Source organism: Aquila chrysaetos, chromosome 5, assembly GCF_900496995.4.
Source record: "Aquila chrysaetos chrysaetos chromosome 5, bAquChr1.4, whole genome shotgun sequence".
Lineage (NCBI taxonomy): Eukaryota > Metazoa > Chordata > Aves > Accipitriformes > Accipitridae > Aquila > Aquila chrysaetos.
The window spans coordinates 20760232-21048589 of NC_044008.1; the positions used below are offsets into that span (position 1 = coordinate 20760232).

The 288358-nt window shown below is 39.8% G+C and overlaps 4 protein-coding genes across 23 annotated transcripts; 2 read left to right on the forward strand and 2 right to left on the reverse strand.

Annotated features, from left to right (window-relative positions):
- Positions 1–10231: 10231 nt before the first annotated feature.
- Positions 10232–88078, reverse strand: BRD1 (bromodomain containing 1). 12 transcript variants are annotated; one of them, XM_030013349.2, is made up of 16 exons: positions 85492–86297; positions 80686–80818; positions 79537–79643; positions 77843–77946; positions 69956–71336; positions 55538–55694; positions 48990–49121; positions 45449–45577; positions 44322–44634; positions 43264–43524; positions 39542–40030; positions 24407–24542; positions 22962–23089; positions 17420–17529; positions 14890–15044; positions 10252–12143 (listed from the first exon to the last, which is right to left on the reverse strand). In XM_030013349.2, the coding sequence occupies exons 4-16, from the start codon at positions 77862–77864 to the stop codon at positions 11960–11962; spliced, it is 3597 nt and encodes a 1198-aa protein (XP_029869209.1). In that variant the 5' UTR covers positions 77865–77946; positions 79537–79643; positions 80686–80818; positions 85492–86297; the 3' UTR covers positions 10252–11959. The 12 variants fall into 12 exon arrangements, with proteins under 12 accessions (XP_029869212.1, XP_029869209.1, XP_029869206.1 ...); XM_030013346.2 differs by having other exon boundaries at positions 79537–79665; XM_041123256.1 differs by adding exons at positions 84315–84399; positions 84814–84928 and having other exon boundaries at positions 77843–80818.
- A 527-nt stretch (positions 88079–88605) lies between these two features.
- Positions 88606–115586, forward strand: ZBED4 (zinc finger BED-type containing 4). Of its 8 annotated transcripts, none has more exons than XM_030016414.2 (4): positions 88606–88782; positions 89802–89946; positions 95602–95679; positions 110301–115586. In XM_030016414.2, the coding sequence occupies exon 4, from the start codon at positions 110709–110711 to the stop codon at positions 114225–114227; it is 3519 nt and encodes a 1172-aa protein (XP_029872274.1). In that variant the 5' UTR covers positions 88606–88782; positions 89802–89946; positions 95602–95679; positions 110301–110708; the 3' UTR covers positions 114228–115586. The 8 variants fall into 8 exon arrangements, with proteins under 8 accessions (XP_029872274.1, XP_040979218.1, XP_040979222.1 ...); XM_041123284.1 differs by having other exon boundaries at positions 89802–89868; XM_041123288.1 differs by lacking the exon at positions 110301–115586 and adding an exon at positions 96163–96289 and having other exon boundaries at positions 89802–89868.
- A 4877-nt stretch (positions 115587–120463) lies between these two features.
- Positions 120464–137580, reverse strand: ALG12 (ALG12 alpha-1,6-mannosyltransferase). Of its 2 annotated transcripts, XM_041123289.1 has the most exons (11): positions 137322–137580; positions 134921–136484; positions 133020–133209; positions 132733–132865; positions 132023–132196; positions 130445–130639; positions 129062–129165; positions 128358–128581; positions 127458–127627; positions 127184–127259; positions 120464–123107 (listed from the first exon to the last, which is right to left on the reverse strand). In XM_041123289.1, the coding sequence occupies exons 3-11, from the start codon at positions 133182–133184 to the stop codon at positions 122876–122878; spliced, it is 1473 nt and encodes a 490-aa protein (XP_040979223.1). In that variant the 5' UTR covers positions 133185–133209; positions 134921–136484; positions 137322–137580; the 3' UTR covers positions 120464–122875. The 2 variants fall into 2 exon arrangements, with proteins under 2 accessions (XP_040979223.1, XP_029872278.1); XM_030016418.2 differs by lacking the exon at positions 134921–136484.
- A 199-nt stretch (positions 137581–137779) lies between these two features.
- Positions 137780–151686, forward strand: CRELD2 (cysteine rich with EGF like domains 2). Its single transcript, XM_030016420.2, has 10 exons — positions 137780–138042; positions 139178–139260; positions 140190–140300; positions 143346–143437; positions 144464–144640; positions 145870–145968; positions 147612–147689; positions 148497–148592; positions 149406–149546; positions 151118–151686. Exons 1-10 carry the CDS (start codon positions 137890–137892, stop codon positions 151174–151176), a joined length of 1089 nt encoding a protein of 362 aa, XP_029872280.1. The 5' UTR covers positions 137780–137889; the 3' UTR covers positions 151177–151686.
- Positions 151687–288358: the final 136672 nt, after the last annotated feature.

Genomic DNA, 288358 nt, shown 5'->3' on the forward strand with positions numbered 1-288358 from the left:
TTGCACAGTCCTATATGTGGCCAACATGTGGCCATATGATCCCAATTAGGAGGCTTTTATCCTAAGGTTTTTTTTCTTCTCAGCCTTTCAGATGCAGAGTTTCCCTCAATCCTTTAAACTAAATAGTTTTCCACCAGCAGGAGGTTTCTATTTTTAACCAAAACTAGCTTGATGTGAGCAGCAGCAGCACTAAGCACTGTATTGCTTTTGTCTTGCTCTAGAACTGGTTTCCCTCCTGTTTGCATTCAAATTAATCAATAAGTGGTCATTGAAACTTATAGCCATACAGCCTCTGGCTTCATTTTATAACAGATCCCATGAAGATCAGAAAAGATAGTGGTAATTTGATTACATGCACTTGAGTGGACTAACATCTACTGCAAAGATTTCACCTGTTCTCTTGCTGCAAACACAAAAGCTAAGCAGGCTCATCTTCAGCTTTGTAACTGTTTTTTGACTTTCCAAGGCTGTTTGCTCTTTAGCTGGTAATTGTACACACATGGCTAACATTAAAGAGACAGGTGAATACAAGAGCTAATATGAACTTCAGACTGTCCCCAAAACTAATTTTTAGAAAGACAGGTAATAAAACAGACTCGTGTAGTTCATTAACTACACCTAACCCTAGGACTGATTGAATACATCACTGTCAACTCCAGTAACCTTGGACATAGAAGATAGTGTCACACTACCTAAGATTAATGAAAATTCTGAATGTTAAATATGAAACAAGACCAGAATTTTCAAAGCCAAAACTTTTTATTGCTGAGGTGTTAAAATGCTAATGGTTTATTTTTACGCAAGTAGCTTATATGAAACATGGGAGATTTGATAGACACTTTGAGCAATTGCAGTAATAAGACAGCAGCATGAGCAGGGTCTCTGGCATACAAGGCTCTGGAGGAGGTGTCATGCGACTATCCGCTGCTGCTATTGTCTTTGACCTTATTTTTATTATTATTCTGTCTCTAAACTGAGAACTCTGCCCTCATTTTCTATACCGCTTCCTTTTCCTTGCCTAGAAATTAGGAATTTTTAAATTACAACTGTTTTACTGTTGTTTGTCAAATTCAGTTTTATTTGCCTTTTTTTGTATTTTTTGGTTGACAGTCATAGTCTCTGATAAATCAAATAGTCTCTGATAAATCAAATAATTCAGTAACACTTCTAACTGCTAACAGTTCTCTCTTACTGCTTATTTAGATGAGAAATGTTTTTCACTCCATTCCAGAAGATCTTCTGAAAAACAGAAAAAAATACAGTATTGGTTTACACATTTTTATTTACCTAAAATATCATTATCTTTAATAGAGCTTTTATATCTCTTAATGATATGCCTTGTATAAACACCACCACAACCACCCTTGCAAGAATGCAAAATATTATGAAGTGAATAATAAACAGAATGTGAGAGTAAATAAACAAAAAGGAAAGCAAAAAACCCAGAACGTTTGCTTTTCTCATCTTGGGAACCATTAATTCCGATGACTTATTTTGGCTTTATTTTAACATATGAATTGGAAAGAGAAGGGGGAAATCATTCATAGTAGAATTAGACTTACGAAAAGTAGCTAGAAAGCCAAAACCAAGCCATATTTACCTGTCCTGGGGCAGCTTAACGATTAGGAAGTAGCAACACAGTGTTGAAGAGACCTTCTGGGCCATCAAGGGTGATCACCTGGTATTGTAAACAATTGAGTTACACAGTGTCTGTCGCAAAATCCTCACCTCGATGGGCGAAAAAACGACAGCGCTGTCTGCCTGCCTCTATGGGCACACCAGCCGGGGCAGCCGGTCTATCGGTCGGGATCCTCCCGTCCTCCTCTTATCCTGCCGTTCGTTCTCCAAACGTAGTGCAGAATTTGGGGGTCCCTGTTCGGGCGCCAATTGCGGGAGCATAATCATGGACTCAACGACAGATCAATATGATCATAGTTGAAGACCCTTTACTAGAGCATCAGACATCATTTTATACATTGGTTACATCCGTACATGCGTTTAGCTATATTACTATTGGTTACACACATTATTCACGCACTGTCCATGCGCCTAGTTACACTTAATGATTGGTTATATCAACACTGTACATGCGCATAAACATAAGACATAATTAGTTATACTAACTAAAACATGCGAAACTTGTCTCAGTCTAATTGGTCAAGACAAACTGCCGAATTGAGGTTCTTTGTGCCAAGTTCCCTTTATCGTGGAATGCGCACCTGTGTTCTTCTAATTGATATCTTTCTTATTTTTGTCTTCTTGTTTATTCTGTTCAAGGCCTTCTAAAGGCGTCTGGAATGCTCTTGTGACCATTAGCTAAATATGTTCCCACAAGGACATCTACCCTCTTCTGTGTAACATCTTGTGATACTTTTCTGTTTTCATGCCTCTTAATGTGTATTGGTTTGCTGTTGTAAGACTCATTTTCAGTGGAAGAGAAACAGCTGAGGAAGAAAAGAGTTTGATGTTAGCATTAAAAATCAGAATTATTGCAAAAGAAAAACTTGTGCTAGATAAAGCTGGTCCTTTTTTTTTCTTCTTGTTAAGTGATCTTTGGTTTAGAACATAAAATTATATTATCTGTCTTAATTATTTTCATTATAAAATGGTACATACCAATGTGCTAAAGAGAAAACCTTAAGCAGCAGCACTTTAGGAACACCATCATAATCTTTAATTATTTTTTAAATGAGTCCCAAGAAAAGACCAGAAGATATGATTGGTTTCCTCACAACTTCTTACCCTCCCCAAGGTGCCTCCTAATTTAAACTAATTTAAAGTGTTACAAAACCTCTGTGAACTCTGCACACTGAAAAATTAGGCAATCTTCAGGAAGAAGACTAGTGGTATCCTGGGCTGCATTAGACCAGCAAGTATTGCCAGCAGGTTGAGGGAGGTGATCCTTCCCCTCTGTTCAGCTCTGGTGAGGCCACACCTGGAGTGCTGGGTCCCGTTTTGGGCTCCCCACTACAAGAGAGACAGATGGACATACTGGAGAGAGCCCAACAAAGGGCCATAACGACGATGAAGGGACTGGAGCATCTCTCCTATAAGGAAGGTCTGAGAGAGCTGGGACCATTCAACCTGGAGAAAAGGCGGCTCGGGGGGATCTCATCAATGTCTATAGATACCTGAAGGGAGGGTGCAAAGAAGGCAGAGCCAGGCTCTTTTCAGTGGTGCCCAGTGACAGGAGCAGGGGCAATGGGCACAAACTGAAACATGGGAGGTTCCCTCTGAACATCAGGAAACGCTTTTTTATGGTGAGGGGGACCGAGCAGTGGCACAGGTTGCCCAAGGAGGTTGCAGTCTCCATCCTTGGAGATATTCAAAAGCTGCCTGGACAGGTCCTGGGCAACAGGCTGTAGGTGGCCCTGCCTGAGCAGGGGGGTTGGACTCGATGATCTCCAGAGGTCCCTGCCAACCTCAGCCACTCTGACGTTCTGTGACATCACAAGCACCTACCATGTTTTTAGCAGTTCAACACAATCCTCCAGTTATTATAGCTAAAACCCTCAGAGTCAACAACCCCAGCTCCAAGAAACAGGATTAATCTTGTGCACAGCAGTATGTAATATCCAGGAAATCTTTCACTGTCAGATCTACCCTGTTCAAAGGCCAAAAGCGAAACATTTTCAGTGATTTACTTAGTATTAGGTGCCTCAAATTTACCCTTCCTTACTTTACACTGCTCACTTCCCGCAGCCAGGGAAGCAAACTGAATAGCAGTCATGGACATGATTTGTAAATCTAATGGTCAGCAGAAGAATGTAAAAAAGCCTTTGTAACCATTAAAGTATATATGGTGGTATACAAAATGAAAAGAGGTAAAGGCTCAACAGTGCTGTCTGTCAACAAACTAAAGCTATGAAATACATTATGCTTAGAAGATTTTGAGAAGCTTATTCTCACCCAGATTAATTTGCCAGCTGAGTAAGATCTGAGAATGTTTAAGAAGAATGAAGAAGTCTGGGATGGATTCACTTAAGATATGCCTTTACACATTCTCTTGGATGAAAATATTACTCTTTTCCCCAAAACAACCACCAAAGAATTTGGGTGAAACCTGTTGTGTACATCAAGCCATGCACAGGGCTGCTCAATCCTACTTAGTACCAAAGACTATCAACATTTCATTACCTATTAAAGACCGGCTCAGACTCTAATTTATTTACATACACCTCAGCATTTTTACAGCAGTTGAAGTATTAAAAACAAATAACTAATAATAAACTACATTCAAGATAAACACAGGAATTTTAAGAGATCTTATAAAGTTAAGCCAGTTTAAAGATCTTCGATTGAAAAGGGTGTAATGGAAATTGAGAAAAAAATATACCAATTCGTGAGTTCCTAGAACACAACACAACATGTATACACGCATTGGTCCTTCCAGTCACACACTGCAAAAAGCCTTTTTTCTACACTGCTGAAATCCCCTTTTACAGTAACATGTTCATTAAAAGTTAGGACTATCTTTTAATGTAATCAACACGGCAACCAAGCCCCATATTTTTCTCAGCTGGAAACACCTGCTGACGAGTACTGTATTAGACATTTTCAGAAGAAATAAACATCTGTGGAAAGAAGCAGACAATTATGCAGCAAATTAGATTAGCTTGGTTCAAATTATTTGATGAAATTGATCTGAAAAATTGATTTTCATGCTTCATCAGCATCTTACCGGCATCTTGTATACATTCTCCCCATACTCCTCTGCACTTCTGCCAGATGATGATTAACTTCAATTTCACTTTTCTTCTAAAATATATAAATTAAGGACTACTTAGTTGCACCATCGTAAATATGGAACTTATAGAAAAGGCATAAAATTTAGATTGCTAGTTAAGTTAATGTATAACCTGACTGTAGTTTTACTTGCTTTCTGTTTATCTTGTAAGAGTCATTTTCCTTGCACACAGACTATTTCCACTGAAACGTAAAAAAAAAAAAAAAAAAAAAAAAAGATACTTTTAATACAGGTCTTTACTTTCTAAAGGAACTGCTGCCCAAATGCATCATCTTGTCCTGGTTTGGACAAATAACATCTCTTTAATTCCAAGTTCCCCCTGTGCTGAGGGCGGGGGGGGGGTGGAACGTACTGGTATTCAAGCACCACATTTTATGGCTAGTTCAGTGAAGTCTACATGTCAGTCTGTGAAGAAACTAATTCTGGGATGTCTGTATCATAGATGGAAAGTCACACCAAGTAGGAAGCAAAGTATGAGCCAAAGAACTACTAAAGCAAAATAAAAGTTCATTCAAAACATAGATTTAGATAAAAAAAATTCTAGACTACCATTTAAGAGTTTTGCAGTGCTATTTAGCATGGAAGTATTAAACAGTATTCATTAATATGCAGATGCAAAGTCAGACTATTGAAAATGTTCTCCCAGTTTCACATCAAACCATTGACAATTACTTTGTGAACTGCTGCAGTTTTTCAAAAACCTGTTTGTTCTAGGTGATATTTTTCTTGTTCGCCTAAGAAAACACGATGAAGAACTTCAAAAGCATTGATGAGGTCAAAAGTAATTCCAACTCTTACTTCCCGTTTTATCCACCATTAGGACTGTTATCCTATCCTACACAAGTAAAAAATATTTTGAAATAAACTAAAAATTGTTCTCCATAACTTTTAACTGCTTATAAATCCACATAATTTGTATCTTTTTAAGTAGGAAAGTAGGACAATACTTGCCCTCTCTCTGCCCATCTCTCGACTACTACCTTTCCACCTAAAATCCAGCCACCATTACTTCTCTCACCACGTCCTTGCAGTGGCTTCATCTTTAGCAAGACTGGTAGACAATTCTCCGAATCCCTCTTTTTAAATGAATACACTACTTTAGCACTTCTCCAGTTCTTTAGAAAGCCCCAACTTCCTTCATGAGTTCATGATGAAAATTGGTAATGTTTTTCCTACAGTTCCCCTTTGACTTATTGACACAAACTGCTAATGTTCTTCCTGTAGTTCTCCATCTGCTTGAGCATGAGCATCAAGCTTCTACAGCCCTAAAGAATAGTTAGATAAGGAAGATATTATCAACTTCTTTTTATCAGGGACTAGGAGTATGAAAAAATGAACTACCACCATCTCAAAACAACTCTCTTTGTGAAGAGTGAAGCAAAGAAGTCCATCAAAACAACTCCAATCCTTCATCATCTTTGCATCATCTATTAGCAACTCTGTTTTCCCATTAAAATGACAAGCACAGATTTTCCTTTATCCTTTTATCTTCCATGTATTTAGATAACCTTTTTCTTTTGTTTTATGCTATAAGAATGTGAGAATTCCCATCCTCATAGAGCCAAGTATGGAGGAGTGAAGGATGCAATAATTGAACATAGATGAGGAAGATGTGTGAGCTCTCCTAACACATCATCTTAGGCTAAAACAAATCCATTACCTGGGGCTGTTGCCAGGGAAGTCAAACAGAGAATACAGTCAGATCTCCCTAGGGTTCAGAAAGTGGAGCCCTTCACAGCCAAGAATGGCTTCAGACAGCTTAGGAAACACCAAAAACCTGCTAAAATGCAGATTAATGGGGTAGATGGGAAAAGTACTACCAATACTTAGGCTCATTGTATAAAGAGGAGCAATCAAAGACTGGACATGGAAACTATTCACATTACCCCAGACCTCTTCGTACACCGAGACATTAGCCCAGGAAGCTGAGACTTCCCTGGTTTGCTGGCAGCGCTGACTTGTTGCAGCGAAGACACCAAAACAGTTGAACAAAAAACGAGCTGAGCTTGGAGGAACTGTGAAAACAACCAACAGCGGCAGCAAAGCAGCAGTTTGACCAGAGGACTGTCTTCTAAGATATGTGATATCACTGGGAATAATTTTAAAATTTTAAAGAATAATGAAATTTAAATTAAAAAAAATATTCCTTATTCTGTCCCCTCTCTCCATGTAGTATTTGCAGAAGATAGAACAGGGTGACTGCAGTCACTGCAGTCTTAGACTTTTAACACTATAGAAACAAAGAGAAAAGGATCTTGAATAACCTTACAGTTAAAAGTACAGCTGCTGAGATCTTACATTTTCCTCCCTGACCGGCAGAGATTTGATAGCAGCTTCTGTGCACTGGCAATAAAAGAAAGCTGAATCACTAGGCATATAAAAATAAATTTACAGCTCCCTCCTCTCATCAAATACCAGTTTCCAAAAAAGTTTAAAAAAACCTTACTTATCAATTTCATGTTATTCCAAAAGAATATTTTAAAACTTTCATTAGCTTGAATTTACTCTTTTTCTACCTTATAAGAGAAGTTTTAGAGGAAATAAATCTTTCAAGGAAGAACTTATAAAATAGGTAAGTCATAACTGAATGATGCTATACAAAAATGTAAACAAGCTAACCAAAAGGTGTTAAGGAGAATGTAGACGGTAAATGCTTCCTCCATTTCCATTTCACTTCTACATTTATGTTACAGACTTAACAAGGCGGAGGGGGGAGGAAGAAGTGTTTTCCTTTCATAGATAACGACCTTTACCCACACGATCACACACGAGAACTAAGTTTATTTAATTGCCTTGTGAATATCCTCAAGACAACCTTCTTTGCCAGCCTGCAGGACCGAGCAATTGTCTCATCTCACACCTTCACCTCCAAACTTCAGTATTTTTGTTGATAATTGCTGTGTGTTTGACTTGCACTGCATTACTTGCAGCAAGCAGCCAAGTCATTTTCTGTTTTTAACACTATAGAATGCACCCATAGCAGTACACCTCTGAAAAGAAAATCAACAGCTAAATAAAATAGTGTAAAAACTAGCTTGTCACTAGGAATTAGACATAAAGTAAGAGAGCCAGAAAATCCTGAGTTGCTGTTCTATGTACTAGCTCTATGTTTAAAAATAAGCATTCCCAGAAGGGTCCACTTGCAGCAAGAACATCAGACAAAGCTACTTTTGATGGGCTACAAATACAAGAAGCAGAAAAGACTGCTCACCAGCAAAAAGTTTTAACAGCAGCATTTTGAAAAGAAAATATTAATTTGGTGAATGTTGATGGTCTGTGTGTATTGCTCCCTCTAGTGTAAAAAAGACAAAATCACAATGAACAAACATTAAAAAAAAATCACTGAGTTTGGTAATAAACACAAACTGTTTTTTTTTAAAAAGTAATTCTCTACCCACATTTTTTCCCTAAATGTTTATAACATGATTTCTCACATTTTAATGCAAGAGAAGACAAATTTCAACTTAGTTTCAGCTTCTGATCCAGGTCTCTTGCACTTTTATTAATAGGAAATTATCATACCAGAATAGAGTAGTGAATATGCAAGCCTACACCCTGTTATTTACTGCTCTAATGCTCCCCCAGAAATCGGTAAGATACAAGGTGGTCTTCCTTTTTTTTTTTTTTTCCCCTCCGCTTGAATACTAACTTCCACTCTATGAGTATGTTACGGTTATTAATGGTGTCATAGAAGAACTTGGTCTAAAATGTAGTGAAGCACATTCTGATATGCACGTATTCATCTGACAACTGTACATGGTTAGGCCCTAGAATTTGGAAATAAAGCAGTTTTGGAGCTCAGACTTCCTTTCCTAAACAGGTATGAAATCCCTTAAAAACACACAAGCCACACTGAAGACTTGTCAGTCTGAGAAAATATTTTAACCCAATCTGAAGAGCCACTGGATGATACTCGACTTTAGCATGAGAGAGTACAGCAACAGCCGTAGCCACGGCTGCAACCTCCTCTCAGGCAGTATCTGGGAGGAATTCCTGGGACAGTTTCCGTAGCACATACAAAAGAAAAACAACATAGCCTTTCATGCCAGTTTCATCAAAAAATATGCAATGCGGTTTGTCAGGATGCTTAACAGGCTGCTTCTACTCAGTAGTTTTCCAGCTCAGAATTCTTTTAAGTGCCTACAGACACCTGTAAGAGCAAGGCAGCAGATTTACCTTCTCCCAGAACTGATAGAGCTGTCTCTGAAGATTAAAGTCAGAAAATGAAACTTGGAAGTCTGAGCAAAATTCAACTAAAGCTTTCATTGAAAACATGATTGAACTATTTGTTACAGAGTAATGAAATTAATGCTCTGCTTTTGGTTTCAAAAAAGGAGCTCTTTTTTCCCCGTCCTATGTTGCCACCATCAGAAGCAGTCAAGAACTTGGGAAGCCACCTAAAGAAGCATTTTGCAACTGTGTGTATACTTTTTTTTTACTGGCACTTCATACTTCACAGATACCAAAATTCTTATCATACAAATACCAAATTACCATCTGCAGTTACAGTAGGAGTTGGAAATTTCACCTTTCCAAGGTCTGACAGATCCAAAAAAACATCTTCTGTGCTTGCCAGAATGAGGCTGTGAATCATAATTCAGTTTCACACAGACCAAACTTGAGTATATTTGGCAGAACAAGTCTGGAATAAAATCTGATGCAGGCCATTTTTCTGAAGACTCTTAAGAGGCAGTCCTAACAGACGACAAGTGGTTCTACTGTCTCAATATTGTACAAATTAAGCTCCATTCCCTTCAAAGATGACCATGGTTTTACAAGGGCATGTAGTGATAGGACAAGGGGTAATAGCTTTAAACTGAAATAGGGTAGATTTAGATTAGATGTAAGGAAGAAATTCTTTACCGTGAGGGTGGCGAGACACTGGAACGGGTTGCCCAGAGAAGCTGTGGATGCCCCATCCCTGGAAGTGTCCAAGGCCAGGTTGGATGGGGCTTTGAGCAACCTGGTCTAGTGGAAGGTGTCCCTGCCCATGGCAGGGGGGTTGGAACCAAATGATCTTTAAAGGTCCCTTCCAACCCAAACCATTCTATGACTCCATGGTTATATGGCAGATCCTTGAAGTCATTACACAGAAATTGTATTTAAGGCAAACAACCAAATTTTATTTTTCTACCTGATGTGGCTGTTGTTTCTATCACAGGAGCACACCTCAATGATGGTCCTTGCAGGATACCTGCCATCACTACTCCCCCTAAAGCTGTGTTTACTGCACAGACTGAGAAAACTATTTGCTTGATCATTTGTGAAATTTAGTAATTACAAAGATGAGTTGGATAGAGTCCATTACAGGCAACTGGTCTCAGCTAGTTTAGCTAGCTAGAATACCTACCATGCAGAGGGCTCAGTAAGGGTGATACTGCATGCCACAGCAAGAAAACAATCAGATTCTTGAACTAGCACCTCTGTTAACAGCTCAGTCGTGGAGTAAGAAAATGGGCACTACGGCAAAATCTCAGGGGCTAAATTCAGGACAAAATTAACAGTTGAGAAAGAAATTTTATTTCAAGCTTCTAAGGGGGTATTACAAACAATAGAGAATAAAAACATTAAAAACTATTTAAAAAGTAATTGTCCCTTTAAAATAAAGATTCAAGCAGGTTTAACAATGAAGTATGCTATTCAATGAAGTTTTAAAAAAAGATTTAAAAAGTATTGGTTTTGCTGTATTTGCTAATCCTTTATAAAAAAGCTGGGCATAAATACTTCGTGCATTCATATGCATTATTTGGTGTTTCATATTATATAACTTGGTACAGTATTTAAGATACCACTGCAAAAGAGTTCAAACACAGTGCATTTATAAATAATGGAGTCATTATAAATCACATTGCAAACATACCTTGCCATTTTCATTGTTACAAATTCGGTATCTCAGTGAAGGTAGGAATAAAGTAGCTACAACAATCAATATCTTGACTTTATTTTTTTTCTTTTTAATATAAAAATGCAGTTCTGGAAACCCACCCTCCTTCTTCCCCCTGCCCAAACATAATGCTTTACTTCTTAAAAATAAAAATAAAGTACTAATTCTATATACATCACATGTACCATACAAAAATGTATCCAAAGTTTCTATTGCTACCAAAGTGTTCTAAATTAAAAGTTACATAAATCCCCTCATTGGAAACAAAAGATTACAAGTTACAAAAAAATCAAATTACACACAAACCATCAAGTTATTTTATACAATTTCCAATACATTTTTCTCCCAAAGCAAGTTGTCTTCTCATGTGCCTGTATAAAAATGCATATCAATATATTTGTCAATTTTATTTTTCATTATAAAGCAAATTAATACATTTTCTACAATAAATAAAACACAGGGAGGCACACATATCAACAAAATTAAATCAATGGGAGATAAATGGGATATGGTTTTGAAAGAAAGAATGTGCTTGCAGGCTTTAAGCCAGGTTTGTTTAAAACAAAAACCATCTGAAGTTATTTTGGGCAACAATGGAGTGTTTTTGGTGATTTGCAAGTGATGTACATAGTATAATTTTTTTTGTTGATGTCTTTCTCACAAAGTACCCTCCAAAATAATGCAACTTCCTTTCTTAAAATACATATTTGTAATTGTAAATTTACATCAATCTTAAATATGTGGTACTTTGTGCAAAGAGCAATCATTTACACAAACATTCAGAAGTCTTTTTCAGAAGCTACAGACCAAGGAAGAAATGATACAAGCAGCACCATATTGTATATGATTTAGGCAAACATATATTTGATGCCATTTTGATATTAGGCTCTAAAATCCACTAAACACCGTAAGCTGGAAGATGGTGCTTAGGTAACTTAACCTCAGAAAGAAAGAAAAAAAGAAGTAAAAAGCATGGAAACAAAAAACAACTCCCTCCCCAGCAAAATTATAAAAGGAATTAAAGAGCTACTTCTAAAATCAGAATAAGTTAAGTGTTGAATATACATTTATGTACAATTATGAACACTATGAACAAGACATTTTAACAGGTTTAGTGGAAAATCCTCCAAACTACAACACGATAAAATCATTAATCAGTATGGCAATGGTGATTTAGAAGAATTGCTCAACTATTTCAAGTTTGCAGAACTCAGCCACTGAATCAACAATTAAGGGGTTTGTATCTTCAATACATTCTTTTAGACAAAAAGGTTCATTAGTAGAGTTCAAGTCTGTGTGGTATTTTTCATGCCTTGATAGAATCTCTGTTAGTCAATATCACTGAAGTCACTGACTGGTTCTCCATGGACTCTACTCAGGTGATTCATAGCACGATCAAAAGCAATTCTTACTGCTTTTCGTATGCTTGAGTTACGTCCTTCCATCATTTTTAACTTGTCTATGGTCTCATCTATCCCAAGGGGAACCATTTTGGATTTGGGAAGCCACTGCCTGTAAGAAAGGGTAAAATAAGTATGTTAAATACAGAATAAAATCAAGAAGTCTGTCCAGAAATACCAGGGCTGCTGTATTGTGTTTCTCAGATCAGATCAGCTTTACCAACTTAAATAAAGTGATAAAATTCCTTTCAAGATAGTACTTACTTTCCTTAAATATTTTAAGAACATAAAATATTAAGAAAGCCTCTTCCACAAAACAAAAAATACATTCCAATTCAATCACACTTATTTAATGATTGATATTAAGTATCAACTGAAAAAAAAATCAGCATGAAATACTGATGCAGTTTAGTTTAAGAATAGGCAGCAGCAACTAACAATGAATGTGGCTCAAGATTCACTTGACAGTTTTGTTTCTCTTCATTCTTTCATTTCCATTATTACAAGGAATTTGCAGATGATAAATTTTTGCTTTACATTTAAGACATCTCAGTTTGTTTTTTATGGGGAAAGCTAAACTGTCAGGTATGCTTAGTATGCTTTTACCCAGTATGAAATCCCACTAACTCAGTATTCAGAGTACTTTTCTGTTTTAAGCTCCATGAATATCATTAATTCCTGGGCATACAGCAGTGATAATGAAAAAAGCTCTACACCCCATTCTTCTAGTTAAAGGAAAAGCATTCTAAATATTTAATTAAATTTACTTAATTTCCATAAATGTTTATCTTAATACTGTTTTCTTAAATTACAGGTATTATGGAAAACAAAAATTAGGTAAACTAATGAATTATCTATTAAAGTATATTACTGTAGTCTGCAATCCCAACCCTGCAAAAGCCAAGCTTCTGTTTAAAAACTTCAGTTTGGGAGTCCATTTGGAACCAAACCAACTGCAAATCAGACAGTAAAGTCTGATATAAAACATTTTATTCAAGATTTTTTTAACTGAATAAAATTCTCTCTTTAAATATTATTTTTTATTAAAGCACTCTAAACTACAATCCTATTGTACTGAGCACACACGCTGGAACAAAAAAAATGTAGAGTCAGTACAAGGACACAGACAGAACAGTAAAGAATAGTAACATCAGCACGATAAGCAGCAGTCTAACCATTATCAGTTTTAACACAGATAAGAGGGAAGTTTTAAGAAGGTATTTTTAACAGAAAGCTTGCCAAGTCCTCCAGATGCAAGCAGCAAAGGAGAAGAAACAAGTATGACTATTTGAAAAAGTAATCCATAGGTGATAGAAGCTGGCATCATGGACTGAGGATGACACATACCCTGCAAGTGAATGAAAATCATAGACATGGGTTCAGGAGTAAAAGAGACAAAAGTGAGTTAGAGTGATGAGTGCCAAAATGGCCAAAATAATCAGGATAAAAACAATTTACAAAAAAGTTGGGGGAGTGGTGGTGGAGAGGAGGAGGGACAAGGGGTTAGAAAAGCATTTAGCCTTTCGCCTTTCCCGTCCATCTGTGCATAGTATCCATTAAAGACAGCTTTGCATATTATTTACAAGATTTAGGACCACCTGCATATGGTGACTAATCAGAAAGGTTTAAGCTGCAGAGGACTCCCAAGATCAAGAAGCAAATCACAGCAATTATTAAGGAAATGGCTAGGGGGAGCATGCATTAGACTTGTGATAGCAATAAGAGAAAAATGAGAAACAGAACACTGAATATGTTTAAATTTGGATGTTCTCCATGAACAAAGGCAGAAGAATGCAGGATCTCATGGAATCCTGTGCAACTGAAGAAAGATGATCATGAAGAAGTACCAATTAATTAAGAAAAGAACTGAAGAACAGAGAGAGCAAGCCAAAGAATCAGTATTATGCCAAAGGATCTATGAGGACAGAAAAGCAAACCTCAGTTCTAAATTTCAGGCAAGAAGTTATTTAGGTGATAGTATACTGGGACAGAGAGAGTCAGGAGAATGGCAGCATTTCTAGACATCACATATAATCAGCTAAAGTGGAAAATGGTATCTGAAAATGTAAGCAAATTCAAGAGTAAAATTAAGATTTAAAAAGATTTAAAGCTAGCTTGACCTGTGTGGAAAGCCGGAAAGTAGAGGTATTAAGAAAAACACAGGAAAGAAATATATGATTTGATGAAAGGAAGAAAGAGGTAGATGAAAAGCTTCCATATCTGGCAAAAAAACCGCAAAACCCCAACCAAACAAAAATACACTAAAAAAACCCTAAAAATAAAATAAAATTTAAAAAAAAAAAAAAAAAAAAAAGCTACTGAAAGGGGGAAATAATGTTTTATTGTGTGAATTATCCCTTCAGGCTCCACATGGCATACTACTGATACTGAAAGTAATGGAAAAAGTGAAGGTTTCGTGAAAAAATTTAGAAAGGGCTAAGAACTTCAGATGAGAGTATTGTTAAAGCATTTAAACCAGAGAGGTTAAAAAGTTAAAGAAAATACACTTGAGCAGACTTGGGTAAAAAAAACCCTAAAGACTATTACCTTTAAAAAGCCTGTTTAGCCAAAGCAGCAATTTTATCATGTCAATAAATGAAACCAGCTTGTAAATCAAACCAAAAGACTATTTATCGACTTATATTATGTTCTTTCAAACTGACCATAAAAAGGTATCTTTCAGTAATTATATGCCTTAGTCCAAGAATAGACTCATCTATGCAATTTTAAGATTACAGTTGATACTTCATAGGAAAGATATCCATGGAAAGATAATGTTTCAATTTTCTTCTAGATTAAAGGTACAGGCTTTTAAAATTTTAAGTCTCTGCATCAAACAATACATTTCAATAACATACCAACTTCTTTTATTGTCAAAAAATAGTACTAAGAATAGTTTCTCATCTGATTTGGTCTGCATTTGTTCTCCAATTTTCAGTACATCCAGAGGTGGCACTGGTATAGTAACACCATTGTGATGGCCAGCAACACGAGGCATCTTAGGGTCAATAATCTACGAAAGAAAAGAAAGGACAGTTCCTAATTTTTAAAACTACATCATTTATTTTAAGGAGGTATTACAAATAAACTTAATAGGAAAAGAATCATAAACTAAACAGCTACTGCATATAAATTGGCTTTGTGTCACACACACAACTTCTTGAGATAAGCTGAATACGTATAGTGGAGGCACAGCAGTAGATTTAACTGAAAAAACTATCTCTAGAGCATTTTTCAGCTATATCAGTTCTTCTTAAAAGTCACATCTGAATTTCACTTAGTACAACTTTGCAGACTGAAAAGCAAGTTTCAGAAAGAGAAAGCTGAACCAGGATTTCTAAAAGCCTAAGTGACCTCGAATTTTGGGTTTGAATTTCAGAATACCTTAAAGAAACAACCTATGTTAAGGTATAAATATTTGTTTCTGCAAAATACAAGCCCTGCACTCAAAATCTGGAGCAAAAAGCCCTCTAACAAGCAAAAAAACCCAAACCAAAAAAAAAAGAAATCAGAAGTCACTTTCAAGTATCTTACATATCCAATTTAATGACATATCCAATTTAATTTCAGCAGAACATGCAGTTACAGTCACAAATTTTTCTGAATGAAAGTTGGGGGAAGGGGGGCGATGCTGCTAACATTAAACTAATCAGGCTGATGGAAAAAACACTCTTTTGTAGGCAGAACACAGCATTATCAAGTGCTCAGCTTTAACCAAAGAAGGGTTATGTTACTCCATGCCTCTTCCACCCACCTCCTACCCTACAAACTCCTGTTTTTTTTCTAGCATCCACGCTGGCATCAATCTTAATCCAGAGTAAACTGATTATAGGAACTAAATCAACAGAAAGCTAACACTGTGGGGAGTTTGTAGAAATCAGAACAACTCTCTTCTCTTGACTGAGGTTTAATTCCTCAGTCAACTCATCACACATTCAGAGAAACATCACTGCTGACAAAGGAGTGGGCAGAAAAGGAGCCATTTGGTCAAAACCAGATTAAATCTAACACTAATGTGCTAATACAATTCAAGACAATCAAATCATCAAATTTTCAGCATCTGACCTAAGAGTGTTCAAATCACCCACTGAGGGCACTTAAACTCAAGTGCTCTGAATCTCACTTCCACCGGCCTTAACATGATTCTGTATGATTACATTTCCTGATGTCCCCAGCACACATATACTAAAAGTCAAGATTGTCCAGTCTATTATATAAATCAACCCATCGTGTATGAACTGTTTAACCCCAAATGCACTTTATCAACAACATTTTCTCTGCAAGCTTTGATGTAAGTAGAACTGTGTGTGCTTCTCCTAAAATAACACGGGCACAACAGCTTTAAGTTTCCAGTACATCATTCACAACTGGATACAATCATTCAATTTATTCCAACTCTACCAAGTTTTTTGTTTCTTTAATGAACTGCAGGATCAGAATATTTTTATACTAATTTTGCAGCAGAAAATATCTTATAGTTCCAACACTAACAAGATGTCTGTCAAAGGCTAATTCAGTTCATCCTTTAAACAATAATATATATTGCAGAAATAAAGTACTAAGACAGGTGTGCTGGTTTAGGCTGGGATAGAGTTAATTTTCTTCATAGTAGCTGGTATGGGGCTATCTTTTGGATTTGTGCTGAAAACAGTGTTGATAATACAGAGATGTTTTCATGACTGCTGAGCAGTGCTTACACAGAGCCAAGGGCTTTTCTGCTCCTCACCTCACCCCACCAGCGAGGAGGCTGGGGGGGCACAAGGAGTTGGGAGGGGACACAGCCGGGACAGCTGACCCCAACCGACCCAAGGGATATTCCAGACCATAGGACGTCATGCTCAGCATGTAAAGCTGGGGGAAGAAGAAGGAAGGGGGGGACATTCAGAGTGATGGCGTTTGTCTTCCCAAGTCACCGTCACACGTGATGGAGCCCTGCTTTCCTGGAAATGGCTGAACTGCTGCATGCCCATGGAAGTGGTGAATGAATTCCTTGGTTTGCTTTGCTTGTGCGCATGGCTTTTTGCTTTACCTGTTAAACTGCCTTTATCTCAACCCATAAGTTTTCTCACTTTTAGTCTTCTGATTCTCTTCCCCATCCTGCTGTGGGTGGGAGTGAGCAAGTGGCTGGGTGGTGCTTAGTTGCCAGCTGGGGTTAAACCACGACAACAGGTACTGCACATCTCAAAAGGTGGGACGGTTGGTAGAGATTATGGACACAACATCTGATATTGCAATAATTTTACAAACTGGATGCATGGTATAGAGGGCAGAATAATTCACCTTTATTCAACCTGAATGGGAATTTACCAATGACCTTATGTTCACGCACCAGTATTTTCAGACCAGGAACAGTATCACTAGAGTACTGATGGGAACCTGTGTACTTACCAGAGCTGGGTAAGAGGGATATCCACTGCATTTGGCCCATACTACTTTTAGAGGCTCAAGAACAGATGTTGCAGCATCAGTTGAAATCCACATACTGCTATGCCCAACTTCTAAGAACAAATAATAATTAAATATAAAATTAAAATGTTAAAGAATGAAACATCAGATAAATCTTCTGAAGTTCTTTGTTTCCCCAGGAATAGCTCCTGATCATTAGAATCCAAATACCAATACCACCTTTCATGCACATACCAATAAAAAGCAGATAATGTTCGTAACAGCTCTTTAAATGATACTAGTACTTTAATCCAAACCTACAGATAAAGAACAAGTTTTTAGATACTTCTAGAAACAGCATATCTTAGAACAGCTTAATTATCATAAATCCAAGTGTTTGCCAAATTCTAATAAGCCGTTCCCTTTGAAAAAGCTCAAAAGAAAAACTAAAATTATGGTACTCCAAATAACCAGTTTCTTTTGAAACTAGTGTTGCAACTTGCAGAGTGCTGGATATCCATAGTAGGATTAGCAGCTGAAAACTTACAATGCTTGTCTGGTATACCTTTCTGTTCTTATGCGTAAGTTCTAAATAAATATAAATTAAAATGCAGATTATTTATTTTTTATCAGCCCTCTTGGTCTCTCTGCCCAGCCCTTTCCTGCAACAAAGTTCAGAAAGACCAACAGGATTCAAGGAAGCAGCTACAATAGTGGTTTTTTTCCTTCTCAAGAGGCAGCATAACAGAAAACCGAGTTTATGTTATTGCGCCCTTCTACGAGAATCCTGTTTTCTTCCATTGCTCACCACTGGATTGAAGCATGAGACAGGTTTAAGTCTTTCAGTCACCCAGAACTGCAGCTGCCCCCTAGACACATAGGGATATGGCCAAGACACTGGGCAGAAGACTATCGCCTCAAGATGGAACTGGGGGTGGAAAAAGTAGGAAGAAGGTAATGAAAGTTCACAAGCTGTAAAGATGAGGCGGCACTTCTTGTATGGGGAAACATGGTACTAAAATACAGTTCAGAGGTTGCAGTCACACTTTTTTTTAACAGTAAGGCAATACTTGATAGAAGTAGCTCTCTATTTGCCAAAACATGATTTACTCCCCAATTCTTCCCAATCTGCTCCCATTTAAAATGGGCAATGCTTACTTATTATGAAATGTGGCATGCAGATATACCTTCTATCTCAATATCACAAAACAGTACTTGAAAAGTAGTGGTTTCAGACCTTGTAAGAGTAGAAATAGCAAGGAAAAACTGTTTAAGGTGATCACACACACACAAAAAAAAAGTGAATCATTCTCCACAATACATTCTAAGTCAATTTTCAGCCAAAGGCTAATTCATTCAATTGTAGTTTATTTTTAATCTGTAATGGTATCAACATTTCAAGAAAATACTTTGTTGGGAAGTGTGACCTTAGAGATTCACAACTATGTAACATCAGTTATCAAAACGCAGTAGTTCATAATAACTTGCCACCACAGCATAACAAAGATGTTAGATGTTTTTGAAGCTAAAAGTTTTTACAGGTTCTATTATAGGTGTGGGTATCATAGGAGAAAGAGAAACAAATGCAATTTTTCCAGTGTCTTTAAGACCTTGAACAAGTCTCCTAAAGAAAACAGGTATCTTTGTCATCAATCTCTGCAGGCTTTACAGAGGAGATATTTAATTAGTGGATTCCATTACAGAAACCCATGAAATTAATTTGTCTTATTTACACTATTTTTTACTGAACTACATGACCTTGGAAAAACAGTTACTAAATCTATTTACTACTTTGTTTATTTGTTCCTTTCTGTATATTTTGAGAGGGCATTCTTCAGATTTATAAACATATAATACACACAAATACAATACATACAGCATTCTTGTACTTCTAACAGTATAGCTGAATACATGCAACACTGGATATTATGGAAAGACATGTTAAATCCAGATGAACCATCTTGGTAATATCTCAGAATAAAACAATCAGAGCAATAGCTAACACCACAGAAAAAGCAACTTAGACAATTTCTTTTATTTCTCTGCTCTATTAATAACAGTATGTTAAGTATTCACGTGCCAGTTAGTGTCATGAAGATTTAGATTAATGTATCCTTCATACACAGACTACTTTGAAAAATATATCTAGAACTGTATCTGGTACATAAAAACAGTACAAGTCCTCTTCTTCAGGGCAGCTGACAAGAAAGAAAAGAAACCTACATTATTCTCAGCTGCAGAGTTGATATGACACAAAGAAAATGATATTTTAATGCTGAGTGGAAGGTCATACACAGTCTGACGGGATGCATGCAGCCAGATCCCCTCAGAGACTTCTCAGGTGTATACACAGTAGAAAAGAGTCCCAGAATTTTTCCTAATCAGAATTTATTCCATGTGGTGATAGGGGGTTACTATACTAGCTCATATAGGTTACTAGTTTTCCTTTACAACATAAACACCACTTTATTTCCTCAAGCTATGAGAGACAATGAATTTAAGTTAGCAGTCAGGACAACGTACTGCTAAATATTTTAAATAACAGTATGCCCACTAGCTGAAAACCAACAGTACCGAAACACCACAAACCAGACTTAAGATCCTATACAGTTTAGGGTAAAGATAAGGATGTCTCATTATACTTTTCCTCCCCTTACAGACTTCTTACAATATTTTTAAATCAACCAGTGTTTTTTTCAGTATCAGTCTCATAGAGTCAATATGTTTAATTTTTTGTGGGAAGTTGAGCAAAACACCCATTACATGCCATCATCACAAGCCTCAAAACTTTAAGGCACTTCTGTCTTCAAAAACAGAGCTAAGAACTTCAAACGCAGTATCTGCATAGCTTTCAGCAAGGAATGCGAGCTCGTCAAAGGACAATTTTATTTTAAACCAGAAACTTCAGCCACAAACAGGAAAGTCTACTGAAAGATGACCAGATTAATAGTACACAGTGTTACCTTATTTTGTTTGTTTGTTTGTTTACATAGAGGAAACTTTGATTTTAACACCTAAATCTGCAGACAAATCCACTGACATTAAGCACATTTAAGCTCCGAAACTACTGCCACCCAAGAGGTGGCTGTGGTATCTGCAGCTCATTCGTTAGCACAGATGATAAATCAATACTTTCCTTTTACTGTGTAACTCTTGGCTGGACAAAGTGTTCTCTCTGCTGTCAATGTTACCTGTTGAAATTTAGACCAGGCAGAGGGAAAAGCTATTTGAGTCAAATGAAGCAAAATGTTCCCCTACAACCTGCGCCCTGCCCACTCTTGCTCACCAGTCTGATGGGACTGAAAGGAAAGACAGCATCTAGACACTGCTGGAAAAAATACCATCACTAAGATTTACTGAGGGGGAAAAAAAAAAAAAAAAAATCTGACAAGAGGATGGATCAACTGGCTGGACAAAGATGGGGACAAAGAATTGAAAACTGGGACAAAAAGCATGAGAGAACCTGGGAGCAGGAGAGCTAGAGAAGAATCTTGGATCAGGGATCAAGGAATAGCCAGACAAAAAGACTGGGGCAAGGTTCAGGAGGGACAGGCAAAGAAAACATTGCCACTTTGGCGCACCAACTTCCTGACCCTATAAAGGAATCCAAGACCTACAAACATCAGCACATCTCTGTATACAGCAGCTATTAATGAAAACCACTCGTAGCACATGCCTATTCATCTTCCAGTGCTCTTGTACACCAAAGACAACAAGGTACTATATACAAATAATTCTATTTGAAAACCGAGAAAACCCTATTAAGCCTACAAGTCCAAGCCTCAAAAGTTAGACAGAATTCTGTCTTTGAAACTTTAATCCATCTTCTGTATTAATATCTCAATATAATCTTTGTATTTCAATATAGAACATATTTTTCCATAATAGTCTTAACTTGCCAGTACGCTGAGTGGACCTGGTTCTAAAGCATACCTCACTCAGCCTCACAAGTCAAAAATGCTGAATGTGGCAGCAGTATTACAGAAAACAGCATGCCCCAACTTGCACACTTGGTTTTGTGATTTCAATAGCACTCTTGTAACATTGTTTGAGTTTGGACTAACGTCTTTCAGTGTGCATGTATTACAATGATTACATCCATTAATCAATGCAAAACTGCATCCCATCCTAATTGCAGTGTTACAACATACCATACCACAGGTTCTGAGACAGCATCTTGTAAATAGAAACAAGATATTCCTTTGACCTAAAGGCAGCATAACTGTAAGCGCTGTGTTTGTTTCTAAAGCATATATACTCTGTCAAACAGAACTGTTTAGAGACATTTTGCCAAGAATGAACAACCCTTTAAGTTACTTCGTAAAATCTGGGGTTTAACTAATAAAAGTTAATCATGGTAAAATTCCAGTTATGCACAGAACATAAGCAGGAGTCTTCACTTCCCTCTTACTTATTTCCTCCTCTTGATCTGCTGAGGTAACAGGGTGCAGAAGGCAGCCAAAAGAGCTCAAACTAGACAGAATATATAGTAATACAAAAAATAATGCTGGTAAATGTAATTTGCTCCTTCTTTTAGGTAGCTGTATAATCTATCTGAGAACAGAGACAGAACTGAAAGAGAACAAGGAGAGTTCTGAAAAAGCAGGTACAGGAATTCTAAGTGGGAAGTGTTAAATATAAGACTACCCATGGCAGAGTAAGAAAAGCAAATGGGAAAGGTTAAGTCCTGTATGAGAGGTTACCATACAGATAATAAAGATACTAAACCTTAGAGTAATGAAGCAGTAGCTGAAAACAGATTAGCTGCAAGAAAGAAACAAAACTGATCATATGGGGAGGAAAGAACAGACCAAGGCAACCAGAGTCAGATAAAAGCACTAGGAAGATATGAAAGTATCCTGGACAAGGAACACCCAGGATGAGGGGGAGAGGAGTTCTAAGGTCAGAAATTAAAGACAGGCCTGCTAGACACTGCAAGGTTGATGCCTAACTTTAGCATGGGAGCGCTGCATTACACAAACACAGTTCTACTTAGGGAAGAGATGACCTACTTAAACCTTGTAATGCAATTAAAACATAGAAACAGGTGGAAAACGTATCAACAGAACATAGTTATTTCCCTAAAATTTGGTAACGTACTATCCTCTACATTCCTAGAAATATCTACTTCTTTCCAATTTCAAATTTTCCTGCATCAAAGCAGACCATGTCTTATCCATCTGTCAACATGTTTATGCAGACCAGTATATGAGAAATAAACCCTAAACGAAAAAGCCCAACAAAGAAAAATATCGACAGAACCACAAATACTACTTCAGGTGAAGTTTTGCTTGTATTACTAGAGTAGCTTGATCACTTTAAATACTACTTATTAATCAAAAAACCCAAATCAGCTACTATTCTTTTCTCTTCAAAGTCTTTAGAGTCAAAAGCAGAAACAAGATGTTTCTGCAATGTTATCAACACCATTTTCAGAATGCTTAATCTATTTCAGCAGCAAAAATAAGAATGCTAGAATCTGTCAAATAAATGGAAAAAATTATAGTTATACAATAGTATTAAGAATACAATTATTTATAGTTACCAGCTGCAATTCTTGCTGCTTTGGCATAGTTTCCATTTTCAATGCATGATATCAGTTCACTTCGGTCTTCAAGTGTGTGTCTTCGTATAAGTGCAGGTTTACCTTTACCACACTTTGGTAGGCTGAAACTAAAAAAGTATTAATATTAAAACCGTTACTTGATAATGAACATTGTTCACTATAAATCAAGACTTTGAAAAAGAATTTAAAATTCATCAGTACACAGTAAAATCAGAGCAGCAATCTCTAACAAATTTTATGTAACAAACACAAACAACAACATAAAAACCAAACCCCCAGATTATTTTCATGCACAGAATTGCCTGGTTATCAGCAAAAGACAAACAGTATGCAACTGCACCTCAACTGCTGTACAGGTTAGACATGCACAAATGAGAGAAGCTGCTTTGTCTCCAGTGTTACAGTGGATACTGGCCAAATGAAAACATGTTCCCTCTGCTCCAACAGTTCCACTACATAGGAAACACAATTATTTTATCTTTCATTTTTCGCTACAAATTCAAGTCTTTCAATTGCGGAATGTCTATACACAAAATCAGAATTTTTTTCACTGCACACTTTAGTTTTCTTTAAAAAGATCATAGAACCTGAACGGCAATTATTCTAGATCAAATCCTCAATACATCACATTCACAAGAGATGCAATATTAAATTCTCTTTGTTTCTGAAAGCTTGTTTGACATGAGTGCATTAACACCATTCCCTTAAACAGTTTAATACCAATCTTGAACACATGAATAAAGCCTTTTTTTCTCTAACAGATTTAACCTATACTCCTGTATTCCCCATTCTCACGGCCCAGGACTGGAGACAGCTACCTTTTATCCTGAGATTAGTGTGCTTTTGGAAGATGTGCACCACTGGTGCTGGAGAAATATTTACCAATGGTGGCAGAGGTGACCATTCCGACAGTCATGTCTTTAACAACAGACTTCACAAAGAGAAGGTCAATAGTTGGTATACGGGTACTATCATCACTGCAGTAACTAGCCAGTAATCCAGATCACAGACTGATAATCTACAGTTCCACAGCTACTGAATTTACCTTCCCTGTGTACAAGACTCTGCTTTGGAAATTGCTTTTCTCCTCCCCTTGCCAAAGCAAACACACCCATTTTTAGTGTTCAGGATTAGGAAGATAATTAAAACAAGATATTATATGCACAAACATGTCTATGTATCTATACAGAGCAAGAGAAGCACAGTAAAGTATAAAGTGTAACTGCCCGGATCTGCAACAACCTGAATTAAACAAAAGAATACTAGCAATCCTGAAAGATGTCTCAGATTTGACACACAACTGAGAAAATTGAAATGTACTCTTTTTTTCTAAAATTTATGCAATCCACTGATGTGGGTCACAAGCAGTATAGAAAAACTGATATATTCAGTCTCAAATTTGTATTTCAGATTTACAGGTTTACCTTGAGCTACACAAAAGACTGTTACTAGATGAAATACTAGATTCTGATGCACAGCGGCGACGAGGTTCAACTTTTCTTCCCGGAGTATCATCTAATGCTCTCTCTTTACTTCCATCTCCAAAACCATTTGACAGACCTACGGCATAACACAAAAACAAACTGCATCAAACTGGAAACCACACCATTTTCATTAACAACTTTTTGTATTCACACACTGTATCATTACTGTTCTGTAATTCAAGTATTTTGATGTGACGAAAAAGAAAACATGAACATTAACAAAATTTCATTTCAAAACACAGTATTATAAATAGGAGGTTCCTGTAACCCCGATTTTAAAGACAGGATGGAAATTTAGGTAACATAAAAAAAGGTGAAGATTATAATACGGGAAATGCCAAATGGAGTATCAAATCAGTCTTTGTATGTAATGTTTCCAACTATTAAGACAGTCAGGCTGCAGAAGCTGGGTAGAAAAAACAAGAAAAAACCAAATAGCGTTACAAACCCGGCAGATTTACCAAGTCAACACAAGACTCATTTGAATACAACGTTACAACCATAAGTCAAGAAATACTGAAAAACCTTTTCAAACACTGGGAGTGTGATAAGGATTCCCTCCTGATGCTATCTAGCTCTTCCTGAAAGTCTTTCCATTTTAGTAAATCCAGACTGAAATTATCATGTCTGTTTTCTGTGATGAACAATCAATAATATGCACATTACTATTTTTGACTATCCTTCCCCTGGCACAAGTTTATATATGTCCAAGGATATTATATTTTAATTTCATAATTGTAACAAAAAAACGTAAAAAAGGCTTTTATATTACGAGCTACTGACTTGATGGGCTGCCACCAACCCTGCTGTGGGTTTGCTAATTCACAGTGTAGTTCTTATTAAGCCACTTCTATATTTGATTAATAAACAAATGAAGAGGTTTAAGATAGCGTTCTGAAGACTTTCCCAAGGGTGGGGTAGGGGTGGAAGTCAGGACTAAAAAAGGAAGAATCCAACACAGACTCGAGAGTATCAACACAAATAAACTGACTAAAGACAACAGTACTAGCCTGCAAACAGCTACTGCAAGCTGTAGCCTGCAAAGAGAACAAAATTTTAACACTAATTCAATTCTGAGCACATTTATTTCCTTACAATAAATTAAAGCTTTTACTTAAGTCGTATGACCAGCATGCTTCTCAGAGTGCAAGAAAGAACTACCCATCCCAGCCATCCTATGATCAGAGTCTTAAAGGTCATCATGATCTTTGTTCATTCAGACATAGTCAAATAAGCTTATGTAACTTCATGTGTCTCTCCATAGAGCATTATAAGACAATTATGGCAAAACTCCCTTTATTAAGTTCTAATTCTTTCAGTCTGTTTGCTATGAAGACCTCTGCAAAGAAGGCTGACAACTAAGGAACTTGAGCTTAGCAAGTTGCTTTGTACGATCCAATCACGTTTCAAGGCATTTCCATACAGTGATTTAAGGGATTTCTCCCTCCACGCCCAGGAGACCTTCTGTTTGGTTTATCAACACAATTTTAGATTTTTAACAGAAAAAGGAGAATTTTTTCAATGGTCTGAAAGATTTATAGATAAGCATTCTCTTTCATGGTCATTTAGTTGACACTGTAGAACGTTCATTTACTAGGGTCTGTTTTATAACTCCTGTATTTGCCTTTGGTTTCCTATACAAGAAAAAAAAATTATAAAGGTAGCATTGTCTTCAGTGTTCAAGCACCAAACTACATGCTATTGATTAATCTTGTTCTCATTCTCAGCAAGTCAGTACAAATAGCTGGAGATTAAGAAGAAGTTCAGTTATAGACTATGCTGAAAGACCTGTCAAAACAGAGTATGCTTTATGAGAAAGCTTAAATTCCCCTACAAACTACCACAGTACACTTCACATAGCATCTGAAATGAAAAGCTGAAAAAACATTCTGCAAAGATAAAAAGCATATCTCTTACATCTCTGCAAATAACTATTTTTTATTCTTAGATATCCCGTCAGACCTATTTTTCAAGTGAGGTGTAGAAACTGTTTAGTTTTCATCCTGCCACAAGCCAGAGAGACATTAGTCAAGTTATCATTCAGGCACCTAGCTAATATAAATCAGCTATCAGCACAAACAAATTAGATCACAGATTAAATTTTAAGTTTAAAGACAGATCAAGTAATTATGGCTACCAGAACCAGCGCACAGTTCAGGTTCCCAATGGACTGAGAAAGTGGAAGGAAATATCTGTTTATTCTTGTAAGAGTATGTGTAAAATGTTTAACCATATGTACGCCAAATATGTCGTGGCTACATATCTCTATGTACACTGGTTCTGTATGTATGTGTATATCCAGGACAAAAAAAATTAGGGAGTAGCTTCACAATTTGATAGCTTCAATCAGTTTACGATTGTGCTGCCACTGAAATAGACACTTTGGTGCTCTCAAGTCCCTTGCAATGGTTTCTTCTCATAGTCACCATGTCAGTACCAAGAAATATGTGGTCATAGTAATGAACTAGTTTTCATTGATGCACTGTGCAAAGCAACCACATGATTGCCTGATTGCTGAACAAGCGATGCAACAGAAACATGCAACTACAGCAATGGAGACAGCTCTCTGTAGTGGCAGTCCAGCCTTATATTAGTTTAAGCATAACCTACGTTAAGAGTTTAACGACTCATTTAATTCACTAACAGAGGTGTTTAAGATTACAGTAAGCAAAGTCTTTTCTATCTGTAGAATAGTCACCAACACTGGAAAAACTCCCAACTTTTCTGACAAATAAGCAATATTAAAGTGCAAAAGAATTTAGAGCTTCTCAGACACATTGCCCTTTTGCTTGTGGAAGTATGAAGAACAAAGAATATGCAGACTATCGGCAGGAGTAATTTCCATGAATATCAATCCCTGAATGACATCAGCTTACACAATCCATGAGACTCAAGTTTATACAGTCCACTTCTCAGAAATTATAAGGAATAGGCATTATTTTAAGAAAGGAAGACCTCAATGCTTATTTTAAACAAAACACACTCCTATGTAGTCACAGATGCAGCAGTTCCCAAGTGACCTTGTAACTTGCCAGAAAAATCCAGGCAATAAAAGTGCTTTATGGTTATCACTGATGTGCAAAAACTAAACAGATATACTACATTTATATGCTATAACTGGGAAATTTTTTTTAGATCATTACAAAACTCTTTCTCCCATGAATCAAGAAACACCCCATCTTCTGTAGCTACTAGAGTAAGTGAGATTAAAGATGATCTCATTCACTTTAAGGAATTTGCATTTTATTGGCTTAAAAGATACTACTAAGAAGGTCAAATAAAGAAAATCCATGGGAGATGTAACTCAACCTGCATTTGCGGACTAGTAGCCTGGGTAAACCTGCAACAAACCTCTATGAGCCATGTACATTTTCCAAAAGCTCATTGTTTTGTTAGGTCAAATCAGCTTTTTCTACAGTCATGGAGAGAAACTTTATTGTCATGTACTGAACTTCATACACAGAGCCCCTCACCAACACCCTTGATTGAGAACAACCTCTCTCTCTCTCTCTCTCTCTCTCTCTCTCTCAAATCGCAAACATCAAACTAAAACCACTAAAATCCACTAAAATTAGTGGATTTTTCCCTCTTTTCTTACATTTCTTCAAAAAAGCAGTCTGCTCTCAGAGGCAGAACTCAACTTCTTTCATCTCAAAAAAAAAAAAAAAAAAGGAATTCATAGCATATAACACACATAACCATTTTAAAAATAAAGAAACACTAACAAACAACTGTAAACTAAGAAGAAAATAAAAAAGCAAGCCAAAGATGATCAGCTTGATACTTTTTCACAGGCTTCTCACTACCCTGAAAATTGTATTCATCAGGGAAATTTTCAACTTTTTCTCAACAGTAGCAGCTTGTTCATAAACTGTAATTAAAACTTTCACTGACTACCTACATCAAGCAAGTTAGAATCTTGTTGCCCATACCAAGTGGAAGCAGGAAAAGGTAACTCCCAAAAGACAGCAGAAGTTTGGAAAAAACGACACAGGAACAAAACTCAGGATAGTCCAAGGAGCTGCATGCTCCATGAATGTATAAAAATGCTGCCACAGAAAACAGAATTTTGCATTTCAGACTGCAATCGCATCTTGCAGTTCTGCTGAAACAAAAATAGAGAAGCAGAACTTGTACAGCATATCCAAATGTAAGATGAAGTGCTGTATTAAAACCACATCTGAAGAGCCGAGAAATAATGAAAACCATTAAATAATGAAAACCACTAAAAAAGTGAGAGCATTCAAAAAACAATGCACACAGCGCACCAGCACTTATGTAACACTATTTAGGTTCATTTTACCGAGCAAGGACTAATCAAGTCCTGACTTGTGCACTTACCCAGCACCAGTGACATTAGTCTTCACTTAAATATATATATTAAAGAAAAACGTGTATTTTATCAAAACTACATAAATGCACAAAAATAGGCAAAACATTTTTTTGTAAACTTTACTTCTCCACGGAGGATGAGACTGGTTTTTGGGGAAGGGAAGAGGATGGAGATGGAACATTTTTAATTAATCTGCTCTCACAGAGCAGGTTCTGGGAATAAGAACGTTGGGACTGCTAAAAATCTGCGACCAGTTTGTGTCACATATACTACAACATGTACAACTTATAACTTACGGAAATGGGGCAATATATTGAATGAAGAGCATAGTTTCATATATGTCAAAGACTTCCTCCAACAGTGTTCATTTTTTTGTTTTGTTTTAAGGATGGCTGGTGTCTCCAACATGATCCAAAATAATTACTTCAAATGTAATTGTCTTTCTGCGTTCCAAAATGATCATTTAATTGAGTTCCATTCCATGTTGAGGATAACAGAAAATAATTAGGATCCAAAGAGATAAATACCCAGCATGATATTAGTTAATATGAGAACCTGGAAGACAGTGAAAAAGCCATTAAGTCTCTCTGAAAGGAAACAGAGCTTTCAAATAAATAAGCCATCCTTACAGCAGCGTCCAGAGACAGAATGATACAAGTGTTCCACGTATTCTAACACTAATACTCAGCTAAGTTTCAAAAGAGGTCAAACTAGATTAAAAGTTTCACTTTGATTCAGTCCTCTTTCTTGAAAAAGAAAATATATGCAAATCATTGAAAGCATAGAATACAACCTCCACGTGCATGATATGCATCAAGAACATGGTTCTGAAATGTATCTAAAAATCCCTCCATTAAGAGTAAGAAGGGGGATGACCCTAATTTAAGAGAATTTATATATACAGGTATGCACAGACAGGATAAAGGAATACTTTAAGGTAATAAATAATCAGAAGTTATTGTATTCTTAAATATGCAAACCTTGAAAATGGGCGTATTGCAGCAACAGGAAGGCATCCACAAAGTTTTTAAAAAGTGAACCTTAGAGTAACCCTATAAATGTCTACTTCCAACAGTAAATTCTGGAGTGCAGTAAGACTATTAGACACAATCCTTCTTTTCAGAATACACAGATGAATATCTGAGCACATCAAAGTTTACAGTTCTTAAAACAGTCTTCAGTATGCAGACAAAATGGGACCCAGTTACTCACAAGGATGATAAAGTTTGGTGTGAAGAATCCCCATGGAAATAAAGCTTTTAAAACTTGCTTAAAATTTGGTCAAGGCCAAAGACAGCAAAGAAAGCTCAGTGTGAGCCCATGATGTGGCACCTACACACTAAAGAGCAGCAGCTTTCAAGATCCTAAACAGAAAAATTTCATCTTTGTCGGTTTAAGTAACATGTAATGAATAGTTTGGTGGCTCACCGAATAGTCAAAGTCTGATATGTTTCAAAAGAATGCTTAAGAATTCATCCTGTAACTACCGATTTTCTTTGAAATCTGGGAATAAGAAGTGTCTCTGGCTAATCAGATGAGAGTCTGCTAAAACAGCTGAATCTGAATTGCACAACAGAAAGGAAAACTAATCAACATTGAGTAACTACAGCTTCCACAAGATAACAGTTGTCTGTTGCTCTGTCCACTACAACAATAGGATCACTGTACTGTAGGATGATTGTTCAAGGCATTTTAAAATATACAAATGGGAGGCAACACTAGTGGAAGTTTGAAAACATTCCTGAAAAATCTGAAAGGAAAAAAAGAACATACAAGCAGAAACATTTCTCAAAAAGACATTTTACAACTTCTTCTAGAGAATATCAGCCGTTCCAGCGGTATAGTTTTCTATATTTCTGACTGATGACAGTAGTAGTATAGTACAAAATGCCATTAAAAAGTGCAAGCACAAAACTTGAAGAATTTAAAACTAACTTTACAAATTGAATTCTTTAGTCAGCTCTAGTTTATATGATTTATGACATGTAAAACACACACAGATGATTGTAAAGTACAAGATTTAAGTGCCTGAATCACACATAGATCAATGGTATGCCATTCAGGATACAAGAAACATAATGACTATGAAAAGTCAGTAATATTTAGGACCATTTACTTCTGATTATCTTGGCAAAGACTACTTATGAGGATTTAAGATCAGAATCTTTTTTACAACCATTTTTTTCTGAATTATGCAGTAATGCAAAAGGTAAAGATCCTTTAGAAAAAATATTTTCTTACACATCTTCCATTTGAAGACCTCTATTTTTCTCACCTGATATAAATTAGAAGAAAACTTAAGAGTTATTAAAAACTGAAAATCAATAAAGATTCTTTTCATTCTCAACTTTTATCATGAAAAAGCATGATAATTATCTATCAATACATTGCATCAAAAACCTAGTGCCTAGCAGTCTTTAAGAGCAGCCCAGCAGGACCTACAAAGGCAGGCTATTTCATTTCCTGAATGGAACTAACTACTTTTTTCTTAAATTATCTAAATCATTTTACACAGAGCTTTTACCAACACATTTTTTCTTCTTTGAAAGTAAATGTCTCCCTGTAATTGTGAGAACACAATTGCTGTGCATGGTATCCAAAGAAAAGGAAACAGACAGGTGAACTTTAGAGGTCTCTTATATAAGCATATCCAGCAATCCTACTGTATTAAAAAGGAAACAAATCAGTTGCTATTTATTTGCCTTTTACAGCTATTTAGAAACATCAGTTCTTAATCTGTGCCTCACTCTAGGACAGGGAACAGAAACTGAAACTGAAGTTGCCATCTGAAAGAAAGATGAAGGCAGAAATGTTTACAAGAGATCTGCCACTCCTGAGATGACATACAGGACAACACAGTAAACCACACGTCCTCGAATTAGCCAGTTACTTAATGAAGTTACACAGCTGCATTTTTGGACCTAATTTTCCAGGCTTTTTGTACCTCAAGAGGTATTTCACACAGGGAGATGAAAACTTCAAGTGATTCAGTATAAAAGATCCAGTGCTTACTAAAGGCATGGAACAGCCTCCTTCTAAGATAGCTTACACTGTACTTGAGGAAGTGTGTGATCTGAATCCTTTCAGAGACCGTAACATCACACAAAAAATTTTATTCTAGCCAAGCAAAAATTAACAGTGCTGCAATCCTAAGATTGTCTTCCTGGCTTCAACGAAAGGAGCAGCAAAGACAAAACAAGATGTTTCACTGCTCATACAGTCAACCTGACAGTGCTTGAAGCGTCGTCAAGTGAAGATAACCAAGGGCTATTAAACACCAACCCAGCTTTGCTACGTTTAGGCAGCACTGAACAAAAAGAGTTAAAATAAGGCTGACTTGCATATGCACATCTTTGTATCTAATCAGATGAATCTATAGTATGTTTCCTGCCCCGCCCCCCCCGACCAAAAATACTTTATCCTCAACAAAAAAATATTTTTATACAACTCGGGAATACTTAGCCATTCCTATCAGCCGAAGGTTAGTCCTCAACATCTGCTTTCGTCTCCATTTTTTTTCCAATGATGTTATTAGAAAGTAAGTTCTGAGTGACAGCTGTATTATTACAGTTTTGGAGGGAAGGGAAAAGGGAAAAGTAAAGGAAGAGAAAAAAAGGAAGGAGGAGAGAAAGGAAAATGAAAGAGGTGGGGGGGAGCATTACCATGTTAGGATAGCATGGCCTGACAAAGTCCAAGTGACAGCAGGACCAATGAACACTGTTTTGGTACCAACAAAATAAAAGCAACTTTGTTTCAAGTATTTTACCTATTCTTGAGTAATACATGTTTCTTTGTATGGGATACCTTCTTAATGTGTACACTTCCTCTACACACACCAAAAAACTATGTCTGGGTACTACAATGGGAAACACAGAAGAGAGCTATCAATTAAAAATGTCCCAAAATATTGGACTGCATATATGATACAGTAAAAGAGTACATACTACCATAATTACTCCGGTCTGAAGGACTTCCCTCTATACACCTAACTACAAAATCTATTCTCATCTAGGGGGGAAAAAAGGGGAAAGGAAAAAAAGAAAACAAACAAATGCACACACAAACCTTTTCTGAGCGACATTTATCTTGCAGTCAGTCATACTGTGGGAACTGCCTCCCTCTCTCTCCACTCATAGCAGAATAAGCCCCAAGTCACCTGTAGTTTTGACTGCCAGGTTCAGTGCCCCAAGTTAGTGTTGGAGTCATTGGATTAATTTTTATGATCATCAATCTCTTAAATCAGACCTGTAGGCAAGTATGTGGGGGTTGGACTAGATGACCTTTAAAGGTCCCTTCCAACCAAAACTAATTATGATTTTATGATGTTCCAAACAGGTCAAATATAATGGTGATTTGATCAACTCTGGTACTTTATGTACCTGATACAAGGGACTTTATGATATCAAAGCCTGTGAATTTTAAGGTAGGTCATCTATACTCAGCCCCAACACCATGGCAAGTGTGTTCTTAATTTGCAAGCATAGTGTGGATCTCCAAATTCACTTTTTTTTTTTTTAATACCTTCAATAAATCCCACAGTTCTCTGTTTATCATCTGCACCACACAGAAAAATTAGTGTTAAATGCCACAGATGAAGTGCATAGGGGACTATGACATCTTAGTTTTTAGAAAGCCAAACCTGGGCCAAGAAATGAGCTAAGCATTCCAAAAAAATTTAATGCCAGAATACAGTAAAAGGCTCCACAATTTCTACAGCATAAAGAAAAACAGAAGGGCATCTAGAAATATTTTTTTATTATTACAGAAGATTCAGTTATATTGATCTTGGAAAACACAGCAACAGTAAGTTGGGTGCTAATAATTAATATCTTAAAAATAACCCAAAATATAGTACTTTCAAAAAATTAACAGGTTTAAGACCCAAGAAAAGTTTCTAAAATATTAATGCATATTGTAACTTATGCATGCACACACTTCACAAGCCTTGAAAAAGGACAAACCCCCCATTTATCTAGTTGTTCATCAAGCCCTGGTCTTCTTGACTACGTTGCTCAAAATTCCCTCTATTATAATAATATAAATCAAGAAATAAGCAAAGGATTTTTAATGGTGAGGAAGTTAATACTATGGTTCTTTAGATGAAATAAACCCAAAAGGAACATTTATATGTCATTGCAACTGCTGACTGGTATAAAATAGTTCCCTTCCCCCTTTTTCTGCCTTATGCACTTATTTTATTCCACATGTATTACAAAAATTCTCCCCTATTTATAATAATTTTTCCAGAAATTAAATTGGTAAAAATTTTAGTAGGGATGCCAGAATTCCTGTCTAAAGCTTGAGCGGGCCAAATGCAGATAAAGAAATGCAGCATTAAGTTTTTTTCAAACTTCTCTCCTTAATTTGCTTGATTTTCTTAGCAAATGGTCAAGGTTTCTCAGTGGCCTATCATCCCATTAAAAAAAACCAACCACCGAACAAACAAACTTGTTAAAACCAAGAAAAAATGCACTAGCATCCCCCCCCAAATTTTGGTAGTGTTCCAGTCAAACTTCGCTTTCTCAGCCTCTGTGGTACTTCTGGGCTGCTGTGCAGCCTGGTTTTATGCTTGACAACTCAGCAGTCGAGGTCCTGTAGTCCCTGTGTCTCTACCCTGACAAATTTAACAAGCCAGGGGATAATTCCTTTTAGGCCTTCACAATCTCCAATGCTTTGTTTGTTCGCATATACACCTTAAAATGTTTTATGTTTTGAAATTTCCTGAAGGCAGGCAGCTGAAGTTTTTGGACATCGCTAAGCACTTAAATAACTAAATTTCACATCAGATTCCACAGAAAACAATCACTATGCATCTAAAGGAAAAAGAAAACAAAAAGAATAGCTTTAATTCAAAGTATAAGGACTCTGGATCTGTCAGTAGATTTAGTTAAATTACTGCATTTTACTCATGAATATATGTATATGCTATCATTCCTGTCTATGTTAACCAGGTGAGTAATTATGCCAATTTGTTTTTTCTCTGAGCAACCTCTAGTTTAGATTGTTATTTACCTACAGGACATAAGTTATGTTCTTAGACATGTATGTTTTACTTCCATTCCTTCCATTTAGAGAATGGTAATTGAATGCTGCACATACGCAGCCTGACTTTTAATCAAATTGGCCTTTGCTCCAGAGAGCCAAAGATTTACTACAAATCAAGTACTGAAGAATTAAAAAAATAACTTGTGTTCCATTTTACCCCAGATATAATCTCTATCCATAGCACACCAAATAAAATTAAGTAAAAGTGGTCATTGCTATAGTACTAAATTATATCAAATGCAAGTGGAATTCACATACAGGTTACTTGCAGACAGTTCTTAAGTGCCGTCAAACATTTTGTAGCAATTGGACACAAAGTCAGCCCAACGTTTACTAATAGAGTTAATAAGGCATAATTGTTGTATATTGACAACTGCATGCAAAGTATATAATAAGAAATGATAAATTCCCCTGCCCCCCCAAAACCCCTATGATTTTTACTGTGTTAAATATTCTAATGCAGTGATCCTTGTCACAAATATTTGTTTACATCTGTTTCAGTGCTTTGAGAAAATCTGTGTAGCTGGAAGCAAGAAAAATACTAAGTAAATTATATGTTTCACTGAAATTTTCTGTTACTGCTATCTAGCCAAGAAATAATAGAAAACCAACATACCGCACTATAATAATCGCTATTTGCAATCCTAATTCAATGGTAAGTTAAAGTGATTGCTTTAGGATAGTATGTTCTGAATACTTGGTTTCTAATTAAAATAAGAGTGTACCAACACAGTAACTGTGAATTACTATCATGAATTTATGAAAGCTTAAAAGGTGACTGATAAAACCAAGAACAACATGAAAATTTAATCTGAACCTAATCTAGCATTTTACAATGCTTAAAAGGTATCTTAAAACAGTCATTTGTTCCAGGAGTTTGTCTTACCTATACACAACTGATAGAGGCAATTTTTTAAATGGTTGGTAAAATCTACCTTTTATCCATTACTGAGCATTATTTTTCTCAGATGTAATAATTGCACCAACTAACTTCCTGATGAAGAGTTTTCATCTTTGTAACAAAAGAGTAAGGTAAGTATACAATGGATATTTTGAAAAGGTCACTGAACTTGTTGCACTTAAGATTTGACATGCCTGAACTTCAACAATCATACATCAATCTCTGATGTGATCAAAATTTCTTAAGTAAAACCAACCTATCTTCTTTTTGAAATTGCTAGATACCATGTGAAGCAAAACCAAGATACATCAAGTACATATAGAAAATTTTTAAGCACATCTCTCTACTACATAGCTGTCAGTTTCCACATAGCAGCTACGGAGAAAGAAGTGCTATATATATGTAAGTGATAATGCCCTAGTAGTACACTATCAAATTAAAATTTAAGGTTACATGACACTTGCTTCATATTTTTTAAACAAAGATACACCTATAAAGGGAGGTCAGCCTATTAAAGTGAACTGCTTTCAGTACTCTTTGAAGGTTAAGTCATGTTGTGCAATAGTCCCCCATTTCTGAAAAAAGCTAGTATTTCAGTAATTATTTTGTATATAAAAAACAAAAACATATCGGACACCATACTTACAGAATAGTGTGCCAATGGATCCTGTATGTGTCTTTCTTGAAACTAACTGGTAAGCATACAAACCTCGAATGTAATTCAAGAGAGCATAACAAAAGGCAGTCTGTGAGACTAATGAAACATCAACGTGGGTGTGGTTTTACTTAAGTACGCAAGCGTTAGAGTCTTCCTTTGAACTTCTTCATACAAGAACACATATGAGTGACATGAAAAGGGAAACACCAAGGAGTGGGTAAGGTGAGGGACAAAACAAGGCATCCTTAAGTAACGGCAAAACCCCCGCATTGGTTATGAATAGGTAAGGAAGAAGAAAGACGTGACGGCGCAGCTCTTGACCACTTAAAAATTTCAATGCTTTGTATATTAAGCAAAGTCCTTTTAAATGACTTTTTTCCTATATCCACTGTAATTGAGGATATTTAACATTTCTACCAAAGAAAATTGTGCAATAATAATTAATTTTCAACTACAGTGACTGCTCTTGAAGCTGCTACATCACAAGAACACATGTAAGAAGCCTGAAGCACACTTTTTCTATCATGGTATGGATTTGGAGGGAAAAGTTAATGTCTGCTGAATTCTTCTGAATAAAAGCATTTTTTATCAGCAGCATGAAATTAAAATTTTGTGAAAAATAACCAAATAGAAAAAAAATATATGTATTACTGTATACATCATCTCATTTGTTTTTATCAGAACACAGACATCTGCATGAATTGACACCAGCTTGCATATGCAAAAGTAAAACAATTCAACTGGTTTTAAATCTTGGAAAGCATCTGAGGTTTGTGCTGGTTTCCTGCTGAATTGTGGCTCAAAATAGCTGCCAACTGCAAATTGCTTAAATTAGCGGAGACACAAGTTTGGAAATAACATGAGGAATAAAATCTCCAACGTGAAAGCAAAATGTTTGGTTGCAAATGGAAAAAGAATCACAGGAATAAAATTTGATAAGCTGACACATCTGTATGAACCATATATGCTTAAAAACCCACATACTATTAAAGAATAACTCAAACAACTTCAGGTGAATTTAATTTGGCTAAAACATTTCGATTCACATACATAGTCTCTTCTTGAGCAAACAAATAAAAAGTTTAAATATAAATGCCCCCTAAGTATTAGTTCTACATACATTTAATTCTGTGCATATCTTCATTAGCTTCAGGAAGAGGCTTCAGAACTTTATTTAAAAATTAGAAAAATAAAATGTTTTAACCTTTTGGATTTTATTCCTGTTACTAGCCTAGCTATTACATTAAAAAAAAAAAACCCTAGAAATTCAGAAATGGGAAAAGTACTAGAATTAGAAGAAACTATCCATAATTGTTTGCATTGGGGTTTTTTTGTTTGTTTTGAAGATAATCAAAAGCATATTTACCCCACATACACCTAACTCCACAGAGAAAAGGAACAAAATGATAGATTTTAAATATACTCAGAAAACTGGGATGGGGTTTTTTTGGTTGGTTTTTTTTTTTTTTTTTTTTGTGTGTGTCAAGAATTAAGTCAAGTTTTCCTATGTAATAAAAACATTTTTTTTCCCCAAAGAAACAATTCACAATGTTTAAGATAAAAATTTCAATGAATTAGTACTAATTCCTGGTGTGATCTAGCACAAAATGATTCACTGTGTGTGTGATAAAATGCAATCTGTATAAAGGTACACAATGAAATTATCTAGATTAAAGACCCATAAATTGCAGTATTTGGAAACCAAAGCTTTTTATATCATTAATGAAGATTAACTCATTTCTATCATCACACTAGCTTCACATGATTCCTACTTCAGAACTAAAGTACCAGATCAAATCTACGTGCTCTTTCCAAGCTGTTATGAAAAGAAATGGAAACCGGGGCTTTCCAAAGAGGCGAAACAAGTAAAGAGACAAAAAGACACCCCCCTCCCCGAATCTTACTTATCACTTTCTCATGCTATGATTCCAGCATTAGAATAATTTTCCTCCTCACTTGATCATTTAAAAAAAAAAAAACAAACAACCCCAAAACCACAACAAAACCCCAAAACACAACCAAAACCAACAGCAAAACCAAACAAAAACGCCCAACCAACCAACAAAAAAACCCCCAAACCCAAAACAAAACAACCAACCAACCCTCCTTCCCCCGCCAAGCCACAAAAACCCCCACAAAACACACAAATGGCTTTTGGAGCACATCGTCACAATAGATGTTCAAATTAAATTCCTGTATCTTTCATTCAAAGACACAAAAAACCACATGCTGTTTTCATACCTCTGTAAGGGTTATCAACATGACAAAGAAAAAGAGTATTTCTTTCAAAGGTAATATAAAAGTCATAGCAATGGACATGGATAATGTTACGGAAATATACTTAAGTAATTTCCTTATCCTGCTGCTCTTTCTCAAAGAGGGTTTTATTCAAACTTCTCCAGTAAATAGCATTACGGTTTGCTAAGAAAAGGTGTAATTAATGTCTGCAACTGTACTGCACCAACATATCAAGATAATGGGGTTTTTTTTAACGTTTTTTAGAGAAGTCTCATTAGGATTGCAATCTTACATTTGTTTATTAAAATGCATAGACTAAATAAAAGAAACACAGGAAATATGATTATACTTTGGGACTTTAACACTTCCATAAATACATGGGTATACAAAGCACTTCATACATAGTCATCAGTTTCATAACATCAAAATATGCTTGGAGTAACACTACAGCAAAATGAGGTCATACATGGAACATATATTTTCCATGCTCCTCCTTATAAGAGTTCTGGTTTTGGCAACATAGATAAAGTTTCCATATAATTTAACAGGGAATTTCCAAAAAAGTAGCTGATTCACCTTTCCTATTGGTTGCAACAAAAGAAATACAAAACAGCTTAAAAAAAAAAATTAAAAAAAATCACCCACCCATACACGTAAACTTGAAGATTCCATTGCTAAAGTGAAAACTGTGAAAAAGTAAAACTTGGTTCACTAAGTCTAAGTGTGTAGGGCCAACACAAAAATGAATCGGTAATTTTCTGAACTTTAACTATTCAACTATGAGGAAAAACTGTTCCAAGTGCTAAAATCTGAAGATTAACAATTACATGTATGTCAAAAAATTAACAGGTATGTTAACTTTTGAGATGCATCCATTCAAATAAGTTTTGTAACATTTACCTGTATCCAAGCGCTTTACAGGGGACTCATCATCAACCTCAGAATCTCCACATGCACTCCTTGATCTTTTCCTTGGGTGCAGAAGTGTCTCCAACCTTGGAAGGACTACAGACAAAAAGGTTTTGGTCCCTAGCTGTGGAGAAGTTGGCTGGGTTTCAGTGTTCTTTGCAGACTTTTGGGGGCTTATACTTTTCGATTTGCAGAAGAGAATGGATGTACGTCTGTTTACATCAGTTGATGACTCAGCTACAGCAGAAACAGTCGACTCATTGAGATTACTGTCAAGTAAGTGTTCTGGAGTGTGTCCATTTATTTCTTTCTGAATGGAAGTGCTATATAATTCATTATCAAATTTTACTCTTTTGTAAAGCTTACTCTGCTCTGGATTGAGTTCTACTGGTTTGAGGGTTGGTGGTTCTGAATTAGTCTCCAAGTTTGAAGGAAGAGGTAATGCATCTGATGGTTCAAGTTTAGGGGGAGATTTATCTCCTGAAAAAATTATAAATAGAGTGTGATTTTTGAAAACCTGTAGTTATAAAGTCTATTATAAAACTCACTATAAATGTGCAGCCCACCAAATAAATTGTTGTTTGGAAACAAAGCATAACATTTTAAAAACAAACCTTGTCTAGCAACAATCTGTCCTAGTTAATAGTTCCTAATTTTATACTGGGAATGTAATAGGGATAGAAAAGTAGGCGTTTATCGTTGGTGTTAACAATTTACACCTGGATGAATACTTTTTACTTCTCATGCAGTTATGTTAGTTTCATTAACTAATAACTAAGAAATCTATTTTTTTAAATAGAAAGTTGGGGTGGTGGATGATTATCTGTTAAATGCAATTACACTGCCATTCAAGTAAAATTTTTGAAAATATACATTTTTATCTATGTCACCTTATCAATATTCACCTTACCCACCTAAGACAAATTTTATCAGATAAGCATTAAAAAAAGTATTTGTAACCTATCTACTAGAGTGAGCTAAAAAGTGTTATAAAATTTATAGAAAGGCAAGATTTGCAAAGCTATTTGACAGTTGTAGATAGAAGTTTAATCTCAAAAAAAAAAAAAAAAAAAAGGGGTGGGTGTGGGTGGAAATCCCTACCCCCACCCCCGAAGTCTTGCAGCTTCATTAGCCACTAGTTGGCAAATACACACTTGACAATGCAGACTTGATAGGAGAAATCAGAAAAACCACCCTCTACCATTTTTACTTCCTTCCTTCCTTTTTTTTTTTTTTTTTTTTTTTTTAACATGATCATGTTCCAGTCAATTCTAGTAATTCCATGCTAGGAAAAGACAACGAAGATATAACTGTGAGCGTATAAAACTAGTTTCAGTCTTTCATCCCAAGTGATGGGAAAGAAAAGAAACATTCTACTGCTGCAGCATTCTCAAATAAAAGTAGAAGCACTTCCTAACCCGTAATTATCAACTCAAAAAGATGTTAAAGCCTTCTTTCCAGCTTCCAAAAGAATCTTTTAAAATATAAACTAATAAGAAGAAAGAAGATGCTTATTCTAGAGTAACTGTATGAGACTGATGTAGTATTTATGCTATCACATGAAATTTTAAAATTTAGTTAGTTTCTCTACGTTACCTGAAAAAAGGGTGTAAAAACCCAAGGGTTTAAGCCCTGTATCTGTAGTGGATTAAATATTATCTCTACACTGTTTTGGTTCAGCAATGCTTACTTGACAATTAATGACTTCTAAGTGCAGAAAAATCTCTGCCCCATTGTTTAAGGTTTAATCAAACAATAGCATAGTTCATATTAAAAATATATTGTTAAAATAAAGTGTGATGATGCCCACATCCTTTGAAGGCATACAAGTATTAGAATTGGTAAACAGTATTTCAGGAAGACATTTAGAATGAAATTTACAGTCAGATAAGCACATTTGAAGTACCACCAATTAAAAAAGCCTGTAGTTTAGAATGTCCAAAGTGACTGTTCTTTGTGAACAAATCCTGATTTTCTTACAATTAATTAGAAAATATTCACAAAAAGATTTAAGCACAGAAAAACACCTGAGAACTATTTAGACACTAAAACCTAATTTCATGGGGTTATTCTGGTACCATATTTTTCACATGATCATAAACTGAAAACAGAATTGCCAGGGGGTAATTCACAGCTCTTCTAAAGTCAGCTCCTGTAGGTAATCCTGGGCACAGGATTCTACTACTTCCCTCATCCTTCTCTGGCAATTTGTTTTCTTTACTCCTCTAAGTACCTTCCACTTCAGAATCGAAGTTTGAACTAATGACTATTACTCTTCACTAGATCAGAATTCTAACAAAGCCAATCAACTCTGTATCATGCTCTTCATTATGCTTTTTTTAAAAAGCATACTGTAAGAAAACAACTACTGCTCACTTTTTGACTGTTTTTTGCACAACAGCTGCAGTGAAAGGCTGTGTCATAAAAATGTTAAGCTACAAGTAAAAAAAGTGTATTCATTATCTGCCAGAAACTACATTCCTAAAGAACTATATTCAGCAGCATCATCACTTGGAGATTTATTAAAAAAAAAAAAAAAAAAAAAATCATTAAACATTTTAAGAATACTTAATGGCCTCAGAACAAGATAAGCTTGCTGATTCACGTACACTTTTGCTACTACTGTCGTTCAAATCTTTAGCAAGTTATATGTTTGAAAAGCATTCTCAGTCACAACTAAGAATTAAACACCAAGTTGCTCTTTGAATGGCAGTTAAGGAAAGTCATTTTATTGACTTCACCTTTCAAAAATTTTGATAGCATCAAGCTGCACCAGACACAGCCTGTTTTATTTATTACTACGCTTCCACTTTCCCTTGAGCTCTTTCCTCCTCCCATTCAATGCACTTACACAAAATGAAACACGTCTCTAACTCTCCTACAGAAAAATAGGTTAGCTTTTTAGAGAAGAGCTGATCATGAAACAAACTCAATAGAACCTTTTTTTTTTTGAGAGACTAGATTTTCTTTGCCTCATTTAAAAATGAGCAATAAAGACATCAGTAACTGATTTAAAAGCTAAAAATGCAAATACAATATTCAACTGAAATATAAAGTTAGGTCTTTCTAGTATATTGCTCTCATTGAAATCAATGGGAATTAGACAAGAGTAGATGCAGTTCTAAGACCAATGTTTTGAGGAGGAAGAGAAGCGCAAGGAGAAGGGATGGTTAGATACAGCTGACTTAATTCTACAACGTTAAGTTTGTTAAGTCTTATCAATAGTTAGCTTTATTTAAAAAAATAAATAAATAAAACCCCAAGCCAAACCTACCCTCCACCCTCGCCAGTCTGGAGCAGAGAACAAAAAAGCTACAGAAGGCAGTACAACAGCCAGAATTTTCAGCACCACTGACCTAGGCTTACATGATCCTTAGTACATATTTTGGCATTTAAGTGGATTTCTGAAAGTACAAAGATATTCTCCACTCAGGCATTTCCAATTCCTTTTTGTATGAGACTGTTTTTACTTTCATTTCTTAACACCTAAATTTTTAAAAAGCCTTGCTACTGTGGAAAATAATGGAGGGAGGTTTTGTTTAAAAAAGATAATTCTCCTATTCTTAAAATATTTGTTGTGATTAAGTGGCTATTTGTCCATTTAAAAACTAAATATAATATTCATTTATTACACTCTTTAATTCACATGATTAAAGCACCTGACTGAAGAGGTTCAGAACAGTACTGATTTAAACATGGTTTAAAAATCTTACCTTCTTCTTCTCCGTCTTGTTCTAATGCTGCACTTTCTTCTTCAAAACTTCCAATACCTGATTCTATTTGAGGAGCTTGGTTGTGTTGCTGACTTAGCTTGTTGCGAATAATGCTGATTTCTTTCTTTAACAGCTTTGCTCTTTTGCTCCTTGACCCACTGGATTTCATCGCACAGGTGAGATCAAGTTTTTCTAGCAACTCTCTCAGCTGTTCTTCCAAGGACATATGCGCTCTGTTTGCAGGATTCAGTAACCTATCCACTGAAGTCAAAATACACATAATTGAAAATGTGCGTTTGCCAGAATATTTCCCAGAATAATAATACCCACAGGAGAAAAAAAAAAAATAAAATTCACTTGCCAAAATTAAAAAATGTCATCAAAAAGCTACTTAGATTACAGTCTTAGTAGCTTCACCAGTGAAGAAATGTTGAAACAAATTCCTACTGTATAATTACTATTCTTCTTGATAAGCATTTTGCTCAAGAAAACTAAGTAGCAGAGCAAGAATTAAAAGGTCAGCAGGAAGACATAATTAATCCTTCCCACCCTAATAGATGATATCCTTCTTGTCAAAGGGCAAGATTATGGTTATAAAAGAAATATGTTAATTATTCTCCTTTACTGCCAAAACCTCAGAAAACTGATGTGTATGTCAAAAGAAGTCATTTTACTTCCTAGTATTACAAACGTGCTTGATTTTTTAATTCATTAGGTTATTTAAGAATATGCTTAAGTTTATATGCACTGGTAGTCATTTTCCATGACTTACAAGCATATATAATCATGTGAAAGGAAGCGCTCAATTTAAAAACCTTTTTTATGTATCTTGTGAAATTAGGCTCTGGCACTGACCAAATCAGAATCTGGATAACACTGTTTTCTAATGACAGATCTAGTAGAATACAAACATTTAAATCTTTCAAGCAGTGTTTTTCACGGGGGCAGGAAATGTAGTCAGAAAACTGAACAGCAACAATCTCAAACATCTGTATGGAATCTACACACTGTGTGTAATGAAAAATGCAACTTTTAAAAATAATCCAAAAACATCTTACCATCTTCCCAAGAGAAAGGCTGGGGTGACTCAAGTTTAGGCCGTTCAGGTAAGTGCATTCCAGTTTCATTATTATAACCGATTCCTTCAGCATCTCGCCTAGCTTGCCTGAGAACTACACCTCCTTGATCTCTTAACCGCACTGCAGCTCTATAGAATATTGTATCTTTTGCATTGTATTTCATACAGTTATCTATGATAAGATTGAAGTCTTCTTCAAACTCACTGAGGTTTTTATAGCCTTGAGCATCTAACCGTTTTCGCATGGTAGAGAAATCCATAGGGTGTTTAATATGATCCAAATAGTCTGGAACCTTTGAATAAATATTTAAAACATGAAATGGGTAAAATTATCTTATTACAGACAAAGTAACATTAGCTATTAACTGATCCACATTTTTTAACATATTTTGTAACACCTCAAATCAGGAACTTCAAAATGTAGCTTAGAATTGCACATCTTCATATCGCAAACATTTGCACTCCAACAGAAGTTTACATATTACAAGATTCTGCATCTTAGGTAACAAGTTGGAGCTCTACTAACAGATGGTGAAACTCCGTGATTTTAGAATTCTGTGGTTTTATGTACATACCATACATGTGTTTATGCATAAGCATAAACACATGTATTTATACCTATGTACACATATGTATGATATATACACGTGTACATAGTATATGCACACATACATATACAATTTATATAGACGTGTCTACATGTTATTTATACATGTGTATATGTTGTATATGTATGTATGTATGCACACACACACACACACTCTATCTAGTTTCCCAGTGAATGAAAAGGAATTTCACCTGCAAGTAAGAACACAGTATCCACATTTCAATATTTAAGACACCCTTTGGGTTTGCTTTATCAAATAATCTTATCGCAAAAGATCAATATGTACCCATGTTATTCTGTACAAGTATTTCCCAGAAATTATTTTGGTATATGAGCATAAATAGACTTTCACAGGAGTAAGTCATAACTCATAACATAAATTATCAGAATAGAGATTAAAAGGTAACACTGCTCCCAACTCTGCATGCAACGATTTGTTTCTTGCACTTAAACGTCACCAAGTCAAACCTAAACATAAGGAAATACAGCTTAAAACATACCTCTTTAAGGTTCACTGGCTGAGCAAATATACGAGCAGAATCCTTTTCCTGCAGCTGATCCAGAACTGATCGCAGAAGTACAGTGAATGGAGTAAGCTGAAGTTCCATAGCAACCTGCTCAATCTTGACCTAAAGAAGAGATAGTTATTCAATTGAGCATTTTTCATTAAGAAACTGTTTTAAAGTTGTTTTGCAGCAATAGTACTTTAGATATGAAACACAATATATTTAAGTAAACAAGTTCAATGCTACCTTCAGTATCATCAGTTGGCATTTGTCTGACATACACTTTAAGCTGATGACTCATTCTAATCCCTTCATTGTAGACTCAACTTCAACTCCAGCTCCTCAGAACTCACATTTCTATTTTATCTATAACTTTGTTACATTTTTTAACTGTCTTTTCTTTTAAAAGGCATTACATAAGAACAGCTTCATATTTTGCCAACAATGCAAATATAAGAACAAGAATTTAAAGGTAACAAGTTTAAAATTAAGTTTCAGTTGTAGTGCCATGTTCAAAGTGTAAAAAGAGAATTTGATGAACATTTACAGGCTATGTAAGACCAAAACAAAGAGTAATTTTAAAGACAATGTTCTACATAAATTCCAAGAAAATAATTCTAAAAACCAGAATCAACAACACCTTCAAATACTTGATCATCCATCAGAATTTTCATTATTTTTTACAACATTACAACTCCTCTATAGTTTTATTTTCAGGCCATGTAAAGTTCTCATCATTGAAACAATCTTGCTATGGTAAAAATAAATTCTTAATGACACATTAATGGGGCGTGTGTATATACACACAATATAAACATGTAAACAAATTATACACACACACATAAAATACATGTGTATATATAGTAACACATAATACATGTACATAGCAAGTGATATGTGAACGTACAGGAATGATGCATGGAATTCCAGAAAGCACTCAAGAATTACAAACTGTATTAGCTTGCAATGAATGTTCATAGCTTGCAAAAAGTAAAAATGGAATGGTGTTTTTATAAATTAGGACAATTACAACATTCATATGGGCAAACATTTTGCTTTCACAGTTTTCATATAAAATGTTATCTTTCTGCATTATCACTTCCTCAAATCTCTTCTCCCAGCAATGTTAACTCTAAAATGTTGTACAACTTACATGCAGGGTTTTTTTTTCTTTTCTTTTTTTTAGTGACATTAAAGTGCTACTCAGTATAGGCACATGTATTGGGAAAACCTGAAGAGATCAAATTTTCTTCAGTTCTTCAGAAACCAATTGTCTTTGCAAGTCTAACGGAATGGCTTGTTAAATAGTTTCTACACACCAATGCATGCAGCATGGCCAACAAACAGGGGCTGGAGGCCACCATACCGCTGGAAAGCTATGACCTAGCTGCCATTACTGAAACTTGGTGGGACGAATCCCATGACTGGAGTGTGGCTATCTATCGATGGCTACAGGCTGGTCAGAAGGGACAGGTGAGGAAGGAGGGACAGGAGGGTTTCTCTGTGCATCAAGAAATAGATAGACTGTGAAGGTGTCTCTGAAGAATAGCCACGAGCAAGTTGAAAGCTTACGGGTAAGAATTAGAGACCGAGGCAATAAAGGGAACCTTGTGGTTGATGTTTACTACAGGCTGGCTGATCAAGGGGAGCCTATTGATGAAGCCTACTTGCTTCAGCCACAGAAGGCATTGCACTCGCAGGCTCTCATCCTGCTAGGGGACTTCAGCCACCCTGGCACCTGCTCGAAAAGTAGCATAGCAAGCATGGAGACTCCTGGAGTGCACTGAGGATAACTTCTTAGGCCAGGTAATAGCCCCACCAGAGGGGATGCGATACTGGACTGTTTGGTCACCAATACAAGTGAGCTAATTGAAGACATCAGGATTGGAGGCAGCCTGGGCTGCAGTGATCATGCAGTGGTGGAATTCACAGCCCTGAGGGATGCAGGTCAGGCAAAGAGTAAAGTCAAGACCCTGAATCTTAGGAAAGTAAAATTCCAGCTGTTCAAGGAGTTAGTGAACAGGACCCCCTGGGAAACTGCCCTCAGGGACAAGGGAGCAGAACAGAGCTGGCAGATCTTTAAGGACACTTTCCATAGAGCGCAAGAGCTCTCAATCCCCAGGTGTAAGAAATCAGGAAAGCAAGGCAAGAGATGAGTCAAGACCTGCTGGTCAAACTAAAGGGCAAGAAAAAAATGCACAGGCAGTGGAAGCAGGGACAGGTATCCTGGGAAGACTATAGGGACATTGCCTGGTTGTATAGGGATGGGGCAAGGAAGGCCAAGGTGCAGATGGAGCTGAACTTGGCAAAGGATGCAAAGAATAATAATAAGGGCTTTTACAGGTATGGCAGCCAGAAAAGCAATGTCAGAGAAAGCATACCACCCCCATGAACCCAACTGGCAAACTGGTAACAACAGATGAGAAGGCTGAGGTGCTCAACTAATTTTTTGCCTCAGTCTTCACTGGCAACCTCTCTTCCCACACCTCTCAAGTGGATGGACCTCAAGGCAGGGACTGGGGGGAGCAAAGTCCCTCTCACTGTAAGAGAAGATCAGGTTCCAGACCACTTGACAAACCTGAACATACATAAATCTATGGGACCTGACAAGATGCATCCCTGAGTCCTGAGGGAATTGGCTGATGTAGTTGCCAAGCCACTCTCCATGATACTTGAAAAGTCATGGCAGTCACGTGAAGTCCCTGATGACTGTAAAAAAGGAAACACTGCCAATGAAAACAAGGCCAACGGTATCCTGGGCTGCATCAAAAGAAGTGTGACCAGCAGGTTGAGGGAGGTGATTCTGCCCCTCTATTCTGCTCTTGTGAGACGCCGCCTGGAGTACTGTGTTCAGCTCTGGGGCCCTCAGCACAGGAAAGACATGGACCTGTTGGAGCAGGCCCAGAGGAGGGCCATCAAGATGATTGCAGGGATGGAACACCTCTCCTATGAAGAGAGGCTGAGACATTTGGGGTTGTTCAGCCTGTAGAAGAGAAGGCTCCAGAGAGACCTTACTGCAGCCTTCCAGTACCTAAAGGGGGCTTACAAGAAAGACGGGGACACACTTTTCAGTAGGGCCTGTTGCGATAGGACAAGGGGTAATAGTTTTAAACTAAGAGAGGGTAGATTTAGACTAGATATAAGAAAGAAATTTTTTACGATGACGGTGGTGAAACACTGGCACAGGTTGCCCAGAGAGGTGGTAGATGCCCCATCCCTGGAAACATTCAAGGTCAGGTTGGACAGGGCTCAGAGCAACCTGATCTAGTTGAAGATGTCCCTGCTCATTGCAGGGGGGTTGGACTAGATGACCCTTAAGAGTCCCTTCTAACCCAAACCATTCTATGATTCTATGATAATTTTATATATTTTAAACAGTTTGCATGAGCACATGCATGTACGTATGTTTCTTGATCCTACATGAGGATTAAAAGATGAACACTGCAGTCTTTCTGTTGCAAAAACTGTGTGTGAGAACACTTAAACTATCTTTCCTTCAGAAAAGTTTCACCAAATTAAAAGGTACTCCATTTACCTGTTCTCTTTTTAATTTTTCACGTTTACGTATAAGTTCAATCAACAAACGTGCTCTTTCAAGATCATGGCGCAGCCTTTGCCAGTACTTCAATTTTTCTTTTAAGGCTTGCATTTCTTCATCATCTTCTCTCTAAGAAAAGAATCAAAAGGTTTTTATGAAATGAAAAATGCTAACCTCTTTCTATAAGCTAGCTTTATGCAATTACAGAATGTATTCACAGGAAAGGAGAAACTACTGTCTTATAGCTACAGCACTTGGTCATAAGCTTCATACTGCAACAAAAGAGGATATCTTCTAGAGTTTCTCAACCATCTAGCTGAAAACAAAATCTATAAACTGGGAAGCAATCCTATGATGAAGGCTATTTACATAAGAAAATGCAGTATAGCAAACAGCAACCCAGCAGTATAACAATTTGCAAAATAAGATTCAGTATTTTCACATCAAAATCCAAACGAGGTGAACATCATCAGCTTCTTCAGAAACTCAAGTGTCCACCTCCACCTCACCCAGCAGAATTAGGACACACTTGTTACAGAACAAAATCATTATGACTTCTGAGGACAGGAAATGAAAAGCAGTCTATTAAATAATATAGTAACTTCAAATGGTACTGCAAATGGGTAAATGCAGTAATACAACCTTTCAGTGAATGGATGAAAGAATTTAATTCACATATTTTTAGGAAGTAGTGTTTAAACAATTGCAGTATTTAGTTTGATTTGTACATACAGAAAACAGAGACTTTCTTGTTTGTTTTTACTATTTTTCATAAGAAAATGGATGATATTGGAATACTACCTATAGTATTCAAATGGTATTGGTAATTTGCCAGAAACAAGGCCATAAAAAAGTAAAAGTCCTGATATTAGTACCAAGTACACAAAAGAAACATCTGCTTTGGAAAATTATTACATCTAAAATGAATATTTTATAAAAGAATCTCAGAAAGCGATTCAAAGCTTTGTATGCTTGCCTGTAACTAGCATAACGCAATACATACTTGATAAGTAATTGTCGTGTTTTTTTTTTTTAACTAAAACAAACAATAAATTCCCTATGTTACAAAAAAAAGACGACAGAGGAATAAAGAAAACTGACGAAGCAGATGAACGATAATCAACATTACAAATTGTTACACACAAAGCAAAAAACCTCCTTAACAGAAAGATAATTTACAAATATCATAGGTCCTCTAAAGGAAGCTTGTGCAATTTTTCAGACAAAAGGTTCTAGAAATAGAATTGCAAAAACTGGCAGTTTACAAAAATATCTAAGAGATCTGCAAGCACTATGAATCTATGATCTGCATAGAATTATTGCTTTATAAACTTTGTAAAAGTAAAGGCAAGTAGCTGTGGAAGCTATGAAATTAGCTTTATTCAAACCTCTGGGTTCACTGAAGTTGAAAATCCTTAACTATCAACTATCTCTGTATTACAATATAGCAATCTGGAAACAACAGTTTGTTCCTCTTTTCAAAAAAAACCACGAAAAAAAGACTGAAAAATTGTAGCTAGAAACTTCTAGTTCTCTTTCCTAATGACTCTTACTACTAACAGTTATCATTTCTTTTAAGGAGTTAAGTCTTGACTTAGACAAATAATTGAACTGCTGAGGGTCAGAATAGACCAAAGTAAATTTTGACAGAACAAATAGTAATAAGCACATTTTCAATTCCTTAAAATTCTCAGAGACTCACTGAATTAGAAAGTCTACACTGCCACTAATTGCTGTTCTCCTTCACCCATTCATCTCTAAATACAGATCCCATGTGTGGAAAAGCAACCTAACTGTTAACTAACACAGCTATACAATTTTTTCATAGTTTCACTGTTTTTCAGGACCAAAATTAAGTTGTGGCTATTGCTAAAAGTGGAAGGCTTGTCCTCCCTTTGCTTGTAGCCATTCAGAGTCTGCTCTTTTGCCCTATGTAACTGCATAGTTCATGAAACTGGGGAACTGATCCTGCTGAAAGCTAAGTCAACAAAACCATACTAGTTTTAAGGGTGGGTCAGGAAACTTAAATACAGCAAGAAAAAAAATGTTATTTGTTACACCAGGTCTTGGGGTAGTTCATTAGAGACTTAAGTATTTGGCTAAATCTGAAGGTGCAGTTGCACTTCAAAAACAACCCCAAATATTCTTCTAGTTGAATCAGTTGTTTGACCAATTTCATTTCATAAAATAGGCAGGTAGGTGTAAATCTGCAGATTTGATCCAAAGTATCAAGAGCACCTTGTTTGCTTTTTTTGTGCACACACACCCCCCCTTCTTGAACATCACTCTGGCTTGGTGATGAATAGCAAGCCTCCAATTTTTGGACACTTCTATGCAAAGTAATGTTGGCAGACATGGTTGTAATAGCCAAGATAAACCCGCTTTACCCTAACCTGTTTATTACCTGACATACAAGAGATACCTTAATTAGATGAAAAGATCCAGGCAAGCTGAAAAGAGCATGATGCACTGGTTTCCAGTATCTAACTAGTAAAAACTTAGATGAAGTTCAAAATTTTTAGTTTTCAAAAGCTTTCTGACAAGGAAAGTTTCTATTAACTTCCTGGTAAGGAGTTCTTCTTCCAAATCTTTCTTTCTATAAAGAAGCCAAAAACTTTCTTCTGGCTGACAACACAAGAAAAATTTAGAAATAAACTGTGATATTTTCTGATGGACTTAGTTCTTGCTGAACACCAAATACTATCTAGAAAAGCTAAAACTGACACATTTACTAATACTGAGGGAAAAGGGAAACACTTCTAAGTCTGCACACAGAACCTTCACCAACTGAGAACTGGTCTTCCGCTCCAACTCCCATCATGAGTATGTTAGCAGTGTCTGCATACCACCAGGAATAATTTTCGTGTACCAACAGATCACTCCTTACTCTGGATGTGAACACATGAGGACAGCCTCACTCCCTGCAGGCACCGTAACTTAATACGAGTCAAACAAAAATAGAATTACAGTGATGAAATTGGATCTTGATCAATACAATTATTTTTATTAAGACCCTCTGCTGGCACTTGTATGCCAATCAGTCAAAATCATTTAGTGGTTGCAACTTGTGTTCTTACTGAAATCTTCAGTGCAGATATGAACTTAGTCACCAACACCTTCTACTTTGTTTCTCTGAACAGCAGTTTTAAACCAACCCCACTACAGCAGCAACAAGCTACTACACTTAAATTTCATGCCTTATTTTTATTCAAGCATTCTTTAAGTACAGAAAAAAAACTAAAATAATGGGGATGTAAATTTATTAGAGTATTTCCAATACCTTTTCTGAATTTCTAGGTGGAGAGAGAAATGACAGTATAAACCATTCTTTCAGAGGGTTCCTTGGCTTACATACTACCTCACCATCTGCAGGAACAAGATCCTCTTCCCTGGTTTAGAACTGTTACCTGATACAACATCAGCTTCAAAAGCATATCATAACTGAGCTCTGAAACACGTTCATTAGGAAGTAATTTTAAATCATGCACGCTTCACCCCCTGCCAAATTTGTTCTAGTAAAGAAACATTAGAGAGGGGATCAAAACCACCTTCCACTAGGCATCTATCCTGAAACCATTGTCAGGGGTTTGGTCATTTCTTTTCCATTTAAATAATAATGATAATTTAAAAAATTCTCCTCTGAATCTGTATTACATCAGTGTTTATGTTCCTTTGATTGATTGAAAACCTATTTAGGTTTATTGACATTCTGACCTCTCACATAAAATAAGAAGTATTTTCCCATCTAGACCAAAATGAATAAAATAATCATCTATTTCTCAAAAATTTTGAGGCATTCTCACAACAGTTATGCCACAGTTGTTTATTAAAGTCTTCATTATGGTTTGGCTTATACTTGGAGTAACAAAGATGACTAATGCATCAAATGCATTGCAGTTATGACTACTTTAATAGGTATTATAAATATATATTGAAGATGCTATGCAGAAGACACAATGTCATAGACAGGACACTTGCTACTTGGTGAAAAGCACTACCTACGCATTTTTCATCAACAGAATCATTTAATACTCGGCTTTGCTTGAAACTTGCTTTTTCTTTTCAAAAGACAAAGTTAATTTCAGTTATAAGTTTTTAAGAATGAAGTCGCAGAAGTGCCCCAGTTTTTAATAAACCAATGTTTCCAATTAATTTAGAAAACATTTTAATTACTTTCTTACTTAAGACTAGTGCATAGTTCTGAAATTAGAAAAGGAAGAAATAGTGTTTGTACAGGAGTGCAAAGAGGCAAAGGGCTTTTAAACAGCTCCTAAGGCTTATTTTATTACAATCAAACATCAATTATAAGAATCGTTTTATTTTGGTAGTTACTATTTAAATATTTGGAAATGTTGCAGTCTCATCATGCCTTCTCAATAGGAAAAGTACTTTCCAACTACCAACTAGCAAGTGTAATTTTTTCAGACACTAACTATAATCTAGGTCTATAGTGCCACACGAGCCCCAGACTTTTGTGCTTGATTTTTACTATTTTTTAAAGAACTCAAACTCATTCAAAAAGTCTACTATCTGAATAAATTAATTTCAGCTATTATTAGGTAACTGCCAGGCATCACTCATCAGAATAGAAACTTCTCATACAGAATTAAAAGATTAATCTGAATTTAAAAGCAGAATACAAAATATTTTAGAGAAGTTACAACCCAAATAATAGTATTAAAATGGATTAATACAGAAGCAATGAAAGAAAGATAAACAAGTGGCCAATTTATAGTCAAAGTTAATTCCACCTAAAAGGAATCCACCCAAATTCCACCTAAAAGGAATTTGAACATCTCAGCTATGTGGAAAGGCTGAGAGAGCTGGGACTGTTTAGCCTAGAGAAGAAAAGGCTCAAGGTAGGGAGGGGTGAAGGGGAATCTCGTTGATGTATATAAATACCTGAAGGGAGGGTGCAAAGAAGGCAGAGCTAGATTCTTTTCAGTGGTGCCCAGTGACAGGACAAGAAGCAATGGGCACAAAGTGAAAAACAGGAGGGTCCCTCTGTACATCACAAAACACTTCTTTTTTTTTTTAATTTTTACTGTGGGGGTGACCAAGCACTGGCACAGGTTGCCCAGGGAGGCTGTGGAGTCCCCATCCTTGGAGATAGTCAAAAGCAGTCTGGACACGGTGCTGGGCAACCTGCTCTAAGTGGCCAGCCCTGCTTGAGCAGTGGGGTTGGACCTGATGACCTGCAAAGCTCCCTTCCAACCTCAACTGTTCTGGGAATTATTAATTACTTTCATGAAAAGCTAAGAAAAGAAACACACACAGAAAAATGACAGGTCAAATAATTAGGAAGCAGTGTTGACCATGGTATTTTTATGACTACATCAATTAATGACTTAAATCAGCAAATAGCAATGCAATTCAAACAAAAATAATAGTTAAGTTTTAAAGGGGAAAAAAAAAAAATCTCAATTTAATATAAATAAATGATTATACAATGCATTCTTAAGTTCTAGAGGCTATTTTACAGGAATAATTCCACTGGAAGTCAAACACCTGGAGAACGGAAAGAACACAGCCAACTACATTTCAGTTCAATTAAAAGAGTTAACTGGGATGCACTAAGAACTTCCACACCATGATGCTTCACAGTATTTCAAGGTCTACACACAGGGATCCATACACAGAATTCAGAAAAGAAGTTTTAATTATTTTTGAAGCCACCCAGTGACTTTAAACCAAAACAGCAAAAGACCTGCCAAAACCTCTAATGTCACTGAAGAGCTGTTCACATTACGAAGATGGGAAGCAGCGTTCGTATTACAAAAATGGGAAGCAGAAGAGTACTGCTTTCCGAATCTGATACACACGTGGAGTGATTGGTTTTCAGCAATTCTGACTGGTAAACATGTACAACTTTAACCAGCCTAGACGTATTTTAGCTAGGACGAGTTTTACTTGAACAAATTATCAGCATAAATTTATGCTTGCCTACAATCCCACTTAACTATGTCAAAAGTGAAACTGAAAGTTGAAGCAGGTCTTTGAACTTCATCAACAACTTGCTCTTTGTTCTATTATTACCAAACAAGGTGGGCAATAAGGATGTAACTAGAAAACTGTAAATTAGCATGTCTAAACTGTACTTTGTAAAAATCCCTGTTTTTCTCAGTTATAAGTGTCAAAAATGACATCTGCTTTGCACCTTCTCGTGAATTTAAAATAAAATTTATTTTTTATCTTACTAACTCAGAGTACATTGAGGAATGAGTTTCAAAAAACCCACGATACTACTTAACAAACAATGGTATTAGGATAGTTTTGGTAACAGTATTTTTGTGAAACATTTAAGCAAAACAAAAGAAACCCCCCCCCCCCCCCCAAGTTTCCCCCCCGCCACACATCGTACAAATTAAAAAGGTTTAGATAATGCCCAATTTCCAATATAGGTCATATCACATAAGAATAAGGTATTTACTTAGTCCTGAATAGGAGGAAGTTTTCAGTCCACGCTATGTTTCCTGGTTAATTTTTTACTCTATAAAATAGAGATTTTCTCATTTCTTCTTACAAGTAAAAAGTGTGTCACATACCTGTTGTGTGTTTCTTTGTGACTGTAAACTGGACTGCAGCCTTCTCAACAGAGGAACACCATTCCTAGACAGTCTTTTAAGCAACCAGTAACTGTGCACACGTTCAACAAACTGCTTCTTCCGCTGAATGGCCACCTGATTCATAATCTTATTTAATCTACAATATGGAAAAACTGATATTGTATTTTTCACAGCAAAGCATAAAACATATTTGTCTATGGAAGTTAAACATCATATATTTATGAATGTATAACATAACAACAGCAGTGATCACCGTATTACTAATTTCTTTCAATGACATCCCTTTCAGTACAATTATTTCTAAGCAGTAGATTACCATCAAATACCTCTGCTTGACACTAGTTTCTACCAAATATGTTAAGATACTTTATAAAGATAAAGGGTATCAATTTTTTCATGACCATTATCTCAAGAGCAATCCCAGATTAGGGCTGAGAATAAAGCTTTATGTGCATTTCAGAATAATTTTCCTATTGAAAATAACATCAGAAATAAAGCTGTAAATCCCTACAAAAGTTTTCACATCATTTGTTGCTGTCTTCACACAGAATTAGTGTTTATTTTAAAGACAATACTTCTTCAAACTTTTTACATAAAAACACACAACAAAGGACTTGTATTACTCATCTACTAATATTAAATTTTTGGTAAATAAAGTGAGCAAAAATGTAAAACAGAAGAACACTTATGATTTTACCACACATATGATGAAAATATGCACACAGAAAAGATGCAAGAGAGGATGACACAAACAGTTAAGCAAAATATCTTGATTAAAAAAACCCAGTATTTTCTCCAAAATTGTTTTTTAACAGATGCAAATACTGTTGGCATATACTGTTTACAAATACTCTAGGAGATTGCTATATGAACACCGCATGCAACAACCTTGACTCATTATTTAAATAATGACACATTAAAATGTCCAAGTCTCACACACAACACTAACCTCTCAAAACTTACATTCAAAAAAAGTTTATCTGAAACAGATCTTCAACCCTCTGTGCCTACAGTATCTTGAAATCACAGCAAAAAAATTCCAAAAAAAGTTAATCGTTGTAGAATGAAAAGGTTTTGTCTTTGTATGATATTGCAGGGATTTGTCACTGGTGGCAGCCCTTTCAAAATTAACACAAGATGCCCCAAGGCACCAATCACCTGTATTGTTAGGGGGATTGTTCATTCATTTGGGGGCAGAGGTGAGGTGGAGAGAGAAAAAGAATTTCCCTGAGCTGGGCATAAAACAGTTATAGAAAGGACAATATCAATGAACAGAAATCTGTTAATTCTTCACTCAGTATATTACTACCCATAGCAAAACTCTACAAAGGACAGTAGTAGGTTTATCAGAGATGCTCCAATAAAATAGGCAAAATAAAATTCAAGAAGTGTCTGATTTGTAGAGCACTACCACAAAGCATTTAAATAAAAAACATGAATGTATACACATATTAGTATTTTTCTGCTTTTTCCCTTTTAATATTAGGAATAAAGCAGTTTCTCAGGTAACTGATAGAAGAAAAGTAGTCAAATACCTAAACAAAATGTAAAGCTGTAAGTAAACCTTATGTAAAATTATTTTTAAGAATAGCTGGGAAACATGAATGATATTTTTCAGACAGACATACCAGTGAGTCTACCCTGAGTTCACCAAAGGTCATCTATCCTTGGTTGTTTTTTCTGGGCTGCGTAGAAGTTAAGCTACAATACATCCCCTTAGTGCTACGCTAACTGTAGCTACAGAGCTTTCAGTCATCACAGGGTAAAGGCAGAGCAAACAAAGGTTTTCTTCAAAATACAGTGCCAGTGCATTCTTCGGTTGTTCAGTGACATTGTTTTTCAATTAATAACTAAGTTCAGCATTGTTGAAAAATTTTAGCTTAACTTAAAGCTTAGAAAGTCTGCAGATGGCCTTAGGACTGTCTTGTAAGTCTTTCACTGAAGGGCAGAGGCAGGCTCCACAAAGACTTACTCAATACAGAACAGACCTTGATGTGACCATATTAAACTTCAAACACAAAAGAATTACAATTAATTATAGAATGCAATAAAAATCAAATAATTACTTTCACATCTCTCTCTTAGAAACAGCAAAACCTACTGAACCAAGTCAAAAAAAGCACAGCCAAATATAAACCTATTTGGAAAGATCAAAGAATCATAACTTAACATGAAGAAAGGTGCCCTGGCTTCATGCCCATCAGATGTGGCAAGACTAAGCAAACATCTTTAATTATAGCTTTAAGTACATTTGCCCATTCATATAACGAACCATTCTATTAACAGGTAATTATAATAGTAAAGTGCTAGAATAAGCTTAGGAAAGATGTTTGCAGAAGATATTCTCCAACTTTCAAAATACAAATAAACAGAAGGTAATTTGGAATGCAGAATTGTCCTGGTTTTGGCTGGGATAGAGTTAATTTTCTTTCTAGTAGCTGGAATAGTGTTGTATCTTGGATTTAGCATGAGAAGAATGTTGATAACGCACTGATGTTTTCAGTTGTTGCTACGTAGTGTTTCGGCTAAGTCAAGGATTTTTCAGCTTCTCATGCCCAGCCAGCAAGAAGGCTGGAGGGGCACAAGAAGTTGGGAGGGGACACAGCCAGGGCAGCTGAACCAAACTGGCCAACGGGGTATTCCATACCATGTGTCGTCATGCCCAGTATATAAACTGGGGGGAGTTGGCCTGGAGGGGATCACTGCTTGGGAACTAACTGGGCACTAGTATGCGAGTGGTGAGCAATTGCATTGCGCATCACTTGTTTTGTATATTCCGATTCTTTTATTATTATTGACGTTTTATTATTGTTGTTATTATCATTATTAGTTTCTTCCTTTTTGCTCTATTAAACTGTTCTTATCTCAACCCACAAGTTTTCTGCCCCCCCCCCCCAAACACTGATTCTCTCCCCCATCCCACTGGGTGGGGGGTATGTGAGTGAGCAGCTGCGTGGTGCTTGGTCGCCGGCTGGAGTTAAACCACGACAAGAAACTACCTAACAAGGGGTAGGAATCTACTCCTCTCTGCCTTCCCTCTAAATAAAACCAAACAAATACTGGCTGTTCATATTTCATTTAGACACCAGACTTCAGTAGCAGCAATATACCACCAAACACCTTTAATTTCTCAAAATACAGAGGTCAGAGGCTCTTCACATGGCAAATATCTACAGAGCCTCTACACTATGTTCTTATTCATATAACGAGGATGTTACATCTGCTGTTACATCCTAAGAACCCACTAACTATAGCACAATTCTTTGATCATATTTTGCTTAGTCAGATACTCCCAGGTAGACTTTTACTGTCTGAAAAACTTTGAATTTTGACAGACAATACAACCATTTGGGAAAAATACGACACAATTCATCCACTGCCGTAGATCCCTAGAAGTAGCACAGACTGGGTGCTCCCATCCTTGATAGCACTACCATATTGGAAACGAGGTTTTCACTCACAAAGATACATTCAGTTGCAGTGAAACTGAACGCAAGCATGAAATAAAGCACATAGGTATGCACCAGTTTTGAACAAGTTCCTTTCTGCTACCTGTGCTTGAACTAAATTTGTAAATGTTGAAACTAAATTTTCAAACCAGAATTTTGAATTTCTTTGAGGTCTCAAAGGGGTTTGCTGCACACTACACTTCCTTTTTTTCAACAGAGAGATGTATTTAAAAAAAAATAATTGAATAATAAAAAAAAGTAAATACTTGAGGCAGATAAGGGAGAGCTGTTTGAAGACTTAATAGTTTTGCAATCCAGGATCTGACTTGCACAAGACAGGATTAACTGCTACACTACACTGACAAATCCCCCATGCAGAGGCAAGGCTTACAGAACTTGGGTCACCTCCCGGAACTACACAAAACACCTCAAAGGCATTTTTTTGCTAAGGTATCTGTCCACCCTAGAACTTTTTCCAAGTGTTAGAACATCAGGAAAGAACAGCTTTCTGTACTGTTTTATTTTCTAATGGCAAGTCAAGCATAGTAAGTACTGGGACAAAAAAAAAAAATCAGATATTTAGAACGCACATTAAACACAAGTGTATCAACTAACCCTTAGCTTTCTCTTCAGAAAAAATAGACCAAACTTATTGCAATGAGCAATCTCATTACTTAATAGTTTTTTATATCTCTGTTAAGATAACCAATTAAGTGCAAGACTACTATTGAAGACAGCTCACAAAGAAGAGAATGTAGAAACATACATCTGGAAGATACTACCAGAGTTACGGTCTCCCCTATCACAACTGACTTTAGACACGTCAGGAGAAAAAAAAGCCACAACTATAGCGGCTACAGAAAGCAAGGAGGAAGATGAGAAATGTTCTTACTGTCCAGGTTTTGCATGGAACAGAGTATTTGTTAAGACAAAATTCCCAAGGAACATCCTGAAATGGACCATGTTAAGGGCTAAACACTTTTCTCTCAAAACATTTAAACAATTAACAGAATTGAACAAAACCCAGAGCGGAACAGTTCTTAAGACTGTAACTTGCTACAGCCTGAACCACTGTTCTGTTGTTTTTCCCTCATCAGTTATTTAAAATAAAGTACATCGAAAAAAGAATTTGAAAATTCTTAAAAAGGTAGCTGTGTTCCCATGAAATTCAGGAGCTGCTGTTATATAACTAGTCCCATAAAAAAAGCATTAGGTTTCAAACTGATGACCACTGCAGCCTTTTGATGTTTTGGCACCACTGGTCATACCCCCTTTTGTTCTTTCCTTTTTTTTTGGGCTACATTCCAAGACTACACAGACATCAAAACATTTTTCAAAACTGTTTCATTTGTGCCATGGGCAACTGAGAAAGCCAGTACTACTACCCTTCCCCAGCTCCACTTGTATCCGACTGTAAAACACTGTGACATGCACTACAAACATGATACAGAGGCATCGTACAATCCCCTGCTTGTCTTTAAAAGACAGGTCCCTTTTCAACTGCACCTTTCAAATAGCACCTGCAGTTCCCAGCCTGAAACCATACTTCAGGCTGAAGTGTAAATTACGGCATTAAAAATACACTGCATTTACAAAAGCAACAGAAGGATGAGGAGAGACAACTGGCTTGAAAGGATAAGAGAGACTCAAATAATTTAATTTAAAATGAAAGTTAATATACAACAGCTTTGGTGAGAAACTGTAATCAGCTGCTCTACACTAACCCTCTCCTCACATCGAGACATTTGATGGATAATCTATCCTGCAAAAGGTGATAATCTTTATGCACTGGTCAAAGCATTCAGAGAAAGCTGAGTGTTACCCAGTCCTGCGTTTCCTCATTTTTTAGATAAATGCATAAAATAATTTTCGTCAACGTAAGAGATGTGCTCTTGTCATATTAACAATCTCACAGCTTCCTTCTTCCTACTCATGACTGCCTTCCTCTCCCAGCTTCAGTTATGTGTCACTGTGGCAACTACGGCAACTGGTTTCAAGAAAAAGTGAAAACAATATTTTTGGTGACTAACTATGCGGCAGTTTAACATAAGAAAGCCAATGAGAGATAATCAGCCACTTTTCTATTAATCATCACTAGCCGCCCCACAGACCATACATGCTTTTTAACCCCACAGATATCATTTTAGTATTACAATATATTAAGACTTCTATAGCATCTCCCCATTCTCAAGTTTTCAAAGTACAAACTGGAGATAAAATTTCCTTAAGCAAGTATGTGATTTTGCCAGTATTACTATAGTAACTCAGGCAGAAGGAACTTAATATGAAAATCAGTAAGATTAAGTAATAAAAAATACCTACTGAAACCAATCAATTTTTAAACATGAACTAAACCTAGTATTTTAATTACTATACTTGTCCAGAGCCCCCAGGTTCATAGATTTGTTATTTGGATCTTCCTTTATCCAACATAGCTGTATTAAAGGTACATGCAAAAGACTAGCAAAACTAAATTATACTCTGTACAATTCTATTTAGTACCACTAAAATACCAGTTTCTCTTGACCTACAGTAATACCCATAAACAACCAAATGATGCTCTACTTTACTGGGTGAATAAAATACCCCTATTTTCCAACTCAAAGATTGCAGATATGTTTGTCAGAACAAAACATAAAAAATCTAAATTGAACAAGCTGTAACAAAGTAAACTGAGTTTCAAGAACATTTGAATTTTCAAGCCTTGCTCAGCAAAGTTCCACTGAGTATACCCAGACTCATAAAAAGCAGGAAAGACACAAAAATTACTCACAAACAATTATAGTAATTCCAATTACACTAACTGGAAGAGAATTAGCAGAAAAAACAGAATAAAAAAATATGCAAGTGTCTATTTTGGGAAGTGGAATTAATTCTGGGGCCTTGCCAACTAGTCCTCCTAGCTCCATACCCATAAACTTCAGCTTCTGAAGATGAGAAAGCCTGCTTGGACAGATCAAGGCCTACTCTTACCACAGAGAACCTTTGGCAGCAGCTACTTATCAAACAGTGTTTGTAAAACTCGCCTTTCAATATACCTTTTTTTTTTTTTAAACAGTGGAGAGAGACGGTTTTGTTGCTGTGTCTGTATGTTATGCCCTCCCTCAATAAAAAATTCAACTTACTATATATGATTTCTTAACTACCCCCCCAAATCAGCTTTAAAGACAACAAAGGTAGATGAATAACTACGTAGAAATTGGAGTCTATTTGCGTGTCTTTATTTGCTTTTGAAAAAGGATAAGGATAAGGTTTCCTCTGTAACTCGCCGAAGTCAGTACACACCAAATCCTGAAAAGACTGACAATGATTTCATTTAAACTTCTGTGCAACAAGTCTGCAGAATCCCCATGTGACAAAGACACACTTTCCTAATTATAACTACTTTCCAGATTTTGTACTGAAGATTTGACGAAAGACTTCCCTCACTAGTCTAACATAGTGTTTAATCACCTTCACAGTTATTCCTTTTCGTCTGTATGTTTTAAAATTCTAGCTATTGAATTTGCCTTTCTCTGCTAGGTTGAGAGTCCAACATAGACTCATAGTGTCATGTAGGTTGGAAAAGACCTTTAAGATCATCAAGTCCAACCACAAACCTAGCACTTTAACTACTGATACCTTTTCTGAAACCTGGAAGTCTCTCCAGGTTCCTATTCTTTATTCTATATTTACCGGTATTTAAATAGTCTTTGGACTCAACACGTAGAAAGCACTTTTTCTTGCTTCATATGACTCTGAAACCAGGCATCTATTTTTCTACTTGAGCAAACAGCTTGTAAGATTTTTCTTAAGACAGGAAAGTAGCATTGAAGTTCAGAGTTAAGAAATTGCTATGTTATTTCAGTCAATTCTCCATTAGTTACAACAGGTTACTTTGTTCCTATTCTAACAATAACGTCTGTGGTCTTCCAAAGCTTTGGATAAGGAAAAAAACAAGACAATCAAAAAAGCCCCCACCCTGTCACACTGGAAAAACCTCCTTAGTCTTCTCAGAAAAATCACGTGCATAGATTTACTTCTGCCACTTCCTATACATAATACAGAGTCAAGACTTTTCCTTAAAATCACTCAAAAAATATTTTTCTGTGCTTCTTTTTTTTGTAGTGGTTATAACCATACCACACATGATTTTGAAATCTAATCTCAAAAGGCTAAATTCACATCAGCAGGAGATAAAGTATTAATCAAAAATGGCCTTTTTATCTGTAATAAAAGAAATCTCAGTATTTATCTACTAATTTTTGTGCACTCTGTAACTTGACCACTGAATAAAACACTGCCAGGAGATGGTTCTTCAGACAATGCATTCTGAAAATCATGGTTTTGCATGGCACTTACAGGACACCACACCCTCTAACTGCCACCAAAAAAAAAAATCTAATGAAAGTTCACATAACTGGTGACACTCAGAAGTACTGAAGAATAAAAACACATTAATTTTTATCCTCATAACTGCAGTATCACATATACAATAATTGTGGACCAAAACCCATAGAGAATGCAGAAAATACTAATTATGCACCCTACAGAAACATCTAATGTATTAAATTCTGTTTTAAGCTTCTTTGTCCTGTACATGCAAAATAAACAGAGAAGAAAAAAAGAAAATTGTATGTACAACATATTCCTGTATCTATTTTGTAAAAAGGGCATATTTAAGTATGACACAACACTTCTATGCTCTGGATTTTTTGGGGGGAGAATCACCCCTCGGATATCAATCAACACGTGGCTTCTAATATCAGATATACAAGTATCTTCTCCATTATTTTTACTCAAAATCAAGACCCACTTTTATGACTTAATAAATAAGTCACACTGTCTCAAACACATTAATTAATTCTTATTTAATAAGCCAAACAGCGTCCAGACAAACTAGCTTGAAAATAAAGGTCTAAAGTTCCCCTATTTGATTATTTTTAAATGCTGTCATAGCATGCCACTGAGGCAAAGCTAGTGAACACAATAGTAGCTCTTTTCTTGATTTAGGCAAAATTATTTTTTTATTTAAGCAAAGATGTCTGGATGACATCAGCAGTAGTTTCCACATGTATCAGAAAGGTTGCAAAGTCGAACAATCTTACAAGAAACATCAGTGGATGACTGCTAGCATCCCCTTCCACTCTACCTATGTGATTCCATCATCTAATTATTAGGTACAGCCATAAGGCATACCTACATTATGCTCTCCTGTAATTAAAATAAGTATTTCCACATGATTTTGTGAAAGTATACATACATGTATACATACATATTCAAGTATAAACAGCTAACAGACATTAGTCTGGATTTATTCAGCTTTCAATTTTTTTACAACACTGGGTCTAATAGTTTTTTCCAATGGCTTTTTTATGCTGAATTTTAAGCAGCATTTCTTATTCTTTTCCCCCACTTAAAAACTTCCTGAAGGTATTAAAAAAAAAAAAAAAACCAAAACAGTACCCTAAAAAAAATTAAAACAAATCCCCCAAAGAAACCCACAAGCCACATGTATGATTAAGAAGCATCATCTGTGAATGCAGACTAACAGTGTCTCAAAGCCCTTGTAAATGTTCCTTTCCACTTACAGTGTATTTCATCACTTTCTGTTCATTTATTTTTCTGGTCCATACTTTATTTTAGAGACAATCAGGATTCCTGTGTTGAGATAACAAGACTACATTTAATTATTTGGTAAGAAAGTTCAGGATAGTTCAATTGGATAAATCATAAAACAAAAGGAAATACTGGGTTCTGCCTTGAGTCATGCAATGACAGAAATCCAGTTTTACCAGCAGAAGCAATATGCTTCTAACAAAAGCAAAGGTCAACACAGAAAAATTAGCTTATGTGCAGCACATAAATGCTGATTTCTAAAGACAACTGAAAGTATTTTTTTAAGAGTCTCAGCAATTTTTGCTCTCAGTTATCTGCCCACTAACTTACCTACTTTCATAAGGATCTTTTAATTCTCTTTCAATAACATGATGCAACACAACTGATGCATACAACATGGAAAACAAGTGTAACACCTTGCTCCTATGTATTATGAAAGTGGGGCTTTTTTGCTTATTTTTTTGCTCTCTGTACAAGTATTACATTTCAAATGCTTTCTTAATTTCAGACACTACAAACATACCATGTAGAAACCAAAACTAAATATGAAAGCAAATATTTATACACTTTAAAATATCTGCTTCCACTTAATAGAGCAATACTTGCATGAACTGTATTTTAATAAGCACATTACACCATATCTCAGTGTATGTTTTGAAACTACTGAAGATTAAATATTTTATATCACATTCAATTTCCCCACAAGTACATAGCCACAATATCCTAGTTTCACAACATTTTTAAAGAACATGAATATTGACACGGGCTTTGCTTTTCATCAAGTAAACACATTTTAAATGCCTCTTTTGACACACAAGATCAAGAGACTATACCAAAACGATGTTACTTGAACTGAAGAATCAAGCATTCAAAAATAAGAAAAAACAGAGAGTTTTCATAACTAACACTGCAACTCTTCCCCTTTGTGTATCCATCCTATTCATTGGATAAGGCAGCTGTTGTAAAGCACAAGGATGAGCAGCAACAAGGAAAAAAAAAAAATCCACAAGAAATGGAGCAGAACCAGTACAAGATAACTAACAGACAAGAAGCTAGATTTAGATAGTCAAGTCAGCCCTTCAAGTTAGGATTTCCTAACTTGGAAATTCTGGACCTGAAATCTAAATAAAATACTTCTAGTATTTTATTATGGGGAGGAGAAAAAAAAATCATTTATCTACTAGGCAAAATTCAACTATCACACATCATCAGTGGTGTACAAACACTGCAAGGACAAATTTGCCACTCTCTTCAGACAAACTGGCTGCTGGCAGCAGGAGGCCGCTTTTCGGACTACCATTTGCCAACAGGTGCAGGTACTGTCTGTCCCTCCAATACAGGCGTGCAGTTTGAGGGAGCGTCCTTCCCCACTCGTCCCCTCATTAACACAGCTGCTCTGACACTTCCCAGAAACATGTGACTTTTAGACCAAGTTCATTTCTGCCTTTTCAAAAAAAAAAAAAAAAAAAAAAAAAAAGCTGATGAATGCAAGCAGTACAATGTAAGCAACTATCTTCAACAGTTTTATATTTCAAGAAAAATTCAATGGAATTTCCTAGTAAAGAGGTAACACACTTCTGTAGCCAGAAGGCCTGATACAAATCATATATGCATAAGAGGTTCCCCAGTGGTCCCATGTATTATTCCAAGTGCTAAGCAGGTTACTAAGAAGTCAGCACTGGCAGCACTGAAAACGGAAGTCACCTTAAGGCTCTAACATGACCTACTGCACCTCTGGAAGTGGATACTTAGGTATAGACTTTCCAAAATACCTAGGCAACAGGCTAGATAGATAACCAGCTCAAAAAAAAAAAAAAAAAAAAAAAGAAAATAAATTAAAAAAAAGAAAAGGCAGGGGAAGCAAGCATTTATCTCCTATCATCAATGGTTAAAAACTTCTGATCCTAGACTCCTAAATCTGTAGTTCACGGATGATAGTCTGAGAGGCCATATAATTAGATTACAAATGACCAACAGAATGACACTATGTAATTTAACAGCAAAAAGCTTAAGAGTATGACAATTGTGTAAGAAATTCTGGTAACTGAGAAGTGTACAGCTCTCAAAATAGTTCAAAGCAGTAGTGTAGAAACCTGACCTACAGATAAGCCGATACAGAAATTCATGAGGTACAGAAAGTCATGTAGAAATTATGAAGTATGTTGTTCTACACCAGTCTTTTTAGCATATCCTGAACATTTAGATGTTTCTGAAAACAGAATTGTTACAAATGGTGTTATTAAAATGCCCAGTCTTTATTCGCATACACTCACTATCCAGGTAAGGAAACAGTGTACAATCCTTCCAGCTTAAACTAAACGTAAATGACAAGGGGGTTTTCCTCGAGCTTCAGCAGGTGTGCTCAGGGTTTCCATCCACCAGGTATTTTCCTCCTCACTATCATCTTCGTATTTCTATACTTCTCCAGCTACCAGCTCTAAAGAACCAGATACATGCCAAGGAGACATATAGTCTAGTTGTTAATCATTAAGACAGTAAACCAGACATCTCCATGTCTGCCTCAGTTTCCAGAGATGTTGAAAACATGTTCATTTCAAATTCTTTAGGAAAAAAGCACTAGTGTTTAAACACCAAGCATGTATGTTTCTTCTCTGATAATTTAAATAGCTTAATTGCTCTTCCTCGAGATCACTGGAAAGGCAAATCATGTTTCAGCTCCAAGGAAAAAAAAGTGCATTAAAAAACAGATTAGAGAAAAGGGATCATTTAAATGAACACTGCTGCGAAATGATCCACATCGTTCATTATTAATTCATGGGTATGTATTTGACTCTTACACACACAAAAGTTTTTCTAAAGGAAAAAAAAAGAATAGCAAAAGAAAATTAGACAACCAAGATTTGGGTCTGCAGCATCTCCACTTTTGCTTTCAATATGCTCATTTCTGTTTTGCTTTTAATTCAGGTATCAGTTTTCTAGGACTAAGCACATTCACACTACAAAGTACTTAAGCAAGAGTCTCTTTCAGCTAAAGCTTAACTTTAAAATAGTTTTAAACTGCGCCCATTTTTTACACTTCTGACATAGAATATAGGAACTATACTTGTGTCCAGTAACATGAAACCGAGCATAATCAGAAGAAAGCTGAATCTCTTTGCAGTCTTGAAAAGAAATTTATTTGTTATTAAAAAAAAAAAAAAAAGAAAAAAAGAAAAAATGTCTTTATATTTCTGTTCCTGGCATCTAATAACACTGTTAAAAAAAAAAAATCTGATGATAATATCCTTTTAGGGTCTGGCTTTTATGAAAGTTACCAATGGAAAGAATTGCCAGAGGTACAACTGAGAACTTGCATTCTAATCCTCAACTCTCACTTAAAGTTCTTTTTCACTTTGTCTTAAAAATACAAAACAAAACCACACTACACCACCAATCAGAATTGTCCTAATTAAGACAAAGCCTAATTCTTTTATACAAACTCCTCCCTCCCATGGACAACAGTACATGTTTAAATAACAGTATTAGTTGCTTACTGTCAACTTAAGCTTTTCTGCAGGGCATCACTAAACAGAAATACCATTTTACCAAGCAAATCATAACAGAGAACAGCGCAATTGATCTGATGTTTGTAAACACCACACAAGAGCTAAAGGCTGTTCATCAAAGTCAGTCAATAAGTAGCTACCTGCATTAACAAAACTTATTATGGGAAAGGACTGCAGTCTGAAAACAAGTCCATCACTTGAGACTTAGGAGTCGGCTTTCAAAAAAGCATGGTTTATTTGTATTATTTTAAGAGCCCTCACTGTTTGAGCATTCAGAGTCCTGTCACAGTACAGCTAATGAACCTGCACATGGAAGTATGCCTGTTTTGAGAAAATTCCTAAACTACTGTTCTTAAATCAGCAAGACTTTAATTCAAGGGATAAACGAACACATTGATGTTGTAAATGCTAGAAACAAAATCAATACTCCATAAAGACAAACTTGGGTTTAGTCCCAATAGTCCGATTTTGCATTTTTCAGCCCAGTACATTATGTCTCAAATCTTCAGCAAAGCCAAAACTATCTTTCTACCACAGAGCTTTCTGTCATTGCTCAATTCCCAGAAAAAAATTATTTCCACTGCTGAAATGCACAACTCAGATTAACTGAAAGAAATCTGAAGAGATGCTACCGTTCTTTTAAATCAAGATATAGCTAACTGAACTTCATGCTGAGTTTAACTGCTGAAATAAAGATATTGAAAAATCTTTGTTTTGCTCCAATTCTATTACTTATGAAAACATCACTTGAAACATCCCTGCTTTCTGATGTACCACTTCACTAGCCTCATCAGAACTAGAGCCATCTGCCAGCCCCCCCCCAATCACCACTTAAAATACAAAACCATGGCATGTTAAATGCAAAGAGCAATTTCAGTTCTGTTGTTCATGCTTTATATTTGCACTCACATAACAAAAGCTCCTGCAAGAACTGCAAAAGACAAATATAAAAAAATCACCTTAAGCAGAACTTCTTACAAAGTATAAATTCGTAAGAAAAAACAAGACTAAAACTCTTTGTCACATGCATTAATTCATTTTTGTTCAAACATAAACGCTTAGTATTACTAAATTTACAGGACACATATTTGATAGCATCATTGAACAGAAGGGCACTTTCATTTCAGGTTCCATGACTAAGAATACATTAACCACCTAACTTACCATCATTTACTTGCTAACTTTTCTAAAAATTCTGCAAGGTACCAAATTCATCCAAGCCTTGATAAACACTACTGCATTTGCAAAAGGAAAAAAGCAAATTTAGGAAAAACCTGCTGAAAAGTTACTCTGCCCCACAAGGAAAATACTTCTTGGAGGGTTTTTTTGTACTACTTACATAGATCTTACAGTGCAAGTTTATACTAAATTTAGGTGAGACAAACAAGATTCAAATCTTATAAATGCAAATGTCATTTTCATTTTGGGGCTCTTAAAATGAGGAGAATAACTTCGGATTCCCAAATTACAAATACAGTTAACCTTGAGCTTGGCTGGTTTTTTTAATATGAAGGTCAACTACACATGCTATTCTAAATTCAGTGGTTAATTCTCAAAAGTACAGCGAACAACAACAATGGAACACACAAAGCGATTTGGTCAAAAAAAAAAGTTTCTGAGGACAAGACAGACCATTTACTAATTTCTCTGGGGAAGTTACTGCATTTTTTTATGCAATTTCACAAAAGTACAATGTACATAATTTACATTAATTCTCTGAGTATGGCCTTCAAGGAAAGCATACAAGAAATGCACAAAAAATGAAAGTCGGCATCTAAAAGCACTGGTTTAAAATTAAACATGTAATTAAGTAAACGTTTCTCTCACTTGGATGGTTTGCTTACCTCTGGGGGGGGATATAAGGAGCAGATACCGTTGGCATAACTGTACAGGGTTCAACCACTGTTTTCTTGGCTTTTTTTGTCTTTTTTCTGACTTTTGATGTAGACCTAGCAGTTCTGACTGATCCTTCCTTTCTACAAACACCGTTTTTGATTTCTGCTTCTCCATAAATATTTAGAGGTCTCCGTGTGCAACCTGGTGGAGTATGTACATCGCAATAGGCAGTCTTTTTTACAGAGAATGTTGTCCCACTGCCAGTTAGTTCTTTCACAGGTTCCATTTTCATATACAGACCGGCCTTTTGAGCACACGTCACATGGAATGCAGTATAGCAGTTTGCTTTGTGGCACTGGATGCAGGCACCAACGCCTTTCTGTTTACAGAGGTAGCATGTTAACTTCCATCTGGCTGGGGGAATGTTCCTGACACCATCAATTGGCTCAATAAAAACTGTATTGGCAAATCCAACTTCTGGAATCCACAAAGCACACACAACGTGTCCCCAACGATCATCATCAGTCTTTTTAAAGGCACCTCCCTTGTTTGGGCACAGCACACAGTCTACGGGCCGAGAACGGGACTGCAGACAGTGTCTGCAGAGCCACTGGCCCTCAGGTATATATGGCACCCCATAGCATTCCTGATGTACTGCTAAATTACACATATCACAAAACAGGATTACATTGCTGTTCTGACATTCACCATCCATGCATATACAACACACTGCATCTTCATCAATTAAAGACTGATGATCACCCTGTTTTTGGTTCTCACAATAAGACTCTTTTTCAAACCTATCCATAAGGAATTCAAACATATTTTGTGAAACAACTGACACTCCATCACTCTTCCGCTTCTCATTTATTATTTCTAACCACGCATAATCTTCTTCATCCATGTCATACTCAACTTCGTTATCAAGTTCTTCTGCTGACTTCTCAATGAATTTGTAATACACTGGAGGTCTCCGAGGAGCCGAAGGGGGACTGTATTCAACAATCCGTACTTTTGGTTCTGGAAGAGGAGTTGTTGTAGCAGGTATACCATGTGAGCTTGGAAGAGCTTCATTTTTCTTTTTCACTTTGTTATTTTTATGCCGTTTGCTTCTTAGACAAACTGGTGGTCTTTCACTATTTTCTTTATTGCTGTTGCATTCACTCATTTCCTGGGCTGTAAGATCATCTTCCAATATAATCTCTAAAGGATCAAAGATACTGATCCTATGCAGGCGACCTTCAATTTCTATTTCAACCATTCTTTGAGCTTGAGCGTATGTCAAGGTTTCTCGTGTGGGGGAGTGCTTAATACTGCATGGGGAAGAAGAATGCCTTGCTGCCGATACTCGATGACATCTTCCTTTTCTCCTCATTTGGTAATGTTTACCTAAAATTAGAGGAACAGTTAATATTATCAATTCCAAACATTCATATTAAAATATTAGTTTTATTATAGCAAGAAAAAAACCTTTCAGTTCTATAGCCCCCAACCTATCTACTCAATTAGAAAAAAAAAAAAAAAGCCCGTCGCCCTTACTTAATAGGATTGCTCATGCTGTTTTGTACAAATTTAACCTAACGATAAACAGATCTAAATAACAGCTTCTCCACGTAAACATAGCTATACAAAATCCTTGATACAAAACTCCTACAGAAGAGCTATCTGTAATACCTCTGCATGAGAAAAAAAGGTTTCAGAAGTGTCACAGGAAAAAAAAAAAAAAAATTACACTTGTTACATTGTAAGAAAACCTTTAATACAATATTTCCTAATACCTTAAGGGCGTTTGCAGTTTGAAATTTTTTTCAACAGCTACAGATTACTTTCTCCAGATCTTCCCCCAGAAGAACTAACATAATTGTGAAAGAACAAGTTTTCCCCACATTTTTTTCCAGTGCAATTTGACATAGTCATGTTAACAACTCAATTATTACAGATATACTTAAAGCTAGAAAACCACGCATACTTCCAAATTTGGCAAGTATGCAGTCTGAGAGCCATTTGCTTTACTTTTCTCAATTCTCAGTAAACCTATTATTCTTTACAAAATTACAAGAACACAATTGAACTTGCAGTGCCCAATACAGCGCAGTATGGACTGCAACTAGGACATATTTCACACCTATAAGGCAGATTTGACTTAGAGTGAAAACATGCTCCCTGCATGTCAGCGTGCATGTACACACACCCTCCTCCCTCAACAGTTTCTTCAAGAGTTGTTCTCAAAGCAACTGGAGTGGATAAAAATCTCCCTGTCTTTAAAACCAATTCCAAGCTCTTTAACGTAATTTTGAAGTTTATCACTTATTGGAAAAAGATAATTCCACATACCATACGTAGCTTTTTCCCGCCACCATGAAGCACCATGACTAGGACAAGCATGCATTTTGATCACAAAATTTCTGATTAAAAGCTTCCACACTTAACGCCTTTTGACATTTTAATGTTGGTTTTGGTTTTTTTTTTTTCCTTATGAGGGTTGAAAACATTATAAAACCAATGGATAAAGTCAAGTTTAAAAGTTCTACCCCCCTGCTTCCTTCTTCCTAATAAATCACTAATAAACAGCAAAATTCAACCTCAGCTAAAGAAAAAACTCCTCTTTAATCACTGGCTTAAAATATTATTAGGGCCTCACTGTTTCAATTCTGAACTTCAGGTCAGTGTTGTGTCTTAGTTAAAATAATGCAATGAGTGTTAGCATGTATTGCCAAAATAGCAGAGAAATATAGAGATCAAAACACAATTATTGTTAAAAACTAGTCTATCTATTTCAGTAAGAAGATAGCAAGGACTGAAACAATTACATAAACTAGTCCACATAGGCTGCCTTTTGCTTAGCTTATGATGCTGATCTCTGAAGGTGCACCTTCAAAGTACTGAAGGAACTCCTTTTACAGGAAGACTAAATAATTTAAGCAGCTGGCTTTAAAACTAGTTCTTGAGAAGGTCTGATCTATCTGCTCTCACAAACTGACCCTTGTTTTCCCAATCTAAGCTGGTTTTATTATTCATGCGAGAATTGTGTTGCTCATAGATCTTACTTTTACACAAATAATCCTTAACTCTTATTACTTGTTTTTATAGCATAAGCACAAAACTAGACAACAGTCAGTGTTTAATCATGACAGACCTCTGATCTGCTCTATATAAACAACAGATGAATAAAAAAGGCTCCACCTCTTCAAACAAGTTTGGAAGAAATATTTAATAATTTAATTCTGTAAAACAACACTGGATTAAACCATGCTGATTTCTTAACCGCAGAAAAAGTTTAAACCACTGATACTGCTACAGAAGGTCCAATAACTAGAAACAAAGGCATACAGATAATTTAACTAAGTTAAAAGTGAGTTCCCAGTTTCACAACAGATTTTATAATTCAGAAGCCAAAGATAACACAATGGCCTTGATTTCTGTTTATTATTATGAACAAATAATGAGGGATTCTTCAGCTAAAACACACTGACGTGTCAATGTATAGCAACCTACTACAGATAAGAATGGTTTCATTTTATGGGGTGTTTTTTTTTTAATATCTCACCAATCACCAATCTGCATCTCACCAATCAAGTCACCAATCAAGAAAAACAGATCATTTACATTATGTTTACCTCATATAATTGCACTCTAATTCTGTCTAGATGTAAAAGTCTGTATTTTTTTTTTAAATGTCCCTTCCTACATCTTAGCTGGTTGTGTACTTGTTCATAGTGGTTCACGGGGATAGTGACTGTTTTGAACAAAATACTGGGGGAGGGATGAGAGGTAGCCTTCAGAAATCAAAGAAACATGCAACGTGTCCACACTTCACTATCTAACCTAACCCAGTACCACAGAAAAACATATTAATGCTAGGTTTCCAAGCTCTCCACCCCCCTCTATTCCCGACGTTCTTAAGCATGGCTGCAAGCAGGTAATAAGAACAGGAAGAAAATATCCAAAAGTACAAGTGTTCTTGCTTTAAGATTTAGGACTACTGTCATAAAAGTCAAATAAAGTCTAAGAACCAGAATGATAAAAACCGACTGAGATAACATCTTAAGCATCTTCCCTGTAATACTCAACTGTAAATAAAGCTACCTTAGGAAGCAAATTATAGTCAGAATTAAACACAGAATGGATACCCTACAAATACAACGCAATAAACACAGAATTGGAACTGGTAGTACTCTGGCCAAATTTCACAGAAACTTTGTGTGAACAACTTAAATGCTCCGGAAGCCAAAGCAGTGTTTTGTTTTGTTTCTCCAAAATTCTCCTGTTTGCAAATGCCCTATAAATATTCCAGATGAAGACCAGATTTCTGCATAGCAAATTCGTGACTGGCAACCGGTTTGCTTTTCCTAGTTAATTATCAGGTATCTTTCTCCCCTCCCTCCGTAGTAGCCTATAGGTCGACAGGAACGAAGACCACGGCTCTAAGTTGGAAAAAACAATAAACTAAGACAGTTTCCGTCCAATATTAACAAAGATACCACATTAACAGCAAAATGAAACTACTTAAACGTACTTCTGTTAGCACTTTCCTGGCTCTTGCAACAACTCAAAAGACCGCAGAAGATAAACCAGGAAAGTTACCCACAGCTTTCCTCTCTTGGAATTCTATCAGCTGTGTGGGAAGAACGTCACCAGCAGACACTTTCCCTCACCACAACAAAAGCACAGGAAAACAGCCGTTTGCATGGAACGCACGGTATGAGGCAAAAATTACTTTTTATCAAGGTGTAGGACAGCTAAAACCAACAGGAAAAGTAAGATAACGTGCGCTTTTTGATTACAAATTCCTTTTACAGTCTCTGCCCTAGTTACCTTCCTCCTCTTCAAATAAACTGCCTTTGGTCCCTGGATCCCCTGCTCAATGGAAAAGGGAATTCCACTCTCAATGGACACTTTCATGCAGACCATTAAAAAGAGAAAGACACAGGAATGCTCTTTACTCCCAGACAATGAGGGAGGATAACCAAACAGTGCTTACACGCAAACGGGGCGGACGCCTCCCGCAACTTCAGCTGTGGAGTGGGAGCAACGCCCTCGGGGGAGGCAAAGAACCGGGGTTCACGTAGCCCCGCCAACCGGCCCGGGGACGGCTGAGGGCGCGGGGGACCACCAGCGCCGCTCTCCCCCCCCGAGCGAGCCGGCGGCAGACCGCCGACGCCCGCCCCCGCCCGGGACCACGCAGCCATCCCGGCTCCCGCCGCCGCCGCTCCGGCCGCCCCCTCGCCGGCTCCGCCGCCCCGCGCGCGGGGCCTGCCCACGCCCACGGGCCCGCCCTCGCCGGTTCTGCGCGAACACTTCCTGCCCACGCCCAGGGAGCCTCCAGCGCGCACACACCCCTCCGCGCCGATGGTTCCTGCCCGGCCCCGGCATTCCCCCCTCCCGGCCCCCGGGACGATGGTTCCTGCCCAGAGGCCCATCATCTCCAACCCTTCCCCACAGTCACCTCCCTCCCCTCCGCGAAAATACTCGGCCCACAAATATGGCGGCTGACAAAACAGCTCGAGCGGCGCCCTCCCCCCGACCGCCGCGCTCGGCTCCCCCCCGCGCAGCGCTCCCCGCCCGCCCGCCTCGCCCCCGGCCGCCCCCTCCCTCCTCTCCCCGCTGCCGTGCCCAGCCCGCCCTGCCCTTCCCCCCCGCCGGCCCCCGTCTCGCCGCGGCGGGACCCGCCGGCTCCGGCATCCCTGCTCCTCATGCACCCCCCCCCCCCCCCCCCCCCCGCCCGCCGACCCCCGCGCCGCCCGCCCGGCTCCACTCACGCTGTGGGAGCCGCCGAAGCGCGGCTGACAGACCTCCCGCTCCGCCTCTGCGGCCGAACGCTGCGGCCGGTTTAATGGCGGAGGTCCCGCCGGTGCTGCCGCCCGGCCCCGCGTCCGGCAGCCGCGGGCGGGCGAGCGGGCGCTGAGAGGGCCGCGCTGCCCGCGGCGGCGACCCGGCGCTGGCTGCGGGGCTGCTGCTGCAGCCGGGCGCGGCGCATTCGTGAGGCGCGGCGCTGGTCGCCGTCCGGCTGCGGGCTCGGCGCTCAGCTCCCGGGGCTGAGAAGCTCCCCTCCCCCCTCGGCACACAACAATGCGGCTTCACCACAGCGCTGCGCCGACGGGGGGGAGGAGAGGGAGGGAGGGAGGAGGGAGGGAAGGGACGTGAGGGCGCCAGGCACCGCCCAGCCCCGCCGCCGCCGCCGCCGGGCGGGGCCTGCGCGCCGCCGCTCCCCCGCCCCCGGAGGGCGGAGGGCCGCGCGGGGCCGGCGGGCCTGGCACTAGCCGGCACGGGGCGCTCCGGCGGGGCGGGGCGGGGCGGGTCGCGCCTCGGGGGACAGGGCGGGAGCGCGCTGCGCCGGCCGCCGCCTTCCCGCCCAGGGCCCGCCGGGCCCGGGGCCCCAGCGAGAGCGTCGGAACGCCCCAGCGCAGGGCGGCCGAAAGGGGGAAGGGGTGGGGGGCAGGGGGGAGGAGGGGGAAGGGGGCCGGGCCGGGCCGCGGCTGGTTACAAAACCAAGGCTCGAAACTACGAGCGAGCGGTATTTATTATCTCTCTGGGGGACGTCCGAGCTCCAGCGTCGGAGGTAGAAAATCCGCTTGAAAGTTAGCTCTCGCCTGGGCTCCGGGTCAGGCTGCTGCTTGTAAATTAAGTGATAATAGCCTTACGTTTCCACAAAGCAAAAGCAAGTTATTTCTGGCTCTCCCTGCAAAGGACACCCTTTGTTAGGTATTATTTTTAGACAGCCATTACAGCCACATTCGAGATCTGGAGGATTTTACTGCAGTACATTCCTGCGAGGCAGCTGCACCCGCATGCTTAAAAAACAACTTTTAGCTAGCCCAGCCCGAGACAAGCACTTGCCTTTGCCGATCACACAGAACAAGTCCTGCACATAGTAAAAAGCAGTCAAGAGTAGCTATGATTCTCTTTGCCCATCTCTAACAACCATCCACCGAGTAAAGCTTTCTTCAGAACGACTCCCCGATTCATTTTTACATTTTCTCTACCACTTCTGCGTTCGCTTGCCTCAATCGGTAGTTGGCCCTACAACAAATTTATGACTAGGAAATCAGAAATAGCTTAACACCTGTCATTACTTGTAGAAAGTGAATTAAGGTCCGGAGAGCTGAAGTAACTTCCCTAAGGCAATGCTGAAGAATAGGCAAAGTACTTTCCCGCTCCTTTTTCACCATCAGGGACCATCCAGCAGACCCATCTCTTAACAAAACAGAAGCTACTGAAACAGCTAATGTTTGTGCGGTGTATTTGGTGTAGAAATAAATCGTTAGGATCAGATAGGCCCAGTAACTTCAATTTCCAATAAAAAAAAAAAAAAAAAAAGATTGTATGAACTGTAGAGGCCATCTGTTCATTTGTGTACTTGCCTGTGAGGAATTATTCTCTGGTTGTATAGCTTAAGTGATCCTACAATCAGTCTCAGAAGTCTTACAACATGCTGATGTAAGTTAACGTTGTTGCACTGGAATTCAGCTTGTGATAGATATGAAAGAGGGAGCAGCATACTAAATCATGCACATTAGTGCACAAAGTATAAAAATGACTAGAAATGATAAATGTTGTCAAGAAGCTAATAATATCATCTCATTTATGATAGAAAGCACGTTGTTTTATCTTTTAAGTGATAATCCACATGTGTATCTGCCCTGCAGCTGTACAAATGCTTTATAACTGGAGACAAGTTTTCCACAGAGAGCTTGATGGTGTCCATACTCTCACGTGTCTAATGCACAAGTAACTCTGGCACTTTTCCAGTTCCTTTTTTCTGCCAGGTGGACTATAGCATTCCACAGCTGGACATCCCTTCAATAATGCAGCATTCCTTACTGGTATTTGCATCATTTAACCATCTTTTTGTAGTTTAAACTCACACTTTATTCTCTCTAGTAAGCTCTACTCACGTGACTTTTTCTTGAGGTTCATCTTCCTGCTCTGCCTGTCCTATGCATAGGGCACATTTGGTAAAAACACTCCATCCATAAGGTGTAAGGTCTTAAACTTCACGCTGATAAAAACAGGAAGTGGCAGTTCCAAAACGGTTTCATTAAAAAGACAGCAAAAGCATCATTGATTCCCACAACCTATTGACCAAGGGCTCATAGCACAGCCTGAATCAATCACGACAGCGTGCTATGGTGCCAGAACCTGATCTCCTAACAGATTTGAAATGAAAAGCTTCTGATGCACATTAGCCTAATGCAGAAAGGCCTCCCTGCTGCTCAGATTCTCTACAGAATTTCAAAGAACTGCTGAGCTTCATTTCCTGGTTCCCATATTGAAGACAGTGTCTCCACCTCAAATTACTAACACGCAGGCAGGGTTCATCAGTGTTCTAGACCCTCTCAATTATTCTCAGTAAGAAGGTACAAGGAGTTTTCGCTATGGACTGTCCAGGCTCTGGCACAGAATGCATGTCATTCCTTGATACGGTACTTCAGAGCAATGGCACAAAAATCAAGGCAGGCTCAACACATAGTTCAGTATTAGGAGCCTTACACTTTCGAATAATTTCTCATTGACCTAACGATCAGGATCCTCAACCCCTCCATGTTAGATGTTAGCCCACATTATTTCAACATGCAACAGTATGTAGTATTGTCTGGGGCATTTGAGTAGTCCTCAGCATGCACTATAATCTCAAAGATCCGTTTCTCTTGCCTTTTCCATCTCACAATTGAGACTTGGTGCCTCAAAATAGTATTCTTTCTATTTTTGGACAAGGAGGAAACAATTCTACTAGGGTACTGTACAATTTCAAGCAAAAAATAACTGGCCCTCTGAACCAGTTTGATGGCAACAGGACCCTCACCACCTTTTTTTTGGCACTAGCTCAACGTGTGCATGGGGCTTCAGTCCCAGTCCATCAGAATCTTCACACCCCTACTTTGCAGCATCAAGTTTTTATTCAAGTTGCCACTGCGGACTCACCCTGCATGGAAGACTTCCACAGAAGGAGTATCTTCTGCCTACCAGCTTTCACCTGCACTAGTTATCAAATTCTCAAGGGAAACACTTCAAGTAAGGGTCATGAAAACAAACACAAGTGCTATTTATCTGCTTTGGTATCCTCCTCTTTCCTTGCAGAATCAAACTTCATGAGACACATTTCCACGTTGCTGAAGTCTATCACCTACATAGTATCACCTTTGTTTTACTAATAAAGATCAACTCGGGCTTGCTGCAGCACTTAAATATTGGCAGTGGTGCTGATCTTCCCTGGATGGAACTCTGTATCCCTTTCCTGGTCTGAACAGCTGGCTGGTGAAGGGACAAGCAAGAGGCAGAGCTGGCTCCACACATTCTTTAGAACGTGCGAGAATCTTTCCATTTCAGGATAGGTTTTGGACTGCCATAGCACGTGTGTGGGGGTCTTCTTCCTATCGTGATGACAAATCTGTCTAACCTTGCTAAGTCATGTGATGCCTCAAGCCAATCTATCACTATAAACTTTATGTCTGGCTTCCCCACTATATGGTTTATACCTTCAGACTCAACTATGCATGATTAATATTCCCCTCCAGAATACTGTCTTGTAAGATACAACATTACTGCGGTCCTCTCGTCCTGCAAGGGGATACTTTTTAGTCTCACTTACCTCATCAGTTGTGGTATATGGCACTGGTAAAGTACTTGCAGGCATGACTGCGCAAGGCTGGTTGTTCTCAAAAGAAAGGTTGTTCCCAAACCTCACAGAAGCATGCGCTGTGGAAAAGATGCTGCAACCCTATCAGAAGACATGTTACACCAGTGTGCTGACAAACAAAACCACAACTGTTATCTTCAGTCTGTGAAGTGGTGTAGTGTCCCTCCACCTCTTCTGGCTGATCTTTGCCAACTACTATATTTAAAGACAAATCCATATCACTGATCCATCTCCTAGTTATCATTGATACTTTGGCAGAAAGGCTGACTTCTTTTTCATATGAGACTGAGTGGGATATATGGTCCAGAGTCCTAGATGACAGTTCCAGAATGGGGATCAACCTTTTTGCTTCAAATGTGGAAGAAAAGTGTTGGCCCTTTTTACCCCTACATGTTTACTGAATATATTCCTTGTTCCCAGGTTAGGAAGAATTGTCTGCATTTTCCTTTTCATTCCTCTGATCCTGAAGTTTTAGCCATATTATGACAAAAGGGTGAGTAAAGATGAAATAATATTGGTGTTCCTCCATGTTCACCAACTGCTAAGGAATCAAAGTTTTTTGCTTCTTATGGCCTCACTAACTCTTACTTCCTGCACGTACCATCTTTCTCATCCTCAGAATTGAAGTGGTTCTCTATTTGTAAAATTGGCAAGAAGACCCTTTAGATATCCAGAACAGTTCATGTTGATCCAAACGAACGGTCTTCACCAAAACACAAGTTTTAAAACAGAGGCTGTGTCAATGCCTTTTATGGTACTGATAAAGACAGAGCCCTTTTATCATCAGAGCTCCATCAGAACTCAAGCTACATCAGTGTGCTTCCCAAAAAACACTTCTGTGAGTTGCATCTGCTAAGTAGTCCTATGGAATGTTATCTATAGATAATTCTTAAAGATCATTTGACAGAGTGGTCTTTAAGCTGTACAGCTGCTATACAAAGGCCCTTACCCATTTCCATTTAAGCATTTGTGGGAACTACTGCTTGGAGTCACCTACTACAGGAAGAGGTAAGTAGGCTGTCACTTGCAGACAGAAAGATATCTTAAGCACTTCGCTGAGATACACAATTGACAGGGAAGCCTACTTCCTGCCTTACTTACCCTTCCACCATCTAGCTTGAATCCTTTAACATCATGTACCTTTGGGATTTTGCAGTTATAAGACGCTCTCTAACATATATGCTTATAACTGTTGCACGATGGAAGGTGAAGCTTGAGCTTACTCCTACAGACACTGCAAAGATAAAAAAAAAAAAAAAAAAAAGAACTTCAGTATTAGGATATACATGAAAGCATATGTAAACTACACTTCAACAAAACAAAACAAAAAACATCCCCAAATTACAAAATGCTGCAGCAAAAACACAAAGGTTGCCCATCTACTCACCTGTAGGTCTTCTAAATAGCAAAACTACTATTTACTGGAGACTATTTTATCGAGTACAAACCTTTGGAGCAGAGTTACTTGCACTCTTATGTATAATGATACTGTTTACAAAAGAGCAGACAGAGCCATAAACAAGGGAATAGTATTCCCCTTCTCTCCCGTCATTGCCTCTTTGGCATTAATTATTCAATTCCTAGTGTTTACAGTTTGGCACCTTTATTATGTTCTGCATAGTAACTCCACCTGGAAAGGTCTTTATGGGAAGGTATTCCTGCCAAATGGTAACTGCCATCAAAATAACCCTTTATAAACAAGTCACCGATTTTCTGTTTAGCTCCCTGAACTGCCTCCCTGCATGACCAGATGAAAACGATTGCCAGCACAAGGGAGGCAGCAAGAAAGTAAATCCAGGGTTTTTGAGTGCCCCTTCAACATCCCTAGTCATCAGCCATCATCAGCTTAGCTGGCAAAAGAAGCTGCGTGTTTAGAATTGGAGTCTGTCAAATTACATAGCATAACTAACTGGCCTAAGTTATGGGCAAAGACAAAATGTCAGTGGTAATGGGTAGGAATCAAAAAGCAAAACAGTAATTGCTATGTGAAAAGTTCTAAAAAGAGCATACTTGCATAGCAAAGAATCCCAAAACATGGTGGCTAAACAATTTATGTTGGATTTTGACTTCTTTTTTTGCACCTATTTGAACTGAAAATTTTTGTCAAAGGCAGCCACAGTGAAGGGAAAACAAAGTGCTCTCCACACAAACATCTGATACACAATATATTTCTCAAATCAAACATCAGTTTCAGTACTTTTACTTCTAGTTTCTCCCTGTGGTTGTTCTCCTCATCAGGTTTGGATTTCAGAAGCCACTTTATTTAGCATGAACTCATGCTGGCTTAAGCAGTTACCTAACCCACATACACATAAACAATATTACTGCAAACACACTATTACATTCTCTGATAACCCTTTCCTACTCCCTGATCCTTTCCTCTACACTGGAAAGGATCCTCTACACAGCCTTCATCCAAGCAAAGAAAAGTTACTCACTGCCTTCATAAAGTTCAATAATATATAAAGGTTTTCTTATTTATTAAATCCCTTGAAGTGACTTCTCTATTCTCAATTGCTTGCTGTCAGTATCAAAACGTACAAGTCTAATACGTGATGAAGTATAGACACTGAGCGAAGTTGTTTTCCTAGTTAGGTCACTCACAAAGGTGTATCTCCAAGAAACGATCTCCAATGTTTACAATGAGTTAATACTTCAGCCTTAGTATAATTAAGTTAAAATTCAATCAGCAGAGAGACACAAATCCAGTCTTAATTACTTCACTACCTCTTCCTCATTCATTCTAGAGGACAGACCTGGTCTGCAGATGATTAAGACGGTATGCAATGGAGGAAGCTTTGCTGTTAGAATCCCTACTCATTTACTGCAAAAGAAATCCCCAAATAGATGGGCTTATTCAGAATTAAAACCTTGTCTCCTCATTTACATGGGGAAGAACTACAAAGCAAAGTGACATCAAAATCTGGGGAGGAAAAATAAAGTGAAAAAATAAGTCAGAAGCGAGACTTAATACATGACAACCACAAAAAGCACCAAACAAACAAAAGCTCATAGCCTCCTCTGTTCAGAGTAACCCAACTCATACATATCGTTGTCGTGGTTTAACCCCAGCCACCAACTAAGCACCACGCAGCGACTCACTCACTCCCCCCACCCCGCCCCCCAGTGGGATGGGGAGAAAATCGGGGGAAAAAAAAGTAAAAGTCATGGGTTGAGATAAGAATGGTTTAATAGAACAGAAAAGAGAAACTAATAATGATAACACTACTAAAATGACAACAGTAGTAATAAAAGGATTGGAATGTACAAATGATGCGCAGTGCAATTGCTCACCACCTGCTGATCGACACCCAGTTAGTCCCCGAGCAGCGATCCCCCGCCCCCACTCCCCCCAGTTTCTATACTAGTGTGGCGTCACACGGTATGGAATGGGTCAGCTGCCCTGGCTGTGTCCTGTGCCAACTTCTTGTGCCCCTCCAGCTTTCTCGCTGGCTGGGCTTGAGAAGCTGAAAAATCCTTGACTTTTGACTAAACACTACTTATCAACAACTGAAAACATCAGTGTGTTATCAACATTCTTCACATACTGAACTCAAAACATAGCACCGTACCAGCTACTAGGAAGACAATTAACTCTATCCCAGCTGAAACCAGGACAATCGTTTAACAAACAGTAATGAGCCCTACGCAAGTTTTCTTTGCTTTGTCTCAGATGCGTCTACCACCTCAGCCAGTGCCTGATACTGGCTAATGAAGAGATCTTCCAAACTCACGCATATATAAATCGGGTCTGATATACAATACGGCTTCATAAAGCAGAGACTCTCAACAGGCTCAAAAAAATGCTAGAATAGGAACTTCAAACTGAGCGCTCCTGAAAGACGTATTCCAGCACCATCCTCACTCCACGTAAAGGGTGAATATGAATAAATCCTGTGAACACGCTCCCACATGCCTGTGAGGGGCTGGAAGAGCCAAGGCCTCCAACGCGGCGGCGGGCGCGCTCTGCCCAAGGGCGCGCTCTGCCCGACAACGGGCCCGCCCACCGCAGGTGAGGAGCCGGTTGGCTACAGGGGGCGGAGGGCGGGCCGGAGGGGGCGCAGCTCCCTGCTCCGATAGGCTGAGCGGGGCAGCTCACCATATATGGCCAAAGGTCAAAGCACCCTCACGCCGCCAGGGAGGGAGAAGTCGCTCCCCAAACCACGCTCCCCAGGCCCGCCCGCCCCTTTCCCGAAGGTTCGGGAAGCACAAACCCCGCGCGACACCTGATTAGCCTAACGAGCTCGAGTGCCCCGCCGAGGCGGGGCCAGGAGGTGATAAACGGGCACCAACTGAAGCCCCGCGCGCACCCAAGCCCACCGGAACCGGACCAACGCTGGACCCGGGAGCGGCGACATCTGTCTCTCCTCTCTCTCTTGGTTTTTGTTTTGGTTTTTTCCTGTAATCCCTACACCTCATCCCTTCCGACGTAAACCCTTGACCAAGTCTGGGACGAGGAGCGGATCCAGCCGCCCCCGGGCTCCTCTCTGAGAAGGGGTCTAGAAAGCAAGAGGGTCTGCTCTGAACCTCCTGACCCAACGGGACGGATCTCCTTATGGTCTTCCCTGAACCGATCCCCAAATAAGCGAGGCCTGTGCTATAGGTTTGGCGACGCATGGTTAGCACGTGTTATACACGTATTCACTGACGTTGTTTCACGCCAATTCTTGTGGCGAGCGAATAAAAGTTGTGTTTAAGGATCCCTGGTGTCGTTTCACCTGAATCCTGACCTGGGAATCGGCAAACCTGAGTCATCCTGGGATGTGACAATGTTCAACTCCAAGTCAAAAATCACTGATGTAGACCTCTGATGTGCTAGAAATCCAGGACGATAACAAGATTAGACAGTTGTGTTTGTAACAAATGAGGTCATTAATATAAAAGCACAAAGGCATCGTGGTTTTGGCAGTGAACGCTGCTTACAGTTGCTCACAACTACTGTGTAATTGCTCATTCTTTATTTTCTGAGCACTTGACACCTTGGATCCGAAGAGCAGAGCCAAGTGCCCACTGAAGTTAATGGGGTATGTATGCTAAACATACAAGTACTCTCCTATGTTAAGTGTTCTTAGAAATCATACCCTGGTGATACTAAATTGGACATCCAAATTTAGTACTTCTGACCTCTATTTTAAGGTTTTGATCATTAAGGTGACACTGCCTAGATACGGTCCTGGAAGAAGCTGGAGTCTATAGGAGGAAAACAGATCATTTTATTAGATGTAATACCTCAGTGCATACAAAGGCAGCAATTCTTTGTGCTTGACTTAAGAACTATTATTTCTTGAAATAGTTTTTGTCTTCATGATTTCGTATGGAAAATGCATCACTGATGCAGAAGTTGCTAGGGGTGAAGCCAAAGGTTTGAGTGATTCAGTAAGGAAAATAAGCTTATCAGAGCAGGAGATAAATGCATTAACTGCCTAATTCTGCTAAAACAAGGTAACAGGAGCAAAAGGGCTAATACTCCCAATGCCGGTATTCTCAATATGCCATTATAACATTTAATGTTTCCAAAGGTATACAAATTCAGAAAGACAGAACTACATCAATTTATCACTACAGTACCAATGTTATCTTTACTACCAAGAAAGAAATGGATGGAAGGAAGCAAAAAATCAGATTAAGATGAACACCTCAGTGACTGGAGAGACTCTGGGACCACAGAACACAAAGGTCTGTCTGCACCAGCTGAACATCTACAATCATCTAATAACACATAACATAATATTGACGGAGAAATAGGTATATTTAAGGCGTATTTTAAGTTCTGTCACAGTAGGAAGGGATACAAGGATTTCATCTAGTTTCCAACTGTTTTTTAGGCTCTTGTTACAGCCTTTCTGGGAGCCTTCCAAGTTCAACGTGCACCCCAATATTGAGAACGACAGAGCGTTGGTTACTTACGGTTATTGCAGTGACGTTTCCTTCTTCTCTGAACCCGTAACCTCTATTGTCCAGAGAACCCAAAGAGTTTCTTTGGGAGCATAGTCTCTTAGCTTTCCAATATTCTACAAAACATAACGGGCAGCCAGGTACTTGCAGTTTGCTCCAGAGGCTGGAGTGAGAAATTACTTTTTTGTATTCATTTAACATCAGGTCACTTTTAATTCATGCCAGGTTCAGTTAAACGTGCAAATAAAGATGTTTATTCACAGTATCTGAAAAACAGATAAAAAGTTTATAAATGGGCGAAAATGAAAAAAAAAAAAAATTACTCTTATGAAGTTAAGTAAGGAAAGTTGTGGTTTCTTCCTGTCAAGATGCCTTGCACAGACTTTCCTAATATCCATCTTGCCAAATTACTATGTTCTTTCACATACTTAAACCTCAGACTGCATGCTTTATGGAGAATCTGTATCTTCAGACTATTGCTACACCAGTGCTGCTACATTCACCACAAGCTGGCGGTCTGGAGCCTTCTCTAGGAATTGCAGTTTCTTACTCTTTCCTTTGCCTGTCACCAGATCAGCATCGTGTCTTTGTTTTATTCTTCGTATTACTTGGTTGTTCGTGAAAAGACTTTCTGGCCGCAGCTTTGGTCAGATTTTTAAGACCTACTTTAAGTTTCTGGTGTATTTTTGTAAAACAGGAAGAAGTTCCAACTATTTCACTCAATCTGTGATACACATCAATAGATCATATACCGAATCAGTGATTGGTTCTCAAGCCATTTAGAAGGTAATTTAAAGAAAAAAAATCAACTTTCATTAATCTCAACTTTCACTAACCCTTAAGGAAATTTTCAGTAGAAGATGTATAAAAAATTGAAGAGGTACAGAGAGGTGCAGACAGAATGAGCAACATGCAGTGGGAAAGCACAAAGTGAATATCTAGTCTTTTTTAATTTACTGCAAAATTTTCAACTACCAATTGGGAAACTCTTTAAACTCATAGCTGTTTAAAAAAAAAAAAGCAGTTAATAGAGCCACCTAATCTAATATTTTCAGGCTTTCTGTGGTGTGGTAAGTGTAACTATGTAATTCCAAGTAAAATTCAACGTAACTGTAACAATTTTGTAGTCCTCCAAGAGATGCTTTATGCAATGATCCGTTTCATTTATTATTGTGTGTTAAATAATCACCATAATTTCTTGTCAACAGACTGGTGATAGAGGCTTCTTAACTAAGCTCTCATGCCTCTATTACTCAGTTTAGCTGGCAGATCTGGCCAAGACCAAACTTCATTTTTAAGTAGCTGTATTCATGTAAATGCACTTTGTAACAGTAGAAACTGGGCAAGTCAAAGTAACTTCACCTCAAATCACTTTGGCCTCAATGGTCTATAGTACCAGTTGAACTGTATCAGTAAAAACACACTGTAAGTTAAAAAGTTACTAATATGGAACAAAGGACTGCCAGCACGCAGTGTAATAGCTATTTTGATGGGATTTTGAGTAGCACATGAATGAAAAAAAAAGACAACTTCACGTGAGATTTCCAAAGGAAGCATTAACCATAACAGATCATTTACTTCATGTTGACTGGCACTGTCCATTTAGAAGACCACACCAGTGCTATAGAAGTACAAACATAAGAATACTATAGAAGAATGTTCAAGAGCTCCACTATTTCAAATCAAAAAGCTATCAACTGATTTCTTCATATACTGCCATATATCCACCAAAACATTTTTTACTATATCTGTTCAACTAAAAAAAAAAAAAAAGTCAATTAACCAATGAAAACAACTCAGATCAAAACCCAAGTACTTACTTAAACACTATTTCTCTCTCTAAACACTGTCTGAATCGAAAACTTAGCATTGCTTCCAAACCAGTGCTGTTAATGTTTTTCTCCTGCTTCTGCTCCCAAGTTAAGATGTAAGTTATTATGACCAGCGACACTGAAGTCAAAGGAGCAGAAATCTATGACTGCCACTGGAAATTGGACACGGTCAGATATCAAAGTCTCACCAAATCGTATCTTTACCCAGCTCTCTGCAGAAATGGCATTCATTAAAGAAACCTGCAACAAACCACCCTGCTTCACCCCCACCCCTACCCCAACAGCCAGGATGACTCACTCCACTTGACAACCTTGACTAATCTCTCTCAATCGGAGAGGACAACCACCGACCCAAAACTGGAGGAGCTTTCTCCAGAAAAATTCCAAGATCTCAAGCATATAGCAAGCCACTGCTTTGCTGAACCGATGCGACGCATATCCTTCACCCCAGAACAGCCTTCCCTGCGATGGCCACCCAGATCAGACTGAAGCGTCATGTGAAGTGCCCCTCCCGAGGCAGACAGCGGCTGCAAGTACAGCAAAACAGAGCCCAGAACCAAATCGAGCGTGCGGTACACCACAAACACGTATCGAGGTGGGTTTTTTTAAAACGAAAATATGCATAACGGAGATCAAATTCCTGAAAAGGCGAGGGCTGCGTTCAGCATTGCGGCGTGCCCGCGCTCCAGCGGAGCGGTGCCCACAAAGGCCTCTCCTCGGGGTTCCGGCCAGGGCAGGCTGCCGGCCCTTCCTGAAGCCGGGGCCCTGCCAGCAACCCGCTGCGAGCGGGCCGCCCGCCAGGCACCAGCTCCCCGCGCTGCGCCGCCCGCCGGCCCCCGCTGCGAGGACGGGAACGGCCGCTCCTGGCGCGGCCGGCCCGCGGGCAGCTCGGGGCGCCCGCCCGCGGCCTCCCGGGGACGGCGCTGCCGGCCGGGCAGAGGCCCCGGCGCTCCCTGGAGGCCCGCGGCGCCGCAGAAACCCCCAGGCCGGCGCCGCCGCCGCCCCCTTCAGTCGCCGCAGAAACGAAACGGGCGGAGGCGAGCGGCCGCGCCTTTGCGGAGAAGGCTCGTGTCTCACCCCGGCCCCGGGGCGGCGCGGCAGGACAACCGGCTCCCCGCCGCCGCCATCCGGATGCGGGCGCGAAGCCGCCCCCCCGGGCGTCAGAGCCCCGGGGGCAGCCATTTTGCGGGCCGCAGACCGGATGACATGTTGCGCGTCGTGCGTGCCGCCGCTCGGAACGGCGCCGCCGCTCGGAACGGCGCCGCCCCCCGCGCCCGGCGCCTGCGCACCGCGCCCCGTGGCGGCCGAGCCGGGGCAGCCTGCTCAGCGCCGCGGCGGCGGCGGCGGCCGGAGACAAAGCGCCCGGCTAATGAATGGGACGGTCCCGCCCGGCCCTTCCTTTTAACTCCTTCGGGCCCGGCCGGGCGGCGGCGGCGACCTCCGGCTTCCCCTGCGGCGGCCGCCCGGAGAGGTGAGTGGCACCGTTCCGGCACCGGGAGGGGGCCGGGCAGGGCAGGGCGGTCCGGCTCGCCCTCCCCCGGCCCCCGCCGCCGCCCCCCCACCCCACCGCCCCCGCCGCCGGGCTTTGCCTCAGCGGCGCCGGTGCCTGCGCGGCCGGGGCCCCGCGCCCCGGGCCCGGCGGCGCCCCGTCCCGCCTGGGAGCGCCCGCAGGACAGCGCCGCCAGGCCGGGGAGGGGGCGTGCGGCGGCGGGGCGGCGCAGGAAGCCGGGGACTAGGCCCGCGGTGCTGGCTCCATTGTCTGCGAGGCCCCGGGAGGGGGCCCGGCCGGCCCGGCGGGCGGGGGTCGCCGGTCCCCGGGGGGCTCGGCGCTGGCCCGGATCGCCCGGCAGGCTCCGTCCTCGCCCCGGCCGGGGAGGGGTGCCCGCCGCTGGCCGCGCCCCGAGCCCGCCCGGCATTGTGCGCGGCGCGGGCCGGGCCGGGCCGGCGGGACCCGCCGGGGCTCCGCGCCCGCTCCCACCTGGCGGGGCCGCGGCGCCGGGAGGCCGCGGGAGCCGGGCCCGCGGAGGGAGCGGTGGCCATGTGGCCGCTGCCATCCCGAGCTAAGATGGCCCGGGCAGCCCCGGGGGCGGAGAGCCCGCCGCCCCCCGCCGCGGGCGGCCGCGGCTCGGCGCAGGGCGCGCGGCGCGGGCTGGGGCTGCGCGGGGGCCGGCGGGCGGGCGGGCTCCGCCGGCACTGGCTCGCTAGCCGGGCGCCGGCGCCGAAAAGCCCGGGAGATCCTGGGAAGCGTTCCCCCCGCCGAGAACGCGGGACACGAGGGGGGCAGGCGCCCGCCAGCGGCTTCGGCCGCGGCGTAAACACTGCATCTCTTCCTGTGTGGGGCGAAGTTCCCAGCCCCGTCCCTCTTGGGCAGAGTCGCTCAAGCGGGCTGCGCGTGGAGAAGGGGCAGAATTGAACTTTCGCGTACTGCTGCTGTCGTCTTCTACTTGGGACGCGGTAATTTTGCTTAAACGTCTCTTCTGTAACTTCTAGATCTACACCGAGACAGCTGCTGGGGGTAGAGACTGGCTGCGTTACAATGCTTACTGGATTTCAGAGGGTGACTGATACGCTTGAAGTTGCCTGCTGCACATGCAGTCTACTAATAGCGTAAAAACATTTAGTAATGCGATGAAAGGTAAAAGGCCTCTTTTGCATTAACGGGGATTCTAATTGTCGTTGCTAAGTTTAGTAGCGTTTGGCTTTGCAGTGTAGAAAAAAGTCCTTTTTCCCTAATCCTTTTGCCCTGGTGCTTATGTGTTAGAAGCAGTTGTGTCTCGTTTCTGGGGGGTATCTTTGAGAGATTTCAATAATTCAGTGTGAGCTGTCGTGCTGTGCCTATTATGCCAAGCAGAGAAAGTCTTTCAAGCTACCATAACATAAGCATGCTTCTTGGGCTTTCCTTATGTGTTGTTGTCTGTATGGCCCACTCTGTATGTGCATGTGTTTTGCTTTTCAAGAGAGTGAGCGCAGTTCTTCTAAAGGTTATCTTCAGTAATGGAACGTTTCACTTAAAGCACAGATGTGCACCCTCGGGAGGATGTTCACAGAGTACATCCTGGGGGTAATGAAGTCTGGAAGACTTTATCAACTATCTCCGAGATACCATGCTGCTACTGGAAAGCCTATATTTGTACAAATACTGGGCAGGGGCATTCTAGTTATTATTTACTATGGAGATTGGTTTTGTGGAGAAAAAAAATCTCACATCTCTTCACTGTACATTAAAAGCAGCAGAAATTCTTTTGTGGAGTCTTAGAAATTTGAATGCTGTCTGCTGGTATAAGACCAATGGGCAAGGTGCTGGAAGTTTTTATACGGTTGGGTGTTTATCTTTTGATACTTACAGTGTTGCTAGTATCTTCCAACTTTAACAGATGTTGAGGAATTTATTCCATAGAAGTTCTCCAGAGCAGACAAATGTAAGAATTGATTGAGAATAAGTAAAATGAAAGTAAAATGAAATACCTAAATTAAGCATCTCAGAGAAAAGTTTTCTAAACATTTGTACTGTAGAATAACTGTAACTCTTTTACTGTTACTCTGTATAAAGCAAAATTGTGACAGGTACAGCATACTCGATGATAATGTGAAAGGCAAAGTATATAATAGCGGAAGGCTAGACGGGTGATGAGCTTAGAGTAATGCTTACTGCCTTTCTGTTACCTTGTCTGCTACAGCCTCTCTCTCTCTGTTTGGTGTTTCCACCTATTCTGGCTCTTTTTAAACCTAGACTGCAAACGTTCTGAGCAAGAATTGTGTTTACAGAACAGCTAGTGTCATGGGGTCATGGGTGGTTAGTGCAGAGGGGGTCTACTTCAGTACACATAATACATCACTAAGGCTTATAACAGGTCCTTTGGAAGTACAGGAGGGCAACTGAATTTCACACATTTAAAATTGTCTGTCCACGTAAATATCCTTCTATCAAAGACTCTTAAGAACTAGGTCTTACTGAAGGAAGTCCTGGCAAACTCTTAGGTCATAGGGAATAGTTGCTGGTTTATGTGGCCTTTGAGCCTGTTGTATCTTTTCTGTTTTTTTCCTCCCTTTTTTCTTGGAATTTGTTTTCTTCTAACTTTCCAGAGCCCTGAATATGGTAACTTCTTAAGAGATTTTTTTTTGTGGCTCTGAGAAAGTTTGACTGAAGGAATGCAGATGTTTTGGGCCATATCTCCCAACACCTTGCTGCATTTTACCACCATTCACAGTGAGGACTCTGTGAGAGGATTTTGCAAATGCTGTCTTTTGAGGCTCACTTTTAATTTATAGGAGTTCTCATTTTCAAAATGAGCATATTGTACTATGGGGTTGCCACTGTAATGTACAATTTAAAAAAAATCTGCTTTATGCAAATAGGTGTGATTATACATGTATATTAGCTTAGGTTTAGCTAGAAAAAAAGTATTATTGATAGTTTAGTTTGGGGATTTTGCACAGTGTAGACCATAGTGTTCAACTCATCATTATCATGACTGACTTTTTTTTTTTCCCTTAAGTAGGGACAGTCTAAGTATTTTCCTAGTATTGACATGAATTAGTGTAATTTACATAATGTTATATGTTCTAATACACACTTTCAAAAAAGGCTTCACAAAAAGGTGTTCTCTTGCATGTGGCAAATGTGCATTGTTTTCTGTACAATTTTGGCTGTTTATTTTGCATTTGCTACTGGCATCATCAATATATGTCAATTCACAACTATGGGATTGTTTAATTTCAACCAACTAGTGAAAAAATTGAGTAGTTTCTGTGGCCTAAAGATAACTTTCAAGTGATATCTAGAGTTTAAAGCGCGCACAAGAAGAACAACAACTAAAGCTTTTATTCTTTTTTTTCCCCAAAGTGGAGGAACTTCTATCCTAAATTATGTAGTGTGATACATAGTTTAGCCATGGTAGTATTGTTTTGGTTTTTTGATTTTTTTTTTTCTTTTCTTTTTTTTTTTTTTTGTGATGAGAGAGCATACTATGATGGTCTGTTAAAGCAACAACAGGGAAATAGCTTGATTTTTAAGGTCCTTATTTTCATTCAAGTGTCACATTTCAGAACAAATTGTGACTTTTTGATATTGAACAACATACTGCAAAGTGAAGTATCAGTCTTTCCTATAACCTGCGTAAGACTGGTCTTCAGTGGATGTTGACATACGAAATATTACGGTATTACCATAATCTTTATTTAAGCTTGCAGCCTGTGTGCTGTGTTTAGCTATTACTGCACACTTGCCTCCCTTCCAACTCTCAACTCTTTCCCTTCTCCCTTTGCTTTGTAGTGACATGTAGGGTTGAACGGTCCCTCTTTGAAGGTGTAGAGGGTTACTAGTTCACTGTTATAGCTGTCTGAAAGCTTGTTGGATTTTTTTTTTTAATCATGTCTTCTAGTTTACATTCTCTAGTGTCATACAGATATATTTTTCCCTTGGTGTGGTAGAGTAATTTTTGCACCAAGTGCTCAGATTTTCGGTACCTTTAACACAAAAGCCAGTTCTGGATTTCAGTAGTGAATAGCTTGAAAATTATGGCTGAAAATAGGCTTGGTTTAACAGTTGCGATGTATTTTAGCAATACTCTTTTGCAATTCTTCACAAAATGTATGGAAAAAGGTATTTAAAATTAATAATGTGTTTGTCTCATATGACAATGATTAATGAATTTGTACCAGTTTTGCCCCAAATAGGTTCATTTAATTAGCATTTCAATAACTATGCTGCTTACCTGTTGCTGTAATTCTGTATGCTACTTTCTGAATCAGTGTTTGCCTCTAAAGAAAATAAGCTCAGATCCAGCTAAAATGACTTTTTCTTTGTTATTCTTCTCACTAAAATAAACAATCAAGAAAACCCAAACATTAATTTGAATTGAATGAAATGTTTGGCCCGGCTTGAGACTATTTTATAGTCATCTTTAACAAATAAAAGAATGGGAAAATGGGAATGAAAGGGTTGTGGGGTTTTGGTATTGTTTTTTAAAGACATCGGGGAGGATAAAGATGCATTATTTGTACTCTATCTTGCCTGTAGTCTGGCTCTGGCACTTGCAAGGAATGTGGGAGAGCCAGGTTCGCTTCCCTGCTTTGCCTGAGGAGCTGAATCCACATCTCAGCAGAGTTCCCTAACTGCTTCTGCTGAGCACCCTGCCTTGGGTGGGTCTGTGTCTCCTTGGCTGACACCTTCCTCTTTGTATACATTATTTAAATGTTCACTGTAGTAGGGACAGCTGAAGTTTCTGATCTTAACAGTCAAATTAGCCAGCCGCACAGCTCTGGAGAAGTTTTCACTTGCTTAAGAGGGAGTAGGGAAGTATTTTTAAGTGAAAATGTCAGTAAAAGAAGTAATATAATTCATTCCATAACACACAGTAAGCCAACAATTGGGACTTTCCACCCTCTAAGAGGTGTTCTCCATCTCAAGAGGAAAAAAAAAAAGTGTGTGTGTATATATATATGTATGTGTATATATCAATCACCGTCTTACGATCTGAATAAGAGCAGTAAGCCCTGACTGGTGGGGAGAATGCTTTGCTGATTTAACCCGTTGATGCTTGATCCATATGAAGCTCAGAAAAGAGGACAGAGCACCATCCTGGCCACTAAGCGCTGCGGAGTCCAGTGGTTTTTTGCATTCAGATTTGGAGTCAGTTTACTTTCTGGATTTTCTAAGATGGCAGAAAGATTTCTTGGTTGGTTGGTTTTGTTTTGTTTTTTTTTTTTTAGTGTACTGGGGCAGCGAAACAGCTCGGGCCTCTGCACAATGACACTCATGTCTGTATAATGGTCAGTGGGACTGAAGTTGCAAAACTCCGAAAATGTGTCCTGTAATAGACTGTTTTGGTCTGTTTTGTTGCTAAGTCAAAATATCTGACTTAATATGCTCCACTTGCAATCATTCCTTTCTCATACGTGGGGGATGATAATCTTGTGTTGATCCTGTCCTATTGCATGTTGATTAATACACGTGCTAGGTGCAGTGTGTAAACAGTGTGTTTAGCTCCTGGAGAGAAGGTGTAACAAGCCGCCAGATGAATCCTGTAGTGCATTGAAAGGTGTCAGCAAGCTCCTTTGAAATCTTGCATGTGGTATAGACTTGGTTTCACTCATCATGAGATGTAGTCATCCCTAAGCATAAAAAAAATGGAGCAGCACCAAGACAAGTATAAAAATGTGACTTTCAAATCACTTTAGTACTCATTTGGGGGGAGCGGGGGGGGGCATTGTCACATCCCAGGATGACTCAGGTTTGCCGATTCCCAGGTCAGGATTCAGGTGAAACGACACCAGGGATCCTTAAACACAACTTTTATTCGCTCGCCACAAGAATTGGCGTGAAACAACGTCAGTGAATACGTGTATAACACGTGCTAACCATGCGTCGCCAAACCTATAGCACAGGCCTCGCTTATTTGGGGATCGGTTCAGGGAAGACCATAAGGAGATCCGTCCCGTTGGGTCAGGAGGTTCAGAGCAGACCCTCTTGCTTTCTAGACCCCTTCTCAGAGAGGAGCCCGGGGGCGGCTGGATCCGCTCCTCGTCCCAGACTTGGTCAAGGGTTTACGTCGGAAGGGATGAGGTGTAGGGATTACAGGAAAAAACCAAAACAAAAACCAAGAGAGAGAGGAGAGACAGATGTCGCCGCTCCCGGGTCCAGCGTTGGTCCGGTTCCGGTGGGCTTGGGTGCGCGCGGGGCTTCAGTTGGTGCCCGTTTATCACCTCCTGGCCCCGCCTCGGCGGGGCACTCGAGCTCGTTAGGCTAATCAGGTGTCGCGCGGGGTTTGTGCTTCCCGAACCTTCGGGAAAGGGGTGGGCGGGCCTGGGGAGCGTGGTTTGGGGAGCGACTTCTCCCTCCCTGGCGGCGTGAGGGTGCTTTGACCTTTGGCCATATATGGTGAGCTGCCCCGCTCAGCCTATCGGAGCAGGGAGCTGCGCCCCCTCCGGCCCGCCCTCCGCCCCCTGTAGCCAACCGGCTCCTCACCTGCGGTGGGCGGGCCCGTTGTCGGGCAGAGCGCGCCCTTGGGCAGAGCGCGCCCGCCGCCGCGTTGGAGGCCTTGGCTCTTCCAGCCCCTCACAGGCATATTTTGATTTTTCTGCTTTGGAGCGCTAGAGTTGAAAATGTCTAATTTTTCTTGAGGATTATGAGGGCTAGGGATTTTGAAAAAAAGCGAGAGCTAGTCACGTAAGTGCAACTCCTGGAGCTGTCGCCTAAAGAGAAACTTGAAACATCCCATGACTTGCCAGTGTGGCAGTTAACATGACTAAAAAAATTTATTAAAAGGAATTACTTTCTTCTTTTTCTTAGATACAATCATCATCATTAAGTTTGAGTAGCAAGTTTTTAACCTCAAATGAAGCCGCCTGCGTGCAGTGGAACAGATGTGTAAGTGTGTTTGTTTGGTTTTCTTGTTTTTCTCAATAAACTAGTGGGCAGCTTGTTTGTTTTGGGTCTTGTATCATTGCTGTTGTTATTAATTTAGAGTAAGCCAATGGATAAAGGTAATGAATAATTCTGTGCCTGTGCATTGACTTGTATGGAGCTTAGTAATTTAGCAGGAGGTTTGTGTGAGTGCCTGAGACTTGAAAATTAAGTTTGGAAGCCTGGATATCTTTACAGTGTTAGACTACTAGTAACTAGTTTATGATTTGTGGGGCACCTCTTACTCTGTGGTAACAGCTGGCATATATACATCCTTACCCTGCAGTCTGCCTCTTAAAAAGGGGGAAGTAACTTACCTGCTACATTCATCCTATCCTCAAATTGCACACATCTTAATTCAGATTTTGATGTCCTCACTGATGAAGTAAATTTTAATATTTTCTTCTAGGGTTTTTGTCTGAAACTTTTTTTTCTTTATATATTTAGTTGGGCTGTTGACTACAGATTTTTTGGAAGCCTGAGATTCCTGACTAAGATGCAATAGAAAAAAATTGTTCGTATGCAGATCAGCATTTATATGTAAATTAACAATAAATGTTATTCTTGTATAGTGTTCAGTGCTTTCTGTTTATTTTTTTTTCTTACCCCCTTGCCCCAAATAAAATAGCTCAACTTTTAAGCTGCCTGTGTTATTGGTTAACATGCGTCTTAGCAACAGATGGACAAAATGGTTAAGATAGGTAAAATGTTGAGCTAGGAAGTCTTGGCGGGGTCATAGAATCATAGTATAGTTTGGTTTGAAAGGGACCTTTAAAGGTCATCTAGTCCAACTCCGCTGCGATGGGGGACATCTTCAACTAGATCAGGTTGCTCAGAGCCCCATCCAGCCTGATCTTGAATGTTTCCAGGGATGGGGCATCTACCACCTCTCTGGCCAACCTGTTCCAGTGTTTCACCACCCTCGTTGTAAAAAATCACTTCCTTATATCTAGTCTGAATCTACCCTTTTTTAGTTTAAAACCATTACCCCTTGTCCTATCGCAAGAGGCACTGCTAAAAAGCCTGTCCCCATTTTTCTAATAAGCCCCCCTTTCTTACAAGTACTGAAAGGCTGCTATAAGGTCTCCCTGGAGCCTTCTCTTCTCCAGGCTGAACAACCCCAACTCTCTCAGCCTTTACTCATAAGACACTGGCCTCTGTAGGAAAAGAAAAATAAAAACATGATTCAGTTTCATTTATTGAAGGAAAGTTTTCCTAGGTGACACATAAAAAAGGTATGGGGGATTTTGTTACATACTAAATCTGCTTGTGGATCATTCCTCATCAGAGTCTAAGCAAAAATGGAACTGCTAGTGATTTCCAAGTCCGTAGCATAGCCAAAGAACAGGTAAGAGTAGTTGTTGCTTGCAGCAGCCTTTTGAGTCAGTTCTAGACCACTCTGAAGAAATCTGATAAAAGAGACAATGTTGCTTTTGCCAGAATATCTGGAAATTCACTTTCATGTATTTAATGCTAAATTCTTATATTTCAGGATCACTGTATGCTTTGCACCGTTTCATTACATGATGTCAAGCATTGTAGCATTTTATAGTTCTACCTAAAGTGCCTTTCTAAAGTGGCTCTCAAGGTTAAAAGCCTTCAATGAAAATACCCACTTTAGTACTACCTGTCTACTGAAAATGAGTCTCTAGTCTTAGTATCTTCAAGAACTATTGTGTGAATTATAATCCCAGATGAAATAACTGTTGACTGCAAGTTTAGTTGTTCTGATAGATAATAAAATCTGTAAGTAGTTAGTCTTAAAGACATTAAATGCCAATACGAGCTCCAACAGGAAACTGTATACATTTTATCACCTGTTTTTTGTCATATTCATGTGCTTCATTGAAATTCAAGTTGTAAACACACTGGAATAGAGCTTAGATAATTTTGGTCAGCCTAAAAAAAATGCATTTATAGAACATATTTTGAGTTCCATGCAACAACTTTCTTTAACTATTTTGTTAAGGTTTTATAGAACACAGTAATTTTTACGTGTTTATTTTGGGAAATACGAAATGTGAGGTATATCTTTTAAGTGATCTCGTACTACTTCCTGCTGGGGTTCTTTTCCTTCATGGCATGGTAGTTGAAGACTGACTTTGTTTTTCCTCTGTGTTTCAGCATATCAATATGCAACATGTGATGTATTCACCAGTACAGATTGCACCATGCAGCGTATTATGAACAAGTTATTGCATATTAGCTCCTGGAGTTGAGTAGTGCGGCCCAGAGAGCTAGCATTTTGCAAATGTGCCTTCTGTCTGTGATGCTTTCTTCATTTGTGATTAAGAAGGCACTCTTTTGGTAGAATGGGTACTTACATAGAGCTGGAGTCTCCTGAGAACCAAGATGGGAATATTCTGCTGTCCAGATGTTATCTTGTCTTAAAATTTTGAATTTTGGTAGATGAGAAATGTTATAGGTATACACCCTTTAGTATCCACTGTAAGAATTGAAGACTTCCAGTGCATATGCTATGCAGCAGCTTTTATGTGCAGTTTAGATCGTTGAAGAAAATTAGCTCCTGATTAAAGGGATCTAGTAGTGTCAGATGTGCCATGAGGAGGTGGGAGAGGAAAGAGCAGTGTGGAAACTGCTGCTGCCTATTTATAACTCCCACCCAACTACTGGCTCCCAGCTCTTGAGAGCTTTTCTTATTTAAGATTCGGGACCGCAAATCCGTGCTAAAATGTGGCATTGATAACGGCAATCATATAATATTTTCTATTTTTACTCTGTGGTTCCCCTTCTTTCTTCTGCATTAAAGGTGGGAACATGATATGCTAATAACTGTGGGAGCATGTCTACAGACGGGGAAAAAAACAACAAAAAGACAACAGGGTAGTACTTCTTACATGAGAGGTTTTCACTCATTGCGACTTGCTTTAGTAGCCGCTGAAATAGGAAGAGTGGGTCAGTTTTCAGGGAACCGAACAGTGTGCAGACCATGCTGTTGGCAGCATCTTTGCTTTTGACAGTGGGAAACGGGAGGAATTGAGGTTCCATTCTTCTTTTCCTTTCCTACTGATTTTGTCTTCTCTGTCTTACTGTGCCACTGTGGGGAGACCGTAATCCGTTTATGACAGGAAATACAGTATTGCTCATGAAGAACAGGGAGATTCCTGATCCTTCTCCTTTCTCTAAATGTTTTCATTTATTTCCCTTTTCTATACCTCACAAAATATTAGGTTTATTAAAATAATTATTATGTCTTCTGTGTAATAATAGAAATCAAGCAAATGGGAACAGCAAGGGCTATCCTTTACCTGCTCTGGTACTGAAATTGTCGTGGATCCTGCTCTGAATAAAACACCTGTGTAACTTTCTTCTGTAAAACTTATTTAAATTACAAGTTGCATTACATGAATTAAAGCTCATGAACTGCACTGGTTAGAATAAGTACTACAAAAAGCTTTATTCTTAATTAAAATTCTTGTTGTATTTTTTGTTAGCTCCTCCAGCAAAACCTTATTTGTTCAAATTAAAATTGTGTCTATGGCAGTAGGATGGTTGTCCTATAAACCATTTCTTTTGGGAGAAGAATACTGAGCTATTTGTTTGCCAGGGACAGGAGTGTCTCTTTGGATTTCCTGCTAATGCTCAATGTGGTGCGAGTGGAAACAATGTCGGCTTTCCTGGCTTGGTTGTCAGTGTCAGCTGGGTCTTTGCTGCAAAGTCTCACCTTGCCTTGAAGAAGGCAAAGAGAATATGTCCATAAAAGAGGTTAAGAGGGAGAAGACCCCTTGTCAGGGAGGCTAGGGACAGGCTGGTTGACAAGTGAATAGGGAGATCTGTGAGCTCATTTCTTTCTCCCTCTCCCCCATTTTATGAATAGGAATGTTTGTTTTGAGAGAGACAGAGTTGAGGTCATTGTAAACTGGGATATCAGGTAAAAATGTCATATGCTACTGATGAACGTACAGTTTACTTAGAAAATACTGAATGGCAAAAAAAAACTTGAAAGGGGCATAAGAAGTTCACTGTTATCATGGACATGATTGATTATGCCTGCATGTGATAAGGAAGCTTGGCTTTAAAGTTACCTGGTTGTTTTTGTAGCAGTTCTTGTGCTTGTTGGCAAGATGAAACTGAGTATTTCTGAACTCTATAAAAATTATCTTGTATGGTATTGTGAATATTAATTTTCTGTTATATTTAGTATATTTAATAAAGAGATGGTCTTTTCCTTGCTTCAAGTAAAATCTAGGCGGATTTCCTCATATTATTGCATGAGGAAGAAAAAAAGATACCTGGTACAGAGAAGAAACAGATTTCTTTGGAGAATCATTTGCAATTGAGTGTATTTTCTGACTTGAAATAAAGTTTTGTGACAAAAGAATGATTAAGCTTAGCTGTAAAAAATCCCTACGAAGTATTCAAACTACTGGTTATCCTTTTGAAAATATTTTTTGTCTTTTCAGGGACTACGAACTGCATTTTCTTTCTAACCTGCCTTTGTGTGTACAAGCATTCCAGGATACAAATGTATAATACAAGCATGGTGCTCTGTCATATTACACATACATGAATACGATAAGTGTAAATAATGGAAAACCTCTCCATAGCACAAGTGAAACTATCTGAGGACATGTAACTAACTGGCATCAATATGAACACAGAATTGGATTAATGGGTAGCTATGAAGGGTTTTTAAAACAGACCTCTTCAGACTTGATCTGGTTAGTGTCAGAATAGACACTAACATATGATAGTCTTAGCAGTTCAACAGATATTGTTCAGTTTTTTTATTTTAGAAAAATTATAGTTCAAACAGTTCAATATAATATTCCATTCTGTAAAGGACCCTGCTAACATTTTGTGAGGTTTTTCTTCACTTTATACATGTATGTTTTCAGCAAGAGTTCCAAGAAGACTTACTGTACACTCCTAACCACTTTTTCATTCATCATCCTGCCTATTTAGCTTTATAACCCTCAGCTTTCTCCTTTACAGGTGTCTCATTTTTAACTGTTTGAAATTATCCTTAAATTGCTTAAGGTTTCACTCTTACTGAGTTTAAAGATAGACATCTAAAAAAAAAAAAAAAAAAAAGTGTGTTTTCTACTATATTGCAAGCTAGGAAGGTGGACTATTCAGGAGAAGAATCTCCTGTCCTAATCTTTTCGCATTTATTTTGTCACCTGTGGACTGCACAGAGGAGGAAGAGAAGAGTGTAATGGGCTAAGCAGAGGAATTGATCACTTGGGGAAAAGTATCAGAGGAGCCTTGCTTTGAATTTTCTGATGCTTTTCTGAAACCAGGATGCTGTTGTCTAGCAACATGGAGTAAATGCTTCATCTTTTGTCTTTCATTCTTTTGGAACTTAGCGGTTGGTACTGTGTCTTTGGTTGTGTGTTGTTTCCCGTTCCATGATAATACTGATGCATCTCCCTGCTCTGTTCTTATTTTTATCATCTTCTCCATTTTACCCTCGTGTTGTGTTACTGTAACCTTCATTAGTCTCCCCTCCTCTCAGCCCCAAATTGTACCACATGAGATACTAAAAGCAGTTTTGTCCTGCACTAAAAATGCTCTAAGTTGAACAATACATGCTTCAGCTGTTTAAAAAAAATCTAAATATTTTTCTTAAGAAAACCACTTTATCTCTTGTAACATTAAGAATTGCCCCATTTTATTAGCATATGTCAAAATTTGCAAGTGATAAAAATATCAAAATGAGAGTATAATCTGTAGCTTTCACTTGGACCAACATTGAACTGATGTGTAAGATTTAGGAAAAACCTGCTTAAAGTTTTAATGAAATTATTGCTTAAAACACCAGCATTTCAACAAATGACAGGCAGATCTGACATTTGGTAGGTATGAACAATAGCAGAGAAACATATCTTGCACGTATTGCTTCAGTAGTATCATACCAGATAATGAGAAAGAACACTTCAGCACTTAAGAGACAGTTTGGATCCTAGACAAATGTTGACATAATTTACTTACCGTGACAGATCTGCTTTTTATAAGCGATCTCTTGGTAAAAGCTGGGACAGAAATGATTAGCATGTGTACAGCCTGCTTTTTTTTTCCTCCTTTCTTATAGTGTGCTGCTATGGGAAGTTAGCAAAGGACGTGTGAAGGAAGATTGCCCCATTTGAGATCTGATGGTATTTTTAGTGCACTAAGAAAAAAAAAAAAACTAGCAACTATTAAAGGCTTATCAGGTGGTTGTAGGTGTGAGTAGAGTTACTATTTGTGGTGATACATAGCATTATGTATGGTGGTACATACGACACTGATACTAATTTTTTTATGTCAAACTTGGGAGTGACATTGTTTTGGCTGAAGTGGTTTTTATTGTTGTTTTAGCTTTGCATTTTTATTTTAACATGAATGCTGTTTGAAATCATGTGGAATGGATATTTCTGTGCTATGGGCTTTATAGTGTTTAACAGTACTGCTTAAACCTAGGTGGTGGAGGATGATGCTTCAAATATATATATGCTTAATAAATTGTCAAATAAATGATGAAGACTGATTTGTCCAGAAATAAGCTTGAGTTTTGACTCTCTACCTTATATCAGACGCTTGCTTTATTCTTAAACTTGCTGAGCACTCAGCCTGTATCATTGAGGTCTGATGAAACATTTGGGTACTGAGCATATTTAGCAAATCCAGTTGGGCGCTAAACAGGGATGCCAGAACTAAATGTCAGCCAGATGTGAATAATAAGCATGCTAACACAAACATCCTTATTTATATCAGACTTCAAAAATAATGAATATGAAATGTATAATATTTAAAAAACATCTCAGTCTTTTTAAGAATTTTTATGGTTGAGGATATACTGGTGTAAGAACTGAATTAAGAACCAGATCCTGTTTTTTAAAAAAATTAATTTTTAAAATGAAATCATACTTCATTTCTGCTTTGTGTATATTTCAAAGTGCTGCTTTTTTTTTTTTTTTTTTTTTTTTTGTAAATGATGCTAATCTGGAAATCGTACTGTTTCTCTTAGGTTTGCCATTGTCATGAATTATGTTCACTCCTTTTATACATCAGTGGAAGAGGCAGTGTAGTTTTGTGCAGGGGGAGCTGGTGTGCTCACTTTCTTACATGCACCGTGATGCAGATGATTTAAGGTTTGCGATGGAGATATTTGTACAAAGCTGGGGCTTTTAGTTCTTGAACCTTTCCTGAGGTTTCAGGGAATATCTGAAAATGATCACTAAGCAGAGTGCCATAGAGTTTTTGATGTTTACAGCAGCAAGAGGAGAAAACAGACGTACAAAATAAACCAGCTTTTAAAAGAGTAAGAGACTAAGTTTGAGGAGTTGGTGTTTGTGCCATGTTAGGTGTTTTCTGTGTGCTGGTTAGATTTTAACTCAACACTGTCCCTTTAGCAATAGTCTAAGACTAAAACTGTTGCTTCTGAGTTGTGCTGTTGATTGTTATCTTGTTATTATTGTTAATTTAGTGGTGGTGGTGAAAATAGAAGACAGAGAGAAGAGTCCAGAGACCGCTAAACCAAAGAAATATTAACTTGGCACTAGCAGGTCTATTTTACTGCTTAATATAAAATAGTCCATGTTCACAGTAAAACTATTTGATGTTTCTGGAGATGGGAGGCAAGAAAGGGGGGAATATTTACATTTAGCTGGTAGTGTTTTTGACTTTTCAGTCTCTACTTTAGCTAAATTCCTGCATATTTAATTAGGTTTGCGTACCCAGTGTCTAATGATGATAGTTATGGCTATAATACTCAGCTCTCCACACCTTGGTTTTTCTCTGTCTGGAATGACTGATTTAGGCCCCAGCTTGCACCAAGCACTGAGTTTTTCAGCAACGTGAAGAGGCATGAATGATCTTTATACTTGGATAAATCGGAGGTCTCTGTGTCATGTCCTGACAAGTAGCATGAGCGCACTGGGGAGCTCACATACCTTTCTTGGAGGGCTCTCATTCTACCTGCCTTGTCTCCCAAGCCTCTGAGCATGTACCTTTGTCCCACTGCTTTCCAAAGCATGTTTTTGTTTCCTTCCTTATGCATTACTCTGGACATGTTATTTTCTCTTTGTAATTTTTCCCAGCTTCTCTTCAGGGATGAGGGAGTTGAGGGCATCAGCTGCCCTGGCAGGATGCTGCCCTGTTTCTTCCAGCAGCTGAAGCCCAGCAGTCGCAGTATCCTCGGGAGCTGCCTGGTTCCTGCCTCCCAGCCTGTTACAGCTCCTGTCCGTGGTGTCCTGCTTGGCTGGCCACACATCCGTGAAATGCTCCAGCCTTAGAGGGAATAATCCCCTTTCCCCCCCGTTTTTTTTTTTTCCTTCCCACCACCAGCCCTAGTTTGACAGCTGAATCAGTCTTTTCTTGTTTACACAAACATATAAAACTGTACATGAATGTTCCCTATGTGTAAACTAGGATTTTTCTAAATGTTTGTCTCACACCAAAATTGAACTTTAAAAATAATTATAAAAGCTTTTTTTCATTCTGCAAGTTTTTCAGGAGTACTTGGGGAGCCTTCGTGAGAGTGAGACCTTGATGGATAAGCCACGTAGTAAGATGACCCTGCAAAACTCATGGCAGAATAGATGGAATAAAAACAAAAGATGAAAGATAAAATATTACAGCCCTCCTAATTGGGAGGGAGTCACAGAGGAAGAAGTTCAGACTTCTGCAAGACCAGTAGCTTGTGACAGAACAAGAGCTAAACCTAGATATTATTTCTCAGCCAGTGTTCAAAAATGTTGTATTTTTGTTACTTCCATATATCACTTTTTTTTAAGATATAAGTAGGAAAAAAAGCATAGTAAATAGTTGAAATTTTAAATAAAAATACTTCCAGTTTCTAACACCAGGGGTTTTCTATCTAGTAAAAGAGAGCACTTATACAAGTAATAGCTTCTATTTTTTTTTTCTTTCCTTTTTCTGTATATGCCATTTGGGTTTTTTTTTTTATTGACTTAGATATGATTTGGGTTATGATGTTTCCCTTCCATTAACAAAGGCTTCTCAGATATTTTTTTTTGTTACATATTTTGTTAAGTACACAGATTCCTATAAACTTCAACTTTTAAGATTAATAAAAATGTTTAATGTTACTTGTCCTAACTGTTATATTCTGTTCCAGTATTCAGTTAGGGTAAAGACTATTCCTGTCCATGAGGAGCAATGTACAGTATTGGTGGTGCTGTTTCCACACTTTACTCTTTCGTGTCCAGATGGAGCATTTGGGGTTGTGGACATGAGAGGTTATTTTGCAAGTTGGAGGGAATACCTTTGTAAAACTACAACAATTATCGTTTAATGTAAGATCTGCCTTTTGGGTGACTGGAGAAGTAATGGAATAGTAAAGGTGGCTTTACCTTCCTTTTTTCTTCTCTCCCAACAGTCCTCTGCAAATCATACCTCCCATGAGGTCTAAACCAGCTTGTTTCTTTTATTAAGCCTAACTGCCTGTACTTCAATGCCAATTACACTGTTGCATCCACTAGTTTATGCTTATACTTCTGTGTGGATCCCTGTGAGCTTCAGTGAGACTTGAACGTAGGACCCACCTTGCTTCAGAGTGTGACTAACATACTGATTTTGCAGGCTCTTCTAATACCACATTTTAATTGCTCAGTATCTTGCAAACTTCTGCAGCTCTTAATGGGTGAGCTATCACTGATATTTTGTCATAGGAAATTCCTGTAGAAAAAATGTTACTGTTCAAAGCAGTAAGGTTCATCTGACCTATAAATTTATAAAACTGTTCTGCTTATGTGTTACAAGTTTTTGGATGTGTTTTGTTTTCAGGTTTTTTGGAGGTGTGTTTTTTTGTGGGGTTTCTTGTTTGTTTGTTTGTTTATTTGGTTTTTTTTAGCAAATATTCCTTAATTAGCATAGTACCTGCCATTGAAGTAGAAGCTAATAATAATTTCTTAAAATGTCTCCTCCTTATTGCTTGTATTCTTGCTTTTAGGGATATTTTTTTTACTTTATGTTCTTAATGATGCCTGTACATTTCCAAAAATAAACAAGATTAGCACTATTTATTCCAAAACTGACATTCGTTTGTGCAAATTGTTATTTAATGTGCTTTTATGTACCTTCTATGCTCAAAATCTGTCACTGCTTTTGATTTTTTTTTTCAAACTAGTACAATAGTTTTGCTTTCACTTTGTCTCCACATTTTGCATGTTTCTTGAAACAACTCCTCTTGCATTTTGCATGCGTGTGTGTTTGTATTTACACTATATGTACTTGTATAATAATAATTTGAAGTTTTGGTTTTAAATTACTTTCTCTAGACCATTATTTGCGCTAGGATTCTGCAACATAATCAAGTCCATGATTACTGTCTGACTACTCAATATAAAATTGTTTAAAGCTTGCAGGCCACTATCTGCCTTACAAACAAATAATCTGCTCATGGTTCAGTGTTCTTGCATACTTTTCATACTTCTCTGTCTGTTAATCCCAAGACACTAGTGTTTCTTTTTTTTTACCCTCTTCCTTCAGCAGTGATTTCTTCTGGCCATGGCAGTCCGCTCTGGCACTCTTTGGATCAGTGACATTCTCCTGACATTTCTTGTCAACCACCATACGCTTTCAGTAATCCCATTTTGAATGGAAAATCCTATAAAATGTTTGTGCAGGCTTCTTGCCACAGCAAACCACTGACTGTCTACAGCTGCTCAGGAGCTAACAGTCTAGAGTAGTGCATTTGAGTAGATAATTGTTCTCTAGTTCCATTTACTTTCTTTGAAGATTTTTGTTCCAAGGTGACTCTTAATTCTCTTTGTTTTGCTGCTTGTCTGTATCTAATTGAGGAGATTTCAAAGGCATAAATCATTTTAATTTTGAGCTGACTGCCTGTAGCCTTTTGTACCTTTAAAAACATTTTCCTTCTCCTTGAATAGCCTGTTTGTTTAGCAGTAGTCCTTAACTTAAAGTAGCTTGTGTCCAAGGGTAACTAAGCTATGTAAAGGTGGTCATAATGAAATTCATACTTCGTTCTAGGTTACTATAACATTTAAAAATAGGATAGAGTGTTTTGTTTGTTTTTAAAACAGATTGACTCTTCCACAGAGCTGGCATGGTAGGGGGAGATGAAAAACATATCTACCTTTCTAACCCTGAGCATTTTGGGGACTGTATTCTAAAGAAAATTGTATTGGACCCTCCAGGGTGTTTGAAGGGAGGGAGCTTGACTTAATTTTACAGTATGATGTAGTAACACTCAAAGCAATAGAGATCTTCCTTAGATGTTTGAAAGAAAATGGAAAAAAAATACATGCAAAATCCTCTAAGGGGCATCCAACTTTGGGGATTTCCGGGGAAGTGATCAAGCAGCCCTGACGAGTCTCCTCTAAGAATCTCAGCTATTCTGCATTCCTAGAAGGCAGCAACAATGCCCAGAAAAATATGTACTATGTAGCCAGAGACCTGTAACAGCCATAAAGTGGCCAAGATATAATTAATGTTTTCTTGTCTTAAACGCAGCCATAAGTACACTAATATAGTGTAGCTGGCCACAGTATATAAGTGCTTCGTAACACTGCTAATAGCATAACTCTCCTAACAGCGTGAAAGCATTTTATATCACAGCTAAGCATAAGTATAGAAATAATACGTAGCTGCAAAGGGAGACCTATGTTTAATTGCACAAACAGGGGACAGAAAAACATGTGAATCAACAATTCAAGTAGTAAAATCTGCAAGCAAAAACGAAGGATACAGAATAAGCAAGAAAGACTTGTGGTGGAACAAGAACAGTTTCTGATCCTAAACAAAAGAAGGTAAATAATGTCAGGAGCAGATGAGATTGCTTCCCACACCCTTTTTTGGTGGAAGAGATTATAAGCATTAAAAACACCCATCAACAGCAAGGAGAAATATGGAAGAAAGAAGTCTACTACTGCGGTTCCTGCTTCAGAGTCCAAATAGCACTCTCATCTTTTCACCTCAACTTCAGCAACTAAGACCATCAAGGACCGTAGCCATCAGTATTTAACTACATGGCATCAGCTCAGTGGTATTGTGTACTCAAAACTAATTTAGGATAAGATGGTTAGGGCCTAACTGTTTGAATATGTGGTGATAATGGCTGATAATGTTTAAGAATTTAACCATTGGTAATGTGTATTGTTAACGAATGTCAATCTAGTTAAGTTTGGTTATGAAGTTTGGAACTGGTCTCATTTATCAGGTTTCCAGATCTTCCCATCACAGCTACCTTATGCTTAGCTGTGTTAAGCAGTAACTGCTTATCAAGACAGGGACAAACGAAGCATCTCCATGGATTTTTCTGTTCAAAGCCTAGAATTGTTTTGGCATAGTTAAGAAATTACAGGAATTGCAGGCTACACGTGTGCACACCTTCATCAGAACTTGATGCCAATGGATGCATGTGTGTATTTTGTGCGAATCTAGCTAGGAATCTGTAATGTGCTTACTGTAACTTGGCACTTGCATGCATAATTTATGTTCTGTAAGCTCTGCATGGAGTCACTTGCTTGTGAGCCTTTCTATTGTGATCCTAAGTCACAACAGTTTATTATATATTCTTGCTTTTACTGTTTGAAGTACAGGCTTCAAATTCACAGATTAGATCAAAATAAAGATTAAAAAAAATCCTCTTAGATTAATTTCTATTAAAAATGTTGACTATCTTGTGCATCTGGGACAAGAGAGAGCATATGATTGTACGTCCTCAATATGTGTGTGATCACTGACTTGTGTTTTATTTAGTTTTATACTGACTGATGTAAATTTAGTCTCTGCTGCCAGAGTTGTTCTTAGATGTGATTTCACAACCTGTGGAAAGTACTGTGTAATGTGTTAAATTTCTTCTAGAAATTTAAGGTGTTTTTTTTTTTTCTTCAAGTCTCTCCCTTCATTAGAACTGACATTCTTCATGCTCAACCCTCATATCTTTTGGTGTCCAAAAACATTTTTTTTTTTTTTTCCTGAGAAGGAGAGAGAAAGGCAGAGCACAAATACTAAAACTTTCATAGAAAGAAAACCAGAGTTACTGCCTTCCTCTTTGCAAGTTCTGACTGCTCTATCTCCCTTTTCTTAAAATAGCTGCAATAAGCTCATTGCCCCTCCTTTTCCCTGCCCCTTCCCCTGCACTGGAAAAGAAAGTAAGTTTTCACCACGATAGGCTTTCCAGAAATCTGAAATCAACAGAAAATAAGTGTTATTGATGTCTCTTGTAAACAGGCCTCAGAGAAATATTAATTAAAATAGGTTACAAAGCTAATATGACATTGGTCTTTGTGCGGGGGCGGGGGGGAATGGCTGCGTGAGTACAACCTAGACTTTTTTTGTGTGTCTTGTAGCTATGGCTAATTTCACCTTTTGTCTGCTGAAATCCTTCTTGTGTTTGAGTAACACCTGAAAATTGTGTGAGAAGTTTCTAAAATAACTGCTTCAAATTTGTGTTTTGTCTTCAGCTGGGGAGAGAGTCCCATAAAATCCTGTTTGCACAAATCAGAGTGCATAGCATAGCATCACCTGTGTGGTCAAAAGAATGTTTGTTATCTTGAATGACAAGTACCAATAACTACAGTAATGACACAAGAGAATAAATGAGGAAGGGTTTGGCAAAATTTAGAATTCTGATAGAACTGTAGTAAAAAATAATTTAAAGAAAAAAGTGGCTGACAAATGCAGACAGCTTCTTCAGGTTTGTGTGGGGCCAGTGGCGGGTTCTGGTTTTTGAGCCTGTTGTTGCCCAGTGATTTTTCTGCAGCTATACATGAAAAACCTACTCTTTGTACTGGAATTGTTGGTGGAGGAAATCTTTACTCATGAGAGAAATAAGCTATCTCGGTGTAAATGGGCTTTCTAGTATAACCCTCGGGTATGTGAGGAACTTGAGCTGGCAGTGCTGCAATAGGCAGCAGCGTATGCAACCATATGTATCTTTGCTTCTGAGTGATGTTATGCTTTTGGGTGATCTCAGTGTATATATGGCATTTGCATAGCTCATTTCAGTTTTTCATCGTGGAACTCTAAAAGTAGCTTGTTTCTATAGTATGGTGTTGTATGGGAGTGTTAGGGCATGAATATAACCATGTGAGACTATGGTCAGAGAAAGAGAGATTAGTATGACAACACTGGACACCCTTACAGAGGTTTCTTGTAAAATGTTGTATTTTTAAATACTGCTGTCAGTAATGAAGGGCTCACAGGTACAGGAGTGTAACTTAACATTTGTTTTTAAGTACATATTTCTGTGCTAACTTGATTAAATGCTTGCTTGTCTTATATATCTGTAATTATAGACACATACATAGTAATGTTTGTATATATATGTGTGTATGTATGATTATGTAGTGGTTGAATTAGGATGTAGGGTAAGGCATATGTATGTCCAAGCAAATACAAAAGTGATGCCTGGACACTAGATTTTGTCAAAGCTGAACCAGAGCTGCATGTATAGACATGTATTTGCCCACAATAAATGTATTGAGTAAATGTTGGGTTTTTTTCTTTTTTTTAAATAGTACACTGAATTGTTTTTATCTCAAAGGAGAAAAAAAAAAATGAGAGAACCTTTAGTGTGTGTTTTCAGTTCACCTTTACTGTAGTTATTTAAAGTGTGTTAGTCAACTTTGTCTTCTGTTTTTTTTTATTTCTAGATGGTGCAAAAGAATCACAGTTGCCCAATCAAGATGAACAGAATGGGTTCCTTCAACAAGAAAATAGAACATTCATTTTTTAGAAATATGTCTACAACATGAAGCATTTAACAGTAGCTGTCTTTGAGAACATTCATCTATGACCTGAAATGTCCTGATCCTGGGGAAAAAATGAGATTCCGTTAATTAAGTCTATAATTTTTAAATGCATTTTTATGACTAATCATATTTGCTTAGGCACAACACAGATACAGAATTCATAAACCAGAGGTTATTTTAACACATACGCACATTTGTGTTTGTGCATTCAGTATACAAGATAAATCATTTTAATCAAATTTTAAATAATCTTTTAAATTATCTATATTTATTAATAAATGAAGACTTGGCAAGAAGAATTTGTCATCCATGGACAAGAGTAAAGCAGGTTACCCCAGAATGGATGGTAATTTTGTATTGGGTAAAATCAATAACTTAAAAGTAGAGCAAGAGGAAGACAGCATTAACTGCACTCTAGAAGGAATGGATATAAAGACAGAACAAGATGATTTCAAACATGTGGACAGCAGTGATGAACAGGAAGACAAAGAAAAGAACTTCATTACCAATAACGCTGGCAAATATTTATCTACAGAAAATGAAGATGATTATGGATCTCTTTTTCCTCAGTATAGTAGTACGCTGTATGATGTAGCAATGGAAGCTGTGACACAAAGCCTCCTTTCTAGCAGAAACATAAGCTCCAGAAAAAAGTCGCCTGCTTGGAACCATTTTTTTATATCTCCTAGAGATAGTACTAAAGCAATATGTATGTACTGTATGAAAGAATTTAGCAGGGGTAAAAATGAAAAGGACCTGAGTACAAGTTGTCTCATGAGACATGTGAGGAGAGCCCATCCCACTGTACTAATTCAAGAAAATGGAAGTATGCCAGGTATATCCTCCTTTTCTTCACCTACGTTGTTACTGCCACCTCAGTCTGCAGATGTTGGAGATCTGAGTTCTATGTTATCCCCCATAAAACTGGTCAAGAAAATGGCTTCGAAAATACCATCTCCAGATCGGATAATTGAGGAATCTGTTTCTATTGTTTCTTCTGAAGAAATATCAGATCTCTCAGTTTCTGAAAAGTGCAGCAAAGAAGAAGTCATGGTTGGGTCATCTCCACAGCTACCCAACAGCCAGTATGATGACACTGTAGAGAATGTAGCAGAAAAAAATGTTGTAATTCCAAAGAGCACATCAGGTTCCAGAAGGAGATCTGCTGTCTGGAAACACTTTTATTTGTCACCTCTAGATAATTCTAAAGCTGTTTGCATCCACTGCATGAATGAATTCAGTAGAGGAAAAAATGGGAAAGACCTGGGAACGAGTTGTTTAATAAGACACATGTGGAGAGCCCATCGATCCATTGTCCTGCAAGAGAATGGGGGTGGTACCAGCATACCACCTCTCTATACTGCACCTCCAACTCTGTTGCCTTCTTTACTACCCTCAGATAGCGATCTGAATTCTATGTCATCCTCTCCTGGAAAACTAATGAAAGAATCAACTTCTGTTTCTTCTTCTCCAGACAGAATCTCTGAGGACATCCATACTAATCTCTCTTCTGGAGATGCTCTAGTGGAAGACTCAATGCTGTCGTCTTCTGATGATATAGGTGAAGTCTCCTTTGTTTCATCTCCTGAGAAACAGTGTGAGGGATTAGGTCCACTAATATTTGAACCTGCTGCTGTATTTCAGCAAAATAAAAGAACTATGAAAAGGCTTAAATCAGAAGTTTGGCACCACTTTTCACTGTCACCTGCAGACAGTCTAAAAGCAGTATGTAGATACTGCAGTTGTATGATAAGTCGCGGTAAGAAAGGAGATGTGGGCACAAGCTGCTTGATGAGACATCTATACAGACGCCATCCCGATGTAATTGGAAACCAAAAGAGCTTTCTTGATGTGAGTTTGGCAAATTCTCCTTACGCCACTTTGGCTTCTGCAGAATGTTCATCCTCAAAGTTGACTGACTTGCCTACAATGGTTACACATGATAATCAAATTATATTTCCTGTTAATAGTAAGAAGACCTCAAAACTGTGGAATCATTTTTCAATTTGTTCTGCAGATTCAACAAAAGTAGTATGTATGCACTGTGGACGTACAATAAGTAGGGGGAAAAAGCCAACAAATCTAGGCACGAGTTGCCTTCTAAGACATTTGCAGCGGTTTCATAACAATGTGTTGAAAACTGATGTCTCGGAGACCGTATTACCCTCATCTACGGATAATCACATGCCACTGAGCACAGAATTACTAGGATCTTCAAATTTTGATGAAACCAATGACAAGTTTTGTGACTCTCACCCAGTTGCCAAAAAAATCACAAGTCTTGTAGCCGAAATGATTGCACTTGACCTTCAGCCATATTCTTTTGTAGACAACATTGGCTTTAACAGGCTGCTTGAATATTTGCAACCTCAGTATTCTTTACCTTCTCCATCTTACTTTTCTAGGACAGCAATTCCAGATATGTATGATAATGTAAAACAAATAATTATTTCACATCTTAAAGAGGCTGAAAGTGGAGTGATCCATTTTACGTCCGGAATATGGATGAGCAACCAAACACGAGAATATCTAACCCTGACAGCTCATTGGGTAACATTTGAGTCTTCATTTCGACCACAGTGTGAGGATTACCATTGTTCAGCACTATTAAATGTATCACAGATTGATTGCGACTACAATGGAATCAGTATTCAAAAGCAGTTAGAGTACTGGTGGGAAACATGGATTACTTCCATTGGCCTTCAGATTGGGATTACTGTTACTGATAATCAGAGTATAGAGAAAACTTTAAATGAAGGTGATCATTCAAGTGTACAATGTTTTAGTCATACTGTTAATATCATTGTAAATGAGGCTATCAAAAGCCAGAGAATGGTTCAGAATTTGCTTAGTATTGCAAGAAAGATCTGTGAACGCGTCCATCGGTCAGCAAAAGCAAAAGAGAAGTTAGCTGAGTTGCAAAAAGAGTATGAGTTGCCTCAGCATCAGCTAATACAAGATGTTCCATCAAAGTGGAATACATCATTTCATATGCTTGAACGTCTTATCGAACAGAAGAGAGCAATTGATGAAATGTCAATAGAGTGCAGCTTTCGGGAGCTAATAAGTTGTGATCAGTGGGAAGTCATGCAGTCAGTGTGTCATGCTCTCAAACCATTTGAAGCTGCGAGTAGGGAGATGAGTACACACATGTCTACTCTAAGCCAAGTGATTCCAATGATTCATATACTTAACAGGAAAATAGAAATGCTATTTGAGGAAACAATGGGCATAGATACTATGCTGAAATCTTTAAAAGAAGCTATGGTGAGTAGATTGTCCTCCACACTTCATGATCCAAGGTACATTTTTGCTACACTTCTGGATCCCCGGTATAAAACATCCTTATTTACAGAAGAGGAGGCTGAACAATATAAACAAGACTTAATCAGGGAGCTGGAAATAATGAGTTCTACCTCAGATGATGATAAACCTGTTTCCAATGGATGTGATATAGGTTCACCATCTACAAATTCATATGGGGAAGATAATCTTTGGTCACTCATGGGTGACATGAAGAAAACAAAAGATCTGAAAGAGAGAGCAAAGTTACCAGAGGAAATGGTGCTTTCTTACTTGGAGGAAGAAGTGCTTGAGCATAACTGTGATCCTCTCACTTACTGGAACTTTAAGAAGTCATCTTGGCCAGTACTGTCAAAGTTGGCTGTCAGGTTCTTGGGTTGTCCACCAAGCATTGTTCCTTCAGAGAGATTGTTCAATACATCCAATGAAAGCAACAACTTTAGTCAGTCAAGGTTAATGATTGAACACTTTGAAAAGCTTATCTTTTTGAAAGTGAATCTTCCTTTAATATACTTCCAGTATTGAAACTAATGAACAAACTGCTAGACTAAATCTATTGTTGCTCACTGGATAACTATAACTTGGATTTTTAAATTGCTCCAATAGGGGCCATGTATGACATCTAATCAGTGACTATAATTCCAAATTTTAGTTTCATTTTTTTCAGCTTTCAATATGTCTACATGTGCCTTATTCATAGTACTTCAGGCCAGATATTGTATATATGTTTTTTAAAAGTTCACACTAGAGATAGCCTGTCTTGTCAAATTATACAAAATTATGTAGGTTTTAATCCATAATTGTAAATGAACTTTAAAAAAGCTCAGTCATTTGTTTTAATAGAATGGCAAAAAAAAAAAAAAGATGTAAACAGTTCTATTCTGTAGTTTTTTATTCAATTATTATGTAAAAACCATAAACCAGGTACTGTATTTTAGTTGAACATTGCTTTAATTGCAACAAAACAGCTTTTGTAGTTGTCAGAAGAAAGCTGTACATGAAAGATGGGGTTCAAGCCATCTTTTTATCATGTGGTGTTTTTAACTGCAAGCCCTAAAGTACGTAAAGGATTAGGAAGAGTTACTGAGGAAGATGTGTTTACAGGAGACTATTGACTTAGTATCTGAAAATAAATCTTAAATTTGAGATGATACGGAATGTCAGTTATACAGCAGTCGGTAGTAAAACTTCCCATTCTGGGTTCTCCTGTTCAGGTTTTACATTTTAACTGAACTACAGAAATATTCTGGGTATTTATAAAAGCTCTTGGAAGTCTTATCAAAGTTTGTGAATTAATGCTTGTTATTTAATGCCGTGTACAAAAAAAGGCAAGAAACTTACCATGAAGACTCTAATGTCATTCTAAAGCTTTTTCTAATCTTTAGTGCATCGAAACTATAAGGTTCCCTATTGTAAAAATTGAGCCCTTACTCCTAATGTAATTTCAGTTGTGTAGAACAGCCTGTCTTAAAGCTCCTAGTACAGAAATAACTGATCTTCTGATTTTCAGTAATAGCCTTACGGATATGGTGCACTGCTTAGAATTTTATGTAGTAGGGTTGATTCTTAACTGTTGGTGTCCATCAGGCAAATGGGATCTAGAGCCCTGAAAACTTCAAATAAGATGGAAAAAAATAGCCAGCATTTTAATTTGAAAGGAATGTTCTCCATGGTTTAACTCTAGAAAGATTAATCTTCTCATTTCAGTTTTCATTGAATACTTTTTGGGAAACAAGTCATCATTTGCCTATGACCTTTTAGAAAAGTTGTAGCTTTGTTAAAATACTGTACCTATGCCTAATCTAATTTTGCATTTACTATGTTTTAGTGTATTTATAAATGGTGAACTCAGTTTCTGAAATTAAACATTTTATTTGCAATTTTCTAGTGGTAGTCGACACTGCCTTTTCTTTTCAGATGGATTTAAGACAACCATTGAATAAAAATTAATTGATACAGTTGTAATCATAAGTATACCACAGAACATGCTATGTGAAAAGATTGGTTTCCCACTTAGCTCTTTGGACTTAAGCCTGGATTCTGGTTCTTTTCATTTCACTCAAGCTATTCAACCTCAGGAAAATTTGTTGAATTGTTTCCTGGGTGCTTTGGTTTCCATGTGACATTTCTCTAAACGTTTTATGGTTTCAGGTATTTCAATTGTTATTCCATCAGTTATGTTTACACCTGTACTATTTAAGTAAATTATTATATAGCGTACTTGGGAGAAACTAATACTGCATTTTGTTAGCAGTATTTTAAAAGGTAACTTTTCATTCTATCAACAGTCAGCATTTCTTTGTTCTTCTAGGGTTAAATGAGAACAGTGTGTTTTTTCTGCAGTAATAAAACCATTTGTTCTAGTTTATGTATAGTTGGAACTAGGTGAGTTTGAAGCAGCTTATTGGGAAACATGTTTAAATGGTTACTGGTTAATTATTATCTCAATTTTTTTCCCCTACATTTTAACTGTGAATATAACCTTGACCTTTGTAAAGGAGATGTTTAATCTCTCCAAACCAGTAGAGATGGAGGTAGAGGATGAAGAAACTTGTTTGTTTGTTTTTTTTTTTTTCCTTTTTAAACAAGTGATAGAATTTTCACTCAAGGCTTGAATGTAAATACAGCCTTTGGCTTAAAGCATTGCAGAGCTGCATCATACCAGCAGGAGTGCTGGCAGTGAACAAGAACCTGAAAATCCCAGTTCTCTGGAAACGAGCATCTTGGCTCCTCTGAAGGCAGTCTTCACTGTAGCTCCTATGTAACTTTCATGTGGAAAGCTGAAGTGATGGCATTTTGTTGCCCCCAGTTTGCATCTTATTCATGGGGAAACTTAATTGTATAGTTGTGCTTTTTGTCAAAATTTTTCCTGAGAGCATGAGAACTAGTGACTTTTTAAAAGTAAAATTCTATCAGTTAAAGTTAGTCTACTTTATTTGTACCTGCAATTTCCTTTTTTTTTTTTGGAAGGGCTTAGTTCTTAAGACTGCAGTTTTTCAGTGTCAGCTTGGTTAAGAATTAATAATAGGCTTATGTTAGCATTTCTTTAAAGATAATATGCAGGCCCAAAAGGCCTTAAAATCGAAACAGTTCTTAAAAACTTAAATAAAAATAGGAGAGACTGAAAGCACAAAGTTGCTATTTTTCAGTTGTAAGCCTTGATCCTTCTATAGGAGTTACGGAGGCATCTTCATCTTCAGTTCAGGCTGCCGCCTTTGAGAAAAGAATGACTTCAAAAGAAGGGCTGAAAGCTTTCAATGAAGTATTGAGGTAAGTTACTGAGTGGGTGGGGTTTGTGTTGGGTTTACTTTATTATTTTTAACGTAAATTCTTAACGATTGCTAAAACTGTTGGTTTTTCTAACCCTTCTCCTATTTGTAATATATAGGAAACTCCCCTATTTTTACATTGCCCTCTCTCAGACTGTAATAAAGCACAAGCTGTTAACAGTGGGAGTTCTCATCGAGCTGAGTTTGTGCTGCACCAGTCCGTGCAGCAGCAGACAGTTCCCTAATGCATAATGGTATGGTGAACCTGCAACAGTGATACTGGCTTTATTTAAACAGCTAATTTCAGTACATGAGCAACTTCAGAAATAAACTGAGTAAGCAGACTTAACAGCTTTTGCTTCTAAGATTAGGCAGGTGTAACAATTACGCACTGCAGCAAGAAATACTTCGTAGTACTAAAGGTAGGGAGGGGAAGAAGTAATGCTCTGCAACAGCCTTTTCAAAGAACTTAAGTCTTGTGAAGGGTATATAATGGAAAGTATCTATTGAGATCTGTATTATGCTCCGGAAACCTGTGATAATGCTCCCCTGACATTGCCCCTTTCCATTTGGCCTCCTTCCCTACCCACCAAGTAAAAGTGAAGGAAACCTGTTTGATTGCAGGATTTGGCCAGTGGGTATTTACTAGGAATACTCATAGCTTCTCCTTGCTCCCCAAGAGTAGCTTCTGAATTTACAAGGAACTGAAATCTCAATCTAGAGCAGTTTAAATTCCAGCATAAGGATGTGATTGATTATATGTAGATGTAGAAAGTAGATGTTTACAGTTGTTGAGAGATCTGTCCTTTAAAGTAGCATTTTTTTCTGGCACTATATAGAGCTGACCATAACAAACTTGCATTTAGGTATCTCTAAACACAGGAAAAATAAACATATAATTAGCAAATAACACTTTCTAATTACAGATTATTTAGATTTTATAAACTAAGCATTTTAGTCTTCCACAAATACTCTAATCCGTTGCTTTATTCTTAGCGACAAGAAAGAGTGATTCTTCACCTTCTTGGTTTCCTTGCAAAACTGGCCCAAAAGTGCTTCATTTCATAAAATAAGTATGCCAGCCAGAAATCGTAGCTACAGTGATGTCCCCAGCTTGGGTATCAACTTGGGTTCCAAGGGCTAGATCAATGCTGTCTCTGCCTCTTCCCCCCCCCCCCTCCCCCCCCCCCCCCCCCCCCCCGTATGAACCAATTCCTTCTTCCAGTTTGTTGACTTAAATTGGCAGTTTTACAGGAAAAGATGGACTCCATTTCAGACAGCATTTTTACCTTACACTTGACATATCTGGACACAGACACAAATCAAGCCTTGGTACAGAACCAAGGGCAGTTGCAGCTGAAAGGAAGCAGAATTGGTGAAAGACTGCCTGTGACAGATGTAGAATTTCAGAAGAAACACTGGCTGTCTTTGCTCTTAGAAACAGATGTGAAATGAACAATCAAAAGTAGTTGTAGTTGCTCATGTTTATCTAAAGAGCTGATCTAAAATAAGTAGTTGCATACAAAATGGATCAATTACATTTAGGAATCATACATATTTAAATAAAAAATGAAGCAAACCTTCACAGAGTTTCTTTGTCATTTAACTTCAGGAATTTTTGCAAACACCCTTTTAATCTTCCGTGTCATATGTTAAGCGGATAGTGATGCATTTTTCATGTAAGACATAGCTGAGACTAATTATGTAACCAGCTAACCGAGAAGGCTGTGGCTAAACAGTCTTGCTTACATCGGTGATAAACTCAGCTTGTGGTTTTGTTCTTGCAAATAGAAAGTGAAGTCATTTGTACAAGACTCTTTGAGTACTAAGTTACAAGGAAGGCTCTTCGGGGGTGGGGAGGGGGAAAGGGGAGTATTTAAGAATGAACGCAGGTAATAAAGCGAGGAAAGCAGCACTAGACTTCTGTGTGATTTGTGCTACGTATGGAAAAGTGCTCTCGGATGCAAGGGAAACACGCACTCTTGCATTGCAATTGAGATACAGCAAACAAGTGCTTAAATCTGGTATCGCCTTTCAAGCTCCTTACCGTTATGGAAAGAACTAGAATTGTTCAGGAGGATAGGAATGGTCCTAGAACAGCTGTAACTGCAGTAGGAGGGGCAGCACAACCTCAGTCTTGTTCTCCTGAACGCGTACCCAGTCTCACCAAGGGGATGTGTGAAACGGCCAGGACGTGAGAAAAAGGGGGGTGACCAGTGTTTCAAATGTGTTATGAGTTAAATTGCATTGAGGTTGTGTTCTGAAGGCTGAAGTGAAATGGATGGCAAACGGAAGAACCTGAGACACATTCTGGCTTTTCTCAGTGTTAACAGATAAAGCGTATTTTATGTTGGATGCAATACAACCATCCTCCAGGTCTCCTCACCCCAAATTTGTTCGTGAGAGAGAAGACCCATAGCAAGTACTTAGGGCAGGTATAAGGTAAATACGGTCTGATCTTTTTTCCCAGCTCTGAACGCTCTATTACTTAGAGTCTACTTTGTGAACTGGAGGTTGTTCCTTGATCTTTGGTTCTTTTAGTTCTTGATGGGAGAGTGATCTGTTTAACCCTGTGTTGAAGCAGCTTTTACTTTCAGCATCCAAAAACGTCCTCTACCACCGAGTTCCACAACTTTTTTCATGCAGTTACTTTATTTAGTTTTGCAACACGGGGTGTCTTAAATCTTAGGCTGTAAGACAGTGATTATTCACCATCTCTGGGTGAAATGACATGGTGACATGTTTGTGTCCAAATCATTTGTTAGCCTTGCTCTTTACAGGAATAAATGCTGCTTGTAAGAAATTAAGTCAGTCAAACTTCAAAAGGCAATGCATGATCCTACGCAACGTTTGACCTTTGGGGAATTTAACAAGACATCCTAAAATAAATCTCATTCTACAGCAGCATTATACATGTTAAATGCATTTTATTTACAACTGCATTCTGTGTTTAAATGTCATAGATGTAACAATTTATGGATGGACTCTTCTATGTCTTTTGCTTTATTCAGGTTAATTCAGCCCTCAATTATTTGAATATGCTCACCCTATTTCTGTTTTTATTAAGAAAAGCTATACTCTAAGCTAGGGTTGTTTGTACTCAGTCAAGACAAAAGGAATTTTTCTTTTAAGAACTTGAATAGTCATGAGAAATTTATGACACTAAAGTCCCTTCAGACTTCCACCAAATAAGTTTTCAGAGTGTCTCCCTTACCTGCACCATTCATGCAGTAACTTGAGGCTTCCCCCTATGCCCCCACCCCCCAAATGCAGAAGAATTTGTAATGCCCCACTTTATAGAAGGGGCGAGACTTCCTTAGTGCCCTCTTACATCTAAGGGAAGTTAAACCCACACTTTGTTTCTTCCATGCAAATACACGGAATTTTAATCTATAATAAAGGAGAAAATAAGCTCTATGTTTCTTGTGGAGCTAAAGGCAGACAACACAGGCCTTGGAGACAAGAAGATTCATTTAAGAGGAAGGAGATGGCTTTAGTTTTATTCCAAGGACTGTTTGTTTATTGAAAGCAATCGTTGGGGGAAAAACTGCAGTAATCTTCATCCCAGTTTGACAGCTGCCCCTTCTTATTCCAGGTGTGGGCTACCATAATATTCACGGCCTATGTCAGAGGGGTTACCTGTGCCGTCACAGAAGTCATACAGCCACTGGTGCTATGGTGCTGCAGGCACTGCACGGGTCGCGATCTAGTCCTCTGTCTACAAACCCAAACAGGCTGCAGATCTTAAAACTCAGCACTTTTCAAGAACCACATATGCAGAGCAAGATGCAACAGGACCTAAATAAACTTCAGACACTGTTCAAAACTGCAATCCAGGATCTCTTTCCTGCCTCCTTCTATGTATTTTACCTTTCTCTACCCCAAGCAAATACACTGAACAGGCCAATTTGAGCTGATGGCTTCTATTTTCATCAGCGGTGAGGCCGTGAGCAGTAGTACACACTACTACCACAGCTGAACACCATCACTGGTGTAAGTCAGTCCAACAGGTAGCACCCAGACACCAGAACCAAAGTCTGTGGAAGGTTCCAGTCAGCCACGTGGCTGACATTCAGCAAGATTAAACTCTTCAAATGCCTCATGTCCACGTATTCACTGCCACTTCAGGCATTAGCTTGAGATGCCTATGCTGCAAGCATAATAGTCCTAGGTTTCCTCTGTAGTTAACAGAAGCAACTTTCTGCAGAGGGAGTCTGACAACCAGGGATTTGGAAAGCTGGAGTAACTATACACCTAACTTCACCATTGCAGACATTTGTCTATGCTTGGGCAGGATAAATTTTAGTTCAGGTTCTCAAACTGTGGGTTACAGTGTGGGGGGAATTACATAAAGTCAGTGATTAGGCGTAACATAAGGGCCTACATCCTCACTCAAAAGTTTTCCTTTGTATTGTTCCAAATTCTCAGGTATTTGCACATGTACTTCCTTCTGTCTCGTGAACTGTTTGATGTTCAAATTGGCTGTAGAGGAAGCTGAATTTTTGTCCAAAGACAAGTCAAGTAGATAATACTTGAGTGATTTCAATTTCAAGAGCAACCAGAGGCTGGACCAACAAGTTCTGCAGGTTGCCTTTGCCAGATCTGCTCAGCCTGAGGAAGCATGCGCGGCAGCAACAGCCACCCACGGGGGAGCAGGCTCCACCGCACCAGATCAGTTCCTCTGATACATCATCTGAAGGATAAAAAGAAAACGTGGTCCTAAAAACTGAAACATACATGGGTAAAGGTAGTTCCTGAATGAAGCACACTTTAAAAAAACCCCAAAACACTTTATTCAATAAGAATTTTTTACTTGAGTTTTCAGTCAGCAAGGAATAGTTTTCTGCCCATGACTGTTTCAGCAATACTGATTTTTTACACTAATGGAGCTCCTGTCACATTACAACTGGCCCTAACCAAAATGCTAACTTTTTTTCCTTAGTTTACCCCTTAACTTGTTTCATTCAGCAATCTAGGCAGACATCCTTAACAAAAACATCTAATAAAGGAGACTACAGAGCATGCTATCTTATTCTAGTTTATAGAATGCAACCCATGGCATATTAGATTATTCCTTTCCAAAGGAACTACTTACTTAATAAAGAAAGGAAAACAGCACCTATCTTCTTAAAAGTGTATTCAAGTGAATATTTTCATAGGTAAATTTTTGCACTGCAAATTAATATCATTACAGCAGAAGAGGGGAACATTATTTTTAAAATTCTTTTTCATGTGAAATCCAAGTTGCTGCTTATTCATGAAGTGTTGGAATAAAGATAACCATCCTTTAATGCTCAAATCTGTTATGAGACAGTGCTCGTCAAAAGGTCCAACTGCTTTTTAAGTGAATCTTTCACTTTAATTAGCTTGGTAGCCTACAGGGCACAATTAGGTATTGTGATGAAGCTACAATGACTATGGCTTTCCTATGTTGATAACATCATTAAGTTTCACAGAGGCAATCTGACAACTGAAGGGGTTACAATCCTGCTGATACATCAAGTAATACATCTTTGCACACATAGATTACATATCAAATTATTGCCGTAGCACAAACCTGTTCCATTATGTATCTTATATAGGACAATTAGGACATACTTGCGCTACATGATGAAACAGCTACCCAAACCAAGTAGACAGGTTTTACTTAATACCACTAAACTTGTAGGTAGCCTCTCTCAAACATATCTAACAATACAACTCAGTATGAGAGTATATACTGACTAGGAATGCATTGTAATATTTATGTAAGAAACAGGACGGAGCTAAATACCATTCAGTACAAAGATTTTCTGTGCCTTTCCACAGAAGTTGAATTGCAGTGCTGGAATGACAATTTGCTGCTGTCTTAGATTATTCAGTCATCAGCAAAATTACATCAAAAGACTTACTTAAAATTCACAGTCAAGATGATAGAGGAAGTTTTTCCAACAGTACTAATTTTGGTTTCAAATTTAAAGTAAAAGGAGGTAGTGCAGTAAGGTTCAACCCAATTTTACTGATGCCAGGTATATTTGCCAGTGGCCTGTGGGTTGTCTTGTAATGTGATATCTGAAGAGGGTTTGTTTCCATCAGTATGTGTGTGTACGAAAACATCAACTGGTCTCCTGGTTTAACATCTTCTCTTTTGTCATACCTGTAAAGAATAAAGAAGGCTTATTTACATTCCTCTCTTTACATATTAAACATCTCCATTATCACAAGGGCATGTAGCATCCAAGATGAAACACAAAAGGAACTGTAACATTCTCAGTTATATCTCTTGATTAAATAAACTAGTACTGGAGGAGGAAATAGTATTTTTGAAGAGTTTAGGTAGCCAGTCATTCCATGCAAGTCTTTCTGCTGCTACTGTGATATAAATCAGGACTCCTAGAAAATTTCTCACTAGTCCTCTATTTGAGTTCTGTGGAGAAAGGACACATCAAAGTCTAAGACTGTAGAAAACTGGACTCATTTTTAAGTTTTACTCTACAAGAATTGTGGTTTGGATAAGTTTGGGGTTCTTTTGGTTTTGGTTTTTTTTTAATTGAGAAAAAAAAAAGTTGAGAGGCACTTTAGCAGAAAACTTTCTCTTCTGGTAGTCATACATTAAAGTAGGAGCCTCAGAGAACAGCAGGGAGAATAATTCCTTGAACACTGTAGGAAAGAAAGAACAGCCTGGCAATTACAGTATTAACTTGGCACTTGTTATTTCTGGGTTCAGTTCCCTGATCTACTACATGTTTGGGCAAGTCACTTTGGGTCAGCTTTTATAAACCTGTTTAGGTACCTAAACATATATAAATTATATATTTAAAAAATTCTATAAGAAGTAACTAGTGAGTTCTAAAACTATTTAACATGTACACTTAGTTATTTCTTAAAAGGAGTTATATTCAATCTAGCCATAGAGGGAATTTACAGGCTGAGAAAACAAGTGACTTAAGCATTTGGCAGGGATGTGAAAGATCTAGGTTCAGTCACTCTCTGTGTGATCTAAGCCCAGAACTTAAGTTTGTTATCTCACAGAGCTGTATGAACCTCTATAATTTTCTAGAAATTGAGATAGTTCTCCCTCACTGTCTCATGAAGACATGGTTCTATTTCACAATAGTTATTTATTTATTCACTGAAGAGAGTCAGGTGGAATTTATAGCCCAAGGGTTAGGATGCTCATATTGGACATGGCAGCCTGATTGAGTCCGCGATCCAACAACTTCAAAGGGGAAGAATAAGGTAAGTCCACCCCAAAACACTCCGTAGACCACTGTTAAGTGTGCTTCCAAAAACAGGAGACCTGGATTCAAATCTTTGCTCTATATCCCAGAAAAACATTCTACACTAATGCTGGGCAACAGTCCAGAAGACAAAGGTTAAGATGGAGGTTACTCACCTTTAGTTTATGACAAGACAGTCTTCGGCATCTAATTATAAAAGCGTGTCCATGCACTGTAACCCAAGCGAAGTGCAGTGCCCGGTTCTTCACCCTTTCTGTCGCCCTTTTCTGTGAACTGTTTTCTACCAGCTTTTGGAGCTCCTATTCTTAGGCACCTGATTCCTCCCATGCATTTCACAAGCAACTTACTCAAGGCTGTGGCTTTTCTTACAGGCATGGACACTGGTAGGGAAGTGGTGTAATCCCAACTCTACACACTCTTAAATGCACCTAGATGCAGCCCGGATTTACTCCTTTTGCCACATGTCTTTGCAGGCCTGGCCTCTCATCTGCCTGAATCCGCAGTGAAAAACTGGAAACAATATCAATTTATATTTTTACAACACTCCCTGACATAGCAGTCATTAACGTTTAAGATATTTAAAGCAAGTACTCTACAGCAAACTGCAGGATTTGTGTGGATTGTTAACTAAAATTTTGGCAACCCAGAACAGACCCCAGGCTGACAGAATCCAGAGGTGTCAATAAATGCACCATATAATGCAGAATTAGACTTTGGACACTGAACAAGTGCTTTCTTCTAAAAAAAAATTGCACACTAACTTCATCTGCTATTTCCAAAAAGATCACAATACCACTTAGGATAGTACATGCATCCAAACTGGCAGAAGGAATGTCCTACTTCATAACAACTTTACCTACTACTAGTTCTGCATTTTCTTCATCAGCAAATAAAGGGCCTTTCATCTGGCTGCAAGCATCTCTGGATTTTATTATTTTTAAATACTTTAAGCTTACACAGCATATTTATTCCTGGTTCAAAGAGACTGCACTAATTGAAGACAAGACTGTAACACCTGTCCTGTGTAAGAACCTGCATCAAGCTTCTTTCAATCACCCTTTGAAGAAAAATAAGAGATCACTTGCATTTTTCTTGAGGCAAATAGATCTCATCTGAGCACGCCACCAAAAGCTGTTAACTTTAAGACACTTATTTATAGATTGTAGTTAGTTAGAAAGATGTATTGTTAGTTAGAAAGATGAATCATCAGCCTTCATAGCCACTCTATCCATAAATCTGTTTTCACCTGATGTACACATTCTATGAAGATGGTAAATGAGTTTTCTCATTTTCAGACCCATCTGAAAGGCTGTCACTTCCTTGGAAAAAGAGAAAATGGACAGCTGGTGCCACTAAACTTTGCACTATTGTGCTGTGTCGTGGTTTAACTCTATTAACTCTATCCCCGCCAAAACCAGGACATGCTGTCAAAGTGGTAGTCCCGTGTATGATGCTTAGTTGTGGATTTTGCCTGATTTTTCCAATGTGAAACTTTACGGTGAATCAGCCCTTCCTTGAGGCTTTTTTATGATGAGTCAAGATAAAAGTGAGAGAGGCAAACTGCTCTGTAGCTGCAACACTATGAAACAACCATCAGTGACAGGGATATTATTTGCTTACCTTCCAATCCCACTACACTACAGCCTTGCAAGCCCAAAATGATCCAAAACCCACCACCCTCAAAATGCTCATGGAAATTAAGAATTGTATTTAGAGAGTAGAGTTGTATTCAGAGTAGTGTGTGTACTTAAGTATATTCAAAAAACAAAGATTGGAACATTTTAGCTGTCATGCGTGTTCTATTACTTGCACTCTAATAGTTTAATGTCTCCTGATTGTTGATGGCTTAAGACTTTCTCTAGACTGAACATGCAAAAAACAATTTGAAATAAACATTGGACTGGTAACTGTGAAGGCAATTCAGCTTTAAACTGTCCATACCATCACAATATTATGAGAGAGTATGGAAATAAAATAAGACCTAGCAAGCTCGTTGGTTTTTATAATTCCCCCAGAAGCATACTTGTTTTTCCCCTTCTCCCTCTTTACTTCCCAAATGCTTTTATCTCTAAACATACCAATAATTAAATTATGTTTGTTCATCTGATCCTGAAGACTGTAACTGGGGAAAAAGAACTCCATGCTCAGAGTACTTCTTAAATCAAAATCTGCTTGTATTGCTTTCGTTTTGCACAAGTATGAAGTGAGGCTTTGTGTCACTTTCTGCTGAATCATTTTCATTAAGATCACATTTTAAATTAGAAACCTACACTTCAGCTGAAGAGCTAGGCCTAAGAATGAGAAAGGTGCCTTTTTTTTGGTCTGCATCCTGAAAAGCAAACAATGCCGTCCCACAAATGTCTCCTACTATTCATTTCAAAATTCTGATTCTTAAAACTGTTGTACATCACTAGTGGTCATGGTAACAAAGCATTCAACTGCTTTCTCTCAGAGCCAATGGACGTGACCGATAGTCCACAACAGCGGCATCAATGCAATCTATGTGAAGGACATTCCACATAAAAATAGACTTTGTATATTAATATGCAGATAAGCCTCACATCATTCAAATACAAACAAAATGAGAAGATACCCCCACAATTATATACACTGTTCTGCCAAGAGCATAAAAGTGTTCACCTACAGCTGTGTTTTACGAGATCTAGTGAGATGTCAAACGTAGCTGCATTAAAGATATTGGTGTTTTAGTAAGCTAACAATTTTTTTGCAGTTTCTGATGTCTTTTAAAGATTCTACGCTATTTAGGCAAACCAGAACCAACCAAAACAATTAAAAAATGTTGCAGTGCTCTACTTCTGGAATGGCAGCACTGCACACATCAAAATTCTCTGAAGATTTACATTGTTCTTGACCTGGCTTAATAAATATGCTATACCAGAAACAGTATCTGTGATGCTTGCCCCTGTGCATATACAAAAAAGGAAAAAGCAGGCTCCTGTCTTCAGATCAAAATACCTCATTCATAACATACCTCCAATCTGAATTGATTTCTAGAAACCGAGAAACTCCTGTTTGTGCTGCAGCCACATCAATATGAACAGAGACATCTACAGAAACAAAGAAAACAAAGTACAATTTCAAAATTCTTCTAAGAACACTCTGATTAATAAATTAACAAAATAGTAACAGAAAACACGCAGGTAAATAGTGTGAAGTAGTAATATCCAATACACGTAAAGATACACTAGCAGAAAAAAAAAAGCAATTGAAATTAGGCTAACATACCTCAAGCCAGCTTTACATACCTGCTGTTGAAGGTACCAACTCATGTAACTTCTGAATTGCCACTCCTCCAGGATAATTGAAATGTGAAACATATAAAGATGTTGCTGAATAAGCAGCATTAACTAGAAGATGTATTATAACAAAGAAAGATCCAAGTTTGTACAGCCAAGATTTTCGGTAGTTATTCAGACTGTTGAAGGGGGCGGGGGGGGAAAGAGTAAGAATAAACTGTTATTTTTCTTCCATACTGGTCATTGACTATTGTGACAGAGCTTTTACGAAAACTGCACTGCTAGATAATAAAGATTAATGCAAACTTTATTACAATCGTGTGTATGGAATGCATACAAATTAGAATATTCTCATTAATAAAGCTAATAAAAGCTCATCAATAAAGCCAAGTATTTCTGTGTTTAAAACCTTTAGCTATGAAAGTATTCTCTTTCAAAGAATTTCACAATTTAACTTCAATGTGTTTACTCAAAATACTGAAGTTTAACCATACAAACTCCACATTTCAGGACCCCCACCTGTGCATTAAACTACCTCCTAAGGTAAGTTGTGTTAACAACACAGTAGTACACCGGAATGTATCTTTTTCTCTGGTGGATAAAATAAACTGAATTGTAACGGCGTAACAGTAAAATCAGGGCTCTATTCTTGACACTGACCCAAACTGTCAAATGGTCCTGCCAAATCATTTAACTTTTCTTTGTCTCCATTTCCCTCATTAGTCAAATGGGTACAGTGATACAGACCTCCTTTCTAAAGCGTATGAAGATCTCAAATCCAAGAGATTTGAGAAGATCTGAAGATCCAGACTCCAAGATAAAAAGTGCATAAAAATAGTAATAATAGTTTTGCTTTTCTTTTGCATTTTCAGAGAAGAAAAAAAAAACAAAACAGAATTTTGAACTTACATTCGTGAGCACATTTTAGCAGCCACTATGTTGAAGACAGGGAAAGTATATATGATAAAACGCAGCTCTTTGTGTGGGAGAAATGAATACAAGAAAATAAAGCCCAGTGCTGGCAAAAGTAGTATCCGAGTTCTCTTTTCTGCTACACCTAAAGGTACAAATACAATGCTACATCCCAAAGCACGAGGCAGGGCTGAATAGAAATACCACAAGAAGGGGGAGGTCTTCAAGATGAAAAGGAGAGTTAAGGATGCTTTCACTGCTGACAAGTAAAGTAACTATTCTTTACAGTAGTACATGCGAATTTTGTAAATATGCAGTATACTTTATATATATCGCATTCTTCCAGGCATTTGGGTTTCTGCCTTACCCTTTGAGAAATAAAAGCAGTTGCGTAACTACATTCACATCACCCAACATCAAATGGTGCTAATGATGGGCAACCTGAAAAACCAAGGGGAAGAAACCTGGCTTTAACATTGGTAGAACACAAAGAAGCAAGAAGGAACAGTCAGCAGAGGAAAGTTAAAATTTACAGAAAGATCTAAGAAACAGACATTGTCTCATAAGCTTCAAATAATGAAATACTAGATGAAAGGTAGAATTTAACACTGTAAGCGAGTCTCAGGAATAGGTTACATCAAGTCTTCGCTTTGACTGATAGTGTTCAATAGGTCTTTTTCCCTGGACATTTCAAAGGATACTCCCCAGTTGGAACTTCTGTTCAAAATTGTGTTATACCAGAGCACTTTCCCCTCTGGCCACACAAGTTGCCTCCAAAATAGAGAATCCACAGCAACTGTTAGCCCTAAAAGAATTAAAAGAAATACAAATCTGCATGAATTAAAAACTAGGGAAAAGCAAACTAGCACATCCAAATTGCACATTTACTGATGAGATCAGCATAAACTGGAACATGCATTGTAAGCCTCACCCAAAGCCACAGAGAAGGTTGAATCTGTCTGTCTTGCAGTGGAAATGCAGGAGAGGGAGGCACTTCTTAATAGAAGCATGTTAGATAGGAATCTGATTGAGATTCGCCCCACTCCAACCCCAGGTGTGAAAAACAGTGGTTTAATTAGTTTGTTTCAAAAGAATATTAGAGCATTAAATTTAATGAATGGTAATAAACCCAGGTTAACTTCAAATGGTACTAAATGGATTTTTATTGTAAAGCTAGTAAGTTAAGATAAACAATCTCTAGAAGTTTGCTACTGTTTATTAGGTGTGAGGGAAGGAGGGTAAGGGATGAAAGGCAAAAAGACAGAAGAGTAGCAAATCCATCAGCCCCATCTCTTCCACTCAGCTCTCTGAAAACTGCTCTGGTATTTAAGAAGTTTGCCCAGAGACGGAATGGGAGTACCAGTGACTAATTCCCATTGGACCTCCAAACTCTTATGCTGTGAGGTGCCTCCAAATGCGCATGGCATGATCTTACTGTTTCTACTGCCCATGCTGTGGAAGGAACAGCACACTACTAGAGGTCATCATCAGGCATCTGACAACAGCATTTTTAATTAGGTAGGCTGGCAGAGAAGCTTAGAGTATTCACATGCATATGCACGAGCCTTCCATGGATCAGTAGAGACAAGGAGATTTTTCAACCTCTCTAGCATGGATAATCACTTAAGCTATTAAAATTAATGTAATAAAGAAACAGAGCTGAACTGTGACTCTCCCTACAACCTTCTTGCTCAGTTTCCCCATCTGTCACACTGTCGTATTTTATCCTGGGATTCAGCTTATCATCACGGCAATAGATACTACAGCTAATAATGCAGGTGTAGCTACAGCCAGGTACTAATTATACTAAAATCAGTTTGCATGTCTAAGCCTTTTTAAGACCAGGACATCATACTGTAAGCATCTAAAGGTGGGAGTCACAGTATCTTTCTACTGCTCCATGCACACCTATATCCTCACATGGAAATTTTCAAAGAAATAAATATCCTTGTCCTATTACTAGAAAATGGAATCAGACAAAAAAAAAAAAAAAAAAGGCCTCAGGGCCAGGTCACCAGAGAAGTCAGTCCAGATTTCTGTTGAATTTACTATGTGGCATTTGTTTTTTCCAAGCAAATACTTACCCAACCAAAAAATTCCAGCAGGAACAGCATGGGAAAGCACCTTGAATATGGAGATTCTTTTAGTTAATAACGTCACCAGGAGCATGAGGCCTAAGAAGATGCAGAGCTCTGATCTGAAGACTATAATTGCCAAAGCCGAGAACCAAATGAATGGCCTTTGCTTTTGCTGTATCCAAAATGTCAATGCCAGGAGCACTGCAAAAATAAAGCACACTGTCTCACACACTGAACTATTCGTTTTCTAAAGGGCAACACTTTTCTCAATACTAGTGTCTTGTTCCTCTAAGTTCCCACCAATGCCCTCTTGGTCTTCCTACCATTTCTAGCCCAGAAATTCTTCCTCTGTTAGCGAAATGTAATTTGGAATAATGCACAACTTTCTACTGTTGATGCTTAAGTAATTAGGAAAAGTATAACCACAGAAGAAACACATGGGAACTCTTCCTAGACAGTATATTTAATAGCCTTTGGGTAAAAAAACCCAAACAAAAACAAACCCCAAAACCTTAAGGGAGTACTAAAAACCTTTCAAACTAAGATTCATAATTATTATTGCTCAGTATCAGCTGCAGAATTATTCTCTTGGCTGAGTATATCCTGTGTTCATGATAACAGCACCCCATTTCAAATATGAAAAAGAGACTACAGACTACCGCTCAGGGAGAAGAACTATAAATCCATTTGCACGGCTAGCTGAAGACACACCGTAACTCTACAGATGAAGTTGCCTCTACTTTTTCCACAGTTTATGACTACATAGTAAAGTGGTCATGATCCTAAGGAAAATGTATGAAATATTAATAGTACAAAACCATGACGCAACTTGGATAATTTCTGCAGGTATTAAAAAATACAAGTTGTTTATTACTACACAGTGTTTATCTGACAATTCAACTGCTTTTTGTTTTGTTTTTCAGTTCTGATCTAGACAGCTTCTTACACCAACCTCATGATTTTATTAGTTGAACAACTTGCACTGAAGCATTAAGTGACTCAGCTACTATCTGTCACATGTGGTTAATCTTCCCTCTCATCATCTTTAGGGAAAAACTGTATGTGTAAAGTAATGTTTTGACTTTGATTTTTTCCCCCCCCTTAAGTGTACAAACTGCTACATTTGTAGATAAATCCAGAAGAGGAAGGTGGAGAGGTTGCGGTGGGAGTTTGTTCCACAGTCTAATGAGAAAGCTGTTTCCTGTGTAGACAAAGTTCACAGATTTTTTTTTTTTTTTTTGAACTGCAGGTGTACCTACTGCCTTTTCAATAGCTCTATGTTTTATGCATCAGGTATGTGTACCCAAACCTTTAGTTAATCAAAGCCATCTGACAAACTCCACATATACTCAGATTCAATAAAACTTGATTCAATGGTCATTGTAAGCATATACGGTTAAAAAAAAAGAAAGAAATCACAACTGCTTAAGTCTTCTAGTCTTGCTACCACACAATTTAATCAAGCACATATATTATTTGTCTATGTCTGACCTCACATTTTCTGTGCTTTTTGAAAGCACATATGTGCTGACATATTTGAAAAGAATTTTTATATTTTAAAATTATTGCTATGCAAATACTTACCAAAAGGGAGTGCAAACACATTAGGGAGGGTTCGTGTACAGTAAAACATCAAATGAAACTGAGTAACAGTGATGAGACAGAAGACTGTTGATGTAGTTGCTCCAAACTGCTTTCTAACTTCTTTCTGCAACTTCCATAACGTGTAAATCACACTGAGCCCCAAGCTTCCTCGGACTATTAGAAGAATAAAAATGGGAATTAAGAGTAATACCGGACGGATCACTAACGAACAACCATGTTACATAACCTAATGGGAAGAAGTTATGAAGAATAATACTGAAGATACCACAATATAACCCACTTCAAAGAAAAAAAAAAAAAAACAAACCCAAACCTCCCCATTAGTTTGTTTATTTTAATCCACCTTTAACTTGTCTGATACTTTTGCACAAAGGTCAATGCTCCTATGCCCAAGTTAGTATTTTCTGAAGCGTACATGGAAGCACACATGGGAGCGTGTTCTCCGAAGACACTTGCTTTTTCTAAACTGTCTGACATTTGTTAGTACCGACTTTCTCTGTGCTGTTAGTTACCCCAAAGAGGGGGTGGAACTGCCATGCTAGCTTTAAGTACCAACAGTCTGCAAAATCCCTCATTAAGGAAAAGAATATCACATTTTAACCACTGATCCAAACACTGAATGTTAAAACCATGTCACCCATTAGTCCAGTAGTAAAAATCTGTATTCTGATGATTTAAAGTTCTCATACCTATCAGCTGCGAGTAGAACTTGGACATTCTTAGCACAGAAAGTACATATATAGCTGGGCTGGAAAGAGCAGCAATAAAAATTGGTCCAAGGAACGTTCTTGGGACAACTCCAGGAAATTCATGATGGTCATACTGCAAAAAGGAAAATCTAAGTAAGGCAGGCAAATCAGAAACAAAGGAAAACTGGGATAAATCATATTCACATTGCATTTGCCCTACTCATATAGCATGGAATTGCAATCTTTAATAACAGTGTCCAAGAAAGAACACCTTCTTCTGAATTTACCTTATCCAAGTCCAGTTGGTGGTACACCACATCATGGATAGCTTGTAGGTTAAAGCTTTCCTCCACTTTTGTAAAAGGACAGACAGTTAAATGAACAAAGGCCACAACAATAATCAGCAGCAGCAATGGGAATGACCGCCCACTTGAGCTCCTCTTCTGAGCCATACTGGGTTTGAAATTCACTTATATTCTATTATTATTAAAAACAAAATTAAAAGAAAATACATTAGTAACACTGTATAAAGTGTACAAACAGAAAAAGAGAGATGGATAATGCAAGGAAAACTTACTACAGTACTGTAAAAGTTTAAACAAAGGCTAATAAATTAAATAATCCATCCAATTTTTTTTATACATTCAGTAAACTGAGTAGATAGCCAAAAAAGCATTCAGACAGCATTTCAGGATTTATGCCACCTTCTGTAAAGATTTTAGTTTTCACCTAGAAAAACTCAGACAACATAGACCCTACTTAACAGAGTATTTCCCTTTGCGTTCTATACTGCCACCACTGCCGAGAGTGCCACCTCAATTACGTCTGTGCTTTGTGGGAGAGACAGCTTTGTAATTTACTCTTGCTTTAATCGCACACTGGATTTACACATGATCTTTCGAACACACTCTCTCATTTGTCTAGGACTCTGAAACTAGTGGCAGAGGAACCACGGGGATGAGAAATTGCTCAGAACAGAGCACTTCGACCTTTTGAGTTTGCTGGTGGCTAGGTCCCGACTCGTCAAGTGAAGGACGAGTCCCCTTCGGCACCCACACCACGTGTCACCACGGCCTGAGATGGTCTGAACCCCATCCTTCCTACTGCTACCCAGAAATGAAGGCCATCTCTCCCTAGTGCTCAGTTTCACAACACTGCGCTGAGCCATTCTTGTGGTAGTGCTTCGGATGTATGTTACGATGATGATAAAATCACATGTCCAGGTGATGCCAGAGCAAATAAAGCATAGGTATTGTCATGGGTAAACAGCTCATCTTTTCTAGTTTCAGATTACGAACCAGTAAAAAACAGAACAAAGTTATTTTCCATAGCCATTTCCAGCAAAAACATGGTAATCTACTTCACATTCTTTTAATTTAAGCTTCCCAGTTTTTGTTAAGTCTACAATTTAATGAAAGACAAGAGATTTTGGTTATTGTTATTCTTGTTCTGTTCTCACAGAAACAAAGCTTTAAAAATAGCACCTGTAAGGTACAACTGGGGTTTTGGTTAGAGATATTTTCTCCCATGTTTTGGTCTAAATACGTCCATCAAACAGATGTAACACAGTTGGTAGATTTGCTAGGATCACGTAGCAACTGCCTCCTCGAGTTACCTTTTCCTGAACTGATGTTTGTCCTGCTCATTAGTAAAAATAAATAGAGTGAGCTAATGTTCCTTATTTTCACAGCTAACACCAATAAATCCCCAAATTTGTGTACTTCCTGTAAACTGCATACATCCCCATATTATTTATATGCATCGCTGGCTGCACCTCTTTTTCTCATAATTGTTGCTGTTACAGACTGTAACTGAAGCTCTAACTCTGGGCTCAAAGACAGAGAGTTCTGTGGCAGGTCCTTAGGATTTTTGGCTTGTTTTGCAATGTTAAGAGCCTAAATAAACACAACATACCAGGAAGTGCAAAGAAGTCTTTTTAATCTGTGCCTAGTACTACTTCTTTACAAGGATGGATAAAAAATGGGTTATGCTACGATGGAATCCTTCTTCCAAAGCAGCAGCAAAAGAGGTATGGGACTGCCATCAGGAGCACCTCAAGAAGTGTTTGGCAGGAATTAAGCCTCTGCACAGGATAATTCATCTTGCACAAGTTCTCGTCTGTAGAAAGCTCTCTTGCTGAATTCTTCCAATACACACAGAGGCATCTCACGTTTCTGGCCAAACTTACCTGAACGAAAAACGGACTCTGAAGGATCAATCCACCGCTGCACATAGCAACACAGGCATTTGAGTAGCTTGTGCCATGTGAAGTAGCATGTAATACACCAGCACGGTAGGTATTCCTCATTCCCAATTCACAGCTTCTTAACATTTCAGGTATTTTAGGACAATGAATCCTTGTAAAAGGACCCAAGTGCCAAGAAGCTCTATTTTTTCCTTCTTAACGATTATCAGTTGTATAATAAAAGGATGTTACCTTCACCTATAAATATTGCATTCATTATACCCTGACCACTCTACAATATAGCCTGCTCCTGACATCTTTAGCTGATCACATAAATAATCAGTTCCCAACTTCCTAAATCATCAGAATGACAGGGAAGCTACATATCCCATACACAGTTTATCACAAGGCTTTTTTTTTTTTTTTTATCTTGTTGACTCCAATCCTTTTGTATGCCTGAAGAAAGTAAGCTTGCCAGCAAACTCATACATTTTGAAGATAATTACATGCATTACACATACTGAGATTCCCTGAAGGGAAACACGCTAGCAGATAAAAAACCAAAGCACAAAGACAACACCTAGGTTTCTGAGATAGAGCCTAATAAATTTAGTGGTCTTGTCAAGACTCAAGATAACTTGCTCTGTCAAAAACTGATGCTGACAAACCTCAAAATTCAAGTGGAATTTATCAAGACAAGTAGACACTGCATGTGATGTTTAAAATAAATTTGCTATATAAAGGCAAAATACTGGCAATTACAACTTTTATTCTTAAGTGCCAAAACCACAGAAACAGATTTTCACTTAATAAAATTATTTTAATAATGAAGGTTTAAGGAATACCATAAGTGAATACAAATAGTTTTATCCATCATTAATGTTCTAACAACTTTAGAAGAATCTTTCTCGGACCTGTACCACAAAGCCACACTGACTGCCCCCCAAATGTCTACATCAAGACTGAATCATAGAAGAGCGGAGATTTCCAACACATTCATCCCTTCCTGGGATTAAACTGGGAGAAAATAAATTGTTTTCTTACATTAAAAAAAAAAAAAAAAAAGGCCAAAGTGCTTTCATAAAAAATGGTTTATTCTGTTCCTATCCTTTTTCCGTGGAAGTGTCATTAGTTCCAGCAACTAACTTTTTACTCTTCCCATGAAAAATCTACCATATTTAGCTCACTTATGTTTTTCAGACACTCTTCAGTACAAATAGGTTAGAGTCTGGCAGCCAAACTGTTGAATCTGTCTGCAGAGACTGCATTTCACTCCCTCACATGCTCCGTATGGAGCCACCTAAGCAGAACCACCAAGGGCCTCCCACTATAAGGTCCTCCCTCTTTGGCTTGATCCAGCTGTGAGGAAACCTATGTTGTATTATCTTCAATTTTCATGGCTTTTGCCCTGTGCTTTAACAGCTCTTCCAACTTTGCTCTCAAGCTAACTTCTGAATGAGGTCAGATTTAAAACCTGTAGTTGCTGGGATCGCTTTTTCTTCTTTTCTAAGAAGGAGCACGACAGTCGCTATTCTTATACACATTTCCTCATGAGTGTGGGGACTGGCTAAAAACAGAAAAAAAAAAAAAAACCGGACAAAAAAGAGAAGAGAGAGTTGAGGCAGGAAACGAAGCCTGGGACGGCACCAGCTGTGAAGGTACGACGAAGCTCTGTCGGCAACGCCGCTCTTCGGACCGGGCGGGGAAGAAGCGCACAGAATGCCCCCGAGCGAACCCCCCCGCCCCCGCAGCGTGTGCCCGGCGCTCTCTAGCGGCCGGCCCGCCTCAGGACGCCCGCCCGCCACCGGCTCCCCGCGGCCGGCGCGGCCTCCTCCGCTCCCCGCCCGCCGCGGAGCCGCGCCGAGCGCCGGCGACGGACGCGGGACGGCGAACCCGCCGAGCCGCGGCGCGGAGGAGGGACGGGTCCCGGCCGCCGTCAGCCGGCGCCTCGCGGCGGGCTCAGCGTCACCCGCCCCGTCAGGTCGCTGCCGGGCAGCCCTGGGGGGCGGCGGGACGAGGCCGCGACGGCGCCCGCCGCCTCTGCGGACACCGGCACCGTCCCCGCGGCCGCACGGGACCCCCGCGGCGGAGGCCCCCTCAGGAGCCGGCTGCCCTGCCCTGCCGCGCTCCCTCCCGCCCCGCCGCCGCTACCGCGCCCGGGCGGCGGAGGGCCGGGACGGGGGGAACCCGCCTGGCAGCGCCCCCGCCGCCCGGTCAGCAGCCGCCGCCCGGCGCCTCCGCGGGGGACGGGGCTCCCGGTCGCAGCCGGGCTGCGGCGAAGGAACGGGGCCGCTGGCGGCCTCCCCGCTCCCCCCTCACGCGGCCGTTACCTCCCGTCCCGTCCCGCCCCGCCCGCGGGCGCGGCGCCCTCCGCCCGGCCCGGCCCGGCCCGGCCCGCACTCACCGCCCGGGCGTCCACGTGGCCGCCCCGCAGAGGGCGCCGGCAGGAGAGGGCGGGAGGCGGGAGGGGGGGAAACAGCCCCGTGCCCACGTGACCAGCTCTCCGGCCAGCCATATTAGGTGAGGGCAGAGCGAGCCCCCGCCAGCACAGGGGCTCCCAGGCGGCTGCCAAATACAAATGGCGGACGGCTTCGAAGCCCCTACGGAGCATCGCGCCTGCCCGTTCTCATGATGGCGGCGGCGCGCCAGACCGACGGCCGTTGCTTCCTCAGACAGCTCTCTACCACTCCCCTCTCCTCCCGGCTCTCTGCGCACGCGGGGGTCTCCAATCGGCCCGGAGCGTGGCGGGCGCCGATTGGACCACGTTCCTCCGCTCCCCTGCCTCGCACCAACGAGCGCCTGCGGCCGGAGCGTGCGTGGGGCTGACGCGGAAATCTGAATGGAGCTCGCGGGCCGGTTGCTGCGGGGGCCGGGGCGGGGCGAGGCGAGCGCGCCGCCGTCGCTGAGGCGGGCTGGCTGCCGCGGCTGGGGCGGCCCCGCTCCGTCTGCCCGGCGCTCCCCGCGCCCTCGCCATGGGGCCCGGCCCCGCGCCTCGCCCGGGCCGGGCGCCGCTGGCCGTGGCGCTCTGCGCTGCCCTGTTGACGCTGCCGCCCGCCCTGGGCGCTGGCGAGCGGCGGCGCCTGGCGTGCTCCACCTGCCGGGGCATCGCGGACAGGTTCAACCAGGTGGGCGGCGGGGCCGGGGGGCCGCGGGGCGGCCTCGCGGCGGGGGGAGGGGGGGGCGGCAGGCGGGGGCCTCCCCGGCCGGGAGCCGGCCGCGGGGTCCCGCCGGGCGGCCCGAGGGGCGGCGGCGGCGGCGCAGGCCGCTCCGAGGGGCGGCCGCCGGGCTCCGGGCCGGTCAGCCGCGGTGGGCCCGCCGGAGAAGGCGGCGGTGCCCGGCGCGGTGCGGGTCTGCGGCCCCGGTGGCAGGCCGGCTCTCCGCCCCGCGGCTGCTGAAGCCCCCCCGTCCCCGGGCCGAACGCCGCGTTACGGACGGCGTCTGGTCCGGCTGGTGCGCGGCGGGGGGGTTGCTGCCGGCTTCGGCAGCGGCGGTGGTCCCTCGGCCGGTGGGCTACGGAGCTGCCGCCCCTCCGGCTTTGCTGTCCGAGGAGGGCTGGCGCTTCGGAGCGAAGAGAGCGGCTGTAGCATGCCCGGCGCCGTGAGCGGGTGCTGGCGGACAACGTCGTCCTCCAAGACGCTGTGTCTGTTGCCGCTTGCAACCGCCCTGCGTGGTGGCACGGTAGATTAGGCAGCGAGGGGCCGCTTCGGCTTGCGACAGGTGCTTAATACTCTTTGTACCTGTACTGGCTGTCGCTGGCTTGGTCGATCGCTTTCACTGCGGAGGTCTCTTGCAAGGCATGATTGGGTAGGCGTTCGGCCGGGGAACGCGCGCCAATCGCGGTGAATGGTCCTGTTGTATGGTTGCGTGTTTAAGTTACAACACGGTGAAAACTGGGCCAAGTACCGTCAAAACTGAACGAAGTAGAGGTCCCGTTCAAGTGAGTAATAAAGTTCCTGAGAACTTGAAGGAGATGGCTATGAAGTTTCATATGTGTATGGTTTTTGACAAAAATGAAGGCTGTAACAGGGCCTTGTTTGGGCGTTGGGAAAATTGAGTCGTGTTATCCTATAACCTACACTTTATCGCTTTTCACGTTGTCGCTAGCTGTTTCTTTCACTTAGCAATTTGATCAGCAGCTTCAGAGCTTTACTGAAGTTTCTGCATGGCGCCTTTCACAATTTTCGTACAAGCATTGCCCTTAATCTTTGTTAGAAACAAACCTTACGTAACTTACGTTCTTCTGGTACTTTTCATTTGTAGGGATTAGCAGATACAGCTAAAAAGAACTTTGGTGGTGGAAACACTGCTTGGGAAGAGAAGACGCTGTCAAAGTATGAGTCCAGGTAAGCTGTCTCAGTACTTCTCATTTGGCTAAGTTTAATGTCTACTGTGCGTAACTTCACTGTACCAGTGTTTGGCCGGAACTTAAATACTGAATGTTGTAGCTAACATTTCATGTGTCCAAGCCTTAAATTCTTATTGATTAAAATGTAAAATTACACTGTAAAGAGTACAGTAAAGACTGAAGCCCCTTATTGATGCCTTTATTTGTCTTGTTTCTGGAAAAAAAACCCAAAGTTAATACCGTCATTGGTCATAGTAGGTTTTTTCTATTTACCCGTTAAAGTCCTAAAGTGGCGATCTTTAAATAATGGTCAACAGTTAATTGATAGTCATAAAAGGTGTGGAGTACTGTAATACTTGTTTTAGAATTAAAGCAGTATCTCCTCCCTGGAGTTGTCACTTTTCAGTGCCAAACAGAAAACTAGAAGAGATGCAGATTACTGTACTCTTTTGTATATACGTTTGAATACTGAGCAAAGTGATCTGGTATCTTTCTTCCAAATTTCAAATTCACTTTTTAGTCTTAGTTGGAGCATTGAGATGTAAGGGTGGGATTTCTGAACCTCAGTTACTGTGAGCTTTGTGGGCTTGTGTCAAGTATTAACAATACATGAAACTTATTGTTGAACTTAGGAGAAAAATACTGCACTAAAAATTTGCTGGGAAGCTAAAAATCTATCAAACCTACAGTCTGCAGACATCATAAGTGCAAGCAAGCCGAAGTCGTTCTTGTGGTGGTCATTCTCATTATTTTTTTTTGGTTTGAAGTAATGTTCATTAGTGCTTTATTCTGATATTTGCTTTGTTTTGGAACTAATTCAGAACACAGCATAAACTGATAAAGTATTCTAGACTGAAGTCTAGCTTCTCTGTCATGTCTTGAGTGGTGTCAAATGTTTAAATTACGATTTTCCTTCTCTGCTTGTAGCGAAATTCGTCTTGTAGAGATCATAGAGAATCTGTGCGACAGTAGTAACTTTGAATGTAACAACATGGTAGAAGAGCATGAAGAACATATAGAGAAATGGTGGTTCAAACTGTAAGTATCGAATTTTTTTGTGGAGATCTTGGTGTGGATAAGTTATCTAAGAGGATGAACTACTAATGTTAAATCTTGTTCCTGAGCAATAGCAGCATGGGTATGTCGTGGTTTAACCCCAGCCAGCAACTAAGCACCACGCAGCCACTCACTCAGTTCCTGCCCCTGCAGTGGGATGGGGGAGAGAATCGGGGGGGGGGGGAATTAAAACCTGTGGGTTGAGATAGAAACAGTTTAATAGGAGAGAAAGGAAGAAAATAATAATGATAATAATAATAGTAATAAAATGACAATAATAATAATAAAAAAAAATCGGAATATACAAAACAAGTGATACACAATACAATTGCTCACCACTCGCTGACTGATGCCCAATTCGTTCCTGAGCAACGATCCCCGCCCCGTGCCAGGCCAACTGCCCCCAGTTCCTATACTAGATGGGTTGTCACATGGTATGGAATACCCTGTTGGCCAGTTTGGGTCAGCTGCCCTGGCTGTGTCCTGTGCCAACTTCTTGTGCCCCTCCAGCCTTCTTGCTGGCTGGGCATGAGAAGCTGAAAAATCCTTGACTTAGCCTAAACATTACTAGCAACAACTGAAAACGTCAGCGTGTTATCAACATTCTTCTCCTGCTAAATCCAAAATGTAACACTATACCAGCTACTAGAAAGAAAATTAACTCCATCCCAGCTGAAACCAGGACAGGGTAATTCTTCATTATCCTTCAAGAGTTGCCATTGGGTACAGCTGAGTTCAGGCTGACTTTTAACAGCATGTGCCGCTGTTACCATGTTCTTTTTTATTTTCAATTCCGGAAGTGTTGCACCAAAGCATCCAGTCTGGCTTCTCATATACTGTCTGCTCAGTTACCAATGGGGTGTTGAGGCAAACTAACATTGGAAAACTTTGAGGTTTGTTACCTTTTTTGTTTTCCTTTGTCATAAAACTGCAAGGGACTCTTTGGTTCTTGTGGGTTTTTAGTTGGCTTTCTTTTCCTGAAATGTTATTTTGTTCTCCTGGTAATCAAAAAAATCATTGATAAATAATAAATGCAGAAGTTGGATCTCTTGAGGATGGTAGTATAGCAGCTGGCTTTTCTATCTGCCTTATAAGCTAGCCTGTGATTTCTGTTACAACTAAGCTTTTCATATACCATTATAAAATATAATTAGTGCAAGGATGGCATTGTAGCATTTAAATCTCTTCAGATCTTTTTTTTAATTCCAAATCATGTTTCTTCTAAGTATTTTCTTTTTTTACTACTTTAGACTGTCAGCACTCTCAATCAGCTAGAATACAATAGGGTGAACTACCATTGTAACATTTTATAACTGGATAAGGATTTTTGATAACCCGCTTTGCTCTTAATAACTGCTTTATTACTTCATGCTTTTACCTAACTGTACAGGAGCATGTATACATTAGCATGCCATTTGAATGGAATAGAATAGCATAGCATAGAATAGAGTATTTCAGTTAGAAGGGGCCTACAACAATCACCTAGTCCAACTGTCTAACCTATTCGGGGCTGACCAAAAGTTAAAGCATGTTATTAAGGGCATTGTCCAAATGCCTCTTAAACACTGACAGGCTTGGGGCATCGACCACCGCTCTAGGAAGCCTGTTCCAGTGTTTGACTGCCCTCTCGGTAAAGAAATGCTTCCTCATGTCCAGTCTAAACCTCCATTGGCGCCACTTTGAACCGTTCCCACACATCCTATCACTGGATCCCAGAATCCCAGGGAGAAGAGCTCAGCACCTCCCTCTCCACTTCCCTTCCTCAGGAAGCTGTAGAGAGCAATGAGGTTGCCCCGCAGCTTCCTTTTCTCCAAACTAAGCAAGCCCAAAGTCCTCAGCTGCTCCTCATAGGACATGCCTTCCAGAAAGGTGAGCTATGCAACCCAGAGTCTTAAATTTGTCTTAAATTTGCAGAACTGAAAGAAACGGGTCTTAAACTAGAGATTTTGATAAGGTAGACTTCCTAAAATAAACAAAACTATTCATAAAATACATTGGGTTTTGGAAAGTTTCTGTATTTACTAGACCTTTTGAGTGCAATTGATTAACTTTGCCTTCTGTCCTTTAACCTGCGATGTCCAAATGTCATTCAGTTTCTGTGGTTGTTTCCAAAGACAGGTTCTTTGTCCATGAATACCTTAGATCTTTTTTTGTAAGTTGTTATGTTACGTGTGGTACTCAGTAAATTTACTTTCCAGGGCCTGAGCCTTGGAGTCAGTATGATCAGACGTAATAGTTTAGAAAGAGAAGCTGTACATGCCTCAGGAATTGCTGAAGACTTCTGTCAGGCTACAGAATATCTAAGCCTTTACTAAAGTTTTTGAGACTTAAGCACCAGTGTGATACTGATATCTGTGAATTGTCATTCAGAACTGTAGTAGTCCTCCTGCTTGCTTGCAAAATAATATGTAGCGATTTCATTGGTAATTGGGGGTGTATGCTACTACTAGAGCAGAACATAAGTAACTTCTTAGTGTTAAAAAAAATCCTTCTAAAATAATACTTGACTCATGCTAAAAAAGAGGAGAAATTGTAACAGGCACCCTATTGTCAAGTCGGCAATAACTTGAGGAAAATGTTAGTATCTGTCCTGGGTTATCTTCCGCATAGTTGAGATAAAGACACAGCAGTTATGTTTAAGAGAAAGACATAAATAAGACCAACTAAACTATATATAAACCTTCCCTAAAAATAAGATGTTTAAAAAAAAAAAAAAAAGTGTGTGTATGTATCAAGATGAATTGATTTTATTGGTTGCTCTTATTTCACATTTTTCATAAATATAATTTATAAAATTTGGTTAGAGTCTGTTAATAGTATGATAGTTTAAAAGGTATTAATCTCAAGTTGGAGGACTTCTAAAAATTGATTCCTGAAATAAGATCATCTTCAGAACAAAAAAAATACGTTTCTAATCTGTCACGTGCAACAGATTTCTCTGTTGCATTGTGCAGGTTCAGTTGTGTGAGTTGGCTTTTAAAGACTTTTCGTTCTTTTTATTGATAAATTAATGTCTTTCATATACAGAAAGAAGAAGTATCCTGATTTGTTTAAGTGGTTTTGCATAGAAACAATAGAAGTTTGCTGCCCTGCTGGAACTTACGGACCAGATTGCCTTGGTAATTTTTCTTTTGAAAAATACAGTAGCAGATATGTTCTTTTTACCTGTTTGTTTCAGTCTTTCATAACATGGACAAATACATGAAGTATGGTATTTTCCGTGAGACACCAGCTGCTGTGTAGTATATACCTGCCTGTTGCCTGACAGTTAGGTAGCTGCCTTGTGAGCATCCTGCCTGAAGAAAAGTCTTCTGGGTGTGAAGTAATGTACGAAGCTGTCAAGGGTACTTACATGTGCAGAATCCATCTGATCTGATGTTCACATCTACACCTGACCCATGTTTAAAGGCTGCCTGTGACATCAAGTCTGTTGTTTAGGTGGCCTTTCAGAAGCTATGTAGACAACAGTTTCAAGAGTAAAACGGCCAAAACACTGTTGGGGATTAAATGAAGAAATTAAAAACTGAGGATTCGTTAAAAAGGCAATGGGAGAAATTGGATAAAAGTAGGTAGGAGACAACTGGATGAAAGTAAGGTCTTTGATGCAAAAGTGATAAAAAAGGTATTTTGGCCCCTGAAGTATAATTTATAAATCTCTAAAACCTTGCACCTTGTTAGAGATCAGCTTTGGCCTCTTTAAATTGTTAACAAAACAAGCGGCAATTCCCAGTATTGATCTAAATGACTGCTAGTAGGGTTTTTCCAACTGCAGTATGAGCATTCTCAGAAATCGAGAATAAATAAAGACACCAACTTTAGACAGGAAGCTAAGAAAATAGCTAAATTCTAAGCCATAGTCTTTACCCAGAATTAAATTTATAACTGAACTTTCCTGGAGATTGTTTTGAGTAACTCTTACACTTGAATATATTACAAAGCATTCCTTGTTGCAAGCCTTTTGGTTACTCTCAAGGGAAAAAAGATTTTGGAAATTGTATACTGGTTTAGTGTGACTCTTTTTTATTTTTTCCTTTTTTACATTTTACTGTCTGTGAAGTGCTGCTGAAAATCCAGGTGCTCATGGCTGAAAATAGGAAGTTACTCCCTTTAACATTTGATTGAAAAGTATTTTTGATCCTTTTTAGCTTGTCGTGGTGGATCGGAAAGACCTTGCCATGGAAATGGCCACTGTGATGGTGACGGTACCCGAGGTGGAGATGGCTCATGTAGCTGTAACAAGGAGTATACAGGAGATTTTTGTTTGGACTGTTCTAATGGTTACTTCAGTACCTTGAGAAATGAGACACATTCTGTTTGTGCAGGTAACAAAGTCTTTGGCACATGCTTAGATCTTTGTCTTCCTTCTTCAGTTTTTGTAAACAAAACTAGAAACAATTTAAAGTGACAAATGTAAAAACAAAAAATAGTTACAGTTTGGTCACTCAGCTTTAGCTATTAATGACACGTCAGTCAGTTTGGTGGAATTGTAAGGTTTTGCAATGTCATCCTTCCAGACTGCCCTTGATTTTTTTTTTTTAATATTTTTTTTTTCCTGCTTTAAATTAAGAAGCAGAATTCATTTATGTCGTGAGGGAGGCAGGAGGGAAGATCGAGCTTTGCCCCCACGTCACCACCCTCCCCCCACCCCCAAGTACTGTACAAAAAACTTGAGCGGAAATTGCTGCACAGTGGACTACGTTGAAAGCTAGGTTTTCCTCATGTCTCAGTTGAGCTTAACTGGAGTAAACAGGCATGGAAACAGCTGATCTGTACTGTAGACTATATAGATTCCAGTTAAGTACGTCTAAGCTTAATTTTGAAACAAAGTCAGGTCATAGGAATAAACTTTTTCAGTTGGTCAGATTTTCATCTGTTTTTACATCTTGAGTGAGATTCTGCAGCAGCTAAATCCTGACCGTGGGATCTAATAAAATTGTTTTTCAACACGATCTATGTTGGGTTTTTTATCTGGCCGTGTAGTAATTCTTCTATATGATGTGTTTTATATTACAATATATAACATGCTGCTTATATATGCATGTTACATATTTATGCATATATAAACACTTGTGAAGTTCTTCAGACTAGTATCACTTCACACTTCACTCTTGTAGCTGGTTGCAAATGGAGTAGTCTGAGGATTCATTAGGTGGGAGCGCTGAGTCTAATGTTTAAACTGTTGTCCCAACCCTGAGTGGCTGAGCAAAGTTTACCTTCTTGATCTCCTCTTCCCAAATATTTTGGAAATTGGACCCACCACTTCTAGTCACTAGAATTTCATGGCACTGTTTTAGTGGTGCAGATGACTGTAATTGCCAGGTTTGGCTTCCTGAGGTTTGTAGGGGTTTTGTTTTTGTGGGATAGAGCTGCATTTTTGTAAATGATAACTCCATAAAGTCAAGATCTAATCTTGTGACTGGGAGGCTCAAGCTACTAAAATACAATAGCTTCCAATGAATCCTAAATAAGATTTTTCTTTGAGAATTTGTGTGCCCAAACTTGTCTTGGAATCTCCCAACAAAGCTCAGATTGTAGTTTTCTCTTATCTCAGCCTGCCATGCTGCCTGTAAAACTTGTACTGGTTCAAGTAACAAGGACTGCCAAGACTGTAAAGAAGGCTGGATTAAAAATGAAGAAGCAGCTTGTGTGGGTGAGTAATGCTTGGTAGACTTCAAACAGGTTTTGCAGCAACGTTGGCTAGTGAGATTAGATGACATCACATTGAGTTTTATTGTATTTTATGGAACTGTTCTGTCAGTTTAGATTTCTATAGTTTGTAGTCTCTGTCTTCCTAACTTGTTTCATATTGCAGGAAAGCAGTATTTCCTCCCCACTGATTGCTTGGTGATTATAGTTGTCTTTATCAAACTGTTCACTGTGAATCTTTTTAGTTTAGTGGAATACAGGTAGCAGCAAGTGGGGTGTTCCTTTCAAGACATGGTTTTTTGTTTGAGTGCTAAACAGTACCCTGCTCTTGATTTAAACAATTTTGTCAACTACTGGAAGATTCCTGTCAGCTTATCTACATGTTTTTTAGTAATTGCACAATTGTCTTCACATTACTGTATGTTTATAAATGCTCAACCCTAATAGAGTTCAAACATTTCACTAGAAGCGAGGCATACTAACTTTTCCTATTATTGGAGAGAAATACCAGGAGATGTCAAGCTCAGTGCTTCCATTAATTTCTTACCTATTTCTAGCTTAGCATTTCTCTTGGTTTATGAGGAAATATGTACGAAACGCTTAAGGAAAAACCCAAATACTAAAAATACTCCCAAAGCAGGAATACACTAGGGGGAGAGTAGCACATTCTGTTTAACTGGTTGAATTTGACCCATTAGAGACCCTTTAATGTCTGGAAACAGTATCTTAGAAATTATGTGAACACTGCTTCTTTTTAAAAGTGCTGCTGAGAACTAGGATTTGAATTACAGCTCCTGCGATACCTGCTTAGGCAACTGTTGAATGCTCCAAGAGCTTCTTTTAGATCCTCCAGTGTTGTCTTCTTTACAGCTGTTTTCTTCCAAATAATCATTGCAACTGATCAAGTATAAATTAATTTGAGTAATCAGTAGGAATGATGTCTGCAGCAGCAACAGGATGAGATAGACAGCAAGGGCACTGAAATAGGCTTTCTCTGTCTGAATTTTTTAGTTAAGTACTGTTGTGCCCTTTGCTTGAAATCAAGACTAGCATGTTTTAACTTCTGAGGTAGAACTGGTTTTCAGCTCGGCTGGTCTTAACCATAACTTGGCTTTCTCCAGTTTGCTTTGTGTAGAAAACGAAGCAGTATATGTGTGTGCATTTGTGTAACTTTTTAAATACTTTTAAAAGTTCCATAGCTTGGTAATATAGGAGTAGAGAAATCAACAGTATTCCAGAAGAGTAGTCTGCTGATTTGTTGTGATATTTACATAAAAAACATAAATGCTTGCAAAACACTCACTTGAAAGTGACAAGGACAGCAGGTATTCTGGAAGTTTTATTTAATTTGAGCTCCTGAATTTCTGATATATCTGTTATTGTCATCACAAAACATCTTCTGAGGATCAGTTCTGATTTGTTAATGTTAAGTTTAAGCTGAACAAAACAGTATGTTACTTTTATGTCTAACATGTTGCATATCTGATCCTGAACTTATTGTAAAATTAATCTCAATGCAGTCAGTTTAAGTTTATAGCTTCTGTGGGCTAGTTCTTAACAAGATCCCAAAGCATAGCATTCAAGTATTAATCTGTCTATTTAATCATTACTACTATTTTGGGTAACTTGTCACTTTTTATCTTTCAGATTTAGATGAGTGTGCTGCTTCTCCTTGCAAAGATCACCAGTATTGTTTGAACACAGATGGATCTTTCTCATGCAAAGGTTTATTTTTAATCTGCTGTTCTACTTTATCGTCTAGATTCCTAATCTAATGCTAGAGGTAATGCTAGAAAGGGTGTGATACCAGGCATTTAGTACTATGTGGTCCAGTCCTGACTGGCTATGAGGCTTTAGAGCTATCCTATGAGGAAAACAAGAGATTTATGGTTATTTCTACTCCACTCTCGTGAGACCCCACCTGGAGTACTGTGTTCAGCTCTGGGGTCCTCAGTACAGGACAGACATGGACCTGTTGGAGTGATTCCAGAGGAGGGCCACGAAGATGATCAGGGGGCTGGAGCATCTCCCCTAGGAGGACAGGCTGAGACAGTTGGGGTTGTGCAGCCTGGAGAAGAGAAGGCTCCAGGGAGACCTTACAGCAGCCTTCCAGTACCTAAAGGGGGCTTATAAGAAAGCTGGAGAGGGACACTTTAACCTGGAGTGTAGTGATAGGACAAGGGGTAATGGCTGTAAACTGAAAGAGGGTAGATTTAGATGAGATGTAAGGAGGAAGTTCTTCCCTGAGAGCGTGGTGAGGCACTGGAATGGGTTGCCCAGAGAAGCTGTGGATGGTCCATCGCTGGAAGTGTCCAAGGCCAGGTTGGATGGGGCTTTGAGCAACCTGGTCTAGTGGAAGGTGTCCCTGCCCATGGCAGGGGGGCTGGAACTAGGTGATCTTTAAGGTCCTTTCCAACCCAAACCATTCTAGGATTCTATGTTTTCTTGTGTGGGTAAGTTGACTGACTTAAAGGGTGGTGCTTAAAACCTCAGATACATGAATTTTTATGCTTGAAATATTTTTATCTTTAGCATGTGATACCAGCTGCATAGGTTGCACAGGGGAAGGTTCTGACAAGTGTAAGACTTGCGCATCTGGATACATGAAGGAAGATGAAAAGTGTACAGGTTGGTGGATTTAGCAACACATGGTAGAGCACCAGTTAGTTCACTCTTCAGTTTTCCAGCCTATCAAAATGAACCCAGTTGTTCTCGTAGTAGCAGCAGAGACTTTCTTTATAACTTCCTTTATATTATTGGGCTAATATACATGACAAGGCTTAAAGGTGAAACACTCCTACAAAAGGAACAAAGTATTTTATAGCGGGTTCAGGAAACAAATACATGAGCTTCTTGTCAGTTATCTACCACTTCATTAGAAGCGTGCATCTGTATTCATTTTGTAACAGAAAGGCAGGAATGTAACGTGCATTCTGTTGTCTTTCTTTTAATCCATTAATGTCCAAGTTCAAGTGATTAATTCATAGTGAACTATAACATGTGAAATGGTAGTAAAAAGAGTGAAATTAGAGTTTCTCTGTGGGGAAGAGCAGAAGGTACACATGATCTTAAGTAGCTATTAACTATGATGATGTAGTATTTATAGGCTCCCTTCCCTTTAGTTGTACTTTGATGGCATCATTAGAAAATGACTGTGGGAAATCTTCAGTAGGTTAAGACGAGTGCCATTGCTTAATTCATTTTCCTACATAGGGGACTGCAAAACATAAAAAAACTAGTACTATCTGAATAAATTTGAAACACAGTCTAAATCATGAAGAACTGTAACAGATTATTTTAACCAAAAAATCTGTTGCAGCAGCATTCTGCTCCTTGGTGTTTTTTATATTTGAATAGAACTTTGTTTATATGACTGAGCACAAGTAAGTTTTGTAACAAAATAACAGCAGTGGACTCTTTCTTTCCCTATCCTATCTCCAGATATAGATGAATGTAACCTTCCTGAGAAGGTCTGCATGAAAGAGAATCAAGACTGTGTTAATACTTCAGGTAGTTACAAGTGTGTATGTTCAGAAGGGTTTGAAGATAAGGATGGAACATGTGTTCAGATTCTAAAAACAGGTAAATGGCTTTTCAATGACAGATTTTTTTTTAAAATATATTGGCAATTTGGAGGTGTGTTTCTGCCTAAGGGTCTAGTCGCTTGTAAACTCTTCTGTATAATTTCTCATGTTCCTACAGCTGTGGTCTGTGTCGAGTAGTTTGTGGTGTAGTCCACATTCTGGCATGCATGTTTTCTTGCTTAAAGACAGTGGATTTTTTTAAATGTCCTGTTCTTGTTTTGATATTTTTTTTTGCTTTACTCAAGGTTGTGTTTGTAAGTCACTTAACTGTCTGGCTTCATTATATAAAGTGAACTAGCAAATTACTGCTATCATAAAAAGGAGATCTTCCTCCTCCCCGCTTTTTTTCCTTTTATCATTAATTATAATGACTTAAGGGTTTATCTGATTGCATGCAAGCTGCTTCAACTCACTGAAGTCTCAGAAAATTAAGCAGAATTCTTTTTGCTGGATGAGTGAGCTGAATTTATTTTTTTTTTCTGATCACAAAAGTGCTAGAGCTGGTATGAAGGTGAATATGGAGAAGGTATCTATCTTTCAGTAGTGGGGAACTGTTTAGCTTGACTTAAACTATACCTTCAGTCAGAAAATTCAGGTGTAATTTGCTCTAGGATGTATGACGTATTATGGACAGAATTACATTCATTAGTGTTTCATTACTCCATTAGGCTTTTTTTACAATTCCAAAGTGAAAGACAGGATTATTTTGCAATAAAGGTTGTAGGAGAATAGGTGAGACAGATAAAGGTTGTAGGAGAATAGGTGAGAGAGTCAATTTCATACCTTTATTTTCTTTCTGCTTCTTAGCTTGTTTGGTGTTTTGGGGTTGTGGTTTTTTTTTTTGTTCCCATCCCCCTGTCCCCTGACTGCTTTTTCATCTTATATTAATAAGTTGTAAGGATCTATGTAGTATTGCTACTCAAAGCCATTCAGTTCAGACCTTATACTCTCAGTACGCACTGTTAGTAGTCCTTTAAAATCAGTTATGTACTTTTCCTGTTCAGATACTCAGGATATCAGTTACTATGTTTTTTAATGTGGTCTGATATTTTATGAGAATAAAAGCAAAAGGAAAAGTTGACAAATTGGCTTAGCTTTTTTCTTAGATCAATGCTTTTACCAATATAATAAAATTGCTGTGCTTTTTTTAAAGGCTGTTTTAACATCTGAACCGAGCACTCTGCACTATAGAAAATAATTCTGAGTAATATGTGCTTTTTGTTTTCAAATACCAGAATTTCTTCTGACAGGTCATGTGGAAAGGAGAAGGTTCACTGTGAACAGCTGAAAACAAAAGCTTAGAATAGAAATAGCTGTGCTGCTTTTTTCTTCCACTAACAATATCATACCAGTTTATTTGAAATTTTTTGTTTGCATCTAGGGAAAAAAAAAATTACAGGCTTAGACTAGGAGGATGGTGCAAGTAGCTCTTCTCTATGGCTTTATTGCTTCTCTGGTCTTGATACAGACGTTGATTTGGGTTTCTCTTTAAAAAATTCCTATTGTCAAAAATTAAATGGTATAATTAATAATACATTTGTATTCTAATTATGATACTTAATTTCACAGGAGAGGAAGTAGAGAGTGAAACAACTGAGCCTTCACCTACTGGACATGATGACTTATGATCTGCATTCAGAACCAAAAGACATTCCTATCTAAAGTTTTAAATTATTGGACTAAGTCTCTGCTAGCTGACATACTGTGGAAATGGTATTAAATATGCAGGTTGCCATCAAGATTTTTTTTTTTTAAATGGTGATAAACTGCTCTTTAAGCTGCATTTCTTTACTCTTAAATGCCACTTTTTATATAATTCTTCAAGAACAACACTCTAGATGGGTTAGTATAAAATTTGAATTAACATAACATTGTACCCAGCAATTGTAAACAATTTGCAGGTTTCTCATTCTAGTGCCTACTGAAAACTATCATCATTTGGAAAGACTTAGTTGCACTTCATGATTCAAGAAAAGTTTAGACTGAAGTTTGGTGTTTCTTGACATAAGAAATATTTCTGTAACTGAAATACAGCTTTTAGAAATTGTCAAAGGGAATCTCTTTGGGGGGAAGCACTGTTCCCTTAAACAAAATAGAATGCCTAATACTGCATTCAATAAAAGTTTATTTTGTTGGAATGTGCCTTAAAATTTTTTAAGGTGTTAATACCTTACTGTGTTGTCATGTCTATTTTTCATTTAGGCAGTGAAAAAAAAAAGAGGAAAAAAACCCAACCAGAAAAAAAACCAACCAAAAAAAAAACCCAAACAAACCCCACAAAACCCCAGAACCTTGTAAGCACTGTATTTCAGTTCAGCACTGAATTCCAGCACTCAGTTGTGCTGGAATCTATGGCGGGGGGGTGGTGCAGGGAGAAAAACCCAACAAAATCCCTCCCCATACACTTTCTTCTAAAGGAAGAATTATGTCAAACTTAAACAACTTTCCAAAAGTAAATAGACAAGTCTGTCTTTCAGATACTTGCATTAAGTATTTAAGCTAGTTTATACAGTGATGAAAAGTAAGTTTGGCTACCACCTGTACTCAGTGGCTCACAGTTGTTACACAAGTACTCTCTAGAATTGATGAGCACTACAGTCTACTGCTGCATGTAATAGCTTCTGTCTTTTTCAGAGCAAGCATACTACAATCAATTTATCTTGTTGTCTCTTATGCCATTTCAGAGGGAAAGCTAATAAGCATAGCATAGACACAACTTCCTATGTGTTGTCCGTAAGCTTAAAGGCAAGTATAGGAGCTAAAATTGGTGTATTTTGCAGGACCATCACAGCTGTAAATAAGCTAAGGACCATCCAGGTACAGTATTTAAAGCTCTGATGAAAGTGAGTGAAGTTTGGAATACATTGCAGTGGTGGATACAGGGAGCATAAAGAGGGATTACAGAATACAACTAAAAAGAGCATAGCTGAGGCTTGGCTATAAGAAGTTATAAACAGTACCCTGAGGTAAGTGGAAATAAAAGGGGTATGAATAGGACTGACCTGTTGAGCAGTGGAGGCCAGACACTTTCTGAAGACTTCTTTGTTCAGACTAAGTCACAGTTCAGTTTGTGAACAGTGCACGTAGGATTTGTATGTGCAATACATGTTTATGTGAATATTGTACAAAAAAAGATTCTGTTGGATTCTTACGTTAAAAGCTGTCTAAGCTGATCTTGTGTGCTGTAGTTTAAATACCCAATGGTATTAAAGTATTTTTATGTTTTCTTTAAGTTACTTTCCTTCAGCTATTATATCTAGATGTTTCTTAATTTGCCAGCCTGAGAATGAAAACTTTAGTGCTTTCTCAGCTGTAATTGCCAGAGAAGGGCCTGTATGCCATGTATCTTTCAAGTTAAGTTAGGGTAGGTGTTGTATTTAATAAGTGCTAAATTAAAAGGAGGAAAAAGTAGGCAGTTTGGGGAGCACAGAATACAACTCAAGGATCTTTAGAGTTTTTTTTAGTACAGGTGTAGCTAGTTACAGTAATATTAGGCCTTAAGGATCTTACAGGAGTGTAGCTTGTCTTTGTTGCTCAGTCATTGACACTTCGCTCCCAGGTGTTCCAGATGATTGTCTGAATGGTCCTTGTTAATAGTAACATGAAATGTCAGTTCTGTTTAGAAACTACCATCAACCCATACTCAAGGGAATTGTCTCTCCAGTACAAACTCTTCTATTAATGTTTCAAGACTGAAATAATGCTTCCTCATATGAAGAAGAACTTGCTATTCTAAGTTCCCTTCAGGTTATTTGGGATTCTGGGGGGATACCTGATGAGGTTCTTAATTACCTTGTGGAAGCATTTGCTTTCCATTTCCTCCCCCTGCCAAGCTCTGGACAAAAAGCCCTAACTGAATTGGCCTTAGTTAAGCTCAACTCCGGTATGAAGTAATGAAAAACAAAAACTTCAAGGATTTTTTTCTCTGGTGGTAGAGAGGAGAAACTCTTCCTAGCCTGACCTGCAAAAGTAATGAGAGTAGTCTGATATAACCTAACTGTTGTTCAGTTCCGGAGAATGTTTTCAGCTTTCCATTACCATAGTAGAACCATCAGAGTGTTGTTCCCTAGGAAGCATACGGATGTTGTACCTGGGTATTAGGAGTCACTAATATCTTTTTCCTCAATACTCTTGCTCCCCTGCCCCCAATTATTAGCACCTATTGCTCTGCATTGGTAAGTCAGGGGTCCAGAAAGGTAAATTCAAATATTTAGAGCTTTCTGTGAAGGAATATTTATCAAGTACATGACTTGATCAATATTTAACACTATGCTACTGCCTCATGCCCTCTCAATGCTGAGTTTCTAAAGAGTTAGTCCTCTTGTTTTATTCTGCATCCTCATTTTACTACTTCAGACTGTAATTACTGCTCTGCTTTAGAGGTTGGAACTAAAAATTGTTTTGACTGAATTAATTCTGGCCCACCCGCTGCCCCTGCCTTGAATAGAGTGGGGATTGGACTTCTAGTTGTGTTGGGTTTTGCCCCTCATAATCAGAATGAAGGGGGTAGGGGGAGCAGGATTTAAACTGATTAGCAGAAACTGGCAATGAAAGTCAAGTGCTTTGTGTTAGCCAAACCAGTCCAGGGTATGAATGTTTTCTATTGTATATGTTAATAGCTTAGTGCTAAAAAAAGTGAGCTGTTCCCATTAAATTCTTCATTACATTGTAAGAAGATCTGGTAATGTAGTACAAGACTTCGTTCTTACTGTTGCCTGGAATTAGAGGTCTCATGTGAAACTATATGAATATGTTGGTGAATACTTCAGAAGTGATCTAAAGTATCCAACAAACAAGATTTGTGCCTTAGTGAAGTGTTGGTTAGGTACTTTTGTTGTAAATACCAAGGTGAACCTTGAACCTCTAGATTCACACATATTATTTTGTAAACTTCAAACTATATGGTATCAAACTAAAAATGGCATCCCTTTTGCTAGTTTGTCTTGCTGCTACTTTGGGGTTTCTTGACCTAAGACTAAGTGCTTTTGCAATGGGAAATACACTATTCAGTACCATCTAGGCACTTTAAAGGACAAGTTTCTCTGGTATGTTATAGCTGGATTCCACAGAAGGTTCAGAAACACTTTCCAGGAGCAAGCAAACCTACAGACCTGCATGTTTCAATTAAAGCTCTAAACAAGGCCAGGAAAGCAGTCTCAAGTATGCAGCATGTATACCACAATCCTCCTGCAGTGTCTAAACTTAGGAATCAAAGTATGCTGAAATGTTTTCATTTGAGCATTGTGACATGATACTGAATTTATTCTTTGGTGTGAATTCCCAGCATGTCTATCATAGACACTGAGTTCTCTGCAAAGTATAATACCATCCATTTATAAATAGGGTAAAAGAAGGCTGTTTTGCAGAGTAACTTGATGATTTAGGTAATTCAGGAAGTCAGAGATCACTGAAAGGGTTCAAATCACTATCTTTTCTCTCGGGAGAGATGCCAAAGCCCATAGGTTATAGAAAAGGTCAGGACATAGGTCACTGTAATATGGGATATCTTGTACAAACACAACACTATTTTTCCTTTTATGGTTGACAAGGACTGATCATAAGTAGTCCTAGTATGTATGGGAGAGGGACTCTTCAGTCAGGCAGTTGTCATTGTTAGCCTTTGAACTGACATTTGCAAGCTGAAAAAGTACCAAGAGTTGTGAAAATCACCAAATCACGTTTTGAGTGTTAAGCTCTCAGTGTATACAGCACCCTGTGCATATGTTAAGGCAATTCTCCCTGACAAACAGGGTGCACACTGCTCTTCCAAGTTGCTTTCGGACCATTCTTAATACAGCACAAGGTTAGGCATACAAATAATTCAAGCATGCCTTAACAAGTGACTAACTGAAAAGAATGCATGGGGAGGAAAAAAAAAAAAAGCTTTAAAAAAAAACCCCAGGCAGTCCTGGGTCGTATATAGCAATAATATAAAAGACAGTTCTCCATAATGGTCCTAGCTGACCTCCTGATACCACTCCCTTTCCTTCCCTCTGTCTGTCAATCTGTGAAGGGTTATTTTCTTAGATTATATTTTATCTGTTCTGAAAGTAAACTTCTGAGGTTATTCAAAGCAACTGTTTGTGCTTTTTTCCTTCCTTGGATCAGAATGGGAGTTTTCCTCCTCTTTTTCAGCAACTTCCCACCATGTCTAACTTTCTGGTTTCAGTTCCAATGCTAATCCAAATATGATCTGTGGATAAAGCTTGACTATGTTTGCAAGGATCTTGTTTTTTTCTCAGATTTCTCTTAGAATTAGATTTTAATGGATCCTGATGTAGTAGTCTTTCTCTTGCACTAGTGTATTAGACTTTCTTTCTTACTTGAAAGTACCTTTGAAATTGTATTTCTGTGGCATTAGACTTCTTTTATGTAGCCTTTTTGTCTTGATTTTTAACTTGTTTTTTGTTTGGTTTTTTTTTTAAATATTCAAGTTAATACTTTCTCTTACAGGACTGGAATGTTAAAACTTAATTTCTGCTCTACTGATTGTTCTTTGTGGCACACATGGCTACGTGTAAAGTAGTTGAGATAACAGGCATGTCCTTATTACCCTGTCTTTGTTGAATTTCTTGGGGGCGAGGGGGAGAGTTGCTGTTAGTCGTATTGAATCTAGACCTCTTAAACCAAGATTCTGGAGGGTAGAGGAACCTCTTGGGATAATCTGCTGGGAGATAAAAGAACTAGACCTGGATTTATTTCTCCTGCTTTCTGAGAGTGCTCTAACCACTAGGTTAACTAACAGCTAGATGGGCAAGGCTACATCTGGCCACACATCAAAAGAAAAGAGTGAGATCATACAAGTTTGTGTGTTCTTTGGGGGGGGGTTGGCGTTGGGGCGGGGGGGGTCTTTTTTTGTTTTGGGGTGGGTTTTTTTTTTAGAAAATGAGTATCTCTTATCAGTAGATGCAACTTGCTGATCCTGATTCATATGGCTAAGTTCTGTAGAAGGAATGAAAAGTCAGGACTATTCATGTCCTGGGTGGGGGGAGGTTTGAGGGGTGTTTTTGGCTAGGAGTACATATCTAGCTTGCTTAACTTTGGCTATCTAGAATGTAGATGTCAGAGTCTGGCTGAGTTGTTTGATAGTTGCCGTTAGAACAGATTACACCTGTTGTTGGCACCCTGCTCACACCACGTAGGTGCTGGGCTCCTAGAGTGGAATCCAGAAGTCCAGATTGTAGAGAGTGTGATTACATGAAAGTACTAACTATTCCGCCCCACTCCTGGCACATTGCAGTGTCCCGTACCTTGAACTAAGCTGGGCCTGGCCTGCCCTAGCATCAGCTTGGTTTGCTAGTATGGTATTATGACCATGAGCTGCAGGTCCTGATTACACCAACTCTGGTTGTCCACTAAAGTTGGACAGTAAGGAAGTTAGTGACCGGTCTCCTAAACATGCCTGAGACCCAGTTAACTATTCCACACTTACTTGCTGCAGCCGGAACGCATTCTGCCACTTGACCAAAATTGAGCTTTGCCACTGCCAAGAATGTAAGCTAAATGAATTTCTGAGATGACAAAATCCCAGAATGGTTGAGGGTAGAATGTGCCTTTAGAGGTTGTCTAAGCCAGCAACCGTGCTCAGGGTCAGCTAGAGCAGGACCTTGTTGCTCAGGTCCATGTTTACTTGGGTTTTGAATATCTCCAGGAATGGAGACTCAACAACCTTGCTTTCTTCGCATCCTCGGGAACCTTTTCCAATCAGTATGATGTTTCAAAGATGATCAAGTATGGCTTTGCAATAATATTGGCTAGCCTCCACAGCAGTCATGGGTGCATCCCATCAGGCCACATGGGCTTACTGTCTGTCTAGCTTGTTTAAGTGTTCCCTAATCTGATTCTTCTCCAGGTAGGTCTTTTTTGTTCCAGACATTCCCACGGGCCTGGGAATCCTGAAGGCAAATCTAAACAAACAGTTTACAAACAGTAAAATCTAAAGCGAAGAAGACATTGAGTACCTTGGCCTTTTCTGTGCCCTTTGTCACCTGGCCCCCCTGCCCACAGCAGCGGGCTCATGTTTGCTGTTGTCTTTCATTTGCTGCAGACATGCCTGTAGCAGCCCTTGATGCTCTTCAAATCCCTTGCTGGTTCTACTCCAGGTGGGCTTTGTCTTTCTTGACCCCATCCCTTCATGCTAAGACAGTGTCTCTGTATTCCTCCGGGGCCCCTTGCCCCTGTTTCCACCTTGTGCGTTCCTTTTTACATTTTGAATTTAGTCAGGAGCTCCTTGTTCATTTGTGCCGGCTTTCTGCCACCTTTGCTTGATTTCCCACACATCAGAATTGGAGAAGGCGATCACTGTAATCAGCCAACTCTCCTGGGCCCTTCTTCTGTGTAGGACTGTCTGCCTTAGCTTCCTTTCCAAGCAGGTCCGTGAACAGGCCAAGGTCTACTCTCCTCACATCAAGGGTTATGATCCTGCTATTGCTTTGATGGCAAAATGGTATTTGGTTACACTAGCTGGTCTGCTGCTGAGGTAAAAATATTGTCTCTCTACTTAATGATGCTTTTTTGTTGAATTTGACCCTCCTAATTTAGCCTTGGTCAGTAGGGAAACTGTAGGCTCTTTGGGGCTGAGGATCATCTTTTTGGTTTGCTTTTATTAAACAGTCATGTCCTAATCCTCGCCCATTCCCCACTTTGCATCATAGCATTTGATATGTAGGATCCACATCTACATAGCATCCACTAGCACAGAAACTGCTTGATTAGTAGCTGGAAAGTTGTGCAGCTAGGAGAAACATTCTTTCTGAATTCTGCTGTATTTACAGGGCACAGTAAGTCCGGGCGGGGGAGGGGGGAAGGAAAAAAGTTGGATTTCATACTAGCTGTAAGATGAATGCTCAAGTTAAGCTTGTTAATATTGGGACAGTCGTCTTTACTGGCACTGCAGCCCGAAGATGTATTTATTTCTAAGCATATTTGAGAAACTGTTATGGATACTTTGGTGATGGTGCTTCATGTTTTGCAAACTTGCAATGTCCATGTAATATAATCCATCATTTTGGTAGATTATGTATATAAGTTCATAAACCAAGTACTTTCTGTCCTCTTTTTGGCAGATACCATACCTGGACTAAGCATATTTATCTTGAGGGGAAAAAAAAAAAGGCACCTTAAATTAAATCAGTTCTGTTTCACATTAATTTTTTCAGTGTCTTCTAGGAATCTAGTCTGGATCCTGTTATTCTTGCCCATTCTGTGTACTTGTAAGAAGTTATTTCTAATAAAAAAAAAAATTACATATTTTTTCTTTAATATTTCTTAGGGGTTTTTAAAGAAAAGTTTGTCTTTTTAGTGAAGAATGAGGAGGAGGAACACACATTTTAAAATAAAAAAATAAGGTGGCCTGCATAGTGGTTTTATTTTGGTTTGGTTTTTTTCTGGATAAAAAAGGCTGCCCAAAAAAGGGATTTGTGAATAAATTATCCAGTATTCTAACAGGAGAGACCTTGTAGGTCATGTTATTCTTCCCTTGCCAGTGTGGAATTATTCTCTCTGTGCCATTTGGAAATGCAGTCTCTAATTACAAAATTGGTGAGGTGATGTCTTTTCCATCATTCCCTGTTATTTTATCTATCAGAACATACTGGCGGGTGCTCATTTGATGGTAGTTCTTTCTAAAGACTAGCACAATAAATAAGAACTCTCCTGCATGCAGCTGTGATCATGGCCTCATTTGTTTGAGGTAATGCACAGACAAAAAAAGATGGTCCTGTGTAAGATCTTTGCCTTGCAAAAGGTGGAAGAGGAACAGATGAAGGGAACTGAGACTCATCTTTGACATTTACCATAAATAGTACACAGGTTTTTAGTTTGCTTTCAAATTTTTTTGTTCCTGTAGTAGGCAATGTCACATTTTCAAGCACTGAAAAGCAAAGAAGGCCATAAACTACTGTTTAGTAAAGCATAACAACAGCTGACATTTTCATATGCAAATGAAATGTAAAGGAAATGGCTAACCGTAATGCTTGGCAGCAATGAAACATGTAGTTTCAGTGCTAAGATCAACTTTAGCTTGCTGTCGGGGAAATTCAGAATTTTTGCTGTATGAGTGCATCCCCTCAGTGACTTTGTAACATACTTTCTTAAAAGTTACTGTTTCATTTATCAAGTAACAGCAAGGTTAGCTGTGGCTGCTCAGTGTTGGCAAATAGGAACATCAGACATCACTGGGAATGGAGAAGAGGGAATGTGAGAAGTCACCAGGTGTATGAAGCAGCCACCAGAAAAGGGGTGGCATGGTATCTACCATCAGTGGCAAGCTCTTGGAGCTCTTTAATAATTTTATCCAAGAGCCTGGACTGAAGCAGCAGGTTAGGAAATTTGTCCCCCAAGCACAAATACAGGCTGGGCAATGAGTGGATAGAGAGCAGCCCTGCGGAGAAGGACTTGGGGGTATTAGTGGATGAAAAATGGAAGATGAGCCAGCAATGTGTGCTCGCAGCCCAGAAGGGCAATCGCATCCTGGGCTGCATCAAGAAGTATGGCCAGCAGGTCAAGGGAGGGGATTCTTGCCCTCTGCTCCACTCTCGTGAGACCCCACCTGGAGTACTGTGTTCAGCTCTGGCGTCCTCAGTACAAGACAGACATGGACCTGTTGGAGTGAGTCCAGAGGAGGGCCACGAAGATGATCAGGGGCTGGAGCATCTCCCCTAGGAGGACAGGCTGAGACAGTTGTGGGTGTTCAGCCTGGAGAAGAGAAGGCTCCAGGGAGACCTTACAGCAGCCTTCCAGTACTTAAAGGGGGCTTATAAGAAAGCTGGGGAAGGATGCTTTAACCTGGAGTGTAGTGATAGGACAAGGGGTAATGGCTGTAAACCGAAAGAGGGTAGATTTAGATGAGATGTAAGGAGGAAGTTCTTCCCTGAGAGCGTGGTGAGGCACTGCAACAGGTTGCCCAGAGAAGCTGTGGATGTCCCCTCCCTGGAAGTGTCCAAGGCCAGGCTGGATGGGGCTTTGAGCAACCTGGTCTAGTGGAAGGTGTCCCTGCCCATGGCAGGGGGGCTGGAACTAGATGATCTTTAAGGTCCTTTCCAACCCAAACCATTTTGTGATTCTCTGAAATAAAGAATTGTGTCTCAACTGCATTTTTACATTTACTCATCTATACATCTAAATGCTTATGTTTGTAAAGAATACTTTCATAGGTAGGTATATATAGACCTATGTGCCATAGTATAGGCAAATAAACACCTTTCAATTGAAGTACTTCATAACTTTGTATTTTTTTTATTAAACATTGTAATATATGCAGTGATTAAAATAAATTCTTCCTACCTGATGTCAACTTTGCAACAAGAAATTTGATTGCAGTGTGAGCTGCGGAAGGTGGATAAACTCTTCCCATGAACTCGCAAGGGAGAAAGATGAGTCATTAAGACACAAGCTGTTCTGTCTTTTAGGACATAATTCTTTTATCAATTCATTGCACACTGTTCATGTTCAAAACAAACAGAGTGTCCCCAAAATAAGTTTTATTTTATGTTGAAGCTCTTCACACAGATGGCGTTTGACAGGCTATTTGACAAGACAGGCATCCTAATGGGACGACAGCTATGGAATTCCTGTTGTTTGGGAAAGAGAGCTCTGTGGCAGGCGTGGTGCGATGTTGCTTCAGGCATTCCCTTTGTAGATGATAAATGTTACTGCACAGCTGTTTGCCCCGTGCAGAGATGCACAGCTGTGCTACACTGGGAAAGGAGTATATCTCTGCGATGCTGTTTCAGTAGGTTGTGCTGCAGATTTTCCCAACTTTTGTGTTGAGCCAGCAGAGGGTACTCTTAAGCTTCCAAGAAGAATTTGTTATATTGGCTGCTTCGGGAGGCCACTATCTGAAACACAGTTACAGTAATGAGAGGAGGGGCCAAAAATGTTACCCTTTAATTATATGGGCCCGACTGCACTTAAGTAAAACTGATGAATAGGTCATATACTTCTTCGAATAAATCTTCTACACTGCATTCTTTCCAACAGCACAAACAACTGAGATCTCAGTCATATAAAATAACGTGATCTTAGAAACAGGAAAATTCAGGTTGGAAGGAATTTCAGGATGTGTCTCATGCAACCATCTGCTGAAGCGGGGTCAGCCGTGCGGTTTGAGTAGCAGCCTTACCCACTCTTGAAAACCTCTAAGGATGGAGACCGCACAACGTCTTGGCAGCTGTCCTCACAGTCAGATTTTTTTCTGTATATTCAGGCTGAACCTGTCTTGTCCCAGCTTCCACCTGTTGCCTCTTGCCCTCCTGCCATGCACTGCCGTGAATCCGTGATCTTCTGGCTCTGCTCCTGTTACCTGCTGGTGGCCCTCTCTGCTGCCAGGGCGCTGCTGGCTCCTGCTCATCTCACTGCCCACCAGGACCCCCAGGGCCTGTTCCACAGAGCTGCTCTCCAGCTGTCCGTCCCCAGCCTGCATCACTGCAAGGGGCTCTTCCTTCCCAAGTGCAGGAATTTGGGTTTGTCCTTGCTGAGTTTCATAAGGCCTCTGTCAGTCTATTCCTCCAGCTTGGATAGATCCCAATTTTCTGTGAATTTTTCTATTTACACTTCATTCAGATCAACGGTTCCACTGCCTTTAGTAGAATGAATTACATGTATAAAGTCTAAAAGTTTGTAGGCTTGTGGATTACAGATTTAAACGTGGAGTTACTACAAGCAAAACGACAAAATTAGGTTTTGGATTTCTAACCTATTCAGCAAATAACAGAGGAACAGAGTTTTGCCTTTTCTTTGAAACATAATACTTCAAGAGGAAAACCAGTCTTTCTTACATAGCTTACATATCTCTTGTGTGATGTGATAGTCAAAGTACAAGGCACAAATGCACAGTTCACTATACTTGACAGGATGATGTAAACCTCATTATGTAGGACCTTTATTTTTGAAGGCTCATAATCTTTCTCTAAAAACCATATATATTTATGTCATTACTCATCTGTACAAATACAGCTTATTTAAAGCACAACTGTTGCTCCCTCACTGGTTTTCAGTCTCCCTCTGCCAGTCAGCTGTATCACCAGTTGTTCCTATTGCCTACAGCTGTATGTTTTCTGCAGATTAGAAGCAGAGCAATGAGGTAGCCAGAAACACCTGGAACCTCTTCAGGATTCTTGCTGGCACATCTGGAGCTCCCAGGATTGTCAGAGCACTGAGACTAATGGAACCACTTTTATGATCAATTTGCAACCTGGCACCACCTGAACCAGATGAGTTTTAATGAAAGCTGATGACTCATTTGGCGCAGTATAGCAGTGTTTTGTACAAGACCCTTGACTTGACACTACAGCCAATTAAATTCTGCCTCTTTCTTCCCCAAACCTTGTGGAAATATACTGGGGCAGTAAAAATGTGTGGTTTTGTGAAGGTCACAGTCTAGTGTACTTCCCCTTTTATTTCATTTTTTATGGTTTGATAGTTAGAAAAAGTGAGAGATTAGCAAGGAGGGAATTTTGTACTGGAATATGTATAGAACAGACAGCATTCTTGTTTCCTGAAGAAAGGTGAGGTCAGTCTTTTGCTCCTTAGAGCTCTTTTATTTTTCCAACCATCATCACTTTAAGTATGCAATATTACTTTTTTTTTAACTCTTCTTTGTCACTACCATAAGGACCATTCAATCATTTTGACAGAAATGCCAAATACAATAAATAGAAATGTCATTTAATTTGGCATGAGGAATACACATTTCTTCAGATGTAAAATCCTTGTGTTTGTATTTTGTATCTGTACATGTGGTTTTTATTTCACCTGGTTAGGGCACTCTTCAGAAGAAAGTAAATCCATGCAAATATACACATGTACATCCTTATTCAGGAAAGTGTGTAAAGCTTAAGAAGAAAGTACTCAAAGCCAAACATATACATAGTCCTCTTCCCATAAAGTTGGGGGGATTTAAGCAGAGATTTAACCAATTTGCCCAATCAAGTAGATCAGCATGGATGTATGCTTGATGCTCTTCAAACAATAACATATATGCTTCATTTTAAGTTTACGAATAATCTCACTCTCTTCAGTGTGACTGGTGCAATTAAAATTTAATACACATGTCAAGAGGATTCAGCACTGGCCTGGAGGGTTCAGGCATTGCATTGTGCTATTGAAGAGAGAGATCTGCGTGATGGCTGAAATGTTACACTCTATGGCAAGGGTCAGCAACATACGGCATAAGTGCCAAAGGTGGGGGAGAGGTAGATCCTGGGTGTCACTCAGGTCCAACGAGCAGGGGCTACTGAGTCCTGACGAGATTTGGTGGCTCTCCCGACTCTCTCCGAGTTCAGGGCTCAGACGTCCCTACCTCATAAAGAGGAGAAACGATCGGCAGCATCATCCCTTTCAGAGGATGTATCTCCTTGCTCCCACTGAGCTCCTTCCAGTGCAGTTAGATTCTTGCTTGGGGAAAAAAAAAGTAGTCTGGCACACTGCACTTGAAAAGATGCTGACCCATGTTCTACATCTCACACTTCCATGGGAAACATCCATGGTTGTTGAATTTAGCTATATCAGAGCATGTGTTCCAAATCCTGTGAACTTATGTGTCTGTTAACAGCAATTTAAAAACCTGCCAGTTTTCATAGTATTTTATAAACAAGAATGTGTAGTACTTCTGAAGAGTTATCTGCTATTACTCTGAAAATAGTATGATATTTACCAGAGAAGTCATCACCAGTGGTAGTACACGCTCCCTATTGGCTTGCATTCTTTATTGGAATAATATTTGGGCTTCCCACAATGTGAAGTAAGAACACAGTGTTTACATGAGTTAGCAGCACAGTACTGGAAAGAAGCAACTATATGAGTTAATGTTCTTTGAATAGCAGTTGAATAAACTTCCTTGGGAAATTTGTTTATTTCTGAACTTAAAAATGGTTCCAGGAAATACTCATGCTGTGACAAAGTTTCACTATTCTCTGGGGTAGAGAGGGGGATTTTATCACAGGATCATGACCTTCGGAGTTTGCCAGTGAAAGAATGGACGTGCTATACTTTTTATTCTGAGTCCTTGTGTTTACAAATATAAAGAAAGAGAAAAAAAAATATAATTCTGTAAACTAAGCTTGGCAGTTGTATTTAAGGTCCCAGGAAAGCCTTAAAAACCTTACAATTCCTAGTAGCAGGTTGAAGGAGGAGATGATGGGGATTCGTAAAAATAAGCAGTTGTGGGAAACAGTCACTGCTGAGCTTTGTCATTGCAAATCTTGCTTCTTCTAATGCTGTTGTCCTCTATAAATAAGCAGTAAACATAAGATTTTTTAACAAAGCATCCATATTGTAGGTGAGCTTCACCTCAACAATTTTTTTTTTTTTTAAACCAGTGGAACTATAGGAAAAAATAGTTATGGTGACGTGTAGAGCAAAACATAGAATCCTCTGAAAACTAGAATAATTCTGAATATACAGTGAAGATGATGCCAGTGAAATGGAAAAAGCAGGCCCTTGCCACAGAAGTCATTTCAATGGCACACTGACATTTCGCTTTGGTTCTTCCACAGGAAGAGCTGTGGAACGTGTCTCCAAAGCTTTTTGATTTACACCTGTCAGCAAGGACAGACGACTGATGAATTAAGATGTGTGTAACGGTAGCACACCGAGGCGTCAGTCAGTTGCATCCTGCAAGATAACAACAAAGACTGCTCTGAGTTTTTCCAGGGACACCTTTGAGGTACCTTTTTGAAAGCACAGGAGGTTCAGATAGCACGTCCGTAAACAAATCCATGGGGAAGACCAGTCAGGTGGAGTGCAGGCAGGGATGGGATTTCTGAGTTCTAGGTCTACCCTTGCTGTAAACTACCTGTGCAATTTGTGGATCATTTGCTTCACTGAGCTTTATTCTTTGGGCAGGCCTGTACTTGATAGGCTGGCTTGGGGAGTGTTATCCCGGTGTGAGGTAGGAAGGCATCTCTCTTCATACAGAGAGTGAAATGACTCTAGTGCCTCCCACTGCATTTGGAGGCCAGACTCAGGAATGGAAAGCTTTGACCTTAATGAGGAAACTTAGTGGGCTTAGTGGCCACCCATAGTCACTGTTGTTCAGAGCATTCTCATGGATTCCTGGCTTGCTTTGGAGAACCTGACCTACCCGTGGCAGCCTGGGCTTTGGATGAAAACAGTGGCATCTGGTGCAAACCAAACATCTCTAGTGAACACAGGGATCAAAGCGATTTTGTGCTTTCTAGTGTTTCTGTGAAATTCGTATTACCACAGAAGTGGGAGAAGCACTCAAACACCCCAATGAGAAGTGTCCAAAATGATGAAATAACTACAGGCTTTGGACTGCGGAGCATATCTCATACCAGTTCAAACAAAACTGAGAATTAATGTGGATTTTGTAAGGACAGGCAGCTGCATTTTTGGCAAGAACTCAAGCAAAATACAGGCATGGAGAAAAAGTTGGTTTTGATTATACAAGGTTTGGTCCTATGGTCATAACTAGAATTTACACAGCCTCTTGTTCAGGGAATCGGCACTTTGCTGCATTCCCAAAGCAATAATAAAATAGATGTACAGAGAAAATGACAAAATGCAACATGACGAATGCATACTGTCCCCAGTCCTCTTTTCCAAATGGAAACTTCTGAATTTTTCCCTTTTTTCCCTAAAAAGTACCAGTTCTAATAAACACAAAGCTTGTTAGGGGATGGCATTAACAGGAGGACAAAATGTTCTTTCTTCTTAGCAAAACCAACTTTTCTTTTGAGGACATGTCAAGAAATACTAAACTTCATGAAACTTCTTTAACGTCTCATTCTTTCATAGTGAGTGATGTATCTCCTGGTGACAAATGATGAATGATTTTGTAGAATACTTGTTTCTGCTAGCAAGAGTCACAACATATTTTCCAGGATAAAAGCTCTTAGATACAATGATTCCTGTTCAAAGTAGAAACTGATTTTCAGAATCTCTACTGTAGTGGATATCACTGAAACCGGACAAAAGGAATTTTGATTCTTTTCCAGCTGCAAATGCAGCTTAGGTTATTTTACTTGGATAGCCTTCTCCAACTTCAAAGTTATGTACAAACATTTAGCTAATTAGTAGAGTTGTGCATGCAAGCAGGTGGGAGAGAAGTTGAAGAATGCTTTCCAATGCCAAACGGGTTTTGGAGATGACTGGTGATGCTGATTAAGCAATGCTGAGGATCATTTTTTTCTGGCTAACTCCTTGGCTTTCTCCACCCCTCCTTCCCCACCTGCCACATCCCTCCCCACTGCCTCCTTGCTTTTATCTGCAGCCTCTCTCCTTCCTCAGACCACAGCTGTCCAAAGGCCTTTGCTCGCTGCTTACATTTTTTCCGCTCTCAGTCTCAGCTTACCTCACTTCTGTTGGCATCTGAAGAGACATATCGGCTGCTTTTCCTTGCCAGTAAAATCCCGGATGATCCCCAGGGATTCAACACTGCAGAAAGGATGGGACTCGTCAGCATGTAACTATCCCGAATTGTGCAACCAACCCCGTCATTTTGGGGTATCACTGCACGTAAGGTGTGACCGTTGCTGTGATCAGTGGAAGATTTGCCCACAGCTTTTAACTGGACCATGACTGAGACCTTAGAGAACTGACAATGAATGAGAAAAACCAGAAACATTTCTGCAGTGTTTTAAAGAGGTCTGTTGTAAGGAAAATACCCTAGTCATTGGGTACTCCTCTGTATTGGAGCAAATGAGCTTTCAGAAAGGAATAAAACCTCAAAAAAGAAAAAAGAGAAATAGATTTTATCTGAATACTTGATTTAGAGTATTAGAGAATAGAGTAACAGAGAAAACTTTATTTAGTCTGGTCCTCTCACAAAGAAAAATCTCAAACTCCAAAGAAATGCAAGAATAGGGGTTCAACAAAGGCATAAATACCAACTACTGAATAGCAAGTGGTTTTGCTTGCCCACATGTAAGAAAAAGCAAAGTATCTTCGTAAGCCAAACCCTCACATGGGAAGTTCTTGCAAATAAGGACCGAGTGTGACTGGTGGCAGGAATTTGGATGACATTGATAACTGCATCGCTGGGCCTGCAGGTGCTCAATGCCTCTGAAAAACACTGTCCTCCCAAAGCGCCGGGCTGGAGTGGTTGAAGATCTCGTGGTACAGTGCCAGGCCATATTAGGTGCTTCACAGAGACATTATGAGTTGTTTATTATGATTGTAGACTTTCTCTACAAGGCTTAAGCAGTACTGAACAGGGCTGGCAGCGTGTCTATACACCTTAACCAGAGCCTGGTAGTCTGCTGAGTAAAATTGCAAATAAAAATATTTATGAAACTGTTGTCCAAATAACATATAGATAATATTTTTGAACACAAAGGCTATTACCCATCAGTGAATAAAATGCTGCTATCTTGATGATGATTTCTTGTTTTGGATGTGTCAGTGGCTTAATACAAAGTCAGATTATTATATCCCCGATGAAGCTGAGAAAACAGTAAATAGCACTCAGCAAACAAAATCAGTCCCTCCTGTTTTAGAAATTTATAGTCTTTTGTCTAGCAGGAAGGCCTAATTTGGCTTGAGATAGCAGAGATGTCATTGTAATGGGTATGCAATGATGGAAATCAAATCTGGCTGTGCAGTACTGCACCACCTTGAATGCAGGTTATCACAGACTAACGGTACAAATAAGGCTTGGATGCAAAAGCACTAAGACTTCAGAATCAGCATGTATTTTTCAAGGCAGATCTGCATTGCAGTTTCACCATGGAAAAGAACAGAAAAATGTGTCCTTTTTTATTGGAAATAGTTCTTCTGGCAGACTGAACACCACTCAGTTAACAGACACACATATTTTATAAACTCTCTTTTATCACATTGGTAAGAATTTATGCCTGCAGAAGTGTTATGGGACAGAGCAATGATAATTAATCCCAAATCCCATCAGTTGTATAGTAGTTTTAGTGCTATGCTATGTTACTAATAAATAGCATGCCATTTCTCTAGGGTGAGGCTTCTCATGCAAGGAGTACATTTTCAGTGTAAGATTCTATTGTTATGCTGGTTGAGTATGTCTACCAATTCAGTAAATTATATTTCTCAACCTAATTTTCCATTATTATTAATGAAATAATTTGCTATTCAATTATCATTGGTAATAATTGTCTGTGAAAGTCTGCTTTCTGTACCAATTTTATAGTTTCTCCAAATGTGGTGGGTTGACCCTGGCTGGGCACCAGGTGCCCACCAAAGCTGTTCTATCATACCCCCCCTCATCAGCTGGACAGGGGAGAGAAAATATAACAAAGGGCTTGTGGGTTGAGATAAGGACAGGAGAGATCACTCACCAATTACCGTCACAGGCAAAACAGACTCAGCTTGGGGAAAATTAACTCCATTTATTACAAATGAACCAGAGTAGGGTAATGAGAAATAAAACCAAATCTCAGAACACCTTCCCTCCGCCCCTCCCTTCTTCCCAGGCACAACTTCACTCCCGGATTCTCTACCTACGCCCCCAGCGGCACAGGGGGACGGGGAATGGGGGTTACAATCAGTTCATCACACGTTATCTCTGCCCCTTCATCCTTCTCAGGGGCAGGACTCATCACACTCTTCCCCTGCTCCAGCGTGGGGTCCCTCCCATGGGACACAGTCCTCCACGAACTTCTCCAACGTGGGTCCTTCCCACGGGCTGCAGTTCTTCACGAACTGCTCCAGCATGGGTCCCTTCCATGGCGTGCAGTCCTTCAGGAGCACACCGCCCCAGCGTGGGTCCCCCACAGCGTCACAAGTCCTGCCAGAAAACCTGCTCCAGCGTGGGCTCCTCTGTCCATGGGGCCACAGGTCTGGCCAGGAGCCTGCTCCAGCGGGGGCTTTCCCATGGAGTCACAGCCTTCTTTGGGGGTATCCCCCTGCTCCAGCGTGGGGTCCTCCCCGCGCTGCAGGTGGAGATCTGCTCCACCGTGGACCTCCCTGGGCTGCAGGGGGACAGCCTGCCTCACCATGGTCTTCCCCACGGGCTGCAGGGGAATCTCTGCTCCGGCGCCTGGAGCACCTCCTCCCCTCCTTCTGCACTGACCTGGGGGTCTGCAGGGTTGTTTCTCTCACATCTTCTCACTCCTCTCTCTGGCTGCCATTTCTGTGTGTCCTGCAACTTTTTTCCTTCTTAAATCTGTTATCCCAGAGGTGCTACCACTGTCACTGATGGGCTCGGCCTTGGCCAGCGGTGGGTCCGTCTTAGAGCTGGCTGGTATCGGCTCTGTCGGACATGGGGGAAGCTTCCAGAAGCTTCTTACAGAAGCCACCCCTGTAACCCCCCCCACTACCAAAACCTTGCACACAAACCCAATACACCAAAAATGACAAAAAATGTACTTATGGGGGACAGTTTATGGTAAGTCATCAGACACCTTAGTACCAATCAGGATCAGACCTGTATGTTGCAATTAAATTGTTTGGTATTTGTGATAAGACCTGCTTAGTACCTTCCAAGTCTTCCAAAAGAAATAATGAATTTTCTATGTGTCCAGCTTTGTGTATATGAAAGTTGTGGTGTCCAGGAGTGGTAGCTTTTAGGGCTACTTAGGCATTCTCTGCTCCTCCTTTTAAGTCTCTCCAAAAATTTTCAAGTGTTGATGTCATATATAATTTACAATACCTAGGGTGCACTGTGCAATAAGCTGTCCATGTGGAGCTAACCTTGCTGCCAGGGCTGTTTAAAAGAGCCAAGAGGTGCTGGGCAGAATGTGCTCAGGGACTCCTCCATGTCGATGTGTTGGCTCTGGGTCAGCAGTCTTGGCCGGCACTGACCCACCTGCGTGCTGGCTGTGGGCTCTCCTCAGAGCAGGAGCATGGGGACCCCAAGTGCGCTTTGTCTGTGGGCAGCAGCAGAGTTTGAGAAATCTTCATCTGGATGTCCGAGTACCTCATTCAAAACCAAAATCTTCAGATACAGAAGCTCTGGGTGGTTCCCATGGTCTGGGTTACACTTAGCTCCAGGCTAAGTGGGTGTTGATTTACCCATGAGGGCAGCCAGGGATTCTTTTGGCATAGAAGCCACCAAAATGGATTTAATACAGCGTAGCAGCAGGAGAAATTTGTTCCCTGATTAGAAACATAGCTCTTAGGAGCAGGTCTCAGCCTGCTAAGTTTGAAGTAACCTATGTGCTCTTATAAACTGCTGTAGGTTTCACTCTTGCCTCTCGTTGGGCTGAAGGTGATGGAAACAGAGAAGTACATCGCGATTTCCCATACGCTCCCCACTGTGGAAAGGCTGCCCACTCCTTGACTTGTGGCAAGCTGAACCTTTCCTCACAAGGCCCCTGATGGTAGAAGTGTCAGTCAAACCCCATAAATGGTCCCTACCCACTGCCCGCATGAGCATCTTCAGTCAGAAATAAACCTCTGTATTACAGAGCTGTTTTATAGGATAGGGTTAGGAATTGTTTAAGTAATAAAAACCACCTGTGAAATGCTAGAGAGTCATTGCTTATAACCAATAAGAAGAGGAAATTACTTTCTTCTTAGGATATACTCCTTTCCTGGACCTACAACTAGGCAAAACTATGGTATGAAGTGCCCGCTCAGTGAGACAAGAACTTGGTGAAATACAGGAGAAAAGCAGATCTTAATTCTCTTAGACTTCAGAGTAATTAAATTATACTGGAGAAATGCCATCTGTGTTGATGTCACCAAGTTCATTTAAAAAGAAAAAGAAACAGAAAAAGGCATCCAGAAGACAATTAGATTCTTGCAGAATATACCAATTCATCAAACATGACCCACAAAAGTAACTGAAACCACCTGTTTCCACTTCCTCCCTAACAGAGTACTGCAACGTATAAAGTGCAGAGCAGTGAATGCAGCAAGTCCTGAAGAAGAATCATGGCAAACACAGCCGCACAGAACTTGTTTAGCAGGGAAATGGCATATCCCCTTCTTTTTCACTTTAAATCCAAGCATTTGTATTCACTGTCTTTTGTATAGCTTAAGCCTGCCAAATGGTAAGCCTCACCTACTAGAAACCTGGCCTCAGATTATCTGCGCTGTAGAAATTTTTTTAAGTTTTAGGATTCTTTCCAGGCTTTATATTAATTGAGTTGTGTCTAGTGTGGAATTCAATGATGAAAACCATCACAAGTTCTCACTGAAGAGCACAAAATACATTTTATTCTCAATCCAGCTGAGGAGGTAATGAAAGCTACCGTTACAACAACTTCCATTTCTTGTGGTCTCCTGCTTAGGTACAAATTTAATACTGATGTTAAATGGTGCTTTACCCTGTGAGTGCCCTGACAGTTCATGTTGACTTCATCTGTATACTTACTGAGTAATTTGTACCTCTGGCCAGCAGATGATGCATTCATTCTGTGTGGTCTCCTCTGTTGCTGACCGATACTGAGGTGTTTTGAAACTTTACTCTCCTTGCATCCTTTAAAACACTATAAAGAACATTTTTAGACATTGAATACATAGCTCTCATTATCACTACTGCCTTTATCAAGCCAATCCTGACATTCGTTTTCAGAAATGCCAGGTTTTGTTGTTTCACATCATATACAGCCTTTGCCTTATATAAAATAGGTGTCTTTACTAGTGTGCTCCTAAAACTGCAACTAATTTTTGCGCTCATATTTGAAGCCACTATGTCTCCAAATATCAAGACCTCATTACTTAGACTCTTTATCTTTTGTTATTTTAATTAATTTAATGGAATGAAATAAGTAAAGGAAAAACAGAAAAAACCTGTCATTGTAATTGGCCAGTTCCTCAGCTGGCAAAACTTCAGCAAAGTTGCATCAGCTTATGGGGTGAGGCCTTCAGACACTGGAGAAATTGCCTCTGAGAAGTCTGTGTGCTATATACATTACATATATAATGGTTTGCTGTACAATAGCTGCTAATTGATCATAAAAAAAACACTGTTAGCAATTCAGATTACATTAAGTATATTATACAGTTGCACTTCTTGATCTTCCTTTCAGATGCAGTTATGATGTCCTGTGATTGACGTCTGTTGTCAGCACTTACTCTGCAGCATGCATAGTGTAATAAGCATTAATGTTACAAAATCTGATTTTAATATCTGCTCAAATCCCACAGTTATCCAGCCGCCTTCGTTGCTGTAGCGTTGGCCTGAAGTAAAGATGCAGGAGCTTGTTGTCCTAGATGTTGGAATGAATTTGTGATTTGATTCCCCAGAACCAGTTTCCCTCCAGTCCTCCCGTAACATGAAGGTGACTCAACAGTGTTGGTAGCCAATGCAGCTATGCAGAGAGTGTTTCTTTGGTGTCTCTTCAGAGTTCTGTTCAGGTTTCCCTGGGGGGACAAAGCAGCTCAGGAACAATAGTGAAATGACATATGCTTGAACTAGGAGCACATGGCATCTGTAAAACTTCTGTCCTTAATGGCTTGGCAGTGGATCATTTGGGAATTAGGGATGAAAGCAACAGATGTTATGCATTCAAGCACCTGGATAAAGAAATGAAAACCTGAAAACTACATATATTATTTTGACAAAGCAAAACGGCGAAGCTTGCATTTGTCTGTGATGTCCCATCCTATTCAGATAAGGTGCTGTTTGTTTTCAAATGGAAATATGGCTTGGCATAACATGACAAAGCCATAAAGGCCCTTGTGGCCATGTTACATCTGGGTCAGATGTATTTGATGTTCTTACTTTGATCTCCTGTGTAATCAGTGTGTTTTCAGCTTAGATCTTGAATCCACGTCTCTTGTAAACAAGAACAATTCCCAGACCTTTTGATCTGCAAAATGACTCATTCTTCCACAACTCTACTCCAGGACAGCAGAGAGAAGTGATTCCTGTTCCTAGGGGTTTCTTTGGCATGCTCCTCCGAGACATATAAAACTCTCTCCTAAGAAAATTAAAGGGGCTAAACAAGGTCTCTGCTGGATCTCTTGGAGCTTTTCCTTTGACGTTCTTCCCATGGCTTTCCTTGGGACTTTAAAAACTTCGATAAAGTTCCCTGTGATGACTGGATTCATTGACCGCATTGCCTGGGACTTGTTTGATAAGGAAACTGGGACTGTAAAGTAAGAAAGGAAATAATGGATGGTGTAGAGGCTGATGGATTGTAAAGGCAGCAAAGAAAGCGTGGGTAAGGACCAGGAAAGTGCAAGATGAGGTTGGACAGAGGGAGAACAGAGACTGCAGAGCTGACAAGGACTTGGCGAATGGCGGAGCTTTGAGACGGGCTCGGCAAGGTCATGAGGGCGAGGGACTGAGGTGCCCAGGGCAAGGGCCTTGTGACTGGCTGAGGAGTTTGAAGGAGAAATTAGAAATCTGAACTCCCGGGATCAAGACCTGTGGGTAGGGAGAAGTGATGGGAGGTGGGTGAGGGGGGAGCCAGGCTGCGTGAGCGGTCCAGGGCAGGGGGAGGGGGAAAAGGAGCAAACCGCGGAGACAGGGATGTGGAAGAGACAAGACTGAGGCCAGCCCAGAGGGAGAGCGAGCCCTAGCAAAAATGAGTGAAAAGTGGTGATCGCTAAAAACATACTCTTCACCGTATGACCACACTCCTGACCTTCACCATTCATCCACACTTACCACTTTCTGTGGTACAAACTGGCAAAATGTCCTATTGCTTTCAGAGCCGGTGAAAATCTCTCACTCTCTTCTATGAATTTAAGGGGTTGGGTTTTGTATTTTAAAAAAACACATTAGCCTTATTAAAAGTGTGAGGGTTCATTTCAGTTCAAAAAGAGATTTTATTCTTTGAAAGCTTACAATCATTTTGGAAAAACATTTTTTCCCACCTGTCTCTATCCCATTCAACCTGCGAGGACTAAATAAGATACAAATCTTGCTAAAAGTAGGATGAGATCATCTAAGGAAAACAATGCCAATGCATTTACAGAAGTCTGAATTACAATAATCCTTTTTTCTGGTGCATTTTGACTTTTCAAATCATCCTTAATAGTACTCTCTTAAAACACACTTTTCCATTACTGGATAGAAACATTCTACCTAATATACTGAGACATTACCCACGATTTCTATTTCTGTCTGCCTCCTCTATTGTGCTGCTTTTGTGTGATATGCTCAGAATGTGGGTAGTAGCTGTGATCTATTTTTCGTATGTAATACTACAAATGTGAGCAATGGATCACGTGTTAGAGACGGAGGAGGATTCTGAAGAAGGTATCTCATTAGGTGCTATTAAAAGTATATAACTCACAAATAATGTGAAATGCAGCAACCTCCCAGGACAGCAAGGCACGAAACCTGTTTGTGCATAAGCAAACAGAAAGCAGTGCCACATTTTTCTAATTGATGGGTGCTGTCCACTTTCTAAACTGCTTATTTTGACACAAAGTCACTACATAGCCACAAATCTTATTTTTTACATTGGTTTCCCAGTTAAATTTCTTTCTGTTTCTTGTCTTTTCTCAATTAGAGGGAAAGCAAGTGTCTTATGTGTCCTTATCTCATTTCTTTAACTGTACGTGTTTTTTACCTGAAAAGCATTTACTGAGGGCCGTGCCGGAAAGCTTGCTGTGACATGTCATCCTCGAGCATTTTGGCAGCTGTGTATCTGGGACCTGTGGCGTCCAGGGGGTCACAGAAATCCAGGCTGATGAGTTTCCCTGGCATGGCTTTCACATCATGCACAAACACATCCTTAAAATATGCATTGTGGGCCATGTCAAGGCACCCCCGTTGCCCTTTCCCTTACTAAAGGTGCCGCTGGCTCATCGGGTCATTTTTAGCTTTTGGTGTAGAGAACTGCTGGGGTTTACTGGGAGGCACTGGGAGTTCCCCTGGTGTTTTCCGTTGGAGAGACCTACATCCTGTTGTTGGGGTGCTTTTTCTCTTCCCTTCGCAAAGTGAAAGAGGTCCAGGAATGCGATGTTTATCTGTTCCGAGCTCTTTCTGGCTCTTGTCTGTCTAAGAACGGCAAGTGCCTAAATAAAAAGGAAAAGCTATCTAGTAGGGTGCTGATTTAAAAACCAACACAGAGTGAACGGCACTAAGAAATGTGTACGTACACGCAAGTATATCCATAGGTATAAATGTATTAAACACTGGGTGACTGATCCTAAAAAGCCCATCTTTCAGGCCTAAAAGATCTACATTCCTAACTGAAAATTTCTTGCGTATGCCTTCCTTTACCTATTTCTATACAGCATATATGTATGTGGCCGTGTATCTGTTGATGTCGCTGCGTTACACATAGCTACGTGGACCCAACCTTTGGTCTTTTTAAAATGCTGGTGAGGTTTCCACCGTGTCAGACATCCACTAGAGGGGACTGCGACTCTGTGCTGCAGAGGCTGGATTTAGGGGCTTTTGAGCATGGGCTTTCTGTTGCTAATACGTATTTGGTTTATGTTTCGTTGCCAGGTCTGGCCTGTGTTTGTGATAAGTCCCACACAGGCAGGAGGCAGGTTGTGCCTGGAGCTTTCCCTTTCACCCAGTTGGAGGGCGAGGGACGGTGTTTCTGGCAGCGGCTCCGCGGGTGAGAGGCTGGACGGGGAGGGAGGTTGCTGCCCTCGCACCAACATCTGACCGTGCCATGGGAGGGAAGGATGGCCACGAGACCCCCGCTGGCCCCCCTGGACGTTTTATTCTAGAGATTTACAAGTGCTCGAGTGATGTGTTTGGTGTGAGACTGCTGGATTCACAGGGAAACCTGTTAAGAAAATGAAACCTGGCCAGGAACAGTTTGATCCGTACATGTCCCAGACCCCCATTTCTGTAACACCAAGATAGAAGCATTTGCACGCTTGCCACCCAGGAAACCCACTGAGTGATACTTCTTTAAATGATAAAGAAATTACTATTTAGGTTTTTATGGAAAGGGGAAAGCTTAAAATGTGCGTGCATTATCTAGATATATATTTGGGATATAGCAAACCTTTGTACAGTTACGGTATATATTCAGGAAGAGTCAGTGGATACAGTAAGCCTGGACAATAAGCATCCTAATAGAGTTGAGACACCTGGCTCATGTCCACTGTTGTTTCCATGTCCCATAACTTTATTGCAGAGACATGTGACAGCTTACAAGAATAAACCCATGTTGATGAAATACCTTTGCTTCCCTTGGGGCTAAGAGAAGGCCTCTGAGCTCAGAGATATGGTAGTAACAATACTAATACCTTTTCCATGTCTTTTCAGGGTAAATACTACCATCTTCTCCTGAGGCGTTCCTTATTACAGCTGAGTACCGTGCCAGGTCTCTGGCACATGGTCCAAAAACATCAGCAGCCTTCTCACCTTCCTGGCCTGCTTTACTGCACTTCTGTGCTATATCATTCCCTTAAAGCTACCCAAAGGTCTCAAATGCCCTGAAAACTTTTGGGCATAGTCCAGTTTGAAGGTCAGTGGAGTCAATTAGGAAGGTTTCACTGACTTCAGTTAATTTGGACAAAGCTTCCATCCTGCTCTAGAAGTTGCGATCTTTGTCTTACCTTTTTCAAGCATTTGTGAGATGGAGAAGCATGCTGATTAGCTTGGAATAAGCTTCCAGCTGTATGAACCATCACATGTACTGCACTAGAGTGCCTTTAATTTATATAACTGCCTGAGCACGTGGCAGTCGACTCCCAAAGTCTCAGCTGAACAGCAAAAGCAAGAGCTAGGCTCCTAGAGCACCCTCCACGCTCTCAGAGCATACTGGCGGTTTGTTTGCTTATAAAAATCAACATGAAGACTTCTTCATCTGAGCTCTGGATGAGTTTGGTCCATGTGATGGATGAGGTGTCTGACCTTTCAAAAGTTTTCAAAGAGTCTGGCATAACTATGGGAGCATATGGCGTACAGTGGTACGGAGATTCCCAGCTGGGAGCTGGCTGAGCTGGTATGTAGGAGCCTCTCAGCTGGTGAAAGGGACCCATAAGCAGGGGTACTAATTCTCTCTGGTTTGTGCATCTCTACTCTGAGATATATTCAGAGAACTAAAGGCACTGGAGAAATCTGCAAGATTATTTAGTAGCTTCTCAGAAACCAGATGATACAAGAAAATCAGCTGGAAATCCCTTTTCTTAAAAAAAAAAAAAAAAAAAAAAAAAAAAAAAAGGCAGGCAATTGCAGGTCAAAAGTGCAGAGTCATTATAGAAGGCAGCAAGTCCAGGAAGGGGAAAGTGAGGACAGCCTAGAAACAACTCTCTTAAAAGCAATAGGAGAGGGAATCCCCTGAGCTCCAATTTATAAGGAAATGTCAGAAGGCAGGAAGCAAGGCTTTTGTGGCTTTCTGTGGTCACCCAGGGTCTCTGTGAGGTGACTTGACATTTTAAACACTGATGGTGATTGAGGTGAATCACCCAGGTGGGAGGCGAGTGAAAACTCCACGGTCATGCGGACCACGTCCTGGCCTCCTGAATCCAGATGGAAATCTGCTACTCCTTGCACTTCCAGGGAGTCCCACATACTGTCATTTTCACTTTCCTGATGGTGCCTCAGAGGCATCATTGGCTGTGGTGGTGGCTTTAAGCTTACACCAACCACACTACAAAACAGCTTCTGAGTAACCAAGGTATGGTAAAAAAAGTTTCAGCCCCTGGCTTTGAACAGGTGATTAAGTGCTTTATAGCCTGTGCTACGCACACCAGACCCCATCCTACTCATATTCACACTAAGCAACATACACCATTTCCCTTTTTTCACTTATTTATCTTTGTGACTTTTTATTGGGGTGTTTTCTCTGCTGCTTGGTTACAGGTTTGTGTTGGACTGAGAATGACTGCTTTGGTTGGTTTCTTGCTTGTTTAGCCTAACTGATCTCATTGATTTAAAATAAAATTAAAAAAAAATTCAAATGAATGTAAGAACCAAAATGACTGCAGAACAAGTTGTTTTCAATGTCCTCATTTTCACTTGCTGTTTGACTTTGGTCTGCCATGAAGGGCCAGCCATCAGCATTTGTATCTGCACACACACGTACACACAGAGAGATACAATGAACTCTTTAATAGCCAGGCTTTACCAGCAAATGGAGAGTAATGTTGAGTGCCTGCTGCTCTCCTGTTCATACAATTAGTTTGGATTTGATTGTACATGCTTTTGAATGCTGCCTGTAAGGTGCTTCGTGACCTTGGATGTCATACAACATCCCTCTCCCATCCGGTGGTTAAGTACCAAGCTGCTAGAGCATCTCTGTGTGAAGTGGATTTCAGACTCTCTGAAGAAGTTGCTTTTTATTCAAAAATTCCTTATAAGTATGCTCCAGTAAATGTTCCCTTTAGTTTAGACAAGGGTATGAAAGGCTTCGCTTAACAGTATTACTGAGGTCATGTAGTAGTGAAAAATGTAGGAGCCCAAGAATTTGTTTACAGCAGGTTTTTTTATCAGGTTGAAAGTAAAAAGTATAAAAAAATATCAGTGCAAATAAATACTCCTGTATATACATTTTATAGCACAAGAGTTCAAGAAAGATCAAATTCAACACAAATTTTATTCTTTAGACATAAATGTCAATTTTTGAGCAATGTCGTAGCCAAATCATATCACTGTGGAAAGACAAGGGCTCTCTTGCTTGCCATGTCTCTCCAAATTACCTGCAATGAGTTGTGCAGACATGTATAAAGAAAGCCCAAATTAATAATTTTCTAGGTACATTGCAAAACCCGATTTTTATAACTGATAGTCACAAAGGGGTGGCTTGGGGACTGAGAAATGAACTAGATATAGGGTTAGTTGAGGACGTAAACCTCAGGCACAGTATCATACTAGTAAAATGTGTGTATGGAATAGAATGATTTGAATTTGCATATTTGGCACTGTTTATTTTTTAGTTCCCTAAAGCATCAAGGATAGACATATCATATTAGCCAAAACTCAAAAAATTGGCTCCTGCCTTGCACTAGCATGCTGTAAAACATGTATTTTAAATCCTAGCAGCAGTCTCCCTTCTGCTCTGTCAGTACAATGCCAGCTGCCACCGGTCAACCTGATCTTGCACACTTGCAGAGCGGTCACTGAGTAGGAGGAAGGCTGTACTGCTGAACAGCAGCTGGGATAAGCGTGTACCCAGCCCGGAGCCAAGATAACATCGCTGTGAATTTTTTAAAGCGTAGTGACTGGTCTGACTAAAGCTATCTGGGACTTGGACATGTACCTCCTATTCATGTTGAAGGCACATACCGGGTGTGTATATTTAATGTCTGTGCATCTAATGGCTGTGATCTTGTACTCTGCCTGGCCATTTGGGAACAGGAGATCACTGGTGGTTAAAACCATGTGTGTAATGCAAGCAAAGTGATAAGAAAATGTGGAGGAAACATATCTTCATTAGATGAACAAATACGGTAGGAGCAAAGTTCATCTTATGGAAGTTGCTCAAAAAGTTAGTTATTTAAATCTAAGATGTCAAAGTTCAAGTTTATTTCATCCTAGATTAGACTCATGTGCATCTGGATTCAGTTATCTAAATGTAGGTCCCATGTCATTTCAGCGTAGGTCCTGTGTAATTTTAAATGCTTGTGAGACATCCCACCTGCTGTTCCAAAAAATTTCAAACCTTTTGCAAATTCAGTGTCATATGCTAGCCCTGTGCAGATGCCTCACATGGCTTAGAGTACCTAAGTACTCTAAAGTAGCACAAGACACCTACAAGCATTCCTTGAATACTTTAAACACTTTTGACACCAAAACCTAGTTGTCTTAATCCAGTGCTAAATCCCACTCCTAAAATTCAGTGACATCAACTCCAATCAACAAACCTCAAAACTTCAGCTTTGCAAATGTCCATCAATATGCTTGTACTAGTAACTAGATAATCAGTATCACACTGATGTAGTAATGATGAAGGCTTTGGATGGGAGTAACAGGCTTAAACTAAGATGAAAGACATCAGATCTAATTACTATTCTTTGAAAATAAGGAGTTAGATTTTTGCTTCCTTGAATGGCTCAGGGACAAAAGAGCCTCACAACTCTTCAAATTTGGAAAGTAAAAAATATTGCTTTACGAATAATGATGAACGGAACAACACTCGGTATTCTCACACATAATAAGCTGTCATCAGTTACTGAATCCAATCTGGAAGCTGGAGATGTTACTGTGGTCCTTTCTGGAACCTGTTTTATTTATGTAATGCAACATTTCATCCAGCCATGCTGCAAGGTCTCCTTGAGCCTCAAGTTTGTTCTGAAATATGGCAATTTGTGATTGTTAACGAAATGAAGTTTGAGATTCCCCCCTGGGAATGAGACCATCTGCTGTTATGATCTCATGGGTAATGGCTTTTTCCATGAAGGAGTAAAGCCTTGCCTGCATGAGAAGTCCTCTCCTCCACAGCCGTGTCAGTAAGGCACACTAGTGCAGATGGAGCATATTCTGAAGGGGAATTTTTTTTTTTTAAGGGGAGCTTTACACTTTTGCTCAGATCCATGAAGCCCTTCTGTGTCTCCTCTTCATTGGTGTGGCACCTGACTATACGTAAAACTTAGTACGGTCTGCAAACTTTGGGATTTCACTGCACACTTGCTTTTCCAGGTCATTGGTGAAGATGTTAAATAAAACTAGTTCCAGCATCCGTACCTGGGGACACTCCGGTATTTTCTCCATCCTGTAAGTGACACTTAAGCCCTGTTTTTTGCTTCCTGTCTTTTAACCAGCTCTCAAACAACTAAATAATGCTTCCTCCAGAGCAGTGCCATCTTGGTCTTGGTAACCTTTGGTGCGGAAGAACTTTTAGTTAGTTTTTCTGGACTACTGGTTGTGTTATTACATATTTATTGCTTCTGACCTTAATTAAGATGGTCAGATTTCCATGGCAGACACTATCTCTTGATATTGTGTGCATGGCATATAGCACAGACCAACACTCCCCAGGCAGTCCTAATATCCTTTTTCATATTACTGTCAGATGATCAGCTCCCACTAAAAGATTTTTAAATGCTGTGCTGTAAAACTTTAATATGCCACAGAACTGCCCAGACACAGGTCTCTGGCTGTTGTGGTTTAACCCCAGCCGGCAACCAAGCACGCACAGCCGCTCACTCACCTCCCTCAGTGGGATGGAGGAGAGAATCAGAACAGTAAAAGTGAGAAAACTCATGGGCTGAAATAAGACAGTTTAATAGGTAAAGCAAAAAGCCATGCGCACAAGCAAAGCAAACCAAGGAATTCATTCCCCACTTCCCATGGGCAGGCAGGTGTTCAGCCATCTCCAGGAAAGCAGGGCTCCATCACGCTAAGTAATGGTGTAGACAAACGCCATCACTCCGAATGTCCCCCTTTCCTTCTTCTTCCCCCAGCTTTACATGCTGAGCATGACGTCCTATGGTCTGGAATATCCCTTGGGTCGGTTGGGGTCAGCTGTCCCGGCTGTGTCCCCTCCCAACTCCTTGTGTCCCCAGAGCCTGCTCACTGGTGGGGTGGGGTGAGGAGCAGAAAAGCCCTTGGCTCTGGGTAAGCACTGCTCAGCAGTGATGAAAACATCCCTGTGTTATCAACACTGTTTTCAGCACAAATCCAAAACACAGCCCCACACTAGCTACTATGAAGAAAATTAACTCTACCCCGGCCAAAACCAGCACACTGGCACATGGACATAGACTTGGTTTCCATCAGAAAGTATATAGGAGAAAATCACCTCAGGACCTTCTGTTCCCCAAACATGCACATGAACATGGCTGCTGGAGTTCACCTCATTACTTTGTGATGACTATGGCAGTTTCCAGCTTGAGCTAAATATGATCTAAGCAATTTCATTTGTCAATAAATGGGGTGCTACTTCTCACCTCTGTATCACCACTGAATATCATAGTGTCTGTTTTGGACGCTGTGTGGAACTGCAGGTGGAATATGCTTCATGGTGTCAATTAAGTCATAACTTTTGCTTCTACTGCATCATTTGATCATTGATAACGCAAAGCCTTTGACATGAGAAGAGTCTTCTGCTTTTATCACTCATCCTTTTATTGTCTTGGGGTTTTCTGGATAGTGTTGGATAACTAATTATGGTTTTGGTACAGTGGCTGCTTTCTGGAGATGGGCTCCATTTGCATACAAAAGCACTCACCCAGAGTTGGTGGAGCAGACCTGTCACCTGGGAGCAGTCACACTTTAACACAGCTCATTATCACCTAATCCAACCAGACACACAGCTGAAAGAGTATTTCACACTAGTTTTTAGACTTATTGGAGAACGCCTCATAGTTTGATTTTACCATTTTAATTTAGAACATTTAGTCTGTAGTAACTGGTGTCATTGGTTATAGGGAGTTAAACCCTTAACTTAAAAAGTTTCTAGCTATAAAATATAGGGTATGTATTTCTATTTTGCTTTGTGTGTTTTGTAGGAGGCAGTCTGTCTCTTCCCCTCAAATGTTCCTGGTTGATTGTCACGGAAAAAATACACCTCTGATTTTGTAAAATGGAGAAAAAAAATATATTTTTTTTACCTTGACAGAACTTAGGGATGGATGGAGCAATTTACTGAAGCGTCTTCAAAAATATTTCACCTTGGGACAGAAAGTAAGAAGGAAAGATTTAGCCTATTGCAAAATGCAAGGGGTTTAACCCCTATATAACTGTGTACCTATATAGACATAGCAATCGAAAAGCAGTATTTTCCAACAAATCACAAGCATGTTATATGGTTTCTAACAATTCATCTAAGGTAGCTGCATGGCCCCATTATCCAAATATCTGCAAGCTTCACAGTATTTAGTGTTTTCTCTCATAACATCACTATTAAGGAGAGAATGCCTCTGTCCTTTAGCAGACAGAGAACTGGGAGGGAGTTCAAAGCATTGCCTTACAAAGACTGCTGCACTGAACTTGAACATCTGAACTTGTTCCTGATTTTGTTCCAACACACAAACTGCTGTGGCTCAGACCTATGTGCTGCGCTCCTTAGCCATCCCTGCTGTGGGGAAAGGAAATGTCCAGGAGGGAATACATCTGTGTAACACCATAAGCAGTCATACACATGTGTATAGGTATGTAGCTGTATATCTCTGCTAATGCAAGCATCAGTCCTGGCTAATGCAAAGCAACATCAGCTGGTCCAGACAAATTACATGGACTGCAGAACCTGAGCTGGGTTGTTCAGAGCATGCCTGGGTGCCTCCAGGTGACCTTGCACTTGCAGAGGTGGACAAGGCTCTGTGGCTTGTGCCTCGAGGCACTGCTGTCATAGCTAGTGGAGCTTTCTGGCATCTGTCTTAAATCTGAGCCAATTTGGGAGCAAATTAGACTCATCTAGCACACACTGTGGGTATTGAGCTCAGTGCAGAGCAAATCAGTCATTTCCAAACCACACCTAGAGACGACAGTGGTCGTACTACACTTAATTTTGTGTCAAGTTTAAAGACATTAATCAAAAAGGGAGAGATCTGGTTTAATATTCTTCTCATCCTGATGAGATTCAGATTGTCCCTCCCAGGAGACTGCAGTCTTTGGCAGTCCACAGACAAGCCTGTGGTGATGGTCATCTACTCTACAGGCAACATGTGAGACTGATGGGAGCACAGAAAGCAAAAAAGAGTCTAATCCTGTGGGCTATTATTTATAGGTACATCCTCGGCAAGGTGAAAACCTTGATGCTGTTTCCCACTTCCATGTCAGTTTGTGCACTTGATCCAATGACCTTTAATGAGCTAAATTCAACAGAACATGGCAAAGGTTTTATGTTGTATGAGGTAGTCACGGCAAAGTGTAGAATGGAGCAGTGTTAATCAATAGTCACCATGACTGGTAAGTTGTTTCTCTCGGTCAGTGCTGGAGGTTGCTGCTAAAATACTGCCAGTGGTCCCTTCTCACAGGGAAAGTGGCGGGGGGGTGGGAGGGGGGGGGCGGTTAAGACATATGAATGGGATGAGGGCAATAGGTTAGCAAATTGCTTGGCATGAAAGCAGGTGCTGGGAGTGCTGGAAGACAGAGTTATTGCTGCTGCTGGTCGTGGCACAGGACAAGTAGGAAATGAGAACCAAGAAGGAGCTGTGTCATGCCGGCTGTTTGAGAGAGAGTGGGCTGTGCCAATGTGAGGAACAGCGTAATGGGGAATTGGTGTCATCTTTCCTTGTTCCTTTAAGTGAAAAATGAGAATAGTGATCTTTGCAGACACCTAATCTTTCTTTTACTCAGTGTATATACAATTTTAATTGAGAGCTGCATGTCTCCTAGGCTGGGTCATATAATGGTGGTACTTCTGCACTCCCCCCTTGGTGTTGGGTCATTCAGAAAGGGAAGGATCTGGCCATAAGGCTGCTACCCCAGCTCTGGCTGTTTCTTGACATTCAGAACCTCAGTACGAAGGCTGTTGCCACAGCTTCTGTTTTTCTCTGCACCCTGCTGCCCGGGCACATCCACTCCGATTTCCAAAGCACGCGAGAAGCTTCGTTTCTGTGCCAAGGACATACAGGTGACCGGCACTGCCGCAGGGCAGCAGGGGTGGGCAAGCATCACCTGAGTGATTTTCAGTGTGTAAAGCTGGGTATTGTACAGCTGTGTGAAGTCAAAGAAGTTTTCATTTCCCCTGGACCTGTCCACATTTTAGCATATACAGAAGTCCTTCAAAACAGATGCTCATCTTGAAAAGATTTGAAGAGATTTCAGCAATTAAGTCAGGCGATGTTTAAGATGAATTGTTTTCATACCAAACCATGCTCATAGTGCTAGTCGTCTTCTGTTCTGTGGTCTCTGTTAAGAAACTGGAGGGAATGAAAGTTGTACTATGAACTCATGGAGTTTCCTATTTGTTCTTCTTCTTCCTATTGTTTCTTTTCTTCACTGGGATGGGAGAGGTATTCTTTAGTTTTAAATTTTAATTTTTAGTTCTTTTAAGTCAGATTTCAAAACTGCAGAAATCCAGGTCAATCTTTACAGCTCCAGGCTAGCAGAGAACAGAATGTTTGAGGCACAAAAGCAAGCAAATCAGTCAGTCAGTCAGTCAATCAAATGGTTAGGGTCCTTCTCCAGTAGGCAAATAATCCATAAAGCATCATGTCAAATATTTTAAATAAATGGTCTCCCCTTAGTTCAGGGACTAGTGCAGGGTGTGCTGGCATTTCTCTTCATACAGGGTAATATTGCTTGCTAGAATGGGAGACTTTAATGAAGAATTTTGGCAGTGTCTTGAGTTATAGCTGTCATTTATTATCTATGATCATAGCAGCATGACAAGTTTTTCTTGGCATTCTAGACACTTTCAGAGGACATTAGAAAGATATTTAAGTTGGGTGAGAGATGCAGTACCAAATGAGGGCAGGATTTTAAAATCTAGGGATTAAGGGAGGGGATGTGTACGATGACTAGAAAGCTCCTATCTCCAAACTGCCAGTGAATGGTTAAACAAAATTTAAAGCAGTTTCCTCCTGGTTGGTAGGCACTAAAGCCTCCCTTTTGGTGGTCACTGAAACCTGATCCAGCAACATGATAATGGGTCACCCTGCCAATTATTCAAAACCCTGCTAAATAACAAATGCAAAGCTGAAATGTTATGAAACATTAGGACTTGTCATTGGCTAACATTTACATAAAGAGTAACTGGGGTTGTTGGTTTAGGAAAGTTATAAAAACAAGATTTTCCCTTACCACCACACTTGAAACTAGTTACAATACCTCTTTTAAAATACGTCAGATCAATCGTCCTGAATTGCTGAGTTATAGAACAGACTTGATTGGTATTCGTTGTCTCAGGTAGTGTCCTATGACTGTTTCTTTGTACTTCATTTCTTAAACAGTCAATTATAAAAAGTAATTGCACTTCACAATTTGAAAATAATTTAATACAAAGAAGACGTAAATTTACTTCAGGAATCTTACATCGTTTTTCAAAGCTCACTGGGAAATTGAAGTTTAGTATCTACTTTTTTTCTCTCTCTATAAAAAATGTGTCTAAGTGCAGAAAAAATACTGGGAACTAAAGCAAGTAGTTGTACAGTAGGTCTAGCAGTGAGCAGGGAGTAGCTGAAGCAGTAAGTTAGACGTCAAAAAAGTCAGCATTTCATTTCTGATCCATGGGCTTTAGCCTGCCACCACAGAGGCAAGACTAAATTTTGCAATGGTACATGCTCAGGAAAGGCCTAAGCTAGCACTGGGTGAAAGCTGTCTCAACAAAGCGTAATGTCACACCAGACACAGATGTTGGCTTGGTCATAGAAACAGTATGTTGCTATGAACACTGCTCTGAGCCCAGACTAACTCTGCTTCTAGCTTGGGTTCAGGGCTGCCCAGCCACCACTACAGTACTTGCACTCTCCCGGCTGCGAGGATCAGGTACGCGGCGGCTCTGCACGGAGCGCCCCGATGCACCGCCGGCATAGCCCGCGTGCTCTGCTGGCCTCAGATCTTGCTGCTGCAGATCTGCACATCTCCACTCACCTCTTCGTTATGTGTCAAAGAACGGACAAGAAAGAGAGGTTTGCTGGGCTTTGTTTTGTTTTGCTGCCAATGCTTTTTGAAGGTTTTATAGGCAATTCGGCCTCAACTTACAGTGAACAGTGGTGAAGGACATCTCCATGACTCACTGGCCGTACGTTGATACCTGACCTTCCTATATAGTTATGCAGTGGTCGCTCATCAGCACATTAGCTGTTCTCCCTTGCTTTACAATTTGGCTAGTCAGAGATTTTTAAAAATAGATCATCTTCATAACCACGGTGCATCAGAGGAGAGTAACTGCCTTCCTTCTTTCAACTTTGAATGAATCAGGGAGTTAATCACGGACACTTAGAAAGCTGTATTTCCAAATATCAGGCAGCTATTTAAAACCTGTGATCAGCTGTCATTGTGTCCTGATGGAGGTTGGATGGCTCTGAAATGTTGACAAATGCACTATTTGAAAATAAAAGCAAGTTATAACACACCAGACTGCAAGCATCTGTACTGTGAAGGCTGGATGCAAAGCTTAGAAAAGAATGCGGAGTGGGATTGCATGCTGACAGTTCTCAGGCATTTTTATTCAAATGTTTCATTTGGGATGATTTAAGACCTCCATGAGCAATGCCAACAAAATAAAAAAATAAATGGAGACAGACTACAAGCGTGCAGCTATCATGGGAGAATGACAAACAAATACCCACATATCACGTTCTAATGGGGTGCCAGCTTGTCCACTGCCTTGGTGCAACAGGCTCTGTGGGTTTCTGAAGTGGTATCAGAGCCGTGCACTGACTCCTGATGGTGTACAGATGTGATGTCCCTAAACACTTGCAAGTGCGTGCCTGTATGCACACATGCAGACATGCGCATCCCCATGCCTCTGTGATTCTGTTTGTGAGGACAACACATTAATAGGAGAATAAGCAGCATGTGAAACCACCTGGAGAGCTGAGGTGGCAGGGATGGGAAAAAGCAGAAGTCATAGGTGTTGCTTAGTGCCTTCTGCCTTGTCTCCTGCCCCAGGAGCCCCCTTTGGTACAGTCCTCTGTGCCCAGTTACCTTCCAATGAGGCCAAGGTCAGCATTATCGCAGTGAAGAGAACTGCGGAGCCCCTCCTCATCTTTCTGTCCTTTGCAGCATAGCTCAGATGCCTGAATCACTCTTCTGCTGATGATCCAAAGATTGTACTAGCCCTGTTTGCCATGGACTGTTGGAAGACCCCATGGATCATTCAGCTGATCTCTGGTCATACTGATCCTTCTGTAAGGGTACTTGAATGCCTTCATCTCGTCTCAGCAGCATCCCTTCATCGTGGTTCGTTGTCATAGAAATGTCTAAGGAAAGGCATTGGAACAGGATAATGATGCAGCGATAAATTTCAGAATATTCTTCCAGCCAGCCAGGGGCTTCCTGAGGTGGACATAGTGTCTTTGTCTTTAACAGCTTTTTATGGATTTTTCTTCCATAAATTTCTTTAAATGATTTTTGATCGTATGATAGCATTTGACATCTACTCTAACTTGAGACAAAGAAGAAAATCTGTAGCTTAACTCTGCACTGGGTGGAGGCATAACTTCTTGTGTTTGTTTTACACTCTTTTGCTAACGCTGTGTTCTTCAGTTGTGGATCTCCATGACAGAGCTTCACTAGCTGACAGCATGACCAGCATTTTTTGTTTCCAGAGGTGTAACTTTGTACAGGTCTCTGTTCGTATGTGTTTTAAAAGGCAATAGAGAAAAGTGTTATACAGCATCTAGTAGTGGTGTTATGGCACCTTTGAAGACCCCTGAGCCAAGACTGTGGACGCACTGTGCTAGGCGCTGTACATAGATACAAATAAATATGCAGACCTTTGGTACCAAGGGCAAGTCTTAGCTTTGGGCAGAGTTCTTTTCAAGGGCAGGCAAAACCAGAATGTTTTCAGGCTAAGAGGACTTTATAATTCTGAAAGGGTGTTTCCTAGTGTCTACATCTTATAGTAAGACTGAAACCTTAGGAAAGGCCGATAAAAGAGTAGAAAAAAAAGTCTTATTAGCTATGTTTTACAGGTGGAGAAAGAAAGTACAGAAGAGTGCATGAACTGCCTGAGGTCGCCCAGAAGATGCTTGTGCTTCTGTTGACCTGTGGCTCTTGATGAGATGAATGTTTGTTGGAGCATTTTCAGCCTGGGAATCTCCTGAAAAGGTGCGTCGGGATGCCAGGGAGTGTGAGAGAACAAGCATTCACTGAGGGAAATGAACACTCATGGCTTTCATACTGCCTGTCAGGGCTCATCTCTCGAGGGAGAACATGAGGGGAGAGGGCTTGCAAGTTTGTGCAGAGCTAGAGAAAATGGCTGAAGCCTGAAGCTTCTATGTCCAGCATAACAAAATCAAGAGAGAGTGGGCAGATGAGCGTCTCAGTGGAAGATGCTTTAAGAGGCTCATGACACATCCCCCTTCTTCCCTTTTACAGTACCATGACATCCCTTTCCTCCTCCCATTTTAAACTGAGCTTCTGTTCCCTTGATATTAAACAGTTACCAAATTTTGTCAAAGCAGCTGCAACAATTTGGCACTGGATGAACGGATTTCTTTGTCTCAGTCTTCATCTCATTTTGTGTGTGAAAAGTGCTGCGGGATTTGTTAAAAAGGGAGGTATAGGTTAGTAAAAATCAGGGGATTAATCCTATGGCCTGATGGGTGAGACATTCATCTGTGTAGGTAAGAAATTTCTTCTGGTCTTGGAGAAGTTTTTAAATACATCATACCACAGAAGTGATTAAGAGAGTCCCATGGCTTTATGCTTTGGGAAAAATCTCCTGGATGATGGGGATTTAAATAACAAGCAGAGACTTGAACCTGCCATGTCCCATGGATATCCTAGTTGAGCATTATATTTTGGCTTAAACAAACCCACCATCATAGTTGTATTATGAATCTCGCATCTCCCATTTTTTTCCCAGCTAACAGTAATAAGCAATTCAACACAACCTGCAATATCTTCTGTCATCAGATAAGCCACTGCCATAGGAGGCCATGCAGCACTAGTGTAAAGGGAAGAACACAAGCAGATCAGTAATTGTAAAGGATGGGCCTTCAAGGTTTGCATTTCTTTAGCTTTTTCTTCCTTACCATTATAATATTGATTAAGTTTGTATTAATGTATACTACAGCATCTGGACCAAACTAAGTACTTGTCTTTTATATTGCAAGCCCTTGCAATGCTCAGCCCTTCTAAAACAGGATACATGAGACCAAGAGCTTTATTTGAGCTTATTAACTCATCTTGTCTTACAGATGAGTTAAAAACTGCAGCAATTTACATTTTTAGTTAGGAAAAGTCCAAACCTAATCTTTGATGTTCTTTGTTATAATCAAACTGAGATTAGAGTATATCTGTGTGACATGTTACTCTAGATTTTTAGCCTCTCGACTTTGGCCCCTTCTTGTGTGTTCCCTCTACTCCAAAACCTAAAACCAGAGGGAAATTTGCTGGTTCTGGGACCACATCTTCCATTTAGAGTGTAGCACAGTGGCACCTATGAGACACACATTACAAAGTATAACTGTAATAATAGTTGACACTCCAGAAACTCAGCAGGAGTCAACCGGATTTACTTTTCCAGACATTTCCCTCCTCTCCCAGTTTTTGCTTTTGAAGTGTTTGAGTTAATCCCTGACATAATGCAAAAATAATCTTCTCACTTGATAAGAGAAACAGTTTCTGGATTTGTGAGAAAGTTGTGCAGTAGTGTATAAGAAATATTTTAGTAAAGACCTCACCATACTTCTGCTCTTTGGCACTGTGAACATAGAAGCTGTTGGTTTTCTCTACAGTAATCCAGGCTACCTGACTGTAATCATTTAGTCAATATAGCTGTAAGAGAAAAAGACAACATTTGTCAGTCTTGGTCCCAGTGTGAAAATAGGTTTTTTCAATCAACTAGTAAATTGATTTATATAATTTGGGACTCTCTCCCTTTTGTAAAAACTTATCAATCTGTACCAGTGCCTAAAATGAGTATACATCCAATCAAATACATTTCTTCAAGCAGCATATAGGAATTGCATGGATTTTAACTAACTCAGTTCAAAAAGTTTTAGTTACATTGGTGTAATATCTGCACATAGCTAGCCCTTGGTCAGTGAGTTAATCTAGATGACTTTCATGGGAACTTTGCTTCATCTTTTATCTTTCTACCAAGCCAGCAGAAATTAGTGGCTGCATTGTGAGGTGACTCAACAAAAATAAGACAGCATTAATCAGTGGGAACAAACCTTCATTTGCATAAATGTAAACACGTTTCCTGAAATAAAGCGAACGTAACATAAAGCTTCACTAGGCTGTCGCTCCCACATCAACAGGTTACAGCACCCAGCCTTCTCACAGAAGTGACAGTCTTCCTGGTGACTTTTCATATATCACTTTCTTCAAGAACCTGCCTAACAGAAGGCAAAGAAAAGATGGCATTAACACCTAGCCAGGAGCAAACTGGGTCCCTGAGTCATGCATGGAAACTCGGTATTAGATGGCGATTACCCATGTTAGCATGTGTGCTGTAGCAGTGCAGCTGAGTTAACTAACTTGGGCACCTTGTAGCATTGCACAACTACTCTGTTGTGCTGGAGAACGTTGACAGGTCTCGGATTTCAGGCTAACTGATACCAGTGTAAGTTACAGCAGGATTTTTTTAATGGGTACCTGCTGAAGAAAAGTTTCCATGGGAATAAGAAAAAACAGAGATCTACCCTGGCATGTTACCTCCCTTTTGACATGTTTCAGACCATAACGCCCAAAACATCACCTGTCAAAGGCCAGGCAGCTGAAGGAAGACAGGCAGCAAAGACAGGACTAACAATTGTGGGAAGGTACATACCAGTGAGGGACTTTCCACAGCTAATCAGTGGCCTTTTATGACCACTTTCTCCTGAAGATGACTCACATGCCCCATACTAAAAAAGGCACATGTATTTTAGGAGACAAAGGCCATGGAAAGGCCAAAAACTATTCTTGGTTCTTCTATTGATTTCAGTGGTGTTCTGTGAGAATACCCTGACTCCTGGGATAAAAGGGGCTGCTATTTATGTTTGAACTTGTATTTGAAGTCACTGTTGTATACACAGGAAATGCAGAGAATAATAGTAAGGTTAGCAATAGAAATAATTTCACTATTTTATCATACAAAGGGCCTTGGATGCTGGTGAGACTTTGATTTCCCCGGTTGTAAACAGAATCACTGATTGAGGTTCAGAGTATTTTGGTCTAAGTACTTAAGAGATGAGCTCAGGCCTGGATCTAGCTTCTGTGTTTGGAGGTAATATTGCATCCAGCTGTGCATTCCCACCTCCGTCCTCGTTTAAAGGTGGAGCAACAGGGTGCAGGCTGCAACAGTTATCCCTTTGCCTGGCTACAAGAGCAGCAACCTTTGGGAGAAGGAAAGAGTAGAAAACTTCATGTGATAAGCAGTTTAGCTCAGCTCTGGCCCTTTGAGCCCTAAATTTAGATATTTAAACTTTTAAGAAGGGTATGTCAATGAACTGTAATGACCTGTAATGTTTGAGAGCACGGACTAAATAATCTAGCCTTTTCTATAGAACAACAGGAGTTATAAACTCTGTATATAGAGTACTCGTTGCTGTTATCATTCAAGTGAATGGTTTAGATTTGTTCTGGGCACTGCTTCTGATTCTCCCAAATGCATGTGTCTTTGGTAGGGAAGTGATGTGTTAGGTTTTGGATTGCATGCAGCTGGAGCATAGATCTATTTTGTGTTTATAAAGTACAGCTGGGATGCAGAATTTTCATATATTTCATAAATAAATCAGCTAGATAGAAATAAGGAAACAACCAAAATAAAATACGGATCTTTTTTCCTAAGGAACTGCTGGAACTAACGTAAGTTTTTCTAAACACTAAAATCTCTCTCTTTTTTTTTTTAAATTTGCAAGACACCATTTTTCAGAAATGAATACTACCAATAGCCAAATATATAACTGATAAGAGCTACAGGGAGACAATCTAGAGCAACAGATGTACAGAAACAGTTTGGACTCATGGAAGCCAAAGATTAACATGTGAGATCCCCAAGCTGCTTCTGCAAAGCCAAGAAGCTGCCCAGCAGAAATGCCTCGGAGGAACTCCTTCACCAGGGCTGTCTCCTGAAACCTGCTCAAGTTATATTCAACGAGCAGCAGCACTTTTTACGTCCACACAGGTCTTCTTCTTGGGGCTTGTTCTTCCACCTCGATGCGGGAGGAGATAGATACCTTGTGCGCTGCGTGCAGCAGGCTGGGCTGGTGTGAATACGGCGTTAACCAGACGCAGCCCCACAGAAGCAAGGCAATGAAATGCCAACCTGCCCGGCGGTTTCTGCTCTCTTGCGTGAGGCAGGCGAGCTCTTGCAGGGTGAGCCCTGGATCAGGACAGCTAAACCTAACGAGAGCCGAACCGACTTTCCATGCAACTGCTAGAGCATCTCTGCAATATGCCAGGCAGCCTGACCTGGAGGCGCTGGAGCCGACACCTGCAGAGACAGCCTAAGTTCATGGCTTAGTAGTTACCGTTCCCTGTCACCCGAAGCCACTTCTGGGTGGGAGCTGCCCCTGCGGCACGGATCCAGCCTGGTGCAGGGCTGGGGCGGTGGGCTCGGCGTGGGTGTCTGCATCCTGGGCACTGTTTATCCAGCATGCAGAGGGCTGAGTGTGAGCTCTGTCTCACCTCGCACGCTACCGGCATTTTTTGCTCAGCAGATTAAAGCCATCTGAAGTTAACTTGCATAATGGCAAGTTTTCTGACTTAAAAGGACAAAAATGTGTTGAGTCTCATTCCACAAAGCCGTTGACGAAACTCTCTACCAGGTCCTTGCTCAGGATGGCTTGTGACTGCATGTTGAGAGTGATATTTAACTGAAGGGGATTTAAACACTCAGTTAAAGGGGGTACATTCCTTAGTCGGCCCTAAAATGGAAGCAGTAGTGTGGCTTCATACACATTATTAGTTATATCACATCCTAAATATGGCATATGTTGAGAAGCGGTGAATGAAGTCAAATAAACTACACACAAAAAAATCCTTCCTATAATTAGAGACAGACTGCAAAAAATTCCATCATCCAAGTAAAACATAAATGTTAAGTGAAACAATATCATCAGGTTTAATGATTTATAACCTATTGTTTTATATATATCCTGTAACATCAAAATTATTGCACATATTTAAAAAAAAAAGAAGAAACAACTTACAAAAATATTGGTGATTAAATAGTACAGACACAGTGCTGCTTTGATGCCAGATCATGTAGATTCCTTTTCGATAGTTTGTCTCTCTGGATTTCATCCCTATCTGTTTTTGGTTTTATAGATATCCTTGTATTTCAGCTCCAGCCTTGCAAAAATACAGACCTCAATGGAAATACGGACACATAGGAGTGCTTTACCAGGGTTGTTTTGTTTTGTTTAACAACATTTAGGTAATATACTTTAGGTCATTTTAATATTTTTGAATCTTCTGCTTGATTTAGTGTTTTTCATTCTTCTGAACATTTAAATAAACCTTCACTTTATCCCTATTACCCAAACATTTCCTTGATGAAACCAAATTTTTGCTGTGTACAAGCTCCTGGGGGCAAAATCATAGCTCTTCTGAAATCAACGTTTACCCAAAACTTAAATGAAAATTGTCATTTCTGAAACTCTTAGGAGACAATCTTGTCTTGCAAGGAACTGAAATAATTTAAATTGTGATAGTGTAATGCCAGCCTCCATGCTGCCTCAAAAGCAGTTTAATGTTCTTCTGATATTAATGTCTACTATTAAAAATAGTCTATCACTTCTTCCAGTGTGAAGCCAAAATAAAGCAGGCCAGACCCATTTATCCTTTCACTGCTGTTTTGAACTTATGGCTTGCTGTGCTGAAGAAAAAAGGTACAGTTTTCTTTTAAACATGAAGCTTAATGTGATCTTTGATCTTTGCACTTCAAAAAGTTTTTTGCCTGGAACAGTCTTCCACAGATGAGTTATAAATCCCTGAAAACAGAAATTTATAATGGAAAAGCTGTCACCACATTAATTATGGTAGCTTAAATGTGGTACTCTTGTATAGCTAGTCATTCCTTAAAAATAAAAACAAGGAAAAGAAGATGTTCTGAAATGAAGTCTATCCTCACAGTACTCAGTGTTGAATGATCAATATTTAGTCAACTGTGTTTTTAAAAAGTGATAGCTATAGTGCATTCCTTTGCATTTTTTTACTTTTGAGAACTTTCATTTGTTGATATATAAAAGTTTACATATCCACCGACAGATAAGAGTTGGAAAAGAGTGAAGATTACACATATAAAAAGGCTTCATTGCATCATAAAAAATATCTTGGATGTTTACTTAGGAAAGCCATTAACTGGCTTACTTTTTTTTTTGACCCTGCAATCTTTGTCAGCAGTTTGGATTCAAAGACTCTAAACTTAAAATTTCTTATCGATCTCCTGTAGGTCTTGGCTTCCTTCCGATTGCTTCTGGACTTATGCTGGCTCCTTAGGCTTTAAATTAATTTCGAGGAGAGGAGTTGCTTAAACATAATGTAAATGATCTAACATGGTAAACTTTGTAGGCATTTAATAGATTGTGTGTTCGTATTTGGTTTAGACATGATACTGAGAGCTTATGTTGTAGTATATTAGTATGTATCTATTTGGCACAGGGAAAAAACATAAATCATGGAACAGAACAAATTTCACGATGACAATCTTTCAGGGAATATCCAAAGAAAATTCTAAAGGAAAAGTTGTCTGGTGATACAGAATGCTGTGCTGAAAGGTTTTCTGGACTTCAAAAGACATACAAAAAGCATAACAAATAAAAAACGCTTATGAAATGGAAATAGATACCTTTTGTGCTACAAAGTACTACCATAAAGCTGACACTGCAATCCAAAGATTTTGGCCTTGGTTGCAATATTTGTGATCTACTGAATTTTAACTGTTCACAGCATATGTATTTAACTCTTTGCATGGTTCAGAATGCAACAGAAGGATCTTTTAATATGACTGAAGACAAACAGAGCAGCTAGCTCTAGCAGTCCCATTGAGGTATCTGTTAAGATGCTGGATGTAACACAGAAAAAAACCTTCATTTTTTTTGTTTGGTTTGAGTTCTCCCAGACTCCTCTCTGTGAAGTCTTCCTCCCTGTTCTCTTTCTGCATAATTGTGTCATAATCATCTTTTCTATTTCCAAATCTGTTTTAAAACACATTTCTTCCTAACAGACTACCAAACATTAAACCTTCCATGGAAGGATGTAATTGTAGGAATCTTTGGAGGGAGCAGCCCTTCTCAGTACTGGCTCTGGGCTATGTTATGGGATCTGGCAGTACTGCAAAACATGTTCATATAATTCCAAGCATTGCTGGGCACAGAAAAACTGTTAAGTGCATGTTGAAATTAAAGTGTTTTCATCATTATCATCTCATTTATGCTACATTTTGACTGGTCTTCATTTTCCCTTCCTTATGTCATAACACACAGACCAGCCAAAAATAAGTGTGAAAAAATGCTGTTACTATTGGCCCTGGTCACAAACCAGCGTAGGCAAAATGAGGTGCTCTCTTATCATTGCACGCAAAGCAGCAAAACACCAGTGTCTTCTGCAGAATTCCTTCGTTCTACCCCTGCACAGGAGGTCTGAGTGATATCTGTCATCCTGGGATCCTGCCTTGGTATTGCCTCTGAGAATGTGCAGTGCATTGGCAGCACAACCAAATGATAAGTGTCTTAACATCCCGTGCTTTAGTATTTCTGTTTTTCTGAGGTCAGAACTAGGCCTTGCTCAGGTACCTGGGTATTTTCCTCACTAAAGAAAAAAGGCATCTGTAACTCAGAGCAATTAATGCACAATACTCCGTTGAAGACAGGGCAGTTTATAGGCTTCAAATAAATTAGACATTGAGCTGAAGACCATAGAGAAGCCAAATGAAAACTATGAGTTTCTTTGACTTTGCTAGGATTTTACCTTTAGTGAACTAATGAAAAATAAGAACACACCTTTTTTTTTCCTTTTTCTTTAGTGAAGGCAAGACCTTGCATCTGACATACCAAAGCAAAAGAACATTTAATTCAGGATCCAGATTTTGTAATTTGGGTCCATCTGTGATAAGAACAGAGTGTGAACTCATGGAAATGCTTGTGTGAATTTTTAATAAATTGTCACTAGCCCATTATGATACAAGCTAGAAAACTGCACATAAATGCAGCAAGGAACTGCCACGCAGAAAAGATGTGCTTCCCTAGCACAGAGTCCAGCCCAGGCCAGGCCAGTGCTCCCCAGCAAGGTGCAGAGAGTAACAACTCCCCGCAGCAGCATTTGGCTTCATCTCACAGAGCTGCCACAATGCTAGTGACGGGGCACGGTCAGAAGCACTAAGTTCCTTAAGGACAGGACACAGAACAACAAACACTAGGAGAAGCATTTGTATTTAGTCTGGTAACCTGATTAAAACTAGTTACCTTATTTTCAGCAAAAAGATTGCATGCTAACAAATGCAAACCTTTGTAGTAGGTCAAATATACTAAAAAAGCCGTCAAGTCTAAAAAAAAGACATTTCATTTCTTTTTGGTCCTCAAATGATTTACACTGATTTGTCTGTTTTTCCAAGGAAGTGAGAAAAGAAAAGTTCATTTTAGGTCAAAGTGTTTTTTTATTTCATTATTTGATCATTTTTTGGCAACCAAACCATGCAAACAGACATTCACGTAGTTCTGGTGATGGCCGTTTTCCAAGATGTATTTGGGAAACAGTTAGGCTCCCACAAGTCCATTTATTAGGAAGGGAAGTATATTTGGGATTTCGTAATTCTTTCTTACTTTACTCTTGTATTCTGTTTTCAGGATTGCAAGGAAAAAAAAATGAATCTCTTTAAGATGAAGCATACAAATTTAAACTTAATATGCAATGTGAAGAATGAAAATTCCTTTTCTGGTTAGAATTTGAACACTCTTAGTAAATTTTGTGGACACACGGTAATAATCTGAATTATGTTAAGATATGCAAATAGTTTTCTATGGAAACTAGAAAAAGCTGCAAACTTTAAATCCCAGATGGAGTTCTTATTAAGGAAACCTCGTACTTTTGAAAATCATATTTCTCCATCTGCTTGCAATATCTTTCAAGTGTCTCTCTGTATAATTGTAATGATGATTTCTTTGGGTCATATTCTTTATTGTTTATTACATAATTCCACTCCTTCCCCCAAAATGCAAAGATTCACCTTATCAGTCAGCAAGGACTAAATTCAATTTCTTCGCTAATCTGAGCCGGGGAAAGTGATATAGTTGCGGCATCTTGGCAAAAGCTCCACAAAGGGAGTATGTGGCTTGAAACTTCTTCCTCAAACCCTCTGCAGAGAGAAGTTTTGTGTCGGGGCCCTCTCCTGTCCTTGTGGTCTGACTCATTCTGACTCACTGAGTTTGAGAAAGCAGTCAGCTTTCCTCCTTTCTGGGAAAGTGCAAAGAAGGAGCAGTCCTGCTCCAAATACATGCAAATAAGTAAGCTGCAAGCATCTGGGAAAAAAGCAGTTAGAGATGTGAGACATCATTTCTTATCATCCAGTATTCAACTGCAGTGTAATTTTGCTTGTGATCTTATTTTTCTTTCCTGATCGAGGGAATGAAGGTCATAGGTTGTGAATCCAAGCTCAGTACACAATTTGGGTAAATAATAGGCCACATTGGGTTAAATTTCTGTTTCAAACTGTTGTTTAGAGGTGCTTATCCAGTCATTTCAGTTTAAGAATGCAAGCAATTTCATTGATTTCAGTACATTGTGCAAGTGCATTAGCTTAAGCCTTGGCTGATTTACTTGGAGAAATATTAGGGTTTCTCAAAGAACATTCTTGCCTCTCACCTTATTTGCTTGCATGTTCCTGAGTAGATAATACAAAAGCTAAAGGTTCACCCTGCTGATATAAAAATATCCAAATCAGTATTTTCTAGAAACTGCTTACGTTAGGTGACAGCTTTTAGTTGGGAACATCACAGAGCTGTGGTAATGAAATAACTGCACCTGCCCTGAGAGCAGCGATGGAAGGAGGGTGCCTGCCGCTGAGGACCCCTCAGCTTTTCCACCTTCCATAGAGTGCACGCAGGTGGTGCTGGCTGTTCACTGGGGATCCCCCACTTGGAACTGGAGGTTGAAATACTGTATTTTTCCAGTTATAAAAGCAATTTTTCACACAAATGTTGTGAAGCCTGCAAACTCTGTAGTAGCCAGATGGTGTCAGTCTTGTATTTAAGCTTTACAATTACTCTCCCCTGGTGCTCAATAGACTATAATAAATTTTGCTGCTCACATTTTTTTCACCTGTACTTGCCTAACAAAGAAAAAAAAGAAAAAGGAGTGACTTGCCAAAATCTGCTACGAGCAGGTCACACAGACTGTCCTTGAATTGCAGTGAAATTTTGCAGACCAGAGTGCAAAATCTGCATTTCCTTAAATCTAAGAGCTCTTCTCCGAAAAATTGCCTGATCTGTCTGTCTGTCTGTCTTGATTTTATTGTCAGAATGACCAACTCTTGCAGAAATGCTTCTTATCAGAGAGAGATAATAAAGAGAAAATAAAGAGTGCCCGCAAGACTTTAAATGGACTAAACCCACCCAGAACTGGAAAAAACAGCAGCAGTGAATGACAGACCATTTTAAGGCAGGCACCATTACCAGTTAAAAAAAAAATAAATTCATAATATGCAGAGCTGCAACACATCACTAAAATGGTAATTATTATATAATCCAGTAGTTAATGCAAACATTATGGGCTTTCGGATGAGCTGTAAAACCAAGTTCTTGGCCACTCTTAACCTTCAGAAGTGCTTTGGCTCTTTGGCCAAGAGCTGGGGTGTTAACATGAGGGCTCTGTCCAAATTCCATTTGGGTAACTATATTTTGCCTAACTGACGTTTGCATGTAATTCAGTTAGATACATTATTATTCCTTGCTTGTCTCATACTGTAGTACAGAGCTGCTGTATTAAGAGCTGCTGCTGTTTTGCCAGAGGTTTTAATAATCCAGGGACCAGTGAAGGGATTCCTGTTAGTAGCAGAATAGGAGTTGTGGTGGGATTTTGGGAGTTTGGAGTGAAAGTGCTCTATAAATAAATGTCCATAACCAAAGCTCTGTTTCAAATACCACAGATACCCTGGAAGCGTTGGCATTTGCTAGTGATGCTGAACTCCTGAGACTGCTGGCAATATTAAGGGAATTGGTTACATCCCTGCCGAGCCCTGAATAAATAAAACGAGAAAACTGGTAAGAGGGCTCAAGAAATATATGCTGTGTGTCTTTTTCTTAGTTGAATGTAAACTATTTATTTAAACTATTTATTTTCAAAACTATCCATTTAGCAGTCTATCCAAAGTCTGTTTCAAATCTAAGCAGCTTCTGTCTCCAGAAGCAGACTTGACAGGGTCACTTGGCCGTTCTTCTGTGGGGACTGGGTAGGGGTTTGTGCTGTGAGTGCATCGTTGTTTTGCAGACAGGATGTTTTGGAGGGCGTCTTTAGGAAATTTGCCCTGTCTCGTCTGGAAGGTTACTCTCTTGCCTCATTCTCTGGAATAGGAATGTTTTGTTGTCTATCTTTCATGTACATCATCTTAAATATTGTGACCAGGACTGTTTTAAGGAAAGGCAATCGTCACGGCAGCCGAGGCTCCTCAGAGCCCGGTTATGCAGGACTTTTGCTGGGGCAGTCTGGGCTGCACTGGGGTGCCAAGACAGAGGAGGAGCTGCCCACGGCAGCTAGCAGAGGGTGAGCCCAAGTCGGTGCAGTTGCTGCTGAGTCCTGCAGTCCCTCCTGCCTGCTCGGCCCTCTGAAGGGCCACGCGTATACCAATAAAATGGTCACGGCCGCCGTGAGGGTTGGGGTGTCCTCCTGCGACTGCCCACAGAGTCTGGTAGCCCAGTCCATGGCGTGTGTTTGACTGAGCCACCCAGCATGCTCCCCCACGGTACCTGGGCTTGTTTCTGGGAGAGCGTGAGCCTGGAACTGTTCCCCTCTGTGGCACCGAGGATGGGACCACTCTGCTGTGGAGGGGCCAAGAGCTAAGCTGAGTGGACGTGACCGCTCCAGAGCTGCTTATGTCTGTATTTTGGGAGCAGAAAGAGAATCGGAGATGAAACCAAGCTGTGAATACCAAATCCTTGTGGTTGTGTCCTGTGGCTCAGGATTGTACTTGGTTCTGTTCACGATAAGCTGCTTCAGTCCTGGGAAACCAAGACAAGTGGGGCAGGGGAAGACATAGCAAAATTTTTCCTGGCCCATGGATTACATACCCTGTTCTGCCTAACGTAGCTAGCCATACAAGAGACTACAGCAGCCTGGCTGGTTTGTGCAGGAAAGCTGGGATCTGTCAGCTCTGCCTAACAGTCAGGGACTTTGGGACCTCTTGAGGACTAAGCAGGCCGTGGAGATGGAGAATCTTCTGACTACTGTGCTCTCACAGCTTGCATTCACCAAGGCAGAGGACCCCTCCGAAACCCTGCAGCTGCTTTCCTCCTCCTGCTGTAGCGAACCTCTTTGTTAGTCCGGATTTAGCTTGCTCATTTTATGCCTATGGCAAAATGGTGACACCTCTCTCTTCACAACCTGACATTAGGGGGGACTTCCAGTCACTGACAATTCATAGCCAGAGATGAAGCCGTTGGTTTCCAATTCGCCCTCTTGTATCTTGCCACTGTGAAATAGGTTGTTCTCTTCCAGTAGAAATGACCTCCATTCCCCCCATCCTTCTATCCTTAAAAACATAACAGGCTTGGCATTCTGTTATTTAGTCTTCTGTCTCACTAAAAATATGATGAAACAAGCAGTGAAAGCTGGTACTGTGTTGTATATAGAAAAAAAGTGATACTTTATGAATTTTATGATGTAAAGAGTCACTTCCAGTGGGTAGCTCTCAGTTCATCATGCTCGTTGCTGTGCAGAATCTGGGGAAATGTTGGCACTCACACAAATTAATTTACAATGTATTTTATGTGTTAAAAGTCAAAAGCACAACTTGTTTCCAAGTGGAAATAAATACAAAGAAAACCTATTATGCAGAATGGAAACTAGATGATTCCGATTTTCCCTTTTGCTCTGTTGGAATTTGATTTCTTCTCCCAGGAGTGCTTCTCTAAGAGTTATAATCTACTAGTACCCTATTTGTGGTTTTGGTGGCTATGTAAGAGTCCTAAGGAACCTTTGTCTTTCTGGATTACTTTTTCCATTGAGTTGACAAGCCTAAAAAAGGGTCTTCCCAACTCAGTTGTACTCTTGAAACCATGAGGAATTTAAACAAAGGGATATATTCTGTTTCTGCCTTACTGTGATGCAACTCCACAGGAACTCCTTTCACTTCCAAGGAGTTTATCTGGATCTACATAAGTGTAAATCATACCAGAATTTGGCCACTAAAAATGCAGCTGATTTAGGCATTGGCTTAGCATGGCTGGCATGAATGATCTCATTATATATTTAGATATCCAGCCAGCTCTCTTCCAACTTAATTTCCGTTTTTGTTTTTTTTTTATATCCCCTGGTGGTAATATGGGTTGAGATGATGGGTTACCTTACCTAGCAATGCAGGATATAGAGTGACAGAAAACATTGAAACAGTGGGAGAGTGTTGGCTAGCACCGATGGTAAAAGTGCCATCCACACCCTGTGAGCGCCTGATTCAGTGAAGACATAAGACATTTTCCAAACATGCAGTACAAATTAGAAAAAGGCCTTTTATGCCCTTGTTATTGCCAATGCTGAAGAGAAAGGAAATTAGCGGATTGAAACCAAGGGCCCTTCCCAGAACAAGCTCTTCCTTATCACAGGACATGCCACGCTTAGCCCTTGTTACATCCTAGCTCACTTCTGGCTTTACAAGTCAGAATGAACTTATCTGTGATTTTTTCATGTTTACTCAAGCTCTCGGCTTGATAGTGATGCACGACTAATACTTGGGTGGTGCCACATTCCAGGAGATTTGTAAAGTAAATGAGAGAGACCTTTAATTATATTAGGTTAGTTTTGGAGCTTTGCTTTCCACAACCATTGCTGTAAAATCTGCAGGCAGCAACTTCAGCCCGGTTTGGAACCCTTTGTGCTCTGCTGGCACCGCAGAGGGTCCCAGAAGCTGCCATCAGCAGCAAGCTGGGGATTTCTTCTGGCTGCACGTTGCCATTTGACTACATCCTTTTGTGGGCAGAGGAAGATTTGCCCGTACGTTCTGGGGCAGTGTCTGTAGGGAGCATGGTGGGAAACACTGGCCGTTCAGCATGGGTTAGGTAGCCCTTAGATGCATCCAGATCACACTGGGGATAGAGTCAGTATGGAACAACCTGTTGAAAAAGCAAGTTGCAAGAAGTTTCCCCTCCTTTGCTACTGTGTGGCTCCTTTGAGTGCTTGTTGGAAATAGCCAAGGAAGGAGCCTCATATCTTCTGTTACTGCATTTTGAAGTACTTCCAAGAAAATGTAATATGATTTTTCTATCTAATGACCTTGAATGACCATGGTTGAGTTGATTTTTTAGTTTTTAATGTAAGAAATCTAACTGGAATTGATGGTTTCTTTGGAAACATCGATCCTCGATGTCTTTTGTTTTTGCAAATTCTTTTGTTACAGTGTAATTTTGAAAGCCTTGGAATTGCCAGGTGAATCTTCAGGAAGACTGGACCTTTACAAAGATATAATTAAGGTGGTTTTATTCTGAAATAATGGACATGTTTTTATTCTGAATTTCTTTGATTATTTTTGGAAGAAAAGGCAATGGGCATGTATTTTGCTTGGTGCTTACACAAAAAGCAAAAAAGAAAAGCAGCCTTGCTTTTATTAAGTATTTCCTTGTGGTAGTGGTGCAAGACATTTTAATGTTTTTTTCATTTGTTTCTTGGTATCTCCCCTAATGGATGGTTTTTCTCACCTTCTAGGCATGTTTGAGCAATGAAAACATGAACCAATAGGCTCACTATTTTATTTTCATGAGATCTGAAAAGGATAGAAAAAATAGTATACTTTCCACCAAATGACCACACTGCCACTTACCACTTAGTCTTGTTGGTGAAGTCAGCACAGGAAAATTTTGCGGAAGAGGTCTCTTTTCCCATTTACAAGATGGAACATGTATGCAAAGTAAATTCTCTTCACACGGCAGTCCTGGAGTTGTCTGCTTGTTGACCAAGAAATCTTCCTTTGGCCTGCCCTATCACAGTGTTTCCAGTGGCACACTAGTCACAAATTCTTTAACGCAGTGTCTCTACAGAGGGTAACCTCTGGTGTGCTCTCTGGGTGCCTTGGAGCACATCAGCTGGTGTATCCAACGATCTGACCTCCAGAGACCTGCACCGTGGAAGGTTTCTGCCAGAGTGGATTACCCACCCTCTGTCATATTTGCACCATCATATTAACCTCAGAGCACTCAATCTTTCTATGCATATCTCGGAAAGTTGTTTTGTGCAGCCTGCACCCATACTCATGATGTGGTTCTTCAAAAACTCTGTTGCAAGAACACACGGCTATTTCATTTTTAATGTAACACCTTCCTGACAAACATATCAGCATCACCACCATTTGGGTGAAAGACAGACATGCAGAGAGTCCCACTGATTCCCACCCATAAGTACACAAACACAGAATTTAGGCTGTCACTCCAAACCATGAGGTGATAGTCATTGGTATTTTGTTGTAGTGGGCCATGTCCTTTCTCCAGTACACAGTGATAATGCATGATATCACATCCAAAGATCAGCTGTGGGGGAGGGACTAGTTAGTATATAATTTTGCAAATTTCCATAAGGAGGCGAATCACAATGGACTTGCTCGTGACAAATTGCTGGGCTACAGAGCTGTGGGAATCTGGCCAGATTACAGAGAGCAGTGCCAAACCACTTCTGGCCAAAACCAGATGTACTGCCACTGCAAAGCTTCTGACAAAAAAAAAAAAAAAAAAAAAAAAAAAAAAAGGTGTGAGATTTTGCATCATGAAATTAGCAGCCCATTGGTTTATCATCCATGTCTGGAGTTACAGCTCTGCCTTTCAGCTGCATGGCTGGCAGAGTGGACCACATACCTCCTGGAGAAGCAGCGTAAAATTGGACGGAATAATGCAAAGTATGTGGAAAGGCAGGAGAGTATGCTTATTTGAAACAAGTGAATAGTAATTCTATATTAGTGAGGAGAGGTGTTTGCTCTGGTAACTGGTCTGGCCCGTGGGAATGCTGAGTTCCCAGTGATCCCTGTGAACATCCTACCTCTCCATCTCTCTAAAGAACACTCGCAAATTCATTAAGCCAGATAAATAAAGGGAAATAAAGCACTTAACAGTTAAGTACTTGGCCTCCTGACTGGGTACCTTAGCTCACTGTTAGGCATTTAACTGCTGTGGAGAGACTTCCAAACCCACTAATATGCTGAGTGCATTGCTGCGCAGCACTAACCACCAGGGTATGCTGAGGATGGGAGCATGTCTAAATCTAGATCCTTATTCTCCTTTTCTAGAAATACACACAGATTTGCTCTGGAGGTGCACACTTTTCTTTCTACACATGCATGGAAGAGGAAGCACAGCAACAATTTTTGCAACACTTGATTAATTACAGCGTAAGTCCAGGGAGTTGAAGACTTTAGTTGTACAGTGGCAGTAGTTTGTGATGGTTTGAACTTCCACTTCTCCAGTGGAAGGCATTTCTCTAACTTATTGCCTGCAGTATCAGGAAATGCTTTTCATTGAACCCAGTGCTGCCTTTCAATGATATGTTTGGTGTGAGAAAGCTTAGTGCTGCAGGTGGGATAGGTTTCTGACATCCCTCTCCCCTTTGGGAGTGGGTATTACTGAAATAGAGACAATTAAATTCCACCTACATCTATCTTAGGCAACATGGTAGGTACTCAGAATACCCTCTGAGTCTTAGAGTGTAGTAGATCTTCCCTAGCTCACAGACTCTGAGACAACTGGGTCCTGCTGACATCATACAAGGACCATCATTCAGCAACTGTCCATCCAGAAAACAACAGCAAAATATACAATCATGAGCCACATGGCAAGAAGAGTTTTATATCAGTGATAGGGATGCTACTACCCTCCCTTCAGCATATTTTAGCAGGGCTTGTGAGTGGATGTCTCTGACCAGTTCTTTCATAGGAAGCATCTGTACTGTTTATATAACTATTTGGTTAATGTGTCTTGTTTTTCACACTCATAGGTAAAGTTTAATAATAGTATGCTGCAGCAGAGTGCACAGAAAAATCTGATGACTGAAGTTTCCTACCCAAGCAAATTTTAGCTTTTAAAAAAAAATTGTCTTTTCAGGGCTCTGACACATAAATATTTCTCTCCTTTTCAAAGTGAGAGTGATATTATTACCTAGGAAAATTGGGAAGTGGGACAAAAAGCTATGCAACTGAAAAATGAGATCGAATAGCATCTCTAGGACAGCTCAATCTTTTCCTGTCTTTCTGTGTTGTGATTGGACAAGAAGGCCAGCAGGCAGGTATGTTTTGAGCAGGGAGGTATATTTTCAGCATAGTCTCTGTGATTGTCATATTAACAAACAGGGGATCATTAAAATTAGAATGGAGAAAGAAATCAGTGTGCTACCCTTCACATTGACCGTGGAGCTGCTGCTTTCAAACCAAATACTCTGTCCTAATCGGCCACTTGATATACCTGAAGGCAGCCACAGTAACATTTACAGAACAGTCAAGCAACAGTACTGCTCTTAAAGCATCTGTGAACAAGGGTAAGAAGCCTCAGTATGGAAGAGCAAACAGCTGAATAACGGAGAAAAAAAGGAAAATGAAAAACACAGAAATAAGGATGTAGAAAGATTGTTTGGTGTAAATTTAGTGTAAGTTTCAGTGCAAATCACTGGGACTATAATGGAGGTTGACAAACATGCTAAATTATGATCCAGAGTATTTAAGACACCATTTGTAATTCTTTCTGTTAGTACCAAGGTGATACTAAAGTGATACTGCTCTGAAATGGGAGTTGGGTTGACTGATAAATTTGGATACTTTTAAAAGGAACATCATTTAACTGGAAACTTGGTAAAAGTATTTCTGCTTTTTAGTTGTGCATTGTCAATCACAACTGAAACAGTCTACATTTTAAAAATACGAACCGAAACTTATTTTAAATTATGCAAACACTAATTTTGTCATTTGAGTTAATGTAACAACAATGGATTTTGAATTTTTTGCAGAAGCCCAGAAAAAATTACTTGAGTTTTACACACACATTTTTAAGAGTCTTACATTCACAAATATCAGTGGAAATTTAACTCTTTTGTAGGAAATTGTGTTACATTGTATTAATGTAATATTTTAAAATGTGCCAAAGGCTGTTGGAGTGGATTTCAGGATTTTTTCGCAATTCTGTCAATATCAATAAAATAAAATAAAATAAAATAAAATAAAGGATGGAACCATATCAGAGGCTGTTTTCAATAACAAAAAATTGTTGTCAGCTTGGTTCAGAAGACCCTGTGGAAAAGCATGAGCAATACTTTTCAAGTGGTTACTGAGTTTGCAGTTTCAGTAAGTACTGAGGGTTCTGATTCAGATCCAAACTTCGTGATGCAGAATCAACTTTGCCATAAATTCAAATATACCAAGATCCAGTAAGGTTTAGTGCTAAATCCAAATACCAGAATGAAGACCCATCTTTAAGTTTGAGAAAGCTCCTAAGGCCTGGTTGACATCTCACAGTGCTGTCAATAGAGAGTGACTTCATAAAATGCACTAATATAAAAGGTAAACTGAATGAGCTAATGTAAAATCAGTGTAATGGCAAGAGAATTGGGTGGGTTTTTACATGAAGGTTTAAATAATTCATTTTCTTCTTCCATTTTTGACATCTCAGCCCAGCTTAGGCAAAAGTGTGGGCTGAGAAGACAGCTATACTAGGTAGGCAGCCAATTAAAACAGACTTTCATAAAAGAGCAGGATGATTTTTCAGGACAGGCATCGTTATTTTGTGAGCACCAATATAACTTCCTAAATGTCTCACAGATGCAGTCTGAAAGAAATTGCATCCCCCTCCCAGTAAAAATATCTTAGCCACCTCAAAGAAGAGACCATCTGGAGGCTTACTCACTTTGGGGGATGCTGAGTTAATTGAGTGAAAGTCCAAATAACTCTTCAGGAAAGATATGCTGAGGAATAGCAGTAGACTCTAAAGTGATTTAAAGTAATGTATCTCCAAATGAATTTGCTTCAGTATTGCTATTACTCAATCAGTTGTATTATCACCATACTTGGGAAGCCTAGTCATAGATCAGAGCTCATTTTGAAGGACCGCAAAAAGGAATTTGCTGAGTAGTGTTATATGTATTTACACTAAAAACTCAGTCGAAGTCCAGTAATATTTCAATAATAAAATCAATGCAGTTACAATTTTCTCTGGCAACTCTGTTTTCAGACTAGTTTAAGGTAACTTTCAGGTAGTTTAAGAAAATAATATTCACAAAGCCTGTGAAATGATGTCTGAATTAAGACATATGACTCCCATTAAAATCAGCCAAAAGTTTCCAATGGAATTTCTATATGCTTCTTTGAAATCCAAAGGGCAGTAGCTGAAGAATCAGAGTATTACAGATTTTTATCCACATGATTTTCATTAAGTTTAATAGAAGTCATACAGATCAACAAAAAGTTTCTAACATTTTGATGAAACGTATATCAGGCCAAGTATTCGTCAAGGCTGGGGCCAATACCTTTTAGTCCCTTCATTAATGATGGAACAGGATGTACCCTCAGCAAGTTTGCAGATGATACAGAACTGGGAGGAGTGGTTAATAGACCAGGTGGGTGTTCTGCCACCCAGAGGGAGCTCACCAGGCTAGAGAAATGGGCCAACGGGAACCTGATGAACTTGAAGAGGGAAATGCCAAGACCTGCACCTGGAAGGAACAACCCCAAGTACCAGCACAGACTCGGGGCTGACTGGAAAGCAGCTTGGCGGAAAAAGACTTGGGTGTCCTTATAGATACCAAGCTGATGATGAGCCATCTATGTGTCCTTGGAGCAAAGCAGGACCTGGGCTGCATTAGGCAGAGTGGTGCCAGCAGGTTGAGGGATGATTACCAGCTTGTCAAGAGAAGAGGCAGTAACAAAAGGAATGTGCTCGCTCTCCCGTTCAAAGAGGTGACTCCATCTGCCTGGAGGAGAGTCTGAGCTGTGACTGAAAGGTGCAGCACTGGTGTCCACCCAAGATACTTGGGAATAATACGGGATTACCAACCCTCTGGTTCACAGCTTTCCTGGCTGCTTTTCTGTGGTTTGGCTGGTTGCTATTGGGAACTGCTCTGCCTTTTTATACCTGTCTGCATGTTCAGAGCTGCCATTTGTCTGATATGTTTTGAGAGTTTTTGTACTTCAAAGTGGTGATACTGTGTTGAGGGGGTGCTGAGATCTTTCAGTTGAGAACTCTCCAAGTATCATTTAGACAATTTACAGATCAGTCCTCAGGCTGCTGTCTCCAGCCTGGAATCTCATCAACCCGGAGCATTGTAGATCCCTTGTGGTTGCAATCTCTGTGCCGAGAACTGACAGTGTAGGAGAGAGAGGACTGTCTTCAGAAGACAGTCGTCTGAATGACTGCTAGTGCAGGATCTATAACTTCAAATTTTCTTGTGCTTGGCTCCTTCTATTGCCACCTTGGCTTTTTATGTAGTATGAAAGGAGTAAGTTTTGCCTTGTCACCTACATATTGCTCTTTTCAAGCCTGAGATATCTCTTTGCTCTTTGATTCTTTCTTTGCACAGCAATTCTTTCATTGATTTTACCCTGGATAAGTTGAATTGATCCTGTCCTAGTGGCCAGAGATTTTTATGTCTCAGACCTTAGCCTTATCCTTTACATCTATTTACTCTTTGACTCTAGTGGAGCTGGGATTGTTAAAAATTGGGCAGATTGGGCCCTTTCCAATTCATGTGAAGTTCATACCAAAAAAATGGGATTTAGGAACATAAATATTTTTGAGGATTTATGTCTTATTGCTTCTGGGTGATATCCATAACTGGCTTAGGAAAACAGTCTTAAAACTATACTGTGGTGCCAAATTATATTAAAAAAAAATAATCAGTTTCATCCTGCAGGTTGTAATAACCTAGCAGTTAGCATAAGAATGGGAGTTAAGAGAGAAAAGTTCAGTTCTCTTTGCTGCCTGAAAATGCTGAAACCGAGGACAGGCATCAATTCCTTATGGTTGCTGTGAGTGGGACTCTGCTCTTTCTCACATTAAGGTTGCTGCAAAGAAAATCAAGAATATTTTCCCCAGTGAGAGAAGGCTGACCCTGTAAAATGGATAGAGCAGTTAGTTAGAACTTCCAAATGGAGGAAAAGAGTGCCGAGTGGCCCTAGTAGCTGAAATGCCTCTATTACTGCATTGTTTTCTATAGCAGTCTGAATGCAAAGCCAATTTTTCTCTAGACTTTCAGGTTTCGCAACCTTCCAGTCTTTGCAGGATTGAAAGAGTTCTTAACTCATTTGGCCCATTCAAAAGGGGAAACTGCTCAACTCCAGACACACAGGGCTCATAGTACCTTACACTTCTCCCTTCCCTGTTCTTCAAATAACTGGTTTGTCTTTTTTATCACTTGAATACTTTCAAGCAAGAACTGTGATATCTCCTGTGTCCTGTACACTGCCATACAGTGCACAGGATATATGTACACTGCCTGCACATAGTCAGTATGGTGGGAAACAAGCAGAATTAACTGTACAACTTAGAGAAAATCAAAGCACAACCTACCTGAGGTCCACAGGTGCCCCCTCCTTTCCCCCAGCCTGGCTTCCTCCACAAACTGGAAAGTGCTGCTGTGTCCATGTGTTCTGCTGAACAGATGCAGTCCTAGTCCGTTGTCCAGACTGAAGGACCATTTGGAGCACAAGAAATGATCCTTCCAAAGAAAACCTGGGCTCATAGGTGGGAGGTTACATAGCAAGGTCTTATCCTGACCTGAAGACCAGAAACAAAGAAGTACTATCCTTCTACCTAAATCCATATTGTATTTTAGTGATGGCCTAGCAAAGCCAAAGAGCTGTCAAGATGTCTTTTCAGGGGCTTTGAATAGCTGTAATTTAAAGGACAGGTACTTTTCTTCTTTGGGCTCACACAGAATTTGTAAAACCCATAACACTGGCCAATCATTTATAGAATGGGGAGGAAAGAAGAAGAAAGGAAGCCATGGAAAATAATGAGCAAAGCCAAATGGTAGAGCAAGAAGAGCTAGAAATGGTAAGAGATGTAGGGACTTAGAAGAAGCAGGCTGGAATGCGGGAATGAGAGCAGTGAGAGTGAAAAGACATAAGAGAGGGAAAATGATACACAGAAGAGCAGGTGGGAATGGAGGAAGGAGGAAATGGGAAGGAGATTCTTGCAGAGAAGAAGAAAGGAAAGGCCAGAAGAAGTAGGAGATGGAAAGGGACAGAGAGGGATAGTAGGGGAGCTGGGACATCAAAGGAGAAGGAGAAAATGGAGGAGGAAGGTGACCAAAGGGAAAGAAAGAAGACATGTATGCTGGAGCCGGAACAGAGAAATGAGAGAATCTTGAAGGAGGAGGATTTATGGAGAAAAAGAGGCAATCACAGGAAAAGTAGGGGTGTAAAATGAGAAAATAAGCAATGGAAGCATGAAGAGAGGAAGAAGAATAAAGGTATCATGAAGTAGGGCCTCTACATCAAGTGATGGATGTCTAGATGTCAGAATTAAGGCAGATGAACCTCATCTTAATATGTGAAAAGAAATTTTTTTTTGAAAGTTTAGGGGTTATAGCAGAAATATAAGTATTTTGTAGAAAATACAAAATGTCATAACTTTTACAGATGTTGGGCTGTGCTACATATTGCTTTGTAAAAAAAGCCCATGTAGAACAAATTGCACTGAGCTGTTGTATAGAAATTAGAAAAAGAAAACAGAAACCTGATATTTTATGACACAGGCAGGAAAAAACAGTCTTATGTATGCTATGACTTACAAATCTGTGGAAGCTATTGTGAACGGTGTCCAGCCCTCACTTTATACATTACTCAGTGTAAAGGGTGATGTCACAGAAGGATTAGGTCTAATCCTGGACAAGAAAGCCTTGTGATGACTCAACAAGGAGCAGAAAAGAGGGAGCTAAATCAGCTTAAAGTCAGGCTTTATGAGTTTAGATGGAATCAGCATTTTGCATGTGTGGTCATGCTTTGCACATAACAACAGGCTTGGTTCCTGGTGATACTCTGTCTACAACTTTCCTATTCCTGCTTCCCATTTCGGCATGGTGCTGGCCCAGCCTCTGGCTGCCACTAACACAAAATGGGAGGCCATGCCCCAGGATCAATACAAGGAAAACTAATTAACAGCGGAGCTTTGCACCACATAAGTCTCACAGTGCATTGATCAGTGCAAATAGCCAATAGATAGATCAGGCCAGGCCTTCAGTTGTCATGTAGTGAAAAACGTGGCTGCTAGATAAACCATCTTTAATTCTCAAGTTCTGTTGGTAGCCTTTGAATCTTCTGTCTAGCAAAGCACAAGCATAGTTTTAAGTGACCAAATTTGCTCACCTGCTAAATAGTTGGCATGGATCACCCGCCGGTTCCTCTGACCCCAGACCTCTGCTCAGCCTAGCTGAATGGCAGCAGGAGGTAGCTGACAGGTCTTTCTGGAGAGGATAGGTCTGCAGTTTGTGTAGAAGCTGTTGATGAACCATGCAACATCTTTGCAACAAGCCCTTTAGTCAGGGAATCAGCTAGGCAGTAAGGTTCTCAGGGCACCGCTGGGTCGGCATTAACTGAATCAGAAGCAGAAGGTGAGTGATTTGAGTGTTATCTGAAGTGGTCACTACAAAGCAGGTCTATTCTCATGACTAGTACTGAAGAAATCTTTCTTGTATTGAAATGAAAGCAAACCATTTGCAGAGATTTATAGAACATTTAATTTAACTTTTATTGGAAAAGTACCAGAATCCTGTTTGGGGAGGTAACAAATGGAAAATTACTTCGCAGCTCATCATGGCTCTGACAGATATTTCCTTATTTATTTATTTTGGAAAGTATTACAGAAGTGAGTGATAATTATGGCAGAGATTATTTAGTTTCTGTTTCAGGGAGATACCACTTAAAAGTTTTCTTTAGGTTTTAAGCAGATTAAGAAATAGAGACTCCAGTGATATATCCCAGTGTAATGTTTCTTTACTCACACTGTTGTTTTTAGTCCCAAAACCAATTACCTCATTGAAAGGTGCCATTTAGGCAAAACAGATTTTTAAAAGACTTAAAGCTTTATTTCAGAAGTTTGCTAGTCAATGTGGGGGCTGCTATAAAAGCTTTGTTTTGCAACTGCCAATTTAAAACTTTAAATAGGAGGGCCAAGTCTACCCCAGGTGTAAGTCCCCTAACATGGATGCAACTGTTGGAATGAATTTGGTCCACTATTTTCAGTGTTAGTTACTCAACTTATAAATTACTATTGCAAGGCTTGGAGGTATAAGAAAAGAGTACACGAAGGAGATTCTAACACATGGAAAAAAATGAGAAAAATAACAATTTTTTCCCACTTAGGAAGTATGCAATTACATGATATTTCACAGTTAAAATATTGTGTAAACTGGAAGAAACGTAGATACAGAAATCAATGACAATGGTTGTCTGACAGCTCTTTGTCACCCTTTGCGTAACAGCTTTGGCATCCCAGTCACTTCCGAGTGGACAGTTGTCAATCCAACTGTCAAAACCACATCCTAGCTGGACTAGTTTTGCATAGAGAGGCTACAGGTCTCAGCCTGAGGACATGAGGGAATCCCAGCACCCTGGGCACATGGAGAGGATGTTGCGCTGTCCTGGTGTGCTCTCCTGACAGAGGATAATAGATGGAGTCAGTCATCCTCACTATGGAGAGTGTTCTGGCAGGGCGGTCTCCTTTCTCTCTTCTCTATCCAGTTGCAGAGTTTTTTCTTGCCTCATCATGAGTTTCTGGCTTTTGGGAGGAGACAGCATGAATATTCATCAGGAATTGGTAAATTGCTGTGACAGCATCTCATAATCTCTCCTATAAAGCCTTCTTAGGTTATTGAACCACTGTCTCCTGTCCAAGTATGGAGGACAAAAGGAGAAAAACACTTCAACATCATGTGTTTCCAAGAATGATCTGGAAGACATTTTGGAGCAATGACAGTAAAAGAAAAAATTTAAGAAAAATCAAAACAAGGGCAGATCCGCAAAAGGACTTAGGGTTGATACAATAAAGAGTTGAGGAAGTTCTGGAGAAACTTGGGTTAGCTGAGTGTAAATATGATCCCCAAATCCCCTGCTCAGCTGCAGCCAACCCAATATAGATACCTAAATTCACCAGGGGCCTCTTTGATGTTAAACGTTACTATTACGAGAATTCAGTTCTGTGCAGCCCATCTCAGATTGCCCCAGTATGAGAAGCTCAGCAGCTGATTCAACACTTGATCAAGTTTCAGAAACAAGAATTTTCCCTTAAGTCTCTCTTTAACTTGTGAAATATTCTCAGAACATTCCTAGCAAACAAGGAGAACAGAACGTGCTGCTTGAAAAACACAGTTATGCGTATTTTTTTGAAGGAACCAGAAGGGAATTTTTTAATTTCTTCATAATACGATAAGATAGCATTTCTAATACTTGCAAAAATTGTAACATTTGGTCTCTAGGCCTTCCTTGGCTAAACTGAGAAAGTTCAAAGTGAAGTCTTTCATTTTTCAGTTGAGCATCAGAACTCTTCAGATGCAGGTTGTTCTGTGGTTCTTATCGCATCTTCTTGAGTTGAAGCTGGAATATGTCACAGGAAAAAAAAAAAAAAGACTACCAAAGTCAAGAGGGCACAATAGGGGGCTCAGTCCTGAAAATTAGAGCTATGAAATAAATATCACAGGGAGGAGAAAGTTTTCTTGGTTCTGGTTACAATTTCCAGGAATATTTGTTTGCTTTATCCAATGACTACTTACTACTGAAACAGGAGGAGAAATGGGTTTGAATTCCCACTGGGTGAAGAGGAAAATGAAACTTGATGCTCATACTTCTTGGATAAATGCTTTTGTGTTGGGTTTGCATGACAAGGTTTTGGTAATGGGGGGGCTGCAGGGTGGCTTCTATGAGAAGCTGCTAGAAGCTTCCCCCGTGTCTAATGGAGCCAATGCCAGCCAGCTCCAAGATGGACCCACTGCTGGCCAAGGCCGAGCCCATCAGCAGTGGTGGTAGGGCCTCTGGGATAACATATTTAAGAAGGAGGAAAAAGTTGCTGCACAACAGCAACTGCAGCTGGGAGAGAGGAGTGAGAATATGTGAGAGAAACAACCCTGCAGACCCCCAGGTCAGTGCAGAAGGAGGGGAGGAGGTGCTCCAGGTGCTGGAGCGAAGATTCCCCTGCAGCCCGTGGGGAAGACCACGATGAGACAGGCTTGGTGAGCATCTGGCATCCAGCCAGGGTCAACCCACCACAACCTTAAAATCCAGGGTTCCACATTCCAAAGTTTTGTTCCTGGTGGGCCAATCAGTAGGTTGTGGAAAGTGGGATACAACAAAATCCGTTAGCAATAAAGTGCCTTCATAGCCATTAGCACATTATAATGTGCTATATCTCATATAACCAAAACCATAAGTAGGAGAATTCATGCTTTAGAGTGACTTTACTACTTAGCATGTGAGACAATTTGGGTACAAAAGCTTTTGCCCTGGGGTTGACTGAGTAAAAGCAATTAAAATGTATATGTCTACTTTTTTCTTCCATTAGCCTCACCAGTAAATTGCTATCCTTGCTTATGGCACAAGGCTGGGATCATGGTTCAATTGGTGCCAGATTAAGCTGTTCCAGAAACACATCACAGGAAAGACCAAAGGGTCAGGATTATTTTCCAATGCCTCTGTTCCAGGAGGTCTCCTTCCACTCCCAAAAGCTCTCTGACCACCTGCCATTTCATACGGTCTGTCTCTTATTTCACTTTTGCCTTAACATTCATTGCTAGATCTCTCAGGTCAAAATGTTTAGATGCTCTGAGCTCTTCTTTCTGATATCCTGCATCACAGTCATCCCATGGTGCCCTGAGCTTTGCCTGATCCATGCAGCTTCTTGCTCTCCTAGTTGTAGTGAGCATCCTTGGGGTCCTGGAGAGAGGGAACTGCCTACCTCTGCTGTGCCCAGCTCACCTGGAGTTTAGGGCTGTAGAACAGACCACAAAAGGAAAAGCCCACCCCTTTTGGCAATTCTGGAAAAGACTCTTCAAGTGGTTTCCTGCTTCAATGCAAAGCAGTAAGTGTAATCTTGTAGGGATTCATTGTACATGGTGTTCTCACGCCCACTGGATCGCTCTTCTCAACCAAGCGGGATAGAGAATATGCCCTTTAGGAAACCTGATCATGCTTATAAATTAGATTGACTTTGAATTGCTCAGTCCATGTCAGCTCTAGGGTTGCACAAAACTACAGTTTCAGTTGTCCATGGAAAATGGGTTAAAAGAGAAGCAGCTATATCAGACATTAAGGTACACTTCATTCTTGGACTGAAGTATGCCTATGAACATCTATTTCTGAGCTAGTTCCAGTTCCCAGCCAGAAAGCATTGGTTCTAGAGTTACAATGTGACAGAAAACTTCTTAGGTTCAGTTTTGTTTGGTGTTGGTAAGACAGGAGTTTTGGAATTGCCATGCATTTCTTTCCAATTTTACTTTTCTTTCCTTGGTCAGTAGAATTTAATGAATAACCAAAAGCAGAATTTTAACTGCTCTGTAATTATTCTGACGTAACAGCAAGAAACTTTACTTTATTATATGATTCCATTTATAATTACAATGTAATTACTCTCATGTAAACCAGAAATAAGTATATTTTAATTGTAAGTTGTTTTGTGAATTTAAAATTAATGTGTTGCTGCTGAGTGAGGTATATACTTAAACACTAATTCTGAATATTTCAGAAGTAAATAGGAATAGGTATGTAATTAAACAGTGTATGGAAAACTATAGAGGTTTTTTTTTAGGCTCAGGTAACTACATAACAAAAATGTATAGCATTTACTAATTACAAGCTGCATTTCTTAAAGAATAATTAGTGACCTTTTCTACTCTGTAAAGTATTTATTTTCATCCTTTTGTTTTCCCTGTCCTTGTATCTATTTTTGATGACAATTTTGTATTTGGGATTTTTTTTTTATGTAAAGAAAGTGAATTGAATGAACTTTCAGGTTATTATTTAAAAATAATAGCAATAAAATAACAGTAAACGTTAAGCTTTTATGTACAAGACCTTCAGCTAGACTATACATATCTTCCTCTATTCTCAGAGTCCTGCCTAGTTTGATTTCTGTTGAGTGAAGTCTGTGTCCAGGATCTCCAGATAGTTTCTCTGAGGATGACCTAAGGAAGGGGAGGGCTCAGCTGGAGGTTGATGCGAGGTTGATGAGAAGGTAGTACTGACTTGTGGCAGTCAGCAGGAGGGTAATAAATGGGTAATGAATGAACAGCACCATTCAGGAGACGGGAACCACGATGGGAACTCTGAGCTGAGGGTGTGGAGCTAAGGGGCTGCAGGAGAGGAAATGGGAATTGGGAATAGAGGGGGAAATTAAGGTTTGGGGAAATACTTGATAAAGGGCTTGGAGAAGAATGGTCACAGATGGGAAAGGAGGGCTGGGGTTCAAAAAAGATTAGGAAGGCCTTATATGTCTAGTTTGGATGTTTGGGGATTGCAAGGACTGGCTCTGGAGGAACAGGGAGAATGGGTTAGTGAAAGGTATGGGAAAATAATTGTCAGAGATTAAGTAAATCTAAGCAAGGAGAGCCAGGGAGGAAGATGAGTAGCCTTGGTGTGGGAGGAACAGCAGAGACCTTGGGAAAGGACAACGTGGGAGGGGACCCTCAACAGAGAAGGTGTTTGGAGGAGGTTTTAGGCAGGAATGACTGGGGACCAAAGGGACTGAGGAGAGTAGAGTGTGAGTGGGAGTTTAGGGTTACCAGTCTGGGGAGTATTTTTATCTGGGCCCTCCCAAATATTTTTATCTGGGCCCTGATGTTTGAGCAGAAGCACAAACAAAGAGAGCTGCCACCCTGTCCCCCATGCAAAGAACGGCCCTTCCCTTATTGTCTGTTCATAGCAATTACAATAGCCTTGTTTGGACTAAATAACTCGGAGAATATCCCTAAAGTCATGAATGACATGAATTCTGAGTGATCTGGGCAATTATTGTGCCACATGAAAATTCTCTACATCCCTGTCAATTTGAGAGAGTGAAACTTAGTGTTTCTGAACTTGTTTCACACAGCAAGTATGCCTAATAAATCCAAGTTTAAAACCAGACGCTTTTCCACACAATGACATACATCACTTTCATCTTAGCTGTTTCCTTAAATATCTCTGCTCTATAGGAAATTGGTCCTAAATCCTTCTGTCATATCCCAGATACTTCAGTAGATGGCCAGATAATCCTACTCTCCATATGCTATAAGCACTGAATTTGCGTAAGTTCATGTCAGCACACATTAGTGCTCTACTTTAGCTTTAGTCTGCTTTTCTTTTTGGATAGGGCAACACTGAGCTCACTTGAAATCCTGTCCATAATGCACAGTTATTTACAAACCACTTGATACAGAAGTCACAGCACATATTTGTGTTGGCTGATAATCCTTTGTCAATGATGGATGAAGATCAGGTGTTGTTTCTGATTCTTTTGGATGTGTCAGCTGCCTCCAGTACTGTTGACCATGAACTGACCTGCACTCTGGCAGTCTGGAAGCAAGGACAAATGGGATGAGTTGTGGAGCTCAGAGTTATGTGCAGCTTTGAGCCCTGAAGCATGTTGGCAGTGGGTTGAGTCAGGGATCTCTTCTATGTTACAAAAGCCAGCTGATTCTTCATTTCACAGCATTTTTGTTAATATGTTTACCTATTAACATTTTGATAATGCAGCTTTAGCACTTATCTACATCTCTGCTTGCTTGTCTCATAAATTAAAAAAAAGTTGTAAGCTTATACAAAATGTTTTCTACAAATATTTTCCCCCACAGTCTTTTGCCTTTAGCTCATACTTCCTCCAACTGTCTCAAAAAATAGATGAAAAAAAGCTGTACTCCATATAGCATGCTCAGAAATACCACCCACCTCCCCCCTCAACAAGCAGCCAAACAAGCTAGTCTCTGCTGGACCTGGGGGTATGGAAAGGTTTTATAATCAAAGGTGGAGGCAATTCTGCTCGATAGCTCCTCTTGTCCGTGTTGGCTCCATTGCCAGTATCTCTGCTGTTCTCAGCTGTGAGATGTTGCAGCATACTAATTTCTTCCATTCAGTCAGAATTTAGGTTATACACAGCTCCAGGGGTCTCTTTCATACTGTATACTCCAATTCAAATGACAGAAGAGGAGAGAAGGGAAGCCTATACCTTTCTGCCTCCACTTCTCTACTCTGTGTGGGGCAGCAGAGACATAACCTCTAGTTGCCTCTAAGTTGCAGACCCAAAATCAAAAGTCTGAAGTTCACCTGGAAACAGTTGCCAACCCCTCAGACATGGGTTTGAGCACTGCCTGTGTGTACAGCTCTTCTCAGGAAGTCTGCGTGAGCCATCAGACGGAGCCACTAGGTGATCCCAGCGGTTAGGGACACCTATAGAATTTTGCATCCCAAGGTGAGAAAGGCATGGACGGCACTGATGGCACAGTCTGAAGTGCGGCAACTTCTTAATCCAATTCCTATGGCAAAGCATGTTATGTCATGTCAGCTCAACCATGGGAGGAGCCCACGTTTAAACTACTACTCAGGTGCAAATACGAGACAGATACAAGTTTCTCTACCTTGTATTTACTGGTGTTCCTAGATACAATTAGTCAGAGAGGTAAGTAATTAGGTGGAGAGATAATTCAATGATTAATAGCAAATGCCAATCAGTGCAACACAGGCATCTTGGGTAAGCACTATGAGGACAGGAAGTTTCACCTTTTACAAAAGGGTGCAGTAGAGGGATTTTCTTTTTCTTTTAAAGATTTAGTTACATGTCAGCATAGCTCTATGGTTAGAAATGGCCTATGAAATCCTACATTAGTAAGACACAGTTAAATCCATGTCCTCTACCAAGAGAAATAAGACATTCCCTGATGACTTGCATACATTATATTAATTTCTCTAGTTCTTTGCTGAAGAGGGAAAAAAGAGCGAATAATAAGGTGGTTGATTACACAATCCTGACATTTGTTCACTTGCTGTTGCTTTTTTTGGCCCCTTTTTAGCCAAGAAAGGCATGAGCGTCAGGAAGCAGGCGGATTTCCCTGAGGGACCTGAACTAGGGCTGTGCCACAGCCAACAGCTTCAGCCACTTGGAAAAAGTGCTATGTTGTGTCTTCCAAAAACTGTTCCCAGGGCTTCATAATATTTGATGATTAGACCAGGGTTGTTTACTGTAGGGTGGCAGCTACACACAGTACAAACTTGTTACTTTATTATGCACTGGCTTAATCTGTTTGTGCAACACTTTACATGTGGTGATAAAGTCAGTAAAACATTGGCCGTGGTATAGTGCTATTTACTAAACTATGAATGTCTCTATTTTGCTCTTTCCAGAGTACTGAGGATAGATGGATAGATAGATGGCCTTGTAGTTTTAAAAGAAAGAAAATTGCTATGTGTAATCGATTACTGTGACATTGGTCTATTATCTGGCCTCAAATCTGTCCTGTAATCTTATAATACTCCACCCCAGCCTTTGTTCGTCGCCATCCCTGGCCGCCTTCTCCATCAGCTGTTAGTCAGTACCTCAATGTTTTTTCTCTAAAACATCTACCCAAGGTGCCAGAGGCAGGTGCAGAAGACAGGAACAGCTGCTCATGATTGTTTTAGCATCAATGCCATGTTTTGCAGTTGTAAAGTATTTCCAGAATTTGTTTTCCTTAATGAAATGAAAACAACAAGAAGAGCAAATTTGTTTGTGTTCCAATAAACTAGTACTCAACTATTTTTAAACTTAACTTTTACTTACAGTTTTTATTGTACTGCTTCAGTTGACTGGGTTCTTTTGGTTTAGTTTTGTTTTTCATTATTCTATAATCCTCTGTGGCTTGAGACAACAGGGATTGAGTTTCATTTACATGGAAAAGTTATACAAGGAACATTACCACAGCAACTAAGATTCCGATTTATAAGACAAAACATAGCTCCCCCCTCTATTCAGACAGGATTTACGGGTATTTTGCTAATCATACATCCACGGTTCCTTTGATTTCCAAATGAAGTGCTGCCTATATTGTTAATAGTGCTGTCACCTTGACCAGTGCAAATTCACCCAGCTGTTTCGTGCCAGTTGAAGGGTTGGCTTTTCAATTTCAGAGTTTCCTGTTCTCATCTTCCTTTGCCCTGAGCCAAAGCACAGCCCTAAAAGTGATTACATTAAATTTAATATTTGCTGAAAACCCCTCAATATGGCTGAGTCAGTATAACTGTCCCTTTGATTGTCTTCTCTCAGTAACAGCCAGGTAGCACTCTTTCCCTGAGAAAGGATTTTGTCCATAAGGGTATAAGGATCTTGTTCTGGGATGAGTTTTATCATCACTTGGCTGGCGTTTTTATGTCTGAAGTATGGTACTCCATGTCACTACACAGCCAGGCAAGAAAAAAAATCCCCTCCAAAACACAAACGTAAGCCTAGGACAACAGGTTGAATCCATGCTCAGCTTCAGATTTTTCTGTCATGCAGGTCAGTCCACACAGGCTCTATCTCGGCTCCTGAACTGCAAAACAGTGATAATACTCCCCACCTGGGTAGACCATTTTCAGGCTATGAAATGTTCAAATACCCTTCCCTAGTATAACTGTGGCAAGGGTAGGAGTGATACCAGCTCTTGTGCTGGGAGCTTGTGTGGATACTACTATCACAGCAGAAGAATTAGCCCACACTGTGCCTTGATTAAGCTGCGTGTAAATCCAGGAGGTGTTGGATGGTTTGGGTGGTGTTTCTTGTTTAAGAAGTTGCTACCATATCCTCCAGGGAATAGGTGATGAGCAGGCTGGTATAACACTAGCAGTAATACGTCCTGAAGCTTGAAACTCCAAGGAACTTAAAAAATTCTCTTGTCTCAGAAGTACCAAACAAGTTCTCAAATAAAAGACAACATTCTGGCCTCACTTACGTGCAAAAAGCCTATTTCTAGCCATCAAAGTCACAAAGACCCTGCCTTTTTCACTGGAATGTGAAATTCTAAGAGTTTACTGGAATGAACCTCTCAACTCCAAAACTTTCTTCTGGTTTGAGGCACTTCCCATTAAAAAAGTAACAAGAAAGATTACAAAAGGAAACTCCTCTTTAAAGGTTGGAAAGAAAAAAAAAATTCCCCAGCTGCAAATGAGTTGCACATATTGCATTTGGAATATAAGCAGAACTCAGCTGATAGCAAAGACATTATAAATCCAGTTAGTTTGTGAGATTGCACCAGCTGAGAGCATGCAGGATTGCTAGGAGCAGGCAAGAGAGGCTTGGGGGTGAAGGGTCCCTGCCCTTGAACTCACAGAGAATTGCATTTTCTACATCTATGGGAAAAAGAGAGAATGTGCCATCCGTGATCTCCCTTACCATCATAAAAGCACCTGTTCCAGCTTGATTAATAATAGGCTCTATCTTATGAGTATCCTATATAAATACAGGCATGAACCTCTTCAAGTCCAGGCTTATCTCATGTGCAGCATGGTGAGCATAGGCTTAGCAAATGTGAAGTGAAAGCCAAGCATCTACAGACCTGCAGCGTACACAGGTCAGGGTGCTGTGTCAGCCTGGCCTTGACCTTACTGCCCACCTGCCTTTGTGCTGATGCCATGTCATGATGGAAAGCTGATTCCTGGAACAAGAGTCTTGGGTCTTCTCTCATGCGGACAATGAGCTTTTCCGATCTTTGTGTGAGAGTGCCTATCTGTAGTCTGAGCCATAGGTATTTTACAAACACACAGACTTCACAGTGTACTGGCTTGCTGATGGCCAGGGTAATCAAAATGGCTTTCTGGTATGAGAATTGTAACAGAGATCGATAAAACCTGAGTGAACATTTTCGGATCAGCTACCTCGCCTTTGAAAATAGAGGGTGGACCTGTCTTCAAAACACATGAATGTGGAGAACACCTTGTTGAGAGTAAAGCTGTTTAAAAGGGACTGATTTTTTTCACTTTTTATGGCTGTTTGAACTTTTACAATCCCTACTGGGTCTTCCTGTGCAACAGAAATCTTATAATTGAAACAACATAGAAACAGCAATACAGAGCCTAATAAATTCAGTCAAAGGTATGCTTTGGTTTCATTAGCTACAGAGAATAACTGCAAGAAAAGAAAGGACTAAAGTTACCATCAAGGCTAAGAGTATAATTATTTAATACAAAAAGTTTTTGTTTGCTTATTCATTAGTTGTTAACTAGCACATCTGTAATCCTCTGCTTGCTGATAATTTAGACCACGGTCATGTGAATTCACTTTAAAAACGCTACACTTTGGTTAAAGAACATCCTAATGTCCAACAGCGTGATATTTCCAAGAACAGATGAGTGTCTGTGTTAATTCACTATCCTCAGTCCACCTGGAATAGGCCAGTCACTGAGTAAACACACACCGAGGACTAATCAATAAAGAGCCATAACTTTGATCTAGTTGGTGCTGTTTCTGATTACATAAAGTAATGGTCTTAATGCAACATGGTTCTCATGCCTTTTCAGTGTCAAATCCTGTGTTTCAAATGATTGCTTGCTAAAAACATTATGAAATAGCAACAAGAAGTTGCTCTTGTTTACTCGCTTCAAACAGTGCAATAGCAGCTTGCTCATGCTCTTCTTAGCTGGTTTAAGGTTTTGTTTAGAGATTTTTACAGTGACCCAGAAGTCACACTTTGATCTTTGTCAATAGCAAATGGCACGATTTCCTAAAGATACAGTTTACATCTGTTTTGTAATGTTAAATAGGGCAAGTCGGTGCCCCCATGTCACAAGATACGATTGCTGAATTCTCTAGGGGTGAGTCCCGGCTTTAGCTGATGTAAGAGGAAGCAAAGCAGGACCAGCACCGGGCATCTGTGTGCTGTCAGTCTGCTCTGACCCCGCCTCATAGATGTATATTTTATTTTCTTGCGGCACAATCAAACATCCCTGTTCACTAGCTCTGAACACCCTCTGATTTCAGCTATCTAAATGGTTTTTAGAAATTGCAAGTGACTGCCCCCCCACTGCACCATAGCTCTAAGTGCTCCCTCATTGACAAGTATTTTGGTTGCCTCTTCATAGTCCTTTGCAAATACCAGTTGAAACAAATGAATCCTTCACTGGCTTTAAGCTGTCTGCTGTAAAGGATGCTAAGGTGTCCCAGAGTCTTCCGGACAATGTCTGCCGTAGCAAGCTGAAATGTCACACGGAATTTGAGGATGGAAGCAGAAATTCACCCTTCCTTGCCAGGGTTAATTTTAGTTTGTGTTGACAGACTTTATAGCCTTGCTAATCCTTTCCTTCTGGTGTTCCTGCAGTTTGGGATGGGCCAAACTGCTCTCCATTAAAAATGAAAATGATAAAGCCACTGTCAATGCCTTTCTGTACTTCTCACTGCTCTCCTCTCCCTCTCGGCCCATGCTGTAGTTGTGAACAGATTCTGCAGATGGCTTCAGCTATGTGAGTCGGCACACGAGGTGCGGCTGTACCAACCTTCCTTGTACCCTCCACATCTAGGCTCTGGCTCACCTAGATCACAGTCCTGGCTGGAGCATACCAGAACTCCTTGTTGGCTTGTGTGTCCACCAAAGACAAATCAGCTATGGGTAGGGACAGGAGGGAGAAAGGGACAAGGAAGAAGTTGATTCTGGTTCCTGCTTTAACTACTGCCAATATGTTTTTCCTGGTGACCCTCACCTGTAAAATGATGCCAGAGGAGTTCTCAGGAAACTTAGAGAAGGCGTTTTCTCCTCTAGCCTCTCTCAGCTGATAGGTAACCTAGCTGTAGCAAGAAGGGCATGGAACAGCTTAGCAGAGAGATCGCTTAACTGTGCTTACAGGTACTACAGGCACACCCTGCTATCTGTGGAGGATATGCTCCTGAAAGCTGCAATGTTTAGTGAGTCATGAAAGGCACAGAAGTTAAATACACAGGGGCAGGGTATGCTGTGGGGAGGATAGAAAGGCAGAAGAAAGATCCTTAGGAGGATCAATCAGCTAGAAGAGAAGCTGACTTCCAGCAGCTGAGTTTCTGGCAGCTGAGGATGCTGATTAAAATGCTGATTTGCATTTTAAAACACAGCTCAAGATATGCTCTACATACTGGCCTGAGATTTTGATTGGTACCTCACTTTAGAAGGTGAGACCGAATCTTGTGGTGCCCTGTGCCTCTTTCAGCCCTTCTTGGAGTGGGCCACCACTCTGGAAATGTTTATCAATTCACAAAAGATTGAATGCTTGACACAAATCTTCTAGTGCACGTGTTCTTGGTGCCTCTTTATGAGTTGTTTTATTTTCATCCTAGTCATCATCAATTTTCTTCTCATCAAGGCCAATTAAATCAATCAAAGGTGAAGGACAGAAAAGTGGGATAATGGCAACAGTTAGCAGAGCAGAGTGGTTACTAAACACTAAATGCTTTATGGCAAAACTCAAAAATGGTGGGTAAGGTAGCAACAGATTTTTGGTACACAAAAACACAGTAACTGTGTTTTATAGGATAATAACAGGGTGTTACTGTGTTATTACAGAACTTGGGCAACTGTTTGGTCCCCAGACCAAAACACTTCTGGGCATCCACAGGAACAACTTCTGGGCATATGTCCATGGGAACTTTGTGTTCTGATTTGAATGTCATAATTGATTTTAGGTTTTTCTGGGGTTGTCTGGTACTTGTGAGTAAGCCTTACAAAACTTAATCATTGGCAATCAGTGAAAATGGAGTTGGGATCTCAGGCCTTCCTCAGCAGGGGTGAGTCTTATACCTATCCCTTTCTAATTAGAAAATTAACAATCTGCTTTGGTATCCCTTAAGTTTTCCTCTTATGTTTTCATTAACAGGATCTAGTTCATTTCATAATCATCAATGTTGGTTAAATCAGGCCCCCAAAACTACTAGGAACTTAAAGATGCACTTATGTTCAAAAAAAAGCTAGGAAATTCTATTTTCTTAAATTACTCTATATAATAGGAAAGCACAGGGCTATCCTACCCATAAAAAAAAAAAAAAAAAAAAGAAGAAAATATACCATATTTTCATTGGAGCTCTGATCAACAAATAAAGATAAAATTAACATATTTATTTGTACAGAGCTGATCATATTATATCAAAAGGCTTACAAAGTTAGATGTAATAAAAGTGGCCCAGGTTGTCATGTATTTTTATTGAAAAAAAATTTTTACAGTGAAATCAGGCAAAAAACCTGCAAAATACTGAGAAGAGTTCAGTAAGGTGACAAGTTCATCCTTCAGTTATAGCATTTCTAAAGAATGACAGTCAATACATTGGGCCCTAGGTATCTACAGTGCTGAAAGATCAAAATAAACAGCCTATTTGTAATAGCAAATGTACTGTAACACAATCTTTTTCCCAAGAATGTAATCAGTATTTTTGCAATTATGAAAACTCCTATTTTCTCTCTTACTTTGTGTAGTCTTTTATCAAAATTTACATACTTTTCTTTTTAATTTGTGTGTCAGTTACCACTTTTGCTGCCGAGAGCTCTATTTATCCCCAAATTAATCCAACAGGTGTCTGCATATGAAGATGGGAGACATTTTAATTCTGATAAGTTTAACAAACATCTGTCTCTGAATAATTTTCTTAACAAATATATGCTGGGAAATGAACCTCCATCAAATACAGGAAAATAATCTGGGTGCCCTTTGTAACGTAGACAACACATTTAGCATCTTGTATTCAAAAAAAATCCCCATGGTAAATGATGATTTACTTGTTTATAAGTCACTGCTTGAAACATATTATTGGATACAAGAGCAAAAAAGAAAGAAGAATATGAAAGGGAAGCTGTTAATATCTTTTATTGACTGTGTTTCAAAGAGTTTAACTATCGATATTGTACTTTATTTTTTGTTTGTTGAGCTTGTAAATATCAGATGCAAATACTTATTCTTCATGGTGGATTTTGGTTATATCATACTGACGGTCGCATGCTTTTATAGCCCAGCACTTCGGACAACATAAAAAATATATGAGCCTTTTAAAAAGTTATTTAATAAGCAGCAGGCAGAGCTTTAATGGCTACATTGAGATGTTTTTTTTCCAGTCAGACGATGTTCCTTGTACTTAATAAGTTCTACTAGTTGTGTATGAACAGTCATTCAACCATAAAAGGAAAGAGGTCAAAAGTAATTTCAAAATTACCTTCATTTATGACTCGAGTACTAAGGGAATCAGACTACAAGTGTGTGTGAGACCACTTTTCTGCTGAATGAACTGTTACCCTGGGTACCAGTTATTTCTGGTGGGTAGAAAATTAACCCTTAAAAGAGTGATCTTGAAAGGATCTTTTCCTGTTAGGATCTGCAGCAAAGTCAATGGATTCTCACTCAGGTATATCAAAGTTTTCAACAAGTCTAAGGGATCAGTGTTGATTCCTGCATGAAGTTCTGGTTCTACTGAGGTCAACAGAAAAATCCCACTGATCTCAGTGAGGTCAAGGTTTCATTGCTTATATTTGCTTGCTATTAACAAGGGTAAATTTCAGGCAGTCTTATTAAAATAACCTGATGTTATATTACATAGAAGGGTTCTCTTACCACATGTAACAAATAATGGGAATAGAAGGACAACAGAAGAGGCAGAAGTAACATGAAAGTGAACAGGGATAGAAGCTGAGATTGCAAATAGTAAGAGGTTTTTTTAAAACAAGGGTTTAATATTGGTCCTTTTATTAGTCTTTCCCACCCTTAGAGATTATTGATGATCCCCAGCTTTAGAACTCAAAGAACCCATTTTCTATCCTTGCATTCTTTTCCACAATTAAGTTCAAATTTCCATGGAAAATAAAAAAGAGATCAAGATTTATCTATATAACAATTCATAAGGCCTTCATTCACCAGCAGCAGTTTCCTATTTTGCTCTCAGATATTCACACAACATCTGAATGCCTTGCAAGTGTTAAGGAATTTATGCTACAACCTCCTGGAGAATTAGAGGAGAAAAATTATCTCTATTTTACAGCTGGAGAATGGAAACAGAAAGACTTTGTGATGTGGCTGAGGTCTCTCACTGGATTTTTCAAACTCTGTGTTTAAACCACAAGACTTTCTTAGCCTCTGATTATCTTTGCTTTGGGGATTCTAGCTTATTTAAATTCTATTCTCTTGAATACTTTACTCTAGGCCAGATCCATGCAAAAATGATTCTTAACCTCAACAAATATCTGGAAAACCACTTGTCCAGAAGAAAGCTAGAGTTTTTATTGCATGTTCACTGGCTACTGTAGCTCGTGATGCAACAAAAAGAGAGCAGAAAATAGACCTTGAAGGATCTCAAAACTTCTTTGAAAATATAATATGCGTAGAGATTCAGATTTAATAGAGTTCCTCATCTTAATTTTGCCTGGGATACATGGACTAGAAGCTCTTTCAACTGAACTTAAGTTATGTTGTTGTTTGCACTATTAAAGTTATTAGCATTTTGCCACTTTTTTCCAAAGCATTCTTCATAATTAACCTTGAGTTATATATGGCTTTCATTTTATGAGGACTGGATTCATTGTCATGATGCCTTTCCCTCTGCATTGAATCTGCACACCTCATAAATCCACTTTGATTTAAACACTTAAGACGACTGCAACTGGATGGTTTGTCTACAGTCTGTTTTGTAAGAAGGACAGGAACAGTCAGGTTTGCTGTGCTACTAGAAGGAGTTAATATCTGGTAAGCTACATTATGCAGTACTCCATGCTGCTGTTGTAAGACTGCTTCCAGTTCCCAGCTGTCTTGCTAAGGGTTATCCACGTGTGCTATACTTACACTTACCTATTATTTAGTAAGTGTTTTATTTGTTTTGCAATGAATTATATCAAGTTAAGTTTTTTTAAACTGGAGATGTAATTATTCCCTAACATCTACTTCGCATAAACCTAGTACAATGCAGTTATACCTTTGGATAGGTGTTTATACAAAGGTAGTATATTCTACATAAACAGAACATGCTTATGAGAAAACCTGGGTATTGGGACCCCTATAATATGCAAACCTGCATCTTGACAGAACCAGCACACCTTATCCCTGAAGACATCAAGAGCCAGCACAGTCATAAAGTGTTCTCCAGGCTTTGCAAGGTGAGGGATGGAGTAAAACGAAGCAAGAGGAATGACGTTATTGGCAAGTTTCTTGATTCAGGAAGGAGATCAATACACACTGCTGTGGACCCCTTTCCAATACTCTTGGCTTGGAGAACCACACAGAGTGGAAACTTTGGGTGGAGCCTTGGGGAAGAAGGCTGAGAGAAAAAAACATAGAGCAGAAGTCTCCATTCCATAAAATTGCTGCCATAAGGAATATCTGGCTTTGATTTTCCTTTTACTTGTACCCATTTCACATTATGGAACTACTCCTGACTTACTGGATTTATTACTGACTTCCTCAGGAATAAGGAAAGTTAGAGTCAGGTTCATTATATCTTGGTATGAAGCAGTCTGTCAGCAATAAGGCTGAAGGACAGAGTTTAGGACTCCTAGAACTTATCCCGTGGTTTTCCTAGTTTATTCAATATAAAGGATCTTGGACATCCAGAAACTGGAAAATTCCAGAGAACACCAGTGTTGACTGGTGCTATGCAATATCTGACTCTGAGCAACCTGACCTCTCTTCAAAATAGGCCCTGCTTTGAGAAGGGGTTTGGACCAAATGGCTTCCAGGTGTCCCTTCCAAACTGAATTGTTCAGTGACTCTGTGTTCCTGCTCCCTGCTCACTGTAAAGCTATAACTATGCAGAGGCATGTCCATGGCTTTCCACATGCCCATGTTTCCCAGTGCTTTGAATTCCAGAACTATGTGCAGCACCAGTTTCCAGGTGAGGCTGTGCACTTGTCATGCTCTACACCTGAGTTAATGCACCCTGAGCAACATACCAACACTGTCATCTTCTTTTGCTTCCCCCAGCAGTCAGAGCTGCTGCCATCCCTCACTTTCCACCAAATCCTTGAGGTCTCATCCAAACATAAGATAATAAACTAAACCACACCTGTAGTTACTCAGTCTGTGAGCCATTGGTTATCTGCACATTGTTTTCTTATGGACTCCCAGTTCTGGGAAAGGATTTCAAGGCTGCCTGTCCTTCATGAAGCCAAGTAAAGTCCTGGACAGATTATTAGTTCAGACAGATCGTCATATAAAAAGCATAACACTAATACCAGACCCAAGACAGTTGAGGAAGCAGCACAGCTGTGTTTTCATGGTGCTGAGTCAGCCAATGCCCACTGTACAGTTAATCTGCCCAAGGAGATGACTGTACATCATAAAAAAGTGGAAGTTTCATGTGCATGCTGTTCACTGACATTTGCAGGATTTGCAACTCCAGTGGCAGTCACTGGATGAAAATGAAGCAATTTGGTTTAATAATGCAGATGTCAAAATAGTAAAACATTCAGGACAATTATACCGGGAAACTGTCATCATCAATTTTATTTATTTTTCTTATAGTGGCATTGTTTGAATAGTATATTTCCCACTGTTCAGAAAGATGATAAACAGAGTAACTGAGCTGAAGTGAAATCACTCATAAATCCATCTTTCAGCAAGGTGGTATGTCATTAATTCAGGCACTGAAACAAGTAACATCATTAAATATTACGGCACACTTCATCCAATTTCTCCAGAAAATAATTTTCTTAATACTGTGTTTGTAAAGGAAATTAATATCAATCAATCAAACATGGACATGCACCATTCTAATGATGTATTTTGCCAATATCATAAAACCAGTATTGTTGGTGCCTTAGCAAGTATATATACGAAGTATAGCACAAATATTTTGTCTTCCTTACGTAAGGATAATATGGCCTATTTCGTTCATATATGACTCAGAGTATTCATTGCCCTAAAAGAGATGAAGAAGTCTGACTGGTGGAGAGATAAGCCAGGGGAAAGAGATGACATCAACCTGCTGAGAGCTGGACCTGGGTGCAACCACTGCCTGAGTTTCCTACCAGGCAGTGAGGTTCCACATCACCACAGCATCGCTTGGGAATTGACACTGATCTGAAATTATTTTCATCTGATGCTAATGAAGATGTGCAGAGCTACAGTTCAAGCTAGCATTTCTTTAAGCACATATACAATCCTGGCAGTTTCTTGAACTTGGTGGAGAGTAGAATTAGGGAGTAAATAATTGATAGTGTAAGAGGAGAGAGAAAATTCTACAGAATTCTTTATATAAAATGTATGGTCCCTTTCTAGAAATAATTTTAGTGTCATATTTTCATGATAGATCAATGTTTTAGATGTTGATAAGTACTAATGATACTATTACTAAAGCTGAAGAGAAGACCTATTTTTCTTTGAACTGTAGACAGCCCTGTTGTTTCTAATGAGTATTGTGCCTTGTTACATTATTAATTATTCAAAAAGTGTGTGAACATATCTATTTATCCATTTATCTACTGATTGGTCTGTTCATTGCTCTACCTAATTTCCCCCTTACTGTTTGAGAAATTGTGGGAACTGTCCTAAACCAAATAAACCCTTTAACTGAGTAATCTTTTACATGCTTTTGTGAGGATTTATGAGAACTCTCCTAGGTGAAAATGAACGTTTTCTGCAACCACTGGGAGAGTTAGGCTATGACTTACCAGTAAACCAGTTAAGGCACAGATTTGATCTGGCCTACAATTATCCATATGATTTAACTGTTAATACTAGACGTAAATAAGCCCCATGGCAGTGTTTTGGCTCACTTGCACTACCTGGGATTATACCCAGGAACCATTTGTGGAATAGCATGAGCCAGAGACCATTCCCCGCACGGGTGAGACCACACAGTCAGGGCGGTAAGGGATCCTAGCTGTATGCCACGAGCTGGGCTGCTCTATTTGCTCTCAGCCTGGCAGCGCAGAGCTCCCAGTGCATGCCTGGGCAATGCGCTGACACACAGCCATGCTGCTGAAGCAGAAGGTCAGACTGGAAGCTGCAAGGGTTAAACAGCAAGGTTTTCTCAGCCACACCTGAGGGTGAGTGAGGCAGGAGATGTCAGCAATAAAGAAGAGCAAATGGGTTTGATCACAGGCAATCTCAGATGCTTCTGAATCAGTTGGGCACTCTCCTGTGCCAGCTCAGGGATTGCAATACATATGACGGGCACGGGATGGGATTGCATGAGCAAGTGATCCTCGTTCCTGGCATGGTAATACAATCTCTTTCTATGGACAACTCTCAGCAGCTAGAAAGAGAGCTAGGAAAAGTCCTTAGCTCCTGAAAGTGCTGGTAGCTCTTGATAATCCTGCTCTGGGTGGGATTTCCAAGGCAACAGCTCTCCTGGCACCTCCTTTCACTTCCCAGGAGAAGCAGTCATCTACCACTCCCCTGCCTTAGCCCAGGATTAACAGCAATCTTGTGTTTTCTCTCCATCCTGCCCAAAGAGGCTTTTAAGTTAAGGGACCGTTTTTGTTACCACATGTAAATCTAAAAAGAATCCATAAGAATCAATGTAAGTTTTTCATGTAAATATGGGGTCTGCACACAGCAAAAGAGAGAGAGAAGTAGAAGAAAAGAAGCAAGCAAGCAAGCAAGCAGGACCTTGACTCCACTCACTGCAAAACTTAAGAACAATTCTCCTCAATATACTCAGAAAGTGAAGTGCTCTCTCACCCACACCCACACCCTCTTGCAGTCTTTCCTTCTCTTTTCCTGATGCTGTCAGAGACTTCTGTCTTTAGTCAGTCATCCTTGCTGTAAGTTTCTTTAAAACTTGTAATTGGGTAATCTTCCAGATTCTGAGGGACCCTTTTGCTGGAGGAACTCCTGGGGACATAGCCCCTATTTTTTGAAATTGAGGGCTTCTAAATTAACAGAGGATTACTACAGATACTACTGACTACAGATACGATTCTTTGTTCGTAGCAGAAATCCTGTTTCACCAGCAACTATTTTTAAGGAACCCTATTAAAAAATATGTATAGTTGCAGATTCATGTTTCTTCTACTTTATTTTCTGTCAAAAAAGATTCCAAGTTTAAGAATATTGTGATCTCTGTGTGTGTCGCATTGGGAATTTAGACCTCAGCCTGCTCACCTGCAGCCCTCCTTCTTAGGGATCCCAAACATATAGGCACCATTTGAACCAATTTCCCCAAATCAGTTTCATTTTTCACTCTCTCTGTGTACGTGGCTCTTAGTCACGTGCAAAAGCCCCACACATACCAGCCTGAAAGGATGGGTCAAGGCCTGTTTTATTGACAAGCAGAGATGGCCTCGGTCACTCAGCTTCTGCTGGCAGCCCGCACCCTCCGCGGCGTGTCGGTCAGCTGGCCAGCCCTCAGAAGTCCTTTAATTTATGAGCAAGTATAGAGATGGGGAGAGGCGGGGTTGAGATTAAGAGATGGCACCTGCCTGATCTGGGGAGGAGAGAAGCTGCCTAGAAGTACTACCAGCTCTCCTTTGGATAGCAGCGGTGCTTGTATCTAAAGTGTGTTTGGCTGTGTAACCCACTCCCCAAATCAATTCACAGCAGTGGGAGGACTCCAGGGATGTGCTGTGAGAGGCAGGAGAAGCAGTGTTACCCCAGAGTGGTCATGGCTGAATTCAACCACCCGCTTCAGTGAGGCGGCCCAGGCAGGACAGTGACGTTTGCCCCTGCAGACAGGGCTAACCTTCACCCGCCACACCACTTGCCCTTGTTTTGGGTTGGAAAATTGTGGTTTTGAGCTTTTCTCCTCTGATGGGGTATCATGGACACTGGGTAATGTCTGATCTCTGTGGTATTGTGACCTTCTGTCTCGGGGTAGGTTTTGGCCTCTGGGTTGACAAATCACGACTGTTTTTTGAACTCTGTTTTATTACAGTAAAGTTACATCAGCTCACCTATACTGGCTTCTTGCACTATGCTAGGAAAAAGTTCAGCAAGAGCTGGAACTCTCTCTCCGGCCTAGGCTTGAACCTTATTTAAAATACAAATATCTCTCCTTTTCAGCATAGTCAGGAGAGATAGGGTCATCTTTATACCTGATATCTCAAGCAAAGCAGTGGGTAAATATCAAAGATGTTAAGGCAAGGCAAACATATCCCTTTTATGTTTGTGGGCAGCACTAATGACACAGGGTGAAATTTATCCTCTTATCAAAGGTCAACACAAACCTAGGCACTACTTCAAAGGTGCATTGATCCCATAACTGGCTCCTGGCACTGAGCTGGATTTCACTAAAGTCCAAAACTTATGAGAACTAATAGATTTTATATGTCTGTGTAAAAAGTAATAGAATGTGTTCAGATACAGACACACTTAACAATCCGCACCAGCTATCTTGATTTTGCTGGGACAATGTATTGGTTTTTATCTTGTGTTCACATATTTTGGACAATTCCTCCTAGCTAGCTGTCCCTCCCTCCCACTTAATCAGTCAAAACATCCATGCTCTTCGCAACTACACAATATTTACTCAAGCTTTGTTTTTACCAAGAAGAAGCTGACAGTCCAGGGACTGAGTGTTTAGTACTGCAAATATTGCTTGGTTTGAAGGGGAAAGCAAGAGTGAAGGTACTGTCAAAGCCATTCTTTCAGGTCTTAGTGAATAATAATGACAACTATCTAATGTTTCCTACCACATTCAGTCAATGCTCCAAGATACCAAAAAGGTCTTGCAGACCGGGAAAATGTGAAAGGCAAGGGAGAAGGCATCAAATCCAATGCAAGAGCAAGTTAAAAACCGGTGTCTTTTTGTTAGTGGTCACACACATAAATGCATCACTGCAGAGGAGGCATGGGATTTTTATATTGGAAGTGTGGTCACGCTGGGTGTGAACATATACATTGTAAATACTGTAGGAGAAGATATGCCATCTGCAGTTGCTGTTTTTTTCTTTCTTTTGTATTTTCTTTCTGTGGTTGTATTTGAGCAGGGTGTGCCAATATTTGCAGTCTGAGGAATAGCATCAGAACATCTAGTATTCCCATCTACTAGCAAAAATAATGAAAACACTTCAGCTAATTCACTGTACCTTCATGTGCATTAGTCACTGGTCCCTGCGTGCTCTAATTATAGGCTGCCTTGAAGTTACAACTGCAGGGCACAAAGCAAAGACTTTACAAAATTTGTTTTGGTATCTCTTTTTTTCTTGCTAGGCTAACGGAGAAGCTGCTTTAAATACAGATCCATGCTTGAAGCTGTCCTGTTCTCGGAATGTGACTGTGGCAGTTAATATGATTATAGTGGTGTCAGCTGAGATGGATTAGGAGGAGCTTTGCTCAGTATAGGTAAACCTACCTGGTAGCGTGTTCTTCCTTCAGTCCTGAGAAAATCAGATTTTTTTTTGAACCAAGGGAGTAAGACATAAAGAATCTTTACATAACTGAGCTGTATTTTTTAACCTGAGTTGCTCTAAATGTATAACCAAGGGCAGCTAAATCCCATGTGCTATGGCTCACTCTACAAGTTATAAGTTATTAAACTGTTATATTCACAAGATTAAGTCAGAATTCCCTTGTTCAGTCATGTACATGATTGCTTTGGGGCCTCCAGTAGGTCAAACTCTGACAGTGTCAAGCATAATTATCTCCTGAATATATTCACACCCCCTGCAAAAGCCAATGTTTGTTTGGTTTTGCCTTATTTAAGAGTGTATTCATTAGTTTACAACCTTTTGTGAGGCTTTCTAAGCTTCAAATGAATGACTAAAATCTGCAAGAAACACAGATTCCCTGAAGATTTTATTATGACATAAAACACATTGAAGGAAAATTTTGTATTTCCATAAAAAATTCAAGACATAATGTTTATTTTTGCACACTGATGCAGCTATCTGTATGTGTTGGGGCCCATGGTGGTAAACACACAGTAATACACATTAACTTGGTTTTCTGAGTTAGTGGTTTTACACATATATGATAAAATTATAACCCCCCACTTTATAATGCATTTGGAGCTTATAATATGTGACAGCTACTGATGTTCTCCACCAGTGGACTGGAGTGGTTGGTCCAGATATAGCAGGTACTATTCAGGTGGAAGGTCTGCATAGTGCAAATCTGAAATATCAATAGCATAACTGAAGAATTAATACTACAGTGAGTGAGACAGCTGGAAACACTGTGCTAATAAGCTGGGCACACAGCTGAACACAGTTGAGTTGTAACCTAACAAGTTGTCACCTATCCATTAAGTCAACATAACTGACCTTGTCCCAGCTTTGGGGAAAAACATATTAATGTAAAGATCTTTGACTGACTTCTTGTCGTGCCAATTGAAGAAATACTGTTTCTCTCCCAAATTTTATTAATTTGTTCTCTGTTAGCACAATAAGCATATATTAATAACTAAATAAATAACATCTTTGTGATGGAACAGTTACTTGCTACCTGTGTAGTAGCTTGATTCTGGCAGCTTGTGATCTTTGTTCCTTTCACTGGTAAGAAAACACAGCTACTTTGAGGGAAGGCAACCTTTGAGTGTATGCTCCAGTTGATACTACACAAAACGTTATTTGTGAAAAACCATAGCAATCCAGCCTTACTTATTTTGAGCCCAACCTGTCGCATCGGTTCTGCTCAGTGTTCCCCTCATTGTTAATTCTTTTATAAAAAGATGATTTTTAAAATAAAATATATTTCTCAAAACAAAAAGTCTGACAGCTAAAGACCAGACAAGAAACTAAGTCCATATAAATTTTAATAAAACTAAAAAAAAAAAATATTTAAAAATTGCATAGAAATTTTCAGTAGAATAAAAATCTAGCACTGTATGAAACACTGAAATAGCACTGGTATATGAAGAAAAGTCAGTTACAAAATTCATATAAACCCAAGCACAAATACAGGCTGGGCGATGAGTGGATTGAGAGCAGCCCTGCAGAGAAGGACTTGGGGGTATTAGTGGATGAAAAATGGAAGATGAGCCAGCAATGTGCGCTCGCAGCCCAGAAGGGCAATCGCATCCTGGGCTGCATCAAGAAGCGTGGCCAGCAGGTCAAGGGAGGGGATTCTTGCCCTCTGCTCCACTCTCGTGAGACCCCACCTGGAGTACTGTGTTCAGCTCTGGGGTCCTCAGTACAGGACAGACATGGACCTGTTGGAGTGATTCCAGAGGAGGGCCACGAAGATGATCAGGGGGCTGGAGCATCTACCCTAGGAGGACAGGCTGAGACAGTTGGGGTTGTGCAGCCTGGAGAAGAGAAGGCTCCAGGGAGACCTTACAGCAGCCTTCCAGTACCTAAAGGGGGCTTATAAGAAAGCTGGAGAGGGACACTTTAACCTGGAGTGTAGTGATAGGACAAGGGGTAATGGCTGTAAACTGAAAGAGGGTAGATTTAGATGAGATGTAAGGAGGAAGTTCTTCCCTGAGAGGGTGGTGAGGCACTGGAACGGGTTGCCCAGAGAAGCTGTGGATGGTCCATCGCTGGCAGTGTCCAAGGCCAGGTTGGACGGGGCTTTGAGCAACCTGGTCTAGTGGAAGGTGTCCCTGCCCATGGCAGGGGGGCTGGAACTAGATGATCTTTAAGGTCCTTTCCAACCCAAACCATTCTGTGATTTACTTCAGAATGTCACTAAACCACAGACTCATTTCTGACTTCCACCTAACTATTGACATTCACTAAGAAAACAAAAAGGAAAAGTGAGTAAGAACCTTTACCCTATCAGTAAAGAATACTGACATCTGTGAAACACAAGTAGGTGCCTATGAAATATCAGCAGAATTAGGGTGTGTGGGGACTGGGCCACGCAAGGATGGGGGCAGTGAGTAGGGAAGGATCAGGTCCCTCTGGGGGTAGAAATGAGCAGGGTGGGCTGAGCAGGTAGGATGGAGAGCAGCCCCCTGAGTGGGTGGGACATGGTTTCTGGGAGACCTGGTGGGAGCAGGGAGGAGCTGGTTTTACTGAACCATGCAAACCGTCCTCTAGTGAAACCTCGCATAAACATATGAGGTACGTTTGGCATGTGGTCACAAATCTGAGTGATCATAACTAGATCTGTGTTAAAAATAGAAATCCATTTAGCTTAATAAAGTAGTTTGGAAAATATTTGCCTTCTGAGTTGGGGTAAAAAGTAAAATGAACAATCCTTCCTCCCTCCTCCCGCTCCCAACATTACATGTAATTTTTTATTTACTTCAACAGAAAGAGATTTCTCAAAAAAAATGGTGTTTACAGAGAATTTTGGCTTGCTAGTTGTCTGCCTGCCCAGAAAGTACTGCTCAGTTTCCTCTTCCTTTCCATAAGTGAAATTATTGCTCTTCAGCTGGGGTTACTAGCAGCTAAATGTGAAGTCTTTCCGTCCTTCTGCTCCTCTTTGCTGATGCCCATTCATGGAGTTTGTCAGCTTTGCATCTTTCCAAAAAGCTGAAATACAGGGGGCTATAACATGGGTAGCTGTACCTCTCTTCTCAGTAACAGAATAGAAAAATGAAAACAGCCACTGCAAAACTCAATTTTATGGAACAGACATTTTCTGTTTTAATGCAAATAATGTTGATGAAAAAATGCTGGCTAGCTTACCCCTCAAGTCTTCTCCAAATATGTCAGATATTCCATTTAGATATTTACCTCTGATATCATATGCCACAGCAGGATGGAAGCTGACTCTCTGCTAAATTTAGCTTTTACATTAAATTATGTATTTTAATGCTAGAATGCCTCTTGACTCACTAGCATAGTGATGATTCAAGAGCAGCAAATTATCATAAAGGTAATGTGGTAGTAACGTTTTGTGACATTTGTCAGTTTATCTTTGGTTACATCAGGAAGGGATAAGATGCCTGTATTCTTCTTTTGAGTAATTATTTTTGAATTGTGTCTGATGATTCACTCATTAAGCTCTGAGCTTCCTGAGATGACAGATCAAGAAGTTTTTATGTTTTGTTTGGAATTGAAATATGCTAGATATTCGGGTGGTATATAGACACCCACTCACACATGTATGTGTCTGTGCTTGTGTGTCTGTACTTCCATATAAAAGAACTGCAAATCTTTCTATAGAGATTCCAGTCAGTGAAATTCTTATCAAATATTTGACCTTCTTCCATTTTTCAAAACATCCTTCCTAAAAATGCTGGAGTTAGGGTTTCACAATAATTTCTTTTTAAACCCTACTTTCATATATTCATACTTACATTTTTATTCACAATAATATGTATTATTATAACACTATTCAGAGATGCACCAGATATTTTCCTGAAAAAATACAGGAAAAGAGAAGAGAAGCTCATCTAAAAAAGAGTTTATGGGTTAGTATTCAGGTATGAAATGACCAGTTGATCATCAACATTGTACATTTAATGGCAATATTGAAGATGACTGGTATGTGAAATAGCTCTTCTCTCTACTAGATGGCTGGCCAAGAAGACTATCTATCTTACGCCTTCTTCATATCATAAATAAAGCTTCTCAAAAAGACATCACTTAGATTAGCATAAGAAAGTTTCCCCTAAAAATGTCAACTAATGTGTCTTATATATTCCTCTCCTCTCTGTATCCTCTCTCTTCTCTCTCTAATTTTTTTCTGAGTTTACCAACTCAATTTTAATAGGGAAAATTTTCAGTCAAAAAAAGTAGTCTGTTCTATTAACTTTTGTTAGAGATAATGTTCTTAAGGACAGAAGTCAGGAACAGACGTTACAGAAGCCAGGAGAGAAAATGGGCTGAAATGGAGATGGGAAAAGAGTCAAGAAAAAAATTATCAACGAAGAAAGGTCATTGCATGAAAGGATAGTAGTGGTTCACTCCCCTTTGGGAGAAGGGAGAGTCAGAAAAGAAAAACATGAACATGAACAGGCCCATAAGAACCCATAAAGTAATTTGTGGTTAAAAGAGGCTGCGGCTCACAGCTGAAGTGTCCAAAGGCTAAAATTAGTAATACAGCAGAGGCACGACTGTGAGCACACTGCCAGTGATGAACTACAGTGAGAAGAGCAACTGAGTCTCCGAAGTGCTGGAGAAGTGTTTTGCTTGAATTTTTCTGTCTTGTCCTGGAGTGACGGAGCTTTTCTTGCTTTGAGTGAAAGAATCATTGCAAAGAATCATCAGCAGATACCAAATCAACCATATGAGAGGGATGGGAAACTGAGAGACAGACAATTTGATACCGAAATGATACATAGTCTTATTCCTCCACTAAACTTTCACTGTAGTATTCTCTTTATCCTCATAGCAGACTAGCTTCCTTAGTTCTGTACTTTTGAGGAAGCAGTAGTGCTGTTTTAGCATTTAATTCAATGTCACTTCATGTATATAGTACAAATTTGGGGAACAACAGATCAATATTGTCAATGTCTTGTCTTCCCCATTAAAAAATTTTTTTGTCAGGGAGGTGATGATGCAGTTAAAGGAACATATTCATCAAATCACAGACACATATGATTTTCATAAAGGGAGAAGAAAAATTTTATTTTTTTCTTAAAAAAATCAGCACATCTGGTTACATACTGTGACTGGGAAAATGCACGCGTCATCCTATGTTTTTGAAGATAGCAGTAAAGATTTATGATCTAATTCTGTAAATCTATGTCAGACTGCTATAAATTTAGGAATAATTTGCTTTGATAACTAACTGGAAAATTAGTGTCATTCCTAACAAGAAAGAGCATGTTTATAACAGAAACATGCTGTGATAAAATGCCCTAAGAACTAAATATCCTGGAAAGAATTTTAATTCTTATAAAGATAAGTAATTGAAGGAATGCTAATTCTCTGTTTACTAGGAATGATTAGGAATGACTGTGCACCACAGCTACATACCAAATGTCTTGAAGAGTTTGACAGTATTTTTACAGGAAAGCTTATGAGTCTTTATGAGTCTTTTTTTCTTTTTTTTTTTTTTCAGATGTGTTAATACACTTTGGTAAGTAAAGACACGTAAGGAAAATGAACATCATATTGTGAAACATGGCCCCACAATCTTATAAAGAACTGTTATGAATGAAACACTGGAACATGCCTAGCAGTGCTGGAGTTATTGCAATCAGATGTTAGGCAGGCGAAGAACTCGGCAAGAAGAAAAGTATGTCAATAATTTGGTGGTCAAGAAGTATTTCCAGAATTACAGATGTCAATCTTTCAGTCTACAGTAAAGATTTTAAAAAGCAATAAAAATGAAGCATTTCTGAGGGATATAAACCAGTTGCATGACATAAGAAAAAACATTCTCTGCATTTTAGATAATTCCAGAAGTTCATAACAAGTAACTGGGTGAATGAAGGGTAGAACAGAACAGCTGCTGAGTAATTTCATCTATCTTTTTTTGCCTTGCATTAAAGAAGAGACCAAAACACAAGAGCTGTTAGGCTGATAACTATGAAAAAATGGAAGTAGTCACAGCTGAAAAACAGGAAAAGACTGTGGGGTTAGATGACATTTCCAGGTATGCCCCCCCCTAGATGATAATTTTGTCATTTGTTTTCATACTCAGCGATGGTAACTTTCATGGTACTAGACAAAATATTTCTTAGTTTTCAAATAATATCGCTGTTTTGGTAAAAAATGTAGCTTGACATAAAAATGAACTGTTCAAGTACAATTGTTCAAAAGATAGAAAGACGATTTCAGTAAATTTAGAATTTCTTTCCTAGGACTATCTTGTTTTGTTTGAATGATAGATTTACAAGTTTCAAAAGCTGACTTTATTTTCCCAATCACTGCTCAAGTAACGTACACTATTAAACATAATTATATATATTTTATTTTATCAGAAGCTTTCATTTTTGGGGGGAATTTCCTAGAAATGTGACACTCATTTTTACAGAAATACAGGAAAAAAACCAGAATTCTGTTGTGTACACTACTGGTGTATTCTGTGAATCTAGTATAAACTTTTGGACATTTAAATATGATACAATTCTTCCAAATAAATCCAGGAACATTTTTTTAAACTATGGTTTGTCCCTACTAATAATTGTTCTCTTGGCCATTAAGGGAACATAAAATCTTCATGAAAGTTTTGTCTACTTTGTCATGAAAGTTGTTTTCTGTGTTCATTTTCCTGACAAACCAGAAAAGGGACATGTACCACTTCACTCATCCAACACAATATCATGGCATTAGCCACATCACTCAGTTGGGAGCTCTTTAGTCTCACAGTGTGTCCTGAGGAGCACTCGGGGCATTTTGAAATCACCCAGTCCATGGGCTGTGGCATACCTGAAGACTGCAGCATATTCCACCGGCCAACTTGGTCACAGTGAGGTAGGACAGAGCTGGGGCCGTGAAGACCCCACGTGTGATGTTAGCTCTGCTCTTGCTGCTCTTGGGGTAGCGATCAGGAACTGTGAAAGGGAAATGTGTGCTGGAAATAACCCTAGTGTTTGCTTCAGTGTAAGCCTCTGAACATGCTGTTTGTATGGTCAAGTGTAAGGGTGGAGCTACCTGTGAGATTACAGGAGGGAAAATGGATATGTAATTGATAACTTAGAATATTACTGTCCAACCATGACTTCCTATCCTCAGAGACCCAACAAGAACCAGCAGGAGGGAGCTGGAGACAACTCTTGATATACAGCCAGATCGGGCAAGTGCGATAGAGAAAAACACTCACTTTGGCAAAATAACCCCAGCTCTGAGTCTAGGAGGTTAAGTCAAAAGGCTGACCCTCTTGGCTGAGGGCAATCAAACACCTTATGTGCAAAGGTCCCAGCATTTTCAAGAGCAGATGGTGCCTTTCTGTATGAAATGTTTAATGATGTGTGCTAATGAAGCTGGCGTTTACGCTGTTTTGGGACATAGGGGCCCTTTGCAGGCTCCAGGTACACTCTGTGCTCTTTTATCTGGTAGAGCTCAGTGAATGAAAAGAAATAAAAGAACTGTTACTTTGCTTGAAGGGAAATTCACTGCAGCCAGGGTGCCAAATGTCTATGTATATGTTAATCGACTCCAAATGTATCTGCAGGAAGAAAATTTTTAAAATGAGCTGCGTAATTCAACATACCCACCCAACCATCCTTAAGATTTCCTTCCTCCTGCAGTTGTTTACTATAGGAATGAGTTATTTTATCCCAAAGTGCTCAACAGTCACAACTGCCACTGATCTGTTTTGCAGCAAGAGGTCCTCATGAAGCCCTTGCTGGGTCAGCTTCCCACACACCTGCTTGTAGACCCTCAGACAGTGAGGGGGACATGGGTGACAATCTTTTCCAATGCTTTATTTTAAAACAACTTGTACAGAATCACGTAGGAAAGCTGTGATCCAGGCAAGAACAGACCAGAGCTCTTCTGTATGGCAATATCTACAGGAACCACAAAAGTGACCTTCTTCCTCCTGAAGAATCCTTCAAGCCTTCTGGAAGAAATGTGCCAAGGAAGCCTTTAGTCACCAGCTATGGTAATCATGCCCTCAGCCATCCTTCTTTGCACTGTCCCACCTGTGCAGCAAAAGGACGGAGACTCCTGAAAAACACCATGCCTCATCATGACGGAATGTCTCAGTTATAGGTGCAGGAGGACTGAAGTAAGATAAGTCGGACGATCTTAATTTTGTCCTTTTTTAACTGACAGATTTTTGACTTTGCAACCAGAGTAATGGTTTTATTTTAATGTTGTTAGATACATCGCCTATGTTTCTCACATAGGTTGAAAATAATTCTGTTGCAAGTATATGTGGCAATTTTATTATCAAATGTTATCTGTGTTGTCAAGCCCTGAGCATCCACAGTTAGCCTGAACTCCAAGCAACTACTGCAACTGGCAGGCGGAAGAGTTTAAGGAGGGAAGGTGTATTAGGGCCTTGTACTGTCTTTTTGAAATAGTTGGAGAGGCCTGCTTTGAGTCTCTGCTGATGTGGAGACGGTGGAAAAACACTTTGTTCATGTGGTTCCTTCAGAGCTGAGGGTGTGCCCCTGAAGCCGTGCAACACATCTGAGGGAGAAAGTCTACAAGGAAGGGAAGGTGGCTTAGCTCTCCCTCCCTGCTCTCTTGTACGGGAGGTTTTCTGCTCAGAGCTCCAGCTGTAGCAGGTGTTGCCGGTTATTTAGTTGTGGTGTCCGAGCGTTTGTGTGCAGTTGTTATTTTGGCATGCTGCCACGGCTTTGCTGACAGATGGGAATGACACCACACCTGTACCTGGGACGTAGACAAATGGAATTTCATGGGAGACACCAGAGATACTTATCTTCCAGAGCTTGCTTCTTGCTGAATTTCAAAGGCCTGCTGTAAGCAATGAAGACATGGGAACATTAAGCTGAAGGCCAAAATAAGATTTTTTTTTTTGTCTGATGAGAAATATTTGGCAAAGCATAGTTCCCTCACTAAAAATATATAGATATGAATATATGTCTTATTAGTTACACAAGTCTTTTTTAGCTGTTCAATAAATTAAGGTTTTTATAACATTACATTTAACTTCTACAGTTTGCAGTGAACACCATACTGGAGAACCAGATTTTGTCCGTGGCATGGAGTATGATGGCACTGAAAGGCTCCTCTCCTCATGAATAAGGACAGTCACAACTTGGTAGATTGGAAATATAAAACATATGGATGAATTTCTGGTTTAGATTTAAAATTACTATCTCTTTCTCAAAAGTTTTTTCTGGCTGCACGTGGATCTGAGCATAGTTTCACATGCTAGAAAACACATGGGGAATTTTATGTTTGCATCAACTCCCAGAGGGATTTTGCATATGCACAGATAATCAAATTATTCACGTTTGTTGGACTGGGGGTAGAACTGTAACCCTCAATGGAGTGAATGCAGGGAGTTTAGAATATATCTCAAGCTTTTCTACATGTTCTCATTCAGTGTTGCAATGCTCTGGGAAAGCCGTGGATTCACCTCAGCACGCTTCCTTGGAATCCTGATGCTGGAGAATTGTATTTAAACCAGAAGATTCTTAGGACTGTTTGTTTATTTTTGTTAGCATTTCCTTTTAAAGCAAAAAGTGTACAGACAAGCCATCCAAAGTAAATAATTTGTAAAAGACATATTAAAGTAATCTTTCAGGTGACATAAGTAGTAGATTTCAGTCCAATCAGAAGTACAGAAGTGACCATGAGGCTAATAGAAAAAGAAAGAACACACTGAAAAATGATCAACACTCTTCTAACAAGAGCTACTATGCCTGTTTAATATGGGGTTGGGCTATCAAGTTTGTAATGTCCACTAGATAACTAATACTTGCTCAAAAGGCAACTGAACATGTAAGTTGTTTCCCCTGGAGTCACTGGGTTTCTTTCCACTGACTCATTGCTGCAGAGAAATGTACCTATTCCATTCCCTCAGCTGGCTTTAAAAATATTTTGAACAGTCTGTCAGATTAAAATGGTGCAAGTAGGCAATTTACACTGAGGTAAACCCCTTCTGTTCGAGTATTTATGAGGAAGCTATGAGAAGTTTTTTCTGATTCTGTTTCAGATAGTAAGAAAAAGAAAGGGGAAAGAAAAAAAACCCCAAACCCACAGAAAGGGACTAATGCTGATCCAAGATTTCTAGAATATGTCTTAAAAATTATGTCAAAAAATTTATTAAAAAAAGAACACAGGCTATTACTTTAATTTCTGGATCAGTGTTATTTTTTAATATAAATTTATGATTTACTGTCAAAGTATTACCTTCCCCCTCAAGACTTTTTCTTCAGCAAAACTTTGCATGGGAATTTTTTAACAGCTCTATATTGTGTGAGTGCAGTTAAAATTTTTTTTTTTTTAAATTGACATAGTGAGACATAGTATTAACAGGAAAAAACCCAAATCCCCCTGTTTACTAATTAAATCACACTGGATGCCATGAGGAATAATCATTAATAATGAAAATAAAATATGATTTAATAGCCACATAAGCACAGTGGGCAGGGCTGACATCACTTTTCCTGTGCATTTGTAACTAGATGATCTGTCGATGTGAGAATTTCAAGGGAACCGGCCAAGACTTTCAGAGCACAGCCCACTGTTTCTCATTCGACTGAGGTCTCAGAACTCTCAAAGACTTTATGCTGGCTTGAAATCTCGCAGCACTGCTGGTTAGGGCAAGCCCTGGTAGACGTTGCATCGAACGGGGGCTGAACAACTGCAGGAAATGGGATGACAAAAACGAAATGACGATTTGCAGCAGGGGTAGCAAACCCCTGTGTGCTTAAGGCAAGACCAACGCAGGGAAAGAGGTAAACAGCTACCCCTTCCTTACATGGGCTGTCTGGGATAACGGAAACATTTGGTTCCCACGGGGAAGACCCAAGGGAAGGAGAAGCACAGAGGCAGCATCCCTAGGGCCAGCGTGGCCCACGAGCTGGATGCCCGTGGTGCTCTTGGGTGCACTAGCTCCTGTGGATTCATTTTGGGAGTGCAACGTCGTGATCCGTGTTGCCTCAGAAGGGTTGCTGGAGCACCTCCTTTCATCTCTCTGCTACTGGGGCTGGCACACAGACGGGACACAGGCTCTGGGACCTGGGATCACACCCTTCCAGCCTCCCACCCTTTGTCCATGGCAGTCTAACTAATAGCAGTCTGCATACTCTGGGCTGGGAGCTGCTCTGTGGACAGGTAGGGGGAATTCAGCATGGAAGGACACTTCCTCCATCACTTTTCATTGAGAATCAAGCTGTATCAGCAAAGATACCAATTCCTATCAGTAAAAAAAGCCATGAGGTGACAACTTCAACCCCAGAGTTTACCAAAGTGCTCAGGAGCCCTGGGCTCCCACACTTGTCCTTCCTCTCATCACTTCTCCCAGGAGTGATGAAGTTTCCCTGAGCACTGACCCAAATGCAAGGAAAAACTTGTCCACTGTGGTCTCCTTCTCTTCATGAAAGGGGGTAATCATCTAGGGAATAAAGATCTAGATTTACCAGATCATATTAGTAATGTGGGAGCTGGGATGTTCCACTGATTGTGAAAAACCCTTGGATCAGGTTTCATGTCCACCATCACATCCGTACAGCTTCTAACACAACAAGATACAAAACTAGCCAGGGTCACTGGGTGATACCGCAGTATACAATTTAATCACAAACCTATTGCAAATTTGATTTTGAAATTACTGCTTTCAGAATCATCACTGGCAACAGAAAAACAATATAGCAGCCTGAAACCCACTGGCAGGAGGAAGGAGCAGATGTTTAGCTCTCTGCAAATTTCTAAAGGCTTTCTCAATAATAGGCAGGAATCAGTTTAGCAGAATGAAGGAGAGCAGAAGCATGAGTAACTGCATGGAGTTAAGTAAGGGCAAATGTTAACTGTCTGGTTAACCTCTGTGACAGCAAAATCTACAAGTCTGTGGAGAATTTTCCCAAAGAAAATGGTGATGCCTCTTTGACTGACATACATAGACTAGATTAAACAAAATACTTAATGTATAATAGACAAAAATCATGCTTTTATGCAGAGGGATAGAACATTCTAACAGTTTTCTCCAGCTGTGATTTACAGTACAGAAACAATACACCAGAGGAAGATTTTTTTCCGCTCACTATTTACTATTTTCTGACTTTCTTTTCCTTTGGACAATCAACTAAAAAATCAGAGTATGCAAATAAAACATATAAGCCAAATATTTCATTGAAGCTATACTAGCTGGTTATTGCACCTTCTCATGAACTCCTGAAAGAACCATAAACTATCTCCTGCCCCTCTTATACTGCATTCTGAATAATAGTGTAGAGAGTACCTTAATTATGACTTGTTTTTTATCCTGGTGATATAGCAAAGTTAAGACCTTGATCAGTTTACAAATCAGATTCATATTCTGTTCAGTCATATGAGAGTCATAATTAGGGTATTTATCTGAGAATATTTTTTTTTTACCTCAAAGTTCACGTTATTCCACATGAAAATACTGTGTACAAGTAGGTACTCCTTGCCAGCAAAACATTTTGCAATGTTATGCAGTGGGTCAGTATGTTTTTGTAGAAGGTGACCTCCATAATGTGAAATTGTAGGTTTAATATTTTGCTTCTTCTTAGGCAGATGACTAAGGTCTCAGATAGGATATTTTCAGGAGCCAGTGCAGGAGAGAGGTTAATTAAAATGAAGAATATTTTGTCAGTTGTAAAAGTCTGTAATTATGTAGAACCTTTTTTGATTTTTAAGCTACTCTCAGACATACTGATTTTTGTTTCTAGTCTGAAGAACAAGATGACCTGACACTTCCTGCACTTGTAGATATTCTGGAGCTCACGGGCTGGCGTCATTCTTCAGTAAAAGTTGGAGAATCCGATTTAAACATACTTTCTACAATGATATTCTAGAAATGGTTAACTACAGATTCCAAAAACTTCCTCTTTCTGGTGGGATTGTTCACTGTAGTCCAAGTCACAGCTACATCTGGTTTCACCTCTAGTAAAGACAAAAAATATACTTGTCTCCTACTGACCTTACACTATGATAGGAGAAGGGGAAAAAGTATTATTTTTCCCCTAGTCTATGCACCATTTTAAATATGACTCTACCCCTTTAATTCCACTCTGATGCACAGATCTTTCAGCTATTCAGGCATATGCTTGGGGGAAATAGTGAGTCCAATTTCAATAATGGCAAGAGATCTATAAAAATCACTAGGGCAATTGTATTAAGCTCAAGCTGCTGCTTTCTCATAGTAATGGTCTGGAAGTAAAATAAAACCAAACAAACCTAGACACAGCCATTTCTTATGGTACAGTCTACTGTAACAGTCTACTTCTGCCCAGCAGGTCAGCCATGTATTTTACGAAGCCAGATCTTGCAGCCCCTTTTTTAAAAAAATAAAGATGTTCTGTAGAAGGAGAGAATACAAACATGACACCACATTCTTCATAATATAGCTTATTAACAAGTAAATTTCTACCTGCAACTGAAAGACCTGTCTGATATTAAAGATTATTGAAAGTCTACCTTGCAAAGCCCTCTTCATGCTGATACTTCCAGTGAAGTCAGTAGCACTAAACAGTCGGGTGATACTCACCCACCATGTAAAAGTCTTTAAGCATTTTTAAAGTTTTTTTTCAAAGACCAGGAAGTTTCCAGACATGGAAGCAGACATGCTTCTGTCATACCTAAGGAGTGACATACCTCAGAGGTATAGAACCTGATATTGTAATACACACATCTTTTAGCCTGAAACCCTTGCTAATGAACTAGTTTGAGTTCAGTTCAATCATAAGTTCAGTTTTCCTTGCACTATATATCCATTATAAACTGGCAGGTAGCTGTTCTATAGAAAACAGATAATGTCCTTGTTCACATTCATATTTTTTGAGTATGCATTGCCAGTTTTATATATTTTTGCTTTTAGAAAATAGTTGTTTTGATTATCTGCTACTGACAGATTTCATTACATTATCAGTTTTATTAGTAGGGTAGACATGATATAAATCAAAAGTTAGAATAAATGTATTTACAGGACATTTAAGCAGCTTGAAATCCTAGTGAGACTGAACTATAAATATAAAATGATGTTGGGTTTATGATTTTAAAATTCTACTTGCGGCGAATCAAACATGTTCCGTTATATTAGGAGGTTCAGCATTCACTGAAGGTAAAAGCATAGGAAACCCAGTCTCCCTCATGAGTGCTGGGGTAAGACATGCTGTCTTGAGAAAATCCAAACTGTGCAAGCAGGAAAAAAGCTGTATTTACTTCATTAATGTTATAAGGACATTTCATTTCTTTGAGATAAAATTATGGGTTTGCAGGAGGAAATGTGTCCTTGCTGTAGTCTTCAGGAACTGACAGTCTTATAACATAAGGCTTGACCTTGTTTTAATGAGGCATTTCCGAGATGTGGCCACTGTATCAGTCTGAATAGGTTTTTTGCACACACCTGAGATTCACTGACACACTGCTGGCTGTGGGTGGGGTGGTCTCTCCCTCAGCAGTGTGGTGCAGTTGACAAGGGCCACAGTGAAAGGAGTGAAATGGTCCCACTTACCCCACAAACCACCTACGCTCACCTACAGTTTCACTCTTATTCATAGTCTTGACCACCTCTGCTTCCATATCCCTTCAGGAATCTACTGGTAGATCTGTGTCTTAATTTCCAGTGAGGAAAATCCTCATTAATTCCCTTTGGGCAAGAAGCAGGGCCATCTACAGCCAGTTGCCCAGGACTGTGCCCAGATGTTTTTTGACTATCTCTAAGTAGAGAGACTCCACAACCTCCCTGGGCAACCTGCGCCACTGCTCGGTCACCCTCAGAGTGAAAAAGTGTCTCCTGATGCAGAGGGAACCTCCTGTATTTCAGTTTGTGCCTGTTGCCTCTGGTCCTGTCCCTGAACACCACTGAAAAGAGCCTGGGTCTGCCGCCTTTGCACCCTTCAGATGTTTTTAAACATTGATGAGATCCTCCCTCTGGACCTTCTCTTCTCCAGGCTAAACAGTCCCAGCTCTCTCAGCCTTTCCTCATGGGTGAGGTGCCCCACCACCCTCTGGGCCAGGCTGTTCAGCCAATTTTCAATCCATCTCACTGTCTGCTCATCCAGCCCATACTTCATTAGCTTCTCTACGAGGAGACAGTGTTGAAAGCCTTACTGTAGTCTAGGTAGGCAACATTCACTGCTGTAGTCTAGGTAATATTCAGTGCTGAGGGGAGCCTCACCTACCAAACCAGTTAGTTCATTGTAGAAGGTTATCAGGTTAGTCCTTCATATGCCTGGAACTGGTTTCCAGGATTAGCTGCTCCATCACCTTCCCAGGGATCAAGGGGAGGCTGACTGGCCTGTAGATCTCTGGGAAGTGCAGCTGGAGAAAGTATTTTTAATGAAGTCAGTTAGTCTGGAAGACACAATGAGTATCACAATAATGAAACTAAGAGTTAATAAGCAATTGGTGAGAAGATTCAAATTCTCAGAAGGACAGAGGTGTAATACAGAAAAACAAGGCAAAAGAACTGCTACTGGAAAAACCAATTTAGGTGATGGCAAGCTGAGACAAAGTTCAGAGTACTAGTGAAAGCGCTGTGTTCAGAATGAAGGAGGAACCACAGAAATAGGAAGTAATTCTTCACTGCAGCTACTGGACATATACACTTAAGTAAGATGCAACAAAATGCAACCTTATATGTCCTTAAACTATGGTCTGCTGCTGCTGCTGCTAAACTAAGTATGTGCTTTCATTGCTGATTGTGGTGTGCAGCAAGCATAGGCTGCAGTGGCAGGAAATACTTGTGAAAAAACGGGCAGATTAGGAAATGAAAAGAACATTACAAATTTAAAGAAAACAAAACCTAGGTTGTTGGTTCTGTAAGTGTATGGGCGTGAAATTTGTGAGAGTATGTTTTTAAATTCCACCAGGAAAAATATATTGTGATGTCCTTTGGAGGGGTTGGTTTAGTTGCAGTTTAGTATGTCGATGCTACATTAGGTTAAGGTCGAGCCATTTGACTGACAGAAATGATGTGCTGTCTGGATGAGCTGAAGTGTTGCAATGCTGAAGTCACTAAAAATCACATGGTAACTGATACATAAGTGGGATGTGATTGTACATGAAAAAGGTTATATTCTGGTTGCTTAACCGGCTTAAGCCAGCAGAAGTATGGATGAATATGTGCTTTATGTTAATGCTAGCATTTTACAAGACTAAATCAGATGTTAAACTATGATATGTAATGTGATTTTTCAGTAAAAATATGTTATAGTTAATTGCGTAAAAAGTTGAAATAAACCACTACACTTTAATTTTATTCCTTAAAAATGCTGGTTTCTGATTCTATCAGACACAAAAGCTACATGTAGTCATAGCGCATGAAAACTTACTTTGTGCAACGTGGTGCATAAAAGATCTCAGAGAAAGCTGACCTCAATGCACCCTTAGGCATCGTTACAAAGGACGCTTAAATGAGCATTTCTAGCAAAAATCACAAGCAGCAGATTTAGGACAAAAATTGCCATGTGATAACACCTAATTCTCCAAGCACAAACTGGGCACTAACATTTGTTTTGTGGTCCTTTTCTTCGTACAAATCAGGTGAACTTCTAGCTTTATACTCAGTCTTGTTTTGAAATTAAATACGGATTCAACATAGCAATGTACACAAAAACCTCAGAAAAGAAGTTAACTAGAACCAGATGTTGAGCAAGATGCCACACATGGAGAAACCCACTTTAAACAACCACCTTACTGTAGTTACTTGAGTCAGGTCAGTTTATGGCAAACAGAAAGGAGCTTTTCTTAGTTGCTATAAACTGGTGCACACACTTCAGCACGTGAAACCAACACCCCCTTAAAAGACACAGTGATTGGTTGTAGGATTTAGAGTTTTATAATTTGGTATCCCTGGTGACCAACTCTGGATGATACAAAAGCAAAAGCCTGGATGATCTACCGGCTTCACATGACGAATTGTGGTTTTGTTTTTCTTTAATCTAAATCTGAAAGATTATACCTTTGCTGTGTACATTCCAAATCAAAGTCTCTGATACTGCTAGGGAAAAAAAAAAATTAATGGGAGAGATGCTGCCAGCTTCAAAGCCACACTTCAGCCTGAATTTTTATCTGCTATTACTACATGCAAGTAAATTAGCTGAAAGAGATTTCAGGAGGAAAATATTTTCCCAGTTGCTTTTACTTTGTTTTTCTCTTTTTATTTTAGCAAGCACCTGGGCTTCTCAAAACAGGCTGAATCCAATGTTATTTCTGCCTAATTTTTGGCTGGATGTGCTTTGGACATTCCATCAGCTATTGTCGTTAGAGGGGAAAGCAGGAAAGACCTAAGAAAGCCTGAAGTCCAGAACGGGCAGGGCAGGCAGTGGAACGGTTTGACAGCATGGAGGTCAGAAAGAGCCGCCACAGCAGTTTGCCTGATGCCCTCAGTGCCCTCAGCCGGGAGCGCCCCGCGAGGCGCAGCGCCGTCCCTCACGCCCGAGGCTTTTAGCCATGAGACCGCTGAGCCCAGTTCCAGTGCTGGGGTAGGCTCCAGGTGGAAACGGCCTGTGTCAGGTGCGTCGTGGTGATCTCTGGCATCGTACGCACGAGTGTGTTTCTGCTGCTCCCGTGTACCCTTTCTTTTACTGCCTTGAAAACCTAAACTATGGAAACTGGTTCCTGACCTGAAAGGTGGTGATTAGTTTGTTCGGAGAGTTCAGTGAGGCCGCGGACCAGGACATCTGAGAGCGGATTTATTCTATCATCTGGTTCACAGCCTTTGTCTGACCTTCCTTCTCCAGCTTCTCCTCTGCAGTCTGTAAGGGCAGTCACTGGTCATTCGCAGGGCAGCAAAATCACAGTGCATCTAGCTGTTTGAGGAAACATGATTTCTCCAGGATCTTTTAGGATCAGAGGAGATAGAGGCACTTTCATACTACAGGGCTTCAGGAATGATGAGAACATGAAAGGCAGTGCAGTTTTTACATTCCCTTCAGCTCCCAAAGGAGAGGGACTCATAGTTTCTCACAATCAGATATTTCCAAGCCAGACTGTCATGACCATCCTGCCCAAACATTTGAATTCACAGTCTTTAAGGATTTTCCACAGAAACTGAATGAAATCCACAAAAACAATTAACCTTAAAGTGACCACTTCAAGACATGGTGAGACCACCACTTACCATAATGAACTGGCTACAGGTTTAATTAAAACACGTTTTGCTTGTTTGTGATTTTTAGGCATATGACTCAGATTATTCTTTTACAGTGATTTGTCTCCCTAATTATTTACTACCCCATCAAATGTTTTGTCTTCTAGGTAGGCCAGAAAAGGCAATTTATCCCTGTTTAGGTAACTGATAAAGCTGCACAGGATCAAAAAATAGTATCTGAAGGATTTTGCTAGAAAAATGCCTACTCATCAATGACTCCACATTGACTGTGTTTTAAGATTTCTCAGTTAGCCAATGTTTTTAGTCTCACAAACATACACCTTGCTAGTGCTATTTACTGTGAATGTTTTTTTTTAAATCAAATGTCCAGGTAATAGTTCAATTAACTCAACCAACTCAGAAAAATCCAAGAATACAATATTAACACAGTTACATTTTCTAGCTAGATTTATGTTTCCAGAAAATATAACAAGGTTGTTGGATTAGACAGACCTTCTGCAAATAAACATACTAACTTTTCTTGCTTATATTTATAACCTTAAATTTGTTGCTGATTCGCTGATTACTATTTCATATTCCATGTAGGATCAATCCGCAGCTAATAAATGCCCCCTATTCTTTTTAAATACTGGAAGAGCATTAGTGATTTCTGAGTCTGCTGAAGTTTTCCTGAATTTGTTTAAAGTAGTTTGTAGTGCTTCTCAGCCGCTTTGTTAAATATTTTGGTTGAAGTACAAACACACTGTTCCAAAATTCTTTAACCTTAACAGATGCTTCTTCAATCCTATTTTTTTCAAAAGACAAGCTTCCTGTTCCACTGAGATGGTACTTTTGTCTCAGTTCTTCTTAGTTCCTGGTGGAAAAAGACTTTCTACCTTTTTTTTAAATTAATTTCATTCAGTTTCACTATGTATATTTAACAATGCACTTAAATTATTGCCCAGGGGCTTTGTTTTGTTATAAATTTTTTATAAAATACCTTCTTATTTTTACTGACCTCATAAAGTTTCCAAAATGATAAGTAGTAGTCCTTCCTATTTACTTTTCCATTTTTGCTGATGTTTTAACATTAGTCCCATGTCTCTGTGTAAGATGTCTTTTGTCCTATGTTACATTTATTCCTACTAGTAGAATCAAGGATTTTGGATGGTCAGTTGTCCTTCAACAACTCATAGTCTTTTTAATACAAATCAGTCTAACTTTGTAGTTCCCTCATGAATTCCAACTATGCTTTATGCTTTAGAAATTGATACTGTTAAAGTCCCTGTACATATTTATCACTGACTACTGCCATATTCAGTAGTATATTGAACTTATATCACTAAATTATAGCTACCTGTGCTTGAACAGCTATGGATTCTTAAGTTAATGACCAACCCTCCTTCATCCAATAAAATGAGATCCAATGTTGCATTATTACCTGCTGCAGAATTTAGGACCCTTAGAAAATTTATTATCTCTTGTTTTCAGCAGTAGTAAAGATGCTTTTTTCACTGGCCATATGAACTTTCAAGAAGTATCCATCACACTACAGTTATTCATAATAACTTTTTCTTTTTTCTTACATGTTATGGATAAGTATTTGATGAGACATTCAGCTTACACTTTCCTGACATTTAGGCGGTCTGTTCAACACCACAGTGTAACAGTGATCTGTTACCTCATGGGAGCTGACACCTGAAGCTTTGCTCTGGCATTCTTGGATTGGCTCTACACTTCTGCAACACCTTCCTCACGAGGCGTGCCTCTTTAAAGGAGGGATTTAGAGCAAGATCCAGTATGGCAGATATTAGCTTAAAGGAAATTTGGGCCACAGAGAAAAACATGTACAAATAATCAATAAAAAGTTTGCATGGCAGTTAGGAATGGAGATCAGATAATGTAGCTCCAGCTTTTTTTATTGACCCTAGGACTCTCTTTCCTCTACAGTATTTGCACAAGAAAGAGGAAAAGAATGAAAAAGACCTGTTGGACTGTAAAGTGCAATTCTTTCTAATCTCATTCATAGCATGTATTTGCATGTAAGATACACACACATACTAGTTATCTATACCAAATTTTGAGATTTTTAATAATTTATGCAGTGTTTGAAGAAAATTCACAAATCTATAACCCCCAAATTTAAAGTTGTGTGAAGTTTCAGACAAGCAGAAACTGTTTACAGAATGTACTTCTCACTTTGAATTAATTTATTCTGTATTTTGCTTGAATAATAGTTGACATTCCTGATTTTGAGTATTACTGGCAGCATTGCCCTAAGAATGACACGAAAAAGCTACCTCTGTTCTTGGAGATTTCACTATCACATACTTGCCCACATGTACAATTGTCATAGTCATATTTAATCGATAATCTAGGTACTTCTGAGTGGCTGATTAAGAAACCGTGTTTAACCCATCACTTTTAAAGGACATATCAAATAGGAAAAATTGCTTACGTATCAAATGGTGACAGTCAGAACAAAAGTAGTTTGCTTAGTAGGGCAAAACTCCCTTATATTACTTTCTCTGTTTTCCAAAATCAGCACTCATCACCTACCATCTGTGCTTGCTTTCTGCACAGATCTTTGTGATTTGATTGACGTTCTTCCCAATGGCAGAACTTTCAATGCATGTTAAGTTACACAAGAGAACCAATTTAAGCATCTCTTGTGTATAAATTAGCTAGAGAGTCTTAGAGATATACTGCTTATCTGATGGCATAATTGAGCCCAAAGCTCTATCGTTGATCTCTCACAACTTGGCTGTCAAAAAAAAAAAAAAAAAAAAAAAGAAAGAAAGGTGAGAGAGGGAAATCTCTTCATCAGAATTACAACTTTCTCAGCTTCTCATAGAATTGCATTTCTTTTGCAGAGAAATTAAGAGAAGTTAAAATGTAACAGTAAAGCTCATGGTGTATTTCTGACAGAAAAGATGTGCCAGTGCAGTAAACAATAGGAAACTCTGTATTTGAAAAGGATAGTGTGTTACCCATACTTATCAAATTTCATTAGCAATTTTTTTTCAATATTTTGGTTATGTAAACTTACATTTGTGACAAAACTATTACTCCAAGCTGCTAACTAAACAGTTAGCAGGACACTTCTAAGTGTGTTTTGAAACAAGATTTGAAATACAACCACAGTAACTCTTGACTGTATTACAAGAAGGTGAGACTGGCAATATACCTGATCATACTCCTTCCCGCACATCCTGTCACATAATTCAATATTTCTGAATGCTTCACTGTGTCCATTGTAAATGGTTTGCCCTCCATATGTTTCCATAATTTAAAACTGATACAGTTGTCAGGATTCCTGACAATACTGTGTTTCTTATATTCTTTCCAATGCACTGAATCAGAGGATAATCCAATAACAGATCTGCCATAAAACCAGTATGACCTAAGTTTCTTCTGAATGTGTAGTGCATACAAATATATATATATATGCGCTGCCACAGTGCAGAGTCTTTACCCAAAGGACAGGCTGGATAACAAGGGTATGACCCTTTTCTAGTAAGTTAAAAAATAAGTGATGATACACTGGTGCTGCCATTCTGTAAACATGGCTCATCCCACATGGTAGTAAGAGGGACCCTGCATTTTCTGTGGGGTTTGAAATCACTGTGGTACTTACAGTTGTGTGACCACTCCACTGCCTACAAACTGATCTCACATTAACATTAAAAAGTATACACACAGAAAAACACACACACACAAATAAGGGCCTTGAAACCTTACAAATAAAAGTATTTTGTCACTGCAAAATACAGCAGAAAATGAGAGGATAGAAAATTTCAGATAAAGGTATAAGATGCATTGGTACTGTTTGCTAACTCTACGTATAATCAGAATGACATTTACCAGCAAAACTGCAGCTTTTCATTCCCCTTTCCCCACACATCTACCCTCTAGATCTGAATTTTCCCAGCACTCTATGAGAAAATGGTGGGATTCCAGAAGTGGCTGACTAAGGGGTTACACATAATATATAAGACATATCTTGAGGGAATAACCTTTACAGATAACTGTAGAATTTCTATTTAATGAATTATGGTGTCATTGCCCTTATGTATGTCATATTTTAAGTAAATCTAGCATCCTATTTTATCCTCTTTCAGTGCATCCTCTTCTTTCTATTACAGCAGAAAAAAAATCTAAGAGCTATATATTCTATCTGTGGCTGGGATAGATGGAGAAAGACAGCGCTGAGCTCTGCTGCCTGGGTGCACCTACTGTTTTCAGCCATTGGAACATGGGAATCAATGCAGGAGATGTCACCTATGCAGCAGATGAACTCTGCTGCATGGGATAGCATGCAGTAGGATAAAAAAGAAAGGACCACCTGCTCTCAGCAGCTTTGTGCATGTACCCCTACATTCATCCCAAATAATTCTATCTAAATTGCTTCTTTTGGTGAATTTATGATTTACTGACGTTGTGCCTAATTCCCTGTGTAAAAGGAATTATGTGTTTTAACCTTTCTGCTAGGATAGTTCCTCATTCTTACAAGTGTTATCAATTGTTGTTTGTTATTTATTAAGGTGACTCCAAAATCTCTGCACTGTTTATTTTGAACTAAATCCCCTAATTAATTTTAGGTAGTAGCAAATTTTGCCAACCGGTGTTTAAATAACCCTGAAACCAGAGAATGAATAATTTTTTTATGTTCACATTGATCACTTTGCCAGCCAGCCCCTTCAAATGTATTTTTCAAAATATGTAATAATATCACTTTGGTTTTGCACAGGGTCCTATGTTCACCATACATTGTGTAGCAGTGCAGAATGACTTCCATCTGCAGATCTAAATGACTCAGACTGGGTTTTCATTTAGGTCCCTTCTCAATTCTATGGCCTGTAACAAGACAGATCTGATTTCACTTTTAGAAATCAAATGGCTTAAGTTGCACATTACTAAAAAAAGGTGTGTGGTGTTTCTGGGCAGCATGACTGAGACAGCTTCCACAACATCAAGGCTGAGACTAGGCTTGGTCAGAGAAGGGAATTTCAGAAAGCGATGCACTTCCAGAGGACAGCAAAACAGCCTGAGTCCTGGCTACATGCTGTGCTGGCAGCCAGACCTTGAAATCCCCGGTCTTAGGAGGTGCAGGTTTTCATAGCCAAGGGCTGGTGATGGGAAATAAGGGTGGCTGGGCTGTCCTCTCCGGAGGCAGTAAGCCCCACATTTGGTGTTGTCCTGACTAGCTGTCTGTTCTGCCTTGTCTTTTTCTTTCCCAGCCAGAGCTCTCAAAGTGGCAGAGTACTAATTTTTTGGAGACGTTGATAAGCCTGCAGATGCTGATAAGCCTGAAGCTGGCCCTGCACCTGTCCTGGGGGGAATTTATATGTGATCTGTAAATCTGTTGGCATTATTAGTTACAGGCAGGTAAGGTCCTATCTCACAAAAGAATCTTTTGACAGAAGTTACTACTGTTCCCAGCTTCCCTTCAATCTCTTTGTCAGGCATTCCTTAAATGAGCTCTTGTCTCTGCAGCTCTCTGCCTTTGCCTCTCTCACTCAGAGTTGAACTGTTACTCCCCTTGAAGACAGCAGTAAAATCTTGTGCTCTCCATTGACATTCATAACATTAAGCATGGCCAGACTTACAGTGTGTCCTTGTACAATTTTGAAAGAAAAAGGGTTGTTCAGAAACCTTCATTTTCCATCATTCTTTAAAGAGAGCTGCTAGCTGCATTCACTCCCAGTCCACTCTTGGACATATTTGGACGTGGGCAAGAACGAAGAGAGGCTGTAGTAGATCCAGCCAGATATGGGGTGGGATGGGAGAATGTGCTGCACCCATATGAATTATGTTGTGTGAGTTTCCAAGAGGCCTGGGAAGAGTTCATCACTGCCCCTCCTGGAAGAACTAGCTTTTGTACAGTTCTTTGCACCAGAGAGCCCAGACAAACTTTCACAAACAGGCATTCCCAGCTTAGACCATTTAATGTGCATGATGCTACTAGCCAATAAATCTTTTTATCATAGCTGAATCTCCAGGTAAATTGCAAGAAAGGAATGGACTATTTGGAAGGATCCCGCTCATGGGAAATCTCAGCTAAGGCTCCTCTCCTCAGTGAAACTAAACACATTGAACACCCTCCCATACAATATTGATGTGCTCTTGTTTGCACAAAAGTAGCTCTGTTGAAGTTACCTGTGTGACAATCTGATGAAGTCAGAATCAAGCCCATGTAATTTGGACATTTGGGCCCAGGTGTATCTCACCTACAGCCAGGTACAGTATGCGACATCAAAGTTAGAAGCAGAGTCATCTAGGCTCCCTCAACAGCCAGTGGGGAGAGAGGCACACAACTCCAAAGGAAAATGTGTGCTCACTTATATCACCAGGCTCTCCATTGACTCATCCGTTAAACCAGGTAAGGTGAATCGAGGCATAATTGGGCTCATTTTCAGATCAGGTAGCTGCCAACATATAGATATGCCATAAGATATCTGTCTAGGTAGCTGATCATAAAGGATACAGGTCTGAGCACAGAGTCATGATCAAACATAAGCTCTTTGGGACAGGGACTTTTGTATCCCATATTCATACAGGGTTTTTTTGTAAAAGACACCAAACTTGTCTGGCTTTCGATTTAATCCTTCTGTTTGAAAATAAGATCTTTTGATTATGGAACATATTTAAGAAACTAGGAAAAACTGGTAAAGTCAGCTGGATGGAGAGGTAAACCTGAAACATATATGCTCTCCTGGGCTCACAGAACATGGATCTTCACAAGCTGGTTGCAAATCTAGTTGTGGTCTTTTCTGCAGGATGTTTTTCTACCTTCATATTTGTCTTGAAAAAAGGAAATTTTTTCTTTGTACACTATTAGCTAAGAACCCCCCAGCCCCGGGAATGGCTATTCTGGTTTCTTCCCAGCATCTTTAACTGTAAGTTACCAAAGGTTTTCCACACTGTAATGTGATAAATAGATGGAGCAGTTCCTCAGCACTCGGGAGATGTGAGAGTCTGCCTTTGCCACTGATGCCGCCAGATGCATTTCCTTGGGAGGTCACTTTGCCTTACTGTGCTCCACTGCTTCCAGGTGTGACAAGGCTCAGTTTCCTGAGAAGATTATTATGAGGTGGATGGAAGTAGAAGTCCTGTGTCAGGGCAGATTTTTATTTACCACTCATTAGCAATAGAATTATGCCTGTTATGCAAATTGATTGCAAAAAGAAAGACATTTCCCTTACAGGTTTGAAAAGTAATCCACATGACTCTCACTAAGTGGTCCTGTGTCCTCTTTCCTTGTAAACAGAGGAAGACTAACATCATGCGTTTACCTGACAAAAACCAACATGCTCTTCCCAGCAACTAGCAAGGACCTGCTCCTACAGCAGCAGCATTATTGTGAATGACCTCATTCATTTACAATCCTGATCCTATTCTGACAACAAATCCCATCTGCGTGTGTTTGTTTTCTAAAGAAAAGCATTAGCCCAGTGTGAGGTGTTTGGATTGAAGCAGCTCACCGATATCCACTGGTGTTATATTTATGGGACTGAAATTGTAGTACTTGATGACTCTATTGTTTGTTAGCTGGAGAGTGAGTTCATTACCTTCAGGATCCCAAATGTTTACAACTAGTTGCTACTAGAAACTGTTTTGATTCCGTATTGGAAACCACAATCACGTAGACAACCATTAAGTCAGCTGCCCAGGGACACCTGGACTTTCTGCTTCTCCCTTGTAATCCCCCTCTTGACTCTGCTTCAGGCTGGGGGGATGGGACTGTTTACTACTTTAGTACTTCAAACCCTTCTATTTTTTGCCCTCACCATGCAAAGGAGGTTAAGAAGAACTAATCATTGCCAGAACTGTGGGATATTTTCTCATCTTAGGAGCTACTTTACAGGGGACATGGTGGATTACTTCAGCCTGGTTGGCTGCTGTGTGGGAGTGAGGCTTTCATCCATATATGTCTTCTGCCTCTGGACAGCCTTCATACCTGTCACCTATAGAGCACACAGGAATACATGGAATCACTTGTGTATGTTACTACCTATAATCTATTTATCTTGGAGGTACTAAAGTGGTTATAAATTGCTGTAAACCTGGTGGTCTGAAGCCATGAAAGAGGATGAGCTTACTCTTAATACCCAACATTGAAGTAGGAGAAAAGCAGCCCAGAATGCCTGGAGAGGTACTGAGGTTCCTGCCAAAATGGTGCATGCTCTGCTTGCATCTGCTTTTGAAAAAAGGAAATTAACTGGATGGGCCAGGCCTCTGTTGCATGTCAGTTATGTAACAGTTTATAAATTTTCAGTTTAAAAATAAACTGTGAAGTTTTATTGTTGAAGTGAATGTAATGTTGGCATTCATGTTTGAAAATGAACAGGCAAACATACCCAGGGTGGGGGAGTCCCCCTGCCCGCTGCAGATGGCTTCTGGGAAAAGCCAGAAGAAAGTGAAAAGAAGATAAAAACGAGGAAGAAAATGACATTTGACTAGGGAAGTATTTCTCTTGTAAGCAGAGGGCTTACTAAGGGCCTTTAATTCTACTCTGAACAACATCTGAAATCTTGGAGGGGTGGGTGGGAGATGTGTCCAGCAGTTCAGAGTCTGAGCAATGACCTACAGACGAGAGCTCCAACACTTCAGAGCAGGGCAGGCGCAGTGCGGCCTCTGTGCCAGTGTGTATCACTGAATTTAGATGACTTCAGCTGAAATCACCCCACAGAGCCCAGTAAAATTATTCATACCATGGGGCATCCTGCCAACCTGGGCAATGAACTAAGTGTGAGTGCAATGACAAGGGAAGATAGTAGTTAGCTACCTTGGCTGTGGGGAGAGGGCTGGGAAATAGGGGCAGAAAATGGTAATCCTGCATGCTGTCATTTAGTTCTTCTTTCCCTGAGCTGCTGTGTTATTGTGTTTTCCTTTTGTTCCAAATAAACCATGTTGGTTTAAACCACTTTGGTCTCACTGTTTAAACATGGGGAAATGTCAATTGCTGAATTACTGATATAAGACAATTACTCAAGTTTCTAACTAGGAGTTCACAAGAGCGCTGTTTAAAAGTTTGTAAAAACCCTTACAAACTGAACGTACCACCATGGCACAAAGTTTGCACCAGATTTTCCATTGAGAATGATTTGGTCCCTTTCCTTTTTTTTATTTAGGAGAGTTTGGCACTGCAGGCCTGATGCTCACTCACTTTGAATGGTGTTTTTCCCCCTGACTTTCCAGACAAGTTTTGGGATGACAAAAATTATTTAAAAAAAGAAAGAAAGAAAAGAAAAGGTGAAAAAAAGGAAGTTACCTAGAAGGTAGAAGTACTACAAGCCATTAGCCATGTTTTGGTTTGAATACTGATTTCCCAATGAAAAGTTCCTTTTGATGTTTCTAAGCAACATCTTCACCCCAATTATCAAAGGAATTGCTGTGCAACCACTTTATGGACAGTGCAAGCAGCATATGCACCTTCCCCTTGGTCATGCCAGTAAAGCCTGCCATGTCAGCTCTGACCTTTTGTCTGAAAGCAGTGGAACTTGCTCTGCAAAATAATGGTTCTACAGCCTCTTGGGGGGGGCCTGGTTGGCAGCTGCTTCTTCCATTAGCTTCTGTTCTTCTCCCCACACTGGGAGACGTATAACAGATTTCCCTTTGCTAATAAAGATTGCTTTAAGGAGGATATGGATGCAGCCAAAAAAAGAAGTTGGTTTTCAGACAATATTCTGGAAAAAAAACTTTTCCTAGAACTTTTTGCAACATAAACCAACTAGCAGGAAAATTATTGTTATCTTTGCCTTGTAATTTTTCTGTTGTAGGCAATTCTAATGTGAGTGGGCTCATATTCATTACTCTCCATCCATCTCGTGACCTGTATCAGTCATTTAATTTCCAGACTGAAATGTATGTTGTATTTGAGCTTGCTGTTGTTCCAGCTGGTGTTGAAACACAAGTCTTTAGCTAAAGGTTTCCAAGGTTAAAAAATGCCCAAAACAGATGTAAGATGTAGCTCACACAAAACCTTGTTTGAAACTTGAAGAGGCCAGAGGAATTGTATTTTGCCATTGTAAGTGAAATAAACATATTTTCTCTCACATTCTATCTTTGATCCTCAAAGTATGCATATCCATAAGAAGAACCTGCAGGGTATACTGTTAAAAAAATGCAGATCTGGGTTACTCTCTCTCATGGAAAAGCATGTTGGAGGAAGACACTTGTGTATTCAGATAGATTCCCAATATTTTCACATAGAGTGGAGTTTCCATATTTTCATGGGAAACAAGTTTGCACACTCCCTGACCCAGAACAAACCTTGTGATCCAACCCACACAGAGCAGGTCTCCATCTGGAGGGAGCTGAGACCTGACACTCCTCACTGGGTTTCTCAGTACACTGGTTTAGTTGTAATCCCGTTAATAAGCACACCAGAATTAGAGAAAGAAATAGCAGGAGGTGAACTCAGTCTGCCTGTGTGAATGCTTGTTTTCTTGTTTATAGTTTTTAACTGCCTATTTGTCTTTTCTAAAGCTGTTAATTGCTGGTCCTCCATTTCTGTCTGACAGTTTGTTGCTTTGTCCTATTTGCTTGGATTTGACATAATTTTCCTATTCCTTTTTCAACTTTTATCTGTCTAATCTCCTTCAAGTCTCACTTCTCAGCTGAGCCCTCCTTTCCCACTGAGACACAGTATAAGCAAAGCATCTTGAACTTTAAAAAAGGCTTCATTGCCTAAATACTTGTTTACTTCTGATTCCTCCCTCTCCTTCCATGTGTGCCATTGGTTAACACCGAGGATTGCTGATGCCAATGCCACACTGAGTCATCCTAGCAGAGGACGAGAGAAGTGAAGGTCTGCTCAGGTTATGTGAGGTCAGTACTGCCATTCTTGCTCTTGAAGTCCCCTGCCCTTGCTGCTGCATGTTCCCATTCCCATTCAGTTGTGCCATTCAAAAACTGCACCTGGCAGTGTGTAGATATTGTCCCAGGTGGGACATGGTCTCGGTTGGGATGCTATACAACAATGGGTAATGGTGAGAAAAACCAGAGATGGGATGGAGCCCAAGGTACCTGTACCTACAAGGCACGTCCACATGGCAGCAGCTGTAGGCTGTGAACCTCTTCCACTCATTAGAGGGAAAAGTTGCATACGCTTTCCCAAGGTAATATACAACATAGAAACAGAGTACCTGTGCCTGTGCTTCCTGTTCTTTAAACTTTCTGCTTCAGTTAAGCCCTTTGAAATAAATTGTTTCACTCTTGTCATTCTTGGATTGTAGCTCTTGTAGAACAAGACCTTCTTCTTGTGTTTGTGTAGGGCATAATGTAGTGGGATCCTCTAGCCCTGGCTAGAATACTATAGATGCTATTGCAATGCTCCTCCTACCAATATCTTCAAAAGATTACCAGTTCTGGGGTCTAGGTAAGAAACTCCTAAAGCTTGTGCTTCAAGGCATCTGGGAGACATTGATGTGGGAGAAGGAGAATGTGCATTGACTCGATAAGGTTTTCTAAGCAGGTTTTTCTGCCTCTTGATTCAGTGGCTGGAAGAATGCCCACTCCGGAAAGTAAGGATAAAACTGAAGCTTTTCCAAATGTTTTTTGGTATCTGGCACACACTTTAGATAGAGCTTTTAACTTAATTAAATCAACCATTTAACCCTCTTCCTTAATTATGTGCTTTGGAGAATTTAGAAGAAAAATTACCCTAAGTAGAATGTTAAAATGAACATCAGACAAATACCGCCCCAAACAGGAAATCATGTGCACACCCTGGTGTACACCTACTCTCTCCCATTTCAGAACAACATAGTGAGACTATGCACTGTCTGCCGTGAAAACACTAAGGACATTTTGTTCAGCTGCCTGGGATTCGAGCACAATGATACTTTCTAAAGTAGAAGTATTCATCTGGGACATCTTTGCACATAAGAGCAGGCATTCATTTAGGCCACTGTAGTTACAGTTGCAAAACAGTTTCCACTATAACCTCCTGCTTTCTCGTGCTCATAGCTTTCCAAAGTAAGAGAAATTTGGACTGATTTTTGCTATGATGAATCCTTTCTGGACTAGAGTTTTTCTTAGGAAAGGCAACAAAATTAGACAACTTAGTTTCACAAAGCCAAAAACCCCCATATTTTTCTTCCATGATGAAACATTGTAAAGACAGTTCTTGCTTCTCTTGTCGATACATTATTAAATCTGCAATTAAAATCACAGGATGTCAGAAAACAATAATTTCAACAATTGCATCGGACATGCACCTTTTCCTTTTTCTATTCTGGTTATGAGTACCATTTTTCTATTTATCTGGAGACCTTTTTCCTTTCTCTGTATGTCTCCAGAATGCTGTATTTATTATACTTAGAAGTAATTCCTTTAACATTGAAGACCAACCTCAGAAGAAATTATTTGAGCGTATGTGTCAGTGGCTCCCCAGTCCTGATTAGGCCAGTATATTTTATTGCTTAATATTCTTGTATGATGTTACCATTCTCTGTGATTGCAGTGGATTGATCTTGACTGGTGGCCAGATACCCTCCCTCTCTGCAACAGGACAGGAGGACAAAGTAAGAAGAAAAGCTCATGGGTCAAGGTAAGGACAGGAACATCAGTTGCCAATTACCACCATGGGCAAAACAAACTCAACCTGGGGAAAATTAATTTAATTTATTCCCAATTAAAATAGGTCTGGATAGTCAGAAAAAAAGTAAAACAACACCTTCATCCCACCCCCAACATTTTCCCAGGCTCAGCTTTACTCCTTCATTCCTGACTCCTCTCAGAGGAGGACAAATCTCTTCTTGTCTCATCCCTTCTTGTCTCATCTCTTCTTGTGTCTTGTCAAATGTAGACAATCCAAGAGAGAGAAGCATCTTAATTCACGATTATCTATCTAGCATAATGCTCTCTAGTCTCACTTGGGTTTCCATCAGCCATATTTATCACATCAGAGCTATCCTTTGCATAGTCTTTTTTTTTGGCAAATATGTTTCTTCTCATAAATCTAGATTTTTTCCAAATTTAGAAACAGACAAACATGTCAACTTTCTGTTACAGATGACAGAAAATCAGATGCTGTTTTAACTACAAACAAGGTTAACATTGAAGATAAGCACCTTCTGGGATATGATATCTGAGTAAATATTCCATATTCTAATGCTTGAGACAGTCACTAAGAACAGTCATACTAGTATTTTCTAATTCTGAATTATTTTAAACAAATGCATTTTTCATTTTGCTTTAAAATTGTTCATAAAAATGTTGTATACATTCATTCTTAATTATTTTATTATTTATTTGAATTTTCTCACTCATTGATCTTTCTTAATTAAAAGGATTATTTTATTCCTTTACTAGATGTCTTAAGCTGTAAAACTTATTTCTCATTTCAGTCAAAATTTTTCTTATTAACTAAAGAACTGATTTTAATTTCAGTGTCCTCAGCATCTGCTTTTTCTGACAATATGCTTAAAAACCTTTCAGGTATATAAAAATTTTTAGAAACAAGTGTAATGTTAGACCGGTAAATAAATGGAACTGTGATTGAGAATTTTCTCATCTCTAGTTAAATACTATGGCAATAAACATAGTGTAAAAAATCTAGTCATTATGCCCTTGAATAAACAGAAACACCTGTTCTTATAATCAAAGGAAAACAAGCTATTTTTAGCAGTCATATTTATTTATTTTTTACTACTGGACTGTGACACTTCCTAGAATTTGAGCCTCACAGTCATATTCTGTGCTTGTCTTTTTTTTAGGGTCTCTGTTCAGTCATGTTCAAGTTTCATACAAACTCTGCCCAGGAATGCCTTTTGATGCTTCAGATGTTCTTTCCAAAGACATTAAAAAGCCACAGAAGAGGAATAATAACTAACCCCCCCCAAAAAAAATCCCAACAACCAAAAAAGCAAGCAAGCAACCAACAAACACCCAAACCCCAACAGTTACTTGGCAGAATATTTCTGAGTTGTACCCACTATGGGTACCATGCCAAATTTAACCATCTTATTTACTCAAAGTTAAGGTGACATCCATAATGGAAGTGAAAGTTGTAATGTGTGGCATATTTTGTGTGTCCTAGCTCCCTATCTTGATAAGGAATAAATTATTAAAAATGTCACTTTTGAAGAGAGTTTTTTCTCCAGGCTTTTTCTGTGACCACTAACCAAGCTGCATAATTTCTCATTTCTACTCTGAATGACATTCTACACTTCAAACTTTGCATTTTGTTAAAACAACCTGACAAAACAAAGTCGCAAGGAGCCCTCTATCCTATGACCAACACTCCATATTCACAGTGCGTCTTTTTTGGAAGATTTTAAGCTCCACTTTGTCCCTGGTGGTGAAGCAGGGAGCTACCAAGGGCAACCAAGTTGGTGAGGGGCCTGGAGCACAAGTCTTATGAGGAGCGGCTGAGGGAACTGGGGTTGTTTAGCCTGGAGAAAAGGAGGCTGAGGGGAGACCTGATCGCTCTCTACAACTACCTGAAAGGAGGTTGTAGTGAGGTGGGTGTCGGTCTCTTCTATCAAGTAACTAGTGACAGGACAAGAGGAAATGGCCTCAAGTGGCGGCAGGGGAGGTTTAGATTGGATATAAGGAAAAATTTCTTTACTGAGAGGGTTGCCAGGCATTGGAACAGGCTGCCCAGGAAAGCGGTTGAGTCACCATCCCTGGAGGTATTCAAAAAGCGCATAGACAAGGCACTTCAGAACATGGTTTAGTGGGCATGGTTGATGGTTGGACTCAATGATCTTAAAGGTCTTTTCCAACCTAAACGATTCTATGATTCTATGATACCTGGCAGCACCACTCTTGTCTGAGAGGAGAAGGGACATAAGCTGTGGAGCAAACCTGAGATGCACAAGGTGGAGCAACACTCTCCATATACCCATGAAACTATGACATAGTCACAGAAAAATGTAAGTTGGCAAAGACCTCTGGAGGTTGTCATGTCTAACCTTGAAAGACAGAAGAAGGGCTAATGTCAAAACTAGACCAGATTGTGTGGGGCATTGTCCCACCGGTTCTATCAACTTAGAATCATAGAATCATAGAATGTTTGGGTTGGAAAGGACCTTAAAGATGATCTAGTTCCAGCCCCCCTGCCATGGGCAGGGACACCTTCCACTAGACCAGGTTGCTCAAAGCCCCATCCAACCTGGCCTTGGACACTTCCAGCGATGGACCATCCACAGCCTTTCTGGGCAACCTGTTCCAGTGCCTCACCACCCTCTCAGGGAAGAACTTCCTCCTTACATCTCATCTAAATCTACCCTCTTTCAGTTTACAGCCATTACCCCTTGTCCTATCACTACACTCCAGGTTAAAGCATCCTTCCCCAGCTTTCTTATAAGCCCCCTTTAGGTACTGGAAGGCTGCTGTAAGGTCTCCCCAGAGCCTTCTCTTCTCCAGGCTGAACACCCACAACTCTCTCAGCCTGTCCTCCTAGGGGAGATGCTCCAGCCCCCTGATCATCTTCGTGGCCCTCCTCTGGACTCACTCCAACAGGTCCATGTCTGTCCTGTACTGAGGACCCCAGAGCTGAACACAGTACTCCAGGTGGGGTCTCACGAGAGTGGAGCAGAGGGCAAGAATCCCCTCCCTTGACCTGCTGGCCATACTTCTTGATGCAGCCCAGGATGCGATTGCCCTTCTGGGCTGCGAGCGCACATTGCTGGCTCATCTTCCATTTTTCATCCACTAATACCCCCAAGTCCTTCTCCGCAGGGCTGCTCTCTATCCACTCATTGCCCAGCCTGTATTTGTGCTTGGGGGACAAATTTCCTAACCTGCTGCTTCAGTCCAGGCTCTTGGATAAAATTATTAAAGAGCTCCAAGAGCTTGCCACTGATGGTAGATACCATGCCACCCCTTTTCTGGTGGCTGCTTCATACACCTGATGACTTCTCACATTCCCTCTTCTCCATTCCCAGTGATGTGTGATCTTCCTATTTGCCAACACTGAGCAGCCACAGCTAACCTTGCTGTTACTTGATAAATGAAACAGTAACTTTTAAGAAAGTATGTTACAAAGTCACTGAGGGGATGCACTCATACAGCAAAAATTCTGAAAAAAAAAATTCTGGCCACACTTCTTTTGATGCAGCCCAGGATGCAATTGCCCTTCTGGGCTGTGAGCACACATTGCTGGCTCATCTTCCATTTTTCATCCACTAATACCCCCAAGTCCTTCTCCGCAGGGCTGCTCTCTATCCACTCATTGCCCAGCCTGTATTTGTGCTTGGCATTGCTCCAACCCATGTGCAGGACCTTGCACTTGGCCTAAAGGTAATAATTTTGTAAAATTACCTTTCACATTTTATATGAGAAGTTGTGTTTACTTTGTGCCTGCATTTTGTGCCCTTTAGGTGTTGTAAAATCTGACATTCACACAGATACAAGTATTAGATTTTCACAGGCAAGCTCTTGGTAGGAAGGTATATCAGGAAGACAGAATATATCCCCCAATATGTGGGAAACAGCCGGTTTCAATACGATGATGCAGCAGTGACTGCTATTCTTGTATATGGATTAGTATTCACAGCATCTGTATACAATGTACTTGGGTGTTTTGGTCTTAAAGTTTTGGTATTCTTGCTTCAATGAATCCTCAATAAATACTCTCTGCTCTTATTCTGTATAGCCAGTGACTTAGCTTCTTTAGAGTACACAGGATAACACCATTTCTCATCTCTAATTCCTCTGGGGGCTGAGGGAACACTCATAGAGACCGATTTAGGTTTTTGCGCCCAGCTGAATTCTCTCTCCACTACACAATCCCCAAATCAGCTTTTAAAGACATCTTTCTTGTACAGCAAGAGATGAGAAATATCCAGGAAGTCTTACTAAAGAACCTGAAAGATATTAAATTCAAGTCAAACCATGGCAGTAACTGCATTTCCACCGTGTTGTATTCAGGCTTGTACTTCATGAACACGCCTTGCTCAAACTTCAGCTGTCCGTCGAACGGCAGTGTTTTAATCCACCGCGTTGTCAGAGGGTGGCAATGTAAGAACACAAAATAAGCACACGGGCAATTAGCGAGAGCTTCTCCAGGCTGGGAGCAGCTGGCTTTCCTGCCACAGCCACAGCCTTCCCTTTGTTTACTACCGTCACACTCAGGTTTCTGTGAACACCACGCAAAACAAGACAGGGTGGTCCTGAAGAAACACTGTGCTTCATGCGGGACTGTCTTGTACACGGAAAACCTTCCAGGCAAGCACACTCCTTTTATTTACAGTTCAGCCATGCTCATCCCAGGCTGAATTTCTTCCAGATCGGCCAGAGGAAATAGAGCGGGCAGCCTCATGATGTGCTGCCGGGAGCTGCTCCTCTGCCATGCCTTTCTGCATCCCGCAGAGCCTGCCTTGTCTGCAGTAGTAGCCTCTGGATGGGTCTACAGAGGGTTGCAGGACTTCCAAGGTAGATGTCTATTACAGCAAAACAAGACAGAAACTGTCCAAGGGTGCTGGTGATTCCTCTTGATGTCACCTTCTCTTCCGCTGCTCATATCTAAAATCCTCTCTGTTTCCGTTCATTAACTCTGCAGTCATGTGCAATCATGGTACTCCCAGCCTCCAGGTGTTCCCAGGTAGTGCCTTCCTCCTGACCGTCACGGTGACAGTGCTTAGGTACCTCGTTACTTCTTTTCAATAAAACATTCCCATGGTGAGCTGTGAGACCGCTCAGGTGACAAGCACTGAAATCGTTTGCTTTGTACTAATTTGGCTTGAAGGATTGAAGTACATCTGACTTTACCATGACAAGGAATACCTAGGAAAATAAGCACTTTCTGTTGTCCATATATACAGGTGTACAAGGTGCTAACAGTGTACAGGTGGGACTGCCAGGACTGCCATTTTTCCCAGTAAATAACTGTTAGGTTTGCCTTTCAAAGTAAAAATTATCTTTTTTTGTCCTGACTCCTGCTGGTAGGGGTTTGTACCGGTAGATGGTGCAGAGGAACCCGGGTGGCTTAGGGGAGCGTACACAGGGAGCACCTCCAGGCATGGAATAGGTTTTCTGCCAGGTCCCTGTGCCCTGGCGCAGAGTGGAGGGAGGATGCTCTTTTGCAGACTGAAGCAAGAGAGCGTGTTCACTTGTGGTTTTGGAGTACCTGTAATTTCGTAAAAATATTTGCTTCACAAGTGGGAGCACTATGACTGTTATCCTTCTCTCACTAGGACTGGGATTAAGGCTGCAGTTCAGTGCCTGCTGACACGAGTCATTATTAATTTTAATATCTCTTTTGGTGGCTGAGAATAAATTCTGTTGTCAAAGTGTTACAGTATCTTCTTCAGAACAAGTGCTGTTCTCTCTGCACTTACAGAAGAGCTAAGCTTGCAAGAGGAATGGGTCTAGCCCCCTTTTGAGCATAGTCCCTTATTTTGGGGGTTTGAGTTGTATATCTTGGACAAACAAGATATGAACATAAAGGGAATCTGTCACAAAATCTTTCAATAAATTCATATATTCAAATGTATTCCTTCCCCAATCATTTTACTGTCGTCATTCCATGTGCCACATCTAATTTATAGGGTGAGATCTCTTGGAACAGTGACTCATCTTTTCCTTATAAAGTACCATGCACGCAAAACTGTATTAATAAAGGAATAATAATGGGATCTGCTTGTCTCTTAGAAGCTGGGGCAGAGATAACTGATTCTGTTGCAGATGCTAGTAAGGATGTAGTATAGTTTGTGTCTGTCTTGGATAAGGCTGGGGACTGATAATGCAAGGAGTGTAAAGTACATAGGCACATGAATGAAAGCTCAGAACAGTCAGGTCAGGACCCCAAAGAAAATGCACCACCAGTGCAAACAGTTTGCATTATCTCCAGCTGAGAATCTCAATACCACTGGCAAGCGACCATGATCCAAACCACAGTAGATCTCATGAGATAATGCCATAGTGCTATTCCACTGAAAAAGGAGAGCACAGAGAAACAGTTATTTGCCAAATAAATTAATTTCATTTCTGAATATAGAAATAAATCTATTTCTTTGCTACAGAGTGATCATTCCACATGAATAGTTAACCCTGGATAAAATGTGGGAAGTTTGCAATTCTTATTTCCTGATCCTTGTGCTGATTATCCGAGGCGAGAAGTTACACATTTATTGACGAGGGTGTGGGAAAGACACACTTTGGTGCTTCTCAACAATAAACCAGAATTTGAATACTGAACTGTAAGCTACTTAAACTACAGTCTCTGCCCACTATAGTGTATACACTACTACAGTATGGTATTGGCATAATATGTCAGTATTTAATGTCTGAAACAATAAATACAGAGTGCTTTTAAATAATCAATATGAACAGATTCTAGACAAACTAGTTCACACATTTTTATTCTCAAACAATATAATCCTTAGCAGATGCCCATAATTAGGGATATAGATGTAAAAATACAGTAAAAGAACATGCATGGAGTTTGCTTATATTCACTCTCTGATCTACCATATTATATGCTTTAGTTTAGGGTGAGCTTGACAAACTTCTTCATTTCTTTGGTTAATATCAGATATTTATAGCTTATGCAAAATACAAAATGACAGGAGAGTGGACAACCTGTTTATATGAGCTAAAGAAATAATTATCAGATTATTCATGGCACTGCAAAGAGTAGGAATGATAAGCAGCCCAGCTATTGTAATGTGATTAGCTAATATTAGTTAAGCATTATGAAGATAGAAAGAACTCTACAAAGGTTAAGCATTATCATTATAACTGTTAATTCAGAGTGATGGAAGGCACAGTGAAACCTCTTACCATGTCCTGTGTAAAGCTTGCAGAAACTGAAATTTAGAACTGAGAGATTTTACGGATGGGATAAAGAGCATTACCAGCTGTTGAGCTCTTTCTGCTTGTTTCTTGCTGAGGTCTGAGTAGCTGGCCATTTGAAAAGCTACCTCATAGACAGCACCAGAGATATAGAATATATCGCAGTAGGAGCGACTGATGTGGGTCAAGCGGTGCGCCAGGTTCTCTCCCTCCAGCTGCCCTGTGGGTTCTCTAGTGCCCTACAAGGAGCAGCAACCCTGAAAGCTGCAGGTTGCCACTCGCAGCACTCTGTGGGCCTGGCAGGCCTTTGAACATAATCCATGTGGGCATAACCATCCCGGAAACGTTTACTTTCTTTGGTTGCAATCTTGTATTTCTGGGCGTCTGGGTATTTATGCCATGGATTGTTGCCTTAGGCAAAATTCCTTGTATGTACTGCATAAAACAAAAGGTACTTCCCTAGGATGGTTTGTTCCACCAATGCATTGTTACGTGGAACTCGTCAAAAATAAGCATTTTTAATTCTAAAGGAAATGCTGACGTTTTAAAGCATTACTGTTCCAGCCTGGAAACCGAATGAGCTACAACCTCTTGCTATACTAAATACTAATTCTAATTCTAATACTAATGTTAATAATGAATCACTTCACAATATTGATTTTTGTTTATTCAGTTTGAAAAATTTTATTGAGATCAATAAATTTATTTGAAATATATGACTATTGGAAAAATGCATATTCTTATAAAAATGTATTCTGTCAAGTATTTCTTCTAGCTCTTCCATGCTAAGTGTCTCATGAATAGCATTGGAAGAACATCCAGTCTTCCAGAAAAAAACTAGTAAGAAATCAAGGCTGGTGAATGAAGACACAGTTAGGAATCAGAGCTGATCTTAAAATATGGGTTCAAATTCAGGTGACAGTGCTGCATGACCAAGGCGTCAGTTTCTGTTTAACTGGTAAACTTTTATATTTTAAAGTTTCAAGGAAGTATTTTCAAAGAACATGAAGACACCTGCTCCGTCTGGGGTGGGATGCTATCTTCACCTTTCAGGCTTACTGTCAACATCTGTGCTAGACTGGGCATCAATAGTATTTTGCAGATTCACTAACCAGAGAAATTCCCTATCCTGAACTCTTATGAATCTGGCATACTGAGCAGGACAACCAAAGACATGAAGTCACAGAGGGAGGAGAAAACAGTAAAAAGAGGAGTGCTGGAAAGCTGATTTACCACGTGATATTTGGAGCCCTTTCCAGCTGCTGGTGAGTCTTACCACTGACTTCAGACCTTTCGGTTCATTGAGAGCTGACATTCAGAATAAGAGTATTATAATGGCTCTTAAAAGAGCTCTGAGAGAAATTCTGAAGTGATTCAGAGGATGATTCACTCATATTGATAGCAAAATATCAGCAGTAGCTAAACATGACAGATACAGTGTGTACAAAGACAGCCAAGCCAAATCGAAATTGGAGTTTTGAGCATGCATTTGTGATTTAGTCATCTGGCTAACAGGGTATGGGCTGTGAGAAACCCATATTAACTGAAGAGCATTGCATTATCTCCAGTGTGAGTATTCCCAAAGGTACAAAATGTTTGTCCCCTTAAAATTGACTGTTGGCAATTTTGGGGTGTGATTCAGACTAGTAATTTAAAAGATGATCTGTCATTATTTTCCAGATAATTAGTATTATGAGAACTGAATTCAATTTAACTCAAGTTTCCTCTATATTACAGAATTTGGCACCTGTACTTCTGCTGATTCATCGTCTGTGATGACAAAATTGAGTTGCAAGAGCACCACAGGTCAAAACATCTGTACCAGCACTGCAAGTCCTCACTATTTGCACTTTTGTTGGTAAAAGACCATGTAGGTCCTTTGGCACCTTTTGATGCAATAAGCTATGGGATGTGGAGGTAATATATCCAGAGAAAAGCAGTTCACACCACGGGTGTGGTGGGTGGAGCTTTCAACTTGTCCAGGTAGCACAAATGAGGAATTTAGAACATAAAACAAGGGGGAAATTGCGGGAAGTGGACAACGCCCTTCCCACTGGGTCATTCTGGCCATTCCCTTACCTGTGCCACACCTCGGGGTCTAAGTGCCCCCAGTCTCTGGTGGTACCTTTGTCAATGTGCATGCCACTACTCTGGATTTCAAAGGGCCGCCCAGTAAAACAACATTCTTCCTGGTGGTGAACTGTGCCATCAATTTTCAGTCATGTTCTGGTCCTACAGAGTGAGAGCTGTGATGAAAACTATGGATGAGGAATTGCCTGGTAAGGAAAGAGAAACAGTGCTGCAACAAAGGTCTAGGACTTGAAGGTATCTGTGAAGCCCAAACTTTTTGTTCGTGACTTCGGACAGTGGTTGAAATAGTGGTGGTGGGAGGGAGGAAGCAGAAGACCAGCAGGTTCCTAAACTACAGTGGGACAGGGGGAGGTGGCACAATTGCCCTCCAGCTTTGGGAAGCTCAAAACAGGACCATAAACAGAGTTTACTGTGATGTTGGAGGGTGGTGTGGTGCATTCCAGTAGTGTCAAGAACACACTATTCCTGAAGCTGGACACAGGGACCCTGGTGTGTTGGGATGTCAAGGTTAAGTTGCTTGCATATTTGGATAGACACAACCATTTTGGTAATTCTACTGGAAGCCATTTATTTCTTAATTGGAAATTACATGGAGGTATTCAAGAGTACCATGAATGTTGAGAGTCTGGACAAACAAAACAATTACATGGAGCAAACCAGGGCAAAGTGGGATATTAAAAGACAGTCTCCAACCTGTTAATAACATAGACTGGCCACTCATTGACTGTATGTTACCCTTTCTTTTCAGCAGCATCTATCTATCCCAGTATGCAAATAGATCTTTGCACCATCACTTTCACTGAAAGCTTTGTAAGGCCACCCTCACAGGGGACCATCCTGGTAGCATAGCAGGATGCAGAGGAGCAAGTTCCAGTGCTTGGGAATATTCTCTGACACTGTTTACTGGAGAGATACAACCAAAGAGTACAGAAACCTCTGCAGGTTGTTTCCACTGCTATTTCCTCGGTGTAGCTGCGGCAGCATGAGTGTAGCTATGAGTTTGGGTCCAAACACTTGTCCTGCTTATCTTTGTTCTGTAAGTTTGGGCCAAGTTCTTTTTCCCACATAAATTTTTTTCCTAAATCCTTTTCTCTCCTGTGGTCTTTCCCTCTCTTTATTGTACTGTACCCTCAATAAAAAGAACCCTCTGCTACAAAAGAAAGCTTCTCTGTTCTTTGGTTTAGGGATTTTCCTTTTTTTCTGTGTGTGTACTTCCCCAGAGATAAACAGGTTTTCCATTGGGTATTCTCTTCAGTTCAACCACTGTTCATCCACTTGTTAATGACATTTTTGTTTGGGCTGTAACTTTTTCCAAAAGGGTGGGGAGAGGTGATGGAAAATCTTCTGATGGCTAGCTATGCATTGAAGTGTTTAACAACATAGCAATTCCATAACAAGAATCAGGATTATTTAAATTACCTCATAGAAAAATTCCCCCAAACACCAGGTTACGCTCACATGGCCTAATCTTGGCGTAGAGAGCAGCTCTTCCTTCTCTGTTCCCCAAAATGATATTTCATTGTTTAATTTGACAATTTTAGCTATTTTGTTTTAAACAAACATGTTCAGGGGGCACTTCATCTGGGAAATATTGAGCCAGTACGTACTGGGTTTGCCTGGCAAGGTTTTGGTAGCGGGGGGGCTACAAGGGTGGCTTCTGTGAGAAGCTGCTGGAAGCTTCCCCTGTGTCTGACAGAGCCAATGCCAGCCGGCTCTAAGACGGACCCGCCGCTGGACAAGGCCGAGCCCATCAGTGACAGTGCTAGCGCCTCTGGGAGAACAGATTTAAGAAGGGGGGGAAAAACTGCTGTGGAGCAGCCAGAAGAGAGGAGTGAGAACATGTGAGAGAAGCAGCCCTGCAGACCCCCAGGTCAGTGAAGAAGGAGGGGAGGAGGTGCTCCAGGCGCCAGAGCAGAGATTCCCCTGCAGCCTGTGATGAAGACCATGGTGAGGCAGGCTGTCCCCCTGCAGCCCAGGGAGGTCCACGGGGGAGCAGATCTCCACCTGCAGCCCGGGGAGGACCCCACGCCGGAGCAGGGGGATACCCCCAAAGAAGGCTGTGACTCCATGGGAAAGCCCCCACTGGAGCAGGCTCCTGGCCAGACCTGTGGACCCATGGAGACAGAGGAGCCCACGCTGGAGCAGGTTTTCTGGCAGGACTTGTGACCCCATGGGGGACCCACGCTGGAGCAGTGTGCTCCTGAAGGACTGCACACCGTGGAAAGGACCCATGCTGGAGCAGTTCGTGAAGAACTGCAGCCCGTGGGAAGGACTCACGTTGGAGAAGTTCGTGGAGGACTGTCTCCTGTGGGAGGTACCACAAGGTGAAGCAGAGGAGGAGTGAGAAGTCCTCCCCCTGAGAAGGATGAAGCATCAGAGTCAACGTATGATGAACTGACCCTAACCCCCATTCCCTGTCCCCCTGCACCACTGTGGGGGGTAGGTAGAGAATCCAGGAGTGAAGTTGTGCCCGAGAAAAAGGGAGGGGTGGGGGGAAGGTGTTTTAAGATTTGTTTTTATTTTATTTCTCATTACCCTACTCTGATTGGATTGGTAATAAATTAAATTATTTTTCCCCCAAGTCGAGTCTGTTTTACCCGTGACAGTAATTGGTGAGTGATCTCTCCCTGTCCTTTTCTCGACCCATGAACCTTTCATTATATTTTCTCTCCCCTGTCCAGCTGAGGAGGGGAGTGATAGAGCGGCTTTGGTGGGCATGTGGCATCCAGCCAGGGTCAACTGACCACACAGTAACACAAAAAACTCCAGCAGGATTGCTTTTAGCATTTAAAAGAGATTTTCTAGGAGTGCCAAAGATTTTTCTTCTTTGATATGAAACAAAAATTTCTTGTGCAAATTGGTTCCCCAAAAAAGAGCATCTTGATGCTGATACATGACTTTGATGGGTAATCAGATAAATAAACATTTTAATTTAGGACAAACATGGTGCTATATCATTTGGATAATAGTCTTAATGAATAAGCATGTGTAGTTTTGCAAATAAAAAAGTGGTGTAAAGTCTCAGATGTCACATTAAGCTACCATAAATCTAAATTATATCATTAAGTCCTGGGTCTTCATCTTCTGTGAAAAGAATGAGTAGTTCAGGTTAGAAATACAAGTAAAAATATGGAATTTGGATTATTGGGTGGAATTAAAATGAATGTGAAGACAGATCCTATGTCCCTTTCCATGCTGCTAACATTCAAAGATATATCACTAGTCTCATGAGACGTGATGTCCCCTTAAAAAGTCCAGTTTGTATACTTAGAATTTCTTTATGGCCTTGTGACTACAATGAACCATGAAAACATGAGAGAAGCTTATTCATTTAGTTCCAAATTCAGAAAACAAACTGAAAAAGCCTTGTAAAGAAATCACTATTTTCCCCCACCAATATTGAGTGAATTCCACACTGCTCTTCAGCTCTCTTTGCATTTCCTTTAGCTTGAGAGTGCTTTTGCAGAAGCAGGATACAACCCTGTTCCTCTGTGAGGTTCTGTGAGTTAGAGCCACTGCTGTGCAGTATTACAAGTGCAGTGAGCTACCAGCATGGGGTCTATGGACTTCAAAGCAAAAGCATATATGGAACTCCTTTTATTGCTTACATTGCTTACATAGGTTATATGTTAGATTAACCCATAATGTTGAATTAGTTTTCTTTAAACACAGAAGTTTATTTAAAGCCTTGGTTTTGGTTTTTGTGTTTTGTTTTGGTTTTGTTTTTGTTTTCCTTCTTGAATGCTTTACTTTTGAAATCACTGGGTTTTATTCTGTTTAAAAAAAATGCAATGGAAAACAAAAGTCACAATCTCTTTTCCACATAGCATCTTAACAGTTTTTTTTCACTCTATGGAAGGAAAATAGTCTGACTGATCATTTCCAGGAAGAAGGTGGATAATCTTTTGTCTCTTTACTTCCAACCCAATCTGCATTTCTTCTGTCCAAAGCATGATATATAGTAAATAACAAAGGGTAGTATGTTGAGACATGTTTTTGCCTATTTCCAGGCAGAAGGGTCAATGATTAATGCAAAATATTTTTAAATGGTCCTGAGTGTCCTGCAACAGTACCTCACAATTTTTTGCTCATTTATCAAAAAAAAAACCCCCAGACAACAGTTCAAAAAACTTCGGAAGGTCAGATCCTTAACATGCAGCTGGTGGATCTATGCTCACGTAAGCTATCAAAGAATCTAGTTCAGTCGTAAATCTGATACTGAATTCACAAGGCACATTGTGATGTATGTTTTCAGACAGTTGAGGGACAGGTAAAGTAATTATATATTACACAAGGATTTCATAGGATTGAAGATTAAATCAACAGAAGGCAAGATAACTGAAGAGCCATACTGGTAAGGTAATGGACTGTAATGCTCAACATCTACAATTTTTCATTATTAAGAAATTTTATATGGTCTTGTGCATTTCTACATTTCTTAATTCCAAAATATCTCCCAAAGGTTCCATATTTAAAACGTCTTATGAGCAATAATAATAATACTAAAATTAAGGTTGAGGCAACACAGGAAAAATACTGCAAAAGTGACAGTTATTAAGATGCTTCACAGATTCATGTAATCCTCAGATCATTTTCTCCAGTACTTCAAAGAAGTAAAACAGAAGCCAAAATGCCGTCCAAATAACAAGTAACAGTAAGATGGCCTTTTTGTACTTGCAGATCTGTTCTGCAATAGATCATCTCCAGGTTTAACTTTACAGCATAAAATGGGAAATAAGGAACATAAATAGCATGCAACTTTATGTGCAAAATTACAACATCTAGGCACTGGCCTGCATGGGTTTACAGCTTCCCTTGAGAGCCTGAGAACTCTGCCTTCTGCAACCTCCTTCCATGCTCATGCCTTCGGGAGGAAATATCCCTCCCCTCTTCCTCGTGCAGTATGGCCCACAGGTGACAGTCCCTGCAGTTGTAGCAAACAGCGACCCGCGGGTAGCAGGTTGTGTAAGGTGCTCATTCTCTGACGGATATAAATAGTTTTTAAAAAAGATCACTGTTTCCTTGCAGGGACTGAAATATCCCAGAGAACGAGTCTTACACTGTTTCTTATAAAGCTTTTAAGGAAAACAGAAAGTCTTGAAAAGCTTAGCAAGGCTCTAGTGGCACAAGTTCAAACCGCTTTGCTGGAATTCAAGTAGCAAAACCTCTGTGCTTTGCTTTGAAGCTGTAGTGGGAGTACAGATAAATACCCATCTACAATATATGTGAATCTATGTTAAATATGACTTCATTTCCTGGGTTTTTTTTTCACATATTATTTTCCTCATTGATATGATGGTAACTTGAGCAAGGAGTTTTCATAGTCTGTATATCAGATAACTCTGTAAATATGACATAATTTGCATTGAGGTGCTAAGACAAACTCGCACACCATGAGAAGCAGCATGTTCAGGGTAGATTACTCTTGTGTGCCTATTCCCCATGTGAAAAGCCTGACTCCCAAGGCATTCTGCTGTGAGAAGGAATCGCTGTGCTCAGAAAAATGATCAAGACTTGTAAGAACTCTAAAACCCGCTGAAAAAAATCTGGTTTTGTAATCAGTTGTCTCTTAAACTGTGGGTGGCAGCAGTGTCCAGGCAGAGGGAATTTTTGGAAGCCACTCCCAGGGCCCTGACCTCCACTGAATGTTTCTGGAGGAGGCAGCATTAATTGCTGCCCCAAGACTGGGAGGCCGAGCTCACAATAGGCAAACACATTAGTTTGTAAATGAAGGATTAAGTCAGGAAACCTTGCTAATAATCTAGTTCAGTAGCTCCATAATCACCACAGTATGATGGTGAGTAATTTGCAGTGTTTATAAGCGTGAGTTCAGTGTCCCTCTAATTGACTCAGTTTCCTATTCTGGATAGCTGTGCTGATACTTGGAATTGTTCTGTGAGATGATCTTTAAATAATGCTCCATGTGTCACGGCACATGTGGCATTCCTGACTTCCACTTCTAGCTTTCCTCATTTGGACGATTTATGGGCTTGTGTAAATCAGTCTCTAACATAAGTGGGTGCCTGTTCTTTTGCTGATTCATACTCCCTCCATTGTAAGCAAAGTTATGCCCTCAGACAATCTCCATTATTCACAGGCTTTGCCTGCCTTGAATCTGAATTTGCAGGAAAGAGCGTAGCTTTGCAGAGATTTCCAGCTCTAACCAATTTTTTTATATTTTGTCTGCCTGAAAAGTGAGCTGAATATTTTCTGAATAAGCAGGTGTACAAAGCACGACTTCTGGGGCAGAATCAGCATTCCCACTGTCCTCCTGGTAAATAATTGCAGGACAACTGGGGGAAGTTGAAATGAGCTGGAAGTGAAGATGTCCCTGCTTTGCCCACCCCAACACAATATATGCAAAAAGTCTTGAGGGTCACCTTTAAAAATCCAAGTTCTGTTTAACTATGCTTTCACATGCTGGTTTCTAATAATGATTAAAACACATTGACAGTGACATTTTTGCAAGGGCACTATGAAAGGACAAGGCAGTATATGAAACAAGTATTTCACAATGAACACCAAATTCCTGCACTTGTAATGAACACAGCATGCGATGAACAATCCACAAAGTACACTATGCTTTCCAGATATAAAATGTAAATAGATTTTTAAAAAGTGTTTGAGGTTTTCAAACCCAGTGAGGGGATTTCCCTCATTAGCTTTGGAAATCTCAACCAACGTGTTAGAATCAGGTAGTCTAATCCAAACAGTCATGCTTCGTAACATTTCTCCCCAGACTTACAGCAGAGCTGGCTGTGACACAGGAGGATGAGATGGTTTAGTCATGGTTTTTCATTGAATCAACTCCTCTCCTTTATTGGAACTTTGACCTTTTACTTCTAAGACTTGCTGAAATCACCAGACTTCACAACCTCCCCAGAAGAGCACAAGAATGAATAATAGTGTAAAATCAGCTTAATGACCTTGAGTAACAGGGCTAGTTTGCAAAAGCGCTGTTACCTAAAAATGAGAAACTTAAAGTCAACTGCAAACTAGATTATGAAAGTTTCTTTCCTGCTCTGCTGAAAGCAGTTAAAGTGATCAGAACAGGGAAAAGGAACAAACTAAACTGGACTTACTACCCTTCATGCGTGGAGGGCTGGGATTTTTCAGAAGTACACTATATGACTCATACTCTTACACAGAGTTCAATGTAAAATGGCCATTGACAGCAGTGGGAACAGTGTGAAATTCTACCCTACAATTTATTGATATGATCTCCCTGCAAAGAACAGAACAAAGACCCAGCTCCCACCCCAGACAATTCACAGCCTGGACACAGCAAACGGAGGGTAAGTTGCACAGGAGAATGATGAGAGGCAGTGCAAAGTGTCTCACTTGTGGCGTATTCACACCCTGTGAGGTTTTCAGGTGTTTTGATTTCAGTTTCATTTTACTTGTTTGCCCTGATCAATGGATGGGTACAGTTGTGCACCATTATTTTGAGAAGAACTGCAGTTTCTACACAGTGAAATAGTTTCAATTAATATTTGATCAATGGGAAATTCAGCACTGGATTGACAGCAGGTCTCAAATGCCACATCCCTCCTCTAAGCTCATCCTATGGAAGACTGAATTTTGAACCCTTGTACCTACACTCCATAATTTATCCAGAAGTCCTGGCTAAAGACTTGCAAAACAGAAGTGAATCATGTAATATCTATTATCAGAGAGAGATAACATAAAGGAAAGCTAATAAAAGGTTTAAAGCTATCAAAGAACACAAAAATGTTTTAGATCCCTTCCTATTTATATTGAACACTAGAATTTTAAAGGAGGCACTGGGAAGTGTCTATCAGGAACAGTATATGAAGGTATATTGTAAATATCTTGCCACTTGGGAGTCAGTCAGTGAGCATAAAACACCTCTCAAAAGGAGATGGTGTAATTCAGGACATCCCCTCCCCTCCTCTTCCCTCCCCTCCTCTTCCCTCCCCTCCCCTCCCCTCCTCTCCTCTCCTCTCCTCTCCTCTCCTCTCCTCTCCTCTCCTCTCCTCTCCTCTCCTCTCCTCTCCTCTCCTCTCCTCTCCTCTCCTCTCCTCTCCTCTCTTCTCCTGGCCATATGCCACTTTAAGGTAGGCTGTGAGCTGCTCTTTGAAAATGCAGAACTGTCTGTGAACATCTGTTTTAGCTCATTTACAAGTGATTTAGTTCAGCACTTCAGCTGTGCTCTTTAAGGGTCAAATGTTTAATTGTGTATAGAGAGTTAGCTTCATTCATTTTCATGAATGTTAGGTGACTTGCATTAACTGAGAACTAGGCCTGACCAAACAAATTCTTAACTCCTTGGGATGGCAGGTGGTAGTAAAAGTCTTACAAGAAAATGCTTAACAGCAATGCTATTGTCCAAGCTACTAATGACAGCAGATTTAGGTTTGTCATGGAGAGACAACTTAAGTCTTGACAATAGCGATGCTACCGTAAACAGACTGATGGTTGACGATACTACTTTGCTCCTAGCTTCCTTTGAGGACAGCTGTTTTCACCTATGTCCAGAAAAATCTGATAAATAACAAGTTAAGCTGGCATTTTCCATCAGTTATGAAGACACATGGATTAGTCTTAACCAACCCAACTCAAAACTTGAAAATGCATGATGGAAAAACTATGCAATTTTTTTTGCTTGCTTCAAGAAATTTGGATATACCTATGGTTATAGAAGGTCAGAGAAGAAAAGGTTGTTTATTTGATAGTTTTGTCAATGGGTTGGTTAACGCAGTAACCAGTGAGCCAGATGTGAGATAACTAGAAGAAGAACAATTTTGAAAAAGGTTTCTGCCTTTTTGATTTATTTCTGAAACGGCAAATGAGGAAAAGAATGTCTCACTATATTTCTCTCTCCCTCTATCTTTTTTCCTTCATTACATTTACTCTTGTTCTGGGTAATTCTTGTGGGCAGCTTAAGCAAACCTGCAGTCGTCTTTTTTTTCACGTGCCTAAATAAAGACTGTAATGTGTAAAAGTGTGCATTTATTTTGTGGTGCTTTTGGTCTGTGAAGGGTTACATGTCTGGGAGTGGAGTGCTTAAAGGGCTTGCCAACATCTCATCATTCCCAATTAGTCAGAAAAATTGGCATAACTGTGGCTTAATTAAATTTATGAACCAAAGAAACTTCCTCATGCCTTTGCTTATGTTCTTTGTGGAAGCAAAGTGCCCTTTTAAGAATAGAACATAAAACATATTTGTAAAAAGTGTTTTTTTATTTTCTATTTTGTATTCTTTTCATCACGTTTAAGTTAATCTCTAATTATAAACATTGAGAGATGTGGAAGAAGCCGTGCCCAGCAGTCTGCACTCTTACCTAGGATCACCCGATACTGGTCATGGGGACATGCCCACTTGATGGAGCAGATGATGCCTGACTCAGTGTGCCCAAGGAAGACAAAAAAATATTTAGATCTCTTCCAATATGTTGGGGGGAGGTGGGGAAGAATGCCTTCCTGACCACAGATTTGGCAATCAGTTCACTTTGTACATGTGAGTAAAGAATTGCTATATTTACAAGCAACTCATTTATACCCCAAGGTACTGTTTGTGTCCTGGTAATTTTCCATTCCTGTTTTCCCCTTTTTAGGTAATTGTAGTGATTCAGTCCATTTACGTCTATGGGCAGAGAATTTGAAGCCTTTACCTAGTCCCTAAGGACTTGATATCCTCAAGCACTCAAGCAGTAGTAGTTGCACCGCAGGTGGGCCTTGGGTCACCTAAGCACAGTGAATTAAGAAGGAGATCTTGTCACAAACTCAGATTATTGTCACTGGAGAAAGTCTAAGAAAGATAAATGCAGATAAATCCAAAGGGAAACTCACTCCTTTCTAAGGTTTTAGGAGAGGTATAACAACTTGCCCCCTCAAGACACCTGTGTCTCACTTCTGGCTGTAAAGCAATTACTTATTCAGACCAGATGCTTGATTTTCTAATGGCTAATGTTGACTGGATGAGTCCCATTCTCTTTCTTAACTCCTTAGTGCTGGTGGAGTCAATGTGCCTAATCAGTGACTGATGATCCATCCTGACTGAACAGTGAGTTAGCATATTTACTCACTTGCCTCTCATGCCACACAGAAACTATTAAACATTCAAATGCCAGTCTATGGAAAATGGGGCCCAATATTCAGAAGAGACAGCAGCTGATCCAAAGATAAAACCAGTCTCTGAATGGAGCAAATTCTGCTCCTTGGCCACGCTAATGTACACTCAGAATAATTCCATTAACAGTAATGTAAACCAGAAAGGACTTTGGATCAATGTACTTTGCTGGTTTTATTTACATTGCCAGGAGTGACCATATTTTGCTGTTATTTTTTTTTGTTTGTTTATCTTACAATAAAATCATTGTACCTCCTAATTCTTCATGATTTCCAATTTAGCTAAGGGAATGAGAGAACTATGTTTATTTGGGTGGATTTTAAGAAAAAAAAATTATGGGAAAAAGGCCATCATTAGGAATACAAACCAAGAAATATGGTGCATTTCTCATTAATGATTTAAAATTTACTTTCACTAAGAAAGTGGGGGTATTTACTTCTGTGTACTAATTTATAGTTAATTGCACATGCTAAAATGCTACTTACATTAGTGAAACACAAAGTTCTGGTTTTTTGTTACTATGTAACCTTCATTTTTTATGTGTATTGTTTTTAATGGGACTCACTCTGTTCTCAGGAAATTATGTACTAAGGTTTTTACCTTCCAGAAAAAGGATAATTAAAAGTGCCATCAATGTAAGAAAATTCTTCCACCCTCATCTGAGCAGACTTAAATTATGTTGCTGATGGTATTTACAAAATATCTGTGGCAAGTACAATGTGTCTGTGCTAAAGTCAATGAAGCATGCAATGAACAGGACATAGTCACATGAGGCTTGAATTCATTCCAGTTTGTACTCTGGAATTTTTTTTTTTTTTTTTTTTTTTTTTAACTCAGATGATTGCAGTGACCAACATGTGATTCGGAGCGAGGATCACTCGGGTCAGGCCTGCAGAAGCTAGTGGCAGAACGCCTGAAAGCAGTTCAGACCAGGAATGTTTGTGTGTGGTAGTTCAGAGAGCGTCACATGCAGATAGACATAATTTTTGAAAGAGTGCCAGTGCAGCTGGGGCTGTTTCATGCTGACATACTAACAAGGTGTTCTGTTGAATGGTAAACGCTCCTGAGATAACACATGAAATCTGGATGTCGCTCGCCACCGAAGGGAGGGGAGCTGTTCCCTTCTCTGTTGTTTCCAGAGGTATCTTCCCAGGTGTGGGTCTCTCCTGTCCACCTCGCAGGGCAGAGCTCCATTTCGCAGACATTGACCAGTCAACCTGCAGGGAATTTCCTTGTACTAAAATATGTTACATATGTACATCCATTATACTAATACATTATACTAATGTCCATAACTATTTAAATAAACAACATATTTTAAAATAAAGTCACAATGATATAGCAATTATGGAAAGAGAGGTCCTTAGGAGGTCTGCTGTTAGTCTGTGTATGTGCGTTAGACCATATCTAAGTCTAAGCCAAGTTCTGTGTGTATATGGATTGCATGGTACCCTCACTCTGCCTAGGTTTTGTGCACCACTGCTAATCCACTGCTCTCTTATTCCCTGTGTTGCACAGACCACTGTAGCCTTAACACAGCTTTCCAGGGTAGAGTGCTGAAGCATTTATCAGAGAGAAGCCACCGGTCGTGTCCCCAGACACGCAGCAAGTGCAGAAACAGTACTACAGTAATTTGGGAACAGCTTTGGTGTTTGGATGCCTCCAGCTGAATTGGCAATAGAGACGTCTTAAACCGCTTGTGTCTTTCTGACTCATCTTATCCAAACTATTCTGGGTGTTTCCTGAAAATAGCAGTTGAAAGCCATTGAAATAATTTCTTTAGCAACAGTGGCTTTTTTCTTTTCGGAGGCAAACTCTGCTGTGCCATCAAATGTCAAGGGTGAAAAATCCTCACCCACATATATGATAGAAAGAGCACTTGAGTCTAGCATTTAATATAATTATTTAATAGCTCCCCCACATTAGTCATTGGATCCCCCACATTGGATTTAGGAAGAGTGTTAGTATTTAAAATTAAGTTGCAGCGTCCTTGTCATTAAGTTGTCCTTCTGAAGGAAGCCACACTGTAGGTATGGAACATGTAAATAAACACAACTTACGCTGGAATATTTAGGGAAGTGGAACTAAAGCACAGATGTACCGACGCCTTCACCCTTCTGACAAATACTTGTGGAAAAGAAATAGTCACAGGCAAAACCCACAATGATCTGAAGGTAAAGACAGATCCTCAAGCCATGCAACAGTGTTAAGTACAGTAATGCTACATGCCAGATGGCAAGCAGGCAGATTCCCTGTGAGATGGGCTACTTGCTCCTCCTGAGGAATCTGAGAGGACAGAGCCATGACACCAATAAGTAGCGGTATAATCAGATGAACACTGGCCCCTACTATTCATATGGGACTAAATTTATAGAAAACTAAACTCATTAGGAAAGTAATTGCAAAGGGTGGCAGCCTGCCTTTGTATGAGGCTGTGACAGACGTGTCCCACACAGTACACTCAACTGAACTATTGCTTATAATGAACCTTACTTACACTGCTATTCCTTCTCCTTCACTTAACTCATTTAGGTAACTCATGTGCTGGGATGATCTTGTGACTAAGAGCAAAGTACTCTCATTTAGTGGATAGTTCATCTTTGGAAGTCTGGCAGCAGTTTTTTTCTCCAATATTGTGCTGCATCTTTTCTCTCCTAACCTTCTCTTTCATTCAAATGAAAGGGGATGAACTGCACTCAGATTCCGTGGAAATATCAAGGGCTTAGATGCCTTGCCTTAAAGCACAAGATGAGAAAGGAATATTTCGTTTTAGTAGAAATTCACTGTCACCATTTCCTTTTGTTATCTAGTTAACTAGAGCATTCTTGATGAAGAAACAGGAACAACTAGAGCATTCTTGATGAAGAAACAGGAACAACTCTAATTTTTCATTAAATCTTGAGCCATGTAAGGCTTGAAATAAGCTAAAGAGAAAAAGATAAAAAGAAAAAAGTATGATGCACTGGATCTGTTCAGCAGTGTGGCGTAGGAGCTCTATGACGCTATTGCTGGACTCTTCAACTTTGGCAGGAGTGAAGAAGTTAATTGACAATATACTACTGTAACCATGTTTGTATAACATTCACAGGGTTATGTTCACTCTAGTGGCTAATTTACTAGAACAGCTGTTTTTTATGAAGAATCTGGTGTAAC

Coding starts and splice junctions, on each gene's coding strand:
- BRD1 (XM_030013341.2), bottom strand. CDS start 77,864: ATGAACCTCAAGAAAAAGTCAC. Junction 49,122..55,537: donor CACAAAGAAACACACAACAG/GTATGTGACACA, acceptor TTCTTTTCTTAG/AGAGAAGATGATGAAGAAAT. Junction 40,031..43,263: donor ACAAGACGGAGAAGAAGAAG/GTAAGATTTTTA, acceptor TAATTTTTTCAG/GAGATAAATCTCCCCCTAAA.
- ZBED4 (XM_030016414.2), top strand. CDS start 110,709: ATGGACAAGAGTAAAGCAGGTTACCCCAGAATGGATGGTAATTTTGTA.
- ALG12 (XM_030016418.2), bottom strand. CDS start 133,184: ATGGCTCAGAAGAGGAGCTCAAGTGGGCGGTCATTCCCATTGCTGCTG. Junction 128,582..129,061: donor ACAGAAGTTCCAACTGGGGA/GTATCCTTTGAA, acceptor TTCATCTTGAAG/ACCTCCCCCTTCTTGTGGTA. Junction 123,108..127,183: donor GAAATCAATTCAGATTGGAG/GTATGTTATGAA, acceptor TATTCTTTACAG/GTATGACAAAAGAGAAGATG.
- CRELD2 (XM_030016420.2), top strand. CDS start 137,890: ATGGGGCCCGGCCCCGCGCCTCGCCCGGGCCGGGCGCCGCTGGCCGTG. Junction 138,043..139,177: donor TCGCGGACAGGTTCAACCAG/GTGGGCGGCGGG, acceptor TTTCATTTGTAG/GGATTAGCAGATACAGCTAA. Junction 140,301..143,345: donor GAGAAATGGTGGTTCAAACT/GTAAGTATCGAA, acceptor TTTCATATACAG/AAAGAAGAAGTATCCTGATT.